The sequence below is a fragment of the Zeugodacus cucurbitae genome, chromosome 4, assembly GCF_028554725.1.
Source record: "Zeugodacus cucurbitae isolate PBARC_wt_2022May chromosome 4, idZeuCucr1.2, whole genome shotgun sequence".
Lineage (NCBI taxonomy): Eukaryota > Metazoa > Arthropoda > Insecta > Diptera > Tephritidae > Zeugodacus > Zeugodacus cucurbitae.
This window is the reverse complement of record NC_071669.1, coordinates 74,786,776-75,054,394: the sequence shown is the minus strand read 5'-3', so window position 1 is coordinate 75,054,394 and position 267,619 is coordinate 74,786,776. Positions and strand designations below refer to the sequence as shown.

Sequence of the window (267,619 nt, the reverse complement as noted above, 5' to 3'; positions counted from 1 at the left end):
ACCGAGAGCTCCAGGGCTGACATATTTGAGATATTCGGTAATATTCCGGTTGTCGTTGTCGTTCTTATTGTCGTTTCGTTCCTAAATTCGTATTCTTGAAGTATATCGTAACGCCAAAGAAAAATTATCGACATATTTTATATAGTATACTTTAAGGCGTCTTTATAAGTAACTTTAAGGCGGTCTTTTTTTAGTTCTTAATGGATTTTATGCTATTCTCTATTGACTCTAAACAACGGTATTACTGTACTTGTTGAGCTTTCGTTTATCTATCCAACAATTTTAGTCTTCCATCTTTATTTTTTTTTTTATTGGAGTTATGACAGAAAGAATGCTGGCGTGTATAGCAAAAGGAATAGTTGTGACATCTGCGTCCTCCAAACTTTCTTCTAAAATATGTGATACTTTCAGGGTCTCATGCCCCTCGCTTGCGGCTAATCCACTCTACCTGGTGGTCCAGCTAATTACCGAACTGCATCAAATTCGCAACAGCTTCTTCCAAAGAACATAGTGGTATTTGTATTAACTTCTCCTCTTGTTGCTCTAGCTTCGGACTTTTTGTGAAATGCGAATGGATTTAGTTGTATGGAAATATCCCTCCAAAGGTTTAAAGGTTTTATCCCTTTTCTATATTCTTTGGCATATACAGGATATTCTTCCATTTCAGAAATTAAAATTTCAAACTGTTTCCGAATTGGAATTTTCAACTTAACTTCAAATATTCTTCCAAACAACCGCGTCATTTCTATGTAGGCGTTCTTATTTCGTTTTAAAACGATAACGACAATGGGGATAGGGCCGATTATGTTCAAATATATTTAAATTTGCCGTTAAAACGCTTTGAAAAAATATAGTTACTATTAAAAGAGAATATAAGAACGCTAAATGACGTAATTATTGAATTCAACGGAAAAACAAAAAAAAAATAATCTACGATTTAAAATTTCTCATTTTAATTCTATTTTTCGGGTTTAATGAATATTTTGAAGTAATACATAATTACTAACATTCCAAAAAAAATTGTCTTGTTAACGTGACGTCTGTATCTCAGATAGTAAAATTTTATATTTTCACGGAGATCACTTTCAAAGAATCTTAAAATAAGAACACGTCTCAACATTGGGGCGTTGCTTTTATGTATATATTTCGGTAATGCAGATCACTGATGTCAACAAGTAAAATAATCGACACTTCATATTCGGCATCGTTTAATAACTATTTGGGGCATTAGATTGAAATTTAAAATAATTTCCGTTATCTTTGCGAAAACAATAACCTAAAATGTACGCTTCGCAGCGACATCTACTTTTCAATTACGGATAGTCGTGCGCATCATGATAGATAGATGTCACCCTAATATGAAATTGTAGTGCCTATGAATAAATTTTGAATTGAGTATCATATTTAAAAGCCAACTTATTAATTAAATGAATGGTTGTAAACGTAAACATTATATATTTTACCTGACAAAATAATACAGCTGTTATATCACAAGTAAGTAATGGCTCGATAGTATTGGGAATGCAACGGTCCCTTAAATACTTAGTCTACCGAAGAAAATCGAAAATGTTGGAAAAAATGCGATTTATACTTTAGCAAAATCTTTTTATCCAGCGATGTTCCAATTTCTTAACCCATTTGAACAACAATTTTCTGGAGGGTAAAATTTCTGTACGGTGAGTGTCTTTTCCAAGCTTAGAAGCAAAAAGAAGTAGGACGGAGCTATTTCTTCGTTTTACAGCGATTCAGCGTTCAACGCGACGACAGCTTTCCAATGTTTCATGCAAGCTACAACACACGTGGTATTTTAAGATGAGAAGGTTGGTTCTCAGCTATTTCACGCATCTTCAATCGACGGCTCGCTAATTAGGGGATAATGAATAAAATCACATAGAAGAAAGAAAATTATTGTTTTGTTTATACGGGGGCTAAGGGTCGGTCTGGACCGATTACGACAAGTTATTTGCAATATTTGTTTTGTTTCGATATTTTTATTGATGAGAATTTCATCTAGTTAATTACCAGGAGTTGATTGAATTAAAAATGATATTATGTGAGATTATTCAGGTTTTCAAATGATACGACTGGGTATCAAGGCAATACTATGCACATGATTGGTTAAAAACTGGTCGAGTAGCTATGAGATATGAATTTTCACGAAAAGGTTCGCGGTTTCACGGTATTGTCACGCCTACTTTTAATTTTAAAACAAAAAGTTTATATGTATTTGAAGAATTGATTTCGCTCTGAAAAAAGACAATATCGTGGAAAAAATTCTAAAGTGCAATTCTTTTTACACCCTCCTGCATTCATACAATCTTACGAGCTTAAGAGCACAAAAATATTCGAAGCTCTGTTGGCTAATGATATGAAAAAGGAGATTAAAACAGAATTTCCCCCTTTACACTTTTAAGAAGATACCCATCCACAACGGCGATAGTTCACTCTTCCTTCAGTTCGAGGTATTTAGAAAACCTTGACGAAGCAGTCAACTGTAACGTTTAACGGTTTGTAAAAGGGAAAGGGTTTAAGTAATTACTCCCTCTGGTATGCTTGAGACCGCATAATCGGTGACCAGCAAATAAATGATTTTCTTTTAATTATTATCGAACACATAATGGTATCTACTTATACATAATTAGGTTGTATGGGTTGGAGCAACTATTTGATATACATGTTGACATACTATGGACATTTATGAAGCATATCCACAATTCAGAGAAGTGCTTACTCTTAAATTTTACAAAACTAACGGCTTTCTTAAACTTATTGAATGTCTAAATTTAAAATGCATGCATTTTTACATAGGCGTCTTCTGATATTATTTTTTCTTATTTCAAAACTCTATACTTCCTGTAACACTGTTTTCACATCGATCAAAGAGGAGATGCATATGTATGTCAGCTACATGCTTGCTCTTTTGAAGGGCGGCAACATTGTTCTAACATTTAAATTTGCATAATCAAAATCAAAAACATCATTTTTCAGTGCTTTTCCGAACCCCGCTAAACAAGAAAAACATAATTGTGTCTTCAACTTGCTTGCCCGCGTCGCGCAGTCGAGCGGCTTCCGACTGTGTCAATTTTAAAGTTGCTGTTACGCCCATCAATATGCCATAAACTCGAACAATGACGCACTTAACCTCTTGAAAGCCGCGAAACATTACTTCAACCCCTCTCGAACCGTAGAACCCTCTACACTGTGTGCTTTATGTCGTCACTTCGCTGCTCACGCAAGTGTCAATTCAACGAAAATGAAATTATGTAAATTATTTTCAAATGCAACAACAATACAACAACACACAAACCAACAACCACAAACTGGTGGGAGTTAATCTGAAATATTGTATAAGTAAGCATATTATTATAATTGCTGGCGGCTGGTGCTAAAATCGAATTTGTTGTCAACACAATGATGTTACATCAATGCGACTGCCACAGGGGCAACTACAAATTGGTACCCTTAGACCTTAGTGGATGATGCAGACGACGTTGACGACGGTATAAACGAGGAATTCCGCTAGCACTCGTTTATGTTTGAAAAATTGTGAAATTATGCAACCATTGTTCCTACTCATTTTCAACAAGTATTGTTGTTGTGGCACGGCCGTGGCGGCGAATATGCATAACTACAAGGCCGAAAACATATGCACTTGTGCCATAAGCAACTATGTATGTATGTCAACGATACCGTAAGGCAATGAGCAATTTTGACGGGGAACGACAGAGAGAAAGTCGCCAGTTAGCTTCCCCTCTTACCACTATTTACCATCGAAAGCATAATGATATACTGAAATAATAATCAAACAATGTGAAATCATAATAACGGGACGTGAGGAAGCTCTTAATACACACACAACCTAGGGAGCAGGATATTTTCTTTAATTTTCTTCTTAGGCACTTAAGTAAAATTACTCACACTCTTTGCATACCTTGGCAATGAGGAAATAATTGAAATATTAATTTCATTTTAAAGCCACTGCGAACAGTTCGGCTGCAACGCAAATATCAAGGAAAATCTGATCTGGGAACGCCGCTGCAAGGAATCACGCACCCAGGACTGAATGGCTGTCCCACAAGCAATTGATGAATTAGGAGATTTCTATGTGGCTATGTAATAGGCTTTGTATTTGTGGGATAATGCAAAGCCTCACAACAGTATTTATAATTTGTCCTTTGAATGTGTTTATTAACATAAAACCAACAACTATTATTCCGAGTCCTTTACGACTAAAACTTCAGGTGAGCGATGCTAATTACTTTCCGATTTCTGTGAACGTCTCTCAATAACCCATAAACAGAAAAGACTTATAGATCTACGTCAGTCAACGATTCTTGCTGGCGAATGCATTCAGACGGGCACCGAAAACTTTCTACTTTTACAGCAAACTCGAGCATTTCAGCAATCTTCGAAATGTGTGTGTGCTTTTAGAGTTATTAAAGTTCCTAGAGGAATAGCTATCTAAGTACACACATCGGTTTGGTATTTATGTTCAACATACGGTGAAATTAATTTATTTATTTGTCATTACTGAGGTGTCTGACTTACTAGTTTTGAAAAACAGGTTTTAATAAAGCCATATTTTACCACTTAGTCAATTCATATAAACACGAATGTACAAATACTACATACTATTTATGTTCCTGCTTTAGAACAGCGACATACTCTAGGTCCCAGTAAGCGAGCAGACGGGAATGAACGATGATTTATTGCCAAATCTGATACCAATATGTTGGTCAAAAATTGTGTCACAGCGTCGAGTGTTTTGTACACTTTTGGATAGGCTACTAGCTGCCCTAACTCACTCCACGAAGCACAGTCAATTATTCAATCGATTATTGTTGGCAATCATACAAATCGACGATTTATGTCGCCACCAATTGCCAATAAATCTTCCATGTGCCATTGGCAGCAGAACAAGAAGCCGCCAGCTATCCACCAATTCTTTAAAGCGAACACAAGCATAGTTATAAAAACTTAACGATAACGCTCCACTTCACGACACTTGTAAAGCCCTAATCTAACGGCAATTCAATGATTCCGATGATTTCTCAAACTTGCCAAAAACATGTGGGTATGACTGTGGGGTGGATCATCAGCCGATGATGATGAAGGGTTATTGGTGTTCTCGGCATGTACCTTGCCATATGCATCTCATACTCGTACATATAGTATATACACAAGTACATACATACGGAAAGGGGTTAACATTTACGTGTGTGTTATGGGTTCATTCCCCTGCGCGCTGCGAAACGGTTTTTTAAAATTTCAAATAATTCACAGTAATCGAATAAAATGGAAATGAAAGCTGTGAGCAAATCAAATTATCTGTCTATGTGAGGCTTTGTTACACAATTGTCAATTGCCATGCAAACACTGATTGCGAACAAATTATGCAAAGAAGCCAACGAGTATGCCCATAACCTCAAGAGTTAAAACAATGCATTTTGTTATTTATGTACATGGAATATCTATGTATGTATCATATGGACATCTCAAGATGAAGAGAAGAAAGGAAAGGACATAAAGTACATAGAACATCACAAATGGACATACATTCATAGTATATACCGTCTTACCGACTGAGTTTGCTTAATAACAATCTCAATAGAGAGATATCAAAGCAATAGAATAATGGTATTTATATTGGGATTTTTAAAGGAATATTTCAATTTGCAGATGCACCACATTTGCCGTGGATCAAAGATAACATTTTAAGAAAATAATGTTGTATTGATTTGGCTTCTTTCCTTTCTATTATTACTGCATATATACATATGTACATATGTAGGTACGCGTATTTCAGGAAAACCTGTGAAGTTTAAATTTGGAATTTGACCGAAATTTACGGGCGATTAATCTAACAGAGTCAATTGTTCTTTCAATGTGCGACTAATTAAAAGTTCCCCTTTTCACATTTTCCTAATTTATTATACTCTAATTTTACTTTACAAACGCTCAAGAATGCAAATGCAAAAAATGTCCAAAAGTCAAATAGTCAAACAGTCAAACAGTAAAGCGAAAACATCCCCATTTTCCATCTTTCGCATCTCTCCTTACAGAACTGTTCAACTTGGTTTAAAAATGCAAATTTCCGTGAAATTGTGAAAATAAGGAAAAATCGCTAGAAAAAAGAAAGCAAATTAACAAACATAAAAATAATGTTTACACCCAACAATCCGGCAATTGTAACAATGGGAGACACAAAAGAAAGTCACAGCAATTTGCTGAAAGAAAAATAATACCTGTACCACCTTAAAGTGGGCTCGCGGCTGTACTCGGCTGGGCGTGACGCTGCTCGCCAACAGGGGTGCAAAAAGTCCAAAATTTTTTTATCAAAATACACTGCCTAATAAAATTGCTACAATTTGCATACGAAAGTCGTAAAAATTAGTTGCGTTCATCCATTTCTCTTGTTGTGGGTGCCGGAAAGTGCGTTTCCATTTGGGATGGAAAGCAAGAGGTTTTATTGCAGGGACTGAAGAACGGGTTGACGTCGTCCGTCGAAATGTTTTAACAGCTGTGCCTTCCAACCCCCAATGTTTTCCCAAGTAAGTATAAAGTTCGACTAACAATAAAGTATTTAGGCAAATTGGTGTACGCATGCACTATTTGCACCGGCTGTCATTCATTTATCATAATAAAAAATATTTTTACAATCGAGATTGATATAGACTTACCGTTAGTAAATTATTTTTTTTCTTACCGTAAATTTAGTTTGATAGTAAATTAATATAAATTTTTCATGCATGGCGATGGATACACTCTTTACTGGAAGCACACATATGCATATATCTAGTATATATACATATGTATCTTTCCGGAATATTTTATCTTTGTTGAAGATTTCCCTGTCAGTGATCAACATAGTTTTTCGCTTCTTTAAATCCCTTTAATATACCCGGAGCCACTTTCCTTAACACCCCATAAAAGCATTTATGCTGATGCTCGTATCCAGCAACGCAATCACATCAAAGCCAATTGAAATTCAATTTCTTCCATTAACCACAAAAATGATGATTTTATGCATTTGTATGGCGATCTGGTGACATGAAAACTGCAATAACATCGCTGGTTAATACCCCGAAACTATATTGGAAATTGTGCCAAAAGCGACGCACCGAAGGAATTCGGCGATAAGAATCTCAAATAATGCAAACACACGCCATCGCATCCTGTACATACATATATGTATATGTACAAATATACGAGAAAAACGCATTGACAGGTGCTTGTTAACTTAGGAAAGGAACGGTACTGAAGACAATTTTAGCAACGAAGACTCTTGGCAAGCATGTTGCTATTATCTGAGTCTAATGTCCGCTGACACTCTTGAGAAAATATTGAAAATGCTCAGTGAACGCATCCCCAGTCTTTCAAATGGTCATCTAACTGCATGTGGCAATGCTAATAGCCAATTCTGCGCAATCATATTGCCGTGACAGCCAACGTAACACTTTGATGGTGTCAAACTACTCATCCACTCATTATGGACGTACGTACATTTAATGATAATTATTTACTTGATGTGAGAAAATGAAATAAACGCAGGACCAAGGCTCTTCGCTCAAGTTATATCAACAACCTGGGTCCCTTTGGCATTACCAGCGGACGGATCCTAAACAATCTTTATTGAAGGAATATTGTGCGAGAATTATTTACATCACGCTAACACACGAGTGAGAATCGGATGTCCCATTCAATTCCATGGAGTACAAGTCAATGCTCTTTAATAAGACTTGGTTTAAGACGCAATGCATCTCTTGTATAATTACAAAATATCTGTTGTGATTTAATAAATGGAAATAAAGGAAAAGCTCACGCATGCATTAAGGTTCTAAAAGGCGGTGTAATAAAGAGCTCCCAAATTACACATAAGTTAAAAACTTGATAAAATCTTCCATATCAATTCAAATATGTAGGTATGTTCCAGGGTAATAGCGAAGACTTATACATTCATGTGTATGTGTGTACTCAACTCAGAGATAAGAAGGTTAATATTTGCTTCACATGTAGAATTATTAAAATAATTCAAGTGGTACAGCCAAAGCCACATGTGAGCTCCGTTAGTATACGTTAACTACCGTAATGCACATATCCCCATAAATAGGTTATACCCCGGCACAACGTTGCGGCGAATTTCACAGATTAGCATCGCGGCCGTCCTTGCCTTTGTGCCCTGAGTAATTAGTAATTTTATTACACCATATAGTTCTGACTCCATACATAGATACACACGAGTATCGCTCGCCTCATAACTGTTGTACTCGGTTTCTTAATGGAGTCACTGCGATTCCAAAGGGGCGCATGGCGTAATTACTGGCAACACGCCAATGCGGCGGTGAGGAGATTCAAGGTAGACAGACTCTAAGGTGTTGCAAATACTTTGTCCCATTACGGGCTATATACGAATCTATGGAAGTGTGTGGATACGCTTAGAACACATATGAGAGCACACACACCACCCCGCCACATGAGTGCTGTACGCCTAAATGGGTACAGTGTAAAATGAGTTTATTGTAATTTCGTTAAAATATGACATATTTTATTGCTCAAAACACTTTATCTGCGGCAACATTTGCATTTGCGTTTCGGCAATAATGCCTTGTGCGCATATTAAACTGACGATAATGAAATGAAATTAGTCTCATTTGAATTTGTTCAAGGACTAACTTGCACAAAGAGTGCAAGTATTAAATTCTAAGTTTTATGAGCAATTTAAGATTTGAAACTTTGGAGATCAGGACATAGATTTTCTCACGAGGCGTGAAGTGAAATCCAGCAGAATGTATTCGTATAATGATTACGAGAAAATGCACGCACATAAATGCATATGTAGATAGCTCTAATGTCTATCCATTTGTCGGCTTGTAATCCGTTTCCTATTCTTCTGAAGAGTTTTAAGGCTTTGTAAGGTTTTTGGAATTTCTCAACTACGTAAATATTTCGCACATAACTCTTTTAGCAAGAACAAGATATGTATAATGTTTTTTATTTCTATAAAAAGGAAAATTTTTATGATATTTATTCTATATGAAAGTGCCTAATAAATAAGCACATCCCCATGCATCTCAATGTATATACGAGTCTGCCTATATAGCTATGTACTCGTATGTATGTATGCATGTATGTGTGTGTGTGCTCTATATGTACTTTGCTTGTAGGTAGATGCGTTTGCATTGCAAAGCTCATCAATGAATTCGTTGTTCATTCGTTTTTTTTCTATTCACTCATGTCGAAAAGCTGGAAATGCGAAAAGCTAATGAAATCGTTTAGTTAATCGACAGTTGTGGCTGTTGTTGAGCTCGTCGCATTAATGCGGTTAAAACAACTAATTCAAAAGTTTTGATTACCTTTTCACGTACTTAAAATACTTTTGTAATTACTTTGTTAACTACTGCGACAACAAAAATGTGAGGAAAACAAAAAGTGGCAAAGGAATAAACAAATGCGTTTATTGTTATTGTTGCTTGATGCTATAAAATTTTTACATAAAACTCGTATCGGTGACTATATCAATTTGGCTACGCTTACGTATGTTGTGTTGTTGTTATTGTTGCAGTTAATTCTTTCGACGTACTTACACACATACATACTCGTAGTTTTTGTTGGCCTCAATGTTGCTGCTTGCTGGCGTTCGGGTCGTTAAAGTTACAGTGAAACATAATGATTTCTCATTCCAGATAAGGTGCATTGCTTCTGTTCACGGTAAACGCGAGTCGTCAGTAAGCAGTTAATGCCATTTAAATTTATCTGTAACTTTTTACTTTTCACTTCTTTACTTTTACGAAACTATTCGGACGTTGAGTCGCTAAAGTCGGCTCGTGGCACTCTCTACACAATGAGTAATTTAAAGCAGGTCAATGTTTGGATCGTACACAATGTTGCAGAAGTGCCTGTGCATGTGTGTACATCTTGAGATTGAGCGTGAACACAAATCGGTTATCAGCATCTATAAATCTCAGATTTAATTTGTATTAAAGGAAACACGCTGAAAACGTTTACATTTATTTTGGTATTCGTCCACAGTGGATTTCTTTAACTTTGCCATCGGAGTTTATTTTATTTTGACAAAAAACAGTAGGAAAAGTGTAGCACAAATCTTTTATGCAGCCACAAGTATACATACACTCATACATTTGTATATATGTATGTACATACATTTCATATGTACATGCATGCATTCAAGCCTCAAACTAGTTTCGCGAATAAAATCAAAGTTATCAGGAAAACATCTCACTTAGGCCAATTAGTCTTGAAACGATTGCTGAATGGCTTTTTTAACTATTCGATATGAAAAGCTTTTAACTGGATCATATTTTAATGAAATTTAAATGTTTGTAGGTATTTTAAACATTAGACTTCCTATTTATTCATAAATTCTGATCCTGATAAAATCATGGCTATGCTTTTCTTAACCAGTCGCTACACTTCGATCAACGTTGAAAAAGTTTGTCGAAAAGCACAAAAAAAACGACAACTAAAAATTAATCACTAAATATGATTTCCCAGACCTGATTCTTTACCCACTCCCGATGAGAATATATTCTACAATAAGTTGAATCGTCTGTTTTAAAAACTTAAATCCATTTTGAGTTTTTTCTTGTAGAGATATTTATTAAATAACTTCAAATTTCGAAGCGGGGATATTCGAGATGGACTGAAAAGGTTAAGTCATCCCGAACGAAAATTACGAAGATATAATCTGTTTCGGATAGTGGGCGGACCAGAATTTCTCATGCGGAAGGAATTCGTTTACCCTCAAATTTAGGATCTGTCAATCTAAATTCGACTGAATGAGATGTAATGCGCCACACCCACCGAGGAGCATCATCAAAAATACTACAACAAGTAAATCCAAGCTAGCAGTCATACACACATACATACTTACACGAACATATTCTCATATGTATACGCATGTGTGTATTAGATACAAATTCATGAGCACTCAATCGAACTAATTCACTAAGAAAGAAGTGTATGCATTTTAACAGTTGATTGCAATCGTAACAATTTATACGAACGCATACATACATGCATGTATACATAGAAGTGTGAACACATGCAAAGTGAAGCTTTAGAAAGCAGAAGAAAGTTTTCTGCCTTGTTCTCAATCAGCATCGCTGAATCTAGTTTGGCTGACGAAATACCGAGAGGCTGTGCAATGGTCAAAGGGCATTGAGTGGTCAAACACAGGAAGTTCGTTATCGGAATCACCCCCTGCCGTGGACGTCAGCTGATTGCCCTCGGCCACTAGTGGCGCCTGGTGCTGATTAAAATGTCACGCTTTGGAACGGCGAAAGTGGCAAAAGAATTTGGGAAATTAAGCGGCCGACAATGGATGAAAAGCAAATAAAAGTTTGAACGTTGAAGACACATTGAAACGCGCCTTGAATAATACATGAATCGCTTCAACGACGTTCATAAAATCCTTTAATCGAAGGAAGTGGTATATTTAATGTGGAATAAATAGTAGCGTAGATGCATCTAGCTTACATGTACATACACATACATATGTATGTATATACGAATGGACTGGGACTCAACTCCGGGCTAAGCATATTTATTCATTCTGTTTGAGGTCAAGTCATGGCTATTGGGGTGGTGAGGCGACGAAGACAGCTTAAACGGTAATATTTATTTATTTGTACCGCATTTAATTTCGCATGTTTACCTTGTTCCCCAATGCCCACGGTCTATCGTACGCCCAACCATAAACAGGAGCACACGCCTGTTGACAGCTTATACTGATAGCTGCCTGAGGGGGGAATAATTACCCTTACTGCCAAATGACCAAGCCACCACAAATGAAGCTGCGAAGCATACATACATACAAACAAACGAATGAACATTCATTCGTTTAGTTTTATTTATTTCAGCTAAGACGGAATAAAGAAAATGTGACATACCAGTAAAAGTGAACTGCAAGTAATGCGAACTGTAGTCGAGTGGCAAGTGTCTTAATGGGTGATTTAAATGAGTATAAAAATTCCAAAAATACATGTATGTACAGTAGTTTTCCGAAATAGCGCATATGCGCTTTAACAAAGACTGTTTATAACGTAAAAGCAAATTTTTTACATTGAGTACATTAAATAACGAATATTGGGGATTTGTAAGTACTCGGTTTAACGAACAACATGAAGAAGACTTATATAGAAAGTGATACAAATGAAATAAAATCATGGTAAGAACAATATTAAAAACATGAAAAAATGCAAAAGAAATGTGCAAATTGAGATAATGAGCTTATCATTATTGATCAGCACCATAGTCGGAATTGTGTAAAAAAAAATTAATTATGAAATTGCCCACCGTATCAACTATACATATTAAAAATATGGCGAACCTTTCGAAAAATATGAGCTTCCTGTATTTAACTCATTTTTATTGTAAAACATACCTCTAAGTGAGTACTCGAATTAACGTAAAGTGCGATGTAACGAACAGGCCTGATAAGTAATGTGTTTGTTATTTTGGTAAACCACTGTACTTACATACATACAATATACATTGTTAAAGAAACAGGTGATGTGTAATTTTTGTTTATCAACAGCAGCGGTATGTCATTATACATATGTACATGCCACTATGCCTATTTCTATAAATACATACATACTTAGGTATATATATACATACATATGTATGTATAAGGTATATTTTTATGGTTGAAATTGGGAATATGGTGCAACATTCGCCACCGAATGACTTGCATCCAACAGTACGCAATGTGCGAACAATTGCGATTTTATTCAAATAACGCGAACAAAATTTAAAATTGCAAAAATAAATAAGTATCCGTGAAATTAGCTGTGTTCTTGTTTTCCGATGCCCCTCAAAGAACAATCATACACATACATATGGGAGTAGAGTACTATCCGTACTCACTCCGACTTTCTCACCCCAACGAAATTCGAACATTATTGCCATTTGACAAATTTACGTCGTTCAAGCAGTCGTGATAAGTTTAAAGGCGCGCATATGTACACTAGGGTGGCCCTTATTTTCCAAAGTATTCCGATTCTCGATCGCACCCCCTAGAAATATGCGAATAGCCCAAAAACTAGTATATACAAAGTTTTGGGTCAATCAAAAAAGGTTTAGAGGTTGCGCAAGGAGCTTGAAATCCTGAAAAATTAAGAATTTTTGACATTTTTATGTCTCCATATTTCAAAGCCACACTATCAGGTTTCCATACCGTAATAAGATCTGCATTTTATTACCTTTCCAAAAGTACCATAATCTTAAAAATCGGTCGATTGATGATAGAGTTACAGAAATACAAATATGAAAGTAAATTTAATGCGGTGCATTCTCAAGCGTCACATGCTCGTGATATACCGTTATAACGGTTCTAATCTTATTCATATTATCTTATTACGGTATGGAAGACCAGTAAGGGATAGTGTGACTTTGAAATATGGAAGTCTGAGACATAAAAATGGCGAAAATTCTTATTTTTTCAGGATTTCAAGCTCCTTGCGCAACCTCTAAACCTTTTTTGTTTGACCCAAAACTTAGTATATACCAGTTTTTGGGCTATTCGCATATTTCTAGGGGGTGCGATCGAGAATCCAGAAACTTTTTTTATCCTCCATACAACTAAGGGCCACCCTAATGTACACATATACATACATATGTATATACACACACACATGTTTGAGCCCACCTTAGGAATTGCTGCAAAGTTTGGCGACAGTTGTTGTCTATTGATGTTCGCTCGACATATTAACCACCATGACAACATTTACGATTTGTAGAACATTAAACTTTTTATTTTTCAAGTTTGTTTTACTTTATATTTTAAAGCACCGATCAGAATACATGCATATGTGCATGCTACATACGTACCGACTTGAATAAAGTTTGGAGATACATATGTATGTATTAAAATTGGTGCAGATTTCAAGTATTGTACATACATATTAATACAAATGTACATGTGTGCGAGAATATATGAACATACATATGTCTTTGAATAAAAAAACCAATTAAGACAAGAGAAATTGTGTTTCTATCCTCTATCTATATAATACGACTTTGTTGACTCTTTAATTAGGGTTTTCACTTCACTTCAGTTTGTTTGCCATCCACATCATCAGGTCCCGGATTCACCTTATAGAACTATTTTTGCACCGAAATATGTGATTTATGGGATTGGATGGAGTGAAAATATTACTTAATTTGGAAAACAATGGGGAATCGTTCTGCAATTGTGGTCTTTCTGCCACAAGAATACACTTATGTTGATCTTATTAATATTTGCACAATTCATCGGTTACAAATGACTTGTATTGTTCCACACATGAACTTACATCTCCGGGCGGGGGTCGTCTTGTGCAATGCCTCAGTCGCATCCAGCATATCAAGGCACCTCGGATAACCAAAGAAATGCCTTCAAAAGACATGCGTTGAAATGGGGAAAGAGGAAGGCCAAATACAGTGGAACTTCTCTAACTCGAATCACCATAATCCCCAAAAAAACTTCGAGTTATAGAATTTTCATTAAAACATAAATTTTCAAAAAGCTGTAAAATATAGATTTATGAACTGTTTTATTTATTTACTGCGCAAAAATTTTTCGGGACATACTTTAAAAGATGTTTTCTGTAATTGTGTTCGTTGCAGTTTGATATTGTTAAGCTATTGAAGTCTCTATCCCATGCCTTTGTTAGATGATTTATGCAATTCATAAGTATAATATTATATTTTTTGTTCGCCTCCATACGATGTAGAGGGTCTCTTTAAAAATTCTGCCTCGATAGTAAAATTTTAATTTTTTATTATGCGCTAACCAAAAAGTTCGATTTATGAAAGGAAGTTTGTATGAAAGTTGCCTTCTATTGCCACTTCAAGAGTTCGAGTTATAGAAATTCGAGTTAGGGAAGGAAACTTTGGCTTCTAAACGCTATTGCCACTTCAAGAGTTCGAGTTATGGACATCTGCGAGATATAGAAGTTCGAGTTATGGAAGTTCCACTGTACTTTATTAGTTGCTTTGCAACAACTAGGTCGACCACATTTGGGAATGTGGGGAAATTGCAGAAAGGAAATGGGATGAGTAGTAGATAATCACAAACAGTGGATTATACACAGAGCAACGTTTCGTACGTATGTAAGTGCTGTAATATTAATTTATTGCATTTATTCTCTACGCCTGCTGCTAAAGCCCCCGGTCGTATCGAAATGAAAAGGACAATTTAATTTAATTTCCGTTAACGTGAACCAATTGCTACTGAAGGATTCTGCGAAAGGAAAACAGCAACTACGCTAAGGCCTCCGAGACCATGCGAGCGGATGATAAAAAGCCAAATTTCAAGAAGAAAGCCATAGTTCACACTCGTGACCACACGTGGTGGAATGCGGTCACATAATGAGAGAGATACACAAACCTCATACATATGTATATATACATTTGTAGAAATATACTCGTAAATCGTGCATAAATACACGTATCTACGTTGGAGTTAGTGCTGTTGCCGCCAGCTGCTGAGGGTTGCGGTTAATTTATAGCCACTAATTACGATATGATGAATTTTCATTTCAGTGTCCACATGCGAATGTAAATACATATACGTATCTACATATGTATGTACGTATGAAATCAAAACAGTGGCAAGGAAAGTGGCGAGTTTATGTTGGTTGCAAGCAGCAAGTGTCCTGAATTGCTCTGCTCATCAACCGATTTTTGATTTTGTTTGTGGTTTAATTTCTATTTTTGGCTTTCATGTAGAGATTTGTGTATAATTTGGTGATTTAAAGTGTAATCTGACAGCGATTCTCCTGATCACGCACCCTAATGGAAAATGCACCTTCTCTTTCTAAGCGTAACGATAACTGTCAACAGCAACAATTCCATAAATTCAGTGGAATAACGCTTACAATTACTGCGCTTTGATGAAAAATGAAATCTACAGGTTCCACCCTCACTCCCACCTATATATGTATGTACATAGGAGTGTGTACATTCAGTGGGTGCTCACAACACCATGGGTTGTCGTAATCCTCGAATGTGTCAGCAATAAAAAGATAATCATGATTTACATCGCTCAGGAATTTATTCATCATTGTGGAGATGGAAAAAATTCGTGCCAACAGATTTCAATCCTACACAACAACAACAATTCTTACACGGCAACAACCAAAGTGAATATTTTTGAGGATTATTAGAGTGAGAATAGCGAACTTTATTAATTTGCAAATGAATTATTGACTTGAAGAGTGCTATGGAAGAATTCACACGTACAATGTCATAAATTCAAATGCAAGTATTGAGGGGTTGGTGTCACTTTATTAGGGGATTGTTGTCATTAAGTCAAACATATTAGCTGAGGGCAGTCCATAAAGCTAACGTCACCTTACTTACGAGTTGTTGAGGACAGTCGGTGGAAATGCTGCTTCCATATTTAATATTTTTGAAGTTATGTCAAATACATTTCGCCAAGTCTTGAAATATGGCATATATGTACATATTAACATATCAGAGCATAAGTAAACGAAAAGAAATTAAAATAATATTTGGCAAAACCGGTCGGTCTCGGGAAGCAAATTAAAAGTCTCCTTATCTTAAATTAGTTAAATCTTACGTAATTTCTTCACTCATTCATCATGTCCTCCCACTTGCGCGTATTCAAATTAACAGTTACGCTTACCGAGTAATGCTTTAAATTCGTTACCTACATATGTGTGTATGTATATTTCGATGCGAGTTTATGAAATGTTTCCAAAGTATCATAGACGAATTGGTAACCAAATGCCGATTGCTTCAGCCTCCCATAATGCGATTTCTAGACCATTAATCTTTATTTCGATTTCGACTTGAACTTCACCTCAATTTCACCTGGCCACCCAGTCGAACACCCCCGCTGTGAGGTTTCTTCAAAGCCCTGTTGGCCACATAGACGAGTAATGCCCTCCCATTCCAATTGGACAGACACATAATGTCGAAAGTCAGCAACGCAAACAAATTTCTTTTTTATGGTAATTGAAGTTTTTATTGTTTTCTCTCATTGATGTTTATTGGATTTACTTGATGATGGTGATGGCTATTTGTTTTGCAATATACATATGTACATATATATAATATATATGTAGGTATGTATGTATTTTGTTCAGTTGCAATTTCTTCGATTGCATTTAAATTTTTTCACAAAAATATACAAATGTATTTATTTAACTTATGTACATTGGGGCCTTTAATATTATTTATTTGGAACTTTCAAAAAATGCCAAAACTTCTATTAAATTTAAAAATATTTACTAAAGAATACCTTCTTCAGCATCATTCGCCGACGCACTTCTTATGTTATCATCGACTGTCTGGTGTAGCTGGGCAAAGCCAAAGCGCGTCGAATAAGCGTTTAAACGTGCGCCGAACGTCTGTCATCTTCACTGCGACGAACAGCAATAAAAACCGAATAACTCGCACTGCCACTTTTTCTGGACAAAATTAGTAAGGAAGCGAGAACAAAAACATCACGAGGTTTGGTTGCCTCAAATACCGCACATTCCTGGCATCCACTGCTGAATTTCCGCACACGATTGCCGCGAATATGCTCAGCAGACGGCGTTGCGCAATGCTACCTAGGTTCTTGCGCGGTTTGTCCCTGAAGTACTACATGAGTACACATGTAGGGGTACTTCGATTGAGAAAATTCATAGTTGCCAACGCACTTTGATTGTTTCGAGCCAGTGGAAAAAAGGATGCGAAGAAATCGAAAGCTGCAAACAAGCAGCATCTTCAATTGTCAACTGTTCCTTGTCGTCATCGTCGCCACTGTTACCGCTGTCCGCACATGGTCAAATGACCGCTTGCTGCTTGCAATACGCTGAATTCAACATGTATGTGTGTATGCATGTATGTACATAGGTGTGTATAGTTATACGAAAAACTGCTGGCTCACTTGAGACATTGGTAAGAAATAATTACCAGCCGTTTTGCAGGTTGACAGCAGCGTTGATATAGGGCTTGGATTGACCCGCGCTCCACCTCTTCATGGCTGCGATGTATTGATTTTTAGTTATTGAAAGCTACTCACTGGATTTGACAGAAAATTGCGTAAACTCAACAAGGCAAAAGCAAAAACTCAAAAAGCGTATAAGCATCCGTACATACAAATACGACGCACATACGTATGTATGTACATATGTATGTAGATACATATATGCGGCCCAGTAATACAAGGTGCAGCAGTAGCAGTACTGTAAGGTAGCACACGTGTGCGTGTCTGTGAAGCCTTTCGCCGACAACGTTTAAACCAAATTGTCGCAATAAGAAATATGCCGTTCGGGTCGGCCGATCGCTGGCACCGTGCCTAAGATAAGCGTAATGCTGTCCACTTTTCAACTCCCCCAGGACGTCAAATCTATGCGCCGCCGCTCTCCAGCGAATAGCTAGTAGACAAACGCGTCACAGCAAAAAGAGTAGAAGATCAATAGAGCGAGTACAGCGAGTGCAGCGAATAACAGTAGAATAGTCACCAGGACGCCATGATGACTTGTTTCCCGCTGAAGCTAAACTTTTTTATTTTATCGCTGCGTATGAATACTTCGTAGTCTGGTAAGCTACAAGCATTATTATTGTGCCCCTCTGTCTGCTCAGCTGATGGCTGCTGGCTGATGGCAAGGCGATCACTACACATGTTGTTAAACAATACCGCAAACATTTGTTGACAAAATGTGCAACAGCACCATAAACAACAAACAAAGTGCATACAGGCGTGTAGAGGGCAACAGCAGCGAACAACAGCAATTGCTACTGTCACATATAAAAACAAAAACAACGACAAATGAAGCCGACATGTCGATGCACTTGGCTATGTTGCTGTCGCCAAGCTAATCGCTGTTGTCGTCTTGTTTTCCCGCCGCTCACCCGCCCCACACCGGACTGCGACCTGTAGGCACTAGCACGAGTACCACCACTCCGACTTGATTGATGCACATCAATGCCCATGTCACCGAGTTGCTGCAGAAACTGCCGTCGCCGTTGCCTATTTATGGTCATACGTCAGTTTTTGCTCATTGGTGTGTTATTCGACTAATTGGGTATGAAGGGGCTTAAATAGCAGAGCATTGTTCTACATAATTAGCCGCTGCTGACGCTCCTACTAGTGCCGATGACAACATATTGTCCGCCGTTGGTGTGTCGCCGAAGGATTACCGGTGGATAGTCATCACACATTCAATAATAATTCATAGACCGATAAATAGAGTCAAATAATAGGATTCATAACAACTATTCCTATGTCACTTCAAATTCTGTCGTGTGTGTGTTGTGCTTTGTACATCAACCGTAGTAATATTTAAATTCCCGCAGTTTCCACTCTTTAGCTTTTTCAAACCAAAACATTAAAAGCACTTGATTGTACAAATGAGTATGGATCAAGCGTTCATATTTTGTTGACCTAGGTGCACCATAACGATTGACGTGGATTTCAACCACTTCACACCCACCAGCTCACAGCACTCAGCGCCATCACATCGCAGCTGGTGTCTGGCCCTCGACAATGGACTAGCGGCGGCGGCGCAGCGTCTTCTAAGCGCCACTTTGTGACGACTCATTCCGCATACACTTATGAATTGCAAAATTTACATCACTTCGGCCACGCATTGCAGGGCATTGCGCTGTTCGGTCGACAAGTTTTTCACTCAACAATCGGCAAGCTTTAAGACACCACAGCGCCAAATATTAGTTAACATGAATGTCTCGTGCGGTCAGTGAGACGTGATGGACATGTAGAACTACGAAGCGCTCGCTCGCCGAATCAATTGGCACAGCTCGGCATTGTACCGTTTCGGAAGTTGTGGAAGCCTTCGCGTTTGCGGTCGCGTTCACGTTTTCGTTTGCACTTAGGTCTACGCTTATTGATGCCTGTCGGCTACTTCAGTAGTGCCTGTTGAACCAGTTAAGACTTTTTAGTGGTTGCGTTTGGCAAATCGATTGTAAGTAATATTCGCACATGCCCCACTGCAGCTACTGCCACGGCCACTGTCACGGCCTATTCCGTCTGTCACCTTGCTACCCGCTGCCCTCCTTCGGACGCGCTAAATAAACTTCGGTATGAGTGCGTACATGTGCACACAGTCCAACATGCATAAATATATACATACATGCACCGGCCGGCGCGGCGCGTCTTGGCATAGCGGTCCATCGTAGCGGGCTGTATCGTGTGCGTAAATATCACTTTAAGCGAACGTGATATTTTCAAATTGATGACCATAATCTCCAGTTGTGGGATGTGACTGAGAGACTGAGTGAGGTCTTCTCGTAGTAGGTGCACGTACTCTGTGTTGCGTAAATTTTTGAAAGCACGCCTTCGGTTTTCATTCATAAAACGAAAGCTCAATGAATCGTCAATCTTATGCATACACAAATGTGACTGGCAGTAGATTCTTCCGCCTTACACACGAATAATAAGCGAATTGGAGTTTATATATCACGCACAAATTCACTCATTGGTTCGGCGAAAGGCATACGTAGTATGTGTATGTTAAGAACGTAGACGGCAGGAAAACATGAAACGTGAGGGCTGCAATCACGTGGATCAATAGTTTAATAGTTTGCAAATAAGATAGAATTTTAAGTAACGACTTCTAACTCTATAGATATTTTAGATAAGTTATTTTAGGAGCTTCCAAGAAATATGCTCTTGTTGTATAACTGGTCGATACTGTTTCTTTGGATAACATGATACAAAACTCTATAAATTGCGAGAGCGCTGTAAATGGACTAATTTTGACTAATTTTTCATAACATTTGGGAGTGGTGCCACTAGAGGAGCGCATAAGTGCCGAGATTTTTATTCCGGGTTTTGGTTATTTTGGGTTTCCTATATACGCATTTTAAGAATCTTCATATACTTCAATCTTCATTCACTGCGCCAACATATAGATACACATGTGTGTGATTGGCGTTACAACCGTTTAGCCGGTTATAGCCGAATCGACGATAGTGCGCCACTTCTCTCTCTCCTTCGCAGTTCGGCGCCAGTTGGAGATCCCAAGTGTAACCAGGTCGCTCTTCACTTGGTCCCTTCACTTGGAGTGGAGGCCTTCCCCTTTCTCGGCTTCCTCCGGCGGATACTGCACCGAACACTTTCAGAGCTGGAAAGCGTAACCAGCGTAGCCGCTGTTTTTTTATTCGCTGAACTATGTCAATGTCGTCGTATAACTCGTACAGCTCATCGTTCCATCGTTCCATCGTCTGCGGTATTTACCGTTGCCTTAATTCTGAGGACCATAAGTTTTGTGCAAAATTTTTCTCTCGAAAACTCCTAGTGTCGTCTCATCGATGTTCACATCGTCCAAGCTTCTGCATCATGAAGCAGGACGGGAATGATAAGTGACTTATAGAGTTTGATTTCGGTTTGTCGGGAAAAAGCAGAACAAACGGCGCGGTTGTTGCTTCCGATGATATCGATATCATCGGCGTACACCAGCAGCTGTACACTCTTCTCTATTTAGTTCTGCAGCTCGTATTACGTTTTTCAGCAATAGATTGAAGAAAACGCACGATAGTGAGTCACCCTGTCTGAAGCCTCGTTTGGTATCGAACGGCTCGGAAAGGTCCTTCCCCATCCTGACGTAGCTTAATATACATTAATATAATATAGTATTCTGTATATATTTTAGTAACAAATATATTTACTTATATTTTATAAACAAATATTTTCTCCAATAGTGTAAGAATAAATTGTATCGTAGATATATTACATAATACATAACTTGAATAACCAAAATCCACAAAAAATCTTCGAGTTAGAGATACTTCGAGTTATAGAAGTCTTCATAAAAACATACAATTTTTCAAAAAGCTATAAAATATAGATTTGTACAAAATTTTATTTATTTACTTCGCATAAATTTTTATGTACATACGTTAAAACATCACTCAGAGTTATGTTTTTCGATAAAAATGAGTTAAATAAATATCCGTAAATTGCGGTTTAAAAAATTGTTTTATTAAATTATATTAAAAGAAAAACCATAAAAGAACAATTCAAATGTTGTCTTAAAAGAAGTATTGTGCTTAAAAAGCAAATTCTCGTTGTACGAGATTAAAATATTTTTTTCATTAGCAATACTCGTAAATTTCTGTAGCTATTTAAAAACTTGATTAATCGTCTTTCGCTTCTTTAGAATACGAAAATTATGTATATTTCATGGCTCCTTCCTGAAGTTCTATTGATACAATATGTTTTGCCAATTTGTTTTTGTTTTGGACCAATTCCGACACTAATCTATTTAGTGCTGATCACAATTTTAAGCTTTTCTATCAAATTAATTTTTTTTACTCATTGTTTCAATTTGCACATTTCTTTTGAAAATTTTCAATTTATATTTTGAATTCCGGTTTTACCACGATTTTATTTGATTTTTAAATCTTTCTATATATGTCTTCTTTATGTTGTTCGTTAAACAAAGTACTTAAAATTCTCCAATGTTCATTATTTAAGCTACTCAATGTAAACAAGTAAGGAAAGGCTAAGTTCGGGTGCAACCGAACATTTTATACTTATTTTGACCCATATATTCGGCATAAATACATTTCGCATATTAATCGATTTATAAGCTATTAAGCTAATAGTATTTTTGAAAATCCTATAATTAGGTATTCTCATATATTCATATATAAGGGAAGTTATGACCCGATTTTAAGCTTTTCTGGTACAGAGACACACTATTAGAATGGTACAGAGACACACTATTAGATTTTGCCCATTTTCGAAAGCAACCTCCTCAGGGTGCCAAAGAATACGTGTTCCAAGTTTCGTTAAGATATCTCAATTTTTACTCAAGTTATCCGTTGCACGGACAGACGGACGGACATCCGGAATTCAACTCGTCTCGTCATCCTGATCATTTTAATATACATATATAACCCTATATCTAACTCGTTTAGTTTTATGACTTACAAACAACCGTTATGTGAACAAAACTATAATACTCTCTTAGCAAATTTTGTTGCGAGTGTATAAAAATTGCTTGTTCGTTATAAGCGGGTTTCGTTAAAACGAATACAGTTTATCTCCTTTTTGCACGGTTAACTGGGACAGTAAATTACTCGTTCAAAAAAATCATATTTTTGTATAAAACTCACTATTAGGACCAATTTAAGAAAAAAATCGTGCAAAAATATAAAACGTGTAAAAAGGATCTAATTTTACATGAAAATCATCTATTCCTACAGTGAGATTTTACACTGTTGTTGTTGTAGACTTTTCTGGTATTATATGTATTTATATGTGTATATTACTGTTAGAAGGAAGAAACAACAACTATTCTGGGAATGGTAAAAAATAATAAATTTCAAAGTTCCGACATTAACCACAGTGTCTTCTTTTTCCTTACTTCTTTATACAGCTTAATTTATTTGTTTACGTATTGAAATTGTTGCAACCTTTTCACCGGCTTTCAAATCTAGAATTTGTATTTTTTAATTTAAACCTAATTTAGAATTTATTTAATTATATTAACAACAATGTATTTGTGACGTATTGACGTTTGGAATTTTGATTTTATTGCAAAAAAGTATACAATTAAAATAAAAAATCCGTGTGAAGTAAAACCGTGTAAAAATGGTAACACCGTGTAAAAAAGAACCGTGCAAAACAAAAGCGTGCAAAAAGGAGATCCATTGTATTCGTTATTTCGGACTACTGCATTTATCTCTTGACGTCTGTATCCCATACCTTTGTTACATGGTTTATGCAATCCATAAGTCTAATGATTCTTTTTGGAATCTTTAAAATTCTGCCTCGATAGTAAAATTTAAAATTTTGTATTATGCCCTGGTCAGAAAATTCGATTTAGAGAAGGAAATTTGACTTTTATTGCCAATTCACGGATTCGAGTTATAGAGAGTACTTTGAGTGGAAGGAAATTTTTATGAAATTTGATTTCAAAACGCTATGCCAATTCAAGAGTCCAAGTTATGGAAGTTCAACTGTATATTATTTTGCTACAAATATCAAAGTTCTTACTGCTAGCGCATTGTTTTGTCTGTCCTTAAGTAGTCCTTGATTTGGCATTGGTGCCTACATCAAAAATGAGATCGTGGGGTCTCTCAAGAACCAAAAGAGAAGAGTTTCGTATCATATTATCCATGACTGGTTCATTGAACTTATATCTAACCAAATTTTAACTCGCATAGCCTAACGTTAAGCTAGTTAACTGGCCAAGCAGATGCATTACATCCAAATTTCCACCAAACTATATGTATTGAAGTCCGTGGGATTGCCTAAGTTCGATTAAATATTAATGAATTAAAATACTTTTGTAATTCATTGGTATTATACAACATTTTTTGTGACATTGTTCTATTGTAAGAAATCCGAAGAAATATTAATTCATAGAATTTATGAATTTATTACGAAAAGTCACTATTAATGGGTTGCCTTAATATGACTCACATTAGCATGAAAAAAACTAGAAACCAATATGTGCTCCCAAGGGCTAGATGTAGATCGATGAGTACATATGTATGTATGTAAATATATACATATATGTACATACAGGCTTTTACAACTACATACACACAAAAGTTTATAATTCTCAGAAATATCACATTTATATGCGACTATGAGAATCTTCAACATAGGAGAAGTGTCTTAAAATATGCATTAAAAACTTTCAAAGGATGCGCTTATAAAGGTGTAAACATGCCACATTTTTGTGATGCTCTTGTTAATTCCACTTTTCCAAAAGATGCATATTTGGCCAAAGTACTTACGTAAGCGGTTTGAAGCACCTAAATCCATAAATAAACAATTTAAGTCCATAAAACATATACCACAAAGAGATGGCTAAGAGGAACGATACTGTAAACATATAAACCATATGAAGGCATTATACAAATAACCGAAGGATACCAAACCGAACTTTGTACATAAGCAAGCACACGGTCTTAACCACTTTCCCATATCATGGGGTAAGAGAAGGCTAAAAACACTTCGCAATGATAGCCGTCAATGTGAGCGAGTAAAAGAGATAACAACTCGAACGTTTTACTGAAATGTAGTTTTGTAGCTTGGCACGAGTGGAGTACATAAATCGAGCACAGTAAGCAACCACCAGTCGGAGAGACGAAGCTACTGTATACAGCGTCCTCCCTTCGCTATTATATACTCGTACATACCGAAACAAGTGAATCAAGTTGGTTGGTAGTCTGCTTCCAGTTACCACAGATCGTATGGTAGCGAAGAGGCGTGGTCGCCAAACAGTTAGTGCGAGCGAGAGAACATTGTACAGTAAATCAGTAGAGAGCGCGCAATAAAGTATGCGCGTTAAGAAAGTATATTTACAAGTGTGTGGACATATATACAAATTTACTTATCCCGATTTTTTATGTTGTGTTAATTCCATATTTGTTTGTTGTTGCGTTGCTTTCTACCCACGGCCATTAGGAGTTCCATAGTGACAGGGAAGAAGTAATCTTTGTAGCTACATTCATATGCTAATTCTTATTCGACAGCAACTGCGTTGACATTCAGTCACGTCCCGCCCATTCGATCCCGTTCACTTACATTCCAACAAAAGTACCGCCATTATGAGTACGAATGCCCCGCTGGATTCCGGTTGGAGCCTATGTTAATGCCTCTCAAAATTAATAGTGGTTGGTTTTTATTAAACATCAGTACTGTCCGTAAGCACTCCCGTTTCATTTATGATATTACTATTCCTTTGTATTTTACATATGCAATCTGGAGATAAACAAGTTAAGTTCCGATATTTCACTTATTTTCATATACGACGTTGGTTTAGAAATTTCAGCTATTGATCGTAATTTTCCATTACACATATAGATGAAGAGTCAGACGGCAAATTAAGTCCCAGCATCCGATATGTGTCTAAGTAAAAAAGATAACTGTTGTTGATAATTGTTATTTTAGTTTGCTTTTTCTGGTTCCAAGATTATATTTCATTTAGAAAATATATAATATTAAAATGTTAAATAATGAATAAAGCTCTCCGAACGTCTTTCATTTGTGAGGAAAACACAACAATATTTAAAAGTAATTAACTATTCTAATAGCTTTTATACGAGTATAGTTCATGCAATAATATATTTAAGTAAAACGCTTCGATGATTCGATAATAGATAACATGGAGTGACATACTTTTAGTGGTCCATAATTATGTATTTTAAAAAATATTGCATAGAAAATAACTGATCGCTTAGCAAATTTGACAATCGATTGAATCCATTTTATGCACAAAACATCTTATACAATGGCTTATAAAGCTGATATTTCTTCCGATATTTAGAATACCATCAAGTTAGGTGGAGAGATAGAAAGCATTATATACGGTTTTTGGAGACTAGAGGAAAATGGAAACCGATTTAATCGTGTAATACTTCGTTATATTAAGCGCTGAACAGATATTTTTTTGTCAAAAAGCTGGAGATGGAGAAAAACGTATCAATTTCTTATAGCGCTTGCAAAAATGTCGGGTATTGGAAAAAATATATTATCTTGTAGTTTGTAAGAAAGTAATTTAAAATATAAAAAACGTGCCAATATGTATCTATTATATTGAAGGCAATTAGTAAAGGATTATGCCCACACCGATAATAGTAATTTTGGAAGTTTTTTTATGTGCCCCAAGCGCGCAGCACATGGACGGTCGGAATTCATATACAAACACTTTCAATCTTTCTGTAAACATGTAATACAGTGGAACTTCTCTAACTCGAATCACCATAATCCACAAAAAATTTCGAGTTATAGAAATTTTCATTAAAACATACATTTTTCAAAAAACTGCAAAATATAGATTTATGAACTGTTTTATTTATTTACTTCGCAAAAATTTTTCTTGACATACGTTAAAAGATGTTTTCTGTAATTTTGTTTGTTGCACATTGCTATTGTTTGGCTCTTGTCGTATGTATGTTTCTCATGCCTTTGTTACACGATTTATGAAATCTTTAAGTGTAATATCATATGTTTTGTTCTCCTCCATTCGACTCTTTTAAAATTCTGCCTCGATAGAAACATTTTTGATTTTGTGTTATGCTCTGGTCGAAAAGTTCGATTTAAAGAAGAAAATTTGTATGAAATTTGACTTATATTGACAATTCTAAAGTTCGAGCTATAGAAGTTCGAGTTATGGAAGTTTCACTGTATCATTATTTGTAAAATGGATATGTTCTAAACAGATATAATTTATAATTATAAGTTCACAAATTTAATATTTCACACCTTATGAAAATTTCCACCCCTGTAATATCCTGCAAAAAAATAAAGATGTTCGGATTCGGATCCTAGACCTACATGGGGCCCCATCCACACATAGACATAGACAGGCACCTAAAATAGTAAAAACAAGTAAGGAAGGGCTAAGTTCGGGTGTAACCGAACATTTTATACTCTCGCAATTTATTGATGTAATTTTATAAAGATAGTACAATTCGACCCATATATTCGGTATAAAGTTCAATAGAATAACGAAAATCATCATAAATAGTATATGGGGACTGAGGTAATTCCTAAACCGATTTCACTCGTTTTCACCACCAAGATACAATGTATCGAAGACTATACGCTCACTTAATTTAATATTACTTATAATTAGGTATATGGGATCTGGGGGAAGTTATGACCCGATTTTTACCATTTTAGGTACAGAGATAAACTGTTATAAGAAAAAAATTCAGAGGGAATGAATTACATTAAAATATCTGAGGGTTTTACCTATATTTTTGGTGAAAAATTAACATTAGGCACTGAGTTCTTCATGTTCGATATCAAGGGCCTTGAAAAGTCATGGTCCGATTTTGACAATTTTTCCACAAGTGATCAAATACAGTATTTGTGTAAAGTTTTATTCCGCTAGCTTCATTGGTTCCTTATGAATACATTATAAAGTGAACGAATCAGATGGAATTCAAAATTGAGTTATATGGGAAGTAGACGTAGTTGTGAACCGATTTCGCCCATATTTCACCCGTGTCATCAGGGTGTCAAGAAAGTGTTATATACCGAATTTCATTGAAATCGGTCGAGTAGTTTCTGAGATATGGTTTTTGACCCATAAGTGGCGACGCCACGCCCATTTTTCATTTTGTGAAAAAATCTCAAATTTGGTGTTTCTGACGTTTTTCATTAGTGAGTTAACGCACTTTTAGTAATATTCAACCTAACCTTTGTATGGGAGGTGGGCGTGGTTATTATCCGATTTCTTTCATTTTTGGACTGTATAAGGAAATGGCTAAAATAAACGACTGCAGAAAGTTTGGTTTATATAGCTTTATTGGTTTGCGAGTTATATACAAAAAACCTATTTGGGGGCGGGGTCACGCCCACTTTTCCAAAAAATCACATCCAAATATGCCCCTCCCTAATGGGATCCTATGTACCAAATTTCATTTTCATAACTTTATTTATGGCTTAGTTATGACACAGTATAGGTTTTCGGTTTCCACCATTTTGTGGGCGTGGCAGTGGACCGATTTTGCCCATTTTCGAAAGTAACCTCCTCAGGGTGCCAAGGAACATGTGTTCCAAATTTCATTAAGATATCTTAATTTTTACTCAAGTTATCGCTTGCACGGGCAGACGGACAGACGGACGGACAGACATCCGGATTTCAAATCCACTCGCCATCCTGATCATTTATGTATATATAACCCCATATCTAACTCTTATATTTCTTGGTGACACAAACAACCGTTATGTGAACAAAACTATGATACTCTGTGCAACAGGTTGCGAGAGTATAAAAATAATAAATTAGTAGAAAGCGCGGACAATCTAAATCTAAAATTTTGGACATTAAATATGAAATTAAACACTTTGTTTAACATCAAAACATTTTAGAAGTATAAAACCATTTATTCAAAGGCGAATTTAAAAAAATAACCCAGATCGATCCTAGTTTTCCTCGTAATTGTAAACATAGAATTTTTGTGCGGTGGCGTTAATACGTAAGTAGCCAAGATTTTTATAAAGCAATAAAGCACGGCGGTGAGAAACAATCCACTACCAATCCACCTTCCCTTCCATTTTTAACATACATACATATGTATTAAATTTACATTCATTGAAAACTCACTAGCTTCGAGTTGTAATGCTTGTTGGTATCAGGATATTTCACCCCTGTCGCACTGCCGCTCTTCACTGCCTAAGCCAAACACAATGAAACCACTAATTTGCAACATTACAAAAATTAAATTAATGTTTACACTCGGTGCTCCCGGAATACGCACACACACACTCCCATACATTCATTGACAATTCCAGCATACTCGTAATCAGAAGCGCACACACTCACACATCCCTTCGAGGGCTGATGATCGGATTGACAGAAGCAAAAAAGCCCAACCAGTACAATTAAAGGCGAACTGTTGAGGTTTGCACTGGGCGATTTCTGTAAACACAACAGCAGGTTGCCACATTCTTAATCGCATTACACGGTTCAGCCCTCACTTTGCATATACTCGTACATACATATGAATGGACATAAGTACATGTGTATGTGCATAAGTTGTTCTCTCGCTGTCCGTCGCTACAAATTCGATTAGAATTAAAACTGTTCCGAAAATTATGCAAACATTACGTAAGTACTGTACGAACACACATACACACCTACACACATACATACTGGTATATATGTACACATGTGGCTATGTATGTTCGTGGCTAAAGTTGAAACTTTTAAAGCTTGGAATCATCACAGGATAATGTGGAATTAAGAAATTAATGTAAAATGAATGTTGTACATGTGTACATATGTATACATTTGCGTATGGTTTAAAGTTAACCAACTGGTTTTACGATGTGCTGTGGAACCGGAACCATATGTTATTTACAAACATCTCTATTAAAGATGCATAGCATAGAACACTTAAACTTAATCCCTTGACCTTTATGCTTGTATTCTAAATGTGTGTGTACGTATTCTTATTGTTGCTGTATTGTCATAAATCCACTTGAATTTACTTGAATTTAGAAGAAGTTGGTCTTGTAAATTTATCTTACATCTAAATTGTTTTTATTGCTCTGCGCTTTATTTACATTACATTATTCTAGAAGCCACTGAAATTATTCCTTTAAATCGAGCTGCAGAATCACAAAAACCACAAATCACTAACACCGAGTGCTATTTTCAAGCACACAGCCGCACTTACACAGCAAATTTAACCGCAATAAATATCCACATGACATTGGAGTTGTGGGCGTAGCAATTTTAAACCTCTGCAGCAGCCAACCCCGAGCCAGTTCAGATAAAGTGGCCATTTAAATTAATTATTTATATCCGATTGTCCTGCTTGAGCAATTATGTAGCATAATAAAACGATTTGCTCCAAGAAACCAGCCTCTTCTATTCTACGTATTTCTACTTAACCGGCGCCATTGGTGTTTGAAGTATTATTGGTTGATTTACGTATCGGTAAACAGAGAGTAAAGAGTACTTGTTGACATTAAGGCGTAGCTGAAGTAAGCGAAACGCTGGTAAAAAAATAAATGTAAATATATTTGTAATATACATATAATTTGACCTTATCCATTGCTCTATGAACATTATGAACGGTAACGGGCGCTACATGGGTTTTCTGCCATATCTCTAAAATATTGTCCTAAACTTTCAAGTTGATCCGAGTAATATTTCTGGAGACAAAGTCTGAAGAAGTTGCGCGTTCCAGGGTAACTTTATTGTTATTGAAAACTTTAAACGCGTTTTTCTCAAAACTGTGCTGTCAAAGTTGATTGTCATGATTCCACAAGAACTACTCAACCAATCTTGATGAGATTTTAGACAGATCTTCGTATTTTTTTTTTTTTTTGGTTTTCACACATTTTCACTCCAGATGATTTGCTATGAGTTGTGCTGTCAAAGCAGCCTTAACTTTTTTCCGAGAGTTTCTAACGGCTTTTCCCGGCATTTTGTCATAATCAATTCATTGATTGTAAGGTGCACATTTAATATGGGATCTAAAAATATCCAATTACAGAATAAAGTCCACCCTAATCTACGTGTACATCCATCGGGTAACCAATTCAAAAGAATTGCCTTACATACTAATTCTGATATCAACTGATTCTTTGGCAAATTATTCGACAAAGTTTGTTTGTGATTATATGAAAACATTGAAAACTTAAGGCATTAATGAAAAAGTATGAGGTGGGCCACTATCAAATCCTTTGAACGCGGCGAGAGAATAAATAAATATTATTTCGCTTTCCCTTTGGTTATCTTTTTGTCTGATAATGCGTACCATTGTAGAGCGGTAAATAATACATCCGCTTTCGAAAGCGTTTCGGCCATCCAGTTCCGCAGTCAGTGACGACTAGGAAACGGTAAGGGCAAGTCTACTGCATCCCGCCACTTCCACAAATAAGAAATGATTTACGTTTCGTTATAAATGTGCTTGACTTTGTCTTGTCTTCCTCTGACCCAAAGGAGCTGTTAAAGTTTATTAAAAGCTCGGTAGCATGCAAATCGTTTGGCATTGCCCAACGGAAATTTAAAAGTACATTTACGCTGACATTATCACTTTGAAATGTTACAAAGGCCATTAAAACGATAAATGTTAAATCTGAGAGAAGAGCACCAAATCTCACTATTTACCATACATATATATGTATATACTCGTACATGTGTACATGGCATTTGAATTTAATAAATGCACGAAAACAGCAACAATTTGTGTTTGTATAAACTCAAGTTAAGATGGCGCATGAATAATTTGAATTAATATACTCGTAGAAAAAAGGTCAAATGTCCAATAAATGATTCAAACGAAATGACACGTGTCGTGGCGCAAATTGACGCAAATCCGACAGTGAATGACACTTGCTGGTTCACTTACGCCTCCGCGCAATTACCTAAGCCACAAATAATAATTCAATTGATTGCATGTGCATGTGTATGCACACTTTTATTATTGTATTTACTAATAATTGTTCAACGGTATTTTTGCAGGAAGGTAGACAAAGTCCTGATGACACTAAGATTTTGGCTGTGCTAATAAACATGTTTTTGTATTTGCAATCCCTCACATACAGTGATTACTTCCATTGGCATAATAACAGCATTTTTTCTGATTCTTGAAATCGAATCTATATCGACAATTCGGATCCTTCGTACGCCTTTTTTAAGTATATTCTAGCGCTGCTCTTCTTATTTTAGTGAAAAAAAAACATTTTAAATGGATTTGGAAAATTAATATTCCTTACCAATCCCACCATCCGCGTCTGGGTGGAGGTTCGCCATATATGTATGTACATACTTACCTGGATATATCTTCAAGCTTTATGTATATACATATGTACATATGTAGATACATACATGAGATGGGAGAGATTTATGCTTAGAGCGGCAATATGCCAAATTTTATAAAATTGCACATATTTTGAAAATTACCCTTTTAAAGCAAAATAAAATGAAATATAAAGTGGAAAAGCACGCGTATGTATGCTTTTCATAGTTCGTGCCCTCCCACCCACAATCCGGCTGGTGGCGTTCCTCACTGATTTTACGTATTTGGCCGTCGCCCTCAGCTCCTTTTCCGGCTTTTCCCATTGAATTCCCTTTGTTGCTCTCTGGAGTGTTGCGATTTTATTTATTGGCTCTGACGCGCACCCTGCGGGATAAGCATTGTGGTTATGGTTTTTCAATATGAGAGTGTGTGTAAACATCTGCCATTGGTTCAAGCGGGTGCGGATAAGGCGAATAATGCATTTGATTTGGATTAGTTTAGGTGGCTGCTGTAGCCGCTGTTTGTGGTTTTTTAAGCTTATTGAGGTTTAAATATTTGATGATGATTTTTTTAGCGCAGCAAAAAGGCCGAAATGCAAAAAAAACACAAAAAACACACATACTGCCCTTGTTTTATTTATTATTTATTTTTATTTATTGCTCCGCCTCAAGTAAGATTCTTATCTTTCAAGTGCACAAAAAGAAATATATCAATAAAATACATCTGCATATACTTAGATACACACAATATATTGGGAAGCGTTTTAATGAATTCTTTGCAAGAATTTCCAAGATTTTTAAGATAAGTACAAACGAATTTATGAATTCAGCGAGTAGATTAACATTTTGTCAATAAATCTGAACAATTACTTTGGGCAAGAAAACCGCGAAGCTAACACATAATAATATGTATGTAGTACACATAAAATATTTAGATACAAATGGGAGCAATTCTTTCATTTCATTTCAATGGTATATGCTTTGCACTGTCTTTGCCGTGAAAAGTTTTCCCGTATTCAAACGAATCCCATGGCAAATTGAAGTGATATACAAGCACGCCTAACACAAATAAACATATTTTCATAATTCATGCATACCATATTCGCCACTTTTCCATAAATTTATTGCCATAGCGAAAATAATGAAACTAAGGGAAATAGGAGTGAAAATAAGGGGGCTGTTTGTGACCCGGTGCGCGTATACTCGTATTTTATTCAATGTCTTTTACTGCGAGTACTGGCATTTATGGATGTAAAGCAAGCAAGTGTCTTTACATTTTTGCTATTATAAATAAGCAGGTGCCGTCGGAATTTCATAGCAATCTCTTTGGGCCAACGGCAAGGGAAACGCTCTATTTGAGGGCACTGTGTTCACTTCGGCTTTTTTTTGGGCTTCCGCTATGAATGGGCTGTATTAGATTACACACATTTCATTTATTATGATATTCCAAGCAGATGTAAATAATTCAAGAAAATTGTACTAAATTGCTTAGCCCATTTATGTTGACACTATCTCACGAGACGTTTATCTTCGCTACTGGATGATTAATTAAGTTTCGGGCAGGCAACGCCCGTAGACGGTTGACATTTGAATTTAGGCTTGGAGTGGGCGAAATTTAAAATCCCTGCGAATGTTAAACCCACTGAGGAATTTCAAAGAACAGGTTGTTTTTATTATTAGCCCCAAGTTGCAAATAATTCTTGCTAGCATTCACAGAGTTCGAGCTGAATACAGGAGAAAAATGTACAACACTTCGTCTTCGTTGTGGGTATAAAATGTGTGTTCTGTACTCTGCAAACTCTTAGAATCCTTTTACAATAGTCAACAATGAGAGGCATTTTTCTTTTCGCCATTACAAAGACACCTATGTATCGTCGCTAAGCGCACGGGTTCCCCACAGTATCAAGTTTCTGGTGCAAGGTCCGCTACCATTGATTCAAAAACTCAACTAACACGCTAATAAATACCAATAATCTGAATCATTGCGGAAATAAACAAGTACACACATGCATAAGTACTAACATATTCAAACATTCCCAAATATACAATAGTATCAGCAAGGATGCATACGAGCATGTGGATAATCTGAAGGTTATAAAGCAATACCAAAACGTGTAGGCCTGCTAAATTTCCGAGTTGATCGGTATGCATTGACCCACATTAGTTATGCATGGAAGTCAAATCGGGTAGAAAATGAGCCCCAATTACTGATTTCTATTAATGAATGAATCATATCATTGAAGAGAATTTTCCATCCATGTGAATGTAATTTGAAAGCTTACAGCATTTCAGTCAAAGGTGATATATAATTCAAGATTTTAAATTACCCTATAACTTACTCACATACCTCATTCTCTAGATGTTTATTCATATACGAGTAAATGTTGCACAGTTAGAATTATCTAATAATATATCGCTCATTTACATAAATAGTGTCATAACTAAAAAAACGCGATTTTTGAGTTGAGTATGCAGAAATGTGGGCAATTTCATCGTCCATTTTGTATAAAAATTTCATACCGATGCGTACGAAAATAAACCGTGAAATAGGAATGTGCCGTTATTAAACTTGTTATGTTGCATTAGTTTTTAACCTCAATAACGAGACTTCTCAGTTGTGCCGGAATTAGTAATAATTTTTTTACGAAATAACGACATACTTTGTGCTACAACATAACATATTGTAAAAAGGTGAATTTGGTATTCTTTTCTGAAAGAACAACACATTTTGTATTACAACGATAATGGTGAAAAATTTATTAAATTTATTAAATTTTTCATAAAATTAATTAAATTTTTCATACTGCTTTTTTTCATCAAAAACGACACATTTGACTTATGACGGCGAAATTGATTTATATTAGTGGGTCACGTTTATGCTCAAGAAAAAGCATTAGTACACTCTATTTGGTCCATTTATGCTCAACATTGTATTTAATATATTAATATACTACACATATATTACTCGCCACTAATTATAGTAATTATATTTATATTGTAATAATTGCATATCCATAACGCTTTCGTGCATATGTATGTATGTATATGCGGATCTCGTAATTCTTCCGACTTATGAATATATATATATTGGAACCCAATATATGGAGGCGCTATCCTTGATATATACATATATGTATGTATTAACATTCATGCATTTAGTATGTGTTTTTTTAGTGTTCGCAAGAGGTCAGAATATAACATTCATTGGAGGTGAACAATTCAAATATATACATATGTATATACACACCGTATATGCCGGCCAACAGATGGTCATAACCCGAACGTCGATCTGGCTTGGTCAATAATGCAATAATACTTACGATAAATAAATAAAAATGCCATAAAAATAACAAATAAACAAGGCCCTCAAGATATATGGCAAACGGTTGGAAGGTGTGCAAAGGTTAACGGTAATTGTATTTGAAAAATTCAAGAGGACGGCAGTCGACCCAAAAGATGTTCACCCAAAATCAACAAGATGACCACAAAACCAGCAAAAATAATAACAAACAAGGGCAAGGACTATACCAAACGGCGGAGGCATTACTTATAGACAAAAGAAAGCAACAAAGAAAGCATCGAACAAATAGATGCTAACAAAAATGCTCAGATATCTAGCAGCAGGGGTTCCATTTCGATTGCTTATACAAACGCACGGGCACCACTTTCCAACGATGATGCATCATTATCGTTATAACCACAGAGTTGAATAAAGACAATATGATGCACCAGTTGCTAGAAGATTAGAGTAGAGGATACCAGAAGTGCCGTTGAAAATGATTACGCATTGCTGAACGAATTCATAGAAAGGAAAAGCGAGTACCCACAGAAATTTATTGGATCATAACCATAAAAATAGCAGAAAAAAACATCCACATACATCGCTTAAATGAGGGCAAGTGCATTACTCCCTTGGACGCAGCACTAGCTTGAGATCAAAGTGGCTTTTTCAGCAGCATTTTGCGGACGTTGCGTAAAGATACGCATTTCCTTGCTAACACTACATCGGGATAACGGCGCAAATCAGATGGACATTGCCAGGTTATGCTCACCCCCAAACCAAAAGATTCCAAGGATTGTCCATATACATATGTATGTATGCATATGTGATGTGTGTGCGCGCGAAAACTGGAAAACGAAGTTCAATGCCTAATAGACATGGACAGTTTGATGGCTCTCATCAAGCGTGTCTGCTAGTCGAGTTTCGACATCTCCCCGTTTCGGTGTCCCGCGGGAGTATTTTTATTGAGGAATGCAGGACAAGAGTTGGATGTTATTCGACGACTGGTCGTTTTTCATTGGCACTTTTGTGCGCTCTCCATTTTTTCACTTGCCTTTTTCGCTTTCCGCATTAAGTGTATATTTATTTGCACAAAATTTGACGCTTTATGATGTCCCTTTAGTGCTGAGTGGACACAAATGTAATTGAATGAGCGAATTTCGTCATTTTTGAAGAGGCATAACTACCGCTTTTTACCTCAAGCTAGAGTGCCAATGACGAAATTTGTGTTAAATTTCTTTTTACATTTACATTTCGCCTTTGTCACATTCAGTGAGCTCTTTCATTGATGTGTATGTGTATAGGTCTACATATGTACATATGTGAAGGCATTTCATGGTGATATACGAATACATATGTATGTGCGTAAATATAATGTATAATTGTGTAGGCCTTCCTGCGCCACCAATTACACTAGCACGGAAAACTTCACTTTCAAACTTTTCATTCAACATCTGAGAATCTATTAACTACAACAATAAACAGCAAGTGTCTCCAATGCTGATCACGTCATCGTCTCCGAAACATTATTTAATTTCAAAGAAACCTACTTCGCTTCGCCACATGCAACAAAACTACTACTACTTTGCCACTAAGGGAGTTCGAATCGATATCATCGTAAAACGCAAGCAAACAAATTAAATAAAAACACCTATGAGCTCATACAAAGATTAGGCAAAGCAAGGCAGAAGACGCCTGTTACCTAAATACTCGTGCATCCTTACATATCTAGTATTGGTCTTGGCAGTAGTTTACTCGATCACACCATAGAGGCAAATGAAATTTTAATAATATATCTGGAAACTCATCAAAAAGGCGGAAATGTGGTGCGTGCTTAAAATAATCATTCAGTTCATTTTATAAGATAACATCTCGATGTCACCACTCGTATTCCAACTACAGGGTATGATTCTGTTCGCGTTGAATATATGTACATTTGTATGTATGTATCTACGTATGGCTCCCCCGCAATCGGCGCCATAACAAGTGAATGGAGACTTGCATATATATGTATATATGTATGTACATTTCTATGTACGTATGTATGTATTATATATGAATGCTAATAAATGTAGGAAATACAGATGCAGTTGCTTGAGCCTTTCATTCATGAAAAGATATATCAGTTAAGATACAAAAAAACCCACACATACAGCACAAATACACATACGAGTACATATTGGAGGTTAGCGGTACCTGCTTTTCGAATTAGCCCGACGAGCGCCGAAATGTATTAGTTAAAAGTTTTCATGGATCTGAAATTAGTTGGAAGAAAAATATTTTACTTAATATACCCTTTAAATCTATTAATGTTTATTTTTGAGATCCAGGCGTCGTAAGTAAATCACAGAAAAATTCATGAATCCATTTGTCAATATTACGATCAATCGTAGCTGATTTACGGGCATTGACCATTGACTTGTCCTTTACAATATTTTCCTTATGAATATTCTCCGGGCAATTTGTAATGCTAAATTATGCAGAAAAAAATGTTTGCAAATCCTTTATTAGAAAGTGTTGAGGTCTAATAAGTCTGCAAATATTGCATACTTTTTAATAATAGAACATTTGGCAATCAGGATACAGAACAGACCGACGTGCCCTTGTATTTCACTTTTCCTATTCACTGAGTTGATTTTCTCCTTCTTCATAGGTTGAGGTTTAATCATTATCCCAAAGGTTCAATTTTCTCTTCACTTTGCTCATGAATACATTAAAGCGATGCTAAGTTAATGCACTCGTAGCTAATTCGGAAAATTCGCTAGCTTCAATTGGAATCAGCGAGCGAAATGTAGTCGACTCTTCCGTATCCGCTTCCCGTATTCGTTGACGTACAACAAATAAAGAAGTATGTGCAAATGTTTATTGACATTTGGGATTTGAATTGATTTTTGCTTTCCATACGAAGGCATTTTGTTCTTCTTCAGTATTTTTCGCAATTCTCCAAACTGTTTGTTTAAGCACGTACACATATATAAGAGTACATGTTGAAGTTTTTGAGTTCCCTCATTTTTTCTAGCCTCAAAGCTACATAGTTGCGAATGTCCCAATTGTAGTTTTATTGTAATTCGCTTAAAGAACCCAAATGCAAATATGCTGTTGGAGATTTATTGAATTTTATTTGTATTTGAATTGCGAAAATTTATTTTATCTTAAAAATCTGAACACGTCAAATATGTTGACATTATATTTGCATAAATAATGATGAGCCACCAAAATATCTCTTATTGAGGAAAACTGCATAATATTAAGCTCCGAAGCCTTTCTCGGTACAGATACTCCTCCGACTAATATGATAATGTAAAATAACAAATTCGTGAATACTACATATGTATGTATGCATGTACATATGTATATATATTGAGTTGCGACAATTAATGTTAAATTTAAATTAATCTTGAACTGAATTAGAGTTTCCCTGCAATTGTTAAAAATGTTCTTAGATGCATCTACTTGCATAGTATCGATACTTTTATTTTGATACTTTACCGCCATTCGAATAGGTGGCAACATTAAAAGGTACCAGGAGTTATATTTGAAGAGAGATCGGGCGAAAGAATTATATTTTCGCGATACAAGTTGCTGTTATAAATACATATCCATAATAACATAATAAAGCTGGGCTATAAACTTTATTTATATTATTTCCCTAACCATCTCCAGCTCCACCGCTTATTAAGAACTTCATTACCCAAACGAAAAGCAGCGAAATAATGAATTACAAACTAATGACACATTCAGTAGCCATAAATTGGTTTACAGCCCACCAGAGAATTGTGATTAGTGACCAGCAAAGTTCAGTTCTGAAAGCAAGCGGTGAATGCGAAAGGAAGGCACTCTTGCGACCTGCTGCCAAACAGGCCTATTATAATTATTTTATTTGTATGCAATTCAGCAAAATGACGCCGAAATTGAGAGGCTGTACAAAGCGTTTCCAAAGCAAAACCGCCCATATGCAACCAGCTGATTAAAATCAACATGCTAAGCCAGTCCTACACCTCACGAATCTACACACAAATGTATATATACTATATGTATATATGTCTACCAATCATGCATCCCCCAAATAATCGGGTAAATCTGTGTGTAAGTGCATGTGTGGATGCGACGGTTATTGGGAGTATTGGTGCGTTTCAGTGTTTCCGGTGCGACACGTGGTCAATCAGCAGCCCAACAAAGACTGCTCTAATGAAGCGAATTAAACACCTTCTTTGTTGGAACGACGTATATCCAATAAAATACACCACACATACATACATACATATCAATGCGACATTCGGAAAAATTAGCATTTTATAAATACTTTCACCCCAAAAAAATATTTCAGTTGATTAAGAAAGTAAAAGTGAAATGTAGGCGTGTATTTCACATACATACTAACACAGAAATTTTTCGTTAAACGCATACAAGTTGAGTATGCACATATATATGTGTGCAAAATATAAGTTTTGGCACTTCTCGACAATCTTTGCGACTATATTTGAAAGCTGCTTTTATTTTGTAGATTCGATCATCATATCCACCAGTTGTTGTCCATTTTTCCAAATACCTACCATAAGACAAGCACAGGAGCGCATTCGATACACATATTTTTCGCTTGTCGTGGGATCAGTTGTTGTTTTACTTATCGCAAAATAAAACAAATTTGTTCCATCAATATGAAATATTGCGAAATTATACCATTAGTAGAGTACAAAAAAATCACATGATTGTATCTTGCCGTTTAGCCACTTTTCTTTCCAATCGCACCATTCATTCCTTTACGCCTATTTATTCTTCCATCTGCACCAAATCTACCCTCATACCTTCCTCGCTCTGTGTGATAAACTCCTCTCTCTCGTCTTGCTTATGTATGTATGTATGAATGTAGATATATGTACAAATATAGGTAAATATAAATATACACGTTCTTAGGATAAACAAATAATAAGCAATAAATTAGTTACTGTTATAAGCATACATATGTATGTATGTATTACTATATGCAATATTAAATTTTGGTTACAGCGAATTTACCCATCCACCTTCAGAGGTGTTAGTAGTGCGACATGCTCATAGGAACATATTTATATGTATGTACTCATACTCATGAGTCATGACTGTCTACATCCATTTGTTCCAGCTACACACCATACTTTTGTAATTATGATATAAATTATCGAAATAACATACAAGTGCCAGCATTTTAGTAAAGGCACTAGGCCTATTAGGGTCCAAAAATACGTACATATATTTTCATTAAAGAAATAAAAATAATTGTTGAAAAGGCTCTAAGGACTTTCGAATTACATTGCATAATTCAGTTGTAGAGGCTTTGGATAATTGAGCTGATTTGGAGAATTTTAAAGAGCTTTGCGCAGTGTTAATATACCATAAATTAGTTGCATATAATTACTCACAAAAGCTCAACCCCTTTTCGTGCCTCATATTGGGCGTTCTTGCTAAACGATGGAAATTTCTTTTTGACCAGCAATTTCGAAAATCTTCAAGAAAGACGAAAAGAAGTAGAGCCAATCACCCCAATAACATACACTTCTAAACATTTACGTTCTTATGTATGCAGAGTCTTAAGATGGGACAAATTATAAGGTATTGGAAATTGACAGCGTTATGTAATGAATATGAAATTATGCAAATTACAGTGCAGTTACTTTTAATGGTGTACCTTTTGAAAATGGGGCTTGTAAAAGTGCTTCGTGTATTTTAAAGATTTTTCACGCATATCAAAAACACATGTTTGTATATTTGTACGCTAATATTTTACGAACTTATAATAGGGGTTGTAAAGGCGCATTTATACTCTAAGAGGAAAAAATGCGTAAAATAATCTAATCAATATGTTACGAACACAAAAAAAAACTTCTTGTATACCAGCAAAAAAGTAAATATAATAAAGGATATGTAAAGTTATGCAAATAAAAAAATATAATACTAAAAATGACTACAAATAAAATTAGAATTTTAACTCTATTAGCTGGTTTTTTCTGGTTAAGGGTGCACCGTATTTAATAAGACGGATATTGGGGAATCAAAATTATTTACTACCCCTCGAGAAATACTTGGATATTTAATATAATAAAATTTATTAATTTTTTAATTAAAATATATTATGAACTTTATTCATCTAGCGAAAATAAAACTCATTCTCTTTAGAACTGTCTTAAAATCAACAAAAGCACACTATACGCTTTTCACAATACAAAAATAATACATTCACTAAACTTTGGTTAATAAAAAATCGCAAGTTTAATTTGTGTTCGTTTAAACCTCTCAATCTATTCAAACTGTTGGTCTCACAATAATAAAGCGAATATTTAAATAAAATGTATTTAAATAAGAAGACTGTGTCAGTGAATACGACATGTATGCAATAACTGTAGTTATTCGCATGTGTGCATACATACTCGTACATAGATATGTACACCCATATGTGCTTATGCCAGCGTCCCTTGAAACTTAAACACACTTGCCAACCTTCTTAAACTTTAGCAATTTGCACATATTATCATCGGGTCAAATGCAATAAAAGTGTAGGAAAAATATCATTAATCATTTGAAGACATAAAGTAGAAAAATAGTATCGTCTCGCGGTGACCCTGCTGCCAAAAGTGGATGAGGGAATGTCCGAAATAAAAAATGTTCTTTTCGTCAGAGTGTTTCAGACATCCAAAAGAAGAGCAGCAAAGCTAGAAGCGCATAAATTATCCTTTTTAGATTGAGTTGAGCGTATTCCAAGGTAGCACTCTTGTGCAATTATTTACAATATGTATAAAGGGTGTTTTTTTGCCATCAAAATGCTTTCCTTGATAACTGAAACAATCACAGATTATTTTCAAAACTCACATTCCATGCGGAGACTTTACATTTTTATCGCAAAAATTATAAAAAAGTTCAATAAATAAGTCATAGTTTTCTGCACCGCACTTCTAAAAACACCCTTTATATGTGTAGCGCTGTTTATTTCAGCATTTGGTGAACAAGTGCAAAATAATGTTATGCAATCCAATTTGCTTCCCAACTTTTACGTTGACTCTATCAAGTCTTGGTGCACAATGACACATCCGCGTCAATGAGTGCATAAGGACACAGGAAACCGTACATCCATCACTGTTATTGTTATTGTTGTTATGTATATGTAATATGCCTCTGATCACACAAAACCAAACATGACCGAAGGGGAGGTAGCCAGAGACCGACGTCGGGCAGGGTGTCAATTTGCAAAGTATTGACTTGGAATTTTCTTCTGCTTCGATTTTCTCAATTTACAACAATGATCTGCGAAATTTGGCAAAGAATTTGTAATGTCCCTGGAGTCCGATGAACGAACAGCTTCTTATGCACGGTCAAGTGAACTTAGCTTCAAAGTACTGCGCGCCACATAAATACCTATGGAATTTACATATGTAAGCATCCAAATACCCTACATGCATCATATACATATACATATATATACACACACTCAACCGTGATTCAAGCTACTTAATGTTTTCTATTTTATCACAAACAAACTGCAAATGGCAATCCATCCACGAAATACATTTCGACGATGTAGCTTAACAGTGTATCTAGGTATAGAATCCCAAGTACATGTGCTGGTACATATGTACGTATGTATGAATATGTTTGTACGTAAACACCTTCGTGTAATTGCAACTATCTAATCTAAACTACACAGTTGATTTGATTTTTCTCACAAATAAAATTTGTATGACAATACAGTTAGCCAACTCAGCCAATAAGATTCCGTTTAACAACAACACACACCATGGAACTAATGACGCCTTTCCCTCACATTCGCTGCCTACTTTTACAAACACTTCATTTCAGTCCCGATTACATACGCACATACACGAGCCTTGCCAAGTGACCGAGCATGGACGGCCGCTACGCCAAGTGTGATGGCCACGTAGGACCTTTGTGTCCTACAAAATTTATGACATTACTGTCCCTTTGTTATCTCTGTGCGTGTGTGTACTCCACAGACGCCAGTTATTCTTTCGCCAGTGTGGTTTCCACGAAAAATCAACCTGTAGCTAACTGTAAATCGCAAGTCCCAGAAATAGACACATTGTTTGGGCAATAAACACGATAAAATTTATGTATTTATCTTCGAAACACTCATTGCGCCCGTATTATGATGTCACTCGATAACACTGGGCGAATCCTTCCCAATAACAGCCGAGACCTGTCATAATAATTTGTGACACAAATTTCTTTATTAATTGCTCGCATTGTTTCTGTATACAATCCACACCTGCATGTACATATGTATGTATGTATTTATGTATGACTGCATCTTTCTAAATTGAATCAAGAGAAACACTTTATCCGAATACATACCAACAAATACGTGGATGAATAAACTACTTGAAAAGAGATCTGAATAAAATTAATAAATATTTAATATTGGCAAAATTAAGATCCACTCAAGTCTTTAAAATTTATGACTGCTTCAAAATAAAACAGTGCACACTTGTCGCCTTTTGGCAAACCTTAACTCCTAAGAGGTAAGTCGTAAATTTTATACGCAAGTGCAATGAGGACGCCATCGGCGATTGTTTGCAATTGGAAATTTTCGCGATCGCAAATAAGCGAAATTTGATAAGCGACAAGGGAGGCTGGAGCTGAAACACGGTACATGTTCCCGGAATGGGCGGCCGGCAAGTGCAGCACCGCAATATTCGAGCAGAAGCACCTTCCATACTTGTACACACACGAAAGTAGCACATTCGAAATCGAACACTAAACACAATCATAGGTAATACTTAGAAGGAGAATTCTATTACATTTGCCAACTTAAAAATACATACAAACATACATACATATTAAGAGCATTTGGCACACATGTTCCCAGAAGACGCCCAAAATGCCTTCCACGCTTATTTAAATGTATGTGTGTATATAAATATATATGAATGTATGGCTGGGGTTGGAGCGGGTGTTTTTGCAATTTTAAATCCGATTTAGTTTTTAAAATGCCTCGGGGATCGATTATTACCGTTCAAATTCGAATAAAACGTACGCGTGTTCAATGCGATTTTAAACTTGCATATTCGACAATCGCACAAGGAAGTAAGGAGCGAAAAACGAACCGTATGTGAGTTCGTTAGAACACTAAGCTGGGCGTTCTGAGCTGGGTGTGGGTGTGGGTGCGTCTCAGTAGACTTGTTCATTTTATTCGCTTTGAGTGCGCAATAATTTAAGGAATTTGAAGTCAATTCAGTGTCGCCTGTGATGCTCATTCAATTTCCTATTATTACAACTGTCACGAGAGTGAACGGAGTCAGCCGTAACGATATGAATCATAATAAAAATGCATTTAAAATGTTAACAAAAGGCTTTTGTGCGTATTTTCCTTGTATTTCTTTTTTACTTCGCTTTATTGTGTTGTACGCAAAGCACTCTGGAAAGCATATGTTTGTTTGTACTCGTACATAAGAACACATCTCACCACCCACCCTACCGTCCATTGCCGTTGGCCTCCTTTACTTGACTAAAAAGCTCAGTGAATGCCGATTGAGAAGGCGGCTGGAACGCAACGCATCTGCATTGCCATACACACATTCATACAAACATACGCGATTGACTCATTTTGACTACCAAATTAACGCTGAAAGAGCTTGTCTCAATGAGTCCAACATCTTTCAGTACATTTTTATTTAATATTTATGCACAATCAAGAATTGAAATATACAGGAAATGAAACTGAAATAATAGTCACTTTCTGGTGAATAATCAATAATTTCAATTTCGTACGAAACACATATTACACGCTATTACGAACTGGGCACCATTATATAATTAATCAATTTTTTAAATATATAATAATCACACCAACTTTCATAAAACTACACACAGCCTAACCCTTGAAAATTAAAATGTAATTACTATAATCCTAAGACAAGTTCACACACTTTCTCTAGTCTAAACCATTCCCCAACCCAATACCCAATATAGAACTCTGTCTAGGCTTTGATCTAGCCCTCATACCGTTGCTACCACCGTTATCAATAAAGTATAAACGGTTATATCTGAACTTACCGAACTCTGCTCTTCCTAACTAGCTTATTATTATTAAGTTTTGAAGACTTCTCGAAACGTACTGGTTTTTATTCATACATACTGCGATTTCCAATTTAATGCTGGTTAATAACTGGAACATTCAAAAGAAGATGCTCAATAGATTGACAGTGGAATTTCTCTAACTCGAATCACTTCGAGTTTTCGTTAAAACATATATTTTTCAAAAAGCTTTAAAATACAGATACACCGTTTTATTTCTATAATTTGCATAAAATTTTATACACCGTCAAAAGATGTATTCTGTAAATTTGTTTGTTGCAGTTTGCTATTGTTTAGCTATTGACGTCTATATCCCATGATTTTGTTACATGATTTATGAACTCCATAAGTATAATATCATATTTTTTGTTCGGTCCCATACTATATAGAGGGACTCTTTTAAACTTCTACCTCGATAGTAAAATTTTAAATTTTGTATTATATTATACACTGGTCGAAAAATTCGATTTATGGAAAGAACTTTGTATGAAATTTTACTTCTATTGCCAATTCAAGAGTTGGAATTATGGAGAATTTCGAATTAAGGAAGTTTGAGTTATGGACGGAAATTTGTATGAAATTATATTGAATGACTTTTGATCAATCCACCTCGTCGATCATATTTTACTCTAAGTAGATTCATTTAAGCGGACCGAGTGACAATGTCATTGCTACCAAAAAGAAATTATGCAATTCTTCATGGATCCCAATTGACACTTAGTCTCAAGTGTGCATTTGTGGATGTTCACACTGAGACACTGAACACAGAACTTTCAAAAAATAATAAAGGCTCTGGTATTTAAAATTATATACTGCACTTATTTACATATGTATGTACTACACTGATCAAGATAATACGACATATGTACGTCAAAGCTCCAGTTTCGCTTAGAGTCGGCCTGATGCAATCTAGAAATAAAACCCTAGCAAAAGCAAAGTAAAAAAATAAACTTGAATTAAAACCGCTTGCGAAGAGAATAACATTTGTCAGAAGCCATGACAAGAAAAGCCGACAAAGAATCTTCAATATTCTAGTAGTTGTTGCGAGCCAACTTCGCCCAAAGTTAACTGTACTATGGTTAACTTGTATGTTTTGGTCCTCTTTTACAAATATACAATTTACTCCTCAATTAAATCTTTAGAGAATTTTAGCAGACCTTATTTGGTAAATATGGAAGATTCGTTCGATTGCGAATGCGATAAAGCAAATTATAAATACATATCTATTTGTATCTGAATCGATTATATTCATTTGTTCGTATGCTTGTGTTTATGCATATGGATAAGGATAACTTAATCCGTGGGGGCTCTTAGTCAATCTCTCCATATATAAAATGGCTCTGGGCAGTAAATGAGTGCTTGACCACAGAAAAATATCATTTCGCTTTTACCAAATGAGCAAACAAATACAAACGTCATGGATGTTGATTTAGCGGGGTTAGGGATGGAATTGGAATTGTTTCATCAAGGAGATTAAAAGTTTGCTCTAACATCTTCATGAACCTGTAAAACACACACATACATATGTGCTTGTGAACCTTAACTTGGGCCACATATGCATATCCACTTGCTTCTAATTTGTATAAACGTATGTATATATACAGGTCGGTGACTTACTGGGGAACCTTGCGAGAATCACAAAACTCTAGTTGAATGAAAAGCAATCCCTTCATAACATGTTGCACTAGAAAAAACTGAACTCGCTAACATTTTACAAAATGTCCAGGAGGTATGCTCAAAAGCCTTTACTTCATTTGTAAATATTATATATAAGCGATATGCTCTGAACGTGTGGCCTTAATGAAGGACTTTTCATGGACGGCATGGATTAATTTTGAAATTGAAAAACTCAGAAACTTTTACATACATACATTATTACGTGCGGTGAATGGAATATATCGATGGAGTTAAGTAAATGTCATATTACATAAGCCACCCCAACTGGATTCGATCTGTTGTAGTAGACTAAGAGCACTCACTCTTCAATACTAAACCAGAACTCACCAAGTCAAACAAAGACATTTTCGTTTGCGATTGACATAGTATGAATTTGTGCTTAATTTTTGGCCTCATCTCTAAGTTGTTCTTTGAGTCAAAATCGTATTATTTGGCCTTGACAATCATATTCAAGTGCAATTTCTTTTGACAGTTAACACACACACTAATGCTATTAGCTCAGCTCACGTGAAGACTAGCATGAGGTGGTTACAAGTTTTCAGCATTAAAAATGTTAATTAGTCTTGGAATCTACGGAACCATTATTTACTGTTCATTATGGTTCTCAGCATAACTGCTCTGCTCCTGACTCGCGGCAAGCGGGAAGCGGCACAAATCGACATTAAAACGCAAATGCGCACGTAAAGAACAACCAACCAACAGCAACAATAAACGTAATAAAACAAACCTGTGGAGATTCGTCTGGATTTGACTGCATGTGCCGTTGCCACACTTGGAGAGTAAAACATTACCCGCCAATTAGGTGCAATGTAACACTTGTACGCGACGGCCGCCCGCTCGTGCCATCCACGAACAACTCCACAATCACATAGTTCATTTAAGATTTCGCAATCGAAACTGCAATTGTAGTCCGCCGTTGATTTTGCTTTAATTTTTTAGTTTGTCTCTTTTGCCACAGTACACTGGTGTTCAGATCCTTTGAATGTGAGCCGCAGACTGTATGACGCCCAAAATCGAAACCGGTGCGTGCATACGTAGACCATGCGATGCGCTCAGCAGCGATGCCAGCTACGGTTCGCTGCCATCTGAGTTGCATATCGGCTATAACTGACTATGCACGAGTTTTTCGCGGGAAGTCACCAAAGGCAGCACACATTTCGCTGTATGCGTCTCGCACTACCTTATCTTCGGCATCATATTCCACAATGATTACACCGCAAACTGCAGTCAAGGCTATTTGCACTGCCACCGCCACCAACAACAATCTTGGTTTGTAGATGGTGTTATTACATCTGAAATAGCTGCTCCCATTAATGGATCATGTTTGTTCCGCGGCAGGCACTCCGAATCTCTTTGCCGTATAAGTCTCGAAGCTATTTTCACTAATTAAAACTTTGTATGCTCAACACTTGTGTCAGTCCTCCCGGCTACTGGATTTGGCAACTTCAAGCTTTGTACACTTTTCCAGAGGCAAAAATAAAGATTCTCATTTCATAGCGGAAAGAAATACAACGCGTATCCTTTGCAACTGTAAAATCAGAATTATAGGTAAATACATTTGTATGTTACAATAAAATAATACATTAAGTTATTATATAATATGGTGGGCATATATATATATATCGAGCCTTTACCGCCATTTTAGCGTAAGCGACAAAAACCAAAATTTACATGAGACGGTTTTTTTTTAAATACTTTTAACCTTTAATGTGGTAATAATTTAAAATTTCTCATACATTAATGCTTTTCAGACATTTACATATATGTATAATTGGAAAAAAATTTAAATTACTACCACATTAATGGTTAAAAGTATTTAAAAAAGACCTTCTCCTGTAAAGTTTGGTTTTTGTCGCTTACGCTAAAATGGCGTTAAAGGCTCGATATGTTACTAAAGATTATTATAATTTTTTTTTCAAATTTACTTAAGATTTTAATTTAAAATACTCTCATAGTTTGGATACAATTTCCTTACATATATTCGCCATCTCGAATTCAATAAAACCTTTAACGGCTACTGCGATTTTAAGGAAAGCTATGGCTGGTACAACTCATGCTATAAAGTCAGGACTCACCGTCGACAGGTCCGGTGCCATATATATCGTAAGTGAAAACATTTGGGTGCATTCGTTTAGTTTGTGTACTTATGTTGTATATAAACACAAACCTATTCTGCTCAATACAAATACTTGGTAGTTTGTTGGAAATATTTTCGCTGAACTTGTTTATGTATAAGTCCTTAAAGCGAAATTTAAAGAGCAATGTACTAAATATGGCGCGTACCACCTGTTTTACATATAGACATAAAGGCAATCAATACTTAGAAATTTTTTTCCCATTCCGAAAATTTTGAAGCTCGACCCACCAAGTGTTCATGATCTTAATAAATGTTTGCTTCGAAATGCCGCGGCACTCACGCGGTCCGAATTCTAGTCACGTTTGCTATCAGTTTGAAAGGAAGACGAAAAATCAATACCTGAAACCCAATCAACACTTTGCGGAAGCGCAGCAAAACTACAAGCGGGATTTGCCAGGCAACGGATCCTTTTTCACTGTTACCCGTGATGTCCGTGTTTTTTATTTTTCTTTTAATTGAAGAGGACGGCTTAAGAGCTACAACGCTACGTGAAGGAAAACTGTATCTGTGCTTATTAATAAATATACTTAAATAGGAATACAAATGCTACTAATACCTGTGCACCTACATATGCATTTCTATGCATAACTATTTACGAATATTAATGGGAGAAAATAAGGAATTTTAAACGTTTATAAATTAGACTCAGTTCCCGATTTGTGTCGTTTTTGATTGATTCTCTTTGAAAATGATGGCTTTGATTAACTTTGGAGCGGAATCAATTGTGTTCGGATCAACATTAATCAAAGTGTTCGCTCGAATTAAGGGGTCGAGAGAAATCTAGCAAATCAGCCACCGGAAATATGTGTTTCGAATGATACAAATGACCTCAGCTATTTTGGTTGGTGATGAGATTTATGGCATTCCGCTTTGCTGTCAAGGCAGTCGACTTTTTACCCGGCCGCAGGACAAGTGTGCAGAGCCGCAAATTTTTAGTTTGACATAATCATATGTGCACCGCCACCGCTTTGTACTAAACGTGTTGATACACATGTCGTGCTGCATATTTCAACCGCGTTTGTCAACGAAATGCCTCGGGATAAAATAAGAAACTAACTGAGCCCAACTCGGGGTGGTGTGCTTCTTTTCCTGGACTTAGACTTACATACATGTGCATATGTGCTTTGAAGGCGTGAGATTAGCCATGCTCGTCCTGATGCTGCAACAGCTTCGTCGGACTTGTCATCTAATGCAATAATATTTGTACAATATTACCCTTGTTTTCATTGTCCATTCCATCCATTCACTTTTCCACTTATGTCACATGATAAATGACCTTCTTGTCTTCCAACCTCTATGAATTATGGCTTTCTTTTTCTTTACTTCGCCCCTTCCCGCGCTGCCTATTATTAATTTTTGGCTTTTTTTGTTTTTGTTTTTGCTTCTCGGTTGTTTTTTTGCTTTTGAGATTTTCGCCTTCATAACTCCAAGACATGTGATGCCTTTTTGCTGTATTACTATATTGATGATGCAGTATTTGTTTTTGTTGACAATATACGGCAATTCTACTTAAATACCCTTCAGGTTCTGCCCGCTGAATTGAGTAGCAAGTCGGAAATTGTCTTCGCACTGTCGCAATGTTGGGAAAGTGTGAGTGCACGCGCCATCGCCATCGTTATTCATTGCCGCCAATGTTGTCACTCTTTACTCTGTGACTTTACAGTTATGATTGTCTCGAATGATATTACTTGCAGATGAAACCGAAAAGCACAAAGTCTACGAATGGCGGCGCATTAATGGCAAAAATGCTAATTTAACCCTTTTTAGTATTCATAGCTTTACGGTTCAGCTAATACACTTTGGAGAGTCCCGCACACGCACCCCCCACCCGCATTGTCAGCAAATGATCAGATTAATCTTTGTCGCGGCGCTCATTTGCATTCCTTAAGTATTATCCGCCGGGAGTTCTTAAACATCATCCTTGATGTCTTCAGACCAGTATTAACCAAACTGCTTTGCGCAAAATGCTTCTACAAGAATATATTTATGCATGCATATACATATGTAGACATAAACACTACAAATAGCTTACATATCCTTCCAAAACACATGTACATTTACACATACATATATAATACTATGATCGCATCATAATTTGTTTCAACATTAAAAATTTGTGAAATATAGTAAATTTAATGAAATGAGATTATGCTCTTCTCCAACATTACACTAAAGTTATAGGCTAATATGTGCATCCAGAGTTAACTTCTTCTCTAACTATAACTAAATTTCTTTATCCAATAAGATCTTTAATTTTGGCCGACTTATGGAGAACTTATTCTAAACCACCCGTAGAAGATTTTATTTATTATACTCTCGCAACATGTTGCAAAGAGAGTACTATTGTTGTGTTCACATAACGGTTGTTTATAAGTCATAAAACTAAACGATGGAAAATAAGCGTGGCGTCGCCCACTTATGTGTCCAAAACCATATCTCTGTACATTTGGAACCAATGAAGATAGCGGAATAAAACTTTACACAAATACTGTATGTGAGCTGCAGCATCACTTGTGGAAAAATTGACAAATTAGGACCATAAGTTTTCAAGGCTACGGATATAATACATGAAGAAAATATCGGTTATTTTTCACCGAAAATATCGGTAAACCTCTCAGATATTTTAATGTAATTCGGAAATTTGTAATGGCGAAAACCGAAACTACATAAAGTGCCATAACTAAGCCATAAATAAAGCTATGGAAGTAAAATTGCAAATTAAAAGTACAAAGGATCGCCCTATGAAGGGGCTTATTTGGATGTAATTTTTTTGGAGAAGCGCGGCCACTCCCCCTTCTAAGTTTTTTGTACATATCTCGTAAACTACTAAAGCTATATCAACCAAACTTTCTAGAGTCGTTTCGTTTTGGTACTACCTTAGAGTGTCCAAATGGAGGAAATGGGATTATAACCACGCCTACCTCCCATACAAAGGTTATGTTGAAAACTAATAAAAATGCTTTAATTCAGTAAGGGAAAACACCAAATACCTTAAATTTCATTATAAAGGTACATAAGGGCTCCACCCAAATTGGTATACAAAATAAGTAGGTGTGGCTCCGCCCACTTATGGGTCAAAAATCCTATATTCGAAACTACTTGACCAATTTCAATGAAATTTGGTTTGTGATATTTTCCTTCCATCCCAATGATATGGTGAAAATAGTCCAAATCGGTTCACAACCACGCCTACTTCCTATATACCAGAACTTTGAAGTCCATCTGAATCGTTTACTTTACAATATAAAAAGTAAGAACTAGTGAACATATCGGAATGGTTAAATCGTCATAACTTTCCCTATACGATGGGCTTAATACCTTATAAATCGGTTAACAAGTGGAATATCTTAGCCAAATTAAATGAGGATAGTCATTCATATAGCGTAACTTGGTGATAAAAATTTGTGAAATTGGTTCAGGAATTACGTCAGCCCTCATATACTACATATATGCCGAATATTAGTATCAAATTGGGTTATATTAATAAAATTATATCAATAAATAACAAGAGTATAAAATGCTCTGTTGCACCCGAACTTTGCCCTTCCTTACTTGTTTTTGGTTTAGTTTAATTTGTACACAAAATTTGTTTGATGGATAAATAAATGTGTCCGCGATGATCAGGGGTCACATTCACTCGCCAATGAGGATAAATCAAGGATAAAGCAGTGAAACCAAATTTTCCCCCTTAATTAACAGACAGGGAGTAATGCTACAAGCTCGAAAAAATTTTAAATTTTAAATATCTATTTACATATGAATGTAATTATGTATATCTACGTATATGTAGTTATGTGTTTGCATAATATCTAACATGCTTCCATCTCCTAAATCTGTCCTACATATTGTATTTCTATAAAGGGTGTTTGGAAAATATGTTAGCACTGCTATCTGAAAGGAAAAATTTTAAAATATCTGAAGAGTTCTCTACAGGGGAGAACGCAGGGGGGGGGGGGTTTGAGGTGTTAAAACCCCCTCCAAAGTAATTGAATTTTTAAATAATAGAATTTAATTCTACATAGTCATTTGAAAAATTGTAATTTGTTGTTTTCAAAGCAATCTTTCTGCCGACGATGTATGAATATGTAAAATAAAGGAATACATTGGTCACTAACTGCGTTGCCGTTTTGATACTTTTGTATCTTTTTTGATACTTCTTTTTCTAAATTTTGTGATTTGATTTGTTCACAAACGGCCTATTTTGATACTTTTCTGCTGATAGAATTTAATTTTTTGAAACTATGAAAATTTTAAACTAAAAACAAACCTATTGTATCTGGATAGTATTAAAAAGTTGTGGAAACGTAGGCCAATTAAAAAACCCAGAAAAATATAAACTGGACAGAGATATTTTTTTAATTTGCTTCAAAGTAATGAGTTTGCCTTATAACTCTGTGGCTGCTGAACTGGATTTTTTTAGATTTAAGGGGAATTGTGAGTCGAAAATGGACTTCTTTTGAAAATTAGTTCTGAACTGAAAAGTCACCAATAAGGTTTCTACTATTTTTTTAGAGTTTATTGTTAATCATAATACAGGAAAAATAAAAACTCATTTGTTATGACTTTCAGTTTTCGTACCATGAGCAAACTGTTGTGAAATAAATTTAAACTAAAAAAAATTATGCTATTTGCAAAAAAATACTTGAGTGTCTTAACTAAAATGTCTATATTTTTAATAAAAAAAAACCAAAAAAAACTGGTCTGAATTAGATACACAACTTTACTTATTATTTGTTTTTCAAATGAAAATTTTCAAAACAGTGCATCGTTTTTTAAAGATTGGAGCAACAATCTCTATATCTGTCGCTTCAAGTGAACGCTCGTTTTCCTCACTTCGCAGGCTTAAAACATATTTAAGAAATAAAACTGGAGAAGCACGCCTGAACGGAATGGCTCTCTTGAATAGAAATATAGACGTGACGGAGGCAGAGATTTTAAATGTTATGGCCCAAAATAAAAGAAGATTATACTTCAATTTGTGAATAAAATAATGAAACATTATCTTTTTTACCTGAAACCCGCCCCCTCCCCCCCCAAATTTTTTTCCTGCGTTCGCCACTGGTTCTCTATATATGATTCTGATTGCTATAGCACAGGTTCATGCATATAGTACATATACGAGAATGTATGTATGTATGTGATGTGTTTAGAAACGAGTATGTAAATTCCTCAAAACTGTGCATTTGTTTACTTACCAAAATAAAATATGGTAAAAATGAACGTTAATGAAATACTAATGACCATTCAGTGCAAACTTCAGTAACTTCCACCCGCAAACCGGGTGAGTATGCCTTCGTATACTTACGCACCAACTGTATACTTTCGTAAGATTGGGGCCACAACCATTAATCCTCCCAGGTACGCATATCAATAATGCTATATCGCTGCAGGTACTCATACATACGTATGAACATATTTGTCATACTATAAATCTGAAAGAGCCAATGTGACTGAGCAACAATTGTCGTTCGTATGTATCGTATGTATACTCCTGAACACTCAAACGGTTGCCTTTACACCGTCGAATGCACACGCATGCATGTGTTTGTTTGTATGCAGTCTCAGTTAAAATAATGCACGAAAATGTATGCAAAAGCACTGTAACAGCACTGCCTGTGGGTGTGAAAGAGCCAACCAAGCCAATCACAACGACAAGTTTTAAATATGTACGAGTATATGTCCGTCCGTCCATAGCGAACAGCCAAATGTGCGCTTCTATTAGAAAAGCACCGACAATAAGCAGTTGCCGTCCCTGCACATCGCTTTGAAGTAATCACATACCAATACTTTCGACGACAATTTCTTAACGAAATCTGCAGAATGTTGCGTGAAAAAATACTCGTAAGTACGAATGAACACTGAATTTTATACATATGTATGTATCTTAAAATTTTAATATTATTTTTTTCCACCATGTTTCGCCTTTCGATTTACATATGTATGTATGTACATTTCTTGCTTTTACTTGAAGCTTACAACTTTTTTGTGGTTACGCCTCTAGTTTTGGTAATATTAACTTCGCTGTTTTATTGAATACACCTAATTGGAATGCTCGCTGCACCTGCATGGGCATAATTCGTAGAATGTAGTATATTTTATTTTTATTTACTTTTTGGGATTTTTATTATTGCCGACCCAACCTCAATATCGATACCTATATACAAACTCAGTTACGTATGTATATGTATGTTTAAGCATGGCTGCATTGGCATTACTGTTTCTTTTCATGTGTAGACGGGCTCTATTATTTTGCCATTTTGGTCGGAGCGCAATTTACATATCTGGGTCTTGACGCCTTATCCATACTAATATACTTCAGTAAGCGTCAATAGATTTCTCTTTTTATGCCTCTGTCCTGTTTTCAGTCACTTCAGGTGAAATACCTATTTGATCGTCCATTACAAATCACTAGTCGTACCTCACGTCTTTAGCCTTCAACATTATGCCGGGTGGCTCCGGGTCACTCGAATGTACAAGGAGAGAGAAGTTGAAACGGTCAAGATGTAGTCTTGAGAATTCATTCTTAACTCAATCTAGAATTCATTAATACAATCGTCTGCGATTTTTTGAAATATTGGAAACTAAAATTATTAAGTATTACTATTAAATTTGATATTTTTGGTTTTGACGTTTGCCATAAGTTCGGTAGCCGTCGGCGATTATGTCAAGAGAACTGTGGAGCCATACGGATGGATATTAATTTGATAAAGTTCAATTTAATATGGCGAAGAGAACTGCAGTAAAAGACTTTCGCTAAAATATAGCTCAAAATCGATTTTCACCACAAAACCCCCTAAACCTCCAGGCAAGGATGTCAAGCAAGCCATCATGTATATGTGTATATGTGTGTGTGTGTGAATGGAAGGCTATGTATGTGCATGTATGACTATGTAAAGAAAGAATGTAAACTTTACTGTGTACTTGCAGCAAATTGTAGGAAAGTTTGTCATTTCGTGAAAGAAATGTCTTTGCGTTTATGAAGAAATATGAAGAATTAAATTCATAAACTTCATTCACAATGCGTGTCACGTGCGCGCAAACGTACGCAGTGCGACTATACGCTTACACTTTGACACACACATATACACACAAGCATACAAGAGCACAACATAGAGTCAATACGTCCATCCATCTGCACGTCCACCTATCCATCCAGCCAAGCATGCGGGCACTGAGCCATAAAGCTGAGCGACAGAAGAAAAAAGTGCATAACTGTCGGATACTGGCCGCCGTGGAGACATTTCACTTCGTATTTCATTCGCCAAATGAGTTGGTGCGGGAGGCAAAACGATGCACCCGAGCTTTAATACTGCAAATGAAATATTCGTAAAATTTATCCAGCAGTTATCTGCTGTTGGATTTCCGACAAGCGTACAAACATGCACACTAGCGAAGTTTCTTTATGTTTCACTTCACTTGCATGAATGTCTGTATGTTTAAACGTTTACATGCAAAGGCACAATAGGGCCAAGTCAAATGCATCTTCTTAAAGCTCTCACGCATCATTCCCTAAGACCTACTAGAAGCAAATATTATACCTACGTATGTAAGAGCGAATGAATACATACCTAAAAGTATTTGCTTAATGCATTGTTAACCAGTCGACTGACGAGCCATTATTTTGCGAGTTAGCCTCAACTAAGTACTTCAATTATTTATGTTGAACCTCGAATATGATTGCTAGAAGAATAATTTGAAAATTCTAACCAATTTGTTCTTTTTTGGGATTCAAGTTACTTTATAACCGTATATATGTACATATGTATGTGTATCTGGATATAAAAATGGAAGTGAGCATTTGCCGCTGCTCGCGTTCTGTTTTATTGTCATTTTAGTGACGGTGCGCGCTGCTCGCTAGACGCATTAGCCATAAATTCTCCCTGCCGCTATTAGCAAATCAAGGTGAATGAAGATTTGTATGTACAAACATATGTATAGTTCATGCACACATATGCTCATATAGTATGCAACATAATCGTCGGTGGAGTGCTTTATTACCGAAACTGCCGTCAACCTAACTCCCCAAGTAGTTAATTATTCAGTAAAATGTCTTATTCCACTTAGGAATAAAGAGAGTAAACGCAATACTCAAATCTACATAAGATTCAAATTGTCTTGCAAAAACAAAAATGTATCAGTACGAGCGTACACAACTTCAAGGAGTTCGTATTTTATCTTTCGCGTGAACTTTAGTCTAGTAGAATGTCTATATACATATAGCTTAACCATATGCATATGTATGTCATTGTAGGTTAAGCTTCACAGGACCGACAGATAGTCCCTTCTGAGAAAGTTGATGATAACTATTTTTTAAAGAATACCAAATTCTAGTATTCTGTACTATACTCACAGAGTATATTTCCTATAGTGCCTGACTAATGCTTGACCAGAAGCGTTGATCACCAACAACCCGCTGTTAAAAGTTTAATGACCTCCACTGTTAGAGCGCTAATGAATGAAATCAAAATGGTACCTGTATTTTTTTTAAATAATGAAAATACTTTTTCTAAAATCGTGTTCCAGTTGCATATGATATGGCCACCACTGTACATAAAATGCCATAACTAAGGCTGCGTGCATGTCGGAGCTGCGATAAGCGATGAGAGCGTCGATAAGAGCAGCGACAAGAGCATAGCGTCGAGTTATAGTTTTGTGTGGTGTGCATAACAGATGCATTTGCAATTTAAGTTTTGTATAGTGAACAGCTAAAAAAAATGAGTGCTTCTGAAGAAGAAAATATTTTGATGTTGACATCTACTGCTGCATATTATCATATGCATAATACTGAGGGGACAAATCGCTCGTTTTCGGCGCATCCTATAAATCAAGAAAGGCCAAATTTCGGAGAATTTCATCATCTTTATTGCAGCTTGAGACTGGATCCAAAAAAGTTTTTCGAATACATGAGAATGACAAGCGATACATTCGATTACATTCTGTCTCAAATTTCGGATCGACTGCAGCAAGGCTGGCGAAATTGCCACAACAGGCCCATACTTCGTTTCGAATGGGAGCTTCAACAGTTGGACAAATTGTAAAAGAAGTTGTTAATGTTATCTGGGAAGTGCTTCATCCCATCCACATGAAAGTTCCAGACGAAAGTGACTTTTTAAAAATTGCGGACGATTTCAAAAATTTGTGGGATTTCGCTAATTGTATTGGGAGTATAGACGGGAAACACGTTCGTGTTCAAAGTCCTGCACATTCTGGAACAATGTACTACAATTACAAAAAATTTTTTTTATTCTAATATACAAAATGTGTTTAGAAATAAAAATATAAAAATTTTAAACATAATAAAAAAGTAAAAAAAATATGCTTCATAGTAAAGCAAATACAAAAATATGTCTGTAATTATAACAATTCCGTCAAATTATTACAAAAATCGTTGATATTGCTTAAAATGAGATATTTAACCTTTTAAGAATAAAAAATAATTGACCTAACTTGAAAAAATAGAAAGAAAAAAATAATTATAAATTAAAATAAACAAATAAAAGAATTAAATATGTATTAAAAATTTTAAAAATAATGATATAAAATTGAAAATTAAAAATAAAAAATTACAAAATTAATAATAAAATATTAAAAAACCACTTAAAAATTTAAAATATTAAAAAAATACTCAAAATTAAACAAAAATAATTTAAATTAAACTTATTCGAAGTTACAAAAGGAATTTCGTCAAAGTCTTTCAGGAAATATAATTGACGGATTTTCTTAATATTAAGTGAATTTCATATGAGAACTTTTTCATTTTCTGGATTTGTATACTTCAAGAAAAGAATAAATAAAATATATTCAAAATTATAAAATAATACAGTGTAACTTCTCTCTTCCGTGTCCATCATCGATAAGAGCGAAGAAATTACTGACCTACAATTTCTACGCTCTTATCGATGATAGCCAGTAAAGAGTGAGTTCGCGCGCTGCTCCGACATGCACACCTGTATTAAATTACATGTATCAATTTTCTACGCTTCGCTCTTATCGACGCTCTTATCGCTTATCGCAGCTCCGACATGCACGCAGCCTAAGGCATAAATAAAGCTATAGAAGTAAAATTACAAATTAAAAGTACAAATGATCGCGCTATGAAGGGGCATATTTGGATCTAATTTTGTTGGTGAAGTGGACGTGGCCCCGCCCCTACTAAGTTTTTTGTACATATCTCGTAAACTACTAAAGCTATATCAACCAAACTTTCTAGACTCGTTTCTTTTAAACAGTCCAAAAATTGAGGAAATCGGATTATAACCACCCCCTCCTCCTATACAAAAGTAATGTTAACAAGTAAGGAAAGGCTAAGTTCGGGTGCAACCGAACATTTTATACTCTCGCAATTTATTGAAGAAATTTTATTAAGATAACACCCAAATTTACCTATAAATTCGGCACAAAGTTTAATAGAATAACGAAAATCGTCCTATATAGTGTATGAGGGCTGAGGTACTTCCTGAACCGATTTCATTCATTTTCACCAACTAGGTACACTATATCCAAAACTATACACGCACTTAATTTCGCAAAGATATGGTATCTCACATATTAACCAATACATATATGTAGATTAAAGCCCACCGTATTTTTGAAAAACCTATAATTAGGTACATGGGAGCTAGGAGATTTTATTATCCGATATTAATAATTTTTGGAACAGAGACACACTATTAGAAGAAAACAATTTCCTCTGAGTTACATTAAATTATCTAAGAGACATGTCCGATATCTGGGCTCTTGAAAAGTTATAGTCCGTTTTCGACAATTTTTTCTCAAGTGAAGCCAGATATGATATGCACTATTTGTGTAATGTTTTATTCCGCTATCTTCATTGGTTCCTTATGTATACATTATAAAGTGAAGAAATTAGATGGAATTCACAATTAAGTTATATGGGAAGTTGTCGTGGTTATGAACCGATTTCATCAATTTTTCACATGTGTCATCAGGGTGTCAAGAAGGTATTATGTACCGAATTTCATTGAAATCTGTCAAGTAGTTCCTGAGATATGGTTTTTGACCCATAAGTGGGCGATGCCACGCCCATTTTTCATTTTGTAAAAAAATCTGAGTGCAGCTTCCTTCTCCTATTTCTTCTGTAAAATTTAGTGTTTCTGACGTTTCTCGTTAGTGAGTTAACCCACTTTTAGTAATTTTCAACCTAACTTTTGTATGGGAGGTGGGCGTGGTTATTATCCGATTTCATTTTTTTCATTTTCATTTTTGGACTGTATAAGGAAACGGCTAAAGACTGCAGAAAGTTTGGTTTATATAACTTTATTGGTTTGCGAGTTATATACAAAAAACCTATTTGAGGGCGGGGTCACGCCCACTTTTCCAAAAAACTTACATTCAAATGTGCCCCTCCCTAATACGATCCTATGTTCCAAATTTTATTTTCATAACTTTATTTATGGCTTAGTTATGACACTTTATAAGTTTTTGGTTTTCGCCATTTTGTGGGCGTGGGAATGGTCCGATTTTGCCCATTTTCGAAAGCAACCTACTCAGGGTGCCAAGGAATACGTGTTCCAAGTTGCACGGACAGACGGACGGACGGACAGACAGACATTCGAAATTTGACTCGTCTCGTCACCCTGATCATTTTGATATATATAACCCTATATCTAACTCGTTTAGTTTTATGACTTACAAACAACCGTTAGGTGAACAAAACCATAATACTCTCTTAGCAACTTTTGTTGGGAGAGTATAAAAACTACTAAAAATGCTTTAATTCAGTAAGGAAACGTTCCAGAAACCTTAAAGTAATATAGATACGAAAGAGCTGCAATATAAATGGTATACAAAATTTTAAATGGGTGTGGCTCCGCCCACTTATGGGTCAAAAACCATATATCCGGAACTACTCGACCAATATCAATGAAATTTGGTTTGTGATATTTTCCTTGCATACCAATGATATGTTGTGAAAATAGGTCAAATCAGTTCACAACCACGTCTATTTCTTATCACTTTGAGCCCCGCGTGCCCCACCGGTGGACATTTATGTTTTGACGATTTGGTTCAATGTGACCACCCGTGGACATTGGTGGATTTTTATTATGGGACATCGTGACCACCGGTGGTCACAAAAAAAACAGGAGAAAAACAGCAAAATTGCATTTCGTTTATCAAAAATAAATATCACAAAGTCACCTCCATCGCAAAAAATCAATAAAACTAAGTAAACAAATTTTGGTCCAGCTTGTCAACTAAAGCACAACCCTTCGTCAGCATGCGGTCCACCGGTGCAGAAAAAAAATGACCACGGGTGGGCACGCGGGGCTCAAAGTGCTATATACCAAAACTTTGAAGTCGATCTGAATCATTTACTTTACATGATATCAAGTAGGCACTAATGAACTTATCGGAACAGAACTTTGCATAAATACTGCACTTATAGTGTGGCATCGCTTTTCTAAAATTCGTCGAAATCGGACCATGAGTTTTCAAGGCCCCATATATCGAACATGAGAATCTCAGTGCTTCTAATATTATTTTTACCGAAAAAGTCTCTCAGATAATTTGAAGAAACTCAGAGGGAATATTTTTCTTCTAATAATATGTCTCCGTGCCAAAAATGAGTGAAACAGGGCCACAACTTCTCCTAGCTCCCATATATCTAATATTAGGGTTTCCAAGTTTCAATAGACTTTGTACCATATATGGACGAATATGTGGGTCAAATTGTGTGTTATAATAATAAAATTAAATAAATAACTCGCGAGAGCATAAAATGTTTAGTTGCATCCGAACTTAGCTCTTCCTTACTTGTTGTTTATAATTTTTGTTGTTATGCCCATCTTATGTGTACAACTGATTCTCGAAACTTAGTTTTATCCACATCACATTGCGGTGAGCGGTGAGCGGGGCGAACTTTCAAAATATTCCTGAGATAACTTACGTATTGCCCACACGAGACCACACAATTCGATTCGTTATTCCAATAAATTTTATGTCTATAACTACCAACCTATAATGAAGAAACCAATTATACTTTATGCAACATGTTGAATAGTTGTAAGATAGAAATGTTCATAAATATTTGGTAATCGACAAAACTAAACTGAAAATTCACTTTCTCATCAAATTAAAGGATTAAACTAAGATTGGCAAACGTAGTGACACTGATTTGTAACCAAAATCTAGTAGTGGACAAAAGCTATCCAAAGTTTAACATTAAATTAACATGTATCAAAGAGGAAGTAATGTTGAGGTATACACTTTGTTATATTTTGAACATGACAGTCATTCGGTGTATACATATATACACACATTTGATCATACACATGAACATTAATGGTACGGTAATAATTCTTATGAGTGAATTTTTATAGAAGTGAATATGCATACATATGTATGTATGGCCGATTCATATGTGTAAAATAGGTGCATGTATTGGATACCCTTGTGAATAAATACAACGAAGACAAATAATATGAGAATATTCCTACCGCAAGCCCAACTTCTATTAACATCGTATTTATTGTTGTTTTAAAGTAAAAATTGTTCAACTCAGATGCAACAAAAACACAAAACAAAGTCAAAGTCACGCTAACCACGTTCCAAAGAACGTTTTGTCAACCAATGTGCGAGTATGTTCCAAATGAACAGTCCAGTGCAACTGCCCTCCACGCTGCAGTAGAGGTGTCTTTTAACGGGGCGGGAAACTGTAAACAAACAATGCGTTGACCTAGCACGATTCCGTATACGGCAACATAGAGAATATCTCAATTTCGCTGTCGAACCCTGCAATGTGGATTTTACAATTGCTGGCAACTTACTGGCGATGAAGTGGTACCCGAGTATAACTGGGCCCACTACGCCAACACGCGAAGGAATCGAGCATCGAGAGACAAGGTAGTGAGCCACGAAAAAAATTCTTTTGAACACTGCTTCCTTCTGAGCTTCTCCCGTGGGAGCCTTCGAAAATTGGCTGCGTAGGCATCACTTGCTTCGCCTGTTCAGTTCGGTTCCAGCGGTAATCACGAATTTATTATATTGTAATGCTGTGACAAGTGGCGCTCCAGCCTCATTGCTTGTCAAATTCGTGCCCACGTAATAACTCTTTGCTTTTCTTTTCGCATATACGGGTATGCATGTACATTATACACAAACACAAACACAAACAGAGAGGTATTTGTATGTTACATTGTTATTATTGTTTACAATAATATCGTTTGGACTAAATAGTATTTTTTTACAATATCTATTTGATATGAACATTGATACACATACATATGTTCCTGTATACAAATGTACACATTTTGGTTGAAATGTACTCGTAAGCTTCTATTTGCATTTAATTTCGAAACAGAGTTTTAACAAAAAATAAAATCTTAAAAAGTTTCTATAGATTTTGTGGCTTAAGTGTTAGAATAAGTCAATGTCGAATATTAAACAAAAATTAAAGAATTTTCCACAAATAATCTATAGTAGATATAGAATAATTAGAATTATGTCCAAATATTTAAAATGGCACATTTAAAACAAAAACAAGATCCGATGTAAACTGTTACTCTGATCACACTGATTTCATCGCGGCCCTCACGCATTACACAAATGAATATATCTCAAAGCATAAGGTGTGCACTTTTGCATGCCAAGAAGCTTCTTCAACACTAAAAGGTCCAAAGAAAATCTTCTCGAAAAGGGTGCAACCTCATGGAAATTATCATACATTTGGTTTCACAGGCCCTAAACATGCAGGTGTACATATGATTTTTTACACAACAAAATGTGGAAAATGCTATAAATTAGCAATAAATATTAAGATTCTCATGAATTGGATTTACTTAAGTATGTACGTGAATGTGTAAATCTTTAAATTTCTTCAAGCTTTTCTCAAGCAATTCATCCATTCCGTGAAACTTTCATTAATATCCTAAGGGATGAACATAACTGCACATATATACAATACATACAAACACTACATACATACATATGTGTAAATACCAAGGCAATATCAAATTAACAATAAACATTAGGCGCTATGTGGTCATTTATTGTGCAGTTTTTGTATGTTGATCAATTTCGACTTGAGCTACATGCAGATAACACAAAAGAAGCCACCACAAACAAGAGAAGTGAGTGAACAAGAACATTTCATATGACCAGACGTCAGGTGCGCACTTGAGCCTATGGAGAGCTGCTCTTAAAGGTGTTGGTGGTGGCGCAGTTATTGGTTCATCACTGGTTGTAGCTGGCCTTGCCGTTAGCAGTTACTTCTTCGTTGTTGCAGCGAATTCATAGTCGCGGTTGTTGCAAAATTCTACAGTCGTTTGTCTCTTATTTTTAGCTTTTTTGTTCTCGCTTTAGCTATGCTCCGCCGCTTGGTTGGCCGCGGTCGGGCTCTGGCGTGAGATGCTGTATTGCTCCCGTCTAGTCGGCATCGATGTTATTGCTGGCTTTGCAATCTCGAACTGGTCTTTTCGTTTCGTTGGGGCAGGTTTATGTCCCACCGGCAAAAACAGTAACAGTAACACTAACACCATCAATTGGCCACCTTACAGTCGTCTTTGTTGTTGGCCCGATTACTGAGCCGGCCGAAGCGACGACTAATATGTGCACATCGCCACCGATGTTGAAGACGATGACGGCAATGACGACGATGATGCTGGCATTATTGGTAACACCAACAACAACACCAACGAGCATCTGACACAAACGACGATGTTGCAGCTGAAACATGAATGCAATGAGGCAACTCTGGCTGCCACACGGTGCCTCAGACACCGCTGTGTTGGATGCTTCGCCTGATGAGATGAGTGGCGACCATGTTTCCTGATGCGAGGCGGATAGTTTATCGCCAATTTTCATGCCGTGCAGAGGTGAACGCGGAAAAAAGGCGTTCGAACTAAAACGCACTGCACTGTGTGGGGAAAACGCTATTTGTGAGAACTGCTGCCAGACAGCATATTGGTAGCTATGGTTATTCCGTCGGTAACTGGATTCGTCAAATCGTTTCATTCGCTGATTGTGTGCCTTTCGCAAATCGGCTGTCTATGACGCTCTCGCACGCATGATTATTAATGCCAGTGGTTAGATGGGTGTAGTACATGCATATGTCTTTCTAAATACTTGCGTACGCACATATACATAAGTGAAACAATTCACGGTTCGGTCATTTGCATTGCTTGAGTACAGAAATTTCGGCACAAAATAGTAATAGTAATAAATGTGGAGTCTTCATAATGAGGATTTATCTTTGTCAGACAAGTGAAAGTGAAAATTAGAAAAAGTATAAATTATATAACTATTGGTGTTAGTGTGGAGAGTGTGGAAATTTTGAAACACCAAGCAGTGCAATGTATTAAGCTATACACACTCATCCACAGTTTTTAATTTAATTCGAAATATATATAAGTGACTAACCTCGATATCTTGTGCAATGGATCATCCAGGTAGCGGTTTTGTGGCATCGCCATGGGCAGCGGTATTAGGCCACCACGCTATGGCAGCAACGGCTGCCAGTGCTGATGCGGGATTCGCAGCAGCAGCAGCGGCACATGTCCAAAATGTGGCAGCCGTTGCTCAACATCACCATCACCACCCGCACCATCATCCGATCGCCGCTGCTGCTCACCACCACTCGCACCACCATCCACATCATCACGCCCACTCACACCACTCTCACCACACACATCACTCTCATCACCTTAATCCGACGACCATGCCTATGGACTTACATGTACCACAAGGATTTCCATATTACAGGTACTTTCCTTAATCACAGCTTTTACGTACATTTACATTTACAATATATACAATTTTTGGTTACCTCTTTCGAAGTTGGGTTAGTTCTTAACCTAATTAAATACCGTACAAATATTGAGCAAGAAATACACATCCTTGATGCAAGAGCATTAAATCCAGAAGTAGACCAAAAGAATCGTAAAACCAATTTGTGTACAAAATTTTGGCTAATTTAATAATTATTTCCCATGTACCGTCGTCAAATGTCAATAAGTTGCCAGTAAATTTAAAGTAACATAATATTTTTTATAGAATACTAAATGCGTATTAAAACTTAAACGAAAATATATATATTCGAAATGATTCTTGTAAAATAAAAAAATTAACCATAACAAAATAAGTACATCATAGAGTGGAACTTCTCTAACTCGAATCACACTCACTCCACACAAAACTTCGAGTTAGAGAGACTTCAAGTTACAGAATTTTCATTAAAACATATAATTTTTCAAATGGTATAGAATATAGATTTAAACACAGTTTTATTTATTTACTTCGCATAAAGTTTTATGTACATACGTTAAAACAGTTATTCTGTAATTTTGTTTATTGCACATTGCTATTGTTTGGCTCTTGACGTCTGTAATAGTGCTGTAATAGAGTGTAATGTCATATTTTTTGTTCGCCTCCATACGAATGTAGGAACTCCTTTAAAATTCTGCCTCGATAGTAACCTTTTAAATTTTGTATTAAGCCTTGGTCAAAAAGTTCGATTTATGGAAAGAAATTTGTATGAAATTTGACTTCTATTGCCAATTCAAGAGTTCGAGTTATGAAGAACTTCGATTTAGGGAAATTTGAGTAATGGAAGGGAATTTGTATGTAATTTGATTTCTAAACGCTATTGCCAATTCAAAAGTTCGAGTATGGAGATCTTCGAGTTATAGAAGTTCGAGTTATGGAAGTTCCACTGTAATTTTAAAATATATAGAGAATGATTTGAGTGAGTCCTGGCAAAGGAAATTTGCTTCTGGAGTGCAATCAATCCAAACGATTTTTTTCTCAGTTTACGTAAAGTATACTATGCTATTCAAAACGACTATGCTATAAAATCGTTGTCAACTACTAATAGGGTACACCAAAACTTTTGACTGATATACTAGAGTACTGATATAGAATCAAGAGATTATTTTGAAACACAGTTATATGAGCTGTATATTGCCAAATTAAATATGTTAATGATATTTACATTCGCAATATGATTTTGATAATTTTGAAACTGTGCTAAAGATAATAGTTATGAAATCATGTCGATTGAAATCAGCAATGTATAGATATGCAGTTTTCCACTTTTTTTGGCTAAAGGTTGACAGTACTTTAAAAAAATATCAAAGAAACCCATTACTTAAGAGTTGTAAACGGTTATGCACATATGTATATCACGAGGCCAATAAAAAATTTGTTGTACAACATATTCCTCTCTGTATATACATAATTGGTGACTTTGGCAATGGCAATGGACCGATTTTATCATAAATCAATTCTTCTTTTTCTTTTCTTATCGTTTTAATAGACTAATAAACAATCCAACAATTTTACCTCAATTATACAAACAATAATTACATGATTTTATCAAAGCGTCTCTGAAGTAGTTTGCAAAATTTACATTTTGTGATTTGAGTTGTGTGATTTGTAAGGCAACCACGCCTGTTTCCTATAAAAATTAAATAAATAAAATGCGAGCGTATACAATTTTCGGATATACCCAAACTTGGCGCTTCCTTACTTGTTCTGATTCCGTCCATTGCCCAAAAATATTTATTTCTTTAGAGAATCCAAATACTATACTCGTATATATCAGTATGAAAACTCAAGTACCCAGATTCTAGGTGTAAGGTTAATCCATAAGGTCCCGAGTCAATCAGAATTGAAACGAGACATTTATATATTCAAGAATTCATAACATCTCTACCAATGCAAGGGCAAGAGGTAATCCCTGTTATTATTAATTCAAATTCGATTATTAGGTAGATTTTGCTTTACGAATTACGAAATAAACGGGGACAGGTAAACGAATTGGCTGTTGATTAGATCGTCGTTGTAAATCTAGTCACAGTGAGCACTTTATCCTTATTACTTCAACAATTTATTTCAACATGGTCAGCAGCTAGACCGCACACCCAAAGCTTGAACTAATCGGTGCAATTGAAAGAGAATTCAAGGTTCAGCTCTTGCACCAAACACCAAGCACATCCCCAACATTCATCCATCCATCCGTCGCTTCATACTCGGCGGTACATAATAAAAGTCTATCAGGATTTTTCAATTATATCGAAATAGCGTTATCCGTACTTGCATCGCGTCAGAACGCATAATTACTATAATCACCTGAGTTATTACCTCGACGAATGTTGCTGCAAATCGAATTTACCATCGCCCGCTGACCACCGCCGTCTGTCCGCCATCAACCATTCACTGCGTCGTGGCTCTACCAATATTATCAACAGCCACATTTGATCAGGGAGAATATGAGTGCTCGCTTCAAAGCGAATCGTGGAAAGGGCAAAAAAAACAATAAATACAGCAAACATTATATTTTAAAAAATATAAGCTGCCAATGTTTTATGGTTCATATTCGGCGAGAATTCGCAACTTCAAGATGCATTCCGTCACCCTTCATCCTTCATCGTGAACACTTGGTGAGAGCTTCACTTACGGTACACTGATAGAATTCGACAATCGGTTTAACTCAGAAGTCGCATAACGGTAAAAATGGAAAAACGTTTTAATTTCGATTTGTCTCCCGTTTTATTACAGTATAACAGTTGTTGTTGTTATTATCACTTATTAATTCAAATTCTAATTGAAATAAACATATGTACTATATAAGTACATATTTATGTGATATTCGACTCATGTGCTCCTTGAACAAAGCCGCTGCAACCATCTTGGCCAACTCGTCAAATCGTCAACTGGCGATTATTCCATCTTCGGAACTTTGATGAAAAGACTAATTTGAGTGAAGTATGTGGTTGAGCATTGGATTTGTACACGGCCGCACACCCACACCAACAAGAGTTAATGCATTTCATAAGTGTACATGACCATTATGTGCGCGTGCAAGTGTGTGTGCCGACATGCTATATTAAGAACGATTGTGAAATTATGGCGCGAATGGGAGGATCTCTCCCTGCGCTGTGAGACGCAAACTACTTACTACACCATTGCATATAAAATGCGAATCACAATTTCCACAATTTATTTTCGAACGTGATTGGTGAGTGGTCGAGTACGAGCAAAGCGACAACAACAAAATGAAACAAACGGCAACAAAAGCGATGTTCTCGGCTATGCAAAGCAATGATCAAAAAAGAAACAAATGCGGTGAAACTGCAGAACGCATTAAGCAGAAGGCTTTCTGCCTGCAAAATTAAAAAAAAAAGCAAAAGCAAAATAAAATTCATCCAAAAGTGATATAAAATGTAAGAAATTATGATGAAGATGCTTGCAATAATGATGATGATAGCGGTATGGTGAGGCAATTGCTTTGAGTTGGAAGTGATGAGAATTGCGGCGCTTGAAAACAAAGCGAAGCAGCTTCGCAGAGACGCAGAGCAGGCGCTGCAAATCGGGCGAAAGGCAAAAGTCAACGCAGACTTTGAAGTGCTGAGTGCACACCCCTTGAATGCGATTCACTTCACACAATCTACCATCTATGAGTGCATTCACTGACGATTTGGCCAGTCAGGTGAGTAGCAAATAGGTTGTGAGCTTCTTAGCTTATTCTTCTTTCATACACTTTATGTAGCAATTGCTGCCGTTGCCGTTGCCGCTGCTAATGTTATCGCAGTTGGAGTAACTACGGCGGTTCAGTGAAATCGCTCCTAATTCGTTCCACGGCTGCATTGCCCGCTTTACAAGCTATAACCGACATATTACTTGAACAATAAAATGGATAAAATTCACCGCCATTGTCTTGCATCGTCGAATAGTCGTACATATGTATGTATATGCGCGTTGGTATTTTGCGGCATGAACTGACTGCTCCAGCTTGACCAGAAGCCTTACTTGGATTCGCGCGAAAAGGGTGGCTGCAGTACACGCCGCCATTAATTTCCACAGATATGTTAACAGGTTTGCATTATTGCAACACCATCGTTGTGATACCTTTATCAGGCAGATTCATTGAATCAAATGCATTTCAATCATCCAAATCTCTGCCCAGGGCTCACCACACCTGCTGATGCAACGGCACCATTTTATAGAATTCGTGTGTCTGCGTAGGAAGGACTCGTCAACTGGCCTTGCTGCAGATTCAATTAAGTTATGCAAATTTGAAGTTTCAGCCATTGCACACAGAGGAGCTTCCAATCGAATTCCACGCATTGCACCCTCACTCCAATCCGATGCCATGCCACCTTAACGTCACGTTGTTATTGTTGCAATTGTTGTTATTTTCTCAATGTTTCGATGCTTCGATTATTCTTCTATATAATTTTGATGATTATTTGATGATGTCGAAGATGTTCACACAGCCCGCAGCAGAAAACTCATTACAAAGCGCTGCGTCAAAACCCAGATGGACACATCCTTATGGTCGGCGAAGTCAAAGAGAAATAACATCGTAGCTTGTGTCGACAAGTCAAACTCTAAAATTTACACAATCTTGATTAAGTTTAAGCGGCAACGGGTCTAACAAGCACATGAAGCCAACAGTGGTAACGTCACTCCGTTTCATTTCTCGCCGCCACCATTACTGACAGAGTTCACTGCGTTTGCAGTGCTACCGTCCGGCTGTAGGCTAATTTCTGCGGCAGCTCAAGCTTATAGAAGCCGATCCACCGCTGCAAGAGTCGTACAAAATTCAAAAACACAACACACACTTACAGCAAACAGCCCCTTTGACAGTGTTACTTGCTGTGAATTTGCCAGCATTGGTGTTGGTTTTTCAGTGCGCATGCGCGGGCTCACGGCTCACATGCACAGCCATACGTTAAGTGCAAAAGTACAAATACCTGCCCGGAATATGTAATTCAGCGTAAATCATAAAGCGCATTCACAAGTGCTTATAATGCATATCTACGGACTAAGCTACAGCTACTGCGAGACGTATACATTTATATGTATTTGAGTATGTATGTATAATGTATAGATATTGATAATCCACCATCTGGACAACGACGCGATTTCCTATAAGAATACAAATGCTTTATTATGTATGTATGTATTGTACATATGCATGAGTATCTACTTAGATGTACTTATGTATGTTCTATAATATAAATAGCCTACGAGCTAACTACAAATGAATATAATACATAAGTGATAGCTTCAGCAATCACTGTGATTGAAAAAGTACAGACGATCACATAAAGACACTCACAATTAGTTTTGAACGGCAACTGTAGTACGCTTCTTAATTCTAATACGAATCGTTTGTATTAATGACTCGCCTTCATTCTAATATACATATATTCTTCAAATATGTAAATGCATTATACTTATGTGGTGCTAGTTGCATATTTCCAAATGTGCTATCAAGCGGCTGAAACCTTCTTAAATAATATTTGTCGTTTTCAAAGCAAAAGCTCTACAACTCTTCCAAAGATTCAATCTCAGGAATTCAAATTCGACGGAGATATAATTTCACTTCCAATTTCACCATATATACCTTTGCAAACAATATTTCTTTTATAAATAGTGTATTATGAAAAGGACATCTAATTAAATGAGGAAAGTCATAGGAGTCAAAATCAATTAGCCTTTTCTCCTATCTAGTGTCTAACCACCACAGAGTTGTTAAGTTTCGCACACTTTATAGTTGTTGGTGTGAAAATTGCATTCGTTGAGTTTAAAAATAATATCGAGTTAAAAATGGTTTTCCTAAAATTAACGGTCAAGTTAAAAATACTTCTGATTTTTCTTTTTTTGTAAAATTCGGCTGTATTTCACCGAGCGGCACTGTACGCCCAAAACAGAATCCTAAACACTTATAAATATGTATGAGTGGTGAAATTTTGGGATTTCTTGGCGGTTGTCGGTTGTTTCGTCTACATTGACGCCATCGATACAACAAGTAGAAATCAATGCCGGCAAAGAAGGTCGCAAACCTCAAAGGGTAAAGGCGCATCGGTGGCAATAAAACTCAATTCAAAACGAATCGATCCATAGTCACTATCATCAGGCAATATTAACAATTTTCAACGAGCTCCAGACTGGCATAGCAATCACCAACTAACGGCTGCACAAACAGCACAACCAACAACACAGCCCAGTAAAGCAGTAGATCAATCAGTGGACAGTGGAATTCAACTTAAATCAAAACAAAAAACAAAAAAATATTCGTCCAGAGTACTGATACAACAGCTGAGTCCAGGGAACGGAACAGCGCGTAAAAAGCATGATATAATAATATTGGCGGACAATATAAACGCCCCAATAATATCCACTCAAAATTAAAGAGATTTTTAGTATACTGCCACAGTTGGCTTCCTTCCTTAGCAACATGTGCTATGTGCTTAAGTAACTACACACTTGCGAGTAGTCGGCGACCAGCTACCTTGGACATAATATGTACATAAATATGTACACATTGTTTCTATATGTATATATACTCGTATGTATATCGTCACATTGCGCAGTAAACGCGGTTGTGCTTGTCAATTTGATCGATTTTCTAGAACGAGCTTCATATTAATTTGTACCTGTAGCACTCACGTCATAGCCGTGGAACAAGCAGCGATCATAAGCGGAGATACGGAGATAGAGAGTAAAAATGCAATGCGCCGCAACTTCATTAAAACCACTTGAAATGAGAGCATCACCTAATAAAAAATAAGTACAGCAAAAATTCTCGAACACCTTCTTAATGAGCAAATTCACACTTCCAAGCGGAATATGAACATAGATAATACATAAGTACGTACATATGTACATATGTACATATATATGTATATACGTATATTTATATTTTTATTATTATTGAGTATGTTGCCTCGAATTCACACAACTTGGTTGCTGAGATTCTCGGTGAATGCAAACAATGTATCCCGAATTTCTACTTACAACAAAATAATTAGCAAACAAGTAAGGAAGGGCTAAGTTCGGGTGTAACCGAACATTTTATACTCTCGCAATTTATTTATTTAACTTTATTAATATTATATAATACACAATTTGACCCACATATTCGTCATATATAATGAATAAAGTCCATTGAAAGTTGGAAACCATAATGTTAGGTTAGAAGCACCGAGGTCCTAGTGTTCGATATATGGGGCCTTAAAAACCAATGGTCCGATTTCGGCGATTTTTAGAATGGGGCTGCCACACTATAAACTTAGCTTTTGTACAAAGTTCTGCACCGATATCTTCACTAGTGCTTACTTTATATATTGTAATGTAATCGATTCAGATCGTCTTCAAAGTTCTGGTATATAGGAAGTAGGTGTGGTTGTGAAGCGATTTGGCCTATTTTGACAACATATCATTGGGATGTAAGGAAACTATTACAAACCAAGTTTCATTGAAATCGGTCGAGTATTCCTGAGATATGGTTTTTGACCCATAAGTGGGCGACGCCACGCCCATTTTCCATTTTGTAAAAAAATATGAATGTAGCTTCCATCTGACATTTCTTATGTGAAATTTAGTGTTTCTGACGTTTTTGGTTAGTGAGGTAACCCACTTTTAGTAATTTTCTACCTAACTTTTGTATGGGAGGTGGGCGTGGTTATGATCCGATGAGTTTGGTTTATATAGCTCTATTGGTTTGCGATTTTGCTCATTTTTGAAAGCAACCTTCCTATGGTGCCCAGAAATAAGTGTGCCAAGCCTTTTGAATTCAAAAACCAGAAACTTTGTGCGAACGGTAATATCATCTATATAATGTTATTCTTTATTGCAAAAGGAAGTTTGTGCTGTGGAGTCAACTATGTTGCGTAAGCCCAACATCTATGAAGGCCTTTTAATATTAAAAACAATTAAAACAACTATTATTTCGCATAAATTTTCTGGGTGCTGCCCTAACCCATTTTCTTCGTGAAATTGTGTCATAAGTAAAAAGTAATTTCGAAATTAGCCTCCAAAATCAAAATATTTACCTTCGAATTTTGAAATTAAGCTTTCCAGTATACCCAATATTACATACAAAATGTATGTTACTCAAAATATAACAAATGAAAATAATACACATTTCCCTCTTCAGTGGTGTTTTTTGACCAGGCTTATATGACAGATGATATAAGGGATCAAAGTTGAATCTTGGAAAAAATTATACAAATGTACATATATTCCAAGAATATCGGCTTAATGATGCCGTAAATCAAAACCAATTTCTGGGATCGATATATTGTCATTTTAAATGACTTCGGTTTATTTTGAGTCCACTAATGAGTGATATCCTTATTTTCCCAGACTATTACACCATAATGACAACATATCCAGTTGATCTGAGTCTAAAGGGACTCGTACTATAAAACATGAAGATTTCATTTGAAACCACAAATAAGGACAATATTTTCAGTAATGTCTAATTTCCTCTTTAGATACTTAAAAAAGCATGATGTGACTACATCAAATACTCTCATCTACATGATTTAAGAATTGTTGTTTCCTACTTGTGGGGTATTAGGTTGTGACACTACTATTTAATAAGCGTAAAAACGCTTCTTAATTTAACAGTAGTAGTAAAGACGCATAATATCTACATGTATTACATATATGTATGTATGTGTATGTACCTATGTATGAATTAACATGAATGCACATTCGTAGTCACATACATATGTATGTATGAATTGCTGCCTTGTTAATGCGAATCTAACGATCATTATCCGATATCGTTCATATATTGGATATGTATGTACATAATTAGGTATTTGACTACCGCCAATATGGCATCCTCAATAAAAACTGATGCAATTTTCCCTTTCGCGTAGTAGCCATGAAAATAGAGGTCCCAAGGCGCTTGGCAGACGACATTTCGGAATAGTCCCCTCTTTGCCCGACGACGATCTCATCGCCTAAATCCGAATGCAAAGATTGTCACGCTTGTCGTGTCGATTGTAATTATCGCCACAGCTGAAGTCCTAAAATGGGTGCTTAGTTTAACATAATAATTACTAACCCATGATGAAACAAATTAGCAGCCGGCGATGCACTGCTCTGCTAATATGCGAACACAAATACAAAAGTGTGTACGATATTTATACCTTTACGTGTTGACAAGCTCATAAACACCCCTATAGGAATTAAATGAAGTAGCGAGTACTCACTAATGAATACGCCAAAAACAAAGGTGGTGCAATTCAAAAATGCTTCCCTTTCAACATAACTTAGGTTGGAGCAACCAAATCTTCTGCTCAACATCGTTATAATTAACAGGACAGATAATAAAATTTATAAATCATGAAGTAGGTTCTGCACACATATACATATACATAGGATCGTTTTCAAATTAAGTTAAAATATGTTGATTGACTGCAATGTTCATAGAATACGAAATGATTAAAATAGTATACTGTAAGAAAGAGTAAAGCTGGAAACTTCCCATATCGATAAATGTCGGGGTTTTTCCCGCTGGGGTGCTTGAAAAAACATGTTCGAATTCCAGTGAAGACACGTGTTCAGCACAATCGCGTTAACGACGTTGAATCACAGAAAATATGTCACAAACAAGGGACAATTGCCAAATAAAGAGTGAAAAATTCTCGATCGTAGTCGGTCATAGATTGCTGATTGCTGGTATTAGCGGTTCCAGTAAAAATTGCGTAAACAGAAGAAGCAATAGTGAAATGGCGGCAAACGATGTGCCCTTAACTGGTCGGGAGTGATGTTTAGACACTTGCTGACGGCTCACGCCAAGACACAAACGAGTAGGAAGGCTCATACTAAATTGTAAATGAACGAATGTGTTTAATTACTAAATATATTTGCATGGTTATATAATATTTGCTCTACATACATGCAATGCATACTTACATAGATAGCGATCCCAAGATATTTAGATAGAGGACATTTTCTATAAAAACACCACGCCGATCTACATGCGCGCTTCAAATACCTTGTCTTTAAATATTTCTCAGATTCCCGAATGTTTTCATGAAATTTTTAAATTTTTAAGAAACTGCCCAATAAAATAGTTTTGAACTATTAAAACCATGTACAAATAAAAGATGAACATTATTTCCTGTATGAGTTTTCAATGAATTCTTCTTTATTCTTCAATATGGGTATTTATAGGTTAGTCTGGCGGGCCGCAAAGCCACGTATAGACCAGTGTTGGTCCTTAGCGATAGCAGATGGAGTTCCATCACATAGTCAATGATGAGTAGTCATCCTCTAGGATGCCAGCGCTTAACGCGAACTTTAAAAGGCCTCACTACTACTGACTCTTCCAGTTTTTCGTACTGTGAGGCCCCCAAGTGCTAAGTGTTGCCTTGCCACTGCAGAACAAGCGCACAAAAGATGCATCCCAATTGAAAAGTGGGATCAAGTAGTCTGTTCCTGCCAAACTGTCATTACCCACCGATCTATAACCGAAGGTTCTATATCGTCCCACCAATTTAACCGCGATATTATCGGCAAAGAGATCTTAGTGTCCCATCATGCACAGCGCTGCAAGCCGTTAACTCTTTCCATAAGCTTTCGATCCAAGCAAGTCAGTTTTTTCGCTTTTAACCCCACACCCGATTGTTATTGTGTTGCCCAAATCTGGACAGTATTAAGAGTGATTATCATGATATTGCTAATGGTGTGTAGACACCATCCCGTTATTAAGGTAGGGTTTTTGACGTCTAGTTTCCTTACCAAGTTATTCACCACTAATTTCCATGGTAGCGGAGATAGCACTCCATCTTACGGGGTGCCCCTACAGATCCCCTTTATCATTCTGGCATCGTTGTTTCTGCTATTATCCTTCTTAATCTGTAGGCTTTTGCTCAACCGATGTATGCAGGTTCAACACTTATTGACTCGCTACTGCTCATAATAGCCTCAGTAGATACGTTGTTAAATGCTTCGATCCAGGTATACTCCAACCATGAATACTCTTATTTCTTAATATAACTTTGAATGTTTTATTATAAAATACTACATTTATACGTACTAGTGCTGACTCCTGACGACGGCGAAAAGTTTTGTGTAAAATATCATATTGTAATCAATTGTTACAGAATACATCGAATGTCTAACTCGATCGGAAAAATGTTTAAAAACTGTTGTTTTTTTTCTAGATATCGGGATGATGCACTTTGCTGGGGTGATAGGTAAGCCTTTATTTCTACTCTGGTAAACTTAAACTTTTACGAGAAATGCATTTACGGACTAATAATCTTACTCTCTTGTAGAAAATCTATGGAAGAAATTGGAGCCGCTCAATCTTCGGTAAATGCAAGGTAATAAACATATATACATACATACATCAAGCATTTAGTATTAATATTTCATACTTTTGAAATACCTGTAATTATTCTTAAAATCCACAAGAAGGTTAAATAATATTTCGTATTAGTACAAATGTATATAATTTGAAACAAACTCTATTTTCCGTGTACCGCGATGTACACTCCATCCCACCATGGCAAAGGTAAAGGAAAGCTGATATTTATGTAAATACGAATAAAACCATATAAAGGACAAAGTTTGACACAGTTTAGATTTTATGAAAATGTTTACAATTATATTTTCCCAAAGCCCTATTTAAGCACCATTCACCTGTTATTAACGCAGACTCAGAATCTGTAGTGTTGTTGCATTGCCACGTCGCTGAATATGGAAAGATCTCGGAGTTTTACTTCTCTTGAACGTAATGTATGCGTGTTGTTTGCCTCGGCGTCCTATTGAATTTGTTAACATAAAATTATTAGGCCGTTTCAACGGACGTTGCCTGACATCTTTTGCGGCTTAGGTGACATTTAAACAGCATGTTTTTCTGCGTTGCTGTTGTCGACACATCGTATCTGCTTTGCAATGCCAATAATGACAACGACCAATCCGCAACTATGTATTTATATCCACAACCTCAACTCCAACAACAATCGTTCGAAGTTCGAACATTGGTAACTTAGTCCAGATATTTAATGCGAATTACAGCAGAAAAAGTACAAATATCAGACTAATTGGATTTATCTTGTGACTGCTCATTTAACGTGTGCAGACATATAAACAATCATATATACATATGTAGACATTTAGGTAACGTCTGAGATAGCACATTCTCAAATATTGAATATGTAAACACGAACGTACTTATTTGTATTTAACAGTTTTATACTCATTTACAAATGCATCCGTTAATTATTGTTAAAGATAAGTCTTAGTTCTATACTTACACACATTAAAAAGTGGACCACCGGGTAAAAAAGGGGTAAAAGGTGTTGACTCTAGACTCATCATATAAAGCTAAAACAATTTTTTCTCAATGTCAATATGGTTCGATATTATGATAAGATAATTATAATTAGATGAAGCTCTTTAATTTCTCATTACCCTGTAAGTTTTTCTGGAATAACAATCGAGATTCATTTATACCAATATTACTCCAAATTTAGCGTAATGCGAACACTTAATCAATGGAAGATAATTTTTTCTAAACGACTCTACTAAGCTTCAACTAGTTTTTAACGGTAGATCGTTTCTAAATTCGTTCTATTATGCATGCTATGTTCGCAATATCTGATTAATAATCGTATTAGGGTTAAACAATCATATCCGATCCCAAAATGTCTTGAATTACTTATGATGACTTAAAAAATAATAGGACCAGTGTCCCGACCACAAAATGCCGTTAAGTTTGAATCACTTAATTATAAAGTGTTATAGCCACCATTGAAGCTATACAAGTAAAATTCGGTACAGAGGAACTCCTTATAGGTTATATATACATATATCATCTAAACCCCTAAAGCTATCAACTCCACCCCCATACAAAAATTATGTTGAAAACTACTAAAAGTGAGCTACTCAGTAACTAAAAACGCCAGAAGTACTAAATTTTATAGAAAAGATGGTACAGAAGGGCTACACTCAAATTGTTGTACAAACATTTCGAAAACAAGTAAGGAAGGGCTAAGCTCGGGTGTAACCGTACATTTTATACTCTCGCAATTTATTTATGTAATTTTATAAAGATAACACAATTCGACCCATATATTCGGTATAAAGTTCAATGGAATAACGAAAATCATCATAAATAGTATATGGGGACTGAGGTAATTCCTAAACCGATTTCACTCGTTTTCACCACCAAGATACAATGTATCGAAGACTATACGCTCACTTAATTTAATATTACTTATAATTAGGTATATGGGATCTGGGGGAAGTTATGACCCGATTTTTACCATTTCAGGTACAGAGAGAAACTGTTATAAGAAAAAAATTCAGAGGGAATGAATTACATTAAAATATCTGAGGGATTTACCTAAGTATATTTTCGGTGAAAAATTACCCTTAGGCACTGAGTTCTTCATGTCCGATATCAAGGGCCTTGAAAAGTCATGGTCCGATTTTGACAATTTTTCCACAAGTGATGTCACAGCTCAAATACAGTATTTGTGTAAAGTTTCAAACGAATCAAAAGAATTCAAAATTGAGTTATATAGGAAGTAGACGTAGTTGTGAACCGATTTCACCCATCATCAGGGTGTCAAGAAAGTGTTATATACCGAATTTCATTGAAATCGGTAGAATAGTTCTTGAGATATGGTTTTTGACCCATAAGTGGGCGACGACATGCCCATTTGCCATTTTGTAAAAAAATCTCAGTGCAGCTTCCTTCTTTCTTATGTGAAATTTGGTGTTTCTGACGTTTTTCGTTAGTGAGTTAACTCACTTTTAGTAAATTTCAACCTAACCTTTGTATGGGAGGTGGGCGTGGTTATTATCCGATTTCTTTCATTTTTGGACTGTATAAGGAAATGGCTAAAATAAACGATTGCAGAAAGTTTGGTTTATATAGCTTTATTGGTTTGCGAGTTATATACAAAAAACCTATTTGGGGGCGGGGTCACGCACACTTTTCTAAAACAATTACATCCAAATGTGCCCTCCCTAATGGGATTCTATGTCCCAAATTTCATTTTCATAACTTTATTTATGGCTTAGTTATGACACTGTATAGGTTTTCGGTTTCCGCCATTTTGTGGGCATAGCAGTGGACCGATTTTGCCCATTTTCGAAAGCAACCTCCTCAGGCAGCCAAGGAACATGTGTTCCAAGTTTCAGAAGATATCTTAATTTTTACTCAAGTTATCGCTTGCACGGACAGAGAGATAGACGGACATACGGATTTGAACTTTACTCGTAACCCTGGTCGTTTTATTATATATAACCATATATCTAACTCGTTTAGTTTTAGGACTTACAACCAACCGTTATGTCAACAAAACTATAATACTCTCGTAGCAACTTTGTTGCGATATTATAATAAGAAACTATAGAGGAAACTCTATATTTGCACAATGGATTTTGAGAGAATCGTTAAAACACTTGTTCATTAGAGTAAACTGAATTACGAAAACAAAAATAAATCTTATAAAGATATGTATGTATGTATGTACATGTTTATCTCATCAGCAATGACATAAAAAACTTCCATCAAAAATAATTAAAAGTTGAAATTGAAATTGAAAAGCCCATCGTTTAACAAAAATGGAATGGAGAAGATCGAAAAAAATGCCAAAGGAGGGCCTACAGCGATTAGTTTGCAATTAATATATTGTACTTGTTCGTATATATTAGTAAACTAAAGCTGAGGAAAAGAATTGAGGACGAAATTCGGAGAGGTTTGATATAACTTTCAATTTTGTATACATCTCAGCTCTTAGAGAGATATCACTAAGCGCATTAATTGTCCTGATGATTATTGGTTAGTATTATAAATATAAATCGCAAAAAAAGCGAAGAAATAAATATTATTAGATTATAACTAACCCATGATTACAACAAACCCATAAAATAACTCATTAGAAAATTAATTATAAGATAAGTTGGATTTCAGTTTCTAGGTGTCTGGTTTCATGCTTTAATGATGGCCATTTATAAAGGTTATTTTCAACTGATATTATAAATTTTATATGAGAAAATCAAAACAAGGAAGCAGTTCTACATCAAATTCTGTTTGTTCAACAATTTGTAAACTATCCATAAATAGAATCTTCGTCATACATATGTATATGTGTGTATGTATATCATTGGTATCCTCAATATAATAAGTTAATAATAAGTTAAATTATTATATTGAGGATACCAATGATATACATACTATAATATGATATAATTTAACTTATTATATTGAGGATACCAATGATATACATACATTACTTTACTTATATATTTACTAAGATATGCGGTGTAAGGTCAACTAGAAATATTAAAACTATTAAAACTATTAAACACGAACCAAATTGACCTATTTTCATTAAATCGGAATTCTATCATTTTTAGTTCAAAGCAGCCACTTGTCAATACCATTATTGCAAGAAAGGAAGGATGGAGCTCTGTGTTAAATTCAATGTTTCCCTAGTTATTTATCAAACGTGTAGTAGTTTCGGGGCCATCGGCATGAACTGCAAAAATGCAATACTCTACGAAATATGAAAACCTTTCAAAACTTTGAAAGCCATAATACAATTTCCATGACTGTTATTCTGTTGGTAGGTAGTGGATTAAAAACAGCCGATCGGTCGGGAAATAATTTTAAATATGAATTGAAAATTAGTGAAGGTTCACATCTATGTACCATATACATATATTATTAAGACGATCAATATATTTACACGTGTATATGTCGTGGAATTCAAATAGACAATTTCTCTACAGAAACGAGAATTTCAATTTTATTTCTGTGTCATGGCTATTTTTTCAGTAATTGAATTATAGTACTTTTTTAATAGAAAGGCGATATGTTGTAAATGGTATAAAATTGCACATGCATATGTATATGTGTTTACAAAATACTGTTTGATATTTTAGTCACAACATGTCCATCAAAATAGTAAAGACGAACGTTAAAACAGTTTCGATAGTATCTGTATTTACTTCAACATTCACATTTAGTCATGTGTGTATGCGTATGTGCGTATGGGCACGTATACATACATACATATGTATATACTTTTGTATATTTCGTAGAAATGCCGTATAACCGTATTTAAAGGATATAATATATAAACAACGAAATACATATATATACATATATCTATGCATACTCATGTACATATGTATGTATGTATGTATACATAAATGTATGCGTTTCTACAGTTCTCCCTCGGTAAGTTTAAACTTGACTTAACTTAAGCTCCATCATTGTAATGCCAATCTGCTTGTTATTAGTATATACTCATTTAGTATAGATACTCATTTAGTTTACAGATATTAAACAATAATTGTCAACTGATTAAGAAATATGTCACAAAAGGGCCAGTCTAGAGTCCCCAAAGTGCTTTGTTAAAGTTAAATTTATTCTGTGAGTAAGAAAAATGAATCGATTAGATTATAGTTAGAGATTAAAGTGGATAGGTGCGATAGTGTCCAACTATCATCGTTACCCGATTTGAAAAATGCCATAGTAATAGATTATTTTTAAATCCTAGAATGAAAGCTGCGCATCCAGTTACATACCAGAGATTAACAGGAGTATTATTTATACATTCGACAAACACTATCGCTCTTCTTTCAAAATATGTACATCGTTAACGCGATCAATTGCATTCAAGCACACGCGTTTTAGTCTTCTTGCTCTGCTTCACTGTTGTCATTTGAACGGCTTACCCAAGCATTTACTTGTGTGTATATACCTATTTAGGTATGTATGCAGGTTAGAGTACCATGAATATAGTATGTACTTAATTGGTACATATGTATATGTACATATGTGTAGCTGCAGTATAATAAACATGACTAAATGTTAGTAATGCGACTGAACGAAACGAGACAGCAATAATTGAAGGAAGCGAAATTGAGCATATTTTAAACATAAAGTATGTAAATACTAAGTAACCACAGTAACATAACCCAACGCAAAAAGTATCTGTCTAATTGTCGTGCGTGACAGCCTATTATACATCAAATTGTTTGTATATAAGGCGAGGACTGCTACAAAGCTACAAAAATTTCGCTCACGTAACTATCAAAAAAGAAAACGAAGTGTAAATGTTCGTTTGTCGGGCGTGGTGGCAGCTGAGGTCAAAGCGAGATAGAAATACTCAAAAAGTTTCTTACATGAAATGTAGTATATAAGATTTTCATATACATACGTACTTATACTTATAAGTATTCACATCCCATGCACCAGCACTGAGGGCTCATCGAAAAACATATAAAAACTTACATTGCGAAGACACACTAACAATTCTGAGTTCACATTCTTCTGCAAAAAAAGCAAATGTACTTATGTATAACAAACCATAATATCACCTCGCGGCTCTTATTCGAAATATATTTTTTGTTGCAAGTTGTAGACTTGGATATACGCATATACTTCTGATTATGTGGCTCATTTTGTATGCGCTCAATGTAGATTCAACCAACGGCAGTCACGTCCCGCCCATTTACGCTCAATACAGCACATGCCGACAACAGTAACAGAAAGAGAAAGAGATACGGCGTATTGTAGCGTAAAATACTGTGTGTGAGAAGACATAGGCTTGAGTGTCTTGCTCAGTAGTTATGGCCGTAGACAAAAGAGAGGGTAAAAAACGGACGTGAATCTTCTTCAAATAGGAATGACGAGCGGAGCGTGCAACTGCTTAAAATGCTACTGGTACAACGAGTACATGACCGAACAGCTAGTCAGGTGCCCGACATCGCCCACACATATTCAGATTCAAAAACATGCGCAACTTTTCCTCCTAACTGCTTACATACAAGTGGACAAATACCTATAGTAGATGAATACATACGTAACTGTATGTACGTATGTTAAATATATTTATGTACGCATTTTACGTATGCACGTAGTTCAATATAATACAATAGGAAACGTTTCACATATTCATCAATTCCAACCGCGTTTACGCCAAAGCTTTCATACATTCCACTGCAAAACTCTACAATATTTGTGACTTCCTTCTCTTTTCCACGAAATAGTTATTACAATTATAAGTAAATGATTAAAAGGATATGGAAATAGAACTCAACTAACGGTGACAAAAAAGAGCCCAACAAGAGTTGAGGCAAATATGACATTCAGCTACGATTTGTGACCTTTTCCAATTTTTCATTCAACTCTCCTAAGTACAACAATTTAAGAAACAAACAATACAATATAGGTTTCCAATTATTTATAGTAAAATACTTGCATAGAAATATAACCGATATTACGCACTCATATACATATGTATGGTATATGAGAGAATAAAGTCATCCCGTTCGAGATGAGCGGATAAAACCCTCTATTTCATCCCCCGCAATACTACGCTCTGTCTTCCGCTCCTCTCTTCGCTACAAACTGCGCGCTCTCTACTCTGTTTCACACCATTTCACTAAGTCACTATGCCTTCGTCACACCACATAAAATATGGTATACTCGTATATATACATACATACATATGTACATTTACATAGCTTGCCTAACCTCATAGGCATGGCCAGATTTTCGTGTCTTTTGGTTTTATTTCGAACGTGAATACATCGTTGAATTATTCTGCACGTACTCGTCGCCAACTTCGGACGCACTGTGTGTATAGTCGCCAAGTCATACTGCGTACGTTTTATTCTCGTACACTTCCTTTTGTCGTTTTCGGTATTGCACCAGCGCGCATACTAACTAAACTGTGCCAGTCTATATCACTTTCTTTTGCAACGGTATCGACGGTGCGACCATAATCAGATTTCTCAACATAGAGTGCAAGTGTGGAGTGGTCGGTGGACAATGGCGGGTGGTAGTAGATAAGCTACCCCAGTCATGCATAGTGGTAATCGCCAACTACGTGTAATTGTTGACCACAATTGCCAACCAGATCGCATTCGGTGTTGAGCACTCACACGCAAACATCCCTGCACCAGCCTCTCCGGGCACACGGGACTTGGCTGAGATATCACAATTATAGACAAGGCATATACCGCAACGTGTTGCCATTAAGTACGCACGAAACGTATAACAACGCATTGGGACGTGCAGTTGATGTGGACCGTTCAGTACGCGGTCAATAAAACTCAAAGTCATCTGAACGCACATCGCGTACGGTCCGTACTCGGACGCGGTAGGATTCAATTGGAATTACTAATCTGAATTTGCCGAATTCGGCAGACAGAAAATCGCGAGTGCCAACCGGAAGGCCACAACTAACGCCAGCCGATAACCTTCATACGTTTCCTCATTGTAAATTGAACCGCCTCCCACATTTCTAGTTAAAAAAAAATGCCAGTGAAATTTGTAAATTGATTCAATCGGAGATTGGTGTGAGTGTGTCTATGAAAGTGAAATGATTAAAATATACACGGAAATAATCGTTAGTTAATTGTAAAATTTAACACTTCAATAAAATACAGAATTTGTTTATTCGTGTAAATATCGGAATATATGCGCCAGAGGAATACAGAGATCCTTAAAATACATACATATGTGAATTATAATGCGCACGTTTATGTGATTGAAAAAGTGTTGAATATTCAGACAAAAAATATCTAAAATCGAAAAATATTATTAAATTGAAGTTTAATTGTGTGATAAGGGTGCCATAAAATTAAATGCATATAAGCTATGCATATATTTACCATGAAGCAATAGTGGCCGCATACATTTCCGAATTCATTCAGTTACAAAGCGAATAATTATTGTACTCTCAGTGCAAAACAACAAATATAAAAAGAATTATTTAATTAACATCCGACATGCTACCCTATCAAGCTGTCGCAATGGATTATGCTGGTTACCAGCGGCAGCCTACACCCGGACATCCTGGAAATCACATGTCAGCCATGGGCCCGCTGAGCATGCCCGGTGTGCCGGCTGGACCCTTCACACACTCATGGCTGGTGCCAACACAAGATCTGTGCGCTATGCCATACGGCAAAATGGCAAGCCAGCACCAAGGTGGAGGAATGCACGGCCCACAACAGCCCATCGAGCCAGGGTCAGTTTACAAATTATTTTAAACAGATTGGCTAATTTTACTAGCTTACTACTTAAAATCTTAATTTATGTGTAATTAATCCTTGTTGCATGAAGTACTCCATCACATAGCGGCTGTTCGTGTCAGTCTGCGAACAAAGATATTTCAGTGAAACTTGGCAAAAGAGTAAAATTAAAAGTATGACCCTGCAGACCACGGGATTACAGATATATTTCAATATATCCCGAACTTAGCGCTTTCTTTATCTGAGATTACGTTTGTAAATGCACATTTGTGAAATTAATTCACATATAAAGAACGAAGAAAAGGAGTGTACGTACGGTTTACTCGTAAACCAAAGCGATCGATCTACGTGAATTAAAATATTTTAACCGATCTTCATATTCGGATTAAACGTATGATTCCTCGTACATAAGTACGTTTGTTCCCAATTTCAAAGTAAAGAAGTAAGGTTTCATTAGAGTGCTAATCCCGGCGGATATAGCTCTTTTTAACAACATATTTATGATCGTACATATGAACTAGGGCTCCTAAATTATTCGATTAACCTGAAAACCGATTATTTTAATATCCGGTTTGTAACCGTTCGTACGAATATTAACCGGTTAGTACTATTCGATTAGTCGCAATGTTACGTCTATTCGAATAGTCGTTCTACTGCGGTTATTCAAATAGTTATACTGTCACTATTCGAATAAATGAAAATTGTTTGAAATCCAAACAGACTTTGATTTTTTAAAGTTTCCGCAATTCAGCCACTTTATCAGAATCAGAGAGAACGTTCTCCATTGTTGGAAACATTGTGGCACCACGTAGAAGCTGCTTGCAACCAACAAATGTTAACCTTTTAACTTTCTTATATATAAAATAGACGTTTTATGAAAAATACTGGTTTAATACATTCGCCCAAGTGAAATGGTTTAAAACTATTTTGTCATTACTTAATGGTTCCCGTGAAATCATTGTTATGTTTTGTATTTTAAGTTTTTTGTTAGTTTTAATGTTTAACTTTTTTCAATAAAAAACAGAAAATTAATGCTCTTGCGCTATTCGAATAGTCTACAACGAACGGTATACCGAATTGTCGAAAATAAGCGGTTAATCGAATAGTCGATGACTGACAACTATCCGAATAGTGCAAACCGAATATTATTATTCGAATAATGCCCTATTCGGTTAATTCGGTTAGTCGATTAGTCGAATACCAAGAGTTCTGATATGAACGTTTCCACAGAACTCGAACATATGCATAAATATGTAAATATTTTATAAATCTACCTCAACTAAGGTATCAGTTTTTATAGTAAGTGAGGCTATATATATCCAATTAGTTTTTCAATAATGCACTCACGCCATGATAAATATATTGCTAGAAAATGAAAATCCGGTCTGTACAAAGCGACATTGGTATGAAATATATGTCTAAGTACGCATACTGAATTATGTTCACATATGTGTACACATGTCAAGTATGAGTACATACATATATGTATATAAATAAGGTGGTAAATATCTGAGCTAGTGGATTGGCCCGTGGCAGACACATGGACAAAATAGCTTTCATTTAAATTTGTCCAGAGGTTCGCTACATTAATTCGTTTAATTGCTCAAAAACATTTTTAACACTTCTAGATACACATCATTGATGTCAGTGCTCAGCTTGCTTTCAAGCGCAAAGTCAGGTAAAATGCGTCCCGGCATCTTTTCAAAGGCAAAACTTAAAGTAGAAGCTGAAGTTTTAATGAAATCGTAATAAACCAACATCTCATCAAACAAACAAAACGGGCAAAAGCCGCAAATTTATGTTAGTTGTTGTTGTTTCACATACCGACGAAATGAACTAAAAGTGAAGATATAATAAAAAGTAAAGGAACAGATGTTCACCGCCAAGAAATGTCAAGCGTAATTTAGTATTGTTGTTCATATACATTTCTTACATACATTCTTTGATATGTGGGCATACCTATGTATGTACATATATATGTGCCAGAATCACATTTAACCAAAGAGGCCGACATGAAGCTCGCCGAAAATTCCGAAAAAATTCAAAAGGAAAGATAGAGTTGATATAAAGCTCCAAAGCTGCAAATAAAAGTGATCTATGCACATTCATAATTGCGAGTATTCACACTATCCACATGCCTTTATAACTTTGTGCGGCATAAGCAAACATCTCCGTGTGACATCTCACAGCCAAGCCAACGCGGTTATGAATGGCAACAGCGCAATGTCAGTCACGCCTGCAGCTTGCATAATGAAATTGCAAATGTTGCACATGCGTACTTTCCATACTCATACCCTTGTCGCATAAGTGGTATGAGTGCATAGTGCAATGGTTCTGTGGAATAACAGCACCAGCCAAAGCTTTTAAATGTAACTAATACTTGACACGTATGTACATACATATGTTTGAATTTTGCCTTTAGGCAAACAAATAAAAGGCCTTGAGACAAATATTATTTGGTTTCAGTTTGAAACTTTGATACCACTAAAACTACAAAACTTGCAAGGGGTGTTGGTAATATCACATCGATCGTTGTATCGTAATTATAATGCAATTAGAACAGCCTAAATATAGTCGTAAAATACATACTTAGCGCAATTTTTAATGAGTTAAATCTCTGATTTTATATTATATGTGTATATGTAAATCATCGTTCACTTATCGCATGTTATATTATTATCAAAAATTCATCAATGAGTTGTGAGACAGCGATTATGAAAGTGAATGATCATTTCGTTAATACTTTTCGTATGGTGAATGACAAAAATTCCGCGTTTAAAAGCCAAACTCCGGCAAAGGGAACTTTACTTGCTACGTATGTCTTGCGGCACCTTATATTTGTTTGTCATATGTACTCGTAAAAAGGAAACATTATTCACCCATTGTTACAGTTGACGTAATAGGCCACATAATGGTGTGAAAGACCTCATCACTTTGTCAAACTTACAATCTTACAAACATTCACTCATTCACACGTTCGCATAACAAATTGCTGGCAATTATTTAAAGATTCCATTGTTATTATTATGCATTGACTTTAATCCCGAATTATTTATTTTTCTTCTATCCGAACACTTTTCCTTTTAAGCGCTATTCGAACTGTAAATTTATTTAAAATGATTTCTTAAAGATCATAGCGTAAATATGCAACTCACAAACGAATAATAATTCAGCTATTAGCCGTTTTTGAATTGAGTCTTCGGCTCTTTTCTAGACACCAGCATATACGGGTAGGAATTTTAAATGGTTCTTCTAATCTTGAGGAATAGCATACCAAGAGAACTTTTAAGATAATCAATTTTAGAAAGTATTTCTAAAGTACGTATAAAATAAATATTTAAAGCTGGAACTCTACTATTATGCCTAACAGCACTTTACTAGAGTAAAAGTAACTAAAATACGAAGTTTATATGCATAAGACTTCACATTCAGCTGGAATAATGTGTTTTTTTTTAATTCTTAACATTCTGGGGACTTAAAACCCTATTAAAACTTTTTCAAAAATGAGAAACTTTGATCAATTAAAGAAAACGACTATTAATAAAAAAAACCTCGCAATTCACATCCAAGAATCCCCAAACAAATACCAATTCAAATTCGAATGTCCCTTTCTATTTGAGAAAAAAATCAATGGGGCAAACTTAAAATAACAATGCTTTAGGAGTCAGCATTATGCATTATCTACCACCACATTGAACAATGTTATCTGAAATGTAACTTTGAATATAATTCGATTCGATATTATATAATTATATATTTTTGTAATTTTAGAAGAACTTAGCACGTATTTGTACCTTATTTCCTCGGAAAACTAAACTAAAAATAAATTTTAACATATATATGAAATAAAATTCAGTGATCATATAGAGTATATTTATAAAAAAATTGGCAAAAAATGTGCATATTTTTAGAAGGATTCGTAAAAAAGTTGATCGTATGTCAGCAATAAATATATAACTACAATGTGATCATAAAACCACATTTTGAATATTGCTCCACTATTACATATACATATTCAAATCAAAAACTTATGGAAAGACTCCAAAAATTGCTAAACAGAGGAATGAGAACTATTTTAAACCTGTATTAGAAACTTTAAAATTGCTTAGTATTTAAGAAAGATTCGCCCTTAAATTCTTATAACATTAAATAAAATAAAAAAATGGAAACGCACCTAAATACGTAACTGAAAAAATTGAATATGTAGGGGAAGCCCAAAAATATGATCTAAGAAATAACCATGATTTTAAAATTAAGTATAAACAAAGTTCCAAAGCACAAAAGTCTATGTTTAACACAGATTCAAAAATATTTAATAATTTACCATTGGAAATACAAAATGAAACAAGAAACGTGCATAGAATTCGTTAAAAATAAGACAAAAAAATTTATTATATTTGTAAATGTGACGTAAAAAGTATTCTTTATACTAATAAAGTAATAATAATAATAATAAAAATTATATATTATTGTGAAAAAATTAATTTTTTGAATTTGTATTTATAGAATTCTCGAACTAAGAAAGGAAAAATCCCGAGACGCGGCCAGATCTCGACGTGGCAAGGAAAACTATGAATTCTACGAATTGGCGAAAATGCTTCCTCTTCCAGCGGCTATAACAAGCCAATTGGATAAGGCTTCCATTATAAGACTGACAATAAGTTATTTGAAATTAAGGGATTTCTCTGGACAAGGCGATCCCCCATGGACCCGAGAGCCATCGAGTAGTAGCAAATTAAAGAGTAAGTTGGTATTTAAACAGTCTCATACAATGGGAAAAAACAATTCACAACGTATTTACATAAGTAGGCCCATAACCATCTCACTTGTTATATAAAAGAAAACATATCTTCATATGTTGGAATGACTCCACCACACCTGGAAAAAAATACATATTTGACTTCCGAGAGACCAGTGGACATTACGGGACAAGCTTAGGCATTCTATATATTTCGCATTCGCTGAATGTGACTTTTTGCTTTCAATAGTGAGGTTTTTTAATGATGAGGCTTTAGAATAGTTCAAATCAATATGGTTGTGCGAATTAAGTGTGATTCAAGAATGATAAAAATAGAGGTTACTACAGTTTCGGATGGTTACTTTTTTGGAGACGTTTGATAGTAAAATACATTAGTTAGTGATATCTCCCAGGAGAAGTAGGAAGAATTCGTTTTAATTTAGAGCGTAGAGTGTCACAATCTTGAGCTCTATCTTTCTTACATGGTAGTATGCCAGTAGTACAGTAGTCTATTAGCTAAAAGCGTTAACGAAGCGGGCATTAAATTTTAAAAGATTTTGAGCACATCCTATATCATACCGTTAAATAATAATTGCGATTATATTTTTATTTGATCAGGTGCTGCAATTCGTCGTAGTCCCGCCGTAGATTTATTCGAGCAACATCAAGGCACTCATATATTACAGGTATGTATGGATTTGTTGAAAAATCAATTTTAATTAAGTTCGAACAACAATTCAAACAACAATAGAGGCTACAATTTTTACGTTTATACATATTTTCTTGTAATGATTTATGTATCTGTGAATGCAGAAAAACGTAGTTTTCATTATTTATCTATACACATGTAGTAAGAGTATGCAATTGTATAACTGTTGTTAATTTTTGGCTTACAGTCACTGGACGGATTTGCATTAGCAGTTGCGGCAGATGGTCGATTTCTATACATATCGGAAACGGTATCCATTTACTTGGGCTTGTCACAGGTAGAAATGACCGGAAGTAGCATATTCGACTACGTCCATCAGAGCGATCACGCCGAAATTGCCGACCAACTTGGGTTAAGCCTAACCAATGGCGGTATTTCAGCTGGTGGCAACGGCAATGGTACAACTGGATTGGGGTCCCCCACATCAGGAGCGTCAGACGACGGTGTTGGTACACATGGAACGAATAACCCCGACGGTGAGTATGATAAAAAGAATTAGTCAAAGTGCATTGAAATTAAAAAAAAAAAAACAATAAAAGCATATGTGGGTACATTTATATGAATGTATATACTGAAGTTTACATATACGAGTATGTACATACGTTAATTGTGCAAGAATACATAAGAGTCTATATGTACTATGTATGTGCATATACGAAAATGATACAAGTTACAAATACTTGTTTTCTAATTCAACTATTGCCGTGTATTTCAGTATCTGCACAAATGACCGTGTCCTCCACCAGCGGATATAAAGGTTATGAGCGATCGTTTTGCATTCGAATGAAATCTACACTCACCAAACGAGGCTGCCATTTCAAGTCATCCGGCTATAGGGTATGTACCAGCACACACATACATCTTTATATAAATATATATAATTTGTATTTAGCACACATTAACACATAATTTAGTCAAACACCGACCAACATACATATATGCATATGTATGTATGTACTGTAGTTAAGTTGAAATGATGAAAGACACAAGAACAATTTTATTCCGATTTAGTGTCTCACATTCTCCTCCTTGTAGTTTTAGTAAGTAGCTTTAGAGTTTTTGTTCGCTAGCGTATAATATACCTGCATATATGTATGTATATTATATATGTATGTATATGCCTTAATTTTGCAATTGAGTAAAGTTATTAGTTTTAAGTTATACGAGTATTCGCTCGGGTTAAAAACAATGAGGCAAACTTTAAAGTGAAGTGATTTATATTGACATATTTATATTTCACCATCCCCTTCCCCACTTATGTATCTGCAGGCAAACGATCAATCGGTCAATGGTGGTAAAAATGGTAAACCAACGGGCACCAATTATTCGGTACGTATCATTTCAAATCAGGAGCAAATTTGGCTCTATATGTTTCGCTTTTGAGAGTACTTGAATTCCTTATACATACATATACATACATATGTGTACATTAGAAGCCAATTATCCCTATATATGCATATATACGAGAAATGTGAAGTAGTGCATGCCACTTTTCGTTGATTTGGATCTCCATTTTACTAACTTTTTTCTTTTGTTGTCGGCTAACTGGTTTCTAGAAGATTACGTATACAATTCCTCATTACTCAATTTCAATTATTCCATGCAACATTGCAACAGTGCCGTCCCTCTCCCTCAAAAACAGAACTGTTTTGTATGCAACAAGCACATTTCCTAAAAGAATGCGTTTTTTTGGATTTTTATCCATCAACGCACTGAAAGGATTGAATTCGTTAGAATTTGCCATAGTTCCAGTGTTCAAAGTCAACACCACTTCCTATGTTTGACTAACAAATAGTAAAAATTAGATAATTGGCTTGCGCAATATTTGGTTTGATTGATCAGTTTCGATGTGGAAAGAATCGTAACAATTATTTGTAGCCATAAAGTGAAATTGTTTTGTTTTTGTTCTTAAGTTGGAATTGAGATTTTGTTGTTAAGTTTGAAATGATTGTTGTTTACTTGTTGGAAGTATCTACATATAAAAGCAGATATCTATGTACACACATATGTATATACTATTTATTGACATTGAAGTTACTTTATATATAATTAGAAAACTAGGTCATTTAGTGGTGCAACAAAAAGTAGTTTTAGTAAGTAGGAATTTACATAGGCTATAGTTATGTGGTACACACAAATACACATACATATGAATGTATGTTTATACATATTTACATCAGCACGATTACATAACCAATATACAAGTAATATTTGCCCCGTAATTACCTTCATACGTGAAAATGTAGTCTGCCACATTTTACTTATACTTATTTGAAGTGATATTCTATAATAAATCGATTTATTTCTATATAATAGCCACATTGATCAATTTCGTAATCTCTTGTTTATATGAGTATTAATTTCTATCCTATTCTGATACAGGTGGTTTTGCTATTGTGCAAGTTGCGACCGCAATATACATTTTCACATACGAGAAAATCTCAGCCGCCATTGTTAGGTATGGTCGCTCTAGCAATTGCCCTGCCTCCTCCTTCCGTTCACGAGATACGTCTGGAATGCGACATGTTCGTAACCCGAATAAATTTTGATTTCCGAATAGCACACTGTGAGCCAAGGTATGTTGTAGAATGCACGAATACCACACCATTTGTATGCATTATGTTGTTAGTTTGTCAATTATTCTATATATGATATGCAATTTGGTTATAACCATAGAAATGCATATTATATAATGGCTAACATATGGTTTAATATTGACTTTTCTGATCTATAAAGGGTATCTGACCTGCTCGACTACAACCCGGAAGATCTTGTCAACAAGAGTATGTACAGTTTATGTCATGCTGAGGATGCCACTCGGTTACGAAAAAGTCATATGGACCGTAAGTGTTTTTAGTGTTTTTCTACGTATATCAAATTTCCATTGCATTCTATGATTTGCTGATTTGCGTATAAAATTGCAGTAATAGAAAAGGGTCAAGTTCTCACTGGATATTTTCGACTGATGAACAAGAACGGTGGCTACACTTGGTTGCAAACCTGTGCTACGGTTGTTTGCAGTACGAAGAATGCTGACGAACAAAACATAATTTGTGTCAACTATGTTATCAGGTATGTTATCAGGATCTATATGTATACATATATAAGGTTATTTAATATTCATAATTATCTTAAATATTTTAGTAATCGAGAAAACGAGAATCTCATATTGGACTGCTGCCAAATGGAGCCTACTGTGGATTGTATTAAACACGAAGAACTTGTGAGTGACAAGAACTCTGGTTCACCTAGCAGTGATGCAGCACCCGAAGGCCCAGCCGGTGTTGGTGGACATACGAAAGACTCATCACCGAAAGCGGAAGGTGATGGACACAACCAACGTTCTCGTGGGCGGGGCTCAAGTTCCACAGTTAATAGCAACACAAGCAACTTAACTTTAGTTAAAGATAATCCGAATTCCGTAAGTGTTGAAATGGAAAATGTGGTGAGCTCTTTACCTACAACTGTGACTGCGCCAGCAGCAACCCCTACCACTACAACGAAACGCAAACGGAAAACCAAAGTATCTATGCAAATCGAAGAAAACTCGGACGTAAACACATCTAACGTTTCGGACACGGATACGCAACCGCAAACGAAAATACCTACAATAGAACGGGAAGTGCCACGAAGCCGTTTGCCGTCGACAATAGAGCAAATCCCACAGCAGCAGCAGCAGCAGCAAACGCATATTGCCCAACAACAGATACAACAGTCACAGCAAACACATACTGAGGCCTCCGTGAAAGATTTGGAAAATGCTATGACTAAACACTTGCCCTCACCCGGAATAAATGGTAGCGATGCTGCAGTAATTGCTACAGATTTCAGCACCGACGCTTTATTAAAACAACAGCAACAAAACGAAAAGAGCAGCACTATACAGTGGATTGGTGCGCCACACTATCAACAGCCGGCGCAAATGCCAGCCACTGCGCTACTGAGGCAACTTTATGCAAATCGGGAAAGCGTTATAAGAGCCACAGCTCGCCAAACACCGACGGGCGTATTTTACGGTGACCAACAGGGCGGACCTTTGCCCACACCCCCAGGCAGTGAGTCGTCCTATGACAATCACCAATATCTACAACTCCATCCCGCCCATCCACAAAAGTCTTCTTCAGATGCATTCACTAACTTAGTGTCCACATACGGTGGCTACCACACCTCCATCGATTATCATAACGCTATGACTCCTCCCAGTTCAGTTTCCCCGCGTGACAGTAACAATACCATAAATGCAACCAAAGCAAGCTCTCATAACAGCAACGGATACGATTATACGGACTCGCTCCGAGTTCAGTATACAGCACCGAACAACGCTGGCGAGAGTGGCAGCACCCCCGCACTACCGCTCAAGCCACAGCCATACTCAGCGGCCACGGCCACCATGCACCACCCCCACCCAAGTGCCGACGCCTCCAGCATAACATATAGCAACTTAGATCAATCACAATACTTCCCACCACATTCCAGCTTTCATTTATATCATAAGGGTACACCACCGAGTGGCTGGTACTCGACACCATCATAGGTCAGCCTTCAGAACTGCAATTTGCAGCAGCAGTGGGGAAATCAGAAAGAGCAACAATTACAACAAGTCGAACTGCATTCTAAGGAGAGCTGGGATATTGTGGGAGCACTTGGAAAAGTTGCCCGAATGTTCTTCAGTGCCCGTAGAGGGAATTAAAGACAAAAACGCATCTACTGACTGGAATCGAACGCAGCTCAATATAGATATATATGTGCATATGTACATGTATGTATATATAATATACATATATATAGTATTGTTCGAAACAATGTACTATATTCTCAGATTTCTTTCTCAAAAATGTGCGGTCCTTATTAAATTTATATATGATTTAACATCTATCAATACATAGCATACACACATACATACGTACATGGTACAGGTGCAGTGTTGTTGAAATAAATAAACCAACGCATACTCATATACATATGTAATTGTATGTATGCATGTATTTTAACCATCTTCCAAATTATGCAAAACGAAAATATCTTTTGTGAAATTCTAAATTTTCTACAAAAAGTTTATACCAACAATAAGCAATCATTAAAAGGTCATGGTCTTTAACAACACCCTCAGCTTAAAACTAACTGTAACTGTACTCACGAGGAAAGGAATTCAATTAAGAAGTAATTTTTTGATCAAATGAAAACTCACATCGGTATTACTTAGGCATGGTTGTACCTCAACGAAGTAATGTACATGACCCAGAACCATCGACTTCATAGAGCTCTAAGCCCATATACCAATGTGCATTAGTTATTTTTAAATTTCGTTTTACTTTCTGTTTACTTTTGACTTCGATTTTGATTTTTTTACAAACATTCTGTACCCATGCTGTTTAGTACATGCACAAATAGCTTACAAAACTATCATAAAAACTGTGAGGATATGGGCATTAAACATTTGTACATTTCAGGATTAAAAATATTTATAAAATGAACCAACTAAAATTGTATATTTTTCGTATACTATAAGGTTATAACTAATGAAAATACTCAAGATGAACAGTTTCCAATTATTAATTTATAGCAAATAACCAATTGCTTGTAAAAGACTTAGATAGTGTGCCAATAATGCAAAGACAAAAACAGAATTTTACATTTAAGGAATTAGAAGTGCATTTTGTATTGTTATTAATTATTTAAGCTACATCTAGCGGTTTACTTATATAGAATTAAGGACAAATATCTGCATGTCGCAAATACAACACATTGACATACATACATATCAATCGTTTTTTGTATTTTGTTTAAAAAGCTTCCGGTTATGGAACTGCACATTCAATTCAAATGTTGTAAATTAATGTAAATACATATATGGATGTGTATGTGTATATACATATGTATGTTCACATATACGTATGTATACTTAATCACAAATCCCTTTTGATTCCCACCGCTCATTTCTAAGCTTTTTTCGTTTATATGCTTTTGCAATTGTTAAAGAAATGTAAGTTGGTCTGTAAGTACCTTCTACATATTGTACATATACATATATACATACACATTCACCTATACCTATATAACATAAACTTCGATTGTAAACTTCGATATGTAAATATATATTTAATTTGCAACACAGTTAAAAATAATATACTACATATTTACGTAAAAATATGGGTGGGTTTCGAAAGTCCACCATAGAAAATGCACATAGCATACATACAAATAATAAAATCATATGGAAAAATTACGTACAATTACCTTTAAATTTTAGAGAGGTCTCAATCTACAAGAGATTAACTGGTTTATGAAGTAAGTACATACTCATTCCGAAACGTGCATTAGCAACTTAGTAAATGTGAAAAAGTAATCCTCCTCCTTCGGCATCTGGCGAATTGCTACTGAAATTACATACATACATATGTTTACTGAAGTTCTCTAGTATTATTTTTACCTTTGTAAGTATCTATGTATGTACATATATTGTTATTAGGCAATTATATCAATTTGAGTTTCAGAAATATTGGAAATAATCATATATTGTTAATATTATAAAATTATTCGAATTGACTAAAATAATGAATTTGTGAATGCTTTAAATCACGATTCGTCGTACTTACATACACATATTCGCAATTAAAAGCATATTTTAAAGTATATTTATAACGATGAAAAATGATGTTCCAACGGCGGAACCACATAAAGAATAGTCAGTAATTTATTCTTCAAAATTTTAGATATTTGGAATATTTTAGAGAAACAAATATCAGTCGATTAGATTAAGATTAATAAAGTGAGATTTATTAGATGAAGGCCTTCAGCTTCTGTTTTTAAGTGAAACTAATTCCATTTTACAACTGTAACATAAGAACTAACTAAAGCAGAAACTACATAGCGAATGCGAATGCGAACGTTTGACAGTTGAGTTGAATACACATGTTCTTATGAGATGGGCTACATAGCTTTCGCATGTTTCCGCAACCAACGCTCCGAAATTCGAACTCGGATTCGAAGACGCACAGAAGTTGAAAATTTTCAACTTTCATGCGCTAACACAGCAACCTTCACATTCTTAAGAATAGCAACCAACATTATGTGTACTTACAATCTTGTGTGTTTTAATTATTTAAGATTGTTTTCTTCGCTACAATAATAGTATTTTTGTGAAATATAATATTTATTAATAATATATTTATCTAATATTTAAAGTAATTTTTAAAGATTAAATTTTCCTTCCGTTGCTTAATTCGAGGTATTCTATGAACACAGCCAATAAAAATCACTACAAATTGAAAATCATTGTCCATGTTATTTAGTTCGTTTTCAAACTCGCAAATAAAAATTTGGTATGTGTATCACCTTGTACACAGCTGTCAACGCATTCAAACGCGGATTTATGGAGGTGCTATAAATATTCGGTGTCAAGCGCATTTTATCGCATTCGCATTTGATATGGTTTAACGCAAAATTTGATATGGTTTATATTAGTCGCTTAAAATGACAGTTGATAGTCAATGACAGATATCGTGTTTAGACGCCCCGATAGGTGAAACATGTATTGTGATAACATGTAAATATTGGTTAAAATATGTTCGGAGTGACATTGAAAACATGTTTTTATAGAAAATATGGAATTTCGCTTCATTTATATTTTCAATAGAATGGAGAAAAAACAACGTGCTGCCTAGTAAGAGTCTCTATCAATTCTCTTGAAGAATCATCGTTGCGCAAGATATTTATCTGGCTTTTCAAAGCCAATTCCTTCATTCTTAAAATTTTCTTGTCGTGATTCAATAAAACACGATCATTAATAAAAATTATAAGCTAATATTAAAGATTCTATGAATTATATGAAGAGAATGGTAAGTTTCTCGTTGCTCAAAATTTAAGTAAATAAATAAATTTGTGAACTATCAATGAAAACGTATCGAAAACACATGATACACAGAATACATATCCGAAAGTAGTATTCTCTTAACAAACGATAATTCAACTAACTCGATATCATAAATCAATCGGCAGTTTCTAATAAAATACACAAACAGCTGTTATATAGTAGTATAGCAATTTTGAAGGCAAATATTTGTAAAGTTTATAAAAATAGCCATTTTGAAGTATAAAATATAGAGATACAAATACTGTTCCAATGGAAGAAGTTGATAAAATTATTGTTCAGTCACTAAATCAGATCGGTTGTGATATCAATTATAATTTTACCATGTCCGATTTTACTCCAACACTTTTGGTTTATACAGTATCAAAATGCTTACAAAAAATTCAACTATCTTCTACAAATATACCAGACGCTCTTCCCGAAGGCCTTGCAATGGCACAGAGATTCTCCATAGCTACTACATTGTCATCAATCATATCTAACATTAACTATCGTGGTGATATTGGATATCAAACTTTTTTATATCCCAATGAAGTAGATGTTCGGAAACTATTAATGTTTCTTATTGAAAAAATTCCCCGCGATGAAAAAGCATCTCCTCTCGAAGTTGGAAGTTTGCCATGTGATATAGACATATGGCGAAAAAATATTAAAGAAACAATATTGGAAGAATTACACAAACCATGGGCACCGCAATTCTGTAGAAATTTAGCGACTTCAAGAAATTTTAGGTCTACTGGACAGATAACATATTTCAAACCGCATCACAACCTGGTTTTTGCTGCTGAAAAATCGTTAACTTTACAAAAAGGGCAATGTTCGCAGCACAAAACAATAACAGTTTTTCAACAAACAGCAACCCAAAAATTCGACCTAATAAGCACGATTTTACATCAAAATTCTCTCGATTTATATATAGGCAATTCATTTATCAATGATAATCAACAAAAAGCTACACCAAAACAAAATCAACTTGTGTCCAGTCTATCACAACCGGAAAGTTTGGCCTTAAAAAATGTAATAGACAAATCGCCTATCAGCATTCTTACAGAAGAGATCAATAGTTATAAAAATCAAAACACTAACATTTTAACAACACGAAAAACGTTAACAAAAAGTATAAATTCAATAAAACACAAACAAGAAGTAACACAAAATGAATTGGAAAATATGCAGGCAGAAGTCAAAATACATGAACGCGCTTGTCTTGTCTTAGATAATCCAAAAGAAAACACAACTAAATTGGAAACTCTTATTCGAAACACTTTAGAGCGTCGAAAAAATCTAGATCAGCAGTGGCACGAATTTCGTAAGCCAATGTTGAATACTATTGAAGACCTAAGGACTGCTAAACATTTACTAAAAACTAAGAATGTGAAAGAATTTCGAGAAACAATCAAACAATTAGAGAAGGTGTTGGAAGAAAAGAAGACTCAACAAAACCAATTCGCTATAGAGCTGAGAGTTAATGGAAATGATCGGGCAGCTTCTCGTAAAGAATATATAAATAGAATATTGGAGTTTATTTCCAATATACGTAAGCAAAAAACCGATATATACAAGGTTCTAGATGACACTCGGGATTTGCAGAAACAGCTAAACTCTTTATCTGCCCAACTGCAGCGACAATTTTGTTACACGGATGATCTGCTCTTCCAGACTGCCAAACACGATGTGCACTCAAAAGTCGCTTACAAACTTCTTGCCACATTACATTCCACTTGCAATGAACTTGTTGAACTCGTTACAAAGACAGGAAATGTAACTAATATATCACGGGAAATAGAAGTTCAGATAGATCGAGAAAAAACTAAAAATGTTACTGCCCGTTTACAACAAATAACAGAAGACATACACAATTTTGGTAGTTTAATTCACAACCTGCGGACAGAAATACACGAGATAGAGAATGAAATTTCGAAAGCTTGAATAATAAAGTGAAACTATATATGTATAAAAAATCTAATTTAATATAAATTATATTGGATGTTATATTATTTTCGAAAATGTATTCATAGACTTAAAATAATGGGTATATTCCAATCGCTAGAAATACACCTTCCTTAATATTGGTATTTAATTACAATAGTTTTAATTTTCATTACAAATCTGATATTTTGTGGATCGCAAGTAGATTATTTATTATTACTATATGCACATTAAAAGATTTAAATAAACAAATATATTTCTTTATTGTTGTTGTACAAGGGGTTATGCTTTTGAAAATACAAATTCATGCTTATAGAAAGAAGTACATGCTTTTGAAAATACAAATTCATGCTTATAGAAAGAAGTACATTTATTGTTTATTGCAATAGCATATCCTACTCTTAAAGAATATTCCAATAATAATTAAACGGGATTAGATATAATATCGTTAAAAATCATTGACACCTACATTTCACTCATGTCCTATGTATGTACATACTTGTATGTACAACTGAAAAGCTAAGACCGCCCCTATTAATTATACATTTATTTTATATTAAAGGCCAACGAATATTTTTTTTCCAAATCAAATAAAACATAGTGCATTGTAAAAAATGAAAAGACTTTTAAAAGTGACCACTTTCCAAATACTTTTTGAAGCTTTCATTACACTCTTCCGACGTCCATTGCTCAATAATAGTATCGAATTCTTCGTCCAAAGCATTATTTATCGTTCTCAAATAATTATTAATAATAGATTTCTTCATGAAACGGTATGACTATAAAAGAAGGTATGTATTGAAGTGAATATTTAATCAATCATGCAATCAATTTCTTACTTCGGTTGACATCATTGCTATTTTCTTAGCGGTTAGTAAAGCATCGTCATTTACTTTGCCAGATGCGGTAAGTTTGTGAACTAATCCAGATAATGCTGATTCCGTAGAATGTAGTTTCTCTCCCATCCAAAAAAGTTTAGTTTTCTTTGAGATCATATCATATTAATGATAATTAGTATTATGAATAATGTAATCTCAATACGGTACTTACATAATTATCGCGAATTTTATTGATATTATTCCAAATGCAGAAGCCTTCGGGCACTTGTCCTATTTTTACGTAAGGAGTTTCATATGAACCCTTATCACTCCCTATAACTATATCAAACAATGGTAATTGCATTACTCCTAATCCAATATTGCTGCCGTTTACTCCAGCAATAAGCGGCTTCGGAAACGTTGCCAAAGTTTTCAGATAGTTCCTTTAATATCCATTGTTTAGTTATAATAATAATATATTTCATTTAATTTCATTTCATTTTTACTCACTTTACGGCTGTTGCTAAATGAACGGCGAATTGTTTACGCTTGTCTATAGTACCATGTGTTAAGTCAGTAAAATCAACACCGTAACAAAAATTCGGAGCATTTGTTGTAATCACTACGGCATTACATTCAATATCCTTGCTTAGCTTTTCCAATATATCAACCAATTTATTCAACATCTGAAAACAGCACATCACCGATTATCTGTCATCTCACTGTATGTTAATACGTTATGTCTACTATACCTGAGCTGTGAAAGTATAATTTATTTTTGCCTTCTGCGTATTGAAAACAATTTGTGCAACTTTTGCCACTTTTTTTACAACGACGTCTGATATGTTTGAACCAGATGAAGAATCCTCCTTTAATTGTTTTGCTGACATTTTGTTATTTACTCCAGTACCCTTGTTTTTGTCTTTTTCTTCGATATTAGCGGGACTGCGGTTGGCTTTGCGGCCCGTAGAAGCCAGCAACGTTTTTTTAGTGTCATTTGTTGGCGAGCCATCCAAATGGGGATTTACTTTGGGCCTCCGATTTCCTTTTTGATTTGATTTCAATTCAGGTTTAGCAAATTCAAATGAGTTGGCAATACTAGTTTTTGCACCAATTCCAACATTAGATCCTTTAGTAGCCATATTATTTTCGTTTGATGTTTTCAGTAAACTCCTTTGGGCTGATTTAGCTCCTGAATTGTTAGATGTTACACTCGCAGTTGTGTTTGATTGTACACTTTTGGTCAAATTTGGTTTGGTTGCACTTGAAGCTTTTGACACTGGTGCATCCAAACTAAGACGCCGTATTGACGCACTACTCGAATACGAGCTATTAGAACGCCGTCTTATGATCATGGCATCCTCAGTAGCTTGCTGTTTATAAACATAATCCCATGTAGAAGAGGGTCGTTGCTTAGAATTCCGTTTGTTCTTTACTCCCCCAATTGTTGTTGTAAGTGCTGTTCCTTTTCCCGACGTTGGGGTTGTCTCTCGTTTTAAAATCTATAAAATGTATATAAATAAATTAGTACGACTTTTTTTGTCAGATTATTCTAATGAAATACATACTCTCTCTGAAATTGTAGCAGCTCGACTCCGCATTAAAGGCTTATGTGGTTTGTCGATTCCTTGCTCCGCAATAAGTTTGATTCTTTCACTTTCCAAGGAATGTAGCATATTAGCAGCTCCTTCATCGCTTACTAAACGATCGATTTCGCTAACCCGCTTTTTCTTAGACCCTGTCCCACTTCCGTTTATAACAGGCGTCTGTGAACGCCGTTTTATTGGTGACTGAGTTTTCAATATATTTTCTTCATCGACTTTTTGAAGTTTACTTGATTGAACAGTCGTAGATGAGGGAGACACAATTTCTTTTACTTTAGTTACCATGGAATCTAATTCTGTCTTAGATTCTGTACTTCGTAACTGTTCTTTACTTTCGGTGTCGTTTCGATTAAGAGATAAAGATCCTTTAATTGGAATTTTTTTCTCTTTCAACTCTGCTTGGTGGTTTCTTACGACTTCTAAGCGCACTCCTTTCAGAGCTGGTACTGAAGATGTTCTCTGAGACGATACGTTTGTAAGTTCATTATCGCCTGCCATATTTGTTTTAGAGCTATTGCGTGCAAATTGCGCATACGAAATTTGAGTTTCAGGAGCATCGGGATCCCAAATAATTTTTGGCTTTATAATTCTTGTACGCTTAAACCCAACAACAGGTTTAGAAGTAGAGGTATCGGTTTGTAAGTGTTCCCCTATATTAAGGTTACATCCTCTTTTAGTGTTGTCTAAATTTACCTTACTCATTTTTTTCATAGTTGATTCTGTTGATACCAATTCGCTTGTTTTGCCTAACATGTCCTTATTATTCACATTTATATCCAATTCAATTTTCTTATTTTTTATATTGCTTGTGACCTTTGAATCTATTTCTGTATCATCATCGCTCCAATCTGCACCAAGTGATGTTACTAAATCAGAGCTGTCTTCAACCTTTAAAGGCTTAATATCTTGCTTGCGCCTACGTTGACGATCACTACCGCGTGCATTCAATCCTGCTATTTGTTCCATAGCCATAGCTCGTATTTCTTCATTTGTTAGGTGTGTTATTGTACTAACGTTAGGACTAGTCAACGGATTTTGGGGCGTATGTGCATTATTCAAACCATTTCCTGTCTCTTTTTGTACAGACTCAACTTCATCGGACTCATCGTACACCACTTCCATAATTTGAAACTGACCCTCACCTTCTATTGTCACGCCCTCGTCTAGGTCGCTTTCAGTTACGTATGGAGACCTCATACTTTCCCCTTCATGTTCAATTTCTTTTACTCCTTTGGCATTTGTAATCGTGGGACCATCTATACCTTTTAGCACAGCTATCAAATCTTCATGTTCTAATGCGGTTGCCTCATTATCTCCTAGCTCTATATTACCATCATGATCGCAATTGTTTTGCAGAAGGCCAACACTTTCTTCAGGATCAACACTCTCCAAAATTTTAGAACTGGCATCTTTTGATTTTAAGGAAGAAGTTTTGTCACTGGATAATTCGTGTTTATTGACAACTCCATTCCCAGGATACTCTAAATTTGAAGGTTCCACGTGGTGCATTTCGGCAATCTCACGTTCTAACGAGGTCAACTCGTCTATTTTATCAACTCCACTATACATTCCTACAAGCAGCAGTTCATTCGATATGATTTTTGCAGAACCACTGTCATCCGAATCCAAACATTTTTTCTTCTTAGCTTTCTCGGCAGCGAACGTTTCATATTCACTCATTATAGTCTTTATTTTTAATTAATGCTCGATTTTATTTAATGTTCAAATATCCGCTTGTATGTAATAGTTTTGTTTGTGTATATAAATTATTGTGGTGGTTATCTTACGGCCTGTTTACATCTTAACCAGCGCCATTTTTCTCCCGTTTCTTTTTTAGAACAAAAATTTATGCACTGGCACTATGTATTCCTACAGAAATTGAAATTTACAAACAAATAGTTGAAATAGAATTCCTATAACATGTAGAAATGATATCGGCAATTTGTGGTCAATATATTACATATATAGGAAATTAAAAAATATTGTATTTTGATTATTTTCACGTAATTAAATTCCTTAACATCACAAATTCCCAATCTTTATCAAATGTCAATTAGACAATTCATTGTTGCCACATTAAACACTAATTCCTGAAAAATATTATTAAAGGACAGGGTGGCAAAATATGTTATTTTTTTCAAATGACCACTTAATAAAAGTGTACAATTTTAATGCCAACTATTATATATCCAAGGCAAATTTGTTAATATGAAAATATTTAAATTTACTAATTACCACTACCTTAAAATAAAATTCCATTGTTCCCGACGATTGGTAATTTGTAATTTTTAATATATTATTATTAATGATGAATGAATTTTGTATTATAATTTTAAATATATTATTAAATATATTTCTAAATTTACGGTTATTTAAATTATACACAGTCGTGACCACACACATACTTATAAGGAAACTTAATTTTTTTTAATATATCTTTTAGGACTTTGTGATAATTAAAATATGATTTAACTGATAGTTGATAAGCTGGCTCCGTTTGACCAGTAATATTTTAAGAAGTAGCTTCTGAGAAGAACAGATATTTTGGAACAAAACTTTTGGAGTTGTGTAAATATGCACACTTATACTTCCGATCATATCTATCAAAATTTTATATGAAATTTTGTACTATAATTATGAAGATAATAAGCATTGAATAAAAGAAGAAAATGTAATTAAAATGGGCAACTTTGATTGCTAAAACAGTTGACTGCTGTCATAATCGTACTTGGCGTTTGCCAAAACGATTGTGTGAGCCATTGTGTTCTTTTTGCGCTCTAAAATCGCATTGGTTTGACGTCGACAAGGGTGGTGCGCTTAAAAAGTTCGCCTCCATCGTTTTGTCGTTGTCGCGATCATATTCTTTGTTTTGTATAATTTTATATCGCATAAAGTCGTGAGTACGTTAAATTATATTGTGTGCCGGAAATGGATGCGCAAAAACTTACTGAATTGCTCCGGGCTACTATCGAACCGAATCCCGAGCAGCGAAAGGCGGCAGAAGACCAACTGGCCCAAGTAAGTGTGATTAAAACATTTGAGGTTATTTAAAGCATCAAGGTGCTATTGAAGTCAATTTTCTTTCCAATTAAATCAAGATGTTTGAAGCAATTTGTTTACTATAAACTTGAATAAGGACAATGTATTAATCAGAATATTCAAAGTCCCATTATTGTTATTTTTAATTTGAGTATTGTGTAGCACGTGTTTTGATTTCCTGTATAAATTTCCCATATATGTATCATACTTTACATTTAGATATTTAGAGATAATTGGAATTATTATTGAAAAGAAGATCGTCGTAAAAACTTCGAAAAATTTGAACTTGTTTCGGATTTTTTTTTATATCCTAGCCAAGACAAAACTTATGTTAAAATTAATTAGGAAGCATGACGTATCCGATATTGAGTGGTGCCACACAAAAATATTTAAGAGTAGCTTTAGTCATATTAGTATGTCAAGTGTACTTTTATATATTAGAAATGTATAGTAGGAAAACCACTCGAATAATTTTTTTGTAAACGAAAGTATGCTAAGAATTGATGCAGTATCTGTGAATTAAAAATTATTTAAAAAAAATGTGTGTATATATAACGGTCAGCTAATAACATTCGAAGTTTTGATTTGATGAAAATAGTAATGAAATATACAAAAGGAGTTTTAGATAATGATAGGATTACGGCGGTATTCGTCAATTAACATTCTGTGAATGATGCCAGAATCTGTTTTCCAGCCGAACCTGGACGTAATAAACTATAACTAAACTAAGTTTGGAATTGCATGAGATATGTGAATGAATATTGTTTTCATTAAATTTGAACATACTAAATTACTTGTATACATTTCCAGATACACAAAATTATTGGATTTGTACCCACAATATTGCAAATTGTTATGCAAAACAATGTAGATCAACCAGTACGACAAGCCGGAGCTATTTACCTTAAAAATCTACTAACGAACAGCTGGTCAGATCACGAGTCGAAAGCGGGTGAGCCAATACCCTTCTCTATTCATGAACAGGATCGTGCTATGATACGTGGGTCAATTGTGGATGCAATCGTGCACGCTCCAGACATTATAAAGTTAGTTAAACATTTCGTTTGTTATTTTCTCTTATCTAAATGTTAATACTTTTAGAGTACAACTGGCTGTATGTGTAAATCACATTATTAGGAATGACTTTCCCGGACGTTGGCCTCAAGTGGTCGACAATATCAGCATTTATCTTCAAAATCCAGGTTAGTACATGTATATCTATAAATGTAAAGTACTAACTATTTAGACGTTTCAGTTGAGTTACACAATTCAAATTTATGAATTCTCTATTCCAGATGTAAATGGATGGAATGGCGCTTTGGTGACTATGTATCAATTGGTGAAGACATATGAATATAAGCGTTCTGAAGAGCGTGTTCCCTTAAATGAAGCAATGAATCTTCTTCTTCCAATGATTTATCAGCTTATGGTTAATTTGATGAATGATCAATCTGAGCAATCGATGTTACTTCAAAAACAAATATTAAAAATCTATTACGCCTTAACTCAGTACACACTGCCATTGGATCTTATTACTAAAGAAACATTTTCGCAGTGGATGGAAATATGTCGGCAAATAGCCGAAAGACCAATACCAGATTGTTCACATATCGATGATGAGGAGAAACCTGAATTTCCTTGGTGGAAAGTAAAAAAATGGGCCTTACATATAATAGTACGAATGTTTGAACGGTATGCTCTGCCGATATCTATTTAAGTATTTATTTAAATGACTTTAAAATATATTTTAAACATTTTCAGTTACGGTAGTCCACGAAATGTAGTAAGTGAGAAATATCAAAAATTTGCAGAATGGTACCTTCCAACATTTACATCTGGAATTTTGGATGTACTACTCAAGATTCTTGACCAGTATAGAAATCACATTTACGTTTCTCCTCGCGTACTCACCGACATTTTAGCTTATTTAAAAAATGCGTAAGTAAAAATTTTACAAACAGCACAAAAAATATCATATCATACAAATACTCCACAGAGTAAGCCACGCATATTCTTGGAAATTAATAAAACCTCACATGGTAGCTATAGTACAAGACGTACTATTTCCTATTATGTCTTTTACTGATGCCGATCAAGAATTGTGGGACACTGACCCACATGAATATTTGAGGTTAAAGTTCGGTAAGTTTAGTTTCTTTACCTAAATATATGATTCACTTATATTATTCCTTATTATTCTTTAAACAAGATATATTTGAGGACTATGCAACACCGGTGCCAGCCGCGCAATCTCTGTTACATACCGTATGCAAGAAACGGAAAGGAATTCTACCAAAGGCAATGAATATTATTATGCAGGTACTGTAAAAACTTGCTTCCTTTTGGCGACCAAAATATACATGAGCTTAATACACATTTGAATAGATCATAACCTCACCGAATGCGGATGATAAACAAAAGGACGGTGCATTGCATATGATTGGAACTCTAGCTGACGTGTTGCTTAAGAAACGTATTTATCGTGACCAAGTGGAAACTATGTTAACAACATACGTTTTTCCTGAATTTCAAAACCCAGCAGGTCATATGCGTGCCCGTGCTTGTTGGGTGCTCCACTACTTCTGCGAAATCCAATTAAAGAACCCGCAGGTTCTAGCGGAAATCATGCGCTTGAATATACATGCATTACTGAATGATAAAGAGCTTCCCGTTAAAGTAGAAGCGGCTATTGGCTTACAAATGTTCTTATCAACAAATGACGATGCAGCGCAATACGTGGAGAGCCAAATAAAAGAAATAACAAAGGAGCTATTAACTATTATCCGTGAAACCGAAAACGAGGATCTAACAAATGTTATGCAAAAAATTATGTGTACATTTACTACTCAGCTGCTACCGGTGGCCATGGAAATATGCCAGCATTTGGCCACTACATTTAGCCAAGTTCTTGAATCGGAAGAAAATTCAGACGAGAAAGCCATAACTGCGATGGGTTTATTAAATACGATAGAAACCTTACTAACAGTTATGGAAGATCATCCCGATGTTTTATTAAATCTGCATCCCATTGTTATTAATGTGGTTGGTCATATATTCCAGAATAATATAACCGGTAAATACAATTATTTCCTTATACTCATGTTAATTTCTTACCAGCATATTTATTTACCACAAATTAACGAACTAAATTATGTGCCATTGTAGACTTTTACGAGGAGACATTCTCGTTAGTTTTTGATTTAACGGCAAAATCAATATCTCCGGAAATGTGGCAGATGATGGAGTTAATTTATCAAGTTTTTAAGAAGGACGGTGTTGACTATTTTATTGATATAATGCCGGCATTGCATAATTATGTTACAGTGGATACGCCAGCTTTCCTTTCCAACCCTAATAGGCTCCTGGCTATGTTTGATATGTGCAAAACTGTAAGTTAAAAACATATAAATGGCATATGTGCATTTATTTAAAATTTCCATTGTCAATTTTCCAGATGTTAACTACTAATCCTGGCGAAGACCCAGAATGTCATGGCGCTAAGCTGCTTGAAGTTATAATTTTGCAATGTAAGGGCCAAATTGACTCTGTAATTCCGATGTTTGTAGAATTGGCTTTATCAAGACTCACTCGCGAAGTGCAATCATCTGAACTTCGTACAATGTGTCTGCAGGTAGGGATTAGTTGAACAGTACTGTTGAATGACGTATATTAAATTTGTTTTTATAGGTGGTTATTGCTGCACTTTATTATAATCCACAACTTTTATTGACTATCTTGGAAAAAATGTCGCAGCCAAGTAATGAATCGATTTCCTCACATTTCATAAAGCAATGGCTTCATGATACTGACTGTTTTTTGGGGTATGTAACACAGCCAATACATTTTTATTAACATACTTATTACATTTAAATTTATTAATTTATACATTTAAATTTACGCACTAGTATTCATGATCGTAAATTGTGTGTACTCGGGTTATGTACCCTGATTTCATTGGGCGACGCAAAACCACAAGTTCTCAGCGAGGTAGCTGGTAAAATTATACCGAACCTTATTCTCCTTTTCGATGGACTTAAACGAGCATATGAATCACGCGCACAAGAGGAAGAAGATGAGGAGGAGGAAGACGATGAAGATGATTGTGAAGGTTAGTTTTGGTATTATAAAATCAATATGAATCATATGACCGACCGTAATTTATCAATAGAAGCACTGTCTAGTGACGAAGATGAAGTTGACGAATTTGCATCCAACTTCCTCGAACAAATTGCTGAAATATCTAAAACAAAGGCTGCGGAAGCCGGTTTCGAAATGAAGGCTGAGATAAAAGATGATGAAGATTCGGATGATGAGGATGAGGAGTCTGTTGATGATCTTAATGAAACTGCCCTTGAAGGCTTTACCACACCGATCGATGATGAAGAAGAGGATTCGGCTATTGATGAATATGTTACGTTCAAAGAGGTCTTTTCTGGTAAAATACATAATCGAATATATGGCTTGTGTAACATTTTGATATTAAAATGTAATATATTCTTTAGCGTTGTCCACTCAAGATCCGGCATGGTATGCACTTTTAACATCGGGCCTTACAACTGAACAAACGAAAGCTCTCCAGGAGATTGTGGTCACCGCCGATCAAAGAAAAGCAGCTAAAGAATCAAAAATTATTGAGAAACGGGGAGGTTTTGTATTTCCACAACAAACCGTACCCAGTTCATTCAAATTCGGCTCATAATACTGGTCTGCATAATTATAACAGTGTGCGATATTTATTTCAGGAACATAAAATTATATTTCGAACAGAACAGGCATGATTATAAAAATTTTAAGATGAAATGCATTAAAAGAATATATAATATTAATGATATAACGAGATCGGTGCAAAATAATGTAATTATAAAGTGATTTCTCAAGACCATGCAAATTTTATATCAATTTGTATTATTTGAATATTTTCTATAAAAGAGACTCGATCATTAAGATTCTTATAGTTTTTTACTAATGAAATTACGAAACACAGCAATGGATTTTATTATGCAGTTATTTACGACAGTTTCCTATGGTCTCTTATGTATATTACTGATACATACGTACAGATATAAATAAAAGCTGGTAGTGACGTGGTGAAAAATGATGAGTGTTTTAAAGCACTTTTGAGCCTATAAACAATACCAAATTAGTTAAAATAAATAAGTATTTACTGTATTATCTCATTTACAAAGACCATTTGATACTGCAAATGAAAATGATTTAAGAGTATATGAATACATGAATTCATACGCATAAATCTAATTGACCATCAAGTTTACTCTTTAGAACTTTTTTATTTTGAAATAAATACAATTCATTTATTTTAATAGTAAAGAACAGTTGAGTTTAAATACACAACACAACAACATTTACATTATTGGTATGAAGAATAAATTCTTATAATCATCATTCATCGCTCATAGAATGGTTCACTAGATTCATTTGGGACAATTTGAGTTACTTTAATCTTTAAAAACGTGTACGAGTCAAAGAACATTAACATATGTACACATTTACCATGCCTTGAAGTACATAAATATTATTTTTTATTATCAGTCATAGAAAATTCCGTCAAAACAAGATTTGTTTTACTCTGAAAGGAGCGTCTACATAAAATGTTTAATCGATGTATGGATTTAGACAAGCTTTCGGCTGAAAGGAAATGGGACGAGGTATTCCATTGCCTTAAAATCGATGTAAACTCCACCATAGAGCTGGGCAGTATTAAAGGTAAAGATATAACTTAATCAAGGATAATTTATATATAAAAATGTATATGATGTGCAGTTTCTAAAGATAACAAAAACACCGATAAGTGGTTGGACGATTATAAAGGGACAATGAACTCATTAGAAGTAATTCTAGCTCTTATTCTGTTTTTCGACCAAATGTTCTATATCCTACTTTTGTGGTATTTAATTTGTTTTACAATCAAATTTATACGTTTTCGCGGACTAAAACATGTTGGAAATGGGCGCAGAAAATTTATTCCTTGGAAGGGAAAATTAAAATGCTAATCAAAAGGAAACCGGTTATGAGTAAAAAGAAAACCATAACTTTTGCAAAAGGCTCATTTGAAAATTATAAATGATATTGATACACATACTTGTATATTATTTAAGGAAGTAACTATATAAATAAATTTAAATTATAAAAAACATCAAAGGTTACGCGGATTCTTGTTTAAATAAATATATTTTATAACAATTACAAGAAGAAATTAAAGCTTTTGCAAACTCTTAATGATTAATTCAATTTTTAATGTAAAGGCAACAATATTTATTTGTCCAGTGAAATTCAATACAATCCAGTCGGTTCAGATAAGGCAACTTTTGCCGATGCAACTTAAATATACATATTATGAGAGGGATAGATAAGCACAAAGGAATGTTGGCTACCATTTCAATGATTGCCTTAGTGTTCAATTTCAAACGAATTAGCAAAATTATAAAAAACTTCCTTTAATTTTTCACGACAGATCGTAACAAGTGGAAAGAGCTCCTGTTCACGGTATTTGTTTTAATTCAACAAGTTTAACCTTTTCACATTCAAGATATCGATATATGAGTAAAATTTTATATCGATAATTATATATGCTATTGATAATTTCGTGCAGCACTATATTGCTATTCACATTGTATGTTTTGAAATACATATGATGTTTTGAATGTGGAAGCAAAAAGTAAAATCATAAAAATAGCTTTTTATAAGTAATAAAATAACAAAATGTCTAACAAGTGCTTAGGTGATGATGTTATTATAGAAGAGGTTGGATAAATTCTGCCTTTATTTGCTAAAAAGTATTTAATTGAATATTAATATTACAGATTCCGGTTTTTCTGTCCAAAAATCTTCAGGAAAATCTATATCTTTTCCAGTATCCCACCAAAACACAAATAAGCAACTTTGATAATTCTGCTGTAGTTAACTGCTGTGTAAAACCATTGAACCAGGAAGTAAAGGTTGATTTCGCATTAAACACAGAATCAAATTTTTATGACCGATTTAAAGGAGAGACATTTGCTTTGGCTTCGGACGGAAAATGTCAAACAAAGGGTGAACGACCGACTTACAAGCGTGGCATCATGGATAAACAAGCTTTCACAAGTACACGTTCGTTAGAGGATGTGGACAAGTATGTAGTTGGTATCCTCTCGGATAAGGAGTTGCATTTGACACCTTTGGCTAATATACTGCAATTACGCCCTTCATTATCACATTTTGATAAAGAAGACAAACGATTGAAGGCAGAACAAAAGGCCCTTAATGATGAAGATGACGAGGAAGAGTTACAACAAGTGACTGTAAAATTCGCAAAATCTGGTGTTGGAAATAAAAAGTCAAAAACTAAAGAAAAACAAGGATATGCCAGTTTTATAAAACGAAGCAGTGAAGAATCGTGGTGCGAGACATATTGGCACCCCCGAAAATCACCCACGGCAGAACTTGAAAGGCAAAAGTTATTTGCCACAAATCAGCAAATTAACTTGGCACTAGAATTAGACTTTCACAAGTATGTAAAGAAACTTCTACCTGAGGATGGTAAGGATCAGGGCATAGATGCCGTACTTCCACCTAAGGTTATAAGCAAATCTCGGTTAAAGTCGATGTCTCTTGTTGATCAACTTAAAGTAATTCTGAAAGATGGTGAGTGCTCTGTTATGACAATTTTGATGGTTTCAATTACATTTTGTTTCAGTGCGAATGATGAGTTTTGAGGATATATATTCAATAATTCAGGAATGTAATGATTGCAGTATATCGAGTGAAAAAGTTCTTCGAGCTTTACCCCAAGTTGGGGTACTGATCCATGGCAATTGGGTACCTCAGTCCGATATTATTTATCCTACGGATACATTATCCAACTCAAATGGTGTTTCTTCAGAACTAATGATACGTGCCCGGGATTACGTGGTAAATATTAAAGAAATATTTTCCATTCCGCGTTATTTATTTATTTTTTTATTTTTAAATAGCTTTTCCGATTTTCTCGCGTCAAGTACCTATATCGTCGTCAAGTAATAACGGCGACACAACTCCCACCTGATGAGGCCGCTGAGGTACTTCATTCTGTTGCTCGTCTTAATTCTGAAAAAAAGTGGGAATTGCTACTGTCTCCCAACAAAGAGTTTGAACAAAGATACCCAGAACTAATACAAAGACAAGAAATGGTTTGGCGAGCTACTGAGCAAACTTATAATGAAATGGACTTTGAGAAATCACCCAAGCGATCACGAAAACGGTCGATTCGAGAAAACAAATCGCAACCTGCTCAAATCTCTCAAACAGAATCATCATAAAAAAATGTTTATGTGCATATGAAAAATAAATAAAATATTATCTAATTATTTTTTAACATATTATTGATACATGTCACAACATCTTTCTGTATTACATCGCGATTATTTTTATTTATTTCGTATATAATCGATTTAGGTGTTTTTTTTATATATTCAATTAGTTTACTGTCTTTAATAACTGTGCATGGTATAGTAGCCAGAATTGGTACCTTATGGATTAATTCATATAAAGCACTCTCGAATTTTTTGCTCTTCAGTTCCATTTTTCCAATTTCATCAATAACCAGAAGTTCAAATTTGGAATTTGCACAAGCAATCAGGGGAAGTACAAGATTTTCAAAATCATCAATATAAATATAATATTTTCCCATCATTGGCATCTGTTTATTCTTCTCAGCACGATCTCTAAAACTGGCTGTAATTAATGTAACCAAATTTTATATGTTAAACATTCAAACCTTGCCAATACGCAACGCTGGCCAGACATGGACACAGCATCAAAACCAATGCGTTTACGTGATTGTTTATCCCTTACTTCCTCAGTTAAAAACCCCTGGCAACTGTTAATAACCCGAACTTCATCACATATTTTTCGCAATAATGTTGTTTTTCCCACACCTTAAAATAATTTTAAAATTCTCTGAGCATATCAACTGTTTAATATTTTTAATAAATACCCGGCAGGCCCGTTAATAGAATTATATTATGTTTGTGCTCTAGATCCATTGCTTCCATAAAAATTTCATCAAATGTCATTTTAAAACTAATGTAATGTTCACAATCTCAATTTACCTTTGGATTATTGGCTGAAAAACTGTAGTCAATTATGCTTGCCTCTAAGTGATTTAATAACAGCTATTTACCAGATATTTGAAATTAAAAACCAAGGTTCTACATTTGTGATTTAAGTTTATTTATTAATATTAATGAAATTAAGATATTTTAAAATTTCATTGCAAATGTTTTTAAAAGGGGTAAAATAAATAAAGGAAGCACACTGTATGTCACACGTCAACAAATTGTGTTTGCGTGTGACAACCTCGTACTCTTGACAATACAAAAAATCCGTGCTGAAATATGTTGAGTTAAAATTCATTAACTTTCGCAACTATAAGAAATAATTGTGTTTCTTTTAAAATGGCTAGTCCACGTACACGTCGTGTTCTTCAAGAATTAAAACCCAAGGATGAAAACTCGGTTTGTTAAAAAAATAATAAAATTAATATGTGTAGCTTCATACTATCATATTATTGTTCTACTCTAATATATAGAAATGCTTTGAGTGTGGTACACACAATCCACAGTGGGTTTCGGTTACGTACGGCATATGGATATGCTTGGAATGTTCAGGAAAGCATCGTGGTCTGGGCGTGCACATATCATTTGTACGTTCCGTAACTATGGATAAGTGGAAAGATATTGAATTGGAAAAAATGAAAGTCGGTGGAAACAGTAAAGCTAGAGAATTTTTCGAGGATCATCCCGATTGGGATGATCGAGCAGCCATTACACAACGCTATAATTCTAAGGTTGCTGCTTTATACCGAGATAAAATATCCGCTTTAGCCCAAGGAAAGTCTTGGGATTTACAAGAAGCACAAGAACGAATTTCCGCTAACAATACATTCAGCAACAATTATTTTGGTGACAAAAATATCAACTATACTTCTCATTCCAAAAGTAGTGGTTCTGAAGGTGGTTATCAGGCAGAGTCAAACATTGGATGTAGTAATGTTTCAAATAATTATCAGCAGTTCAATACGCCTGAGTTCAAAGAGCAGAAGGAGGAGTTCTTTGAGCGTCGAAAAATGGAAAATGCATCACGTCCAGAGTAGGTGTTGGTTTTCTTGCTTGTCTATTTTTAATTTTGAAATTAATTAATTCTTAAAAATATTCAGCCATTTGCCTCCCAGCCAAGGTGGAAAATATTCTGGCTTTGGATATTCTCGAGATCCGCCAACAAAAACTCAATCTCAGGAAATTATTGACTCCACGCTATCTTCCTTAGCTTCGGTAATGATAAATGTATATAAAAATATTACATTTTTTTATAAATTCTTTAAAACAGGGGTGGAGTTTATTTTCCGCAGGAGCGTCGAAAATTGCAAGTACGGCCAAGGAAAAAGCTGTCACGACTGTAAGCTTGGCTTCTTCAAAGGTATGTTTTGGTAATTGCTTTTGGTTGGATGTTTTTCGTACCTTTGCTATCGCTTCAATATGTAAGCTTCTTCAGGATATAGTTTTATTATTATGATTTTTATATTGATTTGAACAAGTAAGCCTATTCATATTTTTGTTGATTTTTTAGTTTATTTATTTATTTTTATTATAATTTCTTAGATTAAAGAAGGCGGTTTATTAGAAACTGTCCAAGGCCATGTTTCTGATGTGGCATACAAGGTTTGTACTTTTTAAGAATGCTTTTTACTTTGACTACTAAAAGATCTAATATTAAAATCAATTGAAATTCTTTTAGGTAACAGATATTGGGAAAAGAGGTTGGAACAATATTGGTGGAAGTAACGTAGCATCAAATCAATTTAATCCAAATGGGAACAATAACAGTTGCAACGATAATTCCTATCAACGATCACATTCCATTGGTGGTAATTTTTTCAGAAACATTAATTATTTGAACAATTTCTTCAATATCATTTGCTACGAATTACAGGTGACGGTGACTGGGAGTGGGGAGATAGTTCCTCTAAACCAACAATTACTCAATCTAATTCGTATCATCAACAACTCGGTGAAACGAATGATAATAATTGGTCAGGATTCGATTCTGGAGGATATCAAAGCGCTTATCAACAAACGAAAACAATTGGAGCTGGTCCTGGCCCGACATCGGTCAAGAAAAATACAAATATTCAACCAACTTCTCAAAAATTATGTGATGGTTTCAATAGTCTTGATGTTAAAAATGTAGCCACCAAAAATACCAATAATGGGAAGGCCACAGAGGAAGACGCTGCTTGGGATTTGCTATTGAATTAAAAGAGGTATATCGATTTTTGAAATGTTTAACAACTTTTTGGTGATTTTGCGCGAAGTGATATATGACGAAAACTAAATTGTAGAGGAAAGTGCTTTTCAAAGTTTTGTATTATGTTTTATTGCACTAGCTGTAATAAAAAAGTATATATGTATTTTCATGAAGGCATTCTCATAAAAATCTTAAAAACGTTAATTCCGCGCAAAGTCATCGATATATCTTTCAAGTGTTACATTGATTAGAAATTTAAAAAGTGTAATATGTTTTAACAAATAAATATCCATCGTATAACAAAATATATTCTAAAATTTAATAGTGATTTCGAAATATTCTTGTCTTAGATATGAATTTGAAAACCCAGCTAAACAAGTATACACCCTTTATGAGGGTGTATTCTGGAAGAATGAAGAACCCCACTAAAAATACCTAACATATTTGAATTTACCAAAAATAACTTTTTAAGCTATACCTCCCGCCACTGCTATCTCCTTTACTGACATTGATATTGAAAATTATTTTGAATCCAGAACTGCAACGTCAACATTCATCAACTCCACTATAGACTGCAGTCAGTGCTATTCACTAAGAGCATACAGATCTCTCAATTTGATAATTGGAACGAAAGCCGTTTCCAAGACAGTCAGATTATATGAAATATACTATTTGGTGATCATTACTTTGCCATTAATGTATATGTTTGGAATATTAAACAAGATATCTTAATGACACTAATTGAGCACTTGAGCGTAATCAATTCACAATTTTTCTTAATAATGAATGTTAAATTCTTTAAATTACGGCAATATAAATTATTTTCATTTATTTATATTATTTGAATATACTTCTATTGTTACTAAACAGCATTTCTTATAATCCTACAAGTTCGATTTGTAATTGTTTTGCTGTTACATTTCAGAACGAAAACTCAAAATATTAATGGTCAACTTGGTTGGTATGTACATATATACATGCATACATACATACGTATGTGTATGTATCCTAACTTTAAAAGGTGTTCATAAATATATTTTATGTAGTATAATCAGGCTTTGGAATCTCCGGATAAACTTGCTTTTGAGGCTTAAGCGGCACCTGAGGTTTACCTAGCATACTTGTGTATGACCAAGGCAATTGACTTCGTAATTCTGCGTTCACACGTGAGTTTGGCTGCATTGAGACATCTACATTTGAATAGCGGCTATTTAGAGGGGTTTCTGTTGAGAGGTGTTGAACTTGTTCCAGAGGTAAACTAGGAGAAATCGGCCTAGAGCTCGTAGCTGGGTAGTCAAGGCGATCAGGATGTGTATCGGTGTTGCGATACGATCCATTATTGTCAACTGTTTTCAATTGCTCACTATCATTTTGTATTGACACAGATGAGACTTGGCGAATTGTAGTCGAGACAATCGATGGTGGGTTTTCGTTCGAATTTATTTCATTTTGAATTGGCGTTCGAATTTGTTCAGTTACTAGCTCTTGTGTCCTTGCACCAGTTTGAATGGGTTTCAGTTCTGAACGGCGAGGGTTAGTGTCTACCGAATTGTTTCCAATGACTCCAATAGAAGAGCTTTGATCTCCAGAGATGTTGGTGGAACTTTCGTTTGTTATTGAATTAGAATTCTGAAACGAAATAAATCAATTTTAAATCCATTTTATACATGCAAATGATTATAAGTTCGTAGTCCTTACATTTTTTGCCAGAACATGAGATAACGACAAGCAAAATCCGGTACCAAAAATGTTAAGCAGCCATATGAGCACTACACGTGAACTCAAACAGGCCATAACGACAGCAGGTGTAATGAAATAAGCATCAAACTTTTCCATGATACTCATTAAAGCAGCATTTGTGGTATCAGCTCCGATATATGTAAATGCATCGTTGACTGTCTGAAATTTGAAATTTACCATTAATTATTAAATAATAATTGATTTGATGTTGAACTTAAATATGCGGAAATAATGAATTAGTGGAGTGGTTTTTATCTTTTAAGTGCCTTTTTAATATTTAAATGCATGAAAATGAATGCGCTGAACATTGTCAACAGGATAACATACACATATTTATGTAATATTTTTTTGTATTTTTTTGTTATTAATAAGAAATCAATGTGATTTTCATTCTAGAAGAAAAAATATTAAATCGAAGTATTTGCTGTGAAAAAACTTGATAAGTACCTCGAGGCACTTAAGTGGAATTAATTTAAGTACCTTCTCCGCTTTAGTGCCTCAAAAGCTTTACATCTTTAGCAGTGGCACTTAAGCGGGGATTACTGTAATATCGAGAAAAGGCTGAAAAATATTTGCTCTGAGTAAAAGATTGCGCCGTAAACAAGATTATATGTGATACTGTCAAGGGTCCCCGACATTTCATAAAATCGTTCTCGTTTTAATGGTGCCAAAGCATTTTCAACGATCAAGGAATGGTTTTCTGTTTATCGTCGTAACCGTATCAGCACAAATGATGCATTCCGTTCAATGAATTTGACTGAGTTAGTTAACAACATGGTCATCTCCAAGGAACACGTAGGTAATTGCAATTACGAATCGAAGGATTGAATGAAGGAATTGCATTATCGGAATGTTTTAGGACCGTTAAAAAAATTAATTACTTACTCTATATGAATAATTTTCAGTGTGTAGTAAATATAATAGAAAATAAAATAATGTTTTTTCATGTGTATATTTTACTTACAGTTGTGTGTATAATGTCACATATAAAATATCCAGTTGCTACGCCATCGAGAACACTTCCTCCGATTACAAACAAAAACCATGGCCAAAATGAAATGGCTGCAACAAAGTTTGTAACACGCCCACAAATTGAAGCTATCGTGTAAAAACATATTAGCATTCCTGTATATGCAAACTTTTAAACTTTTAACATTTTAATTGTACTCATACAACTTAATTAAGATAATAAAAAAAATTTTAAAGTTGATCAATTCTTTAAATTAATATTCAAGAAATTTCTTTGTTGTATGTATATTTATTGTTTATTTTTTAAGGCACTGTTTTCATCTACCTAACACAACTTACCTAAAACAAGCAGAGATGTCACTATCCATAATGCGCTTACTACCGCATATGTGATCAAAAATATATATGTCCGATTTGTAATGGCAAATGATTTCGACCAAATCATTTCAATTACAACTTCGTTTGAGAGACCTGTCGCTGATACTTTTGGATTTCCACAGTTTTCTCCTTAAAATATTAAGTAATCTTCATTTTTAAGGGGCATTATTCATAAATTTATAGGAAAAATTTTGAAATTTCATTCTTATAGTCAGTGGTATATGCTTAAGAGCTAAATAAAATAGTTGTTATAGTACGGCTTAATATACATGAATGTAATGTCATTATAATAAGGTACAAGTTATCGTCGTGACTACGTGGTGTGCTCAAATCGTGAATTATAAAATTTAAAATTTCGCGAAATGGAGATTATTATATACATATATATACAGTGGAACTTCTCTAACTCGAATCACCATAATCCACAAAAAAACCTCGAGTTAGAGAGTTTTATTTAAATACGTTAAAACATGTGCATATTCTGTAATTGTGTTTGTTGTACTATGCAATGCACATGCTTTTGTTAAATGATTTATGAAATCCATTCGAGTAATATCATATTTTTTATTCTCCTCCATACGATATAGGGGGACTCTTTTAAAATTTTAATTTCTGTACTATATCCCGGTCGAAAAGTTCGATTTATGAAAAGAGATTTGTATTAATTTTGACTTGGAGCTTCGAGTTAAGGAAGATTGAGTTGTGGAAAGAAATTTGTATGAAATTTGGTTTCTAAACGCTATTGCCAATACAAAAGTTCGAGTTATGGAGATCTTCGAGTTATAAAAGTTCCACTGTACATATATTTAGTAGAAGAATGTATAAATATTAAAAAAAACGAAAATTACCGTTTTTTAACACACCTCGGATTTTTATAACAAACATACCGATGACTATTTTTCAACTTCGAGGCGTTTGAACTTATTTAAAGTCAAATACACTAATACATTTATATAAAGTGTCCTCTTATTGATTACAAAAACTCTACTAAATTACATAGATGGATTTTCGTTGCTGATGTCTTGATACTTTAAAACGAATTAATAAAATTCAATATTTTTGATTTTTCTCCGATAATAAAATCAAACATGTGTCTAAATTATAATGACCACAATCTCCGGTCAGCGACTCAAATAGAGAAGTCAATATAGAGAGATAAATATTGTATACATATACACATATATAATATATGAATAAGATGTCCTTTTTTCATTATGTATAAGTAAGTGTGGGTAGCACGAAACGTCCAACTAGCCTGAAAGTCAAGTCAACCCGTTTACCGGAAAAGATTATATCAATTATACAATGATTTTCTATCGAGCCCTATCATCAGTGGATCTGCTCCATAATACAACTAGAATTTGCTTTCCCTATATATTAAATGTGGTCGTAGAATTTCAACTCGTGAAAAATATTAATTGCTTCGATAGGAAAGAGACAGTGGAACAACTAGTAGGGCTTGTGAAGTAGTTTATAAATGTTAATTCGAGCTGTAGATTAGCTAAGTAAAGTACTTAAATGATGTTACGATTAATCTTAATACCTACATACGTAGATTTCTTTAATACTCTTCTATGCGACAATTACAAATTTTAATTTTATGTATCTACAAAACAAAAAACACATACTTTGAAAGTAAATCAAGCGCATTACAAATTCAAAAGGATTTTTTGTTATATCTGTTGTTTCTTCGTTCTGGCAGCTCTCCTGTGTTATTCCGTATATTGACAAAGCAAGATAGACACAACCTTGGAGCTGAAAAGGTATCCATATTTAAATGTATGTATGTATGTGTGTACACGTGATTATGCAATGTATTAACAACAATTAAAAATTGAAAATATATATGTATGTACTATATATAGTGATTCACGCTTGTACTATGCTAGTATGTACCATGTATTTCCCCATAATAATGAAAATATATGTACGCGTATGTATGTATGTATGTTCAAGAGCATTTTGTTTAGATTGTTTTTAGTTTAGTTTATAAAAGCATAAAATAATAGTAATCATTGACATATGAAAGTCTCATAATTCGCACACATTGTTTTTTGTATTATTTTTTGATTTTCACGTTATTTAGGTTTCGTTAAATTCACAGTTATTGAACCTATCCGCATTCATATGTATGTATAACATATAAATTTTTCCGAAATAATTGGGCATTAAAAAACTTATTGAAATTACCAATATCACAATTGCCATGAAGGAAATGAAGCATTTAGCAAAACCAGTATTGACATTAGAAGCCATAATGTTTATATTGCTTTCCGAGAGTATTTTCAAGATAAATGGTAATCAAAAGGGCTTTTCCTTCGACCCTTCCTTAGGCTTTCACTGAGTAAGTTTTACTAAATACTTGTGACTTTAGATGAACTGACTGCGAAAATAGAAACCTTCGACGATAATGTCGATAGTGTTAACTGCTTAGCAGTTGCTGGCGTTGACGAAAGTGTGATTTGATGGAGTATTGTATAGTCGTTTATCATCTGGCGTTCAATTCGATATCTTATCAAAGTAATGACTTTTGCCGTTTCCAATTATGGGAGGTGGGGAATTCTTTAATTCGAGATACCAACATTACATATTTTTGTGCAAAGGTGTACTATTCGGGAATAGAAAAATGTGAAAATTTATGCAAAACTCTACGTAGTATTATAGTATACTCCTAAACTAGGTATTCAAATCGAATTGGCTTTTTATTCACTCGGCTTTATCAATCTCTTATCAAGTTAGTTTACATCATTATTAAATTTGATAAAAGCATGCACCGGCCAACATCTATATACATATGCACATGTATTGTATACGAATATCCCGCAGTCAAATCAACAAGTTACAAACTACTTTACAACTAGTACCAACCAGAAGTCCAACTAGGCGTTCGATTGTCTTTTTCCTGTGCAAACAACTAGTCTCTTTACAAGTTGAAGTTCTATGACCTGAGAATTACAGTGGAACTTCTTAGATTTGGAGAGACTTTAAGTTATAGAAATTTTCATTAAAACATACATTTTTCAAAAAGCTATAAAATATAGACTTACCCAAAGTTTTAGGTATTTACTTTCCAAAAAGTTTTATTTAAATACATTAAAATATGTATTCTTTAATTTTGTTTGTTGCACTTTGCTATTGTTTGGCTGTTGATGTCTGTATCTTATGCCTTTGTTACACGATTTATGAAATCTATAAGGGTAATATCATATTTTTTGTTCGTCTCCAAACAAATTCGGTGTGGGATTCGTGGAGGGAGAGATATTCCGTCGTCGAGTACTGGCATTCACTCCGGTGGATGAACGTCTAGCCACAATCCGCATCAAAACGAGGTTCTTTCCTCAAAGATGAAATATTTTCTGTCATCAAACAAACAGTCAGCGCATTTGCGTCTTGGCTCCCACGTCACTGTTGACAGTCATAACTTTGAAATTGGAGATAATTTCGTATACCTAGGCACCAGTATCAACACCGATAATAATGTCAGCCTTGATATCCTACGCAGAATCACTCTTGCTAACAGGTGCTACTATGGACTGAGTAGGCAATTGAAAAGTAAAGTCCTCTCTCGACGAACAAAAATTAAACTCTACAAGTCCCTCATTATTCCCGTCCTACTTTATGGTGCAGAAGCGTGGACGATGTCAACATCCGATGTGAAGGCACTAGGAGTTTTCAAGCGAAAGGTTTTGCGGAAGATTTGTGGTCCCTTAAACATTGGCAACGACGAATACCGCAGAAGATGGAATGATGAGCTGTATGTGTTATTCGACGACATAGACATAGTTCAGCGAATAAAAAGACAGCGGCTACGCTGGCTAGGTCATGTTGTTCGAATGGACGAAAGTGCTCCAGCTCTGAAAGTGTTCGATGCAGTACCCGCTGGTGGAAGGCGAGGAAGAGGGAGGCCTCCACTCCGATGGAAGGACCAGGTGGAGAAAGACCTGTCTTCACTTGGTATTACCAATTGGCGCCGAACGTCCAAAAGGAGAGATGCATGGCGCGCTGTTGTGGACTCGGCTATAACCGTCTACGCCAGTCAAGAAGAAGATTATGCCCTGTTCGAAAAGTTCGATTTATGGAAGGAAATTTATATTTGAAATTTGACTTCTATTGCCAATTTAAGAATTCGAGTTATAGAGAACTTCGTGTTATAGAAATTTGAGTTATGGGAGCAAATTTGTATAAAAGCTATAGCCAATTCAAAAGTTCGAGTTATGGAGATCTTCGACTTATAGAAGTTCGAGTTATGGAAGTTCCACTGTATTTCAATTAAAAAAATAGTCTAACAAATTTTCTAGTTAGATTATAGAGCAAATCAATTAATACAATATCTCATCGTTAGAGGCTCTATTTTTTGATATGTTTTATTCCGATATCTTCATAATGCTTGAATATTTGATGATTTGATGATGGAAAGTAAAGAGACAGAAAACAAACCGTTAACAGTCGCTCTTGCTGTTAATACTATTGTCATAGCAGTGTTCTACTTTCCCTTTAATGGTATTCTTAGTTTGGGATATACAGATGAACGAGCTTATCATGGCATTCACCTAAAAAAACACATATCGAGCTAAACTATGACAAGAATGTTCTGTTCCATATTGGTTTCGACGAAATCTATTTCTTACTTAATTATCTTAGAGGTCATACACTCAGTTAGTCACATTATATACGTATATATTTGATTTAATGTCTGGGATATTTCCATTTCTGATAAGGAAACATTCATACCAGGAAACAATGCCTCTGAATGTTTTTAAGATATCTCAGAGATTTACACTGAGGTCCTCATATTGCCATTTCCCAAATTTGATTGAATGTGGTGAACAAAACTGGAATAGTCTGTGAAACATGTTCCGAAAGTAAAAGAATTATGCCATTTGGTGATTGCATCCAGTTGTTGTTGTACATTGGCTGAATTTTGGAAATACTTGTATTATTTTACAGCGATCTCAACGCTTATAATTTTTAATTAAATGAATAGTACAAATTCACGTTTGCATATATGAAATACGCAAATTCGCAAGATATTTACTTGAGCTTTGGAAGCTCACCAATCCACGTACATATACCTACATCCGCCCTTATATGTATGTATGTATGCATATGTGTATCCACAACTAAAGAGAAAAATGTCTCTCAAATGATCTTCAATTTGAATATCGCATCATACATAGAAATATATACATATGTATGTATATGTATGTAGGTATGTATGTCTGCGTTGCAAACTGTTCAGCCATTATTTGTTTAAGCGTTGTGAGATTTCAATAATTATAAATATAAATACATATTGATTTGATTTTGCAATTTGAGCCCCTTTCATAATTACTTTGTTTGCTTGCACAAGTCATATGACTTGCTTTACACTGTGAGTAACTTTTTTTTAATAACTGGCACACACAGGAGTTGATCGGTAGATAGTATATTAAAAAAATAAAAATAATATAACAGTAACTTGTGTACAATTAAACTCGCGCTGATAATATTACTGGTTCTGCTTCGATTTCAGCTACATTTGCCTTAAGCTCCGCCTCAGTTTGTTTTAAATCTGAAGCAGGGCTTTTTGTTGACGATGGTGAGAGATTTTCGGGTTTCTCATTGGCCGGTTGTTTGGAGTTGTTGTTTTTCTCTATTTCATCCTTAATTTCACCGTTTGCCTCTGTTCGTTTGTTGACCTCAGCGTGATCATTAATAGCTTCGAGTTTTTCCTGCGCCGGTGTAGCCTGGATGTTTGTCTTTGTAATTGTGATTTGGGTTGGTTTAGAATCAGTGTCCTTAAAAGTAGCGGATATAAGTTTTGTGTGCTGCAATTGGAATGCTGGCACAATGGGGAAATTGCCAAAATGTGGTTGCACAGAAATATGCTCAACCTGTATTCGAGTGGATCCTGGTGCTTTATTAGAAGTGTTCTCATCCGATGCATTTATTAATTCAACACTTGCAGGTTTTTCACTTTCCGCTTTTCGTTTGATTACAGAATGATTTTCACTAGCGTTTAAATGGCTTTCCGTTGATTCCGTTGTTTGATGTGCAAGGCTGCCTGCGTTTGAAGCTGATTGCAAGAAATTCTGCTCCAAATCCCCAATTAGCGATTGTAAGGAAATCTTCTTCAAACTTCCATCCTGATTATCTTCGTAGACTCGTCGCTTTACTATTTGCGATTGCTTTTCTGGACTATACAGATTTACGTTTTTTAAATATCCAACAAAAATATCATCTAATTGTGATGGCCGTGCTAAAGATATTACGCACATTGTGCTAAACAACTGAAAATACAAATTCATAACCTTTTATTGCGAACCGAAATTAGTTGTTAATCACTTACAACCAAATATGTTGCACCGCACAGCATAGTAGAGACGAGTGTATTCGTTTGAAGTGTGATTTCACGATCAGATGCGACTGCTTTACTCAAGTACGAATTCTTTTAGAAATACACTGACTTCGAGTTAGGCTTTTTAAAGTTTCGATCACACTTACCTGATGACTTACCACAAAAGCTTTTTCCGATCTCGTATTGAGCGTGCAAAGGTGCAAATTAATTTGATAATTCATTTTGTTTTATTTCAATCGTGTGACGCTTTTAATTACCCCTTAGAAAAGTCTAACATTCATACATAGCTTAAAACTACCAAATTTGTTTTATGTTCGAATATTCGTATTCACATATTCTATAGTAAATGTATGGAAAAGCTTACAACGCACCCGGACATCATCACAACGATTACTACGTATACATACTTATATATACAAAAGTCCTCAGTACGTCGTATTATCTAAACATATCATGCTAATTAACTTACATATGACATTATACTATGTAGAAGTTTTGGCATGAATGCTGAAATCAATTAGATACAAACATATGTAATTAATAACAATAAAAATTAGTAATGAAAGAAAAATTAAAATACTGCCCTGCAGACACAACCGCGATGTTTTGACAGCGGACCGCACTGACAACTTAATCCTCAAGATCCCCTTTTGTACACCATTACGCATCAAATGTTGAGTGTAACAACTAAATTGGGAGTTGTTTAAAAAACTATTCTAGTTTTCTCACACGCGGACACAAGGTTTAAACAAAAAGAGTTCGCAAAACAGTAACTGTATTTTAGAAAAGTTAGTCGAACGTTTCGTTGTTAAATACATTAAGCGAAATACTAAAACACGAGTTCTAAGACTTGACATAGAACCAGAAAGCTTTGCGACTAATACAGACATAATTTCTATAGCAATATATCCGTTAATTTTTTCGCAATACGCTAATACGGAACAATGTCTTCAATATACATAGTTCTATAAGCGTATTAAAAAGTTCGTACGACGAATTTCAATGAAGTTTAGCACATTTATCCCAAATATGTTTAAGAATTTCAACTTTTCCTGTATCCATCCAGAGGTTTTATGATCAAGAAGATAGATCTTTAAAAGATAGAAATTTAAAAGAGCCAGTGTAATGCATTCAGGGTTTTGACATTTTCAGCCGAAAGTAACGATGATTTTGATTTTTGCTACATTTGCAATTGGTGTTGTTAAAGGGTACTTAGTAGTCAACTCACGAACATGTGATATTTGGGGGGTTTGGAATTGAATACTCAACGAACAGCAAAACGCGCTAAATTAATTAGAGCCACCTCAGCGCATACACCTCACTTCCTTTTCCATGTTACCAATTAGCACATTCGATTTGATAATTAACGGTCGATGTTAATTAACAAAACTGTAAAAGCTCCGAAAATATAAACAAACATCAATTCCAGTTAAATGAGTTCGATATAAAAACAACGTAAATTATGAAACACAGTTCAAACAGTCCAAGTCGCTGTTTTACTGGGGAATAGTGTGGTTGAGAGCAAACTGATCTTCAACCATAAGAAATATAAGAGGTGGTCCACATTATCAGGCATAAACGGGAACCAGCGCAAATCGATAAAGATGTCAGTAAAATACACCGTTTTTATGTCCATTATGGTTTCATTACTCAGCGCTGCCTCGATAGCGTTACCCGTGCTGGAGTCATCAAGAGATGTAGATAACTCAACGTTACAGGAAATAATGGCCAGTGTTAATGATACCCCGAAAAACCTGTAAGTACGCAATGTTGACCTAAGAATTCTGAATAAAAATTGTTACTGATATTGCTCTATGAATAGCTATGTTGTAAAGGCTGTTGTCTATGAAATAGGCATATTAACGGAAGTCGATGACAACGAAACCAGTTTTGAAAGGTAGTAGATAATATATATTTATGTTGTCTATATACACATACAATAAGCAAGTCATTTATTTTCAGTCAAGAACGTGTGGATTTGACTTTCTACGACACCCACTCCAATCAGAGCCATATCAACCTTGGTAACGTACCCCTACCGATTCAAACGAACATTTCCGGACAAGTACTTACGGGTATTGCTCCCGTCAATATTGGTGCATTCAGCAGTCCCACCGAACTTTTGGAAACTTTGCCATTAACCGGAACTATTGTTAATATAACGCACAGCAACACAGCTTATTACCAACTCAGCAAGTCAAATGCTAGTAACTCGCTAAAACCTCATGTAACGGGCGTTGACGATTTGACAAATGTGTCCGACCTTTTCCCCGTCGTGAGCGAGGGGCCATTGCAATATCCTGTTGCTGTTAGTGATAAAGCAAATTATGTGGAAAGTTAAAAATAATTTAGGCTTATTTTCCGTTAGGCCGTTGTATAAACTGTATATAAAAATGTACATAAATATTTATTTTAAGTGAATACATCGCATCGTATCGTTTTACATGTTAATTTTGTTTTTTTTTAGATCTTTCCGAATATGTCAATGTGTGCGTGAAATGCAATCAGTCCAACCCTTATCCAAGATATAATATTAGTGGCTTTGCGGTTGATTTTATACAATAGTATATAAAGTTATTATATGGACAAAATCGGGTCCTTTGAATGTTACTTCCACCACTTCAGTTGTATTTTTCCCTATTGCCAATATATTTCAATATGTTGATGGACTGAGTAGGCAATTGAAAAGTAAAGTCATCTCTCAACGAACAAAAGCCAAACTGTACAAGTCCCTTATCATCTCCGGCTTTATGGTGCAGAAGTATGGACGATAAACATCCGATGATACGGCACTAGAAGTTTTCGAGAGAAAGCTTTTGCGGAAATTTCATGGTCCTTTGAACATTGGCAACAGCGTATACCGCAGGCAATGGAACGAGCTATACGACGACATTGACAAAGTTCAGCGAATAAAAAGACAGCGACTACGTTGGTTAGGTCATGTTGTCTGAAAGGGAAAAAAGGAGGAGGAGGAGGAGCAAATTACCAATTTGCACCAAACAGCGAGAATGAAGAGCGAATGGCGCGCTGTTGTAAACTCGGCTATAACCGCATAAGCGGTCTCTATGCCTGTTATGAAGAAGAATATATCTTAATTTCGTGCCGTTATATTTTATTTATATCGCAACAGCACTAGTGGGATAAATATAACCGAATAACGTATATTGAATTCATATGAAAGATTTTTTAACGTAAAGTTTTAAACGCGTCATCCCTAGTCGAATTTATTCGTCGAACAATTCTCGCGAACACTATCATCCATTGTCGAATATGTTCGCCCGAACACAGCAAATATAGAATACTGCCACCAACCATGAAAATTTTGAAGAAATGAACAGGGGGGCTGCTTTACTAACACATTCCTCACTTGTTCAAATACCCTCTAGTTAATATACATATATACGTATATATTCGTTAAAGCTCTAAAGCGGTGATATACTCTTTGCGATTTCAAAAAATACCATGTAAAAATAGTTCATTGAAAACTTCAAATCTTTTATTATTGCCTGAAATCCCAACAGTTATGTACATATTTATATAAATATATATAAAAATTGGAATTAAAATTTTATAGTAGAGTTGTTCCTGAGCTCCCAACTATGTGTTGCTTGCAATACTCCCACATAAACAGCGCCCCTGTTACGTGCACATTTAGGGAACGTAATAATCCAAATTGAGGTATTTCAATAGTGTAATCTAAAAACCCCAAAATATTGCTTGGTATTCCTTCTTTCTCGTGTCTGGAAATATTCAGTTATTACAAATTCATACAAATTATAAATAAATTATACTCACCCCAAAACTAATACACATTTGCGGGGGAATGTAAACCCAATTAAATTCTGACTGGCAACAGTTTGTTCGGCACCAATAATATTGAAACCATCTTCGTGTTTGTCCTTTAAAAAATCTTCCAAATTCGGTCGTGGGACCTCATAGATATTCAAATTTTTTTCAGCAGTCATGCTATAAATAAAATAGAATAATAAAAGAGGAGAGATAAAATTAACTACTCACCTTACACTTTTGAAATCGTCTCTTTCAGTAAGTTTTCCTGAGCTTAATACCAAATTCCGTATCCCAAGTACTTCACATGATCGTGCAATGCCTCCAATATTAGGAATTTTGTCTATAAGACTTGCCACCACGAACATCTAAGAAGTGATAAGAAATTTATACAAATTGAAGATAGTAATAAAACACATATTTACGTCAGAGTGCACAAGAGTTTCTGCCTCAGCAATGCTACTCATAGTACAAAGGACGCTTTCCGGGTTCATTTTGCGTTGAATATTAATAACATTGGTGCTAGGAAAAACTGCTTGCTCAGATGTGTGCGACTGTTTTGAAAAAATTCGTTTTTTCTTCGAAAATATATGCCTTGATGTTTCGTATTTTTTAAAGTCTAAATTCGATTCATATTCGTCGACTGGTGCCATTGTAATAAACATTAAATTATCAAAACATTTTTTAGCATCATCTATATATATATGTGGCAGCAATAACCGTACATCATTCAGCAATTCATTTAATTGTGATCCAATTGCCAAGGCTATTGCTTCTTGCAAATTGAAAAATTGATTTGAAATTAAAGTTTCAACACCACTGAAATATTAATGAAATATTACGATATCACTTTTCTTGAAATTTGCCATACCACCAAACAACGATATACGTACCATTTACTGTTTTCTAAGATTTTGTAAATAACCAGCTGAGCATATAAACGAGTCTGAAAATGGGGTCCCATTGTGAGTGGAAGAAGTTTGTTTATAACGACATTTCGATAGTCTTTAGGAAGCGTGGTCTGATTTAGAACAATGTAACAATAAACGATGCTAATGATAGACACCTGTTGGCTTGGTGTATGTTTGGTTACCTTCGAGTAAAGAAATAATGTAAATAATTATTATATAAGTCAATAGAAATTGTTGCACATTTAAATATATATATATGTATATCCAATAAGTAACCACGAAAGGACTCATATTCTGCTTTACATACTATTCGTATGTATAAGGCTAAATATTTGATTTAGTGACGCTTTTGTTTATAAATACTAATTAACAATTACTTAATAATTACTTCTGTTTGTTTTGATAGCCATGAGTCGTTAAGGAGTACTTGAATGGAACATATTTTAGGAAACTGTGTATATGACACACATTTGTTAAAAAATTTATTCTTATCCGGCAAGACCAAATGTTCTCATGATTGAAAAGAGTTTCACATTCACAGTTTCTTGTTATAATTTCAAAATTTCTTACATCATTTAATTTTTCAAAAATAATATCACCATTAGATATACATATCGCAACAAGCAGTTCATATATATAGGTAATGTTTAGTTGATTGTTATGATTTAACAATAGACTTAATATGATTTCACTGCATGTGCTTTCCCCTTTTGATTGTGTCATTAACGAAATTACTGCATTTGAAATTCTCATTTTCAATCGATGCTCAACTGAATTTTCAAAATATCTTGGTTTTTTTGAACTCAAAACTTCAAGTTTGTTAAGTAGTTCTGTAAGTATTATTGGTTTATAATCGATTGGCAATGATGAAATATATCTTAATCGCAATTGGTGTAAACGGAGGTATTTCCTTTCACATGTTTCTAGACAATACATTTCCTCTACCCTTCAATAGAAAATCAAATTAGTCAAAGTTTAAATTACTGTAGAATATTTTTACCTTGCGTCTCCGAAGTTTATCTCGCCCATCATAATGCCATCAATGTAAGTTTCTTTCTTTAGAATGACACCAGAATCTAATACCGCTGCGCAGATACCAATATTTTCAGTATCGGTATGTATTATTCGGTCCGCATACTCTTTCAAATGGTTTAAAGAATATGCGTTTTTAAAGTAATTAAATAAATTTTCAGTCCTGAAATATAAACGTAACATAGTACATATTTATATATATTTCAAAACGATTTAATTGTTTTTTACCTACACAACATAACAAAGCGATGCCATACGAGAGAATCGTTTAAGTACTCCTAATAACGTATCAATAATACATTCATCTACAGCCTTAGAATTAGAAATTAGCAATTTAGAAACTTTAAGCAATGTTTTATGGGATCCCGTAGTTAAAATATCTTCTATTTTCTCATTAATGTTGTATAATTTTACAGTATCTGTTATATACTCTTTTATAAAAAAATCCGGAAACTTTCTGCGAACAAAAGCTTCTGTATTTTTCCCGCAAGTCAGTTTTGAAATTATTTCATCACTCAATACTTCATAAGGACTGCCAATGTATTCATATAATCTCAGATTCCAAAATGTTTGACAAATATTTTGTACTATTTCAGGATTTTCCAACTCGAACACTAGCATGAAGAGTAACCAATTGAGGTCGTTTCTATCTGCTTCATTTTTATTCCATAAACAGTCAACGATTCCATTTAATAAAGATGATTTATATGATTTAATTTCTTCTGTTTTTTCAACGTCTTTTACATGTTTTAAACCAGAGTGGTCGAAAATGAGTTCTCCGTTTAAATTATTTGTAACAATTTCATAAAATCGTTCAGTTAGCGACAGTGAATCACCGTTTTCGAGACAATGTTTAAGTTTTATACAAAATGTTGGAAAGTTATTAAAAGGATCTGTAATATTATACAACGATTCAATTAAAACAATATATTCCGTCATCGTCATGCAACTAATAGCGTTGGAAAATGTGTCTTCACACAGCTGGATACATTTGAACCGTATAAAAGGATTTTGTAGAACACGAACTCTTGCAGCAATTTTTAATAGTAGTTTGTTCGAAATCAAATTAGATATTGATTTACATTCAATGATATGAGAAAGCCAAAAGTGCAGTGGAACACTTTTTAAATTAACTTCTGCCATAATTTCCACAAATCGAACAACATCTCCGCTCAAAAACTGTTTAACAGTATTCGTAGGCAGAAAGTATCCCTCATAATTGTATAAGCTTGTATTATTGCTGGCTCTTACAAATTGACACAAAACATTCGGGCTGATGTCTGAACAAGAAAAAGTCTGAATAATATATTCAAGTGCCCAACGAGTAACTAGAATATTTTGATGTACTAAAATTTTAAGATAAATAATATCTAACCACATTTTCCAACCAGCTTTTTGAAAATCATTTTTTTTTATATGATCCAAAGAGGGTAATATTAGGTGTGACTGATTCTCTTCTAAATTTTCCAATACCGTAATGAAGGAAATCCAAAAACGCTGTTCTGTCAAATCAGTAGAAGTGTAGTTTTTAGCCTTTATCAAATATAGCGCAGCCTTACGTTCTTCGCGTCCATCAGATAGCAATAGTTTTGAAATAAACTGTTCAATATCATATCTATCTTTGAAATCATTTATGATAGTAGAGAAGTCATCAAAAAACTGTATAAGCACATAAGTTGAAGTAATTGATATATCCCCATTTCCTTTCAAATTTTCAAGCAAGGTATGCCAAAGCCGATTCACAATCCCAACTTCATTATATGATCTTGAATATATTTTTAGACAAAATATAACATCTAAAATTAGAGATCTGCTCCAACTGTTAGAAAACAACAATTCTACAAGTAAATAAGCCCATTCAGATGTTAATACCAATTTTGAACCACGTGGGCACTTCTCCTTCGATAATTCTTTAACTACCTGGTAAATTATTCTAACAATGTGCTTTAAAGGTATTTCATCTTGGTAGTATAGTTTAAGCATCCGTTGAAAGTAATCATTGACATCAATTGTATGTCCACTCTCAATTTCTATTCTGATAGCATGGCTTAACTTAGATATATTTATTTCTGGTGTCAACGTTTCGTTCTTCGTGTTGGATGTTTTAAGCTCCTCTTCTATAGCTTTAAGTTGAACTGAAAGGGCAACGTAAGGGATTTCCATATATTGTGATTTTCCCAAGGCACTCATTTTTTAATATTGTACTGTATCCCAAGTAAAAATTTAAAATACTTCAAGTGTATTGTAACGAAAATGGTACCAGAACAAAATACAATTGACAATCGAAATCGATAACTTGCCAGATTGTCGATATTCGTAGATGCCAGAATGTTCGAGTGGCGATGTATTGCCAACAATCGACTATATAAGGGCTGCCGGACTGGCAGCAAGACACACTTCTGATAAGAGAGTAGAGTAGAGTATTGAGTAATAAAGTGTTAAGTTATAAGGATTTAGAAATAAAGATTAGTGTATAGCCATTAAAGTGTAACTTTTATTTGACAATCCAGTGATCGGTCTCAGGGTACAGTTTCAGCGTAAACGACAGATTTTGGAAATCCGTTACAGTAGCTGTCATCGATTGGCTAACTGCTATAGACAAGCCAATCGAACAAACTTTCCAAATTTTCATACGATCTGGCAGCACTGAAATCGAATTGACTATACTTGGTCGCACTGAACTCTTCTACCACCATCAATGTCTTACGTTTTCTGCAACAAATTTAATTTTTATTAAAGTTTTTTTTTTCAATAAATTCAATACAAAAATACATACGATTTATCTTCGTCTGCCATTTTAAATTTCAAATTTGTGTATAACAATTTTTATTATTTTGACAGTAATTTGACCTTTGAGCAATTCACAATAGGAAAATGGTTCTAAAATGTGTAAAACAAAACTTGGTAGCACTCAGCAAGCGGCGAAAGAATTTTTAATGAGGTATTCGCATACTCTCCTGCACGAATTCAACTAGATAACTTTGTTGTTGCTTTCACATGTAAAATTTTTGACAGATGAGCAGCGCCCAAAGATAGCGAGCAGAGAAGTGACCAATCGATGGCAGCTAGTATAAAATTTAAAGTGACATGTAGAATTGTCGGTACCCTGTACCTCATTTTAGATACCACATATCTTTCCGATATATGAAGTAATCGGTAACGTTAGCTGACAGAGGAGTTCACCCATCAATATACATATGAGATTTAAAACTAGCATTATTATTCCTCGTCTACACCTGTATCCTCCGGGTATGTAAACCTAACTGTTAAAAATTAATAAATTTGACTATTTAAATATGTTACGATACGAGAACTCGGAGCTAAAGTGTGGGAATAAGTATGCCTTGCATGTAAGGTTATATCGTATTGTGATTATGTTGGATGATCAGATTTTCGTCAAATTTCAATTTTATTCAGTTTAATTATCCAGTTATAACCAATTTGTGAACTAATATTTTATTGTATATTTGACGGAATATTAGAAACAAATTTGCCAAGTGAGTAAAATATATTTATAGCACCTAGTCAAAGTTGTATAGAACAAAAATACCGTATAAAGTATAAATTATTCAGTTATTTAATAAATAAGTATTTTATTTTAATAATATCATAGTTTCATTTCATTATGGTGCTCGGCAACACTGCAGAGAAATGTTGCGATTAGCATGATTTTGGCATTTATAGTGATTTGACATTCTGTTGTTATTGACAGGTATTTATTTGCCCTGAGCCACTGAGGTTTTTTTTGCATGATTGACGGCCAAAGATTTCTTAATATCATCTATTTGTTTGCTTTGAACGCGACGAGTAATGAATACTAAGTGAAATTACTTACAGCGGAAAATAAAAGTGTGGAATTTCCAATTTATAACTCAAACGACATAAGTGGAATTTGTGTTTTACATGTTAGTGAATTTTTACCATTGCAAATTGTAATAATTTCATTTACGTGTAATCTGAAGATATTTATTCTGTATATGGTTTCATATATTTAATTAAATGTAAGTTTGAATTATGTTATAGTATTATTTTGGCCATATACACATTTACAACATTCGGTTGGTATAGTATTTAATAATTTGGATTTGCTCTAATAACTAATTTCAACTTATTAGATAGTTTGTTTGATATGATGAAGTAAAATTTATAACATACAGCTATCAATATTTCTCTGTTCCATAAGATTTGTACACTGCAAACTTAAATACGTTTGGAAATAAAGTCTTAACTAATTTTTGTATCTAATATTTTTGTTTGTCAAAATATATGTAGACGTCGGAGTCGGATAATTAATGTTTAAACTGAGTTTCTGCTTTGGAAGGGAAATAGTATATATGATTTTGAATAATCTTATGCCCGGTTTCACAGTTCGTACTTAAGTTGTGCCCAAATAAAATCTTAGCTAAGCATTGTTGTTGACTGAGTAGTCATTTGCGTTTCACAGTCGATGCTTATTTTCTATAAAATTCTATTATGATATATGGCAGAACAATGAAAAACATTTGTTTACAAATACCATCTGACAAATTGAAATTATTGTTGATGAAAAATAACTTTGCGACGAATAAATTTAGAATATGGGAAATGGATGGAAACAATAAAAGGACACCGAATCATTGAATGCAAGAAATTCCAAAAAATTTTTCAGCAAATAATTTTTATTTTATTTTTTTTTTTTGACAAATAAGTCAGTATTCAAAACAAAAATCAGCTGTTACTTAAGCACTGCTTAAGTTTCCCATTTTCAGTACTTAAGCAGAACTTAAGTATGAACTGTAAAACGCAATATTTCTGTTTTATCTTAAGCACAACCTAAGCACTGACTGTGAAACCGGGCATAAGTGTACAGTAGAATTTTTTCCAAAAAATCACTCAAGTATATAAGAAACTCGTTGTTTGTTATGTTTTTTTTTATTCTATTTGCTGTAATTGTTATGCGATCAAGTTTCAGAAAACAATAAAAACAATTATTAGTTGAGACAAAACTAGTTTTATTAATTTCTTAATCTTAACTACTAATAGAGAAGAAACTTACTGTATAAAGAATTATGGGTACCAATGTAAAATCGTTTGTAAAATAATATATATAAATTTTAAGTCGAAATATCTTATAACACTGAATATAAAACATTTCGTAGAAAGAAATTATAATAAACATCTTGTAATAGGGATTCAAACATGTGCATCATTATTTTACACTATATACATAAGTATATACATTTCAATGTTACAGTGTTAATAATTAATAATTGTATATTTTATTCAATCATATTATTTTCTATTTTATTTTTTAGTATGTGTGTATTTATTTCAAATAAGTCACATAGAAAAGTTTGATAGAAATTTAAAATATGCTATATATTTATAAAAAATAATTATTTATAGCCTTTCAAAAATATGTTTAATCATATTTATAGACCCATTAACTTTTTGTCATTTGACGGAAAGCTGATGACAATGATAAGAAGTAGGATTCGCTCATGTTTAACATTTTGTTGCTATATTGTAATTCGATATCAACGCTATAAAACACATTTTAATCTCTAACTGAGATTCTGTTTGTAACTTTTGTAGCAAATTACGTGATATGCATACATTATCACTACCGTATGTATCTACTGTACTTGTATACATACATATTCCTGAAGGCATTTCAAATATAAAAACTCACAAACACATAAATTTTAATGGAAATAAATACCCATATTAATTAATTATTAAAAATAAAATTGGAATTGCGAGTGTAATGTAGAGTTCTAAATATTTTTAACCCCATTATTTACATAGTTTTTGTTATTTTATAAATTTTTAAAATATTAGCGAAGTAAAATTTAGTTAGTAAACAACTCTTACTCTTTATTAAATATACATATGTATATGTATTACATGTTATTAAAATAGAAATGTGAGAAACGGTTAAAGCTACTCACCTCAATTCTTAACTCGTGACTTTTAAATGGGACGGTTGAATTGAATACAAATCAGCAATCATTGCACTAAAAGGTGTCATTTAACATATTGACGGCTCTTGATAAAATTTAGAGTTGGCTGCCTAATTTATCTGCACTAAAGAAACAAAAGAAATCAGTAGCGCTGAAAGTTTAATACCTTAGGTTCTACTTGAGTAGTCATAAATAAAAAATATCTAAAAAATAAGATGTCTAAAATTTACTTAGGTACATTTATACATGCATACATAAGTATGTGCGGTCATACCTACGTTACATTTGTATGTATATATGTATGTACGGATGTGTGTACATATCAATATGGGTACATATATACTTAAATATATATATGTACATATTTTGGAAAGGAACTAGGTTATGTTTGTAAATACTTATGATAATAGTTATTGGGTTACTTTGCTTAGATAGACGGAGTAACTCAACATATACAGATACGTCTGGTCTGTCAGCTTATAAAACAAGTAGGCTCATGAACAATAATGTTAAATGAATATTTAAGTAAATGTACGTGCATGGCCTAATTTTTTGCTGTTTCTAAAATTAAATAGATAAAGTTATATATATGTATATATATACTCTCCCAAACCTAATCAGGTATGCATACACTAATTTCTGACTATTGGTTTATATGTGGTTTATGTTTATCACTAAAGTACATAAATATATTTGCTTTGCTTGTACATATTTGCAATTGTAAAATTATTCAATAACGTATCCTTCTCTCTTTGTAGCGGCGAAAATGTCTAAATATTCAGGGAAAAAATGTCGTTTGCTTTCGATGATGTGGCTGACTGCGTTTTTCTTTTTTGTGGAAATAGTAGTGGGCTATGTAACAAATTCAATGGCCTTGGTAGCAGACAGTTTTCATATGTTGGGAGACATAGCTGCCCTTGTGATATCATTTCTATCGGTAAAAGTAAGTAATAAATTGCATATTTATTCATATCCAAACAAATTAAAACATATCATTTTTGGTTTATCCTTATCATTTGCTCAGATGTCCCCAAAAAAATGGTCTAAAAACACATTTGGTTGGGCGAGAGCAGAAGTGTTGGGAGCCCTAGTTAATGCAGTCTTTTTAGTTGCTTTGTGCTTCAGCATTACCATAGAAGCTTGTAAAAGGTAAAATATAAATATTAAATACACGCGAAGTTGTTGTTAATCTGAAGACATAAACATCCATAGGTTCATAGAAGAAGAGGAAATTCATGAACCCAAACTTTTAGTGATAGTAGGCTGTCTAGGTTTGTTGGTAAATGTGATAGGATTGTGTTTACTTTACGGTGAGTATACAAATTTGTATAAAATACACATCTTCACTCGAATGGAATAGTTATATAGAAATTCGTTTTTATATCCATACATTCAATTCTAGAACACGGTGGTCATCATGGTCATTCCCACGGGGGAGGCCTTACTCGGAATCATAGTAGACTTACAGAACTGGCTAATATTGATGATGGTGAGGGTGAAGCTGAATTTGCATATGAAAAAGAGGTAATATCCATTAAAATAACAAAAATAAAACTTAAAAAACTAAAATGACATTTTCGATTTTAAGAAAAAACCAGCGAAGAAAATGAATCATGGACATAGTCATGATGCAGGCCATATGAACATGAGGGGTGCATTTTTACATGTGTTAAGTGACGCCTTGGGTAGCATTATTGTAGTGATAAGCGCTTTGGTATGTGCGGAATGCTATATGTATAAACTTAAAATTATCACTTATTTCATGTTCGCTGCTAATATTTAGGTGGTATGGTTGACAGACTGGAAATATCGGTTTTATATGGATCCTGCTCTTTCAATCGTTTTGGTTTGCTTAATTTTACATTCCGTGTGGCCCCTTCTGCGTGAATCTGCATTAATATTGCTGCAAACTGTTCCAACTCATATTCAAGTAAGTGATTGGTACCAAAACCTGATTGAAACACTGTTTATTATTGTTACATGTAGGTCGATGCCATTCAAAAGCGTCTTTTAGAGAAGGTTGACGGAGTACTGGCCGTTCATGAATTTCATGTTTGGCAATTGGCTGGAGATCGCATAATTGCCTCAGCGCACATAAGGTAACAAATATACTTATGTAAATATATTCAGTTTATATTTCTTCAGCTAATGTTGAAAATAATTAAAAAATATGTATTCCATTATAGATGTCGGAACCTTTCGGAATACATGAAAATTGCTGAAAAGGTTAAAGAATTTTTTCATAATGAAGGCATACATTCTACTACAATCCAACCTGAATTTGTTGAAATCGAAGGTTGTAACATGTCGGACGGCACATCTAGTCTAAATATGAGTGGATCTGATTGCGCTCTAGATTGTCCAAGTACAGCAGAAGGATGTGTTAAAGCAACTTGTTGTCAAAATAATAGTAAATTGGTAAGTATTTAACACACATATATATTCCATACCCAACTTTATATTGTAATTTTTATTTCTTTGACAGAATCAGGTGCCCTCGCCTACAAATTCCCCATACGCATGTCGTCAAAGGAACTCGTCCAAAAATCCAAATGATGTAGAAGCAGGTACATATTGTTTAATTGTTGTATTTTTTAATATACATAAATTATTTCTCATTGTCTGTTACGATTTTATTAACAATCCACCTTAACTTTGTTTATTATAGGTTCCTCACTTTTGGAATGTTTAGCTGGTGCATCGAATTCTGTCAATAATGGCAATTCAGAGCCTGGTCGTACTATGAATGGAGACGTAGTGTGACACCTTTACCTCTCATATATGTGACAAAAATAACGAAATGAAAGAAATTCACAAACGCACAGAAAAAATTGTATTATCCATTTAATTACATTTCACTAGAGGTCTAAGTATTGGTCGAAAATCTGAGTATAACAATATCGAACCAAAGATTGGTAACAAATTCAGAATCGCATTGATTCAAGAATTATAATGTTATAAAACATTCATAATATATTTATCAATAAGAGCATCAAGTTAGCATGATTATCGTTCGATAGGCAGAAATATGATAGGAGAAGTTAGTAGGATATCCATCTAAATTTAGTAGTAAAATTATAAATTGTTTTCAAGTACTTTATCAACTAAGTATTCGTTATATAAGAATATAAAAACATAATAAAATAAAAATGGAAAGCATTGCTTTTTTGTCTATAATTTGTCTAAATTGAAGCAATGCAGATCTTTTTATTTTCGTATTTTAATGCATATATGTATATGTATATATAAATATTAGAATTAAGAAATAAAATATCTTTCACTTTTTGTGACATTTTTTACTTAAAACATGAATATATGAAATTGTGTATTTACAATAAATTTTCACTAATTGATATTTTCCAGTGTTGCATAAATAGTAAACATATTAGAATACATGAACATCCTTAGTTGCATATATTCTAAGATGTGATTTATAATAACATGGTCAGGTTAATTGTGGTCAATATCGAATTATACTTTCTGCATATAAAAAAGAACATATATTGACCGTTAGCAACACGGCATTACCATTGGAAGCGTGAATATATTGAATTACATCCTGCATTCTGTCCTCTTCTTTACAAAGCTACCCACCCTCATATTGTGTGTTCTCATGACTGTCGAATAAAACTTTCGACTTTCGACGTAAAATAAACAAAATACAATTATTTTTAGTTTTTTTAGTTATATTTATTACCAGACCGCTTCGGCTTCGCGCGGGATTGCGATGCGGAGAGAATGACTTGCAAGTGATTTTGAGTTTCATATTAAGATTCTCCATCACGGAGCCTTTTTGATACCCGCACTTGGGAACTATTTCCAAAAGTTAAGATCGACCAATAAATATAGCTTATGTTACTCAGGGTGAACGTAGCTTTCCAATGGTCAAAGAATTTTTGAAATCGGAACAGTAGTTTTTGAATTTATTCATTTCAAACATACATACAAATCTTTCCACTTTATAATAGTAGTATAGAAGTATAGATATATATGATATGATATGTAAAATTAATTAATTCGTGCGTTTGATTATTTGTCATTAATAACATTCTCAGAGTTTTCCTCTACTATTGCTTCATCCCATGGTCCATGAATGTTTTGTTTATATTGCTGTTGAGTCACAAATATGTATGGACATATAATATTAATGAATCCCGTAAAAGCGGCGTAAATAATAAGAATATTAATGGATATGTTGTACAACAAAAAACAACAAATCATATAAGTCGGTAATAGAAGATACCATCGCCAATATAAAGATGTGAAAATAGGATAGAGGACAAAAAACACCGACGCTTCTACAAGCAAAACAAATGCGTGGAATGCCGTAGATAGACGGGAGGCCAAGCAAATAGATGCAAATATCGCAGCATTTAAGGATAACGCTTTTGAAACCATTGCAGCAGATAATCCATAATCAAAGAAAATCAGGTTGAGAAGAAGAACAAAGAATGTAATTGAAAATATTGTATCAGTACTTATAGCATTCGTTAGGCGATGGAGCAAAGGTGCAAATAGATATCCAAAGACTAACACCGTCAATAAAGTTTTTGAGTCCTCCAGAAGATATTTAAGCGCAAAAAGATTCCGTCCTCGGTAAAAGACGTACCCAACTGAAGTAGTTAAACCAGTAACTACTAAAACGTTCAGTGGGGTCACCTTCTCGCTGTAAAGCAAGTAAAAAATAACCAGGAAAGCGGTTATACATGAAATTTGGTTATTCAGCCTTGTGATGCCTTTAAGAGCTTCCTCGAAAGTGAAAAAGCGAACATTTAAATTTGTTTTTAAATCTTTTAGGAAACTCGGATCAGTGTAATTATCGTCATATTCAGCATTTTCATACAAGCACTTCTTCCATTGTTTATGTGATTGAAGCACCATGGTTTCATCTATCTGTAAATATAATCGTTTATTATTTTACAATAATAACTCACTTAAAACTATAACTTAACTATGTATTTGTAACAAACAGCTTTATCGTTCTTAAAATATCCCAAAATCTTCGATCATATGTAAAACTGTCATAAAAATACCATTATTTTGAAATAAATGAAAACTGCGAAGTAATTACTGTTTAAGTCGAACCGACTCCGCATAAAATCATTAAATGACTAAAGTTTGCGTCATTGTTGAAACTTTAGAATACTTTGGACATTTATTGACAAAGAATTGATAATCATAACCAACTAATATTTATACCCAAAATAATTTTGATTTTGCCTTAAACATTTGCTACCACAGAAACGTACACTCGTACTTTAGATATAGTGTTGTGTTTAACAAATAGCAAAAAAAGTTCAAAATGCATTCTTTTTGTAATGCGAAAATCGAGCAACTAACAAATACCAGCTGATTGTTGAAATGTGCCAACAGCTGATGAGCAGTCCACAATTATATATTGCCAGAAGTAAACGAAAATTGTATACCCTTCACAAGCTTAAAATGGTATTATAATTTAGGTCTAATTTATTGAATTGTCTTATTCATCTTGGGGATTTGATTTCATGCTATGATATTTTTTCTTACAGTCCATTTGCTGCTCAGAGAGGCCTTAAAAAAGTAGAACTTTCTATTTGCCGAACAGTGTATGGTTTCCTGGATGTAGTTGTACCCAGCATGATGATGCCTCTTGATGTTTACTGAATATCATCTCTGAAATGAGGTCACTGTGCTCCCAGTCGTCGAAATCATCTCTGTAGTCAGGTGCTTCGAGCAGAATCGCCTCTCGGAAACATTAAGAGGTAATTTATACAATACGTCGACTACACTGAATAATAAACCGATCAGACTCGGGACGTAGACAGCTTTGGACATGCTATAAACACCATCAACAATGGAGCCATTAACACCTTCAACGAAACCAATTTATTTAACACCCTTATCCCAACATTTCAACTGTTCCGTCGAAACAGCTAAATTCTTTTTATAACTTAAGAAGGGGCGCATCTATCCAAATCAAATGTTTAGGCTTTGTTTGGGCTATTTGGTATATGGTTTGTGTGAAGTTTGCACAAAATCGGTGGATCGGTATATATATATGTATGTAGAGCTTATATTATGGTAGGCACGTCCTTATTACAGTCCCTTCTATCGAGTGACAGTAGGAATTGTGGGTATTTCTGGTTTACCGTTTTACAGAATTTACTGTGCATGGATCTCCTGCAATCGTACTACCTAAAACACCTTTGGCCGAAATGCGAAACGAAGTTATTGCCTTGATTGCAACGTAGATATTAACTTTAGAGTAACCGGCTGCTGCATTGGCGGCTAGCTCTGCGGCTTTCCCAATAGCAAACACCTACGCTTGAAATATACTGCAGTGACCCGGTAGTTTCAAAGGCTGCTTGCACCTACCTCCGGACAGTATATCGCCGCACCTGTTCCGCCCTCCATTTTCGAGCCATCCGTATAGATAATTAATGTATAAATGAATATTAACAGAATATAGAATTTTAAAAATATTTATTTGTTAATGCACAAATTGATATTAAATAATCATACATATACATATAGTCAATAATTTTTTTTTTCTTGGTATATGTTTGCAATTCTATATTGTTGAATATTTATAAAGATTTAAACATTTTACTAAAAATCGCCAGTCAAAAATTGAAAAACATTCTTATTGTCGATAGTTTTACCATAAAGGTCAAGAAGCATATTTATTCATTACTTAGCTATTGTTTTGTATTTTAACTATAATTAGCAATATCCTTTTGTTGTTGAACTGATATCTGTATAAATTAAATTTATGAACTGAATTCGATGGTTTAATTGATATTCGTGTCATATTTTCGTCTCAACAGAGTTAAGTTGACCATATCTTTTCAGTTTATTGTACATTGTAGTCTAAATTTAGAATGAGTTACCTATAGTAAATCCGGGTCATTTGCTATTTTCTTAATTAACATAATCGCATATATAAATTATAATTTTATATAAACTTTATTTCTTCCTGTTATAACAGTAGCCTTGTACTAACAAATAAATATGTAATATCTGGCATTAGGCTACTTGTGAATAAGGCACCGTAGTTTTAACAATAGCATTGTTAATTAGAAATTTTAAAGACATTTAGTACATTTAACATTTTATATACTTTGTTTAGATAATTAGAATGAAATACAAATACATACATTTGTTTAAACATTTTGTAGAAAGGTATAATTTGTTAGAACTGGTAAAATGTTAATTGTAAAGTTATAAAAAATGGATAATACCTTTATATGAAAAATACATCGAAGGTACATCAGAAAGAAACGATTTGAATTTCATGTTAAATTAGTTTGGCTTATATCTTATTTTCTAATAATTTTGAACGTTTCAGACAGGCATTTCTTGATTGAATGCAGTGCAATCCAGTATAACGAATGATATGATATCATAAGGATCATATGTATGTATAATATATATGAACCTGTTTTTGTTTTTCACCACTTATTTGTTAGAAATGAAATTATATTTTATAAATTATTTCATTAGACAATATTTCACTTGACATTAAAATAACAACCGTAATATTATCAAACATTATTTAGAGTCCTTTCCTAATGGACTTTTAAATCTTCGTTACGTGTGAGTATCAAGCATACGAAATACTGGACGAAGCCTGCATATTTATTTTATGCCCATCCCCCGGTTAGTTTATGGAAAAGTTCTTCATTTAAAGTTTGGTTGTTTTCTTTTGACCGCATTGACATAAATATATATCCACCAATAAATTCATGAACAACTTTGCAATCTGCTGACTGACATGAGAACACAACGGTTTCATCATGAAACTGTATCATCATACATTTTATTCCCCAGTTAACATTCCAGGCTTTCATAGTGTTGTAGCGCCATGTCTTAATGTGATCACCAGTGTTAAGGTCCATCCGCATGATTCTATTATGTGCCACCCCAAGCAGCTCTTCCTTCTTATGACCATCAAACTTAATAACAAACAATGTTACTCCAAAATCAGGCAAGGATTGCCAGGCCTCTATATATTTCAGTTTTGCTTCTATCAATGACAACTTACGTACATTTGCATGAGCTTCTAATATCCGCTGTGCTGCTTTTCCAGACGCTTTGCGTAACATTCTCGGAGATAAGTAGTCATTTGCATCAATGCTTCTTGGGTCTACATTAACAGCAATGCCTTGTACTGGTTTCTGCATGCTTAGAAATGATCGGATGCTTGCCACTTCACTTTCATATGAGCTATCAGCAAGAGAACGCCCTTTTGATGCTAATCGACAAGCAGCCATCCATCTTGCATATTGTTCCTCTGTGTCACAACGAATCCACACTTCACTATTTGGTCCGGTATGACCTTCTGGAGACACTTCTAATTTAATGGAAAATTTTCCTTGTGCTAAATTAACATCAGGAGTTACTTCGCATCCACGCAAGTTGATAGTCATTTCCGGAGCTCCGCGGCGAGAGTCATCAGCGGTTTTGTACAAATGAAGATGAAGATCTCGATATGCAAAAAAATATCTTTTATAACCTTTTAGAGTAAATTTTCGAGGTTTCAGGAATTTCAAATAGTCTGAAAGTTCTGGAATTTTTGTAATGTTGTTAACTTCTGTAGTAGCATTTGGCCCTTCTAATGTTATTTGCAGTTCATTAAGTGCGGTATCAATATCATCATATGTTCCATTCTCTCCATTGCCAGAATCAACGACATCTAATTTGGACGAATGTGAATCCGCTTGATAATTTATTTGAAACTGTAGAGCTCCAAACATTAGGGATTCCTCTTCAGTACATTCTATTTCTTCATTTAAAATTGCCCATTTGGCTTGTTCATACAGTTGATTTATTCGCACTTGATCATATTTTGGGTTGATGTCGAAAAATGTATAATACTTAAAACGCAAACATAAGGTATCATATTCCCGAATACCTTGCTCCATTATTGAAAGAGAAGAATCTAGCCATCCGACATTCATACGGGCTTTTTCAATTAGAGTCCGCGGACGTAAAAGTCTTGCACGTACATCCGGACTTGGAGATCTGGGGGAGCATGCTAAATTCTCTTGAATATCACCAAGACTAGAAGACGAATCAATAGTTGTGTAACCGTTGTTACTTTGCTTCCAAGTTCCAGTTGGAGAGCTGATAGGCGTACTTGGTGCGGTTCCACTTGGACCACGTCGAGGGGTTGTAGCATAAGGGGATACTGGAGCACACAATAAATTTTCGTTTTGGTGCTTATCAAGACTACCATTGCTTCCATTGAATGATGAATTGATGGGAATAAAAGAATTTGTATCAACGGCTGGTTGAAGATACGTTGTTCCATCGGAATCTGCTACTGGTATAGCCTTTTGAGGCAATTTGGAAAAATTTTTTTTAAGATGATCCGGTTCAATAGGCTTACAGAAGGATAGTTCTTCGGGATATCGTATATCAAGTCCTTTACACAAATTTACTATTGATGCAAATGTTTTTATAGAGAAATCCACCCTACAGTCTAAGTATCGTAAATCCGGCAATTGAACTCGTAGAGTTTTGTGCATTGGAGTAAAGTGGAGTACACAATCCGCTTGTACACCAACCTGGTCCAATGTTGATCGGGTTCTTGTTAACCATACATTTTTTGCAGGCCACCAAAGAGCATGATCTGACCAATCTTTTGGATTTTCGGGCTCAACTAGTTGCAGCATAATACCACCAATGTGTTGATCGCCCCGTACTCGTAAAGTTTTCTCAATTCGCAAATCTGTTATAAAAATCCGTAGATTCCAAGAATTCTCGCCAACATGAATCATTCTGTTTATAAATTTTGCAACGTTGTAGTTAAATGTGTATGATACGATTCAGCAAATTATGCTCGCCCTTAAACAGCAGACTATAAAATAAAAAAAATATATATATAACAAATATTTTCAAGAACGCTTAAAACGAAATCGAATAGCGATGACGTAAGTTGCTTACTAAAAATCTGTGCTAATACATGTACATATTTCGCCTCCGTGTTTAAATATTTGCAACTCAAACGAACTGCTTATCTTTTGGCGTAGCAGATGTTCAGCCCTCAATACTGCTTATTAAATGCTACAAAGTATATAGTTTTAACTCAAGTAAAATATCAATTTCACATTTAATTTAATTTCTTATATTTATAAATACAAGAACATCTTTTAAACGGTGTTTTCTGAATACCTTTTAGGTTTTTAAATAAATAAGAGCTATTTGTTCACATATGGATAATATGTATGTACAGAATTTCTTCACTCCTTTTCGTAAATTAAAAAACCATCTTAGTTATTCGGATCCAACAAAACGAATGAATAATGTAATTGTGTTAGAAACAAACAAGGTGGAGCTCACTGCATAACATAAATTAAACGAATTGAGTGTAAGAAAAACACACAAAAAATAATCGCAATATGATCGCAATAAGCAAAAACAAGAGCTCTTTCCATTACACACTGTATGAATAAGCACGATAATTTTTAATAATTTATTAAAACTTCTCTCGGAGATTTCACTTCTCTTATATGATATTTAGCTTCTATTTTTAGAAGAACATAATAACAGACAAACATAAGCTAAAGATGACCACAAAGTAAATACCAAACACCAGCGTTGCAAAGATATTGCTTTTAACCCAACATGAAACAACTTTCTAAAAAATTACTATATAATTTATATTAATAAATTGCATACCAAATATGGCTGAATTTAAGTTGTCAACACTATACGGCGATACACCTTTCATAAACAAATTTATTTTTGATACATGAATAATAACTAGTGTTTGGGATGTTTGTCTTCATTTACTTTATATACGTGTGAATACTTTTACAAATATTAAAATATTACTATATTAATAATAATAATTACTATATTCGAGAGAGAAGATATTTATTAATAGGTTGGGAAAAAAACTTAGTTTTGTGTTTATTATTGATTAAACACTAGTTTCTATTTTGACACTGATAGACGCAAAGTATTTACGGGGTCCTCAGCCACATCCAGTAATGGGTTAATATCATATTTTTGAAGACGAAAATAATAAAATATAAATACCTGAGATCCACATTTGTGGAATCAACTTTCATATTCAGTTGTCTTTTGTAAAACTTTCGTACCTATCGTAATTTTCTGTTGTAAAAAAATATTACATTTTCTGGTGAGGCTTGTCTTCTTTTATTATACATTTACCTTAATATTATTATTATTTGAGGTCAGTATATGGAATTAAATATTGAAAACAAAAATGTATAAATATATGAGTATTTGTCTGTATGCTATTCGTAATATAGAATTGTAAAGATTGTGTGATGAAATGTAATTGTTGAATACCAATGACATCACTAATAAGAAAAACCTTTTCTGTATAAAATCATAATTTTTCGAAAAAAAATATACATATATGTATATTTATGTACACTACTTTCCAGAAAAATAGCGTTTCATACAAACCATTAAAGTTCGCAGACATAAACTATACCATACTTATTATGGTATGGTATTAAAGAAATTATTTTAATTCATTAAGCCCATAAGTGATATAGTAAAATTTCCAATCAAAATTTGCTTAAATATTGTAACGATTCCAAAAAATAAGCATAGAGCACTTAGAGTCAATGTTTAATTTATCAAAAAAATCTCGGGCTTTGGTTGTTTACACAGATAATTGTTAGGAGCAATATTTTCAATCAAAAAAATTATCGTGATCCGACGGGACATCTCTGAAGGCACTAGATGTTATCGAGATATGAAATTGAAATGAACAAATTAATCTTTAAATATTTTGCAGATATAATCTCGTATTGCGACATTTCCTAAGCTTGACTCAACAAATGTGGTACGCTCATTATAATAGTTCCGTTGTAATAAGATTTTTAATTTGCAGCCACCTGTATACCACTTTAAGATTCTTCGTGTGTGATGCATTTAGTTCCAAGCATTTGCTGTTTATCTTAGTGTAAATATATGTACTTATTATATTTACCGGACATTTTACATAATTTGGTGCCTTGGACATTGTATCCACATAATTAGTCCACCGTATTCCACTTGAATAAGGCTTAAACTCATCTTCCATTGCTACAGCCAAGAGTTAATTGTGGCACATCCCATTTACGAAAACAATTTGAATTAAGTCTTAAGAAGTCATTAAGATACGTTTCATTTGGAACAGACGGGAGAACGATTGAAGAAATTATACAAATGTAGATTTTGGTAAATTAAGAATATTAAAAGTACATAATTTGTTTTCATTATACTTTCCAAAAATGTACACTGGGTATGAAATGCTTTTTCATTTAGCGATTGCTGGTAAATTTTTTGTTACTATATTTGATTTTAATCAGATTTTATCAGAATTGCGAATTTTTACATTTATATGCTTATATTCTTTAACATTTTAGGTAAATACGTAAAGTTTAGTACAGGGGTATAGAGTTGGAAGACAGAGCCTTTTGCAAATACCTATTTACATATATCTTCATATATAATTACTCGTAATATAAAAATTTATAATTTTAATAAAAATAAAATAAATAAAATAACAATCCCTTAATATATTTAGAATTTAGAATAGTTAAACGCGTTAGCTATATATCGCTATACCAAATAATTACAATAAATATTTAGTTACAGTAATCAAATACTTAATTTTGAAGTGACTAAATGGACCATGTCAAGGTCCATAGAGTGTGCATTTAATTTTTATTATCATATGTTACTACTTCAACCACTTCAAACTTTGATATATCCTTTGTAATATTAATAGGTATTTTAAATTTAAAAATATAAGTCAAGTGCAGAAATCGTGGTTTTAAATACAAACAAAAATATAAATTATTTCTTCTTAAGGATAATATTTACAACAAAAACTAAATACGAAGATTAACGCCACCACATCTTATTTCATATGTACACCAGTACCATTATTGGGTCATCAGGAATTGATAATTTTATTTAATTAGAACGTTGTAAAATTAATTGTAACACAATGTAATGCAATTATAAATACATATGTATCACAAATATCATGAATTCAAAACAACAGTAAGCTCTGTTTCTTTATTACCAGAATCTATTTACTAAATCTCATCGAAATGAGTAAATCTAATGGAGCAACTCCCCCTCAATACACATATGTTCCCCCGCCATCTGCCCCACCATCTTATCAGGAAGCCGTAGGTGGGGTTAAACCGGTTGGACCATTTACACCAATTGCAGCGCCTACTGCGCCGTCATCCAACAATGCAATTGTAACCACAGTTGTGCCTATCGGTCGAACTGCTACACATATGATATGCCCTTCTTGTCATGTCGAAATCGAAACTACTACACGTACGGAACCAGGCATGATCGCTTACTTGTCGGGATTTATAATAGCTCTTTTAGGGTATGTAAAAAATGTTGACATTATTAAAAAATGACTAGCTAGTGTTTTGCTTGTATTCAGTTGCTGGCTTGGTTGCTGCCTTATACCATGTTGCATAGATGATTGTATGGATGTACATCACACCTGTCCAAATTGCAAAGCATATCTTGGACGCTATCGACGGTAAAACGTAAAATACAATGAAATAATCTGAATGGAAAATGATTCAACTTTATTCTAAAGCATGAAATATCCCAAGTGGTATTGATAAGATTTTCTAGGACGAAAGCCCTATTATTAATAACGAAAATATAATGAATTTTTGCAACAATGTAATGAACATAATGTTAATATGAGCGCACATTAGAAATTAACCTATTAATGAAAAAATCATAGTCCAGTTCTGAATTTACGTGTAGAAAAGGAATCAATATTTGGGACTCATTTGATATTATTTAAAGTAACTCATATTTAAATATTTTTTAAACTCAAGTATGTTGTTGTAAATTTTATATAAACCTAAATCGAATATGTATATGCAAAATGCTCAAGATATTTTTATTTTAATTATTACTGTGGAAATTATACATCACATTTTTTTAAAAGCTAAGAGTATATCCATTTGAATTTCTGCGTTTGTTTTTAAAGCTTAGATTTGTAACGTTTTTGTGCCTTAAATATGTTATTGTAACAAATTTCAACGGAGCTTACACATTAAAAATATACCAATTACAGAATTTCAAATACATGCGTATGTACATATACTCTTATCTATTTGTTTTATGTATTAATTATTACAATTCAATTAAGAAGGAAGGCAAATATACCATCGTGGTACAAAGGTGGGTAAAGTAAAGTGTCCATCTAGTTACTTTTAAGTTCAAAACCAGTCAAAATATTTGCAATATTATCTATCGCTTTTAAAATTAGTACCAATTAGCAAAGTTGAATTTCCTTCAATTATAAATATCAATGTGAAGTTTCAAATTCTCCATTTAATTTTAACTTAGTACATTATTAACCATCTTGGAAATCAATATATCTTAATTTTTGGTTTGAAAGAGTTTTAGAATTGAAAAATCAATTTTTATTGTTTAAGTGTAATAACGCCCTTTGCCTTATTTTTGCTATTTTTTTATTATAGAAATTAACTATCTAAAGAATTCAAATAATCTTGACGTAGCGAATTATAACCAAAAATTTTGCCGTTTTTGTATTAAATTTGTATTAACATTTAAATCTTTACAACTATGTCTTTACTTAAGGCAGATTGCAAGCATGAATTAACTTAAACTCGATAATGATAGAAGAAGAATATATCTATCATTGTAGCTTTAACTTATAAAACTCGGTGTGTTGAAAGGGTACAGCAAATAGTGAAGGGTAAAAATAGTTACACTCCAGTTATTCGATCTTTCTAACTTTTCCATTTTTGCTGCGGTGGCGTTAATATTTAAGTACTGTTTTAATAGCATGAGCAAAACTACCATAATTAAAACATTCTACATAAATTTCCTCGTTTTCTCACTCAGGAATTCTTTCGTTCGTTTTGTCTGACCATAAAACTGACAGTGAGTTGGCAATAATTATTGTTTGGGAAAGCGGAAGGGAGATTCACATCCAATTTTTGAATGCTGTTATGGTATGGCAATGCTTATATGAGAAAACTAGAAACTCGCAAGGTGTCGCCATGTGTTAGTTAATCAAAACAAAATCAATAATACAGTTCGTTTTGATCCATACCGCATATTCATTGGTATTTTTTTGTTAATAAGTGTGGTCTAATTTTAGAGTGGAATTGATTAATAAAATAATAAAGGAAAAAGTAATATTTGTATAAAGATGACTGCTCAAACTATTCTTTTCGATTTTACTGTGGATTCAGAAAGTACATCTGATACCAAACAGCGACAGGAAATAGCTAAAATAGTCCGAGGCGAAGTGGAAAACATATTTCCCCAGATCGAACTTGCATATCAAATGACCATGGATGATGGATTTTTCTGTGTTTTCACCGAAAATAAGGAGACAATGATAACCTTGCGCATTTTTCAACAAGGGCTTGTTACTATGAATATTGAGTATTACTTGGAAGAGGGAAAAGAACCACTAATGTCTTGCGATGTAAATAAAAGTTCATAAATTAACTTCTAATATTAAATTTAGCAGAAAACTACAAATATTCAGTGTTGCCGTTTTGTAATAATATACATATGAATTTAAAAACTTTTGGACATATACATATATATGTATATATCATATATTATCTAATTAACAATTTCTAAGAGAAAGTTTTTATATGACATATTCAAATTATGAGAATGAGGTATATTAATATATTTCCATTTACTGTTCCAACAATATTTGGATAGGTAACCTTTATACAATGGGTTTCATTAAACGGCAACACTTATTATTTTGCTATAATTACATTTCGTATACGGACATGTGTGTTATATATAATCCTACCTATCTTAACCACATGTTCTATTTTCTGCATTCGAGATCATGACTGAATAATACTTTGTATTCAATGGCATCGAATCCCGGATTCAAGGGCTCGCAAACATGTTGCATGTGTATAGTAGAATTATAAATATGAAAATAATCAGAATTATTTTAGGAATGACTTCTTACCCTTTCAAAAATGAATTTTTCCGCCTCTGATTAACTTTATCACGAAGTTGTTTTAACAATATTAAGTGAACATGTCAAGAAACGACAAAACCTAATTTGATGTGGTACTTAAAATTAAGCAGCCCTTTACAGCGAACATATTTATTTCCTACTTTCTTCAGGCGACTATATCTTAGTGTGTCTATTGATTCGTTTCCCTTTCCTCATATGCCCAATAAGTTAAATCTCGTCGCTTTGGTTTAGTTGATATTACATTTATTTAGTATTGTCGTAAATATCTTAAAAAAAATTAAACAAAACCATTTTTATATTATCATTATATCATTCAGCAACACTAAACCCTAATTTTTTTATTTCTATACTCTTAATACTTCCAAATTAGAAAAATTATATAATATTTGGCTTCATCTCTTCATCGAACTTTTCTCATCCTTACTTGTGTAATATAAGGTTATGTTTGGTGGTTTTTGGGATTGATCCATATGTAACGCTAATTAACTCACTGGTCGAATTTTACATTTCTTGCACCATTTTTGGTTGTTAAGAATAACGCCGTTATATGCAAAATTTCACATATTTCTGTTTTTTTTTTTTGTAATTTACGAATAATATTAATGTTAATAAAACAAAATGAAATAAATACTTAAAAATAGGGACAGGGAACTAAATGTTTGATAATCAATATGTGTATTAAAAATATAATAACTTTAAATATTTTGTGATAGGCCTTTTAAGTTAATCCCTTGCTGGCATCATTGGGGCATGGAATCCACAAGACTGTAATATATCTCCTTCCGAATGCTGTACCAAACTTCTTGTATATTTTGCTACTTTTGGTTTTTATTTGTGCACTTACAAGTTCCAAAGTGCGCCAGAGAACACCTCAAAGGCGCTCTATGTATAAGATCCGGATACTCTGAGAACATAACCCACAAACACAAAGTTCTGTAATCAAGCTTAATTGCAAATTAACTTGTGGTTCAAGCCTATGTACGTTAATAAACTGTTTTTTATTTCTCCTACCAGTGTATATTTAAATATTTATATTATTAGATGTTAAATAGCTGGGTATTAAAATTGATGGGGATTAAAGCATATTTTGCTTTTAAAATAGGCTTACAAATTTATTGTTTTTGTTTAAGTATTATCTGTTGAGAGATCCTCTTCTCTTTCCCATTCGTTTAAAGTCACAGACTTGATTTAGTAGTCCAGAAACTTCTGCATTTGGAACGATTTGGATGCAACACATTTTTTGCTACCTCGGGACTCGATGCCTAGTACCCAAATATTTTCATTCTATTCGCTTCATATATCCTATCATATTATCAATTTTCTCAGGATTACTCCTATTTTAATTTAAGATAAACTTATTTATGATTATTGTAATTTATCATCATATACGTATGTACATACATACATATGTATGTATGTAATTTTATATAACAATGAGGTCATTCAATCAAATAATCTAGTTCTTCATTGATTCAAATCATATATTTTAATAAATGTTGGATTTATAACACTAAATGCAAATATGTTGGTAGAACTGAAAAAAATTAAATTTTCTTCGGTTGTATCGGAAATGTTAACTTAATGATGAATTATTCAAAAATTCAGTTGAAAAATGGACATTAATCATGGCTTCCATAGGACGTCATGTGAATGATGCGGAAATAAATAGTTTACCAGAATGCGACTACTTTGATCCAAATCGGCACCTGTATAACGCATAACGAAAAAAGGATTCCCGTCCGTCGATTATAATCGTATATGGTATCTTATTTACTTAGGCTCCAGTTCGAGAGAAGGGTTATATTTTATATAATATGTGGGACTGGACCCCTTTAACCCATTTCTCTAGGATTTCACGATTTATCGTGATATCTCAATTTATACTCAAGTAGCACATACACATGCATATTGCGACGTGTGTACTCTTCGAATTACAATAAAAGAAAATTATATTTCTGTGTCTGTTATAAAGTGTTTGAATGCAAATGTCCAATACTATAACGCAACATATTTTCATTTCTTGTTTCACATATCGAAATTTGAATGAAAGCTGCTTCACCCAAAAAACCGTTAAATTCAATTATTGTTGATTTTTTGATATTTACAGGTATCTTTGTCATAATTGTATTATATAATATATTTATATATTAATTATGTATTGTATTGTGTAAACTTTACAATTGCAGACAATGCGCACAATGGAACTAGTTTTACATCAAAAATTGCATTCCGATCGTTCCAAGTATTTACCGCCGATTAAACGTGGTGGATACATTGACATATACATGACTAGTTCAGGTCAGCTTAAGATTAAACACACAAGCACAAATGTATTAATCTATGTAGAAAAATTCATTGAGGAAGAAATAATTCGTCATTATTAATTATGAAATTAAGTTTTACACAAATCATGGAGTCATTCAGCTATGTATATTTACTTACTTTTTTCTTAGGATTTAATAGACATTAATAATTACTAGATTTACTGAATGATAGTTTTTGCTCTGACATTTCGACAAATGTAGAGTTTCTGAGTTTATGTATATACAGTGGCTCATGAAATTCTCACGGTATCAATAGGTACCCAATCAATGATAAAAAGCTAATTAAAAGTTTTGATGTTTTTTTAATTTTTTTCCTTTTGAAGAATTATACACAAGTAATATTTCATCAAACAACAATAAATAAATGCAATAACGAAACTAAATGTAAAATATTTCAGTGATTACAAATTAATATTAATACTTCGTATAACCACCTTTTAGAGTCTATAACGGCTTTGATTCTTCTTGACGTATTACTACACTTGTGCATGTTTCTGATGAAATAGAATCCTACACCTGCTGCACCTTAGGTCTTAATTTGCTCAATATTCGAATTTCGACTGCGACCGATTGTGATTAAAAATTAATATTAATACTTCGTATAACCACCTTTTAGAGTCTATAACGGCTTTGATTCTTCTTGACGTATTACTACACTTGTGCATGTTTCTGATGAAATAGAATCCTACACCTGCTACACCTTAGGTCTTAATTTGCTCAATATTCGAATTTCGACTGCGACCGATTTTTTAATATACCCTACAGATGCTCAATAGGATTTAGGTACGGAGATTGTCTTGTTGGAAGACAATGTCTGATCCATTTTCAGCTGTCACCTACAGTGCCAAGCAAATGACTGCGCCGAAACTCAATATAAGACTCTGCCGTCATTCGTTCTTCAATCCCCTACAAACACCATTGGGTGCATGCATCCCCACACCACAATGGAACATGCTTCAAATTTTAGCATAGGCTTATGCATGGTGTGCCTAGAATTTCGCACCGTTGCCTCTCTGTAGATCTGAAAAGGGTGTATTCGGATCTCCATGCCAGAGAAACACACTCGCTCGTGATCTAAAAAACTCTAAGGATGCTGCACCGCAAATTATTTTTATATTTCCGCACGTTTTGAGCATTGAAAGATAGATTTGTAGATTTCTTTATTTGATATCCCAGATGGTATTCATTTCGCCAACAAAAAAGGGCCCCAAAGAGAATGGATATTATAACGATGGCCTATTATTAGTTTAGTCCAAGATTATTAACGATTATATATATGATATTATTTATTTGTGTCCACAAGAAAGGAACAGCTAAATCCAATTTCCTCTTGAGTTTGACATAGTGGTTGTAAATGTTTAATCCATATTAAAATAGACCATTAAGTTAAACCTATATAAATCATAGATATATATAAATATAAATCCAAGTTTTAGAAAAAAATAAATTTGGTATGAAAATTGTGTGTCTTGACACAAAAAAATATCAGATTTAAGGGTAATTATTAAAAAGTGTTGAACTTCTTCGAACTTTCTTTTGTCGGAGTAGTATGCACATACTCCTTATACGTATCTATCATTTTATTCACCGATCATTCAATTACAATTGAATAATAATTTATAATTTTATTTAAAACAAAACTATTTTCTTTTATTTTCATATATGAATCTCTTTCGACATCAACTCATAAATACGCCACCCACTATCAACCACAATTACCATCATCACCACCACCACCACAACTTCTTCCTCTTCGATAATATCCGAACGCAAAATTTAATAGTCATCCAAACGCCTTGAAAATATCCTAGCCAAGAAATTGAAAGTTCATTCTGGCCAAGTATTACCCACTTTGAAACGTGGAGATGTCGCTAGGTATTTTCCATCATCAGGTAATATTCTCCATTAAGATTTTATAATTTATACTTTGCATATGTAAGTACAGTAGTTTTCCGAAATAACGAATATTCGTTTTAACGAAAATCGCTTATAACGAACAATCAAATTTACCGAACATCGGGGATTTGTAAGTACTCGGTTTAACGAACAACATGAAGAAGACATACATATGTATGTATGAAGAAAAAGTTAAAAATCAAATGAAAATGTGGTCAAATTAGAATTAAAAATATAACTTGAAAAAATTCAAAACAAGTGTGCAAATTAAATGAGTAGAAGGAAAATATTGAGTTTGATAGAAAAACTTAAAATTATTGATCAGCACCGTATGGAAGTATAAGTGTCAGATTTGTTAAAAAAAATTAATTTCAAAATGTCCACCGTCTCGACTATGTTAAAAAATAAGGCACTGCTGCTACAAAATAGAAACATCCCGTAGTGGTGTATTTACAGAATTGTCCCATTTTGGAAGAAATTAGCTGATAAAGTATATGCATACTCTTCAGAGCGCCAGGGAGAAAAATATCCAAGGAAGGACTGGCCGCCATTTTATGCAGCAATTTAAGTGGCACTAAAGAAGAAGAGAAGTGACAAAAAAGAACAATATACATTTTTTAAAACTGTCACGAATAAAAAAATATTTTGATCTCGTATAATTTTTGATAATTTAATAAAACAATTTATTAAATTGCAATTTAGGGATATTTAACTAATTTTAATTGAAAAACATACCTCTAACTGAGTACTCGAATTAACGAAAAATTCGATGTAACGAACAGGCCTGACAAAGTAATGTGTTCGTTATTTCGGAAAACCACTTTATATATCTATATACTATATATATCAAATGATTTAATCAATTAATTTTAATAAACTATTTTGGAGTATTCACATTTGCCGATATACAACTATTGAAAACTACGCATGTCAAATATAATTTTTTGTAAATGTTTTCGGCTAAAGTGAAACGCCCTCTTGTGTTGCGGAAAACTATAGATACATAGTAATTTTTGTATATCCACAAAATGAATTGTTGGTCCTTACGTATTTTCAATTTAAATAAGTAAGGAAGGGCTAAGTTCGGGAGAAGCCGAACATTCAATACTCTCGCAATTTATTTATTTAATTTAGACATTCTGAATAAAGACAATTAGGAAACAAAAATCAGTATATATAGAATATGGGGGCTGGGTAATTCATGGACCGATTCCAACTATTTTTACCACGTAGCTACATTCTGTCCAAGATTATATGCTCACTAAATTTTGCTGATATATCTCACATATTAACCGATATATATGGTAAAAAGTCCAATGAAAGTTTGAAACGCCAAATATTAGGTATATGGGAGCTAGGGGAAGTTATGACCCGGTTTCACTCATTTTTGGCAACATATTATTAGAAGAAAAATGTTCCCTCTCAATTTCTTCAAAATATCTAAGAGACTTACTTATATTTTCGGTAAAAAAATTATTAGAAGCACAGAGGTCCTCATATTCGATACATGGGGCCATGAATTTGGGTCCGATTTCGACGATTTTTAGAAGGGATGCCACACTATAAATGCAGTATTTGTGCAAAGTTTTGTTCCGATATCTTCACTAGTGCTTACTTTATATATTGTAACGTAAACAATTCGGATCGACTTTAAAGTTCTGGTATATGAAAAGTAACCGTGGTTGTGAACCGGTTTGGCATATTTTCATAACATATCATTGGGATGCCAGGAAAATGTTATGAACCGAATTTCATTGAAATTGGTCGAGAAGTTTCGGAGAAATGATTTTTGACCCATTTCAAATTTGGTATACCAATTTGAGTGCAGCTCTTCTGTCCCTTCTTTTACATGGAATTTAAAGTTTCTAGTGTTTTTCCTTAGTGAGTTAATGTATTTTTAGTAGTTTTCAACATAGCATTTGTATGGGAAGTTCTGGTATTTTTGGACCAAATAAAGAAGAGGCTAGGGGTTTGGTTGATATAGTTCTAGTAGTTTACGAGATATGTACAAAAAACATAGTAGAGGGCGGGGCCATGTACACCTTTCCAAAAAAATACATCGAAATGTGCCGCTTCCTAGTGCGATCTGTTGTATCAAATTTTACTTTCACAACTATATTTATCTCTTAGTTTGGGGGCGTGGCAATAATCCGATTTCGCCTGTTTTCAATACCAACTTCCTCCGTATGCTAAGGTTTCATTAAGATATCTCAATTTTTTTCAAGTTATCACTTGCACGGACAGATGGACGGACAGACAGACATCCGAATTTCAACTCCACTCGTCAACCTGATAATTTATATATATATATATAACCCCATATCTAACTATTTTATTTCTGGGTGACACAAACAACCGTTATGTGAACAAAACTATAATACTCTCTTAGCAACTTTGTTACGAGAGTATAAAAATACCATGAAAGCTGTTTCCGCTACGAAATATGACTGCTTTTTATCCTAAAAGTAAATTAATTGGCTTTCTCAGCCGGCATTAAATAAGTCTAACCAATTATTATTATGCAGCTTTTACCGCAATTTCGGCGATTCGTCACTAAATGTATACATAAGTATTCTATTCACATTTATTATTTATTGTATACGTCGTTAAGTCAAAGAAACTGAAAAAAGCTATTTTTGTATGCAATCTGTTGATAAATTGCCTAGTCACCTGGTTTTATTTATTTATATGTTATACCTAGAGTGATATTATTCAATGCCACGAAAAGTGCAATATTTTACTAATTTACTTAAGAAGGTATTCTGGTGTAGAGGCATGAATTTCAAGTAATTTTTGAAGCGTCGTAAAAACAAACAAATCAATATTTTTACTATCTCTTTTTTTTTAAATAACTTGTTTGCTAACATTTCGAGAATACAGAAGAAAATAAAACAACAAAAGTTAAAAATAAAACAAGTAATGAAAGCCTAAGTTCGGGTGCAACCGAACATTTTATACTCTCGCAATTTATTGAAGAAATTTTATTAAGATAACATACATATTTACCCAGAAATTCGGCATAAAGTTTAATAAAATAACGAAAATCGTCATATATACTGTATGAGGGCTGAGGTAATTCCTGAATCGATTTCATTAATTTTCATTACCCAGGTACACTATATCCAGGACTATACGCTCACTTAATCTTGCTAAGATATCTCACATATTAACCAATACATATATGCGGAATAAGCCCACCGTATTTTTGATAAACCTGTAATTTGGTATATGGGAGCTAGGAGATGATATTTTTGAAAAACCTAAAATTAGGTAAATGGAGATGTTATGACCCGATTTTAATAATTTTTGGACACGCACTATTAGAAGAAAACAATTTCCTCTGAATTATATTAAATTATCCATAGAGAGATTTACTCATATTTTCGGCGCGGAGTTCAACATGTTCGATATGTGGGGCCTTGAAAAGTTATAGTCCATTTTCGACAATTTTTTCACAAGTGAAGTCAGAGATGATATGCACTATTTGAATGTTTATACTTTTATTTCTACACCAGATGGGTATTAGGTAAAATCAATCTTATGGACTGAAATCAATTCAATATTACCCCATTCCACTTAGTTCTTTGTTCACCTTAAAAAACATAAGTGTCGGACGTGATATTAAGTATATGATCCTCGCCTGTGTATACTATTTAATCTATGCATACAATTATAAATAAATTACCTAATAGGAAATTACCCAAACATATGTATGTGCTACAGTGTGAGAATCAATTGATTTCAAAAGACCGAGGGTCTACAGTAATTTTCCAATCGGATCGTGGAAATATGAAACACGTTTTGACATAAACTTCAATGGTCTTGCTTCATCGGATCTGGTTCTAGTTTACCATTTCTATAAATTTGAAAAGCAAAAAGGTGAACTGCGAACTACTTGTCAATTGTCAAAATTGCACATTTTCAGCATTCATTGAGTCTGTGAATTTCAAATGAACTCATTCCTGCTCCCTTTGGTTTGATCCTTTTGAAAGTGTCCATTTTCTGATAACGGTGACGGTAATACTCTAAAAAACTGTCAAATTTGCAAGTAAATCTAATCAAAAACGCGCAATTTTATAAAATAGTGAAATAAAAATTATTTAACAATTTATAATTACAAAAGTTTGGGGAGACGAGTCGAATATTGTATTGGGAAATATTAGAGTCATTTTTTAAATAATACTTCAATTTTTTGTCAACATAGTTACAAATTTAGTGGATGAAAAAAAATTATGTTATGTGGGTGGGAGCTTTGTGTTTAATTACATTTTCCAGACGTTTCAGCATACTTCCGACTAAATATAGGTTCTCCAAATTTATCGGCGCTATTCGGTAATTGTACAATATATTTTTTACAATAGCGCATTGGCGGCAGAGGTAAAACGATATTTTTCTCTGAATAAGCACGCTTGTCCATAAAATCCGATAAATTTGATTGTGAAATATCTAGATAGTTCTCATTTGTCATAATTCGAAAGATTTTAACTAATAGACGATTGATTTCATCTGACCAACTATAACTCTTTTCCAATCTTCCACAGACCAACGGGATAATAATTAAAATATATTAATCAAAATGATCAGGATGATGAGACAAGTAGAAAATCCGGATGTCTGTCTGTCCGTCCGTCTGTTCATGAAAGCGATAACTTGAGTAAAAATTAAGATACGTATGTATCTTGAGGAGGTTGGTATCTCAGATGAGCAAAATTGGACCAACTGGAAAAACTGTAAAGTACTATAACTAAGTCATAAAGGGTACAAATGATCACAGTTTAAAGGTGTATCTTTGGTGAAATTTTTGTGCGAATGCTCCCTAACTCATAAAGCTATATGAACATTATTTAGTGAAAACATTGCCTTTGATCACCTCGTAATACGATATGAAAATGGGAGAAATCGGATAATAACCGTACCCACACCCAATATAAATGATATGTTGAAAACTACTAAACGCCAAAAGCGATAAATTTAATTGAAAAGATGGTAAAAAAGAGCTGATCTTAAGTTACTAAAAAATTTAAGAACAGACGAGGCACTTCCAATGTTGGGTGACCAATTGCAGTCTCCATGAATTTATATAGTTGCATTTTTAAATACATTAATATTTTATTCGAAAATTTCATTTTCTTGATTAAAAATAAAGGAGTAAAGTATTTGAAATCATAACAAATTAACTATTCCAACCACTGTAATTTAAATCACATTTATCATGATTACAATTCAAATATTCATTATGCTGAAATCTTTACGGGTCACAGTAACATTTGGGGTCAGAGTAACTCTCCGTCAATTACATGAATTGTACATAAATGCACATAATTATTAAAAATTAACACAAAACAGTGATTCACCGCAGTAACATATTGTTTTGAATTTTAGACGAACGAATCATCGAATATGATATTGATGCTTTGGTGTTTGAGGAGCGTTCGGCCTTTCAAAAAATCCAAATATTGCACTCAAAGACTTTGGGAAATATGTTGATTTTGGATGAATTGCAAAGTAAGTAAATGAGAGATTTTAACGATTTTAAAATTGTAAATAAAATTACTACTTAAACTTCTTTAATTGTTTTATATAATCTAGATATTGCCGAATCTGACTTAATTTACACTGAAACTCTTATGGGTCGTGGAATTGAAAATTATGAAGGAAAAGAGATATGTATACTTGGAGGTGGAGATGGTGCTTTACTTTATGAATTACTGAAAGAGAAACCAAAGTTTGTTGTGATGCTTGAGATTGATGAAGTGGTGATGCAAGCATGTAACAAGTATTTAAATACGATTTGTGGAGATGTACTTGAAAAACGTAAAGGGGATAACTATGAAATTGTGGTTGGTGATTGTGTGGAATACATGAAGAAATTCATATCCGAAAATCGAAAATTTGATTATGTTTTTGGTGATCTTACTGATATTCCAATCTCTGGAGCACCTGTTGGGGAAATTTGGGATTTTATACGAACAATCCTCGAACACTCTTTTAAAATATTAAAGCCAGAGGGAAAATATTTAACACATGGCAATGGCACAGCTTGTACGGAATCATTGGAGTTATTTGAAGACCAATTACGATTGCTTAGACCAAAAGTAAACTTTACTACTTCTAAGGCATTTGTTCCTTCTTTTATGGAAGAATGGTTATTCTATCAGGTAACCTTGGCTTGACCGACTGATACATCCCACAATTCTCATAATACATTATGTTATCAGATGCAACGGCTATGTTACCAAATTACCTTAAGAAATTGTATGTACAATTTCATCAGAAAGTCAGTTTTGAAACTTCGTAAATTTTCAAAGAAATTTGAAGGTTTAATTACACCAATTTTAATGAAGAGATATTCTTACCTCTTAGACGCAATATACCATTTGCGAGTTTCTTAGTTTAATAGAAAAGTGTTTCGTAATGCAATAGTTACAAATAATACCAAATATGGACTAGTTACTAATTTAAGATTTTACTTATTTTTTCAATTAAAGTCCGATTAATATTTGTTAATTACTTCCTTATATTAATTAAGTCATTGTTTAAGGTCAAATCATTTCAGTGATTTATGAAAATCGCTTTGGAATTAAATTACTAGTGTATTTTAAGCCTAAATGTAATACAAACACAAAGCTAGGATGATAAATATTTTTACCTTTCTCAGTATACAGGAAATGTACTAAAACCAAATACGTTTTGCCGGAAGAGATATAAATAGTTGAGTACTTAATGTATGCTTATTTTAGTTGTTCAAATACAAATAAAAATAAACGTCGAATGCAGAAAAATGAATAACGCTTAATATAAATTCTTTATTTCTGTTTAAAATGCGGTTTCAATTTTATTTGTGTTATTATTAGTATATTATTCTGAGTTTATTTAATTTTTTTGTTGCTAATCAGGTGACCTAAAAGTTTTTAAACCCGCTCCCACAACAACAATTATGTGTGATACATTTTGTATTATCCTCCATACGATATAGAGGGACTCTTTTAAATTTGTGCCTCGATAGTAAAATTTAAAGTTTTGTATGATTATAGAAGGCGGTATAAAATTTGACTTCTATTGCCAATTCAAATGTTCGAGTTATGGAAGGAAAAGTTTGAATTATGGAGATCTTCGAGTTATAGAATTCCGAGTTTTGGAAGTTCCATAGTAATTGTAAAAAATGTTGATCCATTCAGATTTCTCATAGAATAGAGTAGCTTGACTTTGTAATTTTTTTCATATTGACTTAAAAAATATTTTTACGACAATGTGTGAACTTGTTTCTAATGGTAACGTACATACAGTTTTGGAAAAAATAATATAAACATGCTGGTTACATCCCTTGCCTTCAAATATTTCGTACAGAACGAAAATAATATTTTTTTTGGAAATACTTTTGGTTCAGGCTGATAGAGAAAATATTTGAACTGCTCTCATTATTTGAATTTTCAAAGTTTTAAATGATTAAGGAAGTGGGGCAAGTTTACATCATGTTGTGTATGTATATATATTAAAGATTAAGGAAAACGGAAAACATGAACGCTGCTCGAAACTAAGGGGAAAACAATTTATTGCGCAGATTTAAATATGTATTTTCCACCAAAGATATTAGTGGAACACTAATGCGCATGCTAAAGGGGGCATTTTAACGCTGGGTTGCACCATTAGTGCTGCTTATTTGTTTGAACATCTGGATAATATGTTCTATTGGCTTCTCTTCAATGTTTTGCCAATCGAAGGTAATCGTATACCAAAATAGACTTCGCACTATGATGACTATCACAGGTAACTGAGCCACCAATCGCCACATCTTATATATGTATTACCTATTTATCGGATTTTTTTTAAATTATTTAATAGACATTGATTTATTAATTTGCTTAAAGAATTATTAATAATTAGAATTTTTTCAATTTTAATTAAGGGGTGAGGGGTAGTCATTTTCAAAAAATCAATTTTTTGTTTTTTGCATTTTCGTTAAGTGTAATATCTTAAAGATATTCTATGAAAATTTGAAGTTGATCCGATTACTTTTCGAGTGTTTCAACAAATAACAAACACGCTAGTGTGAAACTTTAAATGCGTTTTTCTCAACCTTGTACAACCTTGCCTTTGTTAGGTATATTGAGATAACAAATATTGCATGTGGAGACAGCATGTTACTCAAAGCAAAAAACAAGGTTAGATACAAGAATGATAGAAGACAAGATTACGACAGGCTGAAGCGTTCACGACCCACGAATGGGAATAGGCAACAGAAGAATTGTCAAATGGAAAACGGAAATGTGAAACATAGTGAACCAAATTGAATAATGTGTAGATAAAATATCACAATGAACGTAATTCTTAAAATCTTCATTTATAAAATGATCCAATATAATCATGCATATTTATAATTAAAATTATATGTTTTGTTACAAAAAGTTCGTCATTTTACCGAATTTTTTGTTGGTTGGAAAAGTGAAAAAAATTCTTTATAAACGACTTTTTTGTACTATTGTTGTTTAATTCCGCCATTGCGGACTTCTTTTTCAAATTAATACATTTTTCACTTAGAATTTTAAATAATAATTAAGCACTAGCCTTGACTTCAGCTCTTTGTTTTGGTTTTATTGTTTCGTACAATTTTGTTTTGCTCGCGTGTTCGGGGTCGTGAAAGTTGTCACTCAACAGGAACTCAAAACCCAAAAAAGCTAAATGTAAACGCCTGTCGTAATCTTGTCTTCTATCATTCTTGGTTAGATATAATATTTGACCGAGCTTACACCGCGATACATGGGGTGTTCGAACTCTTAACCATTCGTATTTGGACAACATGAAAATATGTAAAAATATACGTAATAAAACAGACATATATGATAAGAATGGCAGGAAATTGCCCGATTCAAGTTGAACAACTTAGAAATTGTCAGAAATGTGCAACACAATTTTCACCATGTAAACACAATATTTGCCACTTTTCTTTATAAAAACTTATAAATTTTATAAAAGTAGAGTTTGGCAAAGTAAAGAACAAGAAAAACATTTTAGTTGTTGGCTTTTAAATGTGTCTTGTTGAATACCCTGTAAGCCCTGAATACCCTGTAAACCTACTAGTAAAAATTTGTGAACAGACACTCTCCTATTTAATATATCGATTTCATGTCTACGTATCAATTTATCGATTTTATAATAATTTATGTATGTATCATGAGATTGTTCAAGCAAATGTTAAGCGATTTTGAGTGATACCAGCTATGATATGGTTTTTCGGTTCGCAAGTCATCTATGTCGCAAGTCACGCAATCGCCAATTCAAAGGCAAACTCGTCGTAGCATGGTACACTGCGGTACACTGTGCACGCAATACAAACAAACGAAGTACTTAGGTAATCAATATAGCATTTAGTAATGGTTAAAAATGATACATTTTATTTATATTTCTATAGCGAATACTAATATAATAAATAATGGAAAGAAAACTGCATAGTGGAATTCATCATCCGACTTTGCGAATGCTGCAAGAATCAGGATGTGAAATAACTCCACACAATTTAATGTACCCGATATTTTTGATATGTGATGATGATGCAGTCGAACCAATTAAAAGTATGCCAGGTCAATCACGAATGGGTGTAAATCAATTGCGAAATTTTATCGAACCGCTCATACCCAAAGGACTCTCTTCAGTTCTTCTTTTCGGTGTTGTCGATTCTTCGTTGAAAGATGATCGAGCTAGCAATGCTGACTCTGATATAAATCCGGTAATGCGAGCATTACCTTTGTTGAGAAAGTGGTTTCCAAATCTTTTAATAGCATGTGACGTATGTCTATGTCCGTACATGAAACATGGACATTGTGGCATTCTTGGTGAAAATGGACTATTGAACGCACAGAGCATTGAACGCTTGGCAGAGGTTGCTGTTTCCTATGGTCTTGCGGGAGCACATATTGTCGCCCCTTCAGATATGATGGATAATCGTATTCGTGCAATTAAAGAAGCATTAATAGCAGCAAATTTGGAAAATAGAGTATCTTTATTGTCGTATTCTGCGAAATTTGCATCAAACTTTTATGGTCCCTTTCGTGATGCAGCGAAGTCGGCGCCAGCATTCGGTGATCGTCGTTGCTATCAACTCCCTAGTGGGTCTAAGGGACTGGCTATTAGAGCAGTTCATAGAGATGTTATGGAAGGAGCAGATATGTTGATGGTTAAACCGGGCATGCCGTATCTGGATATTTTGCGTCAGACAAAAGACACTTATCCAAGTCATCCGTTGTATGTATATCAAGTCAGTGGGGAATATTCTATGCTACATTTCGCTGCCGAGAATGGTGCATTCGATCTAAAGGATGCTCTAATGGAGACGATGAAAGGATTTCGTCGGGCAGGGGCTGATTGCATTATAACGTACTTCACTCCTACTTTGTTAGATATATTATCTGAACTCAAATAGCGTAGAGTTAGTTTACTTTTAAATGTTTGCCTAACTATGTATAAACATTTTAATATATTAATTTTGTCATCGAAATTAAAAACAAAATCTTTTAATTACTAATAGAAAACAGCATTTATGGCAGTGATAGTAATTTTTGAATTCAATAATGATAAGGCCATTTGAGCGAGGCAGTTCTGGATACACATAGCAATGATTCAGTAATTTTAAATTTAAATCCATTATCATTTTATAACTTAAAAGTATGGTGTGTTAACTTAATCTATACTACTATTATAAAGAGGAAAGATTTGTATGTATGTTTGTAATGAATAAACTCAGAAACTACTGTGCCGATTTCAAAAATTCTTTCACAATTGGAAATCTACATTCACCCCGAGTAACATAGGCTATATTTATTGCTAGAATCTCAACTTTATGGAAATAATTCCCAGGTGAGGGTATCAAAAAGACTCCGTGATGGAGAATCTTAATCTGAAACTCAAAATCGTCTTGCAAGTCATTCTCTTCTCTTCGCACTCGCGTGTAACGAGTAGTATGAGTGCTCGCAGCTGCTCGTTGAACAAAATTTCAAAACCTGTCAAGTACGTGCTTAAGAGTCGAGACGGAGTGTGTGCAGCGGCTTGAAGAACAAAATATTAGAAATATACAAGCTCGTACTAGGCCGTCGAACTATGAGCGTTCCCAACGCCTTCATAATCAGAGAGAAAGACAACGGACACAAAAGACTAGAGGTCGTAATCATTTCATGTAACTTTTTAAAATGAATCCACGCAAGAAACGGCAAAGTACATACATATGTATGGGAGAGTGTGTATAAGTCTGTAAAAACTTATAACTTTTGAAATGTTTCTTCAGTTTTTTCGACATATTGGCTATAAGGACACAAAAAACATTGATTTTGGGGTTTACAGTCATCTAAGAACTTAAAGACGGACTTATTCTGAGAACCTTTGCCCAAGAAAGTTTACCAAAAAAGTCAACATTAAAAAAGTTAGAGACCGAAGAAAAATGTGCCTTTCTCTTACAATGGGCAACTTTGATAAAAAACTTCAGCAAAAATTTTTGTATGAAACCATGATTGTAACTCAAAAAAGTAATGATGCAGTTCGATTCGTAGGACCCGAAATAGGGGGAAACCGTCGAATTTGGTTTTTTGAAAAAAACTATCACAGTGTTATTATTACAGAAGTAACTATCTCATATTTTTAAGCAATGAAACCTTTTCGGAATATCCATGAAGAAGCATAAAAGATTTAATTGTTATAGTTTACAACGATTGCCTCACCAATTCAATCTATTAGGGCATTAATTCTCATAAATCAATATAATATACATAATTGTGTGCATTTCACAATACATATACACAATGAAAACGTTTATAACACAAAATATAATAAAACCTATTCAAATCTATCTATTCTAATATATAAAAAATAATGCCACTTTTCGTTGTAATTTTATAACTTAAGAACGACCTCACCTATCCAAACCAAATGCTGTGTTCGGACTATTTAGTAGATGGTTTAGTGAAGTTTCCACAAAATGGGTAGAAGGGTCTTCATTTAAAATAATTATTTTTTTTTTTTTGAATAAATGCATTTGATGTTAAAATTATATTTTTTAAATATAATTATAAAATATGGTTATTTTATTTGTCTGTATTACATGTATGTAAGTATTAATCTTTACTTTATGGAAAAAAATATATTTTTACATATAAGATTCAATTATAAATGTGTATGCTTAAACGGAGATTGGAACAATTAGAAATATGCATATAACTGAACTTAAACATTACGTATAATTAATTAGGGGTCCAAACAAACAAGAATAATAATCGTTTTTATTATTTAAGTTTGCTATGTTCTAATATGTCATTGTTTTGCATTGGCTCTAAATCAGTATCTTTAATAATCTCCGATAACCAATGCTCTATATGAACTGAACTAATTGGTTCACTGTGTTTGTCATTTTTTAAAAAAACATTAAGATTTTCAAAATTCTTTAAAACTAATTGCGGTTCCGTTTGTATAGTTTCTTCCAATGGAACTGGATTTGGATTACTTTGTTCCGTTACTCTTTTGTGAGGATTTGATGGTAGTGTTTTTCTGAGCATCCCTATATTAACCGTGGGTCCTTTTTGATCGATGTTCCGTTTGATTTCATTAAACAATCGACTGTAAAAGTCACAAGTAATTTCAGCACCTCCAGCATTTGGTGTAGTATTACCGCAATCATTATATTCAAATGTTGAGTGACTATTTATTGGAACCACTGATATGTTAGGTAAATGTTGGCTAGATTTTTTCTTTGTTTCGATATGATTCTCTGTATTAATTTCGTATTTTTTTACTTTTTTCGATTGTGATCTAGAACTTGAATTACTGGATTGATTTGATGACGAATCAAATGAACTGGGTATACAAACTTCTGATATATCTGCCATGTTTTTATCTACTTTCACGTCATCAAGATGTTCACATTTTTCATTACTACAATTTATTGTAACGCTGGAAATATTGCGAAGGTTGATAATGCCGTTGCAGTTGTTAATGGTAACTTTTGGTTTGGTTCGAACGAATTTTGACCTTTTAACAGAAGATGTGTCCGTTATATTTGTTACGCTGCTAACAGTGTCACTGTTGTTAGTGTAAGTACCTCGGCTCAAATTAGATACGGCTTCAACAATAGGAGATTCCACCTCATCATCCAACTCTTCCAAATTTAATTGAGGTATTGTTCTTTCATTTCTAACATGTGTACTTCTTATTAGATCCTTAGCCTCCTCTAGTGTTATATTTACTATGGAATCATTTATATATTTCACATTATGTTTAATCAAAGATTTGTCTTTAGAAAAATCAACCAATACAGAATCAGAAACTTGTTTTTGTTGAGGTAATAAGTTACATTGATTTTCATCAGATTGAATATTTTTGTACATTGTTTCATGGTCACAGTTAGGAGTAATATAATCCTCTTGTTTAAGAGCTAATACCATTGACCCTAGTTGAAACCGACCGAAGGTTCGAATTGAACGTAGTAGTTCAGCTTCCTCTTCAAATAATATTTTTATGTCATCTCCTTCATTGGTTCTGGATTTAAATAAGATATTGGTTTCAGCGCCACATTCAGTTAAGTGCTGTGTTGTTGATGCCACAACTTCCAATTGCCGATATAACAACTTTTCCCTCATTAGAAGTGCTGATCGTAAGTTCGCAAACTTTTTATGTATATCTACTTTTAACTGCAAACCAATATGTTTGTTAAATAATTAATATTATATGCTATTCTATACTTACTTGAATTACTTGATCATTTTCATCTCTTTCCATTTTGCTGCAACAATTTGTTTACAAATTCCGTATTATTTAAAACGTCGTTAAATTCTCATATTTCGGTATGAAATTTTTCTTAGTTTAATATATTTTGTGTATTTATTGGATTTTTACAAATTTGTTTTATTAGGATGTCAACAACAGCTGGTTTCAATTTGTGGTACTGCGCATGCATGCACTTTCTATCTGTAGAGGTATCGATAATTTAGGTAACAGGTAGGACTGCCAGCTCTTCTTTAAACTGTGACTTTTAGATATGTTTCGTAAAGATGTTATAAAAGAAAATTGGGATTTTTCAAAATTTTAACATTTTTTAATGTTTAATGTTTTAATGTCCGAGTAAATTTTACACAGCCAATAAATATTAATAAAATAGTAAATACTGTGTACATTTGATATTGGTAAAGAAAATAAAGTGGCAAGGCTCTTGAAGCAAAATTTTGTGTATGTGGTAGAATGTGGATCGTTTTGCAAATATTTAACCAGTTTTGTTCATTTCGCATTTGTCGGTAATGGTGAAAAGCGCAGTGAAAAGTGTTTTGGTATTTCGTGAAACCGTTTCGAACCAAACTATACACCTTTATCTCTTATTAATTGGATTTATATTAAAATTGTTCCTTCATTTTGAATTCAATTTCAATTGTTGAAGTTTTTGGTTGGATCATTAATGACTTGTTAAATTGTGTAGTCGCGAATGGAAACACCCAAATTTCCTAGGCTATTGTGTGAAGACAGCATGGTTTTTTTGTTTCGCATTTAAATTGGTGAAATTATACAAATGAAATGATTTTCATTTGTGATGGAAAAATGGGTACATAAGATTAAAACATGGAATTATTATATTTATTTTTTTGCACATGTACATATTGACATCACTTTAGTGCATCTAATTAAACAAACAAGAAACATCTCAATTAATATGTTAAGTGCGTGTGTGTATATAAGTATCAGACGTTTTTGAGTGCCTTTGTACATATAGATATAATTATTTTTTGATTGTATGTATATCTTTTGTTTCAAAACAAATAAGCTAAGCAGAGACATTCCTGATTTGCATAAAATAAACAGGTGGTGTCACACTATCATGATTGGAGCGAAAATGGACAATTGTGAATCTGCTAAAATTTCAACTCCCATTAGTTTTAGCCTTGATAAATTTGTGAACGTGCCCTTTTATGTAAAAGTTTTTGGTAGTTATGTCAATTCATGATAGTGTTGTTGGCCTCATAGTTTACTTTGTAAATTTTCAGAAGGAATTGCAGCAACACTGTTTTATTGAATGTAAGTGTATATATGTGGGCCCCTACTAAACTACGTTTAGTTAAATGTCTCACCAGTTAAAATTGATGAAATTAAATACCTCAGTAATATACTTTTTTTTAATACATCTATACAAAATTGTAGATACCGAAGCATATATAAAGTATGTTATGAATAATAAGAAAGTTTTGATTAGTATTTGCGCGTGATATCTCTCTATATACTATATATACCTGTGGATAAAGGTATAATTTAACATTTGGAAATGAGAGAATATATTTATGATAGTGCGCGTTCAAATACATTCGTATGTAAAGTTTTATAAATGATTAATTTTAACCGTATTAATGCGTTTCCATCCATGTCGTTATAAAAGTGGTGGTAATATGCTTTAATAGATATCAGTTCTAAATGAATAAGCAATAATATACCTATCTACGAAAATTTGTACATACCCTTGTACATGTCAAGAAAATATTTTTCAATCAGATGGCTCGATAAAACAGGTAAGCATGTATAAAGTTTATAACATTTCTTAAGGATGTGCTGATAATGCGTCCCGCATTGACAATCAATATTTTTATATCTTTAAAAAATTTCCGAAAATTACAATTGTTATTTTTCTTAAACGGAATAAGAATATAATCTTCAAATGTCAGGGTTAAGATAAATATCAGTTGATAGAAAAGGTTCTCCCGAATATTAATATAGATTTTTGGTGTCAGATTTCCAGTTTTTAAGCTACAGTTGAAACTCGATCATAAGAGGTGGTCGGGACCGGAAGCTTTATGTATGGTCGATTTTCCCTTTTATTTAACTAAAGTGTATGTTTACACATACTTGTATAAATTTCATATTTTCGAAACATGTTGCACATAGTATAATAATTTTGTTCACATTATTTGTAACACCTAATATACTTTTTCCTCTTTTAAGTGCCTTTTAATATCTTCGACATTGAATGCGCTGAGAATTGTCAAAGGAAAACATATATATAGTTTTGTAATGTTAGATCGAACTATTTGAGAAAAAGCTTGGTATGTACCAGGAGGTACTTAAGCGGGATTCATTTTTCCAAAAAATTGGGTAATAAGTAAAAAAATACATTCTCCGTTTTCCGAAGTTACTTGCAAAAACGATATATTCGCTTTTGAACTTTGGAAATGGGTTGATGGAAAATATGGATTGTTTTCGAGAAAAACAAAAAATCAAAAATTTAGATATAATCTACATTTTCCTCCTATTTAGTGGTGTATAAAAAAAAAATGGTCAAACTTATATGACATAGGATAGAAGCGATCAAAATTGCATCTTCGAAAATAATAAACCATTATATTTCGAAAAGTACTGAATTTTGGAAAATTGCTATGATTGTGATTGCGATTAACCGGCCTTTTTCCTTCCTCTAGGAATAATTCTTTCAGGTGAAAACACTCAAATGAAAATACATATGTTTATAAGGTCTATTCTGCCATCTCTAATTATCACAGTACACCATCTAACCCCGTCCCGTTAAGAAGCCTTGAAAGATATACGACCCAACAACGAGTCGAAATTATTAAAATTTACTAGCGAAATTCGGAGTCAGTGACCTTAACATTAAGAACTCTGCGTCCAATTTACGTCATAATCATCCTGTCTGACCGCTCAATGATAACCGAATATTCTTGGCCCGAATTGGATGATATGGACTTGGACAATATGTGATTCCAACAGGACAGCGACACAAGCCACACAGCGAATTTATTGAAAACCAAGTTTGGTGAACGTGTTATCTCACGAAAATTAGGTTCATCGTCTGGACTTCTGCAAGCGTGTCCGTGGTGATATCGAGTTTCATACATAGTGGCATTGAATGTACTTTCACAGGAATAAAGAATTTCATTGATATCCCAAACCGTTTTTGTTTTAGCGCTATAAGCAATACCCAGAAAAAGTTTATGTCTTTTGATGTATATATGGGTTATTCATAGATCAATTTCATCCTTAATGTGTTAAGATATCTCACATATAAACTAATATAGAGGTTATAAAATTCATCGTAATATTGAATCTCCTAATATTAAGTATAAGGGAACTAGGGGACAATGACACAATTTTACGCACTTTTGTCCTAGAAGCACATTATTAGAAGAAGTAGATCCACTCTGAATTTCTATAATATTCAATAATTCAAATAATTGTCCAAAATACAAAATTTTTAGGTGAGAAGTGTCATATCTTATATAAGTGAAGTGTCATCTGATTCGATGAAATTCAAAATTGTGTTATATGGAAAGTAGTCGTCGTTGTGAACCCATTTCAGTAATTTTCCTAAAAATGTTAATATACTCCTCAATAATGTAGTGTTTCCAGTTAATTTATACCGCTTTCTTGGCCACAATATGACTTAAGGTTAAATATGAATGAAATCGATTCAGTCCTTGGTCTATCCATCGTATATTTCTTTACGGTAATAATGTCATACTTTTTTCCTCATCTTGACTTTTCCACTCATATACCCAATATATTGAATTTCATCGCTTTGGTTTTTTATATTACATGTGTATATCGGTATTAGTGTATCTCAGTAAAATTATGCGAGAATATATCGATTAGCAAGTTTTTATGCCCACAAAAGCAACGACTCTATTCTAAAAAGCACAAACATAAGTCATTCTAACAAATAAGGAATTTATTTTTTTTATTTTCTTGTATATTTCAATATATTATCTGTTGAATATAAATATCTTCGAAAATATAAAAATAACTCTTTTGAGGAACATTAATTCTTATTTGCTCGTACAAACAAATCGTACTGTTGCCATTTTGAACATCACTGTAAATATGAACAAACTATATGTGCGCATATATATGTATATAAATACTTATGCATATATATGAATATAAGGATTAAAAACTACGACAAATCTTTGACAATAGCCGGACTATTTAACTATTGTTTATATTGTTTGTTGGTTATTTGTATTCTTGCTTTCCGCTTTGTAAAGGCGCCTAAATAATTGTTGCACATCCGATTGCCTTATTTGTTCAAATTCAACTGCAGTGACTTACAATGCGCAATTAAATATATATGGTACTTTCAATTGTGAATTAAATAGTGCTAAATGTAGACAAATCTACAACAATAAAATATGTTTTAGATGTGGGTTTAGTCATAGAAATAATGCTCATATGTATGTATGTATATGTGAAACGTTCATGCCGATCATTTAAGTATTAATCCCTTCTTCGGTTAAAAAAATGTATGATTCAAAAATCCATATTATTTAAGAATTATTTAAATGAATTCAGGTGCGACCAAGGAGCGTTTATATATTCAAAATGTGCGATGTGGTTCACAACCCAACTTACTTTCCTTGTAACACAATTTTTAATTAAAACTGATTCGTGCACTTTGCAACATGTACATATCAGGAAATTATGGATTGAAAATGGGAGAAATCGGTTTGAGCCATGCAAATTGCGAGAGTATAAAATTTTCGGTTACACCCGACCTTAGCCATGAAGCAATTGCGCTTTTCCAACCAAAATTGGTGAACACTTTGTCTTTCAATTGAAATTGAGTAATTACTATTAGATACGACCAACTTCAATTAAACGGTATTTATAAATCGAAACTAGAAGCGTTCGGAATTTCTTCTTTATGAAGAATAGAAACAAAAACATATTAAGTACATAGGTGAGTTTGATGATATTTCAGTTTATGTACGGATCACTTAAAAAATAGATCTAGATATCGGAACTAAAAAAATTGTTTATGTGTTTTATGTGTTTTATTTGTTTTTGGTTTTTTATTTTGAAATTAACTCTGTGTGATGGTTATTTGGGAGGTTCTTTCCTTAGGTATTGGGCCAAAACTATTGTTCTATTGTTGTGATATCTTTTATCGTTAGTGTATATGTATATGTATGTACATTCATATGTATATTTATGTTATATGTATATACATACATGCCTACATATATTGGTATGTACCTTGGCGCTTGTACATTTTCACTCTCAGCATCTAAAACAAGGACAATTGTGTGGCTTGTCACGTGCATTCTTTTGCGTTTCATATCTTCTGCTGTCACGTGCATGCGATGATATGTCAACAGGAATTTCATACCCGCCGTGCATGTAAAAAACTTTTCAATAATTCGGGCAATAAGTGGTAAATGCGGTCATAGATAGAAATTCTTTATATAACAGATATAAACATATACATATATACATATCACAGTAAATACTAATTCATATACATTGACATTGACACATGTAGGACTTGAAGAACATTAATACCGCTGCACAACCTCTTAGATTTTAATACATAGAGAAATCGAAACATTCATGTCGAGTTGAGAACTTCGACTTTGATTAATATAGATAAAATCATGTCGCCTTCGTTTTTTTCTTGCAATCGAAGATAAGATTATATATTTGGTATATGTGTTTGCATAGGATGGTAATTGCCTATTAACATCTACAGTTTGGGTTGTTGACGACTAATAATACTTTATATACATGAGTTGAGACATACAACTGTCTTTTCTACTTTATTATAAGAAAGTTTATTATAATATAGGGTAATTTTTTATTTATGAATAAATAAATCTTCTAAAATTTTAACTTATTGTAAATGTAATTTTGTTCATGTGAAACAGTAAAATTTGTTCACAAAATCAATTGTAGGGAACAAGTATCAATATTAACAACTTTTTTGATATGTACTAAGGTCCATGTATATTAAGTAGTTCTTTGGCTATATGAAACCATGCTAAATTAATATTCGGTGGGATCCTTGTCCTTGGAGGACGCTTCAAAAGTCTTAAAGACTATTTCAGCGTTTTAAGGCACAAGTGGCTGCTATAAAGGTAGCAGCGGATGTATTGCTTTGAAGCTTCAGTGAAGTGACGATTCATTCTAGAATTAAGTGTTGCTGACTATGCGACCTAGACTGGTAAATAAATGTCTACCCTCACTTTCAGTCGATACCAGTTAGATCTCCACTATTAGACTAGTTTGGGTGCCTGGCCACAGAGGAGTCCTAGGCATTAACGTAAGTCCAATGAGCTTTTAAGGCTAGGCGCATCAGTCTTAATTACAGTAGAATGCGAACAAGTAGGAGGACCTACGCCCTTGTGATCTACTGGTCAGTTGGGTCTTAGGTCAGTCACAAGGGTCTTATGACCCAAGGAAAATCGTAAGATGTCTAGAACGCTCAACAATTCCTTATGGAATGCTTCGTCTATTCAAGATCAAGAATAAAATTCCGTGGATCTCACTTTTTGAACATCCTCGCGAATCGGCGGGTGTAGAAGTAAACAACCTAGTTTGAGTCTTAATATATAATAATTAAGGTTTTTTGTGAATTCACAAAGGACTGTTCTTATAGTCTGAATGTTTTCCCCTCCTTCAAGATTCTTAAGTTGCTATCCAATGTGCGTCCGTTCGACTTGTTTTATTGCATTATCCCCTCGATTATGCTTCTACATCCTTTTCCGTGGTGGAGAATTCAAGCCGAGCCAGCACTGAAAATTGTTATATTGATAATTTTTTTCTTTTATGTTAAAATAGTAGCACGAATGCTTTTATAAACGGAATCTTCATTTGTAGCCCCAATACGAATCAACAAAAAATAAAAACAAAAATATTTGTGACAGAATGCCGAAATTCGAATATAAGTTTTCATTCACACGAAATTCATAATATGAAATTTTCTTTCGTGTGGCAAAAAATATTCACGGGAATGTTTTATTCACATGAAATTTACAATAACAGCCCATATGGTGATATACTGAATTATAATTTTGGATATATTATATTTTATTTAACAAATCTTAAAAGTTAAGTTAATTTGTGTCGGAACAAATATATAATTATATTATTTTTTTATTGCATAGGAAAATAAGAGTTCAATTAAAATGCTTATAAGAATCGGTTCAGAACAATAAGAGATGATCGAAAGAGATGTTATATAACTTCAACATAGGAAAAACTCAATTAATAGCCACTTTCTTATAATGTCCTGCCGTCCATATTGGCAATGGCGAAATAAGGAAATGAAAATTATGGCTAGAGCGAAATGGAAGCGAAAATAACAGTGAGACAATTCAAAAACTAATTATCTGAGAAATATACACACATATATCGTGGTGTTAATAATATATATTGATATTGCATTTTAAAATACTGACAATAAATGTGATAGTATTTGTGTATAAAACGGAAATAAATGCAGAGTTCATTCAAATATTACATGAACATTGAAGACAAATGAGGAAAAAATAACTTTGTTACTTGCAAGGCTAAATTTGGGTAAATTATTCGAACATCTGCTGCCGATATTGATCGTAACAAAGTCGATTCGAATACCAATGAACTTACTGTGCTGCTGCTGCGGTAATATGGCGCCGAACACGAGGATAACTCGCAAGTGGGAGTTATTTGCTGGGCGCAATAAATTTTACTGCGATGGATTATTGATGTCCGCACCACACACGGGTGTTTTTTATTTAACTTGCATCTTGATTACGGGAACCAGCGCACTTTTTTTTGCATTTGAGTAAGTAATTTATTTATAGACATTTATATTCTTATTTATAAAAGTTTGAATGCATAGTACATATGTATATCAGTTTCATTGAAAGATCTTATAATCATCTATACGTATGTACCATTATTTTTTTGGATTGCATATCGAGAATGTGGAGTTAATTTCTTTTACCGATAATACTATTTTATTTTTACTCATACCCCGTTATAATCAAAACGATTTTTCAATAATAACTATAAAAAATATATGGGACATAATGAATCCTCGAAAGGACACCTGTGTGTATCATATTTATGTAGGTTGGACAATAAAGGTATTTGCATAATCTTTTGTGAATGAATACTATAATACATTTGCAGTCATACTATCCCCGGTGAATGAAATCAAATAATTTGCGTTTATAGAGAAAGCATGTTCCTCAGCATCACACGGTCCCTATGAGCATTTCCATTGTAATCCTTGTGGTTCTTTTGTAATATTTTGCATGAATGGTGGTTTAATTGCGCCTTATGAATACATCTATACACATGATTGCTGACTTCAAATTGCGTAAATCTGTTATGCTAATAATACATATGTACGTGTGTACATAGAATCGGCGTAACTGTTGGTTTTAGTTAGGCGTAACCTTCAAAATAAATCTATATATTTCACAGATGCCGTGTATCTTTTTCCTGACCGGCCACTTTCTATATTTCTATAAAAGCGTTTAGCGTATTAAATTCCTTTTTTATAGGTAAAGAACACGTAATAGGTGTTAACAATTGGAATTCAATTAATAGCAGTTTTTTTGGCAGTATTTGCGGTGCCATCTTGCGCTAACAGTTCCTTATACACAAGCGCAATTGTGTTGCGCTACTTTCTTTAGTGGGGAAATACCTTGTATTTTGATCGATCAGAATAACGAAAATTATTATTTTATATGAGTGTCAAAAAATGTAATGTTAGAGTTGCCTCATATTATAGCCTTGTGGAATTTGAAATGGTATGCCATGAGAAGTAACTGTGGCTTTATGTGTGGCGAATATATATTTTTAGTATATAAATATTTTTAATATGTATATTAAGGATAAAGACATTACAAATAATTTGAACCGAAGCCTTTTGTTAGGGAATTGTTCAGAAAACGTGTACTTTTTAAGGATATACAAATATTATTTAGCTTCTAAATATATCTGATATCGTTAATGTTTGATATTTTAATTTAAATTAATTTTGTATTGTTCAGTTGTGCATTGTAACATAAATGCAACCAAGGCTTGACACATTTTATTGGCGCTATAAAGACACAATATATCATTATTAAAAACCATGAATATTTGAAAATTTGTTTTTATAATCTCGATTTTGTTAAATTTCAGTTGTCCATTTCTGGCTACACGTATAAATCCTATAATTCCTATTGTTGGTGCAGTGCTTTACTTCTTTACAATGAGTTCCTTGCTACGAACAACCTTTACAGATCCTGGTGTTATACCCCGTGCTTCCCACGACGAAGCCGCCTATATAGAAAAGCAAATTGGTAGAAGCATTGAAAAAAATTCATGAATTAAAATTTTTCACGTTTTTCATTTAAATAATATAATTACAGAAGTGCCAAATTCCCTGAATAGCCCAACATATCGGCCTCCTCCACGCACCAAGGAGGTCCTTGTTAAAGGACAAACAGTTAAATTAAAATATTGTTTTACCTGTAAAATATTTCGACCTCCCCGTGCGTCGCATTGCAGCTTATGCGATAATTGTGTTGATCGGTTCGATCACCACTGCCCCTGGGTAAGCAATCCAATCGATCTTTATAGTTATTCTTATGATAACGTAACGTACTCCTCTTCTGCTCTATGTTATTACATATAATTGTAAATTATAATAAAAGTAATAAAGTTTCTAAACTTAATTTTTGTTGAAAAATAGTAAGTGTAATAATAAAACGATAAAAATGTGCAAAATTGTAAAAATAGCGGAAAATACAGTGAAGTTTAAATATAACTTGAATATTTTAAAAGCGTAAATTAAATTGAGAAAGAGTAGCAGAGGGGTATGAATATAATTTACACATTAATTCATTTTTAACTAAACTTAAATATAATTCCTTAGGTTGGTAACTGCGTGGGGAAACGAAATTATCGTTTCTTTTATTTATTTCTAGTCTCATTAGCATTTTTAGCGGTATTTATATTTTCATGCTCTGTGACTCATTTAGTCCTATGTAAGTATGTTATAAAAGTGTATAAACACATAACTATGGCTATTGACCGACATTTACTTTTGTTTCATACAGTGATGAAAGCAGAGCAGGAAATATTTGAGGTGATAAAAAAGGCGCCATTTACTGTGATTGTTGTGTTCATTTGCTTCTTTTCGATTTGGTCAGTTATTGGTTTGGCGGGATTCCATACCTATCTGACAACCAGTGATCAAACTACAAATGAAGACGTTAGTGTTATTTCGCGAAGAACATTCAGATATTAATGTCTTATCTCTTTTTAAATGTAGTTGAAAGGGTCATTCTCTTCAAAAGGGGGTCAGCGTTCGGTAAATCCATATTCGCGAGGGAATATATGTCTCAACTGTTGCCATATACTTTGTGGACCAATGACACCATCATTAATAGACCGGTTCGTTGAAAATCTTTTTTATTCGAAATATTTCAATATTATCTTTTCATATTTTGATTATTCTACAGCCGAGGAATTGCAACGGATGATTATATTCTGCAAATGCAACAACATACAAGTCCACAACCAGTGATTGGCGGCATCAACATTGGTGGCAATGATATTAAAAACCGCCTTTATGAAGAGGTGACTATTAAACTGCATTATTTTATAATTGATATCTTACATATGTAAATAATCCATACCGCCTTTTTGATATACACATATATTGTATTATTATATTATTTCGTTTTTGCACCTGCCATTAATGTTTTGCGACACGCAATTTCACTCTACCGGATTGGACATTTACAACAAAATATATTGGTCGTATATTACTTGTTTAAATGACATGATTGCAGTCTAATCCTTCCTCGGCGACATTAGGAACTAGTAATGGAATATATCGTCCGCGGAGTTATGATAATCTACAAAACGGTAAGTCACAGCAGATACAATATAAAAAGTGTTCTTTGCAAACACTTCTACCCCCTGCTACTCATCAATTTAAAAATCGACTACTAAAGCCAAAAGCAGAACGACAAATTCTCCACGAAACCCATAGTGCACTTGCGACTCCACAAATCATACATTCACCAGCCATATCGTCGTACCATTTAAATTTGAAGCGATCGCTTCATTTGCCAATTTCGCCTTCTTTTGATGCGGGAAGCTCGCCTCTTCCACTTTTGCATCACCACTCCCCAAATATACATTCCATGTACCCTGTAGCAACACAAGCTCAATCTTTAGCGGTAACAACGGGAACAAATAGTATCATCTGTTCCCCCATATCAACATTAGCAACACCCATACCTGCTGGCACGCGTAGCGCGGTGAAACGTCCATCTACATTGCAACTTCAAACAACGGCGGCTCATTCGGCCAGCTCTACAACTCTGACGACAATACATACTGCTGCACCACAACCTCCAGCCCCAACCGATTTTAAGTATTATTCGCCTCAACGAAGTACTGATTCTAATTTAATGCGAAATTATCCATTTCATAAAATTCGTGGTATGCGACGACAGTCAACCCAATCGGTTGATTCGCAAAAAGTTAACATAAGCGGTTACCAGCCACTCCCGATGAGGCCACGCTATAAACATCAAGAAGTCCTCTTCGAGTTAAAATCGCCAACAAATCGTTTAACTATTCGGGAGTGTGACTTTGGCGGCGGAGGTGAACCCTGTGACGATGACCAATCTATAAAGGATAGTCAAATATTTCGTGTTAGTAAACGAAACCTATATATGAATCATCGATCACCGTGGAAGGAGCGTGACCGTTATTCGAATTTATACGAATATTCGTTCAATATAGATTTAAATTCCATAATAGAGGATGCTGCCGGAAGCGACTCTTCATAGTATGAAATTGAAACGATTTACTTTAGCTTCTGTTATATGCACTGTTAATGCGCTACAAAATTTTGGCTAATACAGATGACAGTATCAAATAGTAACACATATTTATTGTTATATGAGAATAGAGTTTTTAAAGCAACGAAAATACAAAGCATAGGTAATTCATACTTCAAGTTCTTCAATACGAAAATTTTAATAATGAGGTTGTAAAAGTACATAATTGCAGTCTTGCATACAATGAAATTTAACATGACTAACAAATCTAATTATATATACATATACAGACGTATTTGAATTAAAAAGGTCGTAGAAAAGTCTGTCATAAACAGAGAATGATTAATATTCCAATCTTAAAGATGCTTATTATATTATTATTTTAAAATATACATTATATCTTCTTTTTATATTGCTTAGTAAATTTTATTTGTAAAATTAAAAAAAAAAAGAAATAATTACAAAGATTTCTATTATGATTAAATGATATAGCCTACAGTTTTTTCAGGAGTGTATTTATAACAACAATTCCTACCACTTCGAGTTTCGAGTCCTGATTGTTTTACTGTACATTTTCTCTTGCATCTTTATGCTTATGTGACTTCTATCGAAATATTCAGATTATCTTATATACCATCCCTTTGGACTTTGTGAACAAATAATTTAACAAATGATCCCGAAATGAATAAAAAATACTGCCATTTTTGCTAAATCAACTAACCCAAGTGACTTCAAAATATATATTGTATAAATATAAAGTTAGACATACAAGTTTTAACCACTTAACCGAGAAAAATATACTAAAACAATTACACGTTATTGAATAAAGGCAAAATAAGAGGCTTTTAGTGGTTAATCGACTATAATATTAAAAAAGTATAATATTAATTTATTTAAATACAATTAAGCTAACATAACGGAGTAATAATTCTATGAACACTTATGGATATAGAAAACAACAATGTTCACATATTTGTTTAGAAGTTGTTCCGGATCCCGGATTCCGTTTTCTAAAATCAGGTATACTCCCGATTTAAAACACATTTTGATCATCATTAATCTACATTCTGATTTTGTTAAAGATATTTTATAAAAACCATCTTTGTCAGTGTTTGGTTAGATTTCTCTTCTTATTCGTACTGTTCAGACCACAGATGGGCAGAGTTTTAGACATTTAAATAATATATAGTTTTTACGGCATTATCTCGCCCGGATTTCGAACCCAAGACCCTAAGTATCGATTTCGGAATTTTTAAAGATAAAATAACAGTTTGTTTTATACCTATATTGACCGAATTTTAGACTAGAATTAGTTCATCAAAATATCTTAATTTTGCAATTTTAGTTATTAGTTTAATAACTAATGGTGAAAACTGTTTATGTTGCCAAAACTATTGTAGTTGAAATAATGAAAGTGTCTCTGGCCCGTTAATACTTTACTATAACTATATAAAAATCGAAATACTAGTCCCTCAGTGCATTTTATTGGATCAATCCTTATATGTTTAAAATCTTATTGATTCTCAAAATGTTCGCGCTAGGGGTCAGTCCTAAGTAACATTTCACTCTTAATTTTAGTAGGTTCGCTCTCTATGAACCAGGTTAACACCCTGTTTAATTGTAACTGTGAGACAATTGTTTAACACCTTCAAACTCGTATATGTTTCTGCTAATTTCAATATTATTAGGGATTAATTTATTAATTATGTTTAGTTATTGTCGTCCGTTTAAACTATTTTGATATTCATTTAAACTATTCATTATCTCTCTCTTTCTCTTTATTTTTACATTTCGTCCTATCATGTCGTCATTTTGTATTGATATGCAAACAATTTTGAAAAAACTCTTAACTGATTTACTCAAAATAAATGTTGAGACAAAACAAAACAAGCCGCGTCGCTTTAATACAAAAAAAAACTAAGAAAAATACTAGATTGGGTGAGTTATTTAATATTTTCAACTATAATATAATAAAGAAATTTAAATGATGAAATAGAAATACGGAATAATAATCTATACACACCAGTTAGTTGCGAATAATTACATACATATATTGTTTTTCTATTACTGTTTATGGTAGTATATAAAGATGATTGCATAAAAAGTTATATTGGGATTTTGATTTTCTTTGTCAAGTTTAGCAAAAATTAGCTTTATACCATAGTTTGCCAAATTGCGTTAGAAAATTGATGAATTGTGTATTCTCTTTTGCAATTAATTGAGATTATTTTGCACGTTATTTTAAACATTGATCACTGCAATTGTCGATTGCAGTGATTTGCTTAACATTTTTTTCAGCATGGCCCTTCACACAATACGCCCGTGCATAAACCCATAAGTTGGTATTTTTGAAAGTAATTCGACATTGACCTTATAAAACAATAAACAATTATAGCGAATGGAATTGCTTCGAGCAATAACAAGAAAATATTTGCAGTTACATATATTTATTAAAACCTGAATGGTCGGTCAATTTATATGTTTAATATATTATCGGGTATTGATTAGTTATTTATTTACTTTCTAAGATTACCAACTAACAACCAATAACCATTCTATACAAAACGTATATATACCACATATGTACGTACGTATGTATGGAATTTTATGTTGAGAATATTGTGCGCAATGAGAAATGAAATGATGAACTATTGATAATCGAACTGCTATCGTTTGAGTTTCAATTACCGTTACCAAATCCATAAAATCAAATGTGCATACAACCCTACATAATGATCGATCCCAGAAATATGCACTAGATTTTCATTGTGTGAAGGATGCAATCGCTTCGGACTTACCGAAGTGCTTTTTTATTAACAAAAATATATTCTATTAAATAAACCACATAATACGAAATGGGAATACTAGCTATGTTCGGTATTACATTTATGTACTTTCTCTAAGTGGTTATGTATGTATATGTATGTATCGCGCATCACATTTACCTCACGTCATAACGCTAAATTTGTTCGCAAAATTGGCGGTTGTTTATCATATATCCTTTGACTATGTATACAAATATGTGAAAGATTTGTTTTTATTTAACTAAGAGGTACATACAATTGAAATATGTATTTCATATTTTCTCTTTTCTTTTCTTCCCCTGTACATACGTATATTTGTATTTTGTGTTTTTGTGTTCGTTCGGATAAAATAAAACCTAAATACCCTACAACGAAACCCCAATTTAATTGAAGCTCCTGAATTGATTCAACCCTTACTTGAAGATGGTGAGAGAGTACAAAGTGTCTAAATCGAATACGGTATTTCGGCTTTTCGTTTTGCGTATATGCGTTAAAATTTCAAACAAGTGCATGCTTTAAGACAGGTGTTGAAAATCTAAATAATATATTTTTATTGAAATGCATAATTAAACACACATAACAACATAGTACCTAGAATATGTTAGAACATAGTATATATGCATACATATTTATCTACAAACATGATTAAATGCAAATCGTGATATGGATTTATTGCAGATTGTTGTTTAATTAAGTCACATAATTGTAACACATATACATATACATACTTATATACATTAGCGTGATTCACTGTTTTTCCTCCTATTTTCGCAACCATGTTTAGTCAAAGGCCAGTCATATTTTATAGAGTGCTAATTATGTACATATATATGTATACCCACTACAATAGATATTTGTATTAGAAGCTTGGAATAATTTTACTTAATTATATGTATTTGCTTCCTAATGTTTCTATACCTGAATCTTTACCTTTCTAGCAAGACGAAGAAATAATAATAATTTATTTTTCTACCAAACATAAGCCAGAGATTTAAATTTCTGGATGCAATTATGCAAATTTTACACATTTGCCCACCAAAATACTAAATTATCAATTTGCGTAGACATATTTATTTTTATTATTTAACTACTTGTTGTCTCTTCACCATCCGAGCACATGCTTTATTTGAACGCTCTTTCAAGACGCTCTTTAGATATGTTGACAATGTCCTTCATAAAATAGTTTGTTATCTTTTTTATGAGCCCGACTTAAAAGAAGTTGAAATGTGTTGAAAAAACCAAGCGCAATGGTTGTACAATATATAGAATATTCTTCAAGATACAATAGAATACATACAATTTATTATGGTAAATGGTATTCCAAAACAGTAAATTGTTTTATTTAGACATTTGGACACGTGTTGTACAAGTAAGTCTGTCAGTACATTGCATCTTAGCTAAATTTATGTATACATACATTGTATATTTGCATTATGGTAAATTTCTTTAGTAACCGAATACATATGTATATATATATATATGTTCAAGTAATCAGATTTGACTGGCATTAAGCTTTAAGAATTGCTTTTTCTTGTGGTTAATATTATGTTAGCTTTCACATTTAATTTTGCATAGTTACATAAACTGAAAACACTGGAGCTAATTAATTAAATATATCAATTGTTTTATATGTTTTGGAAAAAGCAATTTTCATATACAACCACTAATTATTAATCCTTATGCTTACCGAATATATTTCAGGAAACTCCAATAGCCTTGCGCAATTGGTAGACAACGAAATTCCCCTTTCCCAGTTGGACGTACCGCAAACACAAACTGCACAAATGCAACGGCAATTCCGTCACCATAAAGACCGTGTACAAACGAGTTCCTCAGATAGCAATAATATAAACAATTTTGTCTCGACCGACTGCAATCACGACGATGTAGTCGAAATCGTCGGTAAAACGGAGGTTGTAGCTGCTGTGGCAGCAATCGCTGCTGCTAGTCAAGCTCGTGAACGCCAGAATCGTTCGGACAGCTATAATAACTTATTTTATACGGAAAGTGGCTCCGCTAATGCAAAAAGTAATTCATGCACAAACCCGATATTAACATCAAGTGTTTCAGCTATTGAAAGTCTAGATAAAGAATCGCCAGATCTCTCTCCAGAAAATAATGTAATTAACCTCTCTGTGAGTATAGATATGAAAGATTCCAGAGATTTGCCAGAACAAACCGATTCAACAAATGAAAGGCAACAATCGAACTTGTTAAAACCGATTTCTCAATTAGAAAATGTTTATAGTAATGTCTCACAAAGTAATACGAGTGCTGTGAATGTGAGTGCTAAAAATGTAGATAGCAATGCCAGTTTACATGTGTACTCAAATTTAATGGATGAACAAAAGCAGCACGAATTAACGCTACAAATGAATAGACAGCATAAACAATTAACGCAAAAAAGTATTAATTCAGCCGGAGTTATGTTGTCGTCGTCATTATTAAATGACGATTTAGACTTGGACGATCCAGTTAGTGCATCATTTGTTGCACAAGAAAATGTAAACTCCAGTTTTTTATCTGGCAATGGTAAAATGTGTGATAGCTCTTTGAATGGTCTAACCCGTTTACGTATGCTAAATAATACAACCATGATAAATACAGCGCTCGATTTGGACAGCTTAGACGGATCTAGCTTAGGTAACAATTCCCAATCGTGTTTAGTTAAAGGAGCCCCTCCATTATCCTAAGGTTCGAATCATCAACCACGGCAACAAAATAGATTCATACACATCCACACTCAACATTCAAAACATATTGGTTGTTAGTTTAATTTTGTATTTTAATTTACATAGATTAATATTTAATCAAACTAAATACATATATAGTTTTAAGTATGTTCGTTATATGCCATAACTCGCACAAAAAAACTGAGAAAACTACAAATCAAGCTGTATATATTTTTTTATAAAATCGAGTGGTTTGACATGCTTAAAAAGTTCAATTAGTTTTAAACCAAGTTTTAAGGATTCCCGATCCCCGACCCAAACACCAATTAAACAGATTTTAAATTTTATTCAGTTATGATTTTTTACTTTTAAATGTAAAATCTGTAATGTGAAATTTTCATATCATAAGTAAACTTATGCGAGTGATGTCTGAGTTTTCAAAATTAGTCTAAGTTCTTGTGTCAGTGGAGCAGCCGGTTGCGTATGGCTATTGATGTAAATATAGTAATTTTAGTTTATTATTGCGGTTAGTTTAGTGCTAAGTGTTAAAGTTATTGTCAAATGTCTCATTAAGATGACTCTGTTGGGTACAGGTTGGATACAGTTTATGCTTTTGAAAGGCAATTCCATTCGACATCAACTAATGAGCATGCTCTTTAATATGTTAATAGGCAGGCAATAGTAATCGTAAAATCCTACGCATTTCCTTTTGTTTAAACACTTCTTAATACCTACCTTTTGAGTACACTGTTCCATTTATGCGAAACTTGGGAAATCTTAGAAAATAAGTAAATATTAGGTAGAGGTTAAATGGCTGTGCCTCAAATGCTAACCGTAGGTACGAAATAAACTACACCGACATAAATTGTTCGTGAGAGTTCAGGTTGCACCATTTTAAATTAATTTTTAATTTATTGTAATTACTTTTAGATGCTAAAATGTAGAAAATATACGCAATCAAATCCAGAAATTGCCATTAAATGTGGAAGGTACATGAAGGTATTTAAGATTTTATATTGAACAATAAAATGTTATTTAAGATTGTAAATAAAGTAAATAGTAAAGAAAAGCATATATACATGGTAAATCATACAAAAAAGAAGAAATAAATAATTCAACCTGATTAGTTATAAAAGTTACTATTACTACTATTGAGATGTTATCAAGTTGTGTTGCAGAGTAAAAGATTATTACATAAACTCGTTACTGTAACTAGGTGAGAATGTGAATACTAAAATGAATAAAGCAACGAAAACACTAATATACATATAACAAGTATTTTATTCTTTTGCCTTTTTAAAGTACAAAGAGCGTTTCATAACAACTAAATTGTATACAGTGAGACCTCGTTTCCAGCAAGCGGATAATCACCATAACTAAACGAAAATCAAGAAAATATTACTGTAACCGAGCGCTGATACTTCAAACAGTTTTTATAGGCTAACGCCACGTCCAGCGTAGACACGGGCACGATTTACCGATGTGTTCGGTCCCACAATATTGTGCGTGAAATACACAAAGCTCCCAATTACAACGCGATTATGCGTTGATGCTGGAGGCTACAGTAAAATTATTACTCTGTGTGTAATGGTCTTTTATTTTTTTTAGTAAACAAACTATAATGTCTTTATTCCACAACATTTTTCTCTTTCAACTTTCGAAATTATAATTTCAATTGTAACTATGAAAATGTCATATTTTTCGACCGATACTGCGGGCAAAATCAAACGAGTTTAAATTTCAAACATTGAGTGCGATGCGGCTCCGTCGAAATACACTCATCGCAAAGTCGTGCTTACATTGGACATCTACATTTGCCAATTTATGTTTGAATTTGTGAAATACCCACATTTAACGCACCGCATTTGTCGTTTCTGGACATGACGTAACTGTGTGGATACAGAAATCCGTAAATGATCGGCAATGAAAAAAAAAAACATGTGGAATAGTGAGTGTGTTTAACTAAAATAATTAAACCACATTTCTTTAAGAGAAAGTTTAATGGTCAACACGCTTCCTTTTGTATGATTATCTTCCTGTTACACTATTACACAGTTAACTTACATTAATGTTATATTAATTCTATGAAAAAAAGAATACATTTTTACTGGAAAATATATATATAAATTTTACTACCGACTAACTATTCTTGCTGTGTCTCCTCTAAATTTACGAACACATTCCGCATTTTGTCCAAATCAGGTGGAGCCGTGTCAGGGTTTCTTATCCAAAAGTGATAAGCACGCTTATCCGTTTGTGTGAAGGGCTTGAAGCTTTTTGGATTTAAGGCATCGGTTCCTGTGATTTTCGAATTGTACCGAGCATACAAAAACACACGATAGCGCCAGTTATCGAAAGTCTAATGAGTACAATGAATTATACTAATCACAAAATGATATGAGCCAACATATGATAATAAATTCCATTGTACCTGTTTCCACTCTGCTACATGTTTTACTGCTCCTTGTGGCACAGAATTAAGAATATCTGCTAATTTTACCCAATATTGATCCAAAATAGGATCACTCCGACGGTGTTCGTTAATCACTGGGTTTTGCTCCATAAAGTTAACGTATATTTCCTTTTGCTTTTTTGACATACGTTCTTTGCGTTCTAAAAGCATAATATCATATTTATATGTACATTTTTACCGATGTGCGTAGGTATGTGTTATACACAAGCAAATTATGAAGTATGTTTACTTATTTCTAACAAAAACACTTACGTCTAAAGCTGTTTCCAGTAGTGTTTTCTTGCATCAAAGCCTCGAAATGTTGTTGTTGTTGATGCTGTTGCAAAGCGTATTCATGTTGTAAACGTTCCAAGTGTAGTTCTTGTTGCTGCTGTTGATGATGTTCTTCATCAATATACACACTAGATTTTGCATGCACCGATAATGGCGGAGATGAAGAGCCATCTACTTCAGTATTTGAACCAGTCGTATTAATGGTCGAGTCATAGTCAATTTTCGGTTCTATTTCCATATGACTTATGTCACTAGCAGCTATATTCGAATGTTGCATGCGAATTTTCATTGCGGGGATTTCATCAGCATTTTGTGAATTTTGTGAACTTGTTCCGCTGGCATTAGAACGACCGCCAACTGTTGTATGGTAAATGGGAGCATCTGTATTATCATGCAATTCCAAAGACGACTTTTGTGCTATTGAACAACGGCATGTTGGACAACTCGCTATTGAAGTAAAGTTTTCTTTGCAAGGGTCATAAACTGCATTGCATATAGAAGAATAAAATGTACATACAAAATTTAAAAACATAGTTCATATTATCTACATATATGTATATGTACATGTATCACCACAAAAATGTTCAATAGTCAAAACTTTATATTTATATATTTTTATTTTTGTAAATTGACATTGTACATTATAGATTGCTTTAATATTCAATAATTGTAATTCGGCTGATCAATTTCGGATTTGGAAAATGTGTTCAGCTTATCCGATTGTTGTGATGGGGTGCTTTTAGAACTGGTCCACATTGAATACGCACGCTGATCAGTGGATGTTAGCGGTTTGAAATTCTTTACATTGTGCGAAACGGAGCCGGAGAGTTTGTAATTGTAGCGATAATACATAAAAACTCTATACCGCCAAGCATCAAAAGTTTGTTTCCATTCTTCCACGTTTTTTACCGCTCCTTGTGGAATGTTGTTTAAGATCGTAGCCAATTTATTCCAATGGGATTCTAGCAAAGAGTCGTTGCGACGTTGAGACTGCATGCATGGGTTTTCTTCGAAATATTTAACGTACACTTCCTTCTGATCTTTAGACATTCTCTCCCCTCTCTCTGTGTTAAGGGTCACAATTGAATTAATTCCTTATAACATTACAAACCAAACTACCTACTTCTAAAGCGGTTAATTGAACATGAAGCGAACTGATGTTGTTGATAATTCATTTTCTTTAAGTGAATGTCAGTGTCCGTTCTATTTTCAAAATGTTTGTGTGCGTCAAACATTTGGAATTCTTGATTTTGCTGATCATGTACACGGTCGATTTCAAACGATTGTTTATTCAGTTTATGTTCGTTTTCTATTTCAGAGTCACTCTGCTCACATTTTGTTATAGGATCGTCAATGTTTACCTGCAATTTAGATCTTTCAGATGGGTATGAAAATGCTTGGTAAACAGTATTCTTACAATAGTCTCGGAAGCATTTGTTAAAACTTTTCGCCCATCGGGATTAGCTATGCATTCTGCATATTTAACATGTTTACCATCAAATGGGTCTGTATATTGTTGTCCTGGAGCTTCTGTTATGTGTATATTATCATTGATTTGTAGTGAAACATCAGCAGGAACATAGTTCTCTGAACAAGAGGAGTCAGCGATTCCATTATTTTGCAAAACGTCATTTGGATTTCCTGAAAAAAGAGCATATTAACGATTCTAGATTTAATGTAAATATGTTTACAAACTTACTAGAGGCAAGTGCAGTACGGTGAGCGTGAAGTTCTATTTTTATTTAGTTGAAAGAACATATCTAAAAGAATTACAATTTAACATACGAATGAATATACGTTTTCAATTCTAAAGACCATTCTCCACAATAGTTCAACGTGACCATTATATACAATGATTTATAACCCGCCAAGGTTTGTCACCGCGGCAGCATACCACTTAACTATATTGGAAGAGTATTTAGGTGCTACTTCAAAGTAATCGAAAACATTCGATACATATGTTGTCAAGGATGAACCGTGAAGTATGTAAGCAATATTTAAATAACAATAAAGCTTACATAGAAATTAAATGGTGTTCTCTTGAGAGCACACACCCGTGTTGCCTAATATTTATAAACATTCAACTCCTAAAACTCTACAGAATGAATCTTATATATATAATATTCGATCTAAGAAACCTACCATTATACATTGTAATATGGTTTTAGATGACTGTTTTTACTCACCTTGTCCAATTTCTATAACGAAATTGGTAAGATCATGGCATTGCGCCAAATAATGCAAAAGCAGTTCATCCGGTATGTTGAATCCAATTTTTTTATTTCGGAACTCAAAGTTGTAAATTCCAAATGCAGCTCTCACTAAAAAACGTAATACATATATTAATTTTTCTTGAGAAGTAATTTTATTTATACAAGTATATATGATCTGGGATATATTTGTAAAGTATGATCAACAAACAATTTTACCTACCAACGTTTCTCAAGTCCCAGATGTTCAAATTACGATTCTCTTCAGGCACTCCGATCATTAGGAGTTTCTTACTGTCACGAAATTGAAAAGGGATTATTATGCCCGAGCGCAGCACCATATTTTTGTATTAAAAAGCCTATATCCAAGTTAATTCATTAACACCATTTAAAATATGTTTGCCTGCCAAATATTTTGCAAATAAGTGCTACTCGGAAGACTTTATTTACTTTTTTCTTAACATTCAGTATTTATTTTACTTTGTGTATAAACGTCAACCGAAGTGAATTGATCCACAAGTGGACTGTAAAGCACTTGTAGTGAAGGTAACTTGAAGTAGATCGGGATTATAAAAGATACTATTATGTTTCTTTATTAATATTTTTTCCACGACAGACGATTTTGTAACTTAAATTATATGGTTAATCTTTTTGCGACTACACAACAATTTCAGCAGTCTCATTAATATTTTTTCTATTCAATTTATTTGAAATTGATATATTTTAAAGATGTGCAACTTATTACATATTCATACTAATGATTTTATGTTTGACAATTCTCCAATAATAAATAATTCCTAATTTTTACTTAAACAATCCATTATTTTTTACAAAACATATTTGTTCCAATCGTAGATTCATTGTAAAATGTGTTTATAGTTGATGTTGGCATCTCTGATATGATTGACACTGTCTTTTTTCTAATGATTTAACTTACGAACAAAAGAAAACGCCAAAAATATATTTGTCTTTGCCAGTAACACCACACGTGTTTATATTCGTTTTACAATAATAAATAAATTTTATTACAATCAACTAATTTATTATTGCCAAAAATTAAAAGATGGGTCGTACAAACCGTTCTCGTAAGCGTCGGGATGAAATGAACAAGATTAAGAAAGCGCGTTACGAAGCAAAGGAACTAATTCGTTTGAAAAAAACGTTGGGTCTTATAGACGCTGATGGAAATGAAGTTATGAAAGATATGTCAGAAGTAGCCACTGTAAAAACCGCTAAAGAATTAAAACAAGTAATATGAAATAGGAGACTTAAATTGTTTTTAAATAATATCTATTAATCATTTTCAGGAAAAGAAAACTCGTGAAGAACAAGAATTGGAGCACGAGATGGAAGAGCGTCGCGAGCCAGGCAAAAACTTTACAGAAGTGAACGAGAATACTGGAAAAGTCCATGTTTATAATAGCAAAACAATGAAAGATCAACATGGTTCTTATCCGCCTTGGTATAAGCCAAAGACAACGGCCAAACGTATGCGAAAGAAGGCACACGCGATGAAGAAACGTTTTAAACAGACTTGGACAACTGCGAATGTTCCGTTGTAAAATATTTATTATTTTCTAGTGTGTAGGATATCGTATAATATATATAAATATGTATTTTTTATTTCACAGAAAGTATGTATTTATGGACATACAGAACATTTGTAAAGATAATAAAAAGGTTTTAGAAATATTTTACATATAAATCCCCTCTGAAAGGTTCAGCCGTTATTATTTTAACATTTATGCTTTATTTTCACACATATTAAACCAACTATTAAATTGTGTAGAAAAGAAAAACATAATTATGACGTACATACATATGTATGTATATAAATAAATAAGTCTTCATTGTATAGAACAGTAACTGCGTACTCTACATATCACACCTGTCGTAGCTTGTGCCACAAAATCTAACTGTCCTTTACTGGCTACTGGTAATACCAATGGAGGACAAGCCCTTTTCGTGCATTCCTTAGATAGTTCTTCCGACACTGAGGGTCATTCATCCGTTCTTTCCAGTTCTATAGGCTCTTGTGAACTTTCTTCCTCAATATTACCTTGCATAACTGCGGGATTTATTGATGGGTTGCTTTTCAGAACGGAACCACCAGTGAATCCAAGAATTCCACAGCCTACCGCCGCCAGACCACCTGCTTTCAAACCAGCTACCAATCCAATAGGGCCACCTACGCAAGTGCCTATCAATGCACCAACTACCGGATACATCGCTTTTTTGTATGTAAGGGCTTTGCGCAAATTATTTTCACCAATTTGCACATTCTCAAGGGCTTCTTCCGCGTTATCAGCAATGACACGTACACTCTCTCCTTGTTCTTGGACCAGATGATGCATATTACAATACATTCCATTGAGATCCCGGATCTCGTTTTGCAATTGTTCTAGTTCATCCAAACATGCTTGTCTTTGTTGCAACTGATATTCTTGCTGTTCATACTTCGTTTCAATCGGAGGTATTACTTGCCGGTGTGCAGTGGTTAGCCCTATTTCTACAGGTGGGGGATTTTCTTCCTCTTCACAATTTGCCAATGAGATTGAGTATTTATTATATGACGGTGCTTTCAGTTTAAGTTCTTAAATAAAATTATGATTAATATCTATGTATTATAACTATACTCAGATTACCTAAATATTCACTCATGCCTTGGAAAGCTTTATTTTTACCATCTTCCATCATTATATCGAACCTTTGTAAGTCTTCAGGACGGACCCTTTCACGTAGAGTATCCATTTCAAGCAGCAAATTCTTAAGTTGTTTAATTACGCGAGTTGCATTAATTTCTTCCTTCTTAATTTTGTTCCAATCACCTAACGCTAAGCTTTTTTCGATATTGCTACGATGATTTTTCAGGAGACTCAAATGATGTGGTATAGCAAGATCATTAAATCGTCGAACTGAAACTTCGGCCTGTTTTAAAGGTATTTTGTCGTTCGAAGCCATTGTGTATAACTTTCTCAATTCTCAGAGAAGCTAAAACATAATATGGGATTCTTTAAGATATATATATATATAAACTTATTTCAGAATATATCAAATCGATTTAATTTTCACGTAGAATTTGTGTTTGTGACAATTTGTGATATGACAAATAAAGGCCAAAACATTTTCTTTTGTATCGCAATTTTGTTTTCATATTATTTTTCGCTTTGCAGGGATGATATTAATTAGTATTAGAAAGTGCGAACAATCCAAATTACCAGATTGAAGATGGTCGATAAAGCAGATTGTTTGAATTCCAGTAGAAAACGTATTTCTTTTTCTTTACAGAAACTGGCTGCCATTTTAACCGATAAAGAATTGTTATTTAGGCAAAGAACGTATAATAATTAACATATAATAATTATACGTTCTTTGCTAATGTGACCTCATTAATTGGTTTACGTTTTGCGGGTTTACGTGAGGATTGCATTTCTTTATATTTGAAAGGCCTACTGAGTTTAGTTTCTTTTTTAATTTTTTTGAGTCACGAAGGTCAAATTTATTTTCAATTTTTGTTTTCAAATTTAGGGATCCAATTCTCCAAAAACCTATCATAAAAATAACACCCATCGTTGGCCGAAAAAACATGACTAAACTCGATTGAAATGAGAGTTAATGTCAATATATTATCCCAGGTACAAGATCGACTGTTATGACATGAGCTAATATGTCAAAATAAGAACATTTAAGCATATAAAGAAGAAATATATCTCCAGGCTTGAGAAGTTATGGTCAGGTTTTTAGATGAAAGATACAGTACTTGAGAGAAACAGATGTATGTATGTCTTCCGACTATGGGTGTAAACGAACCCTTATAGCGTTTTCTTTTCTCAAAAAATTTCAACATTTATTCTGCCCTGTACTCTGATTTGCAAATTGTGAGTGATAGTTGACCAGCATAATAGGAAGATATTTTTTTGTTCTTTATCATGTAAAAAAAAACACATTCAAAGAAGTAATGCAGCATTTGTTTAATGTTTAAATATAAAGAGGCAGCATCATTATTCATCGAGAAAAGAAAACGTTATTAATACTTTCGCGATTTATTTATTCGGCCCATGCCTAATAGCATAAAGTCCGCTAGAGTACCGAAAATCATTATATGTATTTAGTATATGAAGGGCCGGGTATTTCCTGAACCGTTTCAATACATAACATTATATCCTAAACTCTACGTATCAGATTTCGTTGAATTTAATCGAGCAGTTCTTGAGATATGATTTTTTATCCAAAAGTTGGCGATGCCACGCCCAATTTCCATTTTTTACCAATTTCGTCCATTTTTACAATGTACAATGGGATACTAATGAGAAATATGTCTAGTGATCTCCTGTAACCCTGTGTATATCAAGTTTTATCAGACGGATGTACGAGTTTCAACTCGTCACGTCATTCTAAACAATTTGATGTATGTATATGCGTGCCTCTATAAATAACTCTATATCCAACTAGTTTAGTTTTAGGTGTTACAAATAACCGTTATACTCTGAGCTGCTAGAGTTTTTTGAATACACGATCATTTCGGAAATTTGTAAAAATATCATTTATTTACTTATTACAGAAGTTTACACTCATATACTTATTTACAACTATGGTACCACACTTATTGCATACGAGTATACATATGCATGTCTAATGAATCTTAGATTGAAGTCAATGTGAACAAGCTTGCATAACTCTATACTATCTTTATACAGCTGTACACATGTATAACCTATTATAAACTAATTGATCGTTGGCAAATTATATCATAAAATTTATGAGAATGAACATTTGCTTACAGCTACATAAATACTTTGCAAGCTTGTACATATATTAAAATCATTAGAATAAGCTACGACTAATTAAAAAAATATACAGTCTGGTCGCTTGATTTCTAGGGACAATAGGTGTTTGGTCCATTTCGACACTTCATTAACAGATTTAGTATGCCTTCAAGCCTATTAGTGCGCGACTCCGTCTGGTAAAGATTTGACTGCAAACGGCTTATATCCTGCTGCTGCTTTTCCTAGATTTGAAAAAGAAATAGATGGGTAAGTAGACAGCACCGAAAATGAATAAATGAATATATTTCAAAATCGTTGCAACACACTTACTATTGTACTTAGGCGACTCTTAAGGGTATCCACAACGTTGTGAGTGGCTTGCAATGATTTCTTCAACTCATTCGTATGTACCCTCTCATTTGCTAAAGAGCGTTCAATTTTCTGAAGACGAGCACTCATGTCTTCTTTATCACTTAACTCGATTTCATTTTCCAAATCACGTGCCTCAAAAGCATCATCATCTTGTAAATCTGTTGAAGAAATCTGTTTTGTAAATTTCTCACCATTTAAATATATGTAGATCTCACCAATTTTCTTGCAACTTTGTTTATCCAACTGCAAAACGAACCCCTCACGGCATTCGCAAAAGTATGAGCCAACTATATTGATACAGGTCTGGTCACAGGGCTTCTGCTCTTTACACTCATTTATATCGTGCTCGCAAAATTGCCCCGTAAATCCTGCAGGGCAGCTGCAAGTATCAGGCTCGGTACAAGTGCCACCATTTTGGCAATCAGTGCTACAAAGGGCTGTTAATGGAAAACGACAGGATAGAGTTTTCAAAATGTGACTAAGAAAGGGCTAAATTCGAGTGAATCTAGATAACTATGTATCTACAAATATAAAAGATTACGTTTTGAGCAAGAATCGGATTTTGGAAATTCACGTCCCCAACCGCTGCAACAGTCGTAGGTAACTTGTTGCGATGACTTGTGGCGAATGACGTCGCGCACAGACTGCTCATGAACCAGCTGGACTCTGGTACACATCTGGTTGGGATTTTGCGTCTGCACTTGAACTTCACTGCAGAGCGTGCTGACATGTTTCCAGATCGGTCTTGCATAGACTTCGGTTGTCTTTACGGGCATGGTGATGGTGCGTTGCTGAACACAAATATGCCGTCTACAAAGAAATGAATGCAATCCAAATATCAGTTTTATTGACAATTGATGTAATATTTCTAAAAGACACACATATATAAACTTCGTGTTTGTTTTCTGACGCATATACTGACTGGTTACGCCCATTTTTAATGCCATACTCGGGTATATCGACAAATTTAATTTTGTTTTTTCAGTTAACTTAGTTTTTGTAGGGGCTGGGGAAGTTGAGGGCCAATGATGTTCATTTTGGGACAATTCAAACTATATAATATATGTATGTATGTATGTACATATATCTTCATGATTCAATTTTATTGCGATATGTACTCGCATATATGTTCATTGTATTTTATATGCAGCTCAATTGCTTAATCGGAAGTTTATGTGTAAAGAAAGTTGTCAGCAATCGGAGCATGTGCCATGAAAGGGCTGTTAGGTGGAGGCCCTACGGCGAAGTTAAAGTGAAGGTTAAATTCAATTCTGTAAGAGGACGTACAAACGCATTCCGATGTAAGCGTATTTTATGCTGCTGGAAACCTGTTATACAGTCGGTGTAAAATTGCACTATGCTAAAATGAAAAGTTTTTGCATCGTTAAGGATTATACATATAAGTATGTACATATTTCTTACATATGTATGTACGAGTGCATATTATATCCGAATTTTGATTGATGGTCACATGCACAAACATCACCGATTATCATCTAAATATATGCAGTATATATGTTAATACCTATGTACACATGTACATATATATAAATTCTTACTCACATTGCCGAATATTGCTGCCCGGTCCTTTTTATTTTTCAGGTGACACATGGTGGACATTGGTCTCATACTCAATGGTAAAAATATCACATACATGTTAGAAATTGATTTCATGCATTTTTCCGAAACCAAAAAAATATCCAAGTGTTTAAGAAGTTTTGTCTGGTACGAGTAATAATCAACTACTGCGCAGAGGTACTTGATATTGTGAAAGCATATATTCAATTCATCGCAATACACATTCCTGTTACTATCTATAGGTATACTCGTATATATCGCATGTACTATGTGCTATGCATCTAAGAGATATGTATACTGCGACTAAGAAAAGGGTACTACAAATACTGCACCCATGACAGCCCCATTGCCAAACTAAATGCATTTCGAGTGCGACAGCTGAAAGACTAATTGCGAAAATTCGTCCCCATCGTTGCACATACGATGTATGTATGTATGGAGGAGTATGTACCAAATCAGTTGACACTCTCGCTCCATCGAGTGCTGTTTTATGCTATAGACTAAACTATTGAGATCGTTCGCAAGATACACAATCTACACAGAACACACATTTTGATTTTGATTTCACTTGTCGGAAAAAGTGCAGCAGGATTCACTGAGTGAGTTGCTATGGCTGATTACAATATGTAATTTTTGCGGCGACTCCGTCTAAAAGCTTGACTTACCTAAACACTAGCTGTTGCACCCATGTGACTGGGCGCTGGTTTGTTGACGTATGTACATATGTATGTATATACAGCATTTTTCGGACATCGGTGGTTGCGCGTAAACATGCCCTAAATTCTTTTGTAGCATTATCTTTTGCACAATAAGAGTGATAACAACAAATTTTTTAATCCTTACAAAAAAGGGCCGATAAAGATTTTTCTAAAGAGACCTTAGAGAGTCAGTGATGAATGCTTGGAACTCTACAAAATGTGTCCATGAATTTCATTATATGAAGCTCTTTTGAATCCGATAATTCAAGTTAATCATGATTTACTACGATATATTTCAGTTTGACTGTGGAGAATATTAAATTGTATGTACGTATATCAACATTTTAAATTGGTTTAGCTGAGGTCTTTACCAGCTGGTATATTTTGTATACTGGATATGAGGTGTGATCATGTGTACATACACAAATGCTGTCCTTCTGCTTCTCTGTGCGCGTACACCTCCCGCAATTGATCAATAGTCTTTCATCAATAGTACATTCATTTTTATGAGCGGATTTATGCACAGACATGTATTTATACTCTCGCAACCAAGTTGTTAAGTTATATATACCAAAGTGACGAGTGGAGTTCAAATCCGAATGTCTGTATGACTGTCCGTCTGTGCAAGCTGTAACTTGAGTAAGAATTGAGATATCTTGATGAGACTTGGTACACGGGTTTCTTAGAGGTTGCTTTCGAAGATGGGCAAAATCGAACCACTGCTTTAAAGCTATGAAATTGTACAAAGGATCGCACTATGAAGGGGCATATTTGGATGCAATTTTATTTGGGGAAGGGAACATGGACCCGCACCAACTACGGTTTTTGTACATATCTCGTACATTACTAAAGCTAGATCAACCAACCTCTCTACAGTCGTTTCTTCGGTTCACAACTACGTCTACTTCCCATATACCAGAACGGTGAAGTCAATTTTAATCGTTTACTTTACAATATATAAAGTAAGTACTAGTGAAGATATCTGAAGAGAACTTTGCACAAATACTGCATTTATAGTGTGGCATCGCCCTTCTAAAAATCGCCGAAATCGGACCATAACTTTCAATGGACTTTATACCATATACATATATGACGAATATGTGTGTATTATATAATATAAATTAAGTTAAATAAATAAATTGCGAGAATATAAAATGTTCGGTTACACCCGAACTTAGCCCTTCCTTACTTGTTTTACATAATTTGAATGAAATCAAGTCAAGGACTTTGGCAAGTCTACTTGGGCTAACAATACAGATCACCAAACGCTCACTCGAGTCTTAATTTTTACAACTTTTAATCTGCATTTCAAAAGCAGTCAAAAGCGAGTGTATAGTATATCTACTCACCGCTAACATTTTAAGTACTACAAGTCGTTTAAACTGACCTAAAATTAAGCAGAAATGTAGTGAACATTACTTCAACTTCAACTTCTTTGGGTGCAGCGAATAGAACAATTCACATATTTTGGAATTGGTATTACTTATGTATGTACATAGAAGCGTTTGTACATATGCATACGTGAACGCAAGCAATAAATCAACAGTTACAGTGGTACTTCTCTAACTCGAATCACTATAATCCACAAAAAAGCTTCGAGTTAGAGAGACTTCGAGTTACAGAATAAACATTAAAACATGAAAATTTTTAAAAAGCTGTAAAATATATACTTATACACATTATTATTTATTTACTTCGCATAACGTACATACATATGTACATAAAACTTTATAAAACATATTCTGTAATTTTGTATAAGTATAAGATAATATTTTTTGTTAGCCTCCATACGATATAGAGAGTCTCTTTTAAAATACTGCCTCGATATTATAATTTTAAATTTTTTTCCCTGGTCGAAAAGATCGATATATTGAATGAATTTTGTATGAAATTTGACTTCTATTGACAGTTCAAGAGTTCGAGTTATGGAAGGCAATTTGTATGAAATTTGATTTCTAAACGCTATTGCCAATTCAAGTTCGAGTTTTGGCGATCTTCGACTAATAGAAGTTTGAGTTATGGAAGTTCCACTGTATTTAGAATGGTGTATATGAATGTATTATCAAAAAAAAAAAAAACAACGGGAATTTTAAAATTTCTAATTGTTTAAAAATCTATTACTTAAGTTAATTAGGTAAATAGTTTTTTAACTTACTTTTCCATGCCCTTTACATCAATATGGTTTGTTTCGCTTGGCTCATTGGTAGTATGTGGCAGGTTAGAGTTTAAGCTTGGTGGCGCAGCCGTGGCATAACCCCGCCGAGCCGGCACTAATGGTGGAGGAGGAATTGTAGATGGCGTAATTGTTGTATGCGTGGGTACAAAGCCAAAAGTACGACGAGTATTAACCCAATCGGGACTGGTCATTTCATTCCCAATCTGGCTGATAAATTCCACATCATCGCTATTGTCGTCGCCTTTCCCGCCACTACTACCTATATTTTCAGCACCGAGCGTAGAGAGACTCGTTGGCGACTCAAATGTGTTGCTACGCGCATTGTAGACATGATAGCTCCAATCTGGACTACCTCTATGGCTGTCAACGCCACGTTGCGAAATATTATTGTTATAATAGTTCCTTGGACTTAGGCGTCGTAGTCTTGTGGATCTTGTTTTATTGTAAGCATGTTCCACTTGGGCATTAATACCAGATTCGGACAATATTTCTGGTCGTACTTGTCGATGCTGATACTGAGTATTTTTTTGCAGTCTTTCTTCCCGTTGGATTCCAAATAGTGATTTTTGATACTTCTGTGGATGAAGATGGTGGTTGCCGTATCTTTGGATCGCCGATTCTTGTGGTTGTTGCGAAGCACTGACTCTTTGCCCTGCAATGCTAGCTTTTGCATAAACATTGGCATCAGAGAAAATAATAAGCACTGTGACTATAACTGCCCAATTCAAAATTTTTGCCATTTTATTATATATGATTGCGTATATATACATATATACGTAAATAGTTGTTATTTATTCAGTTTTTAGTCTTATTTTATACTTCCATGAAATATCAATAGTGCAGCCAAGACTACGAAGGACCTAAAAGTGATATTGAAATGTGTATGTTTATAAATATACATAAGTAAATGCTTGAAAATAAGAATTCGTTGTAGTCGACAAGGCCACTTATTCCAAACGCCAAACCAAAATTCATTTGAATGTCGGATCATATGTACGTGTATGGACAGTATATTCGTATGTATGTACGTACATTTATGTATTATGTATGTATGTATGTCATTCGAATTTTGAACCTAACTATCATTTATAATTTATTTATATTAATTGGGGAAATACAATCCAATTCATAATTGGGTACATAAATTGGGCTTTATATTCATTAAGACTCCTCTATTCCAAATAATTCCGTTTGGACAGCAAAGCCTTCATATCGCTTGATTGAGCACAGCAGCTAATTCCAGAGACACACAGGTATATATATCATTCATCCATACCCCTTAAGACCCTGCTATTACTTAAAATTCTGTTGAAAAATTCCATATGACATACATTTGTATGTACTATACATATATAGAATGTATATGAATGTATGTAAATATGCATTATATGTATTTGTTCCTGTATCTCATTGTGTATACATAAAGTTGCATTAATAAAGTTGCATATTTTCGAATACTGATTTGCCTGATATCCGGCAAAGAACCAAATTTATATGTTTAATGGGCGAAATTTACTCATTTGTTGTATTCCTTAGAGCATACGTACATATGTATGTATTTAAATTTAACTTAACTCATCAAATATGGAAATTTCCTTTCAAAATTTTAAACTCAGTAATTGAGTGTTAAGAAAGTAATCTCCCTAAAAATTTATTCCGTTATATTGTGGTAGGTGTAGCATGCTCCCAAAAGTCGCTAGAAATTTGTCATTAAGCATGGGCCAGTAATAATGTACATATGGTAACTACAAGAAGCCTTCGCTGCCGAACGTCTCTTATATTTATTGTCCATCTGTCAGGCAATGAATTAAAGAAGCATATGCCTTAATTCATAAAAAGCAGTCGCCTAACTGTGGTTTGCGATACTCGTGTACTGTAGGAAGCATGAGTATTTCAAAGATTCCACCAACTCGATGGCGTCGGGCTTAATTATTCAAATTGCAATTAATGTTAAATACACACTGACAATGACACTCATAGAAACTTATGAACTGTAAAAAATATTAAGTGCCATTACACACATATGGCAAAATGATTATCCAAGTCCCGAAGCGCTACAGCAAGCGTGTATGTGGACAAATGTGTTAATTAATAACGATTCACACAAGTCACGCAACATATTAGTTTACAACTAGACGTTCAAAAATGATATCGAACTAGTCCGAAAGTACTAAATTAAATTAAAACTTGCGAAATGTAATTAAGCGAGCCCAAAAACGCCCAAACTTTATCCATAAAACGATTTATTAGCAACGATTTTTTGTTACTTTAACGTATAATATTAAATATGTACATATATGTTACCCCAACTCTTTGTATACCAGTTTGAGACTAGTATCTCTGCTACCGAAATCGGATAAATGACATCCTTTCGAAAGAGACAGTCGACGGACTAATAGTATGCGGTACATACTGCATATGTTTTTATATTGTATGTGCTATTTAATTTGTTTTTCTGCGTAAGAAAAGACATCACGTTAAATACAATTTGAAGAACTCATGGACCCTCTGTTGTTGTCATAATGGAAACAAAGAAGAAGACAGAAGCCAACCAGCCAAGATACGTTCCGAACCACAGTACATACTGACAGTACTGAGTTCCGAACCATCTGCATGTTCAATCAGTCGTTTTTGAATTTTAGTCTCAAGTACTGAACACAAAGAAGACGACGACACGACACGATGTCGCGACGGTCGACTACAAATATCGCTTGAAGCCAGCGTCTTGAACATTTTGAAGACGGTTGCGACATATCAAACAGCAATTTCATTAGTCTCGTACTGAAACCTTTCACTTCATTAAAATTTACTTATTTTGTTCAAAGTGAAATTTTTTGTACAAAAAATTTATAAAGAGGTGGATTTGTTTGTTTTAAATAATCGATTGTTCTTACAAATGATATATCAAAGCTATTTTCTTCAGCTTCTGCTGGCAAAATAACGTCATACTTGTGAGAACTTTGAATAATTAAACATTTCTAATTTGGCGACAGCGACAACTTCAAGCCTGCTGTCGCGAAGTCGTGCTCTTGTCTAAAAATCCGTGCCCATAAGAACGCGTGTATTTTAATATTTGACGGATGTCGCTTGTCGTCGTCTATGTGTTCAGCACTTAATTGAACTTTCACAGTCTTGGTACTGTTCATACAATTTCGCTCAAAGGCAGCCAACTTATTTACGAACTACACCAATTTACTCAGCCGTTGTCTTGTCAACACACACCGTAACTACACTTTACTCGGTGCCAACACTGCAGTTCAATCCTTTTCGATTCTATATTCATATATGTATGTATGTATGTATATTTGTACATTCATTTTCATTGGAACATCGATGCAATAAACAATTCGAATCTGTCCATCGTCAAGCCGGACAGCCGAATCACTTTAAAAGCAATTAATTACTTTTATGAATTTTCTTGTATGTGTCTATATATTAGGGTGGTTCATATTCCTAAACAGTTTATTATTATTGTGATTCCACACCTATGAAAGGAAAATATATTGTAATAGTTTTCTAATATTTTCATGTTCTATACAATATCGCCTACTTCGCTGCAATATTTTATTAGAATATTGTACTGGATATCTACTACAACTATCCTTATTGTCCCTCAAAATTTGTTCGGAGTTGATTGGAACAGTAGGAAAACAGGAAGTGGATAGAAGTATCGTACAAATTTAGAAAACTTAATGAACGTATATACATATGTACATGTTCTCTGCTTCACTCAAGTGAGGTTGGTTTTACAGGTACAAACAATTGCAACTGTTAAATACACAAGTTAGTGGGAGTTGGGTGTACAATGCGAAAGTTTTATTTCAAATTAAACGCAGATCGCCAGTCAATATGTTAGGTATGTCTCTATGTATATATGTATGCACGTATACATCATTAGGACTTCTCCAGAAATATTAGTGGTACTCATGTAACGTCGCAATTATATAAAAATGGTAAATTTGCAATATGGAAACACAAGTGCACAACAATGAGCGCTCTTTGGCAATATTGTGGCAATATCAGCTGATTGTGAATTAATTGTAAGTATGCCATGAATGCCACTGAAAATGGTCTCGCATATTTGCAAGATTGTCGCAAAATAAAATGCATGTAAAAACTAACTGCTGTTTTACGATATTGCAATTTTGCGATGTTGCCATACGCTTACGACGTTAAATGAGTACCACTATTATATAATTACACAATTTACATTTTTTACTTCTTGCAAATACTTTTTAATTATAAAATATATATTCAAATTTAAATGATCGCGATCATGTTAGCTCATTAAAATTCTGGGAACTGAAGCAAACGAAAATCGATATGCATTCTATAACAACAAACTTATTCAGATTATCATAACGAGATGTAGTTTTAACGTACATACATATATATACTTATTTTTATAAATTTTATAATTATGTATATACGTACATATATTACAAATTTACACCCAAAGAGAGCCAGAGCCCACTCAACAACTGAACTTGTTTGTTTTATTTTTTATATGTGTTGTTACTGGGTAAGGTAAACATAAACATCGCCTTGCTGCTACTCGAAATAACACAGATGGAAGATCTACATTCAAATCAGACTTTGAACGCTGCAACAACTGAAAGGCGATTCAGAGGCACTTTTTAAGGCAATTGTCGGTGCAACAAATTGATCTATATCATTATGTACACACGCTATTAGGCAATGTTTACATATTTTTAGCCGTCAATATACATTTAAAAATTCGGAATTCAATAGAAAATTATTAGATATTATTATTGTTAACTAGTTATACATATCGCTAATCCGACGAGTCTTTTGAGCCGACTTCGAACGGCTGATTGATTTTATGAGAAGCATTTTCTTGACCGAAAGACGTCCGGAATTTTGCCAGTAGGTGATGAGCGACGATCACATTTAGCGGTTATGGCATCTTGGAGTCAACGCAAACTTTCCCAATTTTTCTTCAAAGTCAGAAGGAAACTTTTTTGGACAAGTATGCACTAAATGGTTTTTTAGACTCGTGTTAAGTTGCACTTTTTAAGCCTTTGAAAAACAACACTTTTAATATGTACATATATATGTATGTATGTAAGCCAATCAATTGTGTTCAGTCCAATTACTGTATGTATTTAAAGAACTTGGGGATATGTCTGCGATGTTCTGAATTGTCTTATGCTACTTTTTTCAAGTCATACATATACCCACGTATATAGCAATGAGTATTTACCAAAAATACGAAATCAGAAAGATCAAATTCAATAACGTAACAACTATGCCGTACCGCCCGATTAACAATAACGCGCGTATTTGTTAAATGTTGCGGATCCGACGTTGCAACTTCTATGTCCGCTTGGTCGCAGTGCCGTGAGTCGACTGATCTCTACACTCCGTCTCCAACTCAAATTACCAGTTGTTTAAACAAACGCGTTCAATGCCTTCTGATTTGATGCAACATCGACGTAATACATTCGCTTCCGCTTACGTCGGATTAACATGCATACGGGGAGATGACTCCATGTTCTCTGCGCGCACACATGCCAGGCACATGCCAGCTTGGTAACAAACTTGCTGCTCACCACAACATGTTTAACTGAGTCATGATCACTTTCTTTGTTCAATATTTTGTTAATATTTTTCTCTGGTTGTGTTCTCTGTAACTCCACCGATGCTATTCTTGTGGAAGAGATATTGCGTAGTTTTACTTGTCTACTTGTATGTATATTTCGGCTGAGTCTCTATAGAAGTGTCGCTGCTGACACTCTGGTTCCTCCATGCCAACACAGCTGTTGCCACTGTTCTCGGTTGTTGGATATTATTTTCGCTATACCACCGCTTTGTATTACACGCAATTCGTTTATTGTGAGTCCAATTATAATATTTTTTCTGGAGCAATGGAACGTTGTCAAGTTGAGTTCAGCACCTCTCATAGGTTGGATTTTGTGACAAAAAATGAAAGCGAGTAATGACAGACTGGATTCCCACAGCAAGGAGTATCTTACGGACGTTAGATAAGATAAGACAGAAGCGAGTACACACCTTCATATGTATGTATGTACATATGTATGTGCGTGTGTGTATACAGCAGTAAATTACAAAATATAATTAAAATATAAGGATCGGTGCTCTTTAGCAATGAGGTAATTTCAAAATATTTGCAAACATTTTCAACCGATAAAATGTCTAAATGTTAGCTTATGCAAGTCATCACGAGTTTTCAACACTTTCCAATGTTTTCACAAACAAGTTGCAAGCAACATTCAGTAGACAACATGCTTCTGATTCTAGCAAACATAGCATGCGCTGGCTCAGACTCACATCTTTATCTAGAGCCGTTATTATATGAATTGATAAATGATAATAGACTGATTCAAATTAGTCCAGCATTCCTTAGTATATATGTACATATGTATATTACAATCCAATGAACCATGTATATTATTTCGTTGAGCCTTAGCTATTGTGATGGCTTAAAAGTCATTGAAAGTTGAGAATGTTTGTCGACAGAAGCGTGTCAAATGCCATTTATTTTCCATAACATTAATATAATTAACCGTACAAGTAGGCGTGCACGTACAGTGAAACTTCCATAACTTGAACTTCTATAACTCGAACTTTTGAATTGGCAACAGCGTTTAGAAGCCATATTTCATACAAATTTAATTCCATAACTCAAACCCTAACTCGAAGTTCTCCATAACTAGAATTGGCAATAGAAGTAAAATTTCATACAAATTTTCTTCCATAAAACGAACTTTTCGACCAGGGCATAATAAAGAATTTTAAAACAGTGCCCCTTATCGTATGGAGGCGAACAAAAAATATGATATTACGCATATGTATTGCATAAATCATGTAACAAAGGCATGGGATACAGACGTCAGGAGCCAAACAATATCGAATTATAACAAACAAAATTACAGAATAAATGTTTTAATGTATTTAAATAAATCTTTATGCGAAGTAAATAAGTAAAACTGTGCATAAATCTATATTTTACAGCACTTTGAAAAATTCTATGTTTTAATGAATACTCTATAACTCGAAGTCTCTTTAACTCGAAGTTTTTTTGTAGATTATAGTGATTCGGGTTAGAGAAGTTCCACTGTATGTATATACATAAAAGGTATAGCGATGCCTCATTGCCGCATGTTTATGCGCTTCCTTTCTTTTTTACGTCGAACACGCTCTTGACCAAATGAGGTAACAAGTCGACTTCGATGCAATAGTTAAACAACAAAACTGGCTGTAAGCAATGTTGTCAAGCTACAAACAAAGGCAAAGAATGAGTGACGTATGAGAATGACTAGAAGAAGGAATTTTCATTGTAAAGCAATAAACCGTTAAATTCAGGGGTAAGGTCACTGGTTTTTCAGTCCAATGAATTTTTTGTATTTCTCACATTATTATCTGTCGCTCGGATAGTTAAGAGCAGTCGCTAAGTGAGATTCAATAGCACTTTAGAAAATAAGAATCGCATAATTGGAAGGACTGAAAACAAAAATACTTTCAGAATGGGAAGAAATTTAAAAAAAAAAGTGTATTATTACTGAGGGAGATTCATCTCATGGAAACAACCTTGATATCGACGAATCAATATCTAAATATATTTCGATTAAAATTACACATTAAATAACTCCCGTCGGAAATGGCCTTTCTTCGTTTTTTCAAGTGCTACCTAAGATTACCATTTTGTATGCCCACATGTGACGTTATTATATTTAAAGTTCACCGTAAATGCTCTTTCATAAGCAGCGCCTTTGTTCATTTATGCATTGCTTTATTCGTTTGGAATGTTACAAATTTGGTCGGTGCTCGTAAACTCTTAAGCAGCTGATATAAATATGTATTTATGTATGTATGCATTCGCTTTTGCATTGTGATTACCGTAGTTAGCTGTTTGTCGCCGATATAAACAGAGATTAATATTAACGATCTTTTGATTGAGCCAATAAAACCTAAAACTGTTGCTGTACTTCCACATAACACACTAGCTCTTCGTAATGAAGCGCGCCCACATTGGAATATTTAACTTTAAACGAAATAGTTGATCTGCAGCTGACCCGCAGAGACGCATCGACACCAATGACCCACTAACGCCTTTCTTCCATCCAACTTTGCATTCAAAGAGTGTTTAAGGTAATTAATTAAAAAGGTAGTCGTAATGCAAACATACATAAAACATATGTTGATGCCGAAATGACAGTTGAAGTGGCTGAAGTAAACATTGCCACGGCCATTTCGACCGATTGCCCACGACAAACGCACGCGATTCATATACTTACATATATGCCATAGTGTGTATTCAAAATCGAACTAGTACGAGAATCATAAGACTCTCACCAATCTTTTGGTGAGTTACGAAAATTAACAGTTTTCGTCTTCGAATCAGTATACTTTCCATAAAAAACAGGGAATATTTGAAAAAAAATCATAAAAGTTGATCTTCAGAATGTAAATGGTATATTTCTGACAAGAATCTGGTAATGGAGATCAGTTGGTAGTAAGGAAAAAAACAGTCGGCTGACCAGTTGGTTTTGTGGTTCGAACCAGTTGACATAAGTAAGTGGTGCATAACTAGTTTATTTGGATGCACGGTACTTGCACATACTCTTACAGATGTATGAATGTGTGTGAAGCAGACACTAACATTGACACCAAGTATGTATGTATATACTCATACATACATGCATATTCATATGTACATACATATGTAAGTATTGTAGGAGACAACATAGCGGCACAGTGTCTACAAGTACGATCGTACTATTAACGGCATTTACGCCAAGTATATGAGGACCACACCTAATAACCACATTTTATCAAATACTGCTCTTTTATGTACATGTGAAGGTAAGATAAACATTGATAAAAGTCATCCAAACGGTAGTTGGAGATCAGAGGCGTGGTACAAAGAAAATCGAGTATTTTAAAACCCCGTGAATACATTAAATATAGTGAATACATGCATTGAAATTATCAAGTTGAAAAGTATAAACCTCTGGTCCAGTCTGCCTATTCTCATTTACATAGCATAAAGCAACAGACATTTTTTCATTTGGAGCTCCTACAATTGTGGATATCAATTGTTAGATTTCGGTCAGGACCAGTTCTAAACAGATTCAGAAGTTTTTAGTTCAATTTATTGTTCCTGAAACTATTTTAACTTGGCATTTGTTTAGAACGGATGACCGTTGGCTTTTTCTTGAAATAGTATTGAACGAGTAGTATAAGTAATAAAAAAATAAGTTCTTTTTATTACTTTTACATTTATATTTATTTTGCAGCTCCTCTGCACTAGTGAGAACTCTGAATAATTCTGATTGAAGAAATACAAAATTATAATTACTTAGCTTACCCTGCAAGCTATCCAAATGCTGCTGCTGGCAGTTGTATCAAATTACAACTGCAGACGTGAGAATGCAGAAGTGCTTATTTATTGCACTCGCAACTTTTTTGTAATTTGAATATTTTATTTACCGACTACTACTTGTTGGTTGGAATCTGCTGTGTCAGGCCACTCGCAACAGTTTTGGGTAATTCTAATTCTGGCTCCTTTGATATATAGATATATACCAAACATACGTTTATACTTGACAAATACTTTCAATTTGTCATATCTGTGTATTTAACTGATTTTTCGCATATTGTAAGCATCGCTGTCTTGTAGCAAACAATTCATGGAAGACAGTTGGCAGACAACACGGTTTATCAGACAACGTGGGAATCCATATATACAGTAGAAACTCGATTAACCGGACTAATTGATGTCGATAGGCATTCGGATAATCGAAAATCCGGATAATCGAATGTATGAAGAAAAACAAGTAGATATCAACGAAAATCAATGTTTATTAAGAAATGAACACTTACTTATGTATGTATGTACATATTTTCTTAGATTACATTACATACATAATACTAAACTGCAGCATTAATCATCAAATAAAATATTTGTGGAAATGAGTCTTACTTAGTCATTTTTGATATTAGTATTAGTACTCATTTGCACTAATTTGTTTGGCTCATGAGTTAGTGCACTAATTTCATTAGTATTCAATGCAGATCTCTGGTACGTATAAATTGGTCGCGGTTGGTAGGATAATCGCGAATCCGTATAACTGAGGGCCGGATAAACGAGTTTCTACTGTACACGAAAACGAAAATTAAATACTCAATGTCCAATGAAAGGCTTGCATAAACCGCTGAAACACTCAACATTTAAGAACCATGCCGAATTGAAAGCACATCGGATCAAATACAAATCCATGCGGTATCACGTGGCAGCTGCTGTTGCTGGTGTTGGTGCTGTCGCCGAATAAAGGGCTTGGGCTTCGCGACAGTATCAAATGTCTGTTAATAGCCGAATCCTTTTATTCAAGTTCCCATTTGTAGGCCATATGCATGAGTGCTAAGGTAAAACACGGAGAGAATCGAAAACAAACGAATTAGAAATACTATATTTCTTGTGGCATACATACATATGTATGTATGTTGTATGTATGCATGTGGGTGTGTGCTTTTGGAATGAGACTGATGTCCGCAGCGAGATATGGGTGTGTTTGCACCCATGATTACGTACATATGTACATATATTGTACGAGTAGAAATGTCTGCATACACATATTTAAAAATATCGTTTTTTATTAAACAGATCCGGAACTACTTCAGTATAAGAATGTTCACATAACAGACTTGTGTCGTTTTAAAGACGCAATCCATTTTATCAAATTCATCAGAATACGAATTTATTAGTTAATATTTCTAGTATGTACAATCGCGGTTAGCTAGTGACCTTACATGTTATGTATGTTGGTATGTATATCCATGCCATTATTTACTTCAGTCGAATATTGAATACTCACGTTATTAAAATAAATAAAAATCATTTGTTTAGGAAGATTATGTATATAAGGCTTACATATGTATATACATATATATGTACATATATGTAGCACGATTAGCGTTTTTATAAAATAATAATAGCCCCAATGACAAAATAATAGAAACGTTAGAATGCAAAATATTTAAGAACCACCTGGAAAAGTTCAATAATATTTCAGGTTTAACGAGAACTGCTTAAAAAGGAACCCTTCAAGTCCATGAAAAAAAATGAATCATAGGAATCTATAAAAGCCAAAAGTATATAAAACTTTATATGTAAACACCCATCACCATTTATTACACTTGAGATACCGTTATTTTAATAATTAAATTAATTGCTGTTACTCATATTTTACGGAGCGGAAATTAGAACTAATCAATTAGAGGAGAACTGTTATATTCTGTAAAACATGAACGTGATGATATTGGCTCTACACCGGAAGCATTTTAACGTGCATGCATCTATGTATGTATGTATGTATGTCAGCTGCCGGTACTGAAACTGCTGAAACTGCGATAATTTTTTACATATTCAGCTAAGGCAAAATGCTTGTAATTGATGAGGCGACATGCTCACAAAAGAATTATTACAAAATGAACTAAACAATTTTACTCCCGAAGTCAATACAGTTATGTACATATGGTACGATATGGAGCTAAATTCGGACAAATGTGTTTAAGAATATAAACATTTTTAAATACTTCCTGGTTTAATTTCGTTTCTGCTTGGCGTTCCGAATTGTTTTTCATTCTCGACTGCTCAGCGAATACCGTCACTTTAGAAATCTTAAAAATTCACTCAAATTATTTCAAAAACATTTTTAAATTTAAATTTTCGTTTCCTCTCCTCTTTTTTGTGCATCCATTTCCCTTTACCATATTTTGTTAAATTTTTATTTTGGACTCTTCTGGATATTAAAACAAACATACAGAATAAATTCAGGACTTGGTCCCGAACGAAAATTATTTACGGAAAATATCCTAAAAGCTGCATATACATACGTCAAAATAGTTTAGCATGTCACGTTTTTTTACGTTATGGAAAAGCCCAGAAGATGGCGTAAGTCGAAAATCGGATAAAGTTTCGAAATTTCTGCTCGACGTCAATGAATCTTTTAAAATGTAAGTATGTCAGCAAACACATGTTGATATGACATTATTAGCTGATGCAGATTGTGATAGATTAAACGTGTAGAATTATTACCGATTTGTTTATTGTTCAAAGCTTCCTGAACAGCTGTAGTTGGTTTGTTTATGCCATTGCTGCCTTCCTCATCAGTTGCTGCATTTATTATTACGTGTATGATTGCAAGCGGCGCTTAGAGTTACGGCGTAGGCGTCAAGAGGTGCAACGCGCTAATGAAAGGTGAATTAGCATATACTCGTATACTATAGTCGTTGTTACTCAAGTTATAAATGTAATCGTAGAGTTCCACAGAGAAGGCGACCGGGCGCAATCTATAGGGATCATGAGATCTTTCGAAATGTCATGCGCACAGTTCGGCAATATATTGGGCACACAGAGGACAAGAATCAAACCAAGCCTTACGTGCTTCGTCGCACAAGAAGTGGTGCAATCTATGGACGATTTGCCGCTCGGGAAGGTGTGGGCACATAGACAATAGCATTCCTTTTGTGCTGACGATTTTTAGTGAAGCTATCCATATTTCAAGCAGTCTAATAAAAACAAAATGTACAACAATGTGTTTGTGACAGTTTGCATTTGAACAACATATACATATTTCTGATAGATGTAGTATTGAGAGCCCACACTTTGATAAGAATCATTTTACTACAAACATAAATAGTTATGATTATCCCAAGAGCAATTAAGCATTTTCTAAAGTAGAATAATTTCGTTAGTTTCTTTTAAAAACATTAATACTAAATTCCTGTTTGATTGATTGATTTATTTTAACCCAAGGTTTGATCATGTCTTGATGTGTGCAAAATTCGATCTAGGATATACACATGGACTAGTAATTGAAGAAGGGTAACTAAGCTCCGATGTTAACAGTTTTGTTATACAAAAAAATCTAAATTCTTAAGTCACAATAACAATATTAGGTCGAAAGTACTGCGAAATCATCCATCAACTTACATAGATATACATATTTATATGTACTATATATGTACAAGTTCAGTGGTGCGCAAAAAAATAGCAGTGATGATGCTTATAATAATTTCATAATGAACCAGTAAAGAATGGCTAAGTTGGGAGCAGCTGAACATTATATCTCTCACAATTTCCAAGAATTAAAGAATTGTAAGGATTTCTAGGAGTCAGTAAAACTTTATACAAACACCCCTAGACTTCACGCCACCCTATGTAAACGAATTTAACCACGAACCTCAAAATGTAAGCAATCAAGCTAAAGGCGATTCTCCAAAAGATAAACAAACCTACCCTACGGGACTTTCAAAACAAACAAAAATGCCCCGCTTACACCTCAAAATGTAAACAAATCTTTGGCGAGGTCAATGGCCTTTCCTCGAGGTTTGTTTACATTTTGATCAAGATCAATGTGGGCCATTTTTATACTGTCACAACATGTGGCGGCACCCACTTTTGGGTCAAAAATCACTCGACCAATAATATTTTAGTCTTCTACGTTAAGAAATTTTTAGTGAGAACCATGAATGTATAAATACATAGTACATATCGCCCATTTACATGAATAGTGCCATGACTAAAAAAATACGATTTTTGAGTTGGGTATGCAGATATATGCGCAATTTCATATAAAAATTTCATTCCGATGCGTAGAAAAATAAACCGTGAAATAAGAATGTGTCGTTATTAAACATGTTATGTTGCAATATTTTTTAACCACAACAACGACACATTTGAGTTGTGCCAGAATTAGGCATGGTTTTTTTTCAGAAACAAAGACATAATTCAAAAGAGGTCAAGTTTCTGCCTAAGGCAAATCTCCTGTACACTATTTTTAGTATACTTATGGTAATCATTTTATTAAATATATTACATGCCTCTAGTTATACTCTCGCAACAAATGTTGCTAAGAGAGTATTATAGTTTTGTTCACATAACGGTTGTTTGTAACACCCAAAACTAAACGAGTTAGATATAGGGTTATATATACCAAAGTGATCAGGGTGAAGAGTGGAGTTCAAATCCGAATGTCTGTCTGTCCGTCCGTCCGTCCGTCCGTCCGTCCGTCTGTGCAAGCTGTAACTTGAGTAAAAATTAAGATATCCTGATGAAACTTGGCACACTTATTTCTTGGCACCATAGGAAGGTTGCTTTCGAAAATGAGCAAAATCGGACCACTGCCACGCCCACAAAATGGCGAAAACCGAAAACACATAAAGTGCCATAACTAAGCCATAAATAAAGCTATGGAAATAAAATTTGGTATGAAGGATCGCACTATGAAGGGGCATATTTGGATGTAATTTTTTTGGGGAAGTGGGCGTGGCCCCGCCCCCTACTAAGTTTTTTGTACATATCTCGCAAACCAATAGAGCTATATAAACCAAACTTTCTGCAGTCGTTTTTTTTAGCCACTTCCTAATACAGTCAAAAAATGAAAGACTACTACTAAAAGTGGGTTAACTCACTAACGAAAAAAGTCGGAAACACTAAATTTCCCATAAGAAATGGCAGATGAAAGCTGCACTTAGATTTTTTTACAAAATGGAAAATGGGCGTGACGTCGCCACTTATGGGTCAAAAACCATATCTCAGGAACTACTAGACCGATTTCAATAAAACTTGGTTTGTAATAGTTTCCCTACATCCCAATGATATGTTGTGAAAATAGGCCAAATCGCTTCACAACCACGCCTACTTCCTATATACCAGAACTTTGAAGACAATATGAATCGTTTAATTTACAATATATAAAGTAAGCACTAGTGAAGATATCGGTGCAGAACTTTGCACAAATACTATGTTAATAGTGTGGCAGCCCCATTCTAAAAATCGCCGAAATCGGACCATAGGTTTTCAAGGCCCCATATACCGAACACGAGGACCTCGGTGCTTCTAGTCTAATATTATGCTTTCCAACTTTCAATGGACTTTATACAATATATATGACGAATATGTGGGTCAAATTATGTATTATTAATATAAATAAAGTTAAATAAATAAGTTGCGAGAGTATAAAATGTTCGGTTACACCCAAACTGAGCCCTTCCTTACTTGTTTTTTCAATATTTTTATAGCATTTTTCTATATTTGCCAAATAAGAGACAATTGAAAATTTTAAACCGCTCTCTTGTAAAATCGACTTTTTTGAGTTGTGACACTATTCCTTTAAATCAGCGATATGTATGTAAAATATATGTGACTATGATAATAGTTTTTGAAATTTTAGAAATTCTGAAATTGAAATGAAAGTAATATTTCGAAAATACAGCATGAAGTACTATGATATTATATAGTGTTGGAGTTTAGGTTTCATCCCTTGAACATCATCGCAAACCTTATTCCATTCCCGTTGTCGTTATCGTTTTATAACGACTTAAGAACGCATATTTTGTATTCCTGTTAGCGTTATCGAAATTTGAATTTGAAACGAGTATAAAAACGACATAGAAACAGTCGTTCTTTGTCGTTGCTATATTGAGTGCGACTTAGAAACGACACGGTTGTTTGAAGGAATATTTGAAGTGAAGATGAAAATTTCAAATTGGAAACAGTTTAAATTTCGATTTTTTTGGAGGGATATTTCCTAAAACCTAAATCCATTCGCATCGCCATCTCGCGCCAGAGATGGTTGGCATTAATAAAATTGGATTTTTATATCTTAGGCTATATTTAAGATATTTAAAATATGAAAGGTCTTAAAATTCAAAACGAAGAAAAAAATGGTACACAACAAGTCCGAAGCTAGAGCAACAAGTGAAGGAATTAATAAACAGTGGTATCTCCTATCGAAGAAGATGATGCGAATTTAATGCGGTTCGGTTATTAGCTGTAGAATAGTCGGATTAGCCGGAAGCGAGGTATGCTCACATATATTAGAAGAAAGTTCGGAGGACGCAGATGTCACCATTACTTCTTTTGGTATACCCGCCAGAACTCATATAAATATGGAAGACTAAAATTGTTGGGCAGATAAATATAAGTGCAACAAGTACAGTGACACCGTTGTTTGTAGTCAATAGAGAATAGCATAAAATCAATTAAGGACTGTTTTAAAGATGTGTCTCGTTACATAAGAAAGATTTTTTTATCGGATAAAGAGCGCCTTGAAATATACTATATCAAATATATATAAAAATTTCGATAACATTTCTTTGGCGTTACGATATGCATCAAGAATACGAATTTACGAACGAAACGACGATAAGAACGACAACGACTTGGAAACGACAATGGGAATAGGGCCGATTATGTTTTGTTAATTTTGGAGCTCTCGTTGATCAATATGGACTATATTTTTATATTAAGTGTATTCATGGAGTTCCATTCTCGTTATTTTTGTATGGATGTGCACATGGCCAGCCATTATATTGTTCAGCAAGTGAACATGGAATACCTTCAAACATAAACAAAGCCATGTGCATTTCTAACCCCCCTCGAGTAAGTAAGCAGCAAGTGTATTAAAAGCAGTCTCGAGCTTTTCCTCCAGTACCAACTGGCTTTCGATGGTACTCTTTGCGGTATGGCGCATGCGCCTGTTTACAATTTTGGCACATCGAAGGGAGCGAGGCCACACAAAGCTTTTACGGACAATAACATTGTCGCAGCATTTGACCTGCACTACGGACGAAGGCAGTGCGTATGCCAACAACAATTTCGTACATACATACGTATGAAGCCCTACGTACTCATTGGATATTTGTTCATGTAGTTGCAGTAGTGCTTTTGGTAGCTCGCTGCTAATCTGCCATTTCAGGGCTCTGCAAGTGCTCAGTTGATGTTGAGGCCCAAAGCGGTTAAGTCGGGCGCGAAAAAGGATACACGCAAAGCGGAGAATGTGCGCGGTTGAGGCAATGGTTGGTGGAGGAAAATTATGTGTAACCAAAAAAGTAAATGAGCTCTATATAGTCAGCCTTCACTGCTGCAGCCGACAACGCTGCTGTTGCTGCTGTCGCCATTAGTGAAAAGTGCCAAAAATATAAAAAATCGATAGTTTAAATGATTTTGTAGGCGATGGCGATTGATTGCAAGAAGAATGTAATATAAATCAAGTAGTGATGAATATTCATTTCACATAACTGTAAAAATTACAAATAAGTTCCTTAACTTGTTTAACTTGTATCCCCGGGAACAGATACATACATATATACATGTATGTATATATATATATGATTATACCTACATATATACACATATGTAGTATGTACTTACAAATTGGTGCGCAGGTAAAAAAGTAAATGTGGCGAACTAAGCTCCAGTTGGAACGACTAACGACCAGACCATCGGCAATTAGCGTGGGTGGCGACGCTTCATGGCCAAGATGTCATCCAGCACAGGTCACAATTGGCGTTTAACTGGCAGCGATTGGAATAATTAATTTCGTAAAATAATAGGTTTTATTGAAAAAAATAATTAAGAGTGACGGAAGAATTCACTTAAGAAAGACCAACATACATGTATTGAGCCCGAACAAGAGTATAGCCGTATTAGTGAAACAAGTAAAAGGAATACAGGAGTGATAAACAATGAATTGCAGGATTTCGCTTTAAATTTATTTCTACAGTCCGAAAAAGACTCATGTGTCATAAGAACTTTAATTCGTTACTTTCCTTCAGTATTTAACTAAGATTTAAATAATTAAATTATATCACAAGAGAATATGAAAAGAAAAAGCTTATTGATTCAGGCAAACGTCTGAACTGAGAAGTATCTGTCGCAGATACATGAGCAGTAAGAAGGAAAGCGACAATGACGGCCAAAGCTTGGTGCTCAAGAAATACCCTTTCGTTAACTCTATCCAATTTTCCTCACAAATTTTATAAAAGTGCGTTTTTAATTCCAGCGTAATATGCAAAGAGTGTGCTTTGACTTTTTCGTAAAACAGTTCATATATTGTAAGCGAAAATAGCGTTATGTGCAACGATATTCACTTAATACGCTCTAAAGGATTGGCCGGTGTACTAAATTGGTAAATGTGAGCGTTGACGTAAGTAATTCAGTTATTCTCACCATATTCTTTATCATGAAATTAGAGGAGAATATAAAGTAAAACAGTATCATATAAAGTACACTCACTCACACTTACATAGATATATACATATGTATATCGTATCATTATTTCGCCCTTCCCGTAGGCATATAATCATTTCTCACGGCCATTTTTATACTATGAACACAAGCCCAACTAGTCAGTTACAAACCTATTTACGTGTCCATATCATACGAGATGAATTTCTGAAGTTTTCGAAAAGTTTACGTAGATACTCGTATATTTGAGTATATAAATTGAAAGTTATTATATAGAAAATATTATTACTAATTCGAAGTGCATATATTTAACTGCATCACTAACCATTCATATTCAATGTCTAGTTTCGTTAAAGTCACCAATATCTAAACAAACTTTGCATTTCAATACACTATGCATTGGAATATGGATGTGATTTTCATGAGCCCCTTCTCCGTCTTTTATCGATTAAACAAAAAGAAAGGAAAAGAGATGGCGAATGGCGAATTAACAAAATTTTCCCACAAATTCTTGTGCATACATATGTACATATGTATGTATGTAGCATATGTAGGTATATTGTAAGGCATGGTGTAATAATTCAATACGCAATTGCAGGTATTAATTGCGATATTTATTTTAAGACAATTGGAAATATGGCAAATATGTTCCTTATAATCGGGATGTAAATATGCAAAATGCCTAAATATGTACATATGAAATATACACTATATGTATATATTTGGATTGTTAAAAAGCCAATTTGTCGATTTGCCACACTTATACCGACTAATGGACGATCGATAACGATTAGCTTATACTATAACATTGTACAAGATCGCCTCCATGTATCGATGTATTACAAATTGACTATATACATACATACATACATATAAATATTGCATAGTTGGTTATTTGTAAACTGCTGAAATGCTGGAAATAGTGTAGAATTTCAATTACATTTTGAATCTACGATAGGACTACTTTCCGCTTACAGCAATATGAACGGAATTCACGAAAGTAAATAAGTGTTACATTTGCATTAATACACCGTTATTTCAAATTTCAGTTTTACGAGTATCCGTTAATTTTGGAAGTAAAGTCTGATAAACGGATATACATATCAGTACCATACTAAGAGGATACATTCTTTCATAAAAAACTTTAAAATACAAAGGCCAAACGATGCAGAAGTAAAAAATCAAATACAGAAATCTTACTCTCATAACACGTGGCATCAGACAGCTAATTACCAAACGGTGATCATATCCTCGTCGTCTCTGAAATGACGGTATGCACACTCATCCTTTATTGCATAAGGATATGGCGCAAAGGTACGCGGTTTTTTGTGGAAATGGGGCGTCGTTATGAATCGCGTGTAAATAAATTCAAGTGTTTCCCCTGTGCAACATAAAACATTTTGTGCGCACTTGAGTACCATAACTTCGGTATCTCACGGTGTAGTCATATACATAAATGTTGGTATATACGCAGGTATTTGGAATGCGTTTAGGTTTATAATCCTGTCTGCTATTTCCTAAATGCTTTGCAAAGTTCAGCATGAACGCGTAAAGCTCGCCACACATCGTCACTTGTTGCACATTTCGCACGTCAGCTCGGAATCGCATTGTAAATCGCTTTTGTTTTCGTTTAAATCCGCTTTGATGTCTGTCCTGTCTACCTGTTCCTGCATTTGAGTAATAATACAGATTTTAGTTTTAATGATTTGAAAAGTAAAGATCCCTCCATTTCTGCATCTGGTTAAAGTGCCTATCCGATGAATGAATATATAGTTTTAGTAAATCATGCACTCATTTACCTACATATGTACATAAGTCCTCATGGCTCATCCTAACGCTAACTTACAATAACCGTTTCCATCTCTCGAAGACCTCAAGTTCGCTGGAAACGCGATTAAGTGATTTATCAACGCCAATTGGCGGTATCACATGTCTGTCATTATCGACTGAAGTGATCATTGTACATGTAGTTATACGACATCGTATCCATATGCCACATTAAATCCACCTAATAGCTGTAAGCAAGCATTAAGGTAAATATGTATGTGCATACATATGTATGAGCGTGTGATAACTAGCCACTGCACAAAATGCCATTGACAATATGTTTGTATTTGAGCTAGGACGCTCAGTTTCTTTCGTGGAAGATTATCTTTCGTTCTACACTTTATTTGACAAATTTTTATGCTGCCCAAATGAATTCCTCTTGGTTGAGATTTCAGAAAATGTATTTACATATAATGGTGCAGCAATCGGTTTTTTATGTAACTACCTATATTTTAATGTTATTGTTACTGTATTGTTTTACACTTACAAGGAATCCATATTAAGAACTACCTTAATGTGTGAGCATCAAGATAAATGTCCGGTATAGTCTACGTGTACACATGGTATGTAGCAGGTATATGCATGAATGGTGTGTAGGAAAGTGTAGCTTAGAGGCTTTAAAAAACAGATTGCTCTTAGATTTTCAGATATTATCAAAGTTAACAACACAAGTTTACTTGTGATTTAGGAATAGAAAGTCACTACACTAATTCTAATAACCATGCTACTCTTGCATAATATAATTAAGTTCAACTTAGAACATACATCCGTCTTTCAATATACTGAAAAGGCAGTAGTCGACCCACACTTTAATGTCACTCATACGCCCTATGCATCTCTGTTGGCTCTGCCAACTTACGTATGAGTATGAGCATGTATATATGCAAGGGTGCTTTGCTTGCATTGCTTTGCATTCATTTCAGCTGTAGAGGGAAGCATGTGTATGTCCACATCTATAATCTTTTGCATTCCAGTGAACACTACAAAATCAATAGTTACAAATAAACAATGACCAGAAATATATAGCACGCTTTGGTCACATTGCCTTTGAAAAATTAATAACTTGTATTTTGTAAGAACATATACATGCATATATGTCAGCGTGCATATCTGCAAGTGCATTTTAAATTTCTGTTAAATGAGCGTGAAACTTTGTCAAAGCACTGACTTGCTATGCTTTGCTTTAAGGAAATTGTTCAGATTTTATTAATGTCTCGTACACAATTTGTGAGCCACAGGACAGAATCGACTATCGGACAGTATTATACTGTATTGAGGCCGCTGACCTGTGGGATTGTCCAACCTTTAAAGACAATCCAAGAAGCTTTTATATTTTCATATCACACTCCTTAAATAATACGCGTCTCGGAAGACATGGAATTATAAGTTACCCGTTCTAAGCTGCACTGATTAATTGATATAAATACATATGTATGTATGACATGTAATGACACGGACATTTGCAGAGGTTTGTATGTTTGAGGCTTGCAACAAACGTAGCGAGCACTCAGGGTACATATTGTAGAACATATACAAACAACAAACAACGTAGACCTAGACTAACGAGTTGATGACTTTTTGATGATATAACTGCATTGATTACCGAAGCTCGTATATTTCAAGCGCCGTCACCGTTTGCACCGAACCGTGGCGCCACAATACTAATTATTTATTACAAAAGATTTGCATTGCATACCCAACGTCAACGTCACCAGTGACGAATTCAATATAACGGTAATTCAAATTCTCGTAGAAGAAAGGGCGATAGCAAGGCGCCAACGGATTGTTTTGTTTATAGTTTATTGGCGCAATGACGCCCATTTGACCATGCAAAAAAGGTGTAAGTCTGTGCGCTTGTTGATGTCCATTAATGCCCATTGTAAGTGACGTAGGGCATTGTGTACATGACTTGTTTATCGTATATACATACAAACATGTAAACACAAATGTGCATGAATGTATATCTTAGACTAGTGGAGGGTCCTATAAGTTCAATCTGACTCCGAACGGCTGAGCTGATGGCTTTATGAAAAATGATTTTTGTGTCAGAAAAGTGAAATTACTCAGAGAATTGATAATTTCTATCGAAGGACAGATAGTCGAAAAATTATTCGAACCTGATCCTGTGTGGTGATATTATGCAACTTTGCATATGCTTATGAGATAATAATATTAATGTGATGAGTTATGTTAATAATTGCATTTTTCGGAATAGTCTAGTACGATGTTAGACACACTCAATTTCATTTTATATTAACGTAATATTTGTAATTGTAATTGTGATTGTTTTTTCATAGAATGTGCGTTTAACAAAATAGAAAACCCACACATTTTCGTTACAACAGTTTGATCTGTAAAAACATGAGTATTGAATTAGTATCTATAAAACTTAGAGCCGACACTGGGTTGATCTTTGTATATGATATATTATAGTTCGCAAACTATCGATGGTGTATGCCGTACTATTGATAGTATTTAAAATAACACGAAAAATATTATTATTCATTTTCGTACGTTCGATATTGAGTAATAGTAATAGTTTATGTTTTTGCTAATTAATTTGCATTTTTTGTTGAAGTATTTGGAACAAATTATCACTGAAACAGCCTTTGTTGAATCTTCCAAATGGACGTTGTGTATCCCATATTTAGCAAGTGTGGAAGGCTGATTACAGACCGGCGAGCGCGCTTAAAAACCAAGAATGTATTATTTTATTGTAACAGAAACCATTGGATTAATCAAGAATAAATAATAATTATAATTAAAATAATATTATTTGCTTTAATGATGATACTAACTTATATCTTAATTTCATTGATTTCCATTGTAAGAAGAAGAAAGTATACCATCGATAGTATCGATGGTAAGTGGTCATACTATCGCTCACTATCGATAGTTTGCGAATTCTATGATATATGTATGTATGGTATATGCATGTAGGTATATTATTTAATATCTAATTGCAGAAGGTTGTAGATCAGGAGCGATAACTAATTTATAACTTCTTTATTGGCTCATTCCACAGGTAGCTCACAAGAAGCAAACACCTGCACTAGACGGATACTGGTTAGTACGAGATCACTTGTTTCAACCGAATAGGAAAGGCCAAAATCATCATTGTCGCATTGTCGGTGATATGTGAGCTTATTAAAAGTGAACACATATGTGTTGATTGAAATTGTCCGAAAATATGTAAAGCAATATAAGGAGTACACTTCAGCATCGGACTAAAATCGGCGTTACCACTATATGATACATCCGTACTACAAGTATCTAGTGTTAACATATATTAAACAATAACAACAATAAACAAAAACAACAACCACAAATATTTAGGTGCTGTGCTCTATTTATTATACAAACATATTATAAATATAACCGTAATAAAAAGAACTCACTATCAACCGTTGCAATTGAAAGGTTTGCTCATTGGAAGCAACAAATCAAATTCTTCCATAATTAAAACGCGTAAAATTACAATTAAGACATTTTATTAATCCGACACAGACCATTCACTGTGCTAGCAATAGATGTATGTATGTAGTAGTTCATAGTTATTACCAAAAAGTTTGAATTTTAACTCGCTCTCGCGATATTTATGTACTTTGAAAGATGCATTTGAAATGAAAGGTTCCCTAAACACCTTCAAGTTTACTAATCTAAAGTACTTTAATTAGAAATCTTTTAAAACAAACAAACAAATAAAAATAATAATAATATTATTATTAAATAAAAATTAGAAATGTGAACATACAAGAATTAAAAATGCGACATTTATTATCGCAAAGATATTATAGAGTTATGTATTTCATAAATGAAATCAAAAGCATTGCATAAATCATATGAAACTAATGCCCTTAATCAAAGTGTTGTGAATTTCGAATGAAATCGGATATTAAATATAATAAAATTAACCAATGCATATTGAATTGCATCTGTTTTAACCATTTTAATAGATAAAACAACACAATATACATACTAGTATGTATTTCATGCAATTTAAAAAAGATATGTAATCAACTAGCTAAACCAAACACTATCGAGCTTCAGAGGACTAACGCGACACCGCACAACTGCGCTGAATCTAAATTTAAACAAATTTAAATAGAAGCATCTTTTAACGAAACCAAACAGACAAACCAGCTAAAATTAATATAAAAACGCATATACTCATTAAAAGCGAAGCACATCGAAATTGAAATTTCCCTCATAAATATCCTCAACCTTCAACCTCTGCGACGATAAGAAACTCCTTCATCTTTGTTTGAACCAATAATCCTGCATAGTGTTACATACGCGTATACTTATGTATGTATGCACTCGTAGATGCATGTGCTTTAACGATTAGTATTCGAGTGCATATGTGAGTGCAGGTTAAGAAATAATTTGCCGAGTGCAGCCGTATTTGGCTGTTGTCCAAATAGGCTTCACTTTAACAATAACACTTGCCCTTCGAAATTTAAGGGAGCGCACATTCGCGCACATACATACTGCTCTAGCGGGAAGCGACCTTCGCGTGCACTGGAGCTTCGTGCCGACTATACTTTGTTAAACCCTTCGAGTGTGGTGAGACAACTGTTGGGAAGCAAGAGGTGAAAACAGCGAGTGCAAGGTGAAGACTAAATAGCAACCCCATCGCTTCGGAAAGCGGAGAGCTGAAAATCGAAATGAAGACGTCATGAGCGAATATAAGGTTAGCGGGTGCTTTACCATATGCATTACCTTAATGCCATACAATCAAAGTGTACGTTTTAGGAAGACTTTGCACGCATCTTTTTCCTTCACAGGTCATCCGAAAATGCAGGAAATGAGTTACCTGCAAGATAATTCCAAATTGGAGGCACTTACGAAAGCTGTACTCATCTCCATTCTTGGCGTCGCTATTGTCATATCGAACCTACTCATTATAGCCACTTATGCGAACTTTAAAGGTGTGTTCTTGCTAATTATCGTTAGTCTCACCTCTGGTAATTATGCACCACTGATAAATTCAATAAAAACGTTTTCCAAAGAAATTTGTGAAAACTATTTGTACTTTTATGTATTAAATATATATGTATGTATGTATGTCCTATACTATTATTTATGAAATTGTAACAGGATGCTCCGTAAATGAATTTGGAAGAAGGTACGGCTGCGCGCCGATGCATGGATAATAGTAAATATTTTTGGTTGTAGTTTAGAAATGCAATTTTGTACATGAGTTTTTAGTATTTTTATTCGACACAAAATAGCAATTTTATAATTTTTTAATTTGTACATATGTACATATGTATATCCAGGAAACATTTTAATTTGAAAATTAATTTTCATTGGCGTTTAATACAATACCCTGTGAAAATCAAATAAGTTTTCAAGTAGTTTCATTTGATTTTTTTATGGGAACTGGGAACTGTTTTTATTGATTATGGATTCACTTGATTTTCAACCATGATAGTTCTGGACTTACTGATTTTCAGAGTCTTCTAAGATATTATCCAATTATTGCCCAACTCTTATTGCTCAAATATGTACGAGTATCTAGAGATTTTAACAATTTTTCGCCCAGTCAGCTCTGGTTCCTGATGCTTCTTTATTTATTTACTATTTTCAATACTTATTTGTCTAATGTGTGGAGTAAAGTATCAATGCAGCCAAGTATGAATTACTAACACACATTTGTTCCATATTGTATGTAGGTCCCACAGAGGTCATCAACTATTATCTACTCTCGCTGGCTGTTGCGGATCTACTTTGCGGTTTATTGGTTGTGCCCTTCTCTGTGTATCCTGCATTGACTGGAGAATGGATGTATGGCGATATTGTGTGTCGTTTCACCGGTTACCTGGAGGTGACACTGTGGGCCGTATCCGTGTATACCTTCATGTGGATCTCTGTGGACCGATATTTGGCGGTCCGGAAGCCGCTTCGCTATGAGACTGTGCAGACAAAAACCAGGTACATAAGTGCAATCATCTCTCGTATATACGAACTCTTCTTCACCATTCATTAATAGTAAATTTAAGGCAAAGATAATTAATTTGTATTTACTATACGTATTTATATATGTATATATGTGCAGATGCCAATGTTGGATGGTGTTCACATGGATATCGGCCGCGCTACTTTGTTGTCCACCGATTCTTGGCTACACGAAGCCCATCACGAACAATGTGACACACATTTGCATGCTTGACTGGGGCAATATGACGGCGTACAGTGCGACTCTGGCGATTTTAGTTTTAGGTCCTAGCGTTATATCCATAGTACATAATTATGGTTACATTTTTGTAATGATGCGAAAACTTAAATCGGGCGAACCTATACATGACAAAGAATATGCAACCGCATTAGCTGAAAATTTATCGAATCCTAGTCATATGATGTCATTCGTATTAGTGTTTGCATTCTGGATGTCGTGGTTGCCATGGATGGTGCTGCGCTTCTACGAAGTGGTGACCGGTGATGTTATCCAAAGTACTCTTATTAATTTTCTGGTCGTTTGGATTGGCGTGCTGAATTCATTTTGGAAAATCATCATTATGACCAGTATGTCGCCGCAATTTCGGATCGCACTTAGAGTATTTTGTTTAACAATTTGTTGCAAGACTAAGGGCCGTTTGCAAGCGGAACTAATCGGATTGGACCCAGATGACTAGAGTCGTTAGATTTTCCACAGTATGAACGGTTAAATTAATTTTCACAATTGGCTTACCTTTCTTTCGATTTTCCTAACAAATTCAATTACAATCCCGCATTGTAATTCGAACTTTCAAAAAACATCAAGATGAAACACATCTTTATCAATCAGAAACAATCCAATTGAATTAACAATACATATTGAACTCAGTAAGTCAATATACGCAATTGTATGCTTGATCTATGCAAATTATGTAGAATGGATGTAATTCAAATGTGAATTTTTTTTTAAATATTCAATTCTGTGAAAAACTTTGAGCATAAAGCGGTGGCAATGATAAAAACTACAACATCAATAGTATATATAGTATAATACATATGAATGTATATTCATAAATTTACGTATGTATGTATCAACATTTGTAACGGTGGTTGTACATGTGTAGGTACATGCATATGGAAATTTGTTAAAATCACCTAAATTTCCCTATGTAAATTCACAAATGCAATATACCCTAACCAAAAATGTTTCTTTGTTTTTTTTTTTTCATAACCGTAACCACATACGAATATATATAACTTATTCTCGTAAGTTAGTTACCTTACATCGTAAGTTGAATTATTCAAATTTAAGTTAGCTTAAGATGTAGCCGTTTTGACAAATCGATGCGCGATTCGAAAAGTGAATGTATCGTAATATATGTACATACTTGCATAATATTTACACATAAACACATGTATGCAACTACATATAATACATTTTTCGCTAAGCTCTTTTCAAAGTCATAGAAACATACGAGTAAATACTACATACATACATCCCGTATATGTAGAAAATTATTTCAAAAATCGTATTGCATAAACCACTTCATATGTTATACTCGTATATGTTTTTGTAATTGTGCATTTATTTGCATATAAAATCACAATGAAATCACACTTTTATAGAATTCCCTTTATTTAAAATTACAATAATTATTCTTTATTATCATAAGTCGGAGAGTTTTTTGATTTAGATAGGAGAAGTGGTGTTTGAAATTCCGAAAATTCGGGTTTATTCTGCTTAAAGCCAAAACTAAACTCTAAAACAAAGTACTCGAATTAATTATTTCCACATATTATTGTTGTTGGTATGTAACCCGGAAATATTTTGATATATTTTGTAATAGTTTTTATTTAAATTTTTACACTTCATGGCCTTCTGGAGGAGGGCAATGTAGCTGATGTGTATATGTACTATATTCAAATAACAAAACAATTCGAAATTACAATTGGTATTTTTAATGTATTTTTTTTTTTTGTATTTAATTTTTTGGCGACTTATAAACGCACTATTTGCACTCGCGGCGTGTTTGTGTGGAAGTAAAAATCTTTACAATGAGATACGCAAACACATTTTTTATCCTTTTTCCTTAGTGGGATAAATACAGTTTCCCTTTGAGTGCTGCATTGCGTTTATAAACCTAAGAATTCAATGATTTGATAAAAATATATACATAAGTACATACAAAAATAGTATAATAAGTTTATATTTTCGTGTTGACCGATAATATTCTTCAAGTATTTTAAGTATGATTTTGAAAATTCGAATTTATTTTTAGGATAGTTGAAGTTATGAAATAACAATTTAATATTTCATTCGACTGTTAAACTTATGAGTATTTAATAATAAAAATTATCATCGCGTTGAAAAATATATTGTTTTAATAAAACTGACGTACAGTAGTTTTCCGAGATAACGAATATTCGTTTTAACGAAAACCGCTATTGAGTATCTTAAATAACGAACATCGGGGATTTGTAAGTACTCCGTTGAACGAGCAACATGAATAAAACATATGTATATGTATATACACAAATAAAATCGTGGTGAAAACAGAATTATAAATATAACTTGAAAAAATTCAAAAGAAATTTGCATATTTGGAAAAATGAGTACAAGAAAAATATTGAATTTAAAATTATTGATCAGCACCAAATTATTTAAGTGTCAGAATTGTGTACAAAAATAATTTAAAAGTTATAAGTGGTAAGGTAATAAGTGGAACTTCTCTAACTCGAATCACCATAATCCGTAAAAAAAAACTTCGAGTTAGAGAAACTTCGAGTTATAGTATTTTCATTAAAACATTCAATTTTTGAAAAAGCTGTAAAATATGGATGCATGTTTTATTTATTTACTTCGCATAAACATGTATTCTGTAATTTTGTTTGTTGCAGTTTGCTATTGTTTGGCTCTTGACATCCCATGTCTTTGTTACATGATTTATGCAAGCAATACCAAGTTCTATTATAGAAGTTCGAGTTATGGAAGTACCACTGTATTTGATACGGTGTTTAATTTTAACTACATCTTCAAATATTTCACATCCAGAGGGCGCTGTAAAATGTTTTCACATTTATTTTCCATCTTTCGTTTAAAAGACTTGAATCTGGCAGCTTTAATCTATTGCCAATCAGTAAATGCTCTTCATGTTGATTACCAATGTAACCAACAGAAGTGCGAGTGAGCCAAACATATTCCAATAGCATATGTGAAAAATCAGAAGAAAAGTTTTTCGACGAAGACGCAGTGAAACAGTCACGCGAGGCAAACATCATCAAACTCAATAATGTAAATAAATATATTTTTAATATAGAAAACTTAAGTGTGTTTAAAAATGATGCATAATGTGAAGAAATAGATTTTAGTCGCTGAGTTTTTTCCCCAAGTGTTATGTGTTGCAGTTTTTACGCGGCGCTTTAAGGCAACAACGATCAAGGTTTAACTTTTTCTTCGTTTTTAGGTAACGGTTTGCATGTGTGCGCGACATTTTGTGAAGTTAAATTGCGTTGCTTTGTTTGACATTATAACTTAAAACTTTCTGCGACATTATTGCATTTACAAAGTCTCAGCAGTTGTGATATTTCGACAAAGACCCCAACCAAGAATCATATTTTGTACTTTTTCTCACACAAGAAATGTTCCACGTTTTAAATCATTAGAAAGTTAAAAAAACTATATTTTGATCGTAATTTTTGGAATTTGATTCAGCCATGAAGCAGTTTATAATGTACTCCCTAAATCATAGTTGCGGTCTTGTAAAGCAAAAGTATATACAAATAATTAAATGCTGAAACACACGTATATATTCATATGAAACTTATTTGATAATGAAGGATTAAGTATGTCAAGCTTTTTGGAAAAACACAAATACTGATAATTTAACAGTTAATACAACTGTTGTTTCAATATATTGTCCTACTCGAAATAGTTTATAATTATCCACTTCCTAACTTTGCAAAGTTAATAAATATGTATGCGTATATTCGAATATATATGAAAACTGTGATGCCGAGGTTTGGTAAATTTGAAAATGAGCTTGTTGCGTTAAATCGGAAATGGAAGATGTATCGTTTTCAAACTTTTAAATTATATAAAGCAAAACAATATGAACCATATAAATAATTATACTTAAGGCAAAGAAATTTTACAATGCATGTTTGGAATAGGAAGCAGAAAGGTAGATACGAAGCGTAAGCAGTAAAAACGGCAGCTGTTTTTGTTTACTTCTATATACATATTTATGTATGTATGTAAAAGCTCTCTTCACATATTTCTCTTCGTTTTCTTTCGTATTTTTCTGGAATGGATTTGTGGAATTACATACATATTATAACAAGCTTCGTCGAATATGAGATTTGTGTACGTGCCTGCTACGAATTACAAATACGAATACATTTCATTTTGGTAACTGGCTGGTAGGGTGTTTTGAAAACGGAATATACTAGCTCAAAGACAAAGGTGATCGGAAAATCATTTTTTCCTGTCGTAAAAATTTCGACGTGAAAATGAGGAATCCATACATAACATGTATGTAATAGGATACCGTAATCCCGTTTTCAAAATACCACGGCTATTGCAAGTTAGGTAACAATACCCTATGTTCATTACAGTACTTTTTAAACATAATCTTACATATTCTGTAACTAATAATCTTTAAAATCTAGTTAACATAAAAATAAAGTACATATATGCTTAGATGGTTTAACTGCGCTCAAATTAACCACATATGTAGTTGCACACCGGTAAATCCCTACTAGCCAACTTCTAATTTTTCAATACTAGTATTTTATAAATGTAAATATCTTAAGAGAAGAATACATTTTAATTTGTCGTATTGTAAAATGAAATGTAATAATTCCTTTTGTAATTGGAATAAGAATGATTTAAGCACACTTTTGCGACTGGATTTATACTTGAATGCAATAATTCAAATAATTTTGTGTCAACACTCTTACATAACTTAAATTCTCATTATTATTATTAATCCGGATATCATTAATATGGTGAAAAATATATTTGATGATACAAAATCTTACATGTGTACTGCATAAATTCAATTAGTACACAATGCACAATAACATAAGAAAATATATAACAGTTTATCTGTAACGACTGTCAAAATATCGAAACCAAATCTTGAAGGATCACAAAGCTACAAAATTATTAATAACTGAAAACAACAAAAATAAAAATAAAACGACGGCCATTCCGATAACGACCCCGATTATAAAATCAACGAAGAACACGACAAATTATATAACCCACCGCCACCGACAATCCCCTTGCTCAGCTGAGTGTTGAGGTGAAAAATGTCAACGTTCTTAAACAATTTCTTTCCAGCAGGTAAGTACCCTAAGTACTTTTGATAATGTAACAATAAAGGAAACTATAATCTATTGATATTGCTATTTCTTCTTTAATAAAATGCGGCTAAACGCTCCGGTCTGTTAATACGAATTTCGTAGCGCATAAATAGCCCCGTTTACAAACACATCCGGGAAAATAAATTAAAGGAATTATATAAATATGTAGATATATTTTTCCGATTGCAGGACTATAAGTTACGTGTGCTAGTGTGAGATATAATTTATGGCTGTTTATAAAACAGAAATAGCGATTTAAAGTTTTCTTCCGATCAAAGTAAAGTAGTTGTAGTAAATTACATTACTTATGAGTGAATGTGATCAAGTGTATAGCTTCTTTTAGGAAGAGAACTCAATAGATTCTGCATGTTTGCTAGAAATGTAAATTAAAAGAAGGGGTATTGTTGAATTATCTTTAAAGTTTTCTCATTGGATTCGAATGCAAAGTTCGAGACATAATTGTTGCATTTAGCGAAGATAGTGAGAAAGAAATATACAAAATTACATACATATGTATGTGTATATTCAAATGTATTTCACCTATCCACTCTTTTACTCCAGCTTAGTATTTTTCTTTTTTACGTTATTTTGCATAGTTCGCACATCTACAATGTTTCATATTGAAATTAAAGCTCGATTGTTGGACGTGTATTGCTTTATTTTTGTAAGGCGGTTTAGAAAGCGTTTTCTCTTCTCTTCACGTATGTATGTGCATATAACATACATATGTAAGTATGTAATAGTATTTATTATTTTTCTGTTCTGTTATTTGGCCCTAAAATTTGCCGATATCATGTCCCAATAATGTACATACACATGTATAGTCGTTATTCGTAAACTAGGTTTTTCGGCAGTGAGCCGAAACGCAACGGTATCATTTGTTTAACATAATGTAGGTGTTAACGGACGTAGTCGTGGTATAGAAAAATTTATTGAGGTATATTCATCTGTACATATGTACATATATGTATGTCATTATGTTATTAAACACATATCTTTCCAAACAGTTGCGTCGTTTACATTACCTTACAAGACAAACTTGTTTCTTTTTTATTTAACCCTGCAACAAGTAAGTTCGTTTGCTGCACAAGCAAACAATTTGATTCATCTGTCTCTGGTCAAATATCCACATGTGTTCGTGTAATAACCGAATGTTCACATTTCAAGTTAATTCTAATACCAAGTACATATGTATATGATCATTCTTAACACGTATGTAGCTAAAGGATATAGAACAATTCTACAGCAAGGAGTTGCTCCAAGGATGAACAAATAATTTTACAACTTACTGATTCAAACAGGGTTAGATCGTCGAATTGGTTCGATAGAATCTAGGTCAATTATGGTGGCGTAGCACTGGCTGTTGTGAGACTAGTAAAATATCTTGTAAAACTGCAAATAAAAGTTGTAGGTAAGAACAATAAATTCGCTCTATACGAAAGAAAATGTATAATGAATATCAAAATGGAAATTTCGTCAATGGATTACAGGGACGTAATAAACAATTTTACCTTAGCAATAAGAGCCATAAAATTCTAATACAAAACCATCATGTGCCAAATGATACATTTAGGTAGTCGCTTTTTTATTTTATATATGGCCTTTCCATATCCAATTTCTACAATTTAATAGTTTTTTTAGTCTTGAAGATAAAAATTCGTTTTGTTTGTATTGTTGGTAGAAATCACCGAGAACAAACTCAATCGTAAATTTGAACTATCTAATATTTCAGATACAGCTGCAATGGATCCCATATTTTATCCCCCTTCAAACGGAATTCCCTCAGAAAGCAAACTTGCAACGTATATGGTAAATAATCATATTTTATTAATCTAAGCACGTTTGATTGTAGTTTTTATATTAGTTTATGCCATAGAATTTAACATCTTATAAAATGGCATTCATTTATATTAATTTACTCTTTGCGGCAACTATTTCTTCTGCTGTTGCGTGTTAAGATGGAGTCTATCTGGTTAGATAAAAAATGTGGATGGAGTCTTAAGATCCGTTCTTACCTTATGACGCAGGGCTTTCAGAGAGTGGTTCACATGAACCACCGCAACAACCAAATCTTCGACTCAATTATACAAAAGAGCCGAAACGAATAACATGTATCCCAATCTACCATCATCCTTATTGTAATGCTTCCGTATACGGTACAAAATTAATTAAAGGGTCGAATTCCTTTGTATTAGGTTGATGAGGGAAAGCGGAACGAATGAACTGACTCCAAATATTTTTTCATTAAACTACGAAATCCCACATATTGTTCGGTATTTTCGGGATCATTATTTTAGATATGCGGCATGTGCCAGATTTATTGAAAAGACTTTAAAATTGGCTAAAAATAGTCGATATGATTATCAAGTGCAAAATTTTCAAATGCTATTATGTGTCTTGTAGTATTTTTTCTTGATCTTTTCAATACCCGACAGCCTCCTATCATTAGAATTAGTATATTAAGAAATTAAAGAAAGTTGAGCACAGTTTAAATATTTATTCGAAAGTGATCTCAAGAAAACCAGTACCGTCGTACCAGAGAGAGACAAAAACGATCATATAATAACGATAATATAACGGTTGTAGTTGGCTGCAAGAGCTCATAATAGCAAGCGAACATGCTATTCCTAAACATACCTACTTAAGTATGTACTTACATGATGTATTTAGAAGACATATGTATTTTAGCCTATGTATTTGAAACTGCTATAATCTATACAGTATACTCTCGAAAAGTAAATCGATTGGTATTTTGGGTAATTTACTTTTTCGAATAATTTACTTTTCCAAATATATACATAAATTATCTGTTTTTATAATATTAAATGCATTTTATTTACTATGAAGAGCAAAAATCTTGAATATTCTTTTGCTTTTTTTTTTCTTTTACAAAATATTTTCTGACCATTTTTGTACGACAATTCAAAAAGTCTGACACCTGATTTGCATCGTTTTCATTTTTAAACCAGTGGATCAAGTAGGAGAGTTTATTTACTAAAAAGACGCGATAAACAAGAGAGTAAGTGTTTTTTTGCAACATCGTAAAAAACTCTGCTTGCTTCGTTTCGAATTTTTTATCACACTCTCTGAAAAGTAAATTAAAAAATTTACTTTTTCGAGGTGCATGTGTAATCTTAAATGTGATTAACTTTTCCGCGATTATTTACTTTCTGAGAATTTACTTTTCGAGAGTATACTGTACATGCATTTATGTCGTTTTATTAAGCAAGCTTCTGTGTATTTTATAAGTTTATAATTTGTTCATCAGGTTACCCCGCAGTCTCCAGAATTCATTCCAACACGCATAAATTCGTCCCCAAATTTCTATACACCTTATCATACACCTATGCTGAGCAACGGTCTTAGCAATACCGGTGTTAATGTTGGTGGCGGTGTTGGTCCATCTGTAGCGAAATCGGTGAATGGTACTCCTTCATCTCTGCTTGGTTTGCAGAAGGCAGCTGCTGCCGCCGTTGCACAACAAAAACAACTACAACAGCAACATCACCATAAACATCAACAGCAATCGCAACAGCCGACCCAACCGTCACACGCCTTAGTAAACGGAGTTATTACGACATCTCAGCCACCGACTGGGACGCAATCATACGTCAACATGTCGACACCTTTGAAAGTGCGCGGCAACATGCTGCATAACGAATCGCCTACAAATCTTGTAAGTGGTGGCAGTGAAAAATCTCCAACGCGCATCACACCTCATGCCTCGCCCATACCAACAACTCTGCCGGCGAACGTACATCAGGTTTGACAATGATTTAATTTAATCGATTTATTACATATTCATATATCCTTTGCTACAACACTATATTTATTGCAGGAAAACGTAGGTGGAACCATCTATTTTTATCCAACTGCCAACCATACAACCGCCGCCAATAGTAATGCCGTGGTGAATAATGTTGTTGACCCCGTTAGTGCGCATCACGCCGCACCTTCGGTGGTGGCACCAATACCGGCAGTACAACCCCCACTGCTATATACCGGTCATCATGTATATCCAGGACCAGCTTCCAATTTAATTGCATTGCAGCCTAAAACACACTTGGAATCTGCCTTCTTCCTGCCTGATGAGATGCGATCAGAAATTCTTGCCCGCAACGAGATCTCAAATTTAATGCTGGACCCGGCCGATGTTGCACAACATGCCCTTCCACCGGAAGTAGACAATTATCACTCATTATACCCCTTGGAACCAGTACAGGCGCTGCACGGAAAAATCACGATTCTTTCATCCACCTATAAGGCAACACATAGCACTACTGGCATTAAATATTGCTTACGGAGATTACATGGTATGTGCAAAGAGCCGACTAATTGCATAAATCAATATAAAAATTATTAGTTTTTCCTCCAAATTTATTGTGCAAACAAGCAAAAGTCACACAATTTATAGTCGAAGGTAATAATAAGATAAGGGAGACAAATCTTAATAATTCCCTCTTGTCACGTGAACCATATAAACTTAGCATTTTTGTACAACTTTTGGTAGAACGTTTACATACCCTAAGCCGTTTAATTCTATATACATGATGTTTCGATATTATTGCGATTATCACTATATGAACACAAATATTGTTAAAGAAAATACCGTGCCCGGAATTCTACAATAATATTTACATTCAAATAAAAAGTCTTCTGAATGATTCATGAAAAACTTGTTAAAACATAAGATTTAATTTACGTTCTGTAGGTTTTCGCCTCCAATCAACAAAATGTATGGCCGTAGTAGAGATGTGGAAGAAATTGCAACATTCGAATGTGGTACAACTGCGTGAGATATTCACGACAAAAGCATTTGGTGATAATTGTATGTAAACCAATTTGCTTCAAGACTTGTACATTTGTATATAATTTTTTGTTGTTTTTGCTATATATTTACATATGTATATGCTTTTTTTGGTATTTATAGCGTTAGTATTAGTTTATGATTATCATCCCGGTTCACAAACCTTGCTTACAAAGTACTTTACGCCCACACAGGAGCCCAATGGTTACCCCGATCCATTCCAAGGCGATGCGCGCCCCTTCAGGTGCGAAATACGTTCATACAATTTTTTTTTTTCGTGAATTAATATCAATTTCAGGTCCATTACATATACATGTATATATGTATATCGTTTTCTCTTGCAGCCACAAGAGTAACTTACAACGTACTAACAATGGGCCGCTATTGCCGGAAGCGACTATTTGGTCAATTATCATGCAACTGACAGCTGGTTTACGTGCAATCCACCAGGCAGGACTCGCCTGCAAGTGAGTCGAAGATCAGAAGCATTTCAATTATGTTTGTTTTTAATTAGAAACTCAAATTCAAAATCGAAAGGGTCTTGGATCCAACAAAAGTACTAGTGACTGGTAAACGGATGCGTTTGAGTTTTTGTGGTACAAGTGACATAGCACAATTCGACCCGAATGCAGCTAATCCCCTGGCAGTGGCTAGCATGCATCAGCAAGTATATATCAATCTATTAAATGTGGTGTACTACAGGCTAAATAACCTACCACTCACAATTCATTTGTAGGACGATTTAACTGCATTAGGTCGGCTGGTATTAGCCTTAGCATGTCGATGTTTACAGTCAGTTCAGCGAGAGAATGTTCAAAACAGCATTGAGATGGTATCACGCCACTATTCTACTGATTTGCGAAATTTTATTGTGTAAGACTGTTCTTAACCAACTGATGGAGCATTTCCTCACTACACTAATTCGTTTTAGTTATCTATTTTCGACAACGCAACGACGCTCAGTAACTGATCTTATGCCAATGATTGGTGCACGTTTTTACACACAAATGGATGCATTGCAAAGCCTGTGCGACATGCAGGAAGACGAGTTGGCCAAAGAAATGGAGAACGGTCGGCTTTATAGAATTTTGGTGAAGTTAAACTGCATAAACGAAAGACCAGAGTACGTACCTATTTCATATTATTATTACATATATATATATCTCGTACGGTTATTTTCAAAGAATGCATGTGATTACCATTTGACATATTTATTTTTATTTTTTTTTTCAGTTTTAATATGGATTGTACTTGGTCAGAGACTGGTGATAGATATATGCTGAAATTGTTTCGTGATTATTTGTTTCATTCCGTCACAGAAGATGGCCGCCCATGGCTGGATCACGCACATATCGTAAACTGTTTAAATAAATTGGATGCCGGCGCATTAGAACGAGTACTTTGAAATATTATATAATACATAATTATCAATATAAATAATTAATATGAAGTAGATGAGATGATCCATCTATTAACTACAACTTCCTTTCTCTTTTAGGTTCAACTAATGTCGCGTGACGAACAGTCCGTTTTGATTGTTACATATGCTGAACTCAAAAATTGTCTTGAAAATGCATTTTCCGAGTTAGTGATGAATGCCCCGACATAATGCTTTCTAAATACTGATAGAGTCTCCACCATCAGTCCCGCCACATTTGGCATCTCCCTTACTATGATTGGCATTAAAAGCAAATATATTCACAGCAACAGTCGCATTATTTGGTAGCATTAAGAAATGTTGTAACTGAACAGAACTGTTAGTATAAAGACCACCGTCTATTAAGAGGGGGATAATAAGCTCGAGGATATTTGTAAAATAGACGAATTCCAGCATTTTATCTACAAATAATTAAATCCATCGAAACATTAATAATATATTTCCCCTCTCTTTTTCGAACTGCATATCTATTTATCCCTGCGACATATAATTATTAAGCTAAAAAGATTTTAATGTGGAAACCGAAAAAATATAATTCGAAAAAAAACTAATAATAAAACAAAGTACTTTTTAAAAGTCTTGATTGATCAGAAAGAAAAGCAAAAACAAAGGCAAGAGTTTAAACAAAAAAGGACAAGGAGAAGAAGAATTATGCTTGTAATGTTTAAACACGTTCTTGGCGCCGTCTATTGTATTCTAATAAGACGTTTTGTTGTTGTTGTAAAAAAAATGACGGAGTAAATGATATATTTTTACAGAATTGAGGAAAATATGAAAAACGAAGAGTTGTGTTAAAATTGAAAACAACAAGCAAATGTAAAATCTGTGTAGTAACTTTATGTTGAAGAAATCCAATTAGAAATGCAAATAATGCATCTCGTTCTTCGAAGCGACCTTTTTACACTCCTTTGACTGGGAAATTTATGGAGACTTAATATAATAATTTTATTGTTTTTTTATTTCCGTTTATATTAATATAATATTTTTGTAGTATTGCGATCTACGCTGTAAAGGCTTTTTCTAAATACAGTGTTATTTTTAAAATTCCTTATGCAAGGATAAATAGGTGAACTTCTCAATTTTTATATTAAAATTTTCTTTAAGATCTAATACTTATGTATTGCGTGCAGTTTCTTCATATTTAGTTTAAAATTTTATCGTTTATACCTCAGTGATAAAAATATGTAATAAATTATACAAATTATCAGAATTGCAGACTTCCTGTTCAGTCACGCTTGATAAAAAAAAAACCAATACCACAACATAAAGAAGCCCAACTTATTTCTTCTAAAAGAAAGTTAAGTAATCTTAAATTATTGTAAGACTTATATTTAACAATAAAAATACAAACAAAATCTTATTACGTATTTACGTTTTTAATTGTCTTTATTGGAAATATGTTTCTTTGTGCAGCACATGCTTACATAAATGGCGTTAAAAAATTGATAAATTGTCTTACATCTTAAAATTAAAGAATTACTAGAGCATTGTAAATTGTGCTCTGATTTTAAAAATACCCTTTTGGACGGAATGGTTTAAAAAGTCTATATCTTATGATTACATTATAAATTTATTGTATATTCGAATAAATGTTGATTGACCAAGGCACTTGTAAAATGATTTAGAGATTGATTTGAGTTTGCGGCTATACAAAGTTTGTACTATGTCTCAATATGGGTGTCGCCTTAATTATTGTTTACGGTTTTAGAATTATGGTTATTTGATAGAATGTAGGATTCGATATAAACAATTCAGATAAAAATTATTGCGGTTTAGGCATAACTAATCTCGTGCTCATAACTTTTTTCATCCCATTCATGATTATCGGGAAGTGCGTGATGTCGTAAACCACAAAGGCGTGGCCCAAATCGCAATATTAAAATTACAACACCCATAATAAAGAGAGCAAGAGCTGCTACGGCTGGATAAAACAAAATGAAAGCCATATTATTGCTGTTGGTTGGTTTAGATATCGCTTTCACGCTTTTGCAATTCAACGTATTCTTCACGTTGTCGCTGTTGATGTAATGTACGGCCTTCAGGACGTTGTGGTCTTTGTTGTTGTAACTGATGAGAAGGTGGTTCTGTATGTATCTGCTGTTGAACAGGCAATTCCGCTGCTTCGATATCTTCGCGAAAGATATGCGTTTTCGGCTTAAAAAAAAAAAGAAATGAAAAATAAATTAGATATCTAATTATGTAAATATATACCTGCCTCTACATAGTTTGTCTAGTTCATAAACTATTTTATTACAATACAAGCTCATGCCTGTTATATTGTTATAAAACAATGTTGAAATATTTTTAACAAAAGTGTTAATATCTAGTGGCGGAAAAAGTTTTGCTTTTGTTGCATTAATCACAAGAAAATGGTTTGCCTCACCTTCAACATATCAAATATGTAATATATTGTGTGGCATATAATCAAATCAATTTCGTCTTATAATTTAAAGTATTTGTTCTCATAGACGCTATTTGAAATCCTGCAGAAAGTTTTTTTCATTATACTTTGTCCGCTATTGACTGTGAAACAATACTATATGTTCAAAACGTAAATCGTCGCGGGTTACTATTTATAATATTACTTATTTTGGCTATTTAAAATATTCACAAATACGATAAAAGAAATATCGTATTTAAGACATACATTAAAAAACTACATATACATAGAACAATCAAAGTATAATGTGGAACCATCTATTTAATTATTAATAGGGAGTTTTACTATGTCAATAATTCATTGACAATATATTCATATTCTATTCAGTTGAAAGACTTACGTAAAATCGTTCAAAATATGATGCGTCTTTTAGTTCTGTGAAATCCAAGGGTGGCTGCAAATGAGGTGTAGCTGACCAAATAGAAACCAACCATCGATTACCTGCTAATCCAAGTACGTTAATATTTTAATATTACTTTTATAACTCAAATTTAACCTGTGTGCCTATCCTGCCAATATTTACGATGTTTCGAGCAACATCCTAATATTATATTTAAAATAATAATAGAACCAAGTACGACAGTACAGACAGCAATCGTCACATAAAAAGGGGAGAAATTTCCATAGATATGTCCAGTAAAATATGGATTCTTTTCATATGCTGTACGTTCCTCAATTGTTGACATTGTTAATTCAACTCAATATTCACAGGACTGCTCGAAATAGATTGAAAGCTAACGCTATTAAGTTCAATATTATCTGAAAGTGTAATCGAGGGTTCATATAGATCACTTCAAAGATTATTTAATTTTACTTCTATCAAATAATAAGGCTATGATTGTTAGTTGGTTGAAATCGTCACGTATATACTAGTAGTAGTCTCGAAAGACGGCAAATTTTAAGTGCAATTCTTTCTAAACATGTACTTCAGCAACTACGGTCAAACTATTTTCATTCAGATCTATACATGAAAGTATATTATATACATATTAAACACACTTTTAAAGTAAAAACGTTAACTCACTCTATTCAATTAAAAATGAAAACAACGCCCTATTAACACGTTTAGTGAAAAACAATTTATATCGATATATGATCGGAGAGAGTTACTTTTTCAGGGATGAGTTTTCGATATGGACAACTAAAATTAAAAAGATTTATTGCAGGAAAAATATTACTCTTATTAAGCTTTAAAAATTCTTTCCATGAAAAGATTATAAACTTCGCTGTAGGTCAGGTACAAAGTAAAAAATTAGAAATAATAACATTTTTTCTAATGGTAGGAAAAAAATAAAATTTCGTCGTCGCTACGTCGTGTCGTGCAGTCGTTTATGTGTTTAAAGCATAGAACAAAACTCTCCACTCAGATAACTTGCTTTTGCTGTTGTTGCTTTTAATGCTGAACACAAAGACGACGACACGACGTAGCGACGGCTGATCACAAATGTCGCTTTGAAGCCATCGTCTTGAACATTTTGAAGACGGCAGCGACATAACAAACAGCAATTTCATTGTTGCCGTACTAAAATCTTTCACTTCAATAAAATATACATATTTATTTTAAAGTGAAATTATTTATTTTAAATATTCGGTTGTTATTATAAATGATATATCAAAGCTATTTAACGTTTCTGCTGGCAGAATAACATCATACTTGTGAGAACTTTGAATAATTTTACATTTCACATATTAGTGGCAGCTCTACAGCGGCCATTGTCGTCGGCAAAATTAGAAACATTTCTAATTTGGCGACAGCGAAGACTTCAACCCTTTGTCGTGAAGTCGTGCAGTTGTCTGTTAACATAAGAACACGTGTATTTTAATATTTGACAGATGTCGCTTATCGCTTATCGTCGTCTATATGTTCTGCACTTTTCATGTACATTATTTGACAGCAGAGTGAAATAACAGTATTAACCACAAAAATTTTGCAAACGTTTTTTAGTAAATTTTAATCATTCGATACATCATTTCGTTTCCCGATAATGTTGCGATATTCAAGTGGTGCATTGGACCTAATATAGCCAATAGGCCAAGATCAAAATCAATAAATTTGTTTTAAATAGAATCTTGGTATCTACTTGTACATATTTCCGGAATGAATAGGAAAACGCTCTTTATTCTTATTTCAAAATAGTACTTTCCGAAACTCTTGTGTACATGGGATCATCATGCATCTTTTCTAATGGGTTACAACCTGTGTTGGAGTCAGTTTCCATGCAAATTCTTTTAATGTTGAGGAGTTTCGGTTGTTATTGCTGAGTTACAAAAATAATATATTTAATGTTAACGACATACTTTTACCGTTACTTTTATTCTTTTCGTTTTCTCGATGTGATGTCACACAAGAAAAGGCGATTCAATGAAAACAATCTTGCCAAGAAAAACAATCGAATGTATTTATACAAAATTTTAAGTGAAAAATTTTTTTTAACAATGAAGTGTGTTATAAATTGTTAAATAAAGATTTTTTACAGATTCCCATCCAATATAAAAGTTGTCACAAAATGGTCAATTTTTTCCTGCAAATATGATGATGAAAAAAAAATTAATAAAAAATTAAAAATATTTATTTCAATATGATATAAATTCATCATTACAAATCAGAACTATTACTAAAAAACTATTATAAAATATACAGTGGAACTTCCATAACTCGAACTTCTATAATTCGAAGATCTCTATAACTCGAACTTTGAATTTTCTTCCATTTTTTTTTCTTCCATAAATCGAACTTTTCCAGGACATAATACAAAATTTAAAATTTTACTATCGAGGCAGCATTTTAAAAGAGTCCTACGATATAGAAGGCAAACAAAATATATGATATTACATTTATGGATAGCATAAATCATGTAACAAAGGCATGGGATGCAGACGTCAAGAGACAAACAAACAAAATTACAGAATACATGTTTTAACGTACATATGTATGTACATAAAACTTTATGCGAATTGAATAAATAAAACTGGGTATAAATCTGTATTTTACAGTTCTGTAAAAAATAGCATGTTTTAATGAAATTCTATAACTCGAAGTTTTTTTGTGGATTATGGCGATTCGAGTTAGAGAAGTTCCACTGTATATGTTTTAATTTTCAATTTAGTTGGAAAATTACACTTATATTTTTTCGCAAATTTTATTAAAACATTTGGACAATTGAAAAACAAATACATATAGAACAAATTATCAAAATTCATGAACCTGCTTTTGCGCATGTGAAATCAACGTTTTGGGTGGGACAACTAACTAGAAACGAAGCTATTTTTTAAAGTATAAAAGTAAATTCAACTTTTAGTTAGTATGTATTTATAATCCTTTTGCTTCTACGCTCAACGCAACATCGGTTAGTGTAATAAAATTCCGATAGCGCTTCTTACGCATAATGACGAAAATGTTACAGCCGGTAAATTTGACAATGATTGGTGTCCTTTATTGTAGATCTGTATTAAACGCAAATCAACATTGTTTGTTAAACTTTGTATTTTTCTAATCTTATATTGAAGAATGCAAGAAATTAGTAAATTACAAAGTTGACTCAATCTTGGATTCGAATACGATATTGATTAGCTTCTTCATAGCCAGTCTTGTTCCATTGCAAAGTCGAGGTTGATTTTTCTTATGCAGCATGATGATAACTGATGCTACTTTTAATTGCATATTAAGTGGTGATTGTCCAGGCAATTCCAATGTTTATAAAAATTCTTTGGGTTAGTTGACTACATCATCCTGGTGTAGCTGTGCCAGCTCACAGTTGTAATAAATAATATCGCCCACTCTTGTAATATTTCATTGTAATTTCATAATTACGTCTCTTCAGAAGTTTAGCATATTGTTAAAAGTGATTAAATAACTATTAGAAATTAACCCATCAAAGTTTTGATAAATATTGACATCGATGTAAATTGCAGTGTTTAATTTTATTTTTATACTCTCGTGACATGTTTCACCGAGTATAATAGTTTTATAAAGTACCATAACTAAGTCGAAACTAAAGCTATAAAAAGTGCTCCAAATTTGGTACCTAGAACCGCAATAAGGAAACCGAAAATATATCGCTCATTTACATGCATAGGGTCACAACTCAAAAAAGTAGATTTCTCATGAGAACGGTTTAAAGTTTTCAATTGTCTCTTATTTAGCAAATATAGAAAAAGACCATACGTGTATTGAAAAAACTAATGGCATGATGATCATCATAAGTGGACTAAAAATAGTGTACAGAAGCTTTGCCGTAGGCATAAACGTGACCCCTTTTGAATTATGTCGTTATTTGTGAAAAAATATAAATCATAATCATCGCTGTCATAAGTTTAATGTGTTGTTATTGCTGAAAAATGCAACATGAAAAATTTAATACCCTTTTCACAAATATCTTTCTAACACAAAATATGCCTTTCTTTCTGAAAAAAATCATGCCTAATTCTGGCACAACTGAGATGTATCGTTGCTGTGGTTAAAAAAATAATGCAACAAAACAAGTTTAATAACGGCATATTTCACGGTTTATTTCTCTACGCATCAGCATGAAATCCTTTTCCTTTTTTAATACCACTTACATAACTGATCTATTGGCACTGGACCGTGGTTCAGAGGTACTCATAAACCTGGTTCTTGGACCGGAACAAGTTTTTTTCTGAGTGGCTCGACCACTGATTTTCGCAGCAGTTTGCAGCCCTGTTTGTTGATGTCCATGCATCCTAGAAATTCATTCATTACTGTTCCAACATACATATATAGTATATAGGCACATAATATGTCTTATGCGCATGTCCACGATATTGTTTATATTTATAAATGACAATTTTCCCAAGTTTACTGAAAGTGTAACAAATATGCCGACTATGACCCACATATGCAAGCGTTTACCCAAATACGTATGTATGTATGCATGTACTGCATCATTTGGTGTCTACAGTAAACAACCACTTGTTGCGTTTGCCACTATGCCGGTCATATGGCAAGCAATTGTAAACAGTCATTAACCGCAGGCGCATATTTTAGTTGGAGCATGCGCACTGATTCATTAGAAAGGTTGCACCGTATCAACTTCCGTAGAACTCTATTTTTCCTTCTGTAACACATAGCTTTTATGTGACGAAATCACCAATATTACAAAGATTCGCGAATTTTGTGGAAAACGGTGTAGACACAATTTTTTTCTGCAGATAATTTATTATAAGATTATTTTAATATATTGCAGCTATAGATAGGACGTTAAAATAACCAAAATTATCATAATAATTATCTACAGTTATTTATAATTTATGATAAATGGAAACTTCTCTGAGCTAATAATAAAGTATTATTGTAATATTTAATAACGGAGTGACGGGATGTTATGAAGAAAATTCTTAATTTGGTAAATGTATTAGACAAAATCGACGGATTCAAAACTTATTAAGAAAAAATAAAATGGATTGCAAAACGCGAATATATTATACGTTAATATGCTTCTTTGTGTTTTACTCTAACGGTGCTAATTTTGTACCAGGAGAAAAAATCAATTACAATCTGTGAGTGAATGTTATCGCTGCAGTAATGAGCCTCTCATTAATAATATTATTCTTATCTAATTCAACGCAGTGTGAATTCCTGGGCTGACAAATTAGGCATGGAATTGTTCCATCTGGGTGACTTTATTACGAGAAGAAAGGAAGTTCAAGAGGTAAACCTAAGGTCTGAGCATGTTACCATTAGACTATTGATTTTACACATAATGTACGTACGAAGAAAATGAGTTAAATGCTCATAGATGATGCCGTCTGTAATTTATGAAGTATTTGTGTTCTGTGGGTCAATAATAAGGAGACTGATGCAAATATCACGTTTGAATGTTCTCTCCTTAAAATCATCATTAGAAAAAGTAGGGGCTTAACATTTCGATTACATAGTACATATGAATGTACATACTCGTGTGTTTGTACATTTGTAAGTAAATATTTTAAGTTAGTTTTGATTTGTGGTATCAGGGAGTGCGATTCATAAAAAGCAACTGATTTTTTACGTCAAAAATTTAAACGAACATGCAAACAATATATACTTACATATATAACTATTATGATATAATATTTCTAGTTTTATGTATATAATATATGTATTATTGTCTTTACATGAAACGTTATTAATTAATTGTACGATTTCACGAAAAGAGTTTCAAAGAAGCACAAGTAGTATCACGATCAGGAGCCAAAATTGTGGAAAATATGGCGCATGATGTAAAAATGATGATGGATTTAAAGATTAGCGCAGTTCGGGTAAGAAATAAATAAATTAATCACATATGTGCATACATATACATATTTCTCATTTACTTGATATACAGTGGAACTTCTCTAACTCGAATCACCATAATCCATAAAAAACTTCGAGTTAGAGAGACTTCGAGTTATAGAAATTTGCATTAAAACATAAATTTTTCAAAAAGCTGTAAAATATAGATTTACCCACAGTTTTAGTTATTTACTTTGCATACAGTTTTATGTACATATGTACGTTAAAAGATGTTTTCTGTAATTTTGTTTGTTGCACTTTGCTATTGTTTGGCTCTTGACGTCTGTATCTCATATTTTTATCATATGTAATATCATATTTTTTGTTCGCCTCCATACTAACATGCGGACTCCTATAAATTGTCCCTTGAAAGTAAAATTTTAAATTTTGTATTATGCCCTGGTCGAAAAGTTCGATTTATAAAAGGAAATTTCTAAGAAATTTGACTTCTATTGCTGATTTAAGAGTTCGAGTTATATAAGTTTGAGTTATGGAAGCAAATTTGTATGAAATTTGATCTTCGACTTATACTTCCAGTTATGGAAATTCCACTTTATATACTTATGTACATACATACCCATTCATATGAAACTGAATTTGTCAATTCTAATAGAATTATGTATATTATCTTAAGCGAATAATGGATACAGCAGAAAACACTGCGCTGTCGCATCAAAACGAGAAGGAGGATCTGTATTTTTCCTATTATAACGCTAAGGACATGAGAGAACCTGATGACCCAATACCAACACCAGCGCCTCGTGAACTAGATGATATGGGTGAACCGCACATCTTTGTACCACCAAAAGAGATTGTTCTAACACCGAAAGCTGAATTTTTCAATACGCCAGTTAATCTGAGCGTCAGTTCAGTGCATGTGCCCTTGAACGTTTTCGATCGAGGTTTGATTTCCATTGACTTTCTTTCTTTCTTTATTTGTGAATTTTATGTGCATTCATACATCTGACAATGAATAATTCATTAATCCTTCAAGCTTTTTCGAATGCAGTACTTAATGTAGTGTATTTCTAAAAGCATACCTGCGATCAAAAACGAAAACAATTTCGTCAGGAAGTCTTGCGCAGACATATTTCGTGTTCATACTGTACCTTAACGCCTCTGTAATTATATATAATTTATCTAAAAGCTTAACAAGCTTTAAAATACACCAAAGTGACTGCGTAAATGATTCTGACCAAAGTTGAGATCGAGACTAAGACTAGTCATTGACATTTCGCCCGTTCAGGACGAGATGCTAACAACATTCAATACCATTTTATCAATTATTTTCAATTCTTCTTACAATCGTAAAACACAAAACTAAAACTTAACATAAACAAATTTCTCTTCCCATAAAAATGATCACTTGCAACACACATTCCTGTAACACATTCATCAATAATTATACATTAACACCTACATATGTATGTCACGAAAATTGTGAATCTGGAAATGTAATTCGTCTTTTGTAATCGGGCCCATCAGCAAAGGAAGTCATCAAATCAATTCAATGGTCGGAGAATTTAGATCAAATATTTCGTGATAATTACAAAAATGATCCAACATTGTCTTGGCAATTTTATGGCAGCTCGACTGGTTTCATGCGCCAATTCCCGGCAGCCAAGTGGAAAGCCAAACCAGTCGATTTGTATGATTGCCGACTGCGTTCATGGTATATGGAGGCAGCGACAAGCCCTAAGGATATCATCATTCTATTGGACAGCTCGGGCTCTATGAAAGGACAGAGGCTAGATATCGCAAAGAAGGTTGTGAATACAATACTTGATACGTTGGGTACCAATGACTTTGTGAACATCTTCACCTTTGGGAAATATGTAGAGCCAGCCGTCAAATGTTTTGAGGAGACACTAGTTCAAGTATTGATTTTTTATTCTTATTATCAATTATGTATTTTAACCATACTCACATATATTTTCATATTCATTAAATAACATATATGTGGGCTCCACATTCACAACATAGTAGAATATAAGGTGCTAAAATTACTTACGATTACATATTCCAACTTCCAAGAAAACCAGTAAGGAAGGCACAAGTTCGTGTGTCACCGAACATTTTATACTCTCCCAATTTGTTTTTTTTTTTAATTTTATTAATATACAAACAATTTGACTCACATATTCGGCATATACATATGTATATGGTATAAAGTCCATTGAAACATGACATGGTTATAATCCGATTTCCTGCATTTTTGGACCGTATAAGGATGTACCTAAAAGAAACGACTCTAGATAGTTCCTTGGTATAGCTTTAGTAATTTACGAGATATGTACAAAAAACTTAGTAGGGGACGGGAGCACGTCCATTTTCCCAAAAAAAGTACATCCAAATACGCCCTTTCCTAGTGCGATCCTTCATAACACACTTTTTCCTTAGCTTAATTTATGGCTTAGTTATAGGTCTTTATATGTTTTCGGTTAACGCCATCTGGATTTGAACTTTACTCGTCACCCTGATCATTTTGATATATATAATCCTATATCTAACCCGTTTAGTTTTAGGACTTATAACCAACCGTTATGTGAACAAAACTATAATACTCTCTTTAGCAACTTTGTTGCCAGAGTATAAATATCAGTGTATATTAGTGAGCTGTACAATCGGTACAAACAAAATTTCCGGTACCAAATATACGTATTTCCGTCTGTTCCGTTGACTTTACACAATAAATATGATATTTGAAGAAATGGAATGGAAAATTATATTATATTATTATAATCAAAACAGTTGTATTTGTTTCTTATGTAATAAAAGCTGATCTGATAATCTCTTTGCCTGTTTGTCTGATTGTACGGCAATAAGTAAGATATATCTTTCTTAAATTCGATATATAGTTGCATATTTCATTCCAGCCAAAAATACTTTCGTTGTTTTTTTCAATATCATTTTACGATTAATACATCTAGTTGGTATTTTTATAATAATAATGTCAGGTATATAAACATATATAAAGTTTACATAAAAGAGGTTGCTCAAATTGAACACGCTTTCACTTAAAATAGACTAGTGTTTATGTTAAAGAAAGGTAGAATACCTTCGGCAAAACTGAAGAATATGATTTTTAATTTTTATTTGAATTCCTTTTTTTCGTTTTTGAGTCCATATGCAACATTATTTGTTATTTATTTACACACCTCACTCACATCTGCACGTTTCCCATACTAATCTTTCATTTCTTCCCGGATCATCAGGCGAATCTTGGCAATATACGAGAGCTCATGGAAGGTGTTGACTCTATAAAAATTGCCAACATTGCCAATTTCACTGCTGCATTGACGAAAGCTTTTGACGTTTTGGAACAATTTCGCACAGAACAACGCGGCGCGCAATGCAATCAAGCCATTATGATTGTCAGTGATGGCGCTCCTTTCACCTATGAGGATGTTTTCGAGCAATACAATTGGCGAGACCTACCATTTATGCCGGTCCGAGTTTTCACTTATCTTATTGGCAAAGAAGTTGCAGATGTTAAGGATATTCAGTGGATGGCCTGTAGTAATCAAGGCTATTATGTACACTTGAGTGATATGGCGGAAGTCCGCGAGATGGTTCTTAATTACATACCAGTGATGGCGAGGCCTCTGGTTCTAGGTAAACATGATCATCCCGTTGTGTGGACTCAAGTATATGCCGACGTCATTGTAAGTGTGTCCTAAAATATATATAGGAACAATGCGTTTCAGAAGGTTTACTGCATACATATAATAATAATTTAAGGATCCAAAAATATCTGACTGGATGTGGGAGATGAAGCAATGTGACGATCAACGCGACGATGTTTTGGAATTTCGTCGGGAAGGTTTTCGCATGCTGGAACCAAACGAAGTACACAAACGAATCTATCTTCGTAACAAAGCGGTATTGCAAGCAAATAATTATACTAGTTTTTATTTTTTGAGAAGCTTCTTCTTCTTGTTCATTAATAATTTACAACTATTTTCATCCAACTGCATACATTATCGAAGGCCTGGAATCAGCCCCTCGAATCGGATGTATATCAATTTATGACCACTGTCTCGATGCCAGTTTATGATCGCCGCATGAATGCTGTAAGTATTTAACATTTTTACATAATTCAAATTGGTTCATCTACCGAAATTCGATTCAAATTACAAAATAATTATCCTCCAAAAGTGGTAAAACGAAAATTGTATCTTGAAAATCCAAAAAAGCGAAATATTCATTATGGCAATTAATAACATTTACTTCTACATACTTATTACATATGCAACTGCTCATATGTATGTACATAATATACTAATTTACCTACTGTATATACTAATCAACAAACCAATCGAATATTACACAAACAGAATATCACCGAAGAGGTTTTAATAAATGAGGCGCTGTGGGAATTGCAAACTCGTGAGGTACTAGAGTGATAAAAAAACAAATTGTGATTCATTTCGCGTAGTAAAAAATCCGTTGCTAAGTTCCAAGTTAGCGTAAACCAATTATTGTTTCGTCTTAAGTTTAATAAACAGTATTTGAATATTAAATACAACATATACAATCCATACATTTATACATACCTAGTTAGTATTAAAATCTTGGTAAATATTTGCCAAAATTGTTGTAGTACGAACAAATTAGACACACACATTTATCTGTACACATCGTCAATTATACATATTTAAGAGAAAAGATAATAGCAAAAGTATAACCAGTATATGTAAGTAATAGACTATGTCTGTATACAAAGTAAGCATTGTAGGAGAAATTTAATCTTGATATATAGCAGCTATTTTCTTTTCCAATATAAATACGGTAGAACGATTACATATTAGTTGTTTTATGCATGGGCGTGGACTGAGCCCAGTTTAGACGGTACTTATAATTAAAGACCGACCGATTAATCGGTCCTGACATCGGCATTGACCAAATTTGGCTGATTCTAAGCCGATTCCTTGTACTTCTTTCGCATGTCATTTAAATAAAATTTCTTCTATTCACCTTCTGAAATACAGTACAGCTTTAAATTGAAGATTTTATTTGCCATATATTTATAATGATTCGATTTTGCTTGGCTCGACAACGTGTTGCGATTTTGAAGTTTTCATAGTGCCGCTCTCATAGAAAACCTCGTTGACCGAAAAAAACAGACGCAGACAATTTTTAAAGGATTCCCTTGAGATGTTTTCACAAGCAACATCATTCTAAGTGAAAGTCTAATATTAAAAAGCTTCATTCAAATGCGAGAAATAAATTTGATTTACGCTGTGATGGTTCCTAATAAATAATATAACTAATAGGTAGATTATAGAAATTTATTTAGGTTATATGTAATATTAGTTTTAGTTTCCTTTTGTATGCTTGAGTTTTTTGATAGTTCTAGATCTTTTGCGCTGGTAATTTCACTGATTGTTTCAAATATTCCAATATTACAACTCTAATTAATCATTTATATTTACTAATAAAGTCATATTATAACAGTATGTATTGTAGAGTGATATATTTCATTGAACTTATTTTATTAATTGGTAGACATTTGTTTCATGTGTCAAATCTAAAGGATTGTATAAATCGGTCAAATTGAGTTATGCGCTAAATTGGTTTTTAATTGTTGCAATAAATTACATAATTATACATAATAATAACGGTAATTTCTGTGGATTTATATACATAATTTTAAGTGCAGAATTCTTATGTCCAAACATACATATTTATGTAATGTAGATAGATTTCCCTGTTGTTATTTATACCAATAGCTTGAGTAGGAAGAAGATTCTTTATTCATATTCTATTTGACTAACTTTATTGCAAACGTATCCCTAGACCAAAATTGCCAATCTACTGGGCGTCGCGGGCACGGATGTACCTATAAGAGACATAAAGAGAATGCTCTCCCCATTTTTGGTAAGTTTTACAGATGCAAAGTTATCATATGTACATCCTTCTGATAATTGTATTTCGTTAAATATTGTGCAATATGTGATATTTTGAACCGTTGTCAAAAATCAATTTGTCTAATTTTCTTAACATATCTATCCTATATCACATACGTGCATGTGTATTTGAAAATTAAAGATAAATAAATTTCCATTGAATTATAGCTCGGTGTCAATGGCTACGCATTTATTGTCACTAACAATGGTTACATCCTATTTCACCCAGACTTTCGGCCAATTGTAAGTCAAAATGTCATAAGTCAATTAAACCGAAAAAAAGCAAATGCTCACGATTCCCTATTTTGCTCTTCTAGTTCCAAGGCAATATATTAAAACCGGCTTATAATAGCGTAGATATGATAGAAGTTGAGCTATTGGATGATGATCGAGCAGCAAGAGATTTCAATCCCGTACTACTAACGGTATTTATTACAAATAAAAAATAAGATTTTGCCGTTAAATATTTATTTTAAAAATAATATTCAGATTCGTGATTCCATAATAAACCAATCAACAGGTAGTAAGTGGATGCTGGTGAAAAATCATTTTGACGAAATGGTGAGCAAGTTTTAAGAAAACTTAACCCATCACAATTATATATATGTTTTTAATTCCACTTTAGAAACGGGTTGCTCGCATTAAACGTCAGTATTATTGGAGAGCGATACCTAATACACCGTTTACATTGGTAATTACATATCCCGAACAATACGGTGTACATCGCCTTTCCATACGAGCCGAAAATGAAATACACCGCATGAATATTAAAGGTGAAAACCTGTTGAACTACTTTGGTGGCAAACGCTGGCGAATTCATCCAACATGGTAAGTCAGGCCGTTAGATTGGCAAGGTCCGCCCGAAGTACTGACTCCAATACAATATATATACATATGTACATATAAGTATGTGCTTTTTGTAGTAAATTTCGATTTGGTTCAAACTCACCTTAAAAATCAATCGCCCCAACATTTAGTTTCTTTAGCATTTTTATATATTATTATTAAATATGTACCATTCAAATCTACATGTGTACCATATATACATATATATATATATATATATATGAGGAAATTGTATTTATTGTAAAATTACTGTAAATTTTTCATTATTTTTAGGTTGTATTGCAAGCACAACAATAAAACTTTTGCAACACCAGAAGAGGAGCTAGTCTGGTTTTTGAATAAAATGTCACAGCCTGGTTGGAGGTGGCCACTAAGTAGAAGTGCGGTGCCGCCTGAGCATGCTGCCCTTTTATTTTGTAAGTATATCCCAAAAATAACAATTAATAAGTAAAAAATAAATAATTCAATACATGAGATCGAATAAGGTAGTAGTAGTCCGTGAATATCCAAATTGTAAATTTGTAATGAGTGAGTCTAACAGCTTTTAGCTGGAATTGCTCCTGATTTAAATGATTTATGCAGTTAAAAAACTAGAGCTATTTTTAGCAAGACTTCTTGTTATGTAACGACGTGAAAACTGGTTAATAGTCATCCCTCCATAAACAGTTTTGTTTGAAAGAATTGGAAGGCCTTTAACCCTCTAATAATGTCAGAATTTGGTGGAGAGCAAGATACATTTCCCCGGCATATGATCGTATTGGGCATCCATGCGATAAACTCTTAGCACCATATGAAGATGGGAATCTTCTTCTCATGTCTACTTCCTATAGAATGCTATCAGATCTTTCTACTCGACAATAAATAACTCGAGCATTAATTACATACAACGAATTTTTTACTTCAAAATACTTGAATATGGTTCACATTTTACCAGTTTCCCAACACTGAGTATGAGGACCTTCCGGCTAACTGTATTATTGATTACTACACAATCGGTAAATGTGCCGATGAAATGAATACATTGAATTCGGTTTGTTAAGTTTTTACCATAGAAATATATGGTGATTAGGTACCTGTATCGTCCGAGTTTCAATTTTTCGAAAAGTTTATTTTAGATATTCCCAAATATTTATTTCGCTGATGCACATACAAATTCACAATTTACCGACCTACAATTAATATAGCGCTGAGGATGAATAGTCTCAGATTAGATTGATTTTTTCATATATAATAGTTCCATGTAACATTAGGTAAAGTCGTGCATCTTGACCTACATTTACTTACATGTGTGTATGTTTGTTCTTCATGTTAAGTTTTCCGTATAAAATTTTTATCGTAATGATCATAATTTACATATGTAAATGCAAATCCACAGCTAACACATCTTCCGGGCGCATACCATCCATAAACGATAAAGAAAGTTACTATTGTGAGTAAAATTTCGTTTCGATTCTGTTTGTAATTGCTCGTAAAAAATTACGTATTAAACTAATGTTTTTAAGTTATATCACAAATTTCACTAAAAAGCACTCGCCAATTATTCGCATATTCATACTTGTTAGCAATTTTTCCAATACGTTCACGAGCATTCACACCAGAGCACATACTCTTAGCAAATATTTGATTTATCTATTAATTTTCATTCGAACACCCCACATACATATGTATTCACATAATTATGATAACTATGCACAGACATGTATGTACATATATAATATTTTTATTTTTTAATTGCTGGTTAAAAAAATAACGGTCGCTAATCGGACGGGCTTTCCCATAAATTAAATATATTCTATATTAACTGAGAATATACATATCTGATGATAGGTTGTAAATGTCCTGCCAAAAATACTACTTATTTTGTTAAAGTATTGGGCTTACAACACGAAGTATGCATGCTTTAGGAAGTACGGATAAGAAGCAAAGAGAAGGGGTAAAATTGTAAAAATTTTTTTATTAATTGAAAACATTAATATTAAAAGCTTATTATTATAATTTTTTTCGCATTGCACTGACTTAACGCCATTTAATATGGAAAGGTTGGATAAAGAGTCACAAGGATGTTGTAATTCTTACTTAGCGAAATATTTTATGATATTAAGAATACCGTTAGGCGATTTCAAACATTTCGACACTATGTTTGTAGTAATTTACTTCCAGATTAGTACATACATATGTAAATACATGCGAAAGCAATTCAAAGCCTTGGAATTCTTACAATTTAGCCCCATTTTCATTGATTTGTGACATGGTGTCTGGTCGTTATTGTGGTGCCATTCAAAAATATTTAGGAATTTTGTTGATGTCCGTTTAAACCCTTTCATTTGGTCGGAACTTCGCCTGAGCAGAACCCGAATAACACTCATCGATAATTATAATTTTTTTTTCGTTTTTTCAAAATACTATAACTATAATGGTACCCTGTTTCAATACAAACGAGCTTTATAGCATCAAGGAAGCATATAAAATGTTGCAATAGTAGGACATCTAGTTTTCTGCTTATTACTTGGTGTCTTGGAAAATCCAGAAAACAAACATTATTCAACCTTTTGTATAAAATCAAGTTGGTACAAGAATTTGTTGAAGTAAATACTTATTTTTATTGCGATTCCATTGAACAACTTTAGTTTTTCGTTGTTATTTATTTACTGAAATCGAAATTTTTCACAAGCCTGATATTGTTAGCTGAGGAGTTGCCAATATACGAATTTTGCATGTTACACATTGTAAGTTGATTGACGAAATCGCATTCATGAGTTTCACATTTGTTTTGAATACAAATTTTTATCACAACTCAATTTCTTTATTTTTTCACCTGCACTAACGACGATTTAATGTTTTCAGAACTGTCCCAAATATTAAATCTTGAAGAAGTACTCACTATACTGGAAGTTTAAAAACCATATTTTAATAGCATATAAAAAACGTTTGCTCATTTTCAATTGTAAAGTAAAAGTATGAGTAGTTTTGTTACTAAACTAAATACCCGTCACATCCAACTATATGCGTACTTAATTCAATTAATAACTATTTACATAGACCATTAACAAATAAGAAAAAGAAATACTTGAGAAATCATCCTAAAATCGATTTTTATTACTTTAATTTATATATTAATTCCAGGTGATCGTCAGCTCATGCAATCTCTAGTCTTTGATGCACGGGTTACCGAATGGTTTTCGAGAAACACAAGTTTCAATTCCAAGGATGACAAAGGGTAAGAAGAAAGATTTAATGAACTATAGAATCATCATATCAAACGAATTACAAACACTTACATATGTATAAATCTAAACTATATGCGTAGAATATACTATATACATACATACATATAGCATAGCATATATATATATATATGTATATACAGCTTATTTATTTAATTACTTCATACAAATATTTACGAGCACATAATCAATAAAATCATAAATGATATCCTATATAACATACATATGTACATACATACACGTATACTTCCATGGTATCTCCGAGCATGTTACATGCGTGCCTAACTACATGCCTACATACTATATACATCGACCGTTTAAATTACTGTGTTTCTTTTTCTCTGCAAAAAAATGTCTTCCCTCCGTTTTCTATGTGATTTTTTTTTATTTTTTATTACACGTATTAACATTTCTTCCACCTCATTATACAAATATGCACTTCTTTGCTAAATATATACATACATACCTAATTATAAATATGTATCTGGATTAGCACAAGCGCTTCAAGCCCAATTGCCGTGTTAATGGGTTTGTTGCCAAGGTAACATATGGAATAGAATCTAACTGCATACATACATACTTATATGTGCGATAATAATGATAATGTGGACATGCACTCATATGCACATTTATAAATTACAATACAAAATACCTTTGAATTGGGAAACTTTCTAATGTGTTTCTATTCGACAGAAATGAATTTAAACAACGGTTCGGCATAACAGTGGCATTCTTGGCAACACACAGCGGCTTAACACGATGGCAAGAGTTTCATTCCAATATGGCTGAGGAAGCGGGCACTGGGTAAGTAATACGCACATGTTAAACATGCATAAGTTTATGAACAGTTTCTTATGAACGAATACATCTTAAAAGAGGTAGAGATATACATATGTTTCCAACAATGCTTCCCGTTTCTTCAGTAAGTTTTGTACCGTAAACATTAGTCAATATTTAAAAAATATGAATAAAATGAAGTGAAATCAATCTATAACTTCTTCTAGACCATATATAAGAACTTATAATATTTTCGTCCCTTCGATTGACTTTACAGTTTCAATAAAAAATTTGTTTATTTTTTTATTGAATTCAGCGAGACATTTAGTGAGCAAAATAAACATGCTATAGACGAGATGTGGTACAAACGTGCAGTGGATCAGCATTTTGTGCACAAGGATAGTTTCGTATATTCAGTGCCATTCGATGCAGGAGGTGATATTTTTGCCCCCATTTAAAATTTGCTATTTGTTTTTTATTTGTGAAAAATTTGAATTTTTGGTTAGATCTTGGAGATGAAATCACAGTGACGGCAAGCAACGCTGTCTTCCACACCGAAGGTGCCAAATCCGCCCCTGCCGCCGTTGTAGGATTTCAATTTCATCATTCTGCGCTGGAAAAGCTTTTCCGAAATATTACAGGCAATGTAAGTACTTCATTGTAAATCTCGATCATTTGATGAATTTGAATTCCTCTAATTTTATTATTCATATTCGACTATAAGTTATACGGATAGTAAACAATCAAATTGAAATAATCCTATAAAAAAAAACAAAAAAATAAAATTTTTTTTTTAAGTATAAAACATAATGTATGTTTAGTGTTATAGTATATATTTATATGTGCATTTTACTAGTTTTACCAGTAAATCCTATACATTCGAGTTTAACTGAAAGAAATGTTTCTTTTAATAGTCAGTAGCATTTTCCTTATATTTTAAAACTAAGTTAAGCCCCTTGATCAGAAATCGAATAGTTATGTAAATATTGGCAAATTCTTGCACTATGACTTATTTATGTTGACGTACTGTCTCAAATTGCTTTCCGTTTTGGAAAATAGTAGCAGAGAGGATCCCCAGAGATCCTTAATATGATTTAGGTTTGAACTCAATGCTGCACATTGATACGAGAATTTTCCGGTCGTTAAAGCTGTTCTTCGTGTGGATTGAAGCGTTATCTGCTGATATTTCCAGTTATATGCCATAAATATAAGCATTCATTTCAGTGGATATAAAATATGTATATGTCTTTACACTGCAGCAAAATGCAGCACATGAAATCAAGGTACCGCTTCCAAAACCTCGCTTGTAGCAGGACCGACGTTCCTGTTGCGAATCTCTCCAATATTTCTTATCGTCCCAGATTTGTATTTATTTGCAATTCTCAAATGTACCATGGAGGTGTGTTCGAGATACTGATTGTATAATTTGAAAAATTATATTTATTGTGATTTGCAGTCTAAACTAGATCCTTATTTGACCACTGCTTATCAAGTCCGCAACTGCTAGCCGTCGAATCATCCTTTTTCATCGATCATCAATGTTGTTTTCCGTCCGCTGCGTCACACTGTACCATAATTATAGGGTTTTTAAGAAGTTTTCATATATATTTTCGATATTGCTTTGATCTAGACGCATTTTGGAACCGCTTTTATGCACTTCTATGATTATTCCTTGTCCCTTGGCTTACAAATTAGTACCACGAGTCATTTTAGGCTTAAAGTTAAATGAATCTGATCAACTCTTTAATAATTCATTAAATTAATACACCTACAATAGTTTTACAAAAAAATTTAATTATTCGTTTGAGGTACATATTAGAGCTCTTGGTTGGTATTCGACTAATCGAATAAGAGCCCTAATACATATGTATATGTATATGTGTTCCCACTAATTATAATGCTCGTATATCTTTTGTAGGGGTGTGCTGTAGAGGATCGAGAATGCTACATTATTGACAACAATGGTTTTATTATTATCTCTCCATATCGTCAAGAGACGGGCAAGTTCTTTGGGGAAATTAACGGTGGTATTATGTCGCGTTTAGTAGAAGAGAAAGTCTTCAAACGTGTCACTGTATATGATTATCAAGCAGTTTGCTTTGAATCCAGTGGTGATATTAACGCATCAAACAACTTACTATCCGTAAGTGTTTTACTTATGAATAAAACCTAACATGATGCAAATATACATATTAAATTTAAACATACGGTCATATTTTATTTCTACAGCCCCTCTTCCACCTCCTGCGTGCGCTCAAATGGCTGTTCCATACGGTGTTGTGGTATATTGTGCAACTCACCAATGTGGCCATTGCCGAATTTATAGACCCTTACATAGATGAAGACATGAACGACTACCCAAGCAACTCGAAAAGCACCGACTGGATCCGTTTGGTGATGCTGCATCGCACACGGCTCAAATCGTGCGACATGCAACGCCACCTTTATCTAATGTACAATGAAAAGGATAACGTGGTTTACAATATGACAGCCCATGCATGCGAACGGCCATTTGTAGTGCTGCCGATCCCTAATAGCAATATGATATTGTTGGTAATCGATCAGCGATGTCCACGGGACCCGTCCATACAGTTGACTGTTAATCCAGTCCCCATTCCATACCCCCTCGATAAGAATCAAACATTCGCCTGCTATAAGAACGATCGGGAATTTTCAAGGGTGCGTCCGGTCAGTTGCATAAACAGGCATATAAATGTAAGTACTAAGTACTATATATTCAAGAAATGAAATAATTAATTAATTTCTCTTTGTTTATTTATGAATTAATTAGGAAAGTACAATCAAATTGTGTGGTAATGCCGCAAGAATACGCATTAACGTGATTCTAATGATACTCTGTATATTATTGAGCCGATCACTGAAACAATAACGTTTTCCTATTTCAAATTCAAAATATTGTCTGCACATTTTGGATTAGGTTCAAAGGTTTACTTAGCTCAAAGGCTAACTCAAAATTAATATTGCCTGGAATACTATTAAGCCTCTCCACATGGTTGAATAGATTATACAAGGAAACATTGGTAGCTAATTATGATATTTACGCGAGTAATTGGTATGGTTTTTGTTGAAAGATGGTTAAATGAAAATCTCACACTTAGTTCAATCACGTGCGTATGAATTTTTCCCAAACAGCTAAATTACCATTTTGTAAACTTTGTGAATATATACAAGGGTGTAAGTAAATTTGTAAAAATATGTATTATAAGAATATTGTATATTATAAAACTTGATCATATTAGAACATGATCAATGTGGCTTTTGAAGCGGTTTTGTTATATTTGATATATACAATTTGTTTGAAAACAATTAAACAGATACATGCATACATGCATATACAAATAGACGAAAACTTTCGACAATTATTAAAATAGTCATAAATAGTTTTATTAGTCTATCTTATTACAATTATAGAAAATTTATTAAAGTGCATTAGAACATAATTAACAACTTAAAAAAATCCAACTCATTCTCAAGAACAACACTAAACAAGCATTCAACCTTAAGGCGTACCTGCACACCTGAGAAATTTAAGATAAATATACGGAAAACAGAGAATATCTTCAAAAACTTCGTATAAGCTCCAACATATTTGTGTTGGAATATTGGGCTTAATACATACAAATACAAATTCAAATTTGTAATTGAATAATATCCAATGGAAGGAAACATAAAGTGAAATCAATATGAAACTCTTTTGTCAATGTGCTAAAGCTTCTACCATAAAAACTTGGAAAATATACTACATATAAAGGATAGCAAATAATTATTACCTTATTTATTATATTAATAAATTGTAAAATTACATTAAAAGAACGTGTATAATTCAAATAAACTCCACTGTTTGAAAGTAAACATTTTTTATAGTGTTAATTTAGCATTATAATTTTGGTTGTTGTTGGTCTATTTAGTAATTAATTTCACATAAGCGAATCTTGTGAACTCTGAGGAACTAATACAACGTATGTAGATACTTTTAAGCTTTATATAACATTATAAGTTCATTTAAAATACTTTCGCTTTGTCGGGGTGTAACTTCATATCGCTAATTAACATTTAAAATTATATTTTGTTAGTGTGTTTTTGTCTCTTCTCCCTAAAATACTTATTTAAAACAAACCATTTCTTTTAAAATTCCGCAACTTATTCACCAACGGATAGAATTATTTTGAAATTAGCGACATCTATGAGTCGTGGAAAGTTTATCAACTTTGAAAAATTTTAAATTTCTTTTAATTTTATTAATGACGTAAAACAACAATCATCACAAAGTTCGTCTGAGAAAAACAGTGTTTACCAGTCCAATTTGTAGTCACTTAAAACTTTACGTTAATAAAATATACACTACTTTCAATCTGATATAAAATTACGAAATCATTGTTTCTCCACCAGCGTCAAATTGAAAGTGTATTTCGAACATAGAAAGCTTTATTTAGAAACACTTATTACGCATTAGTATTTCATTTAGACACCTTTGTATACGTGTTTCATAGTCAAATTTACAGATATATATGTAGCGTACGGCCACAAATTTCAGCATCGGCATCGGCCATATTTGGCCGATTCTTAGCCGATTATTTCTACTTCTTTTGAATTACACTTAAATCTTTTTTTTATTTTCTTGATTTCTAAAAAAGCCTAAAATATTAATTCTTCTGTACACCTTATAAACACAGTTTGATTCAAATTTGCCTGAACCAATAATTCCTCACGACGATAATATTAAGTCTAGTATGAAGAAATTTATTATTTTTGATCTGATTTATTTCAAATATACACAGTTTTGTTCAACAACTTGTTGAGATTTTGAAGATAATATACATATTGGCAAAAAACTGGGAGAGTCTATTATTAAAAGTTTCTCTAGAGACGAATTTTCATAATAGCATTCGCCATAGACAGGAAGAGGTAATAATCATTTGGTGCTGGTCTGGATTATGAGGTGCATGCAAAAGAACCTCCCAAACAAGCTTTCTTTCTGCCCTTAAAGGAAAACAAGTAAGGAAAGGCTAAGTTCGAGTGCAACGGAACATTTTATACTCTCGCAATTTATTGATATAGTTTTATTAAGATAACACACAATAGACCCATATATTCGGCATAAAGTTCAATAGAATAACGAAAATCATCATATATACTGGCTGAGGGCTGAGGTAATTCCTGAATCGATTTCACTAATTTTCACCACCAAGGTACACTATATCTTGCTAAGATATATCACATATTAACCAATATATGCGGAATAAAGCCCACCGTATTTATGAAAAACTATAATTAGGAACTACGAGAAATTGTGACCCGATTTTAATAATTTTTGAAACAGAGACACACTATCAGAAGAAAAAAATTGCCTCTGAATTACATTAAATTATTTGAGAGATTTACCCATATTTTCGATTAAAAATTACCCTTAGGTGTTGAGTTCATGACGTTCGACATCCGGGGCCTTGAAAAGTTATAGTCCGATTTCGAGAATTTTTCCACAAGTGAAGCCACAGATGATATGCAGTATTAAGTTTTATTCCGCTATCCTCAAGTATACATTATAAAGTGAAGGAATCAGATGGAAATCAAAATTGAGTTATGGGAGGTGGGAGTGGCCCATTATATCAATTTTTATGGTGTGTAATGGGGTACGTAAGAGAAATGACTGCAGAAAGTTTATTGATTTGCGAGATATTCACATAAAACTTACTTAGGGTCGGGGCCA

At 33.8% G+C, this 267,619-nt stretch overlaps 30 protein-coding genes and 3 long non-coding RNA genes across 99 annotated transcripts; 18 read left to right on the top strand and 15 right to left on the bottom strand.

Annotated features, from left to right (window-relative positions):
- Positions 1-65,491: 65,491 nt before the first annotated feature.
- Positions 65,492-97,810, top strand: LOC105212995 (protein trachealess). Of its 3 annotated transcripts, XM_054229039.1 has the most exons (12): positions 65,492-66,076; positions 77,290-77,322; positions 77,404-77,451; positions 90,644-90,879; positions 91,494-91,561; positions 91,772-92,060; positions 92,300-92,421; positions 92,854-92,913; positions 93,967-94,160; positions 94,321-94,427; positions 94,509-94,656; positions 94,729-97,810. In XM_054229039.1, the coding sequence occupies exons 1-12, from the start codon at positions 65,751-65,753 to the stop codon at positions 96,116-96,118; spliced, it is 3,021 nt and encodes a 1,006-aa protein (XP_054085014.1). In that variant the 5' UTR covers positions 65,492-65,750; the 3' UTR covers positions 96,119-97,810. The 3 variants fall into 3 exon arrangements, with proteins under 3 accessions (XP_054085014.1, XP_011183760.1, XP_011183761.1); XM_011185458.3 differs by lacking the exon at positions 92,854-92,913; XM_011185459.3 differs by lacking the exons at positions 65,492-66,076; positions 77,290-77,322; positions 77,404-77,451; positions 92,854-92,913 and adding an exon at positions 84,684-86,133.
- Positions 97,811-98,911: 1,101 nt separating this feature from the next.
- Positions 98,912-102,054, top strand: LOC105212994 (coiled-coil domain-containing protein 22 homolog). 2 transcript variants are annotated; one of them, XR_008470822.1, is made up of 2 exons: positions 98,912-101,664; positions 101,707-102,054. XR_008470822.1 is itself a non-coding variant. In XM_054228823.1 (2 exons), the coding sequence occupies exon 2, from the start codon at positions 99,707-99,709 to the stop codon at positions 101,381-101,383; it is 1,677 nt and encodes a 558-aa protein (XP_054084798.1). In that variant the 5' UTR covers positions 98,912-99,130; positions 99,184-99,706; the 3' UTR covers positions 101,384-102,054. The 2 variants fall into 2 exon arrangements, 1 of the variants encoding a protein (XP_054084798.1); XM_054228823.1 differs by having other exon boundaries at positions 98,912-99,130; positions 99,184-102,054.
- Cdyl_5 (Chromodomain Y-like protein) lies at positions 101,628-105,875 on the bottom strand. Of its 2 annotated transcripts, XM_011185454.3 has the most exons (7): positions 105,766-105,875; positions 103,770-105,674; positions 102,954-103,703; positions 102,712-102,887; positions 102,434-102,644; positions 102,223-102,366; positions 101,628-102,162 (listed from the first exon to the last, which is right to left on the bottom strand). In XM_011185454.3, the coding sequence occupies exons 2-7, from the start codon at positions 105,483-105,485 to the stop codon at positions 102,010-102,012; spliced, it is 3,150 nt and encodes a 1,049-aa protein (XP_011183756.1). In that variant the 5' UTR covers positions 105,486-105,674; positions 105,766-105,875; the 3' UTR covers positions 101,628-102,009. The 2 variants fall into 2 exon arrangements, with proteins under 2 accessions (XP_011183756.1, XP_011183755.1); XM_011185453.3 differs by having other exon boundaries at positions 103,770-105,866.
- A 655-nt stretch (positions 105,876-106,530) lies between these two features.
- On the top strand, positions 106,531-111,790 carry LOC105212992 (importin-7). The gene is made up of 14 exons (XM_011185452.3): positions 106,531-106,823; positions 107,655-107,890; positions 107,946-108,046; positions 108,140-108,536; positions 108,606-108,782; positions 108,841-108,986; positions 109,054-109,163; positions 109,230-109,917; positions 110,010-110,233; positions 110,299-110,475; positions 110,532-110,665; positions 110,750-110,952; positions 111,013-111,279; positions 111,347-111,790. The coding sequence occupies exons 1-14, from the start codon at positions 106,734-106,736 to the stop codon at positions 111,541-111,543; spliced, it is 3,147 nt and encodes a 1,048-aa protein (XP_011183754.2). The 5' UTR covers positions 106,531-106,733; the 3' UTR covers positions 111,544-111,790.
- A 638-nt stretch (positions 111,791-112,428) lies between these two features.
- Positions 112,429-113,003, top strand: LOC128921551 (uncharacterized). The gene is made up of 2 exons (XR_008470988.1): positions 112,429-112,568; positions 112,635-113,003. It is a non-coding gene; the product is annotated as an uncharacterized LOC128921551 (long non-coding RNA).
- A 441-nt stretch (positions 113,004-113,444) lies between these two features.
- LOC105212990 (DNA-directed RNA polymerase III subunit RPC5) lies at positions 113,445-115,194 on the top strand. The gene is made up of 4 exons (XM_011185449.3): positions 113,445-113,606; positions 113,666-114,485; positions 114,538-114,752; positions 114,815-115,194. The coding sequence occupies exons 1-4, from the start codon at positions 113,565-113,567 to the stop codon at positions 115,136-115,138; spliced, it is 1,401 nt and encodes a 466-aa protein (XP_011183751.1). The 5' UTR covers positions 113,445-113,564; the 3' UTR covers positions 115,139-115,194.
- Positions 115,158-115,953, bottom strand: LOC105212991 (nucleoside-triphosphatase THEP1). Of its 2 annotated transcripts, XM_054229520.1 has the most exons (4): positions 115,931-115,949; positions 115,816-115,866; positions 115,597-115,756; positions 115,158-115,543 (listed from the first exon to the last, which is right to left on the bottom strand). In XM_054229520.1, exons 2-4 carry the CDS (start codon positions 115,862-115,864, stop codon positions 115,180-115,182), a joined length of 573 nt encoding a protein of 190 aa, XP_054085495.1. In that variant the 5' UTR covers positions 115,865-115,866; positions 115,931-115,949; the 3' UTR covers positions 115,158-115,179. The 2 variants fall into 2 exon arrangements, with proteins under 2 accessions (XP_054085495.1, XP_011183752.1); XM_011185450.3 differs by having other exon boundaries at positions 115,816-115,953.
- A 191-nt stretch (positions 115,954-116,144) lies between these two features.
- On the top strand, positions 116,145-121,074 carry LOC105212989 (ADP-ribosylation factor GTPase-activating protein 1). 3 transcript variants are annotated; one of them, XM_011185447.3, is made up of 8 exons: positions 116,146-116,335; positions 116,410-116,969; positions 117,037-117,151; positions 117,207-117,296; positions 117,479-117,538; positions 117,615-117,744; positions 117,810-120,663; positions 120,831-121,074. In XM_011185447.3, the coding sequence occupies exons 1-7, from the start codon at positions 116,276-116,278 to the stop codon at positions 118,133-118,135; spliced, it is 1,341 nt and encodes a 446-aa protein (XP_011183749.1). In that variant the 5' UTR covers positions 116,146-116,275; the 3' UTR covers positions 118,136-120,663; positions 120,831-121,074. The 3 variants fall into 3 exon arrangements, with proteins under 3 accessions (XP_011183750.1, XP_011183749.1, XP_054085490.1); XM_054229515.1 differs by having other exon boundaries at positions 117,810-120,768; XM_011185448.3 differs by lacking the exon at positions 117,479-117,538 and having other exon boundaries at positions 116,145-116,335.
- Positions 118,918-123,852, bottom strand: LOC105212988 (uncharacterized). Its single transcript, XM_011185445.3, has 6 exons — positions 123,402-123,852; positions 122,840-122,966; positions 121,173-121,340; positions 120,829-120,962; positions 119,823-120,023; positions 118,918-119,753 (listed from the first exon to the last, which is right to left on the bottom strand). Exons 1-6 carry the CDS (start codon positions 123,465-123,467, stop codon positions 119,163-119,165), a joined length of 1,287 nt encoding a protein of 428 aa, XP_011183747.1. The 5' UTR covers positions 123,468-123,852; the 3' UTR covers positions 118,918-119,162.
- A 2,768-nt stretch (positions 123,853-126,620) lies between these two features.
- LOC105212987 (uncharacterized) lies at positions 126,621-127,697 on the bottom strand. Its single transcript, XM_054229519.1, has 2 exons — positions 127,540-127,697; positions 126,621-127,480 (listed from the first exon to the last, which is right to left on the bottom strand). The coding sequence occupies exons 1-2, from the start codon at positions 127,564-127,566 to the stop codon at positions 126,680-126,682; spliced, it is 828 nt and encodes a 275-aa protein (XP_054085494.1). The 5' UTR covers positions 127,567-127,697; the 3' UTR covers positions 126,621-126,679.
- A 1,272-nt stretch (positions 127,698-128,969) lies between these two features.
- On the top strand, positions 128,970-129,999 carry LOC105212986 (uncharacterized). The gene is made up of 3 exons (XM_011185443.3): positions 128,970-129,304; positions 129,371-129,445; positions 129,511-129,999. Exons 1-3 carry the CDS (start codon positions 129,153-129,155, stop codon positions 129,887-129,889), a joined length of 606 nt encoding a protein of 201 aa, XP_011183745.1. The 5' UTR covers positions 128,970-129,152; the 3' UTR covers positions 129,890-129,999.
- A 1,014-nt stretch (positions 130,000-131,013) lies between these two features.
- On the bottom strand, positions 131,014-133,649 carry LOC105212985 (probable methyltransferase TARBP1). Its single transcript, XM_054229514.1, has 8 exons — positions 133,506-133,649; positions 133,246-133,440; positions 132,816-133,191; positions 132,228-132,427; positions 131,760-132,153; positions 131,566-131,702; positions 131,344-131,514; positions 131,014-131,288 (listed from the first exon to the last, which is right to left on the bottom strand). The coding sequence occupies exons 1-8, from the start codon at positions 133,514-133,516 to the stop codon at positions 131,117-131,119; spliced, it is 1,656 nt and encodes a 551-aa protein (XP_054085489.1). The 5' UTR covers positions 133,517-133,649; the 3' UTR covers positions 131,014-131,116.
- A 390-nt stretch (positions 133,650-134,039) lies between these two features.
- Positions 134,040-135,588, bottom strand: LOC128921550 (uncharacterized). The gene is made up of 2 exons (XM_054229521.1): positions 135,198-135,588; positions 134,040-134,170 (listed from the first exon to the last, which is right to left on the bottom strand). The coding sequence occupies exons 1-2, from the start codon at positions 135,465-135,467 to the stop codon at positions 134,138-134,140; spliced, it is 303 nt and encodes a 100-aa protein (XP_054085496.1). The 5' UTR covers positions 135,468-135,588; the 3' UTR covers positions 134,040-134,137.
- A 1,387-nt stretch (positions 135,589-136,975) lies between these two features.
- On the top strand, positions 136,976-142,504 carry Slc30a1_0 (proton-coupled zinc antiporter SLC30A1). 3 transcript variants are annotated; one of them, XM_011185439.3, is made up of 11 exons: positions 136,976-137,278; positions 139,978-140,162; positions 140,244-140,368; positions 140,432-140,529; positions 140,622-140,743; positions 140,808-140,933; positions 141,003-141,149; positions 141,206-141,318; positions 141,406-141,637; positions 141,705-141,786; positions 141,888-142,504. In XM_011185439.3, exons 2-11 carry the CDS (start codon positions 139,986-139,988, stop codon positions 141,980-141,982), a joined length of 1,317 nt encoding a protein of 438 aa, XP_011183741.1. In that variant the 5' UTR covers positions 136,976-137,278; positions 139,978-139,985; the 3' UTR covers positions 141,983-142,504. The 3 variants fall into 3 exon arrangements, with proteins under 3 accessions (XP_011183741.1, XP_011183739.1, XP_054085491.1); XM_011185437.3 differs by having other exon boundaries at positions 136,977-137,182; XM_054229516.1 differs by lacking the exon at positions 136,976-137,278 and adding an exon at positions 139,679-139,840.
- A 617-nt stretch (positions 142,505-143,121) lies between these two features.
- LOC105212983 (phosphatidylinositol N-acetylglucosaminyltransferase subunit C) lies at positions 143,122-144,535 on the bottom strand. Of its 4 annotated transcripts, none has more exons than XM_054229518.1 (3): positions 144,291-144,535; positions 144,167-144,237; positions 143,122-144,108 (listed from the first exon to the last, which is right to left on the bottom strand). In XM_054229518.1, exon 3 carries the CDS (start codon positions 144,098-144,100, stop codon positions 143,249-143,251), a length of 852 nt encoding a protein of 283 aa, XP_054085493.1. In that variant the 5' UTR covers positions 144,101-144,108; positions 144,167-144,237; positions 144,291-144,535; the 3' UTR covers positions 143,122-143,248. The 4 variants fall into 4 exon arrangements, with proteins under 4 accessions (XP_054085493.1, XP_011183737.2, XP_028896570.2 ...); XM_011185435.3 differs by having other exon boundaries at positions 144,172-144,237; XM_029040737.2 differs by having other exon boundaries at positions 143,122-144,112; positions 144,172-144,237; positions 144,291-144,534.
- On the top strand, positions 144,524-146,650 carry LOC128921552 (uncharacterized). Its single transcript, XR_008470989.1, has 2 exons — positions 144,524-144,664; positions 144,748-146,650. It is a non-coding gene; the product is annotated as an uncharacterized LOC128921552 (long non-coding RNA).
- A 108-nt stretch (positions 146,651-146,758) lies between these two features.
- Fit1_2 (unc-112-related protein) lies at positions 146,759-149,720 on the bottom strand. Of its 2 annotated transcripts, XM_011185429.3 has the most exons (3): positions 149,375-149,720; positions 149,147-149,266; positions 146,759-149,060 (listed from the first exon to the last, which is right to left on the bottom strand). In XM_011185429.3, the coding sequence occupies exon 3, from the start codon at positions 148,978-148,980 to the stop codon at positions 146,842-146,844; it is 2,139 nt and encodes a 712-aa protein (XP_011183731.1). In that variant the 5' UTR covers positions 148,981-149,060; positions 149,147-149,266; positions 149,375-149,720; the 3' UTR covers positions 146,759-146,841. The 2 variants fall into 2 exon arrangements, with proteins under 2 accessions (XP_011183731.1, XP_011183732.1); XM_011185430.3 differs by lacking the exon at positions 149,147-149,266.
- A 468-nt stretch (positions 149,721-150,188) lies between these two features.
- LOC105212981 (LITAF domain-containing protein) lies at positions 150,189-153,325 on the top strand. Of its 2 annotated transcripts, none has more exons than XM_011185425.3 (3): positions 150,189-150,347; positions 152,259-152,576; positions 152,637-153,325. In XM_011185425.3, exons 2-3 carry the CDS (start codon positions 152,284-152,286, stop codon positions 152,740-152,742), a joined length of 399 nt encoding a protein of 132 aa, XP_011183727.1. In that variant the 5' UTR covers positions 150,189-150,347; positions 152,259-152,283; the 3' UTR covers positions 152,743-153,325. The 2 variants fall into 2 exon arrangements, with proteins under 2 accessions (XP_011183727.1, XP_028896539.1); XM_029040706.2 differs by having other exon boundaries at positions 150,253-150,401.
- Positions 153,326-154,244: 919 nt separating this feature from the next.
- On the top strand, positions 154,245-166,213 carry LOC105212980 (spermine synthase). 2 transcript variants are annotated; one of them, XM_011185424.3, is made up of 4 exons: positions 154,245-154,679; positions 157,391-157,502; positions 164,807-164,929; positions 165,014-166,213. In XM_011185424.3, the coding sequence occupies exons 1-4, from the start codon at positions 154,398-154,400 to the stop codon at positions 165,595-165,597; spliced, it is 1,101 nt and encodes a 366-aa protein (XP_011183726.1). In that variant the 5' UTR covers positions 154,245-154,397; the 3' UTR covers positions 165,598-166,213. The 2 variants fall into 2 exon arrangements, with proteins under 2 accessions (XP_011183726.1, XP_011183725.1); XM_011185423.3 differs by lacking the exon at positions 157,391-157,502 and adding an exon at positions 159,312-159,420 and having other exon boundaries at positions 154,247-154,679.
- Positions 166,214-168,580: 2,367 nt separating this feature from the next.
- On the top strand, positions 168,581-170,169 carry LOC105212977 (delta-aminolevulinic acid dehydratase). The gene is made up of 2 exons (XM_011185416.3): positions 168,581-168,773; positions 168,834-170,169. Exon 2 carries the CDS (start codon positions 168,855-168,857, stop codon positions 169,839-169,841), a length of 987 nt encoding a protein of 328 aa, XP_011183718.2. The 5' UTR covers positions 168,581-168,773; positions 168,834-168,854; the 3' UTR covers positions 169,842-170,169.
- A 1,447-nt stretch (positions 170,170-171,616) lies between these two features.
- LOC105212978 (uncharacterized) lies at positions 171,617-173,397 on the bottom strand. The gene is made up of 2 exons (XM_011185417.3): positions 173,147-173,397; positions 171,617-173,091 (listed from the first exon to the last, which is right to left on the bottom strand). The coding sequence occupies exons 1-2, from the start codon at positions 173,177-173,179 to the stop codon at positions 171,691-171,693; spliced, it is 1,434 nt and encodes a 477-aa protein (XP_011183719.1). The 5' UTR covers positions 173,180-173,397; the 3' UTR covers positions 171,617-171,690.
- Positions 173,398-173,657: 260 nt separating this feature from the next.
- On the top strand, positions 173,658-190,877 carry Zdhhc14_1 (Probable palmitoyltransferase ZDHHC14). Of its 16 annotated transcripts, none has more exons than XM_054230193.1 (13): positions 173,659-173,993; positions 174,587-174,948; positions 175,852-178,124; positions 180,328-180,989; positions 182,342-182,502; positions 182,572-182,756; positions 183,078-183,189; positions 183,262-183,416; positions 183,477-183,598; positions 183,667-183,784; positions 184,000-184,075; positions 188,199-188,231; positions 189,507-190,877. In XM_054230193.1, the coding sequence occupies exons 4-13, from the start codon at positions 180,802-180,804 to the stop codon at positions 190,496-190,498; spliced, it is 2,142 nt and encodes a 713-aa protein (XP_054086168.1). In that variant the 5' UTR covers positions 173,659-173,993; positions 174,587-174,948; positions 175,852-178,124; positions 180,328-180,801; the 3' UTR covers positions 190,499-190,877. The 16 variants fall into 16 exon arrangements, with proteins under 16 accessions (XP_054086173.1, XP_028896646.2, XP_028896647.2 ...); XM_054230192.1 differs by lacking the exon at positions 175,852-178,124 and adding an exon at positions 174,433-174,463; XM_054230198.1 differs by lacking the exons at positions 175,852-178,124; positions 188,199-188,231 and adding an exon at positions 186,878-186,939 and having other exon boundaries at positions 173,658-173,993; positions 189,507-189,648.
- Positions 190,080-196,178, bottom strand: LOC105212976 (uncharacterized). Of its 5 annotated transcripts, none has more exons than XM_011185411.3 (5): positions 195,657-196,166; positions 195,410-195,544; positions 193,203-193,706; positions 192,909-193,090; positions 190,080-192,836 (listed from the first exon to the last, which is right to left on the bottom strand). In XM_011185411.3, exons 1-5 carry the CDS (start codon positions 195,772-195,774, stop codon positions 192,621-192,623), a joined length of 1,155 nt encoding a protein of 384 aa, XP_011183713.1. In that variant the 5' UTR covers positions 195,775-196,166; the 3' UTR covers positions 190,080-192,620. The 5 variants fall into 5 exon arrangements, with proteins under 5 accessions (XP_011183713.1, XP_011183715.1, XP_011183714.1 ...); XM_011185413.3 differs by having other exon boundaries at positions 192,693-192,858; positions 195,657-196,170; XM_011185412.3 differs by lacking the exons at positions 190,080-192,836; positions 192,909-193,090; positions 193,203-193,706 and adding exons at positions 193,822-194,287; positions 194,347-194,584; positions 194,641-194,864 and having other exon boundaries at positions 195,657-196,171.
- A 195-nt stretch (positions 196,179-196,373) lies between these two features.
- Positions 196,374-197,138, top strand: LOC105212975 (protein LLP homolog). The gene is made up of 2 exons (XM_011185410.3): positions 196,374-196,682; positions 196,741-197,138. Exons 1-2 carry the CDS (start codon positions 196,497-196,499, stop codon positions 196,993-196,995), a joined length of 441 nt encoding a protein of 146 aa, XP_011183712.1. The 5' UTR covers positions 196,374-196,496; the 3' UTR covers positions 196,996-197,138.
- Positions 197,139-197,160: 22 nt separating this feature from the next.
- LOC105212974 (syntaxin-17) lies at positions 197,161-198,552 on the bottom strand. Its single transcript, XM_011185408.3, has 2 exons — positions 198,079-198,552; positions 197,161-198,026 (listed from the first exon to the last, which is right to left on the bottom strand). Exons 1-2 carry the CDS (start codon positions 198,392-198,394, stop codon positions 197,434-197,436), a joined length of 909 nt encoding a protein of 302 aa, XP_011183710.2. The 5' UTR covers positions 198,395-198,552; the 3' UTR covers positions 197,161-197,433.
- A 1,400-nt stretch (positions 198,553-199,952) lies between these two features.
- Positions 199,953-210,441, bottom strand: Egfl8_0 (uncharacterized). Of its 2 annotated transcripts, none has more exons than XM_054230200.1 (6): positions 210,302-210,441; positions 205,003-205,883; positions 201,113-201,381; positions 200,787-201,008; positions 200,530-200,729; positions 199,953-200,441 (listed from the first exon to the last, which is right to left on the bottom strand). In XM_054230200.1, the coding sequence occupies exons 2-6, from the start codon at positions 205,791-205,793 to the stop codon at positions 200,310-200,312; spliced, it is 1,614 nt and encodes a 537-aa protein (XP_054086175.1). In that variant the 5' UTR covers positions 205,794-205,883; positions 210,302-210,441; the 3' UTR covers positions 199,953-200,309. The 2 variants fall into 2 exon arrangements, with proteins under 2 accessions (XP_054086175.1, XP_011183708.2); XM_011185406.3 differs by having other exon boundaries at positions 210,248-210,407.
- Positions 201,956-204,996, bottom strand: LOC128921804 (uncharacterized). Its single transcript, XR_008471109.1, has 2 exons — positions 202,135-204,996; positions 201,956-202,067 (listed from the first exon to the last, which is right to left on the bottom strand). It is a non-coding gene; the product is annotated as an uncharacterized LOC128921804 (long non-coding RNA).
- A 6,259-nt stretch (positions 210,442-216,700) lies between the features above and the next one.
- Positions 216,701-217,603, top strand: LOC105212966 (uncharacterized). 2 transcript variants are annotated; one of them, XM_029040735.2, is made up of 3 exons: positions 216,701-217,023; positions 217,097-217,267; positions 217,330-217,603. In XM_029040735.2, exons 1-3 carry the CDS (start codon positions 216,920-216,922, stop codon positions 217,517-217,519), a joined length of 465 nt encoding a protein of 154 aa, XP_028896568.1. In that variant the 5' UTR covers positions 216,701-216,919; the 3' UTR covers positions 217,520-217,603. The 2 variants fall into 2 exon arrangements, with proteins under 2 accessions (XP_028896568.1, XP_011183687.1); XM_011185385.3 differs by having other exon boundaries at positions 216,718-217,023; positions 217,127-217,267.
- Positions 217,604-221,736: 4,133 nt separating this feature from the next.
- Positions 221,737-232,734, top strand: LOC105212967 (beta-2 adrenergic receptor). 11 transcript variants are annotated; one of them, XM_054229177.1, is made up of 6 exons: positions 221,737-221,871; positions 222,858-222,983; positions 227,895-229,562; positions 229,657-229,800; positions 230,548-230,806; positions 230,931-232,734. In XM_054229177.1, the coding sequence occupies exons 4-6, from the start codon at positions 229,668-229,670 to the stop codon at positions 231,505-231,507; spliced, it is 969 nt and encodes a 322-aa protein (XP_054085152.1). In that variant the 5' UTR covers positions 221,737-221,871; positions 222,858-222,983; positions 227,895-229,562; positions 229,657-229,667; the 3' UTR covers positions 231,508-232,734. The 11 variants fall into 11 exon arrangements, with proteins under 11 accessions (XP_054085152.1, XP_011183690.2, XP_054085151.1 ...); XM_011185388.3 differs by having other exon boundaries at positions 222,858-223,001; XM_054229176.1 differs by having other exon boundaries at positions 221,762-221,904.
- Positions 232,735-233,944: 1,210 nt separating this feature from the next.
- On the top strand, positions 233,945-243,788 carry LOC105212968 (PAN2-PAN3 deadenylation complex subunit PAN3). 12 transcript variants are annotated; one of them, XM_011185397.3, is made up of 13 exons: positions 233,945-234,101; positions 235,875-236,156; positions 237,909-237,985; positions 239,445-239,939; positions 240,015-240,489; positions 240,888-241,004; positions 241,107-241,227; positions 241,328-241,450; positions 241,521-241,650; positions 241,720-241,856; positions 241,915-242,106; positions 242,217-242,379; positions 242,482-243,788. In XM_011185397.3, exons 2-13 carry the CDS (start codon positions 236,123-236,125, stop codon positions 242,590-242,592), a joined length of 2,175 nt encoding a protein of 724 aa, XP_011183699.1. In that variant the 5' UTR covers positions 233,945-234,101; positions 235,875-236,122; the 3' UTR covers positions 242,593-243,788. The 12 variants fall into 12 exon arrangements, with proteins under 12 accessions (XP_011183699.1, XP_054084719.1, XP_011183702.1 ...); XM_011185400.3 differs by having other exon boundaries at positions 233,954-234,101; positions 235,912-236,156; XM_054228739.1 differs by having other exon boundaries at positions 233,974-234,101; positions 235,691-236,156.
- LOC105212970 (uncharacterized) lies at positions 243,777-244,367 on the bottom strand. The gene has a single exon (XM_011185403.3). It carries the CDS (start codon positions 244,365-244,367, stop codon positions 244,194-244,196), a length of 174 nt encoding a protein of 57 aa, XP_011183705.1. The 3' UTR covers positions 243,777-244,193.
- Pf13_0198_4 (Reticulocyte-binding protein 2 homolog a) lies at positions 243,777-246,020 on the bottom strand. Of its 4 annotated transcripts, none has more exons than XM_011185404.3 (4): positions 245,886-246,020; positions 245,358-245,620; positions 245,202-245,302; positions 243,777-244,575 (listed from the first exon to the last, which is right to left on the bottom strand). In XM_011185404.3, exons 2-4 carry the CDS (start codon positions 245,545-245,547, stop codon positions 244,387-244,389), a joined length of 480 nt encoding a protein of 159 aa, XP_011183706.1. In that variant the 5' UTR covers positions 245,548-245,620; positions 245,886-246,020; the 3' UTR covers positions 243,777-244,386. The 4 variants fall into 4 exon arrangements, with proteins under 4 accessions (XP_011183706.1, XP_028896536.1, XP_011183707.1 ...); XM_029040703.2 differs by having other exon boundaries at positions 245,358-245,822; positions 245,886-245,901; XM_011185405.3 differs by lacking the exon at positions 245,886-246,020 and adding an exon at positions 245,676-245,879.
- A 3,952-nt stretch (positions 246,021-249,972) lies between these two features.
- Positions 249,973-265,747, top strand: LOC105212964 (voltage-dependent calcium channel subunit alpha-2/delta-3). Of its 7 annotated transcripts, XM_011185376.3 has the most exons (24): positions 249,973-250,378; positions 250,449-250,530; positions 251,015-251,119; positions 251,770-252,037; positions 252,621-253,012; positions 254,351-254,800; positions 254,877-255,017; positions 255,125-255,208; positions 255,473-255,529; positions 256,935-257,015; positions 257,213-257,287; positions 257,362-257,469; positions 257,534-257,605; positions 257,670-257,872; positions 258,164-258,306; positions 259,266-259,319; positions 261,014-261,107; positions 261,608-261,655; positions 261,808-261,918; positions 262,208-262,326; positions 262,398-262,537; positions 263,810-264,034; positions 264,121-264,606; positions 264,683-265,747. In XM_011185376.3, exons 1-24 carry the CDS (start codon positions 250,278-250,280, stop codon positions 264,779-264,781), a joined length of 3,738 nt encoding a protein of 1,245 aa, XP_011183678.1. In that variant the 5' UTR covers positions 249,973-250,277; the 3' UTR covers positions 264,782-265,747. The 7 variants fall into 7 exon arrangements, with proteins under 7 accessions (XP_011183678.1, XP_054084710.1, XP_054084709.1 ...); XM_054228735.1 differs by lacking the exon at positions 255,473-255,529; XM_054228734.1 differs by lacking the exon at positions 259,266-259,319.
- Positions 265,748-267,619: the final 1,872 nt, after the last annotated feature.

What these genes read in the sequence shown, in the direction of transcription:
- Fit1_2 (XM_011185429.3), bottom strand. Translation starts at nt 148,980, where the DNA reads ATGATTCATGTTGGCGAGAATTCTTGGAATCTACGGATTTTTATAACA.
- LOC105212978 (XM_011185417.3), bottom strand. Translation starts at nt 173,179, where the DNA reads ATGGAAAGAGATGAAAATGATCAAGTAATTCAA. An exon ending in AAAATGATCAAGTAATTCAA is followed by an intron (nt 173,092 to 173,146) that starts GTAAGTATAGAA and finishes ATTGGTTTGCAG; the next exon opens with TTAAAAGTAGATATACATAA.
- LOC105212983 (XM_054229518.1), bottom strand. Translation starts at nt 144,100, where the DNA reads ATGGTGCTTCAATCACATAAACAATGGAAGAAGTGCTTGTATGAAAAT.
- Slc30a1_0 (XM_011185439.3), top strand. Translation starts at nt 139,986, where the DNA reads ATGTCTAAATATTCAGGGAAAAAATGTCGTTTGCTTTCGATGATGTGG. An exon ending in TATCATTTCTATCGGTAAAA is followed by an intron (nt 140,163 to 140,243) that starts GTAAGTAATAAA and finishes TCATTTGCTCAG; the next exon opens with ATGTCCCCAAAAAAATGGTC. An exon ending in ATTGCCTCAGCGCACATAAG is followed by an intron (nt 141,319 to 141,405) that starts GTAACAAATATA and finishes ATTCCATTATAG; the next exon opens with ATGTCGGAACCTTTCGGAAT.
- LOC105212967 (XM_054229177.1), top strand. Translation starts at nt 229,668, where the DNA reads ATGCAGGAAATGAGTTACCTGCAAGATAATTCCAAATTGGAGGCACTT. An exon ending in CACTTATGCGAACTTTAAAG is followed by an intron (nt 229,801 to 230,547) that starts GTGTGTTCTTGC and finishes TATTGTATGTAG; the next exon opens with GTCCCACAGAGGTCATCAAC. An exon ending in ACTGTGCAGACAAAAACCAG is followed by an intron (nt 230,807 to 230,930) that starts GTACATAAGTGC and finishes ATATATGTGCAG; the next exon opens with ATGCCAATGTTGGATGGTGT.
- Pf13_0198_4 (XM_011185404.3), bottom strand. Translation starts at nt 245,547, where the DNA reads ATGTCAACAATTGAGGAACGTACAGCATATGAAAAGAATCCATATTTT. An exon ending in TTGGCAGGATAGGCACACAG is followed by an intron (nt 245,303 to 245,357) that starts GTTAAATTTGAG and finishes TTGGATTAGCAG; the next exon opens with GTAATCGATGGTTGGTTTCT. An exon ending in CATATTTTGAACGATTTTAC is followed by an intron (nt 244,576 to 245,201) that starts GTAAGTCTTTCA and finishes TTTTTTTTTAAG; the next exon opens with CCGAAAACGCATATCTTTCG.
- LOC105212974 (XM_011185408.3), bottom strand. Translation starts at nt 198,394, where the DNA reads ATGGCTTCGAACGACAAAATACCTTTAAAACAGGCCGAAGTTTCAGTT. An exon ending in AGGCATGAGTGAATATTTAG is followed by an intron (nt 198,027 to 198,078) that starts GTAATCTGAGTA and finishes ATTTTATTTAAG; the next exon opens with AACTTAAACTGAAAGCACCG.
- LOC105212970 (XM_011185403.3), bottom strand. Translation starts at nt 244,367, where the DNA reads ATGGCTTTCATTTTGTTTTATCCAGCCGTAGCAGCTCTTGCTCTCTTT.
- LOC105212981 (XM_011185425.3), top strand. Translation starts at nt 152,284, where the DNA reads ATGAGTAAATCTAATGGAGCAACTCCCCCTCAATACACATATGTTCCC. An exon ending in TTTATAATAGCTCTTTTAGG is followed by an intron (nt 152,577 to 152,636) that starts GTATGTAAAAAA and finishes GCTTGTATTCAG; the next exon opens with TTGCTGGCTTGGTTGCTGCC.
- LOC105212980 (XM_011185424.3), top strand. Translation starts at nt 154,398, where the DNA reads ATGACTGCTCAAACTATTCTTTTCGATTTTACTGTGGATTCAGAAAGT. An exon ending in CATATACATGACTAGTTCAG is followed by an intron (nt 157,503 to 164,806) that starts GTCAGCTTAAGA and finishes TTTGAATTTTAG; the next exon opens with ACGAACGAATCATCGAATAT. An exon ending in GATTTTGGATGAATTGCAAA is followed by an intron (nt 164,930 to 165,013) that starts GTAAGTAAATGA and finishes TATATAATCTAG; the next exon opens with ATATTGCCGAATCTGACTTA.
- LOC105212992 (XM_011185452.3), top strand. Translation starts at nt 106,734, where the DNA reads ATGGATGCGCAAAAACTTACTGAATTGCTCCGGGCTACTATCGAACCG. An exon ending in TTAGCTTATTTAAAAAATGC is followed by an intron (nt 108,783 to 108,840) that starts GTAAGTAAAAAT and finishes AATACTCCACAG; the next exon opens with AGTAAGCCACGCATATTCTT. An exon ending in ATTCCAGAATAATATAACCG is followed by an intron (nt 109,918 to 110,009) that starts GTAAATACAATT and finishes GTGCCATTGTAG; the next exon opens with ACTTTTACGAGGAGACATTC.
- LOC105212990 (XM_011185449.3), top strand. Translation starts at nt 113,565, where the DNA reads ATGTCTAACAAGTGCTTAGGTGATGATGTTATTATAGAAGAG. An exon ending in ATGATGTTATTATAGAAGAG is followed by an intron (nt 113,607 to 113,665) that starts GTTGGATAAATT and finishes TTAATATTACAG; the next exon opens with ATTCCGGTTTTTCTGTCCAA. An exon ending in TACGTGCCCGGGATTACGTG is followed by an intron (nt 114,753 to 114,814) that starts GTAAATATTAAA and finishes ATTTTTAAATAG; the next exon opens with CTTTTCCGATTTTCTCGCGT.
- LOC105212976 (XM_011185411.3), bottom strand. Translation starts at nt 195,774, where the DNA reads ATGGTGCTGCGCTCGGGCATAATAATCCCTTTTCAATTTCGTGACAGT. An exon ending in CTGGGACTTGAGAAACGTTG is followed by an intron (nt 195,545 to 195,656) that starts GTAGGTAAAATT and finishes TACGTTTTTTAG; the next exon opens with TGAGAGCTGCATTTGGAATT. An exon ending in TACTGGAAACAGCTTTAGAC is followed by an intron (nt 193,091 to 193,202) that starts GTAAGTGTTTTT and finishes TTATGCTTTTAG; the next exon opens with AACGCAAAGAACGTATGTCA.
- LOC105212966 (XM_029040735.2), top strand. Translation starts at nt 216,920, where the DNA reads ATGTCACGTTTTTTTACGTTATGGAAAAGCCCAGAAGATGGCGTAAGT. An exon ending in GTCAATGAATCTTTTAAAAT is followed by an intron (nt 217,024 to 217,096) that starts GTAAGTATGTCA and finishes TTAAACGTGTAG; the next exon opens with AATTATTACCGATTTGTTTA. An exon ending in GTGCAACGCGCTAATGAAAG is followed by an intron (nt 217,268 to 217,329) that starts GTGAATTAGCAT and finishes ATGTAATCGTAG; the next exon opens with AGTTCCACAGAGAAGGCGAC.
- LOC105212985 (XM_054229514.1), bottom strand. An exon ending in ATAAACTTCGGAGACGCAAG is followed by an intron (nt 133,192 to 133,245) that starts GTAAAAATATTC and finishes TTTCTATTGAAG; the next exon opens with GGTAGAGGAAATGTATTGTC. An exon ending in AAATGTGTATTAGTTTTGGG is followed by an intron (nt 131,289 to 131,343) that starts GTGAGTATAATT and finishes GAATATTTCCAG; the next exon opens with ACACGAGAAAGAAGGAATAC.
- Cdyl_5 (XM_011185454.3), bottom strand. Translation starts at nt 105,485, where the DNA reads ATGAGTGAATATGAAACGTTCGCTGCCGAGAAAGCTAAGAAGAAAAAA. An exon ending in ATTATACTTTCACAGCTCAG is followed by an intron (nt 102,888 to 102,953) that starts GTATAGTAGACA and finishes TGCTGTTTTCAG; the next exon opens with ATGTTGAATAAATTGGTTGA. An exon ending in CATTTAGCAACAGCCGTAAA is followed by an intron (nt 102,645 to 102,711) that starts GTGAGTAAAAAT and finishes TGGATATTAAAG; the next exon opens with GAACTATCTGAAAACTTTGG.
- Egfl8_0 (XM_054230200.1), bottom strand. Translation starts at nt 205,793, where the DNA reads ATGTATATATACGCAATCATATATAATAAAATGGCAAAAATTTTGAAT. An exon ending in ATCCGATTCTTGCTCAAAAC is followed by an intron (nt 201,009 to 201,112) that starts GTAATCTTTTAT and finishes TTCCATTAACAG; the next exon opens with CCCTTTGTAGCACTGATTGC. An exon ending in ACAAAGTTGCAAGAAAATTG is followed by an intron (nt 200,730 to 200,786) that starts GTGAGATCTACA and finishes TTTCTTCAACAG; the next exon opens with ATTTACAAGATGATGATGCT.
- LOC105212991 (XM_011185450.3), bottom strand. Translation starts at nt 115,894, where the DNA reads ATGACATTTGATGAAATTTTTATGGAAGCAATGGATCTAGAGCACAAA. An exon ending in TCTATTAACGGGCCTGCCGG is followed by an intron (nt 115,757 to 115,815) that starts GTATTTATTAAA and finishes AATTATTTTAAG; the next exon opens with GTGTGGGAAAAACAACATTA. An exon ending in CAGCGTTGCGTATTGGCAAG is followed by an intron (nt 115,544 to 115,596) that starts GTTTGAATGTTT and finishes AGCCAGTTTTAG; the next exon opens with AGATCGTGCTGAGAAGAATA.
- LOC128921550 (XM_054229521.1), bottom strand. Translation starts at nt 135,467, where the DNA reads ATGAGTGCCTTGGGAAAATCACAATATATGGAAATCCCTTACGTTGCC. An exon ending in TTGTTAGAATAATTTACCAG is followed by an intron (nt 134,171 to 135,197) that starts GTAGTTAAAGAA and finishes ATAATATTACAG; the next exon opens with ATCCTTTTAATAACTTTCCA.
- Zdhhc14_1 (XM_029040811.2), top strand. Translation starts at nt 180,802, where the DNA reads ATGAACTTACTGTGCTGCTGCTGCGGTAATATGGCGCCGAACACGAGG. An exon ending in TCGATCACCACTGCCCCTGG is followed by an intron (nt 182,757 to 183,077) that starts GTAAGCAATCCA and finishes ATAATTCCTTAG; the next exon opens with GTTGGTAACTGCGTGGGGAA. An exon ending in TCAACCCTTACTTGAAGATG is followed by an intron (nt 188,232 to 189,506) that starts GTGAGAGAGTAC and finishes AATATATTTCAG; the next exon opens with GAAACTCCAATAGCCTTGCG.
- LOC105212995 (XM_054229039.1), top strand. Translation starts at nt 65,751, where the DNA reads ATGGATCATCCAGGTAGCGGTTTTGTGGCATCGCCATGGGCAGCGGTA. An exon ending in TGGAACGAATAACCCCGACG is followed by an intron (nt 92,061 to 92,299) that starts GTGAGTATGATA and finishes CGTGTATTTCAG; the next exon opens with TATCTGCACAAATGACCGTG. An exon ending in CAACGGGCACCAATTATTCG is followed by an intron (nt 92,914 to 93,966) that starts GTACGTATCATT and finishes ATTCTGATACAG; the next exon opens with GTGGTTTTGCTATTGTGCAA.
- LOC105212994 (XM_054228823.1), top strand. Translation starts at nt 99,707, where the DNA reads ATGGAAGAAGTTGATAAAATTATTGTTCAGTCACTAAATCAGATCGGT.
- LOC105212987 (XM_054229519.1), bottom strand. Translation starts at nt 127,566, where the DNA reads ATGCTGTGCGGTGCAACATATTTGGTT. An exon ending in GCGGTGCAACATATTTGGTT is followed by an intron (nt 127,481 to 127,539) that starts GTAAGTGATTAA and finishes TTGTATTTTCAG; the next exon opens with TTGTTTAGCACAATGTGCGT.
- LOC105212968 (XM_011185397.3), top strand. Translation starts at nt 236,123, where the DNA reads ATGTCAACGTTCTTAAACAATTTCTTTCCAGCAG. An exon ending in TGCCGGCGAACGTACATCAG is followed by an intron (nt 239,940 to 240,014) that starts GTTTGACAATGA and finishes TATTTATTGCAG; the next exon opens with GAAAACGTAGGTGGAACCAT. An exon ending in GATTTGCGAAATTTTATTGT is followed by an intron (nt 241,857 to 241,914) that starts GTAAGACTGTTC and finishes AATTCGTTTTAG; the next exon opens with TTATCTATTTTCGACAACGC.
- LOC105212977 (XM_011185416.3), top strand. Translation starts at nt 168,855, where the DNA reads ATGGAAAGAAAACTGCATAGTGGAATTCATCATCCGACTTTGCGAATG.
- LOC105212975 (XM_011185410.3), top strand. Translation starts at nt 196,497, where the DNA reads ATGGGTCGTACAAACCGTTCTCGTAAGCGTCGGGATGAAATGAACAAG. An exon ending in CCGCTAAAGAATTAAAACAA is followed by an intron (nt 196,683 to 196,740) that starts GTAATATGAAAT and finishes AATCATTTTCAG; the next exon opens with GAAAAGAAAACTCGTGAAGA.
- LOC105212989 (XM_011185447.3), top strand. Translation starts at nt 116,276, where the DNA reads ATGGCTAGTCCACGTACACGTCGTGTTCTTCAAGAATTAAAACCCAAG. An exon ending in AACCCAAGGATGAAAACTCG is followed by an intron (nt 116,336 to 116,409) that starts GTTTGTTAAAAA and finishes TCTAATATATAG; the next exon opens with AAATGCTTTGAGTGTGGTAC. An exon ending in TAAGCTTGGCTTCTTCAAAG is followed by an intron (nt 117,297 to 117,478) that starts GTATGTTTTGGT and finishes ATAATTTCTTAG; the next exon opens with ATTAAAGAAGGCGGTTTATT.
- LOC105212988 (XM_011185445.3), bottom strand. Translation starts at nt 123,467, where the DNA reads ATGGCTTCTAATGTCAATACTGGTTTTGCTAAATGCTTCATTTCCTTC. An exon ending in TCATGGCAATTGTGATATTG is followed by an intron (nt 122,967 to 123,401) that starts GTAATTTCAATA and finishes ATACCTTTTCAG; the next exon opens with CTCCAAGGTTGTGTCTATCT. An exon ending in GCGCTTGATTTACTTTCAAA is followed by an intron (nt 121,341 to 122,839) that starts GTATGTGTTTTT and finishes TAATATTTTAAG; the next exon opens with GAGAAAACTGTGGAAATCCA.
- LOC105212964 (XM_011185376.3), top strand. Translation starts at nt 250,278, where the DNA reads ATGGATTGCAAAACGCGAATATATTATACGTTAATATGCTTCTTTGTG. An exon ending in TTGAGGAGACACTAGTTCAA is followed by an intron (nt 253,013 to 254,350) that starts GTATTGATTTTT and finishes CCGGATCATCAG; the next exon opens with GCGAATCTTGGCAATATACG. An exon ending in GCTGAGGAAGCGGGCACTGG is followed by an intron (nt 261,919 to 262,207) that starts GTAAGTAATACG and finishes TATTGAATTCAG; the next exon opens with CGAGACATTTAGTGAGCAAA.
- LOC105212986 (XM_011185443.3), top strand. Translation starts at nt 129,153, where the DNA reads ATGTCAGTAAAATACACCGTTTTTATGTCCATTATGGTTTCATTACTC. An exon ending in AATGATACCCCGAAAAACCT is followed by an intron (nt 129,305 to 129,370) that starts GTAAGTACGCAA and finishes CTCTATGAATAG; the next exon opens with CTATGTTGTAAAGGCTGTTG. An exon ending in AACGAAACCAGTTTTGAAAG is followed by an intron (nt 129,446 to 129,510) that starts GTAGTAGATAAT and finishes ATTTATTTTCAG; the next exon opens with TCAAGAACGTGTGGATTTGA.